The sequence below is a fragment of the Rutidosis leptorrhynchoides genome, chromosome 8, assembly GCF_046630445.1.
Source record: "Rutidosis leptorrhynchoides isolate AG116_Rl617_1_P2 chromosome 8, CSIRO_AGI_Rlap_v1, whole genome shotgun sequence".
In the NCBI taxonomy this organism is placed as follows: domain Eukaryota; kingdom Viridiplantae; phylum Streptophyta; class Magnoliopsida; order Asterales; family Asteraceae; genus Rutidosis; species Rutidosis leptorrhynchoides.
This window is the reverse complement of record NC_092340.1, coordinates 124,760,341-125,048,698: the sequence shown is the minus strand read 5'-3', so window position 1 is coordinate 125,048,698 and position 288,358 is coordinate 124,760,341. Positions and strand designations below refer to the sequence as shown.

General features: G+C 33.7%; 1 protein-coding gene and 1 non-coding gene across 2 annotated transcripts; both read right to left on the bottom strand.

The window, feature by feature from the left end:
- Positions 1 to 95,566: 95,566 nt before the first annotated feature.
- Positions 95,567 to 95,992, bottom strand: LOC139863797 (uncharacterized). Its single transcript, XM_071852402.1, has one exon. It carries the CDS (start codon positions 95,990 to 95,992, stop codon positions 95,567 to 95,569), a length of 426 nt encoding a protein of 141 aa, XP_071708503.1.
- Positions 95,993 to 180,746: 84,754 nt separating this feature from the next.
- Positions 180,747 to 180,853, bottom strand: LOC139865453 (small nucleolar RNA R71). The gene has a single exon (XR_011764971.1). It is a non-coding gene; the product is annotated as a small nucleolar RNA R71 (small nucleolar RNA).
- Between the last annotated feature and the right edge of the window lie 107,505 nt (positions 180,854 to 288,358).

Genomic DNA, 288,358 nt, shown 5'->3' with positions numbered 1-288,358 from the left:
TCGAGGCATCAGCAGAACATCAAGATATGCCTGCACAACCTTTGTCACCATGGGAGTTATATACCGATGGTGCTCGCAGCGCAGCTGGCGCAGGTGTAATTTTAACTGGTCCAAACGGTGAAGAGCATACATATGCGCTATGGTTTAATTTTGCCGTTACGAACAACGAAGCAGAATATGAGGCTCTGTTAGCGGGTATGCGCATTGCGCATAATTTGAATGTTAAAATCCTGCACGCTTATGTGGATTCAAAGCTGGTATGTAGTCAAGTCAGTGGGGACTTTGAAGCGCACGAAATTGCCATGCAGCAATATTTATCGCTTGTTCATAACCTCGCTGACCAATTTGAAGCTTTTCAAATCTCCCACTTGATGCGGGGGCAAAATAAGAAAGCGGATGCACTTAGCAAATTGGCTGCTTTGGCTTTTGATCATTTGGGGAAGAAAGTTCTTATAGAAGAACTGCAGGCGAAATCCATTGTTATGATGTCTTTGGTAGCACCTGTTGAGGAATCCAGCTCAACATGGATGACACCTATTATTGCTTTCCTGCGGGACGGTACATCACCTGCGGATTCCGTTGATGCGAAGAAGGTCCGCATCAAGGCACCACTGTATGCCCTTGAGGGTGATGTCCTATATCGAAAAAATTATTTAGGACCGCACTTAAGATGTATTGGTCCGAAAGAGGCAGAAGAGGTTATACGCGAGGTGCATGAGGGTGCATGTGCTCTTCATTCGGGGCACAGGTCTATTGTGTCAAAAATTATGCGGCTAGGTTATTATTGGCCCACAGTGTACGCAGATACTGCGCGAATAGTTAAGCAATGCGAATCCTGCCAAATACATGCACCTATCAGCAGGGCACCTGCGCATCCAATGATACCAGTCTCCTCACCATGGCCATTCTGCAAATGGGCAATTGACATAGTCGGACCATTTCCAAAAGGCCGAGGAAACATCAAATTCTTGATTGTTGCAATCGATTATTTCACGAAGTGGGTGGAAGCGCGACCGCTGGCAACAATTTCGGGAAAAAGGGTGCGAAACTTTGTATGGGAAGACATTGTTTGTCGATTCGGCATACCAAACAAAATCGTTAATGATAACGGTACACAGTTTGCGGGGGTTCCTTTTCATAGTTGGTGCGCAGAGCTTAATATTAAGCAAACTTTTACTTCCGTTGCGCATCCGCAGGCGAATGGCCAGTGCGAAGTCACCAACCGGGATATAGTGGCCGGAATCAAAGCTAGATTGGGCCATGGCAGAGTTGGTTGGGTGGATGAACTACCAAAATTTTTGTGGGCACATAGAACAACGCCGAAAGCAAGCACTGGCGAAACTCCGTTCAGTTTGGTTTACGGGTCAGAAGCTGTTATGCCCGCAGAGATTGGGGTACCAACGTTCCGCATACAAAATTTTGACGAACAAAATAACTCTGAAGCTTTGCGGGAAAATCTTAATCTGCTTGAAGAACGCAGACTCTCTGCGGCAGTAAACGAAGCCAATAACAAGCAGAAAATTGCAAAGTACTACAATCATCATGTGCGTTCTCGCTCTTATAAGTGTGGGGACTTAGTTTGGCGTCAGAATGACGCAAGTCATGCGGAAGATACTGGGAAATTGGGCCTCCGCTGGGAAGGTCCGTATAGGGTAGCAAAAGCAAGCAACACCGGGGCATACCATCTCGAGACATTAGATGGAAAACCGGTGAAACGCACTTGGCACGCGACATTATTGAAAAAATGTTATATGTAGCTGGATGGACTTGATCTCTCCAATTTATTTTAGCGCATTATTTTTTCTAGGTATTTTCCATTTGGATGTGTCGCGGTTGTAATCATGATTAATGCCAATTGAATATTCACTCGCGCATACTTTTATTGTTTATTTCTTTTTGTATGATGTTCCTGCCTACTTAAGGGGTGTCCTCTAGCCCCCGTGCGGCAGAAGCCTGTTTGGTTACAAGGCTAGACATTAACGGCAGGCGAAGGGAATTGGTTTTCCCCTAGCCAAGCGCCACGCAGACTAGATGGCTGCCAAGTCGACTTAAAAATTCAAGCATTGGTTTGCTTGTGCGTAATTACTCTGGCATTGGTTTGCGTGGGGAACTCTTAAGTATAAAAACATTGGTTTGTTTTTAGTTGCGTTGCTTACCATACAGCTAAAGTGCACCTCTAGCACATGACAAAGCAATAACGCAGTAGCTTTAGAGTATAAATTATTACACGGTAAAATTGCTAAAATATTGGTTTATTTTACGCGGAACCTGCGTATGCGCATTAGTTTGGGTTAACTATTCTCATAGGCATGCGGTTCATCCTTTGTTTTGATTCGCGATATATAAACAATTAATACACAACGCATGCACAAAATAATATCATATATACAAAATTAAGATATTACGTATCTGTTTCAAATTGCCTGCCTGAACATAGGACTTACGGCACAAACAATTACACGCTATCACTAATAATCCTCCTTGAGGAACCCGTCAACCGACATATTCGGGTCCGCAGAAAAAGCATTGATCAGAGGGATTGGGATGGCTGTGATGGCTTTTTCCGCCTCCATTACCACCGCGGTCGTACCCTCCTTTAGCTTCTTTTGTACGGTGTCAGGGTACGGTGGTGTCAGACCGCAAGCTTGAATCACCTCCAGCACTGCCTTGTTGATTTTGTGGTCCTTCACCGCATCAACGTAGGCGTTAAACTTGTCGGATACTGGCCCGAAATCCATCACCTTCTGCGCAATGGTAGGAAGAGCGGTGCGAAGTTTTGTTAAGTCCGCTTCTGCCAATTCACGGCAAGTCACCGCGTCATCCTTCTCCCTGTTCACCCTTTCCAACTCTACCTGCAGACGCTCAGTCTCACCCTTAGCTTGGTCAACCGCACCAACCAGCTCGCGGTTTTTCTTCCTCTCCTCAATCAGGGCAGTTTTGGTTTCTGCCGTAGTCACCTCCGCCGTTTTGCGCGCCTCCTCTGCGGCATCCCTGTCTTTTTTGACCTGGTCGACGCCCGCTTGCAGCAGTCATAGCTCTGTTTCTTTACGCACGGCCACTTGATATAAGTTAGTGGACCGGCGGGCTTGATCCGCAAACATGCCAAAAAAGACGAGGCCGTTTTGGATAAAAGCGTTGTGAGCTTGATTAAACGGCAGTGCGGTTAGTTGGTTGCGGAACTCAGCCGGGAAGATTTGTTGAAGGAAGGCGGATTGCTCTGTGGCATTTTCCGCCGATGACTGGGTGAGCTGTGCCAAGTTTGCCAAACGGAAGCTACCGTGTGGCGGCGTTGGTTTAGACTCGGAGTCAAGGTGTATCGTCTTGTCTTTTGACTCGGCGGTAGCTTCGAGCTCCGGATTGACTCGCGGTGGGGTGTGATGCGTCTCCTCAGTATGCTCTGCAAATCAGTAACATTAGCACATGAGGTAAATCATAAGATGTTGCGCAAGGAAAGAGATGCTTACCGGTGATAGGAGGAAGGAGATCTGCGGATGCCGGGTCGACGGGGACAAAGTTGTAGTTCCGCATGTCCTCCGCCTGTTTGGGAGTAAGCTTCTTCTTTTTCTGCTTGGCTTGGGTAGTGTCAGCAGCTTTGCGTTTGTTGCCCGAGGTGGCAGGTGTTGGCTCCTCATTCTCACCAGTCTTTTCCTGCTCAAGCGGCTCATTAACATTTTGCTTGCGGAATGAAATGGCCGCAATGTCTTCCGCGGTGAGCACTTTCTTCATCTTCATCTCTGCAAACATGTACGCAATATTAGAACCCGTACGAATGCGCTAGTGGTTTTATATTTATATGCATTTGTACTATTCCTACCCTTGCCATTCGGTGCGACTATGGCCGGACGCAGGTTCTTCCATGGCCAATGCGCGGATATGTTTCCTAACCGCAGCATTACATTTCCATACGAACGGTGCACCAGTTGTGCGTTGGCACACTCCGCCAACAGCTTTCTTTCGTCATCATCAAGGGTGGGGGTTTTGTTCACATCCTTTGCCATATTTTCGCACCAGATAAGAGTTTGCGGAAAACTGGCAGCAACAACAGTTTGTTCAATGAAAAAGAAAGTTTCTTTCCATTGACCCGCATTCGATTTGGGGGTTTTTGTGAAATTTTGACGGGCGAAGAAGGTAAACCACGATTTGTGGTGGTTGGCTAGACGGTATAAATGGCAGAAGAGCTTCACTAAGGGAACCTTGTTAAGTGCAGCGCACCACATTTCAAACAGCACAATCTTTCCTATCGCATAAGGGTGTAGTTACCCTAACCCTACACCGAAGTGATCTAAAAAGCCTAGAAAGAAATCTGACGGGGGCACCCTAAAATTACCATGCTTAAACGCATGCTCGTATATGGCTACCTTCTTTTCTGGTGGTGAATGAGCACGTTGGTTAGGCAACGGTGGCACCGGATTGTACTGTGCTAGTGGTGGGTATTGTTTCACTAACGAATCAATGTGCCTCTGCTCTATGATGGACTCTACACTATCTACATAAGTCTCGCTAGCCTTAGTCATTTTCTATTGAGTGTTTGGAGAATTACTAACCTTCGGGAGTAGGCCGGAGTATTCGAGATTTGATCGGAATAGACAAAGGCAGCGTATTGGAAAAGCAAATGGCAGGAGAGTAGAAATGAAGGTGAAGGGCGTCTATTTATAGTGTGGATTGGAAGTCTTGGGGTAACAAGGTCTCATCCTGGCTGTACACGTGTTACGCGATCAACGGGTGGCATTTTAAGTGCGTGCGTGGATGTCACCTTGGCATGATTACCTATGAGCGCGTGGTTGTCACACGCCTGCCAACTGCCACTTTACGTCTTGTCAGCCGAATGGGCTTCTGCGACAGTGACAGGCATTAAATGACCTCGAAACGCACGCGGAAAATTAAATGCTAGCCGTTTTCTTGTTTTTTCTTCGCTTAATAGTTTGATATCATATGTCTTGCACCATATAACATCAAACTGGGGGGACATAATGATACCGCAGCCCGCAGGCGCAATAAGTTGGTATGCGGGCACTTGCTAGCATGCGTACGCGTCAACTTGTATGCGCTATGTGGTATGCAGATTCGTATCTGATGCCTTTGTTCTCGGTACAGCGATTACTTAGCTAACAAGTAAATATCTTTTCCATAATTACATCCGTGATTTGGGGAGTTTGTTATGGAAAGGATTTCCAATATCCCGGATGGTTCTAGAATTAGGGTTTGCCTATATATACAAACCCTAACTATCATTCTAGGGATCATCACATTACGTAACTACCATCTGCCACACGTCTTACGTAATTAAGCATCATTCTCCGTCTCTTCAAGGTTAACAGGTTAGTTCTTCTTTAAGCTAGCACCTACAACCTTATTTGGGGCCTTCTGATCAGCGACCCTATCGAAGGTGGACTTAATCACTTGGCCACCCCGCCGACATCGTCATGTCGGCCAGGGTTATTCACGGTAGCTGAACCAGAGAGCCTTGTTCTAAGATCCTTAAACCCCACCAACGTATTGAGCAGGCATGTTAAACCCTATGGTGAAAACATGCATGATCAAACTACTTGCCACCTTCAGGAGCCAATATCTTCAAAAGCTAGTGACTAAATCCTAATAAAACTAATTTTCTCAAATAAACGGAGTATTAAATTTACGCATAAGTTGTTGATTTCGGCTACTCACTTTCGTCGACTAGCAGCCACCAAAAATTAATACAGACTAAAAACTAAAACCTAATTCTCCTCTCTTCATTTGTACGCACCAGGAGTATATATATATAATAAATAAAATCCAAGCCTCCTTGTGTTGTCAAACGTACATAGCAAGTCAAACATAAGATATATGGTAATTCAAATTAATAATAATGATATTAAAAAAACTGATCTTGGTCCATTTATTTCAGTCGACTTATTGGATATTAAAATCCAAAATTCGCATAAGCCCAACAAAGGGATCCAACAAAACTGATCATTTTCATCTCGCGACCGTGAAGTTTGGTTCGCGACCACGAAATCTCCCAGAAACAGAAACTAAATTTTTTCTCTTGTTGTTTGTCTTCATTGATGTCGATTTGTGCTGAAATCTTGATGAATTCATAACAAAGTACCATTAACACTTCATTGATCATAAATCTTCATTTTAATTCCATACAAACTCTAAAGTCTTCAAATTTAAGCCAAAGTAATAAAGTAGAGAACCGATAACGCGTATAAAAATGTGTATAAATTGGACGTTATCAGTATGAATCAAGTTGTGATGTGAACCAAAGAGCCGGTAGCATCATGACAAGTGTGTATGGTGTGAACCAAAGAGCCGGTAGCACCATGACGTGAGTATGGTTAATCATATTGTGTGTGTGTTATTTATTTAGCATTTATATTGTGATGAATATATATTATTGGTGATGCTAGCTTATTGAGAATTGCGGATATTTAGTTTATGCATTGCGATTGCATGGTTGTTGAATTGCTAGCTCGTATGCGGTATTTGTGTAAGTGTTTGCAAGTAAGTAGATTATATATGTATATGTATAATTATTGTATTCACTAAGCTTTATGCTTACCCCTCTCGTTGTTTACCTTTTTATAGGTATCGTTGATGCAAAGTTACCTAGTTGCTAGACTAGGGTTGATAGACGTTGTTTAAGCTTGAAGGATTAGCTTTTGAATATTTGAACGCGGATTGGGGATTTGGTAGTCCCCGAAATTATGCTCTTGGTATCGGGTTGGGTTATTGAGTCTTAACCCGGTTTGTAGTGTAAATGGGTCGTAATTACCTAATTATTGTGTAACGGGTGAAAAGGCGTCGAATTGTACTTTTTGGATTTAGCCACATGTTAAACATGTATTTTGTTGTATATTGGGCATGTTAAAACTATGGTTAAACGGATCTTGCATTATGATGTATTTAACTTTATCTAACTTATAAAATAATAGAACTTCATTTTCGGTAAACGGATTTGGGTTGTTTCAATGGTGGTGGTGGTGGTGGTGGGTAATGGTGGTGGTGGTGGTCGTGGAGAAATTGTGTTCGTTACAAGTAAATTTTCTATTTTAAATATGCAAATCAATAGTTGATATGAATAAAAAGACATTGATGACATCATCTTTTTTTTTTTTGAAAGGCTATTTTTTTTAAATAAGATGTTTGTACTTGATCTCCTTAGTACACAAGAAGCGATCCTACACAAAAATTATACATCAAACCATTCACTACTATAACACCATCTAATACGATTGTTACCGAAACCTCCTTTGACGCCATACAAATACACCTTCATCTCTAAAGCAAGATTGGGGTTTTTACTTCGGCTTGTCATCCATTCCTTTATATCTTTGAAAAATTTTATGATCCTGTTTGTAATCCATTGGTGCGATAAGGACTTTAACACATTCCATCGTATCATCTTTTGGAATCAAACTCCTCTTGTCCATTGGGCTATGAACCGCTTCATTTCTTCAAAACCAAAATACACCATAACACAATGTACCTTTGTGCCAAGCAAATGTTGGTCAATGAATCGGAACCCACCTAGAAGCCGAGCTAACTACATCGTTAACACCGAATGGTGGTGAAGTAGATAAATTCCACCAGTTTAGAAAATTTCTCTAAACAGTCAAGGTACACCTACATGATTAGAAAATGCGCTCTATGTTCTCCTCACTCGACAATCATAAAGGACAAATTGTAGAATCAAGCGTGAGACCACGACTGACCAAATTTACCCGGGTTAGTAGCGCATACAGTTACAATCTCCAAATGAACAGATTAATTTTTTTAGGAACAAAAGTAACCCAACCAAACCTGGAAATGGGTAGATCACATTTGAGAAAAATATCGTTCAGTACCTTTGACATGCTTGAGATTTTGAAACTTCCATTGGAGCATAAGCTCCATTTTTGCGAATATGATCCCTTCGATAAACCTGCTACAAGCTTGAGACTTTCCTCGAGGTTTTACCAATCCCAACAACGCATTCATGCTTGTCGCCCTGCACAATCATGACGACGGCACCAATGGTGTTCAGCTAGTCATCGCCACTCTTCAGGTCGTCGCCTAACATTTTGTGATTATTTGACATATCTGAGGGTGAGTTCAGTAAATGAAAATGTTTATCGTTTAATGTTGTTGGGTATGCAATGGATACATTTTTTTATATTTATTTAATTAATCTAATCTCATTTTTCGAGTATAAATATATTCACATTCATCCCATTTTTACACAAATTCTTCAATAATTTTCTCATTCTCATTTTATTAAATTTTATACACGAATTCTCACTTGTTTTCATGGCTCGGTGCATCGTTTCAGTGTTTTACGATGAAAATTTTAGTGATGACTAGATCTCATACTATGGTGGTTCGAAACAATCATTTGAAAATATAGATGTTAGCAGCTTTGATTTAACGCACCTGTTTGCGTTTTTAAAAGAAATCCTTCTTTTTCAACACTACTAAGGACCTATAAGTTCGTGATGTGTGCGAGGTGTAGTACGAAATAGATTATGTTTTACTACGAAATACTATTAAATACGATACAATTTTACACAAGTTATTTATTTATTTATTGAATGGATATACCTAAACCTTGCTACAACACTTATAGGCAGTGTACCTAATCGTAGAGTAGTGTAATTTTTAGTAAGTCCGGTTCGTTCCACAGGGATGCAACTAAGTTTAACGCTATAATTTTAAAAACTATATTTGTATAAATATATATATTTATATAAGTAGTAGTATTATTATTATTATTATCATAAAAAGGAGTTTTACTGTTTAATGACCGGTTTGTCGATTTTATGTCTTAAGTCACAATTAAAACCTAATGTAAAATATTAAATATAAATATGACTTAATTTAAAGCGTAAAGTAAATGACGATAAATAAAATTGCAGTAATTTAAAGTACGATAAATAAAATAACGGTAAATAAAAATACGATGAAATATAAATTAAGAGAATTATGCTTATATAAATTTTCGTAATCATGATGTTTGACGTGCTAATTTTAATTTATTACCAAGGCTTAATTGTCCTTTGTCCTGGTTTATTTGATACGTCCATCTGGTTTTTGTCCATAATAGTCTATCGGTCATAAATATAAAGTGCGAGTGTCCTCGTCAAATTATCCTTATACCCGAAGTCAAATATTCCAACTAATTGGGGATTTAAACTGTAACAAGGTCTTAATACTTTGTTAATAATTACACCAGGTTATCGACTGCGTGTAACCTAAGGTTTTAATACGTTGTTAACAATTACACCAAGTGTCCTTGTATGTAATCCACCCCTGTTTTAATGAGTCCATTGACTATTAATCCATTCCCGTGTCCGGTTAAATGAACGATTATTAGTATTTATAAATATCCCGCCCATCGTATCTGATCGAGTGTATGTGGTTATTTATAGATACGTCAAATTGTAAATCTCTATATTAAATTAACGAACTATCATTCAGTTAAACAAATATAAAGCCCATTAATAACCCATAGTCCAATTTCCACAAGTGTCGGTCTTTTGTCCAAACCTCAATTATGGTCCAAAGCCCAATAACCCAGTCTTAATATTTAGTCCAACATCACGATTACTTCGGATTAAATAAGCATAATAATAATTTAGCTACGAAACATTAATTTAAAAAGGTTGAACATAACTTACAATGAGTATTAATCGCGTAGTGTTACACGGACAGAATTTCGACTTACAAACTTAAAACAATTGCCACTATAACCTTATTATTATTAACTTAATATTAAAATTATAATTATAAAATACAAATATAAATATATATGAGAGAGAGCAGAGAGTTGATTGAATATTTGTGTGTATAAAACGTCGAGCAAACTGCTTTTTTATAGGACCTGACCTCACTGTTACAGCCATGCGATCACATGGCTTTCCTTTCCATTCTCCATTCGATCATAAGGTCAAACTGTCCAGCTCCCAAACTTGCTTAAAACGTGGGCTGCTGCGATTATTTAATATATATAATATAATATAATATAATATAATTTTAGATAATTATATATATATTATATTATATTCTTGTGCAATGTTGACTTGTAATTTTAGTTCCGTTGAGTCGCGCGTTGATAGTTGGTTCATGTCCCAGTTTCGAATTTTTGAACGTCCTTTCGTGCGATTTATTATCTTGTACTTTGCGTTTTTCTGCTTGTACTCTTGTAATTTTTAGACGTTTCTCAGCAATAATTTGAACCACTTAGGTTGTACTTTGTACTTTTTAGCGTTTTGGTCATTTGCGTCTGAAAAGACCGGTCCTAATCCATCTGGACGAAGTCCATATTGTTTACAAATGATTCACAATAGTTGATTACATCGCGAGGTACTTGTCCTCTATATGATACATTTTACAAACATTGCATTCGTTTTGAAAAGACAAACTTTCTTTACATCGAAAGTTGACGGCATGCATACCATTTCATAATATATCCAACTATAATTGACTTAATAATAATCTTGATGAACTCAACGACTCGAATGCAACGTCTTTTGAAATATGTCATGAATGACTCCAAGTAATATCTCTAATATGAACAAATGCACAGCGGAAGATTTCTTTCGTACCTGAGAATAAACATGCTTTAAAGTGTCAACCAAAAGGTTGGTGAGTTCATTAGTTTAACATAAATAATCAATTCCATCATTTTAATAGACCACAAGAATTTCATTTCCAGTTTTCATAAATATACGTCCCATGCATAGAGATAAAAATCATTCATATGGATTGAACACCTGGTAACCGACATTAACAAGATGCATATAAGAATATCCCCTATCGTTCCGGGAAATCCATCGGACATGATAAAACAATATCGAAGTACTAAAGCATCCGGTACTTTGGATGGGGTTCGTCGGGCCCACAGATCTATCTTTAGGATTCGCGTCAATTAGTAGATCGGTTTACTAATTCTTAGGTTACCAAGCAAAAGGGGCATATTCGGCTTCGACCATTCACCCATATAATGTAGTTTCAATTACTTGTGTCTATTTCGTAAAACATTTATAAAAAAAATTGCACATGTATTCTCAGCCCAAAAATATAAAGGGTAAAAAGGCAAATGAAACTCACCGTACTGTATTTTGTAGTAAAAATACATATGACGACATTGAACAATGCAAGGTTGGCCTCGAATTAACGAACCTATATCATTTGTGTAATCATTAATATATATAATCGTAATCGAATAAATATATATTATTATTAGTGATATAATTTTTATATTAATAACTTATATATAATTCATTATTTAATTAAATGCATTCATTTTGTATATAAAAATATTAATATAGTTAAGTTATGTATATTAAATTTACTTTTATATAATTACGCTTTTGTTTACAAAATACTAGTTATAATAACACTAGAATAATTATACTGATAATAATAATAATTTTTATAGTACTAACAATATTAATGATAGTATTATTAATAGTTTTTTTTATATAAAAATATAGATTTAAAGTAAAGATACTTTTAGTAGTAATTATATTAATTTTCAATTATAATAGTACTTGTTAATGATATTCATATTAACTAAAATGCTAATATTAATAATAATACTTACGTCCATATTAATAATACTAACAATTTTAAAATGATACTAATACTAATAGTAAGGATGTTAATAATGATAATAATAAAACTTATAATAATAATAATAATAATAATAATAATAATATAATAATAATATAATAATAATAATAATAATAATAATAATAATAATAATAATAATAATAATAATAATAATAATAATAATAATAGTTGTAACTAGGGTTATGCTAATAATAATAATAAAAGGGTAACTAACACTTGTATTAGTAATAATGATAATACTAATAGCTAATGTTCGTAATACATAATAATAATAATAATACTAATAATTATGACTTTAATACATAATGATAATAACAATAATAATAATCATGATTTTCATAACAGTTAATATTAATAATAATAATATTAGTAATACTTTTAATTCTTGCAACTATTACGTTAATAATAATTACTATATTACTAATAATGACAATCATAGTAATAATCATAATAATATCAATAATAATAAACATAATAATAAAAATAATAACAATAATAATAATAGTGATAATGATAATAATTATAAAGAAAAAAGAAAACTACCTTTCCATGAAAATGGCTTTTAAAAAAAAAACTGCTCCCGTAGAGAATCGAACCTAGGACCCCTTGCTAACCCGAAACGTCCCTTAACCAATCCTCCAATACTGTCTATCTGATTTAAACCAAGAATTAAAACTATATAACCCGTTCCATTTTTCTGTCACTATTCTTCTTCTTCATCGACTAATTGGCTAAATCCATACTTGATTGTAATATCAATTAATACTTGATTTGTATTCAAAATTGGAACTGAACTAACCTTAAGTGAAGGATTATTACTCGAACAAACAAAGAAAAATAAATAAATAAAAAAAAGACGTTGTAATACAACGTGAAGAACACTAAATCAAATCCCAATTTTTAATATGTTTCAGACCAACATTCCTAAATAAAATAAGTTAGAAATCATTCCTATAAACTTTTTGGACCATCAATTTAATATGAAACACAGAAACGAATCCGAATTTTGATGATGAACAATCTTTGACTTTTTCAATCCTAAACTTTGACTCAAAAATTAGAGCTTGATAAGAAAAATTGGAATTCGAAACTTCGCAGATAGTTTACATGAAAGGTTTACAACAGAACTGCATTTGTAGAATTTGAAATAAAACAAGACTTCAAAATTTTGGAAAATTAGAACTAGAACAGAGGTCTTACGGGTTCTTTGAGTTTATCTTTGAAAATTTCACTTTGATAAATTCTGTAAGGGTTTTAATTGATAAGGATAATAAAAGAACTGAATGTGTTAAACAAATTTATTGAATAATTTGTTTATTATACAACCAATGTAGTCGACAGGTTCCAAATCATAAACAGAAAAAAAAATATAAAAGGCGTACGATTTCTAACAGAATTTGGAGTGTTATGTGATTCTGATTCGATCTTCTAAAGAAAAAAAACAAAATTTAACAGTAGAGTGATGTTTACATGAAACAGAATCTGATTTTATTCCCTAATTTATAAATTATATAAATAATATTAATAATTAATAACTAATAAGTATATTAGTAATAATATTAATTAATAATAATTTATATTAATAATAACAATAATATTATTGATAAGATATTAATAATAATACATTTAAAATAATAATGTGATATTAATAATAACAAAAAATGATAAATTTAATTAGTTTCATAATGATGATAATAATATTATTAATGATACAAATAATAATACTAATTATAATAATATTATCATAATAACAATAATACTAATAATAATAATAACATATCAATTTATATATGCCAACTTTCATATCTATATATCATCTATTATAATAATAATAATAATAATAATAATATATCTAACACTGATTTTAATAATGATAATAAAAATATTAATATTAGTTATGGTACTATTGATATTATTAGTTATATTAATATTAATTTTATTGATAATAGTAATATTAACAATAATAATATAACAACTTACACTTACCAAATTTCATATGTATATAAATACTTTATATAATAATATTAATGATACTAATATTAATATTAATATTAATGTTAATAATAACATTAATGAAAGTGATGTTAATAATATCATTATAGCAATTATACTATAACTTGTAATTACATATAGTATATTACCATTTATTATGTTATATTTATCAATTATATAATTTTATTGAATCTTTAATATTTATATATTACGATATATATATAATACTACTTATGTATAAAATTCATATATATTTATATTTTTATTTACACACAATGTTCGTGAATTGTTGGAAACAGTCAAAGGTCAAATTATATCATGAAAAATAGTTCAAAACTTTATTACTCAGCATTACAGACTTTGCTCATGTGTCGAAATCAAATTAGGATTGAGTTTAAATTTGGTCGGAAATTTCCGGGTCATCACAGTACCTACCCGTTAAAGAAATTTCGTCCCGAAATTTGAGTGAGGTGGTCATGGCTAACAATAAAAATGTTTTCATGACGCATATGAGTTGATAAATAGAGTTTTATCATTATTGAGTAATATGGATAAAATAATTTGATTATTCGAAGAGCACGAATGAAGCTATCACAAAAGATTGATATAGAGATTTAACTTTTGACGTATTCACGGTGGATTTAGAAAATAAGGCTTGTCTTAACTTTTGACGTTGTCTAGGTTGAATTCTGGAATTCAAGGAATTTCAAAGAAAATCTTCGTTATCTATATAAGATTTGATTCGTCAGTGATTAAGGAAATTAAGATCTCTTTAAGCGGTCATCTGTCCCGATTGCCCTGTCGGATATTTTCACTATAAATCAACTTCTTCCGTTCCATTACTTTCACCATTTCAATACTTTCTTTCTTAATTCATACACCCAAAAGATTGTGAAATGCTTAACCCATTTATAATCTTTGATATTTTCCTAATTATCATTTCTATCATCCTTCTTTTCAATCTTTCACTAGAAGAATATGTTTACTTTTCCTATTACCTTGGGGTGATACTATTCTTAATTCTACCGTGTCTTTATATTGCCATTCGTATTAATATCCCCGGTCTGTGATCTTCGTGTTGTTATTGGGCTTTATATTTTATCTTATATTTTGGAGCTCTTTACCTCTTTATTATCTTCTCGGTCTCTAGTAAAGCGAGTAATGGTCCAGAATTCGTAAGTATGGAGTTTCGAATGAACTTAATGTTCTAAACAAGGAAGAACGTAATCGCACGATTTGATTTGTCAAATTACCTGAATCACTGAGAATAGAACTATCAAGAATATACTTTCTTGATATGTTCAGAAGTTATGCAGAATGACAGAGTTATGGTCTGTGAATCATCATGTTTCATTTAGAAACTCAAAGAGATAAATGATTTCAGATAAGATTAGTGATGAAAATATATTCAGAAATTTCGAGGATATTTATAATGAAAGATACGATAATATCTTTGAATATATAAGATCAGAGGATGATGGAAACTATTGTCCGCAAGGGTTTAGAGTAAGTAGCAAGATATTCGCTAAAGACTTCAGCAGGCATTGAATCATTTGGATTCTTTGAAGTCAAACTTATTCTTTGTGATTTGTCCACAGTTTCCTTCATAGTTTAGCATAATCCGCTTTTCAGTACTAAATTTTCTATTGAGTGTTTCCAATATTCCATTCCTTATCATCAAACTTTTGACGGTTAAGGTCGTGTACAGTTTGTGCTGCTGTATTCAGCTTTTTCAGAATTTGTGGTATTGATTTGTAGACTGGGTGCTTTTCAGAATTTCAGAATGGAAGATCATAATTCTAAGAGATAAATGTTATATGTTTACATATAACTGTTGATGTAGACATGCTGCGAGATTTCAAAATACTGATTGCCGATTCTCGGTATTTGGTACGGCAATTTTCGTTATTAGATGCAGATGAGTAGATGATAGGATTTCAATGAATATAATAACTTTTCATAAAGTCAAAGATCAATGAAGTTGCTGGTAAGTTTACTGCTAATGTAGTGAGATATAAATGGTTTTTCGGTATCGATGACGAAAGGTAAACTTTTATATCAGGGTTATAATAAGCTAATCCAAGTGAAAAGTCGAAGTTGACTTGCTGGAGCTGTGAAAAAATTTGCTACTTTAATAGGAATTACCAAGTTATTTTTGGTAATAATAATACTAAAGGAATTAGCACAGATACGTGTTAAACGTTTACTCAGGTTCCAAGAGTTTTCAAGTGCATAACTATATGCATCAATCTTTTCTTCCGTAGATGAAGTGCGGTCAAGAATCATGAAAGGTTTGAACGCAGATTGTAATCGTCGAGATACAAATGAGGTTTAAGATGAAATCAAGTGGCAAACTTGAAGATATGTTTAGTTTCATATATTATAATCAATATTTTAATTCATTTTAATTGTCCAATGTTGGTCCTCAGTTGATAGTCCACAGTTAGCAATTCAATAATTCATATATAGTTTAATATATAATATTCGAATTAAATAATACGTATCGTGACCCGTGTACATGTCTCAGACTCGATCACAACTCAAGGTATATATATTATTGTAGAATCAACCTCAACCCTGTATAGCGAACTCAAACATTACAGCATATAGAGTGTCTATGGTTATTCCAAATTATATATATACATGCGTCGATATGATATGTCAAAACTTTGTATACGTGTCCTGTAACATCCTGACATCGGGCCTAGGTGAAATTTACCTTTTTGCCCTTTTTGTGTTTTAAGTGCATTTTAGTGTAATAATTATTTATTAATTTTTTATAATTAATTATTAGTCCAGTGGGTGCGTTTTATGGCAAGGGTCACAGAATTATTTTATTTATTAATTTTGGACTTCGTTTGGACTTCCGACTGTGATGTTTTGTGTTTCTAAAAAACAGTTAAATACCCGTGTTTTATCGGTTATGGGATTAAATACCCATTTTATAGCTAAAACCGCCCCTCCCCTTCTTTTATTCACTGTACGTGGTTTTTTCCCCTTTCCTTTGTTTCCATCGATAAAAAAAACACATACACATACTAGTCCCCTAAATTCTCAAATTGATTAGATGATGAAGTAATGAGAATTGGCAGACTAAAGTGCTGTTTTTTCCTCCTCTCTCCCTCTCGTTTTCTGTCACGAACACACCATCACCACCATGAAACCCTAACTTCTAATTGTGATGAAGATTATGACTAATTGGAAGCTAAAGTTAGAATTACTTGCTTCCTTAAACATGTAACAAAGGTTTGCCTCTCTAAATTTTCTACTTAATTATTGTTATTTAGGGTTTATGATTAAAGTTAGAAAAAAGTATTTTGGGTGCTTGAATCATTAATTTTGGTAATGAGATTGCTTGAAAATGCTAGTTTATGAATGTAAAAATGTTAGTGATTGTTGTATGTTTGTGCTTGGTCTCAATTTTAACAAGAAATGGGGGTGCACCATGGTGAAACAACAGTCATAGCTACTGTTATTGTTTCTGTTCGGGCAGCTGACCGCCGCTGCCGACTGCAGCTGGCGGCCAGCGGTGGTAGTTGGCGGCCGGTGGCGGTGGTTGTCGTTTTTTCGATGCACGCGAGGGTTCGGTTTACTTGATTGGACCTCAACATGTTTGTCTATAATTGTGATTTTTACTTGGGGTTTCCATAGGTTTTAGTATGCATTTTATAAGAATTATTGTTATAATTCGTGAACCGTTTAAATGAAATTGTTGTTCGGTTTTGTCCGAGCCTTGAACCATTTGTGTAAATTATGGAGTTGGAGTAACATGTATTATTTGATTACCGTTTAGCCTTTGACCATTTAGCTTTTAATTATTTGAAAAATTAGGCATGTTAATGTATTGAGTACATATATGTGTATATTTAATGGTTAGATCACCCATTTGAACCCGTGACCCATTTGTGGATTTTGATTTGGGTCTTTAAATATTTAAGTGTGATTATTTTATATGATTGTGTCGTATTTAGTGTACATTGTGTAATGTGTAATTTGTGAGACCCGCTTATTCGGACCAAGTGTGTGTACATATGTGCATATATAAGTGTATATATATATATATATATTAATGTGTGTATATATATAAGAGTATATGTGTATGTAAATATATGTGAATCGAGCATTTTGACCCCGTTGACCCGTTTGGACTAATTGTGTTAAAATGGTTATTAATTGATTATTAGATGTTCTCGTGGTCGTAATAGGTACATGCACATGTTTGGATATTTTAAAATTGGGTCTTGGACTTATTTTGGTTAAAAGTGGGAAATTATGACCCATTTGGGTCATAATTGTCCTTATGACCCGTATATATATATTTTTGATTCGTGCGAGGTGCGTTCGCCCGTTTTGACTTTGACCTGCCCATTTAACATGAAGTGTGTAATATATATATATATATATATATATATATATATATATATATATATATATATATATATATATATATATATATATATATATATATATATATATATATATATATATTATATAAGTGATTTTGAATATTGTGATATTGTTAGTAATTGAAATATGATTTACTAACTTGTGAGTATTGTTTTCAGGTGATACAGACGAGGACACGAGGACAGACGAGGAGAAGACTCAGTGATATTAGACTACTGAGTATTTTCGGTATTGGTGAGTGGGACTAATTGGAGTATATAGTATAGAGTAGCATGTTATATTATGATTGTCATGCTTCTTAGATATACTTGCTACTATGGTTAGTTAGTACGTTGTGATGACTGTATGTTAGTTGATGCTTGTCTGCTGGAGCCCAGTGCGTCCCTATTGTGTGGTAGCCTCGGTAGGAGAGATCAACCTGCGGGTTGAGTTCCTCATGTGGTAGCCTAGACAATCGAGGTGTATATATATGTGAATGACGCATCCGTCGCATGTGGATTATATATATACACACGGTGGTGGAGGAACTTCTGGTAAGCCCCAGTCCGATCAGCTAGTAGTTAATGGTTTGGCCGAGCTGCCAGAGTCTCTGTAGACGGCACTTGGGTGATGATTATGTGTTAGCCTTTGTGACATGATTAGTATAACAGCTTTGTATGCTATTACCTGTAGTTAGTTGCACTCACTTAGCTTCGTGCTAACTCCCCTCCTCTTCCCTGCAGATTGACTGTTGCATGCTTGATAGATTCCAGGGAGATGGATTGTTGGGAGATATGTTTGACTAGTCGGAACTCTGATGTCGCTTCTTTTTCTATTAAAGCTGTACTAATGTTTTAATATAATACCCGGTCATTTATTTATTAACGTGTTTATTATTAATGGGATTTTATATTTATATACATGATTATATTATGTATCTGTAAATTGGTCTTCCGCTGTATAAAAAAAAATCCGGGGTGTTAAATGTCCCGATATTTAAAGTGCGTAAAATAAATAACAGAAATTAAATGACGATAAAATTGCGAGAATGTAAATTGCGATAATTAAATTGCGATAAATAAAATGTAACCAGTTAGCTAGGAACAGTTAGCGTGGATTCTTAACAAAATTCTTCTCATAGTTAAATTGTTTGTTTCTAACAAATTTTATTTTATCCAATGTTTTCCTCATTATGCCACTTGTTGGATTCTGATAGATTAAAATTCAAATATAAAATTGAATGAAAATGGTTATTCTTTGGTGAATCAGATTCGTATATCTGTGGATATAAGTAGGATGGTAATTGACCGTTGAATCAGGTTCGAAGAATGTACAGTGTAACTTATTAATGTGAAATCTAAATATTCCTCGGGTATTACCTACCCGTTAAAATATTTTCATCATTAATAGTTTGTACGAAAGAATTTTTAATTACAATCTTTATGAAAATATATATACATATATATTTTCTTCAGATGTAATCATGGATTTAATGAGTTAATATGATATTAAACTCATTTGCTTTTCGGATTGAGTTAGAATAAGTAATCTCTAAAATTATTAGGAACCACATATTCTTCGCAGAATATTTCTTCAATGAAGTTATGGATCAATACTTCATTGTTAACTATTAGGAATCATATATTCTTCGCAGAATATTTCTTCAATGAAGTTATGGATCAATACTTCGTCGTTCATTGTTGTTGGTACTCCTTGGTATCTATGGTGCGTATGATGTTGATGCCTGAGGTACAGATTTTGATGTTGCGGTGTAGGATGCGGATGTTGTTGTTGGTGGTGGTGATGGTACTGTTGGTGTTGCTAATCATGGTACTGTTTATGCTGCTGGTGCTGCTGCTGCTGGTGTTTGTAACCTTTGCACCATATTCTCCAAATCCACCACCCGAGCACGAAGCTCGTTGACTTCTTCTATTACTCCGGGGTGATTGTCGGTTCGGACGAGTGGATAAATAAAATCTAGAATTTGATGTAGTATATAATCGTGACGAGATACTCTGGAAATGAGAGAGAAAATGGTGTTTCGGATTGGTTCGCCGGTAAGTGCTTCAGGTTCTTCGTCAAGAGGACAATGTGGTGGATGGAAAGGATCGCCTTCTTCTTGTCTCCAATGATTGAGGAGGCTACGAACCCATCCCCAATTCATCCAGAATAGGTGATGACTGATTGGTTGATCCATTCCGGTCACACTGCTTTCGGAGCTTGAGTGAGATTCCATTTCGGAATTCGAGTGACTTGAACTAACGATGAATTCCATTTCGTACGATTGGATAAAGGATTTTTTTTTCGATATGAAATGATCTTCCGGCTATCGGATGGTATTCTAATTACATAGAATATCCATATATGTAGAGCAAAAGATTTCGTAATTTACGGAGGAATTTACGGAATATGTCAGGCAAAGTTTACAGTAATGAATACGATAAGATATGATTTAGCAGATACGCTAAGATATGAATTTTGTCTATACACTATTCATGCAATTAATGCAGCAAGACGTGTCTAGACTAAGAATGATAAGCAGGTAATTTTCGATACAAAATGATAAGCAAAACTTTTTGACATGCAGACCAAGTTCAAGTCCAGACTTATTAATATAACCTAACAACTACTAGGTCGATGTCCAGACTCACTAATGCATCCTAACGACTTATCAGTTAGACACACTAATGCAGACCTGGTTCGCTAAGACCACCGCTCTGATACCAACTGAAAAGACCGGTCATAATCCATCTGGACGAAGTCCATATCGATTACAAACGATGCACAATAGTTGATTACATCACGAGGTACTTGACCTCTATATGATTCATTTTACAAACATTGCATTCGTTTTGAAAAGACAAACTTTTTTTACATCGAAAGTTGACGGCATGCATACCATTTCATAATATATCCAACTATAATTGACTTAATAATAATCTTGATGAACTCAACGACTCGAATGCAACGTCTTTTGAAATATGTCATGAATGACTCCAAGTAATATCTCTAATATGAACAAATGCACAGCGGAAGATTTCTTTCATACCTGAGAATAAACATGCTTTAAAGTGTCAACCAAAAGGTTGGTGAGTTCATTAGTTTAACATAAATAATCATTTCCATCATTTTAATAGACCACAAGAATTTCATTTCCAGTTCTTATAAATATACGTCCCATGCATAGAGACAAAAATCATTCATATGGATTGAACACCTGGTAACCGACATTAACAAGATGCATATAAGAATATCCCCTATCATTCCGAGAAATCCATCGAACATGATAAAACAACATCGAAGTACTAAAGCATCCGGTACTTTGGATGGGGTTCGTCGGGCCCATAGATCTATCTTTAGGATTCGCGTCAATTAGTAGATCGGTTTACTAATTCTTAGGTTACCAAGCAAAAGGGGCATATTCGGCTTCGATCATTCACCCATATAATGTAGTTTCAATTACTTGTGTCTATTTCGTAAAACATTTATAAAAAAATTGCGCATGTATTCTCAGCCCAAAAATATAGAGGGTAAAAAAGCAAATGAAACTCACTGTACTGTATTTTGTAGTAAAAATACATATGACGACATTGAACAATGCAAGGTTGGTCTCGGATTCACGAACCTATATCGTTTGTGTAATCATTAATATATATAATCGTAATCGAACAAATATAAATATATATTATTATTAGTGATATAATTTTTATATTAATATTAATAACTTATATATATTTCATTATTTAATTAAATGCATTCATTTTGTATATAAAAATATTAATATAGTTAAGTTATGTATATTAAATTTACTTTTATATAATTACGCTTTTGTTTAGAAAATACTAGTTATAATAACACTAGAATAATTATACCGATAATAATAATAATTTTTATAGTACTAACAATATTAATGATAGTATTATTAATAGTTTTTTTTTTATAAAAATATAGATTTAAAGTAAAGATACTTTTAGTAGTAAATATATTAATTTTCAATTATAATAGTACTTGTTAATGATATTCATATTAACTAAAATGCTAATATTAATAATAATACTTACGTCCATATTAATAATACTAACAATTTTAAAATGATACTAATACTAATAGTAAGGATGTTAATAATAATCATAATAAAACTTATAATAATAATAATAATAATAATAATAATAATAATAATAATAATAATAATAATAATAATAATAATAATAATAATAATAATAATAATAATAATAATAATAATAATAATAGTTGTATCTAGGGTTATCCTAATAATAATAATAAAAGGGTAACTAACACTTGTATTAATAATAATGATAATACTAATAGCTAATGTTCGTAATACATAATAATAATAATACTAATAATTATGACTTTAATACATAATGATAATAACAATAATAATAATCATGATTTTCATAACAGTTAATATTAATAATAATAATATTAGTAATACTTTTAATTCTTGCAACTATGATGTTAATAATAATTACTATATTACTAATAATAACAATCATAGTAATAATCATAATAATATCAATAATAATAAAAATAATAACAATAATAATAATAGTGATAATGATAATAATTATAAAGAAAAAAGAAAACTACCTTTCCATGAAAATGGCTTTAAAAAAAAAAATGCTCCCGCAGAGAATCGAACCTAGGACCCCTTGCTAACCCGACACGTCCCTTAACCAATCCTCCAATACTGTCTATCTGATTTAAACCAAGAATTAAAACTATATAACTCGTTCCATTTTTCTGTCACTATTCTTCTTCTTCATCGACTAATTGGCTAAATCCATACTCGATTGTAATATCAATTAATACTTGATTTGTATTCAAAATTGGAACTGAACTAACCTTAAGTGAAGGATTATTACTCGAACAAACAAAGAAAAAAAATAAAAAATAAAAAGACGCTGTAATACAACGTGAAGAACACTAAATCAAATCCCAATTTTTAATATGTTTCAGACCAACATTCCTACATAAAATAGGTTAGAAATCGTTCCTATAAACTTTTTGGACCATCAATTTAATATGAAACACAGAAACGAATCCGAATTTTGATGATGAACAATCTTTGACTTTTTCAATCCTAAACTTTGACTCAAAAATTAGAGCTTGATAAGAAAAATTGGAATTCGAAACTTCGCAGATAGTTTACATGAAAGGTTTACAACAGAACTGCATTTGCAGAATTTGAAATAAAACAAGACTTCAAAATTTTGGAAAATTAGAACAAGAACAGAGGTCCTACGGGTTCTTTGAGTTTATCTTTGAAAATTTCACTTTGATAAATTCTGTAAGGGTTTTAATTGATAAGGATAATAAAAGAACTGAATGTGTTAAACAAATTTATTGAATAATTTGTTTATTATACAGCCAATGTAGTCGACAGGTTCCAAATCATAAACATAAAAAAAAATATAAAAGGCGTATGATTTCTAACAGAATTTGGAGGGTTATGTGATTCTGATTCGATCTTCTAAAGAAAAAAAACAAAATTTAACAGTAGAGTGATGTTTACATGAAACAGAATCTGATTTTATTTCCTAATTTATAAATTATATAAATAATATTAATAATTAATAACTAATAAGTATATTAGTAATAATATTAATTAATAATAATTTATATTAATAATAACAATAATATTATTGATAAGATATTAATAATAATACATTTCAAATAATAATGTGATATTAATAATAACAAAAAATGATAAATTTAATTAGTTTCATAATGATGATAATAATATTATTAATGATACAAATAATAATACTAATTATAATAATATTATCATAATAACAATAATACTAATAATAATAATAACATATCAATTTATATATGCCAACTTTCATATCTATATATTATCTATAATAATAATAATACTATATCTAACACTAATTTTAATAATGATAATAAAAATATTAATATTATTTATGGTACTAATGATATTATTAGTTATATTAATATTAATTTTATTGATAATAGTAATATTAACAATAATAATATAACAACTTACACTTACCAAATTTCATATGTATATAAATACTTTATATAATAATATTAATGATAACAATATTAATATTAATATTAATGTTAATAATAACATTAATGAAAGTGAGGTTAATAATATCATTATAGCAATTATACTATAACTTGTAATTACATATAGTATATTACCATTTATTATATTACATTTATCAATTATATAATTTTATTGAATCTTTAATATTTATATATTACGGTATATATATATAATACTACTTATGTATAAAATTCATATATATTTATATTTTTATTTACACACAATGTTCGTGAATCGTTGGAAACAGTCAAAGGTCAAATTATATCATGAAAAATAGTTCAAAACTTTATTACTCAGCATTACAGACTTTGCTCATGTGTCAAAATCAAATTAGGATTGAGTTTAAATTTGGTCAGAAATTTCCGGGTCATCACAGCGTCTTCAAATCGTCGAATCTGTCTTTTATCTTCACCTTTTATTATTTAAACGAATATCACTTGTAAATAGAACAATTGCAACTAAAAGCTTGTCTTTCTTGAAGGATAATGCTATGAAATATATGTCCGTTTTTAGCATTATCAAATATTCTCACACTTGAGCTTTGCTTGTCCTCAAGCAATATAGAACTTGAATAAAACTTTACTAGAATCACTTCTTTATTCTTCACACTTTGTACATCTGTGATTTTGATACGGTGGTATGAAAAATGATAGTAACGTTGTGGTTTACAGTCCCACATGACTATAAAAATTTAGATACTTTAAGGAAATTGGATCTTTATAAAAATATTTGATCTTTTAAAAATTCAATCTAGCTTTTACCCTAGATAAGTTTTCCGGAATAACCCTTCACCGGTGTTTGCAAAATGTTTTTGTGGGTTTTGTGGGTTTCAGATTTGAAAATTTTAGCTCAAACCTTATGGTTTGGTGTCACCCACTTGCTAACCTTGTATTGGGAAAGCAACACGTCCAGTATACTTGCTCCGTATATTACCTTTTGGTAAACTACCGTCCGGTTGTAAAGGAAAGCGTTGAACAAGCAACTGTTAAGGTAATGTCTAATGACATGCAGATGTTCATGGTCTATAACGTGTCAGATGCAATTACTATCCTTTGTAGGATCAATAGTAAAGATCACCCTATAGTTTTTCGGTCTGACACAAGGTCCTATCTTCGACCATGCTATGCAACCACCGTTCTTACGGTTGACACCCGATTTGGTTCAGGTGACCTAATGAATCTCGGTGAATTCTTAGAATTTTACGTTCAATGGTAATGAACGCATTGAAAATGGGTTTTTCAAAAAACAAATCGGTTTGTAATTTGATCAAAATATTTTCTCGTTAAAGCTCGAGTTTAGATATCAACGAATTCCATGAGTTTGAATTCTCAATCTTTAAGGTCAATCTCAAGGATTGAGTAATATCAGGCTTAGAAGCTGATTTTTGATCTTTTAAGTAGATTATCCTTTCTGGGGATCTGATTCATTTGTCTTATAAGCTAATTTGCACGGTGCTCCCATTGTACGAGACAGATCCTCTCATGGTTAGGATAAGTCTGACCACTTGGCGACCCTGTTTGATGCTGAGGTCCGTAGATTTCCAGCTGATTTTCGAGAAAACTTTTCAAGGTTTTTTGTAGACTCTACAACTGGTCTGGACGATAACTTCCTGACCTAAATCAAGAAGCACGTGTCTTTTTCTCGGAAGACTTTACTTCCTTTTAAATTCCATTTATATTACAATAAACTGGGTAAAACTGATCAATATCGTCCAAAACAAAAGTATCTTCAATTATTTGTACAAAAATATGTGATATATGTTTTAAATAACTTGGTAAATTTTTCCCACACTTGGCTTTTATTTTTCTTTCTTTGCCTTTTTATTCTCTTCTATTCCATTTTAAATGAATTCAAGCGTTTTGGGTTGTTTCTCAATTTATGTCCTTTCCGAAGTAACATTAATTTCGGTGTTAACACCTAGTTTTATCGTTCATAAATATGTGTAAACATGATTTTGAGTTCATTTAGTTAAAAAAAAAATTTAAATTTTTTTATTAGAAGTGGGTAGTCAGTATATAAGACTAGGGCTGTTCTTTATTATCAGAGAGTACTAGATTCTAATACAACTACTGCTTTACTAGTAAAATTTAACGGTGGCTATTAAACCAAGTGTATAAGTCAAATGTTTAAAACCGAAAGAATTTAATCCCTTCCCACACTTAAGATCTTGTAATGCCCTCATTTGCAAGAAATCAGTAACAATTTAAATTATTGAGGGTAATTAGCGTAGAAAAATGATTAAAATTTACCAAAGTTCTAAAATATATTGTTCTTTGTTTGAATGATAAATGGTGCACATCATTTGTTCATTCCTGCAGTTGTTATTTCACATATATTTTGCATCTTGTCGTCAAAATTAGTTGTTTTTGCTGAAATTTATGCTAGTCTTTGAAAATGCGCTGTTTTACCATGTTGTGTACATGATATAAAATACATACAATACACATATAAACATGTGTGGTATTTTAAAATGAGACTTAATATCCCACTTTCAAATTACAAAAAAAATGAAATATTAGTATATAATAATAAAAATGTTAAACATTACATAAAAGTATCAAAATGTTAAATGTTTAACATAAATAGATAAAAATAATAAAAGATAAGAAATCACCAATGGAACACTATTGATTTGGATAGGGATTCCAGTTCATATCATCGCTCGGGTTCCATGGTTGGTGATAGGTGTCCTGATAGGCTTGGTTGGGGTCATACAGGTCAAATGGTGGTCACATGTCGGGCTGATGTGGTGGATAGTAGCATGCTGAGTCGGGATGTAGTTATGTGGTACCTGATATGATAGCTGGCTCATGATATGGTGCTTATGAACTTTCCAGCTATCGTGTTAGCGTCGCCTGGATTTCTCATACTCATTCGCGGCTCTCCACTGCTCATACTGATGATGCCTAGCCTGGTTATTCATTTCCACCTCATCTACATGCTGGAAGACATCAGTATAACTATCCCTAATGACATCCCTAATGTCATCTGCTTCCTCCATCTCCTCATCTGAACCCCTCTCTACCTGTGGATGGGTGCCCTGATATGGTATTGGCATATTGTGCCTCCGTTTTAGTACCTTTGCACCTTGATAAACTTGCAAACCTATAGTATCAGTTTGTTCCTCAACCACCATCATTGGACCCCCATGCTCTTTATCTACACCTAAGTACTCTCCAATGGAGTAACAAAAATACCTCCCCCTATAATACTTCCTGCTTGCATACCCTCAACAACTTTAGATAAATAATGGCCTACGCAATAAGGAATGTTAACAGAGATCCTCGGGTCTCGAATACATTTAAGGTAAAATAAATCGTTTAAGGTCATTTTCTCCTTGTTTCTACCCCGTTGTGTAATTGAGTTCGCTAAAAATCTATGTATTACCCAGAGCTCTGCTCTATCAATATCTAAGTAGGAGTGTCTTCCACCCCCCGTAAACTCTCTAAATCTTGACATACGCCTCCATATGGCGTTAGCGTCAAAATTTCTATCTACTCTTTCACCTTCAACAATTAAACTATTACAATCAGGTGTAATAATCTCAGCGAGGGTATAGATCAGTAAAGCTCTAGCCATGTCCAACATGGACATTCTGTACATTGTACCTCCTAAAAGAAATCTAATAAAACTTTTATCTCCTAACATAGTAACTTCATTATTTAACTCTATAGTGCTAAGCAATTCAACACACCATTCTCTATATATAGTTCTACGCGTAGTAAATAGGCAGATCCAATTGTTAAATGTAGAGTTACCATACCTCTGAACTAGTAAATCTCTAACCGGTTCGGCTAGGTTAACTGCTTAAAAAAGGCTCCCAATAGATTACCAGAGGCATTTCAATATTTTTGTTGTAAAGAATGTGCATGTTCTTTTAAAATTTTGGGTATTCTGTCCAACAACGATCGAATCTTAGGTTGTGATGTAACTGTTGGTCATCGATAAGTGGGTGCATAATCCTCGAGTGAGGCTGAAATTGACGATAATGAGTGTAAAATAGTGGTTCCGGCTCATGATATAGCATGTGTTGATCATAATGTTGTTGTTGTTCAGGTTGTGGTTCTGGTTGTGGTTCTTGATTAGGTTCTTGTTCAGGTTGTCTAGACGATGATGCACCGTCCGTATCTGTATTTCTCTGCAAAACACATTAAACACAAAATTTGTGCATCCAAATATGCATTAGTGTTAGCAAAATAACAAATTAAAACAATTACAATAACATGTTTAATCCATATTAAACTTATACTCATTTTCATATTTTTATCAATTCTACAATTTTTCAAATAAGCATATATGAAAAGGTATGCAAAGTTCATAAGCATTCAACTCAAATAACATGTTAAAATAACCATTACTACCAATTAAATAAGTTTCAAATGACATTTATTTCAAAATAATCAAGTTCATGAATTTTAGATTTAAAAAGTCCACTTTGATGCTCAAAAATCATGTTTAGGATCAAGGTTTGGATCATTTAGAAACCTAAATATGTTACAATACTTAATTTAGCAATAATTTTTTAGCAATAATTCATAACAAAAATCGGCCATAACATGTTTATATCAAAAAGCCCCAAATTCCTCAAGAACACAAACCTTAAATTTCTAAAAATTTTGAAGTTTAAGGCTTCAAATTATGTTAAATAGCATCAATCTAGGTTATACATGTATAATATATGAATAATTTAACTCTAATTACACTAGAAATTGTCAAAATCAATTTAGGTAAAAGTTTGCTCAAGAACACTATAATTCGAATTTAAAGAGTTTTATGGGTGGAATCGTTACCTTCTTTGAAAAACTTTTGAACAAACGCATGATTAGAGCGGATTATAGCAAGAAATTTGGTGAATTTTGATGAAAAAATGAAGATTTTAGGAGTGTTTGTGTGTGTATGTGTGTGTGTGTGTGTGTGTGTTCGTATTTGTGTGTGTATTGTGAGGACAGAAACCAGTCGACTGGAGCTTTTGATCCTGTCCAGCTATTTTAGTCCATGCGACCGCATGGTATTGAAGGGTAAACCCCATGCGATCGCATGGGGTCTATCTTTTTTTTTTTTAAATATAAAACCTTTGACTTATAAAATAAATAATTACTTAATTTAAAATTTTGTTTCTTTTTAGATTGAGGGCGTTTCGGTACGTTTACCTAGTTCGTCCCTCGACAAAATTTTAAAATTTGTCATTTTAAAGCGATTGTTTTAAAAGCAAAGATTTTTGGGTTTTTTAAATGTTTTTGGCATACTTTAGATCAATAAAATTAAAAATAATGATAATAAAATTTCTCGTCCCGCCCTCGAGTAAGCAATTTCGGTTCAACGACCTAGTCTTCAACTCACGATGAATTTTAGAAATCATTTTTTGTAACTTAATGAAATAAAGTACATTTTTGTTTTGAAATTCACACCAAACTTAAATTTAAAATGCATAAAATTTCATATAAATATTAATAATATTTATATTCATTAGTTTACAAACTTACATTTAAAAATAATATAGTTATATATTAATTTTTTTTTAAAACAAGGTAAAAATAAAAATAAAAATCTTTTTGGTCTTTTATCCCACTTTAATCAATCAAATATTAACAAAAATATACGTCCCTCTTTTGGGTAAAGTAATTTCGGCTATATTATCTAGTTCTACTCCTGACGAATTTCTGAAATATTTTAAATTGATTGATTAAAATGTGTCTTATTATGATTCTTCCTAAGTTCTTTCCTTACTTCGTCCATTTTTCCTCTTATGAATGATACTAGTTCACTCGGGAAGATGTTATTATTACGTTTAGTAATCATAGCGTGTAGTAGTAAACCATGGTTCAAATCAAAGGAATTCTTCATCTCGTAAAACCTAAAAACACAAAAATTCAGAATGGAGGGAGAAGACTAGTTCTTTAGGGTCTGCTAGGGAAAGACCAATCGGATTCCATTCTCGAGAACTACACGAAAACAGAAAATATAACTCTAGACAGCATTATATTATTTCTTAGAACATTTGAATCTCCCCACACTTAGGTGGCCGTGGTATTGAAATTGTGATTAACTTCATCCTTCATTTCCATCGGACCATCAATATAGTGTTTAACTCTGTGACCATTAACTTTAAATTCAATCCCATTTGAATTTATTAACTCTATTGTTCCATACGGGAAAACTCTTTTGACTATGAATGGTCCAGACCATCTTGATTTCAATTTTCCAGGAAATAGCTTGAATCGTGAATTGAAAAGAAGAACTCTGTCTCCTTCCTTAAATTATTTTGAACTTCTGATTCTTTTATCATGCCATTTCATCGTTCTTTCCTTATAGATTAACGAATTCTCATATGCATCATGTCTTAATTCTTCTAATTCATTTAGTTGACTTAACCGTAGACGTCCGGCTTCATGTAAATCAAGATTACATGTCTTCAAAGCCCAAAATGCTTTGTGCTCAATTTCTACTGGAAGGTGACATGCTTTTCCGTAAACAAGTTTAAAAGGTGTGATTCCAATTGGAGTTTTGTAGGCTGTTCTAAAAGCCCAGAGTGCATCCTCCAATTTCATGGATCATTCCTTCGGATTTGATCCTACGGTTCTTTCTAGAATACGTTTTAAAGCTCGGTTGGTATTTTCAACTTGTCCACTTGTTTGTGGATGATAAGCGGTTGAGATTTTATGAGTTACTCCATATCTTTTGAGAACTTTCTCAAGTTGATTATTACAAAAATGAGTACCCCGATCACTTATTAAAGCTTTCGGTGTTCCGAACCTTGCAAAAAGACGTTTTAAGAAGTTAACTACAACTCGTGCATCGTTAGTTGGAAGAGCTTGTGCTTCCGCCCATTTAGATACATAATCAATGGCAACGAGAATGTAGAGATTATTATGAGATTTTGGAAATGGACCCATAAAGTCAATACCCCAAACGTCAAATACTTCATATACTTGAATGAAATTTTGTGGCATTTCATCACGTTAACTTATTTTTTCGGCCCTTTGACATGCATCACAGGATTTACAAAGAAGGTGTGCATCTTTGAAAATTGTAGGCCAATAGAATCCAGCGTCATAGACTTTCCTTGCTGTTAGTTGAGGCCCATAATGCCCTCCTGTTAGTCCTGTGTGATAATGGTTTAAGATTTGACTAGCTTCATCTCCGAATACGCATCGGCGTATTATTCCATCGGGACAACTTTTAAACAAATGTGGATCTTCCCAAAAATAGTGTTTTATATCACTAAAGAATTTCTTTCGTTTTTGGTACGACAACCCTTTTTCAAGGAATCCACATACTAAGTAGTTTGCATAGTCTGCAAACCATGAAATTTCATTATAATCGATTTTCAATAGATATTCATCAGGAAAGTTATCTTGTATGGCCGATTCATTTAGAACTTCTAATTCAGGATTTTCAAGGCGAGAAAGATGATCAGCTGCGAGATTTTCTGCTCCCTTTTTGTCTCTGATTTCAATATCAAATTCTTGTAAGAGTGTGATCCAACAGATTAATCGTGGTTTGGCATCTTGTTTTGAAAATAGGTATCTAAGAGCAGAATGATCAGTATAGACCACCGTTTTTACTAGAACGAGATATGAACGAAATTTGTCAAAAGCAAAGACAATAGCAAGGAGTTCTTTTTCAGTAGTTGTGTAATTTTTTTGTGCTCCTTGTAACGTCTTACTAGCGTAATATATAGGTTGAAATCATTTTTCAATCCTTTGACCTAAAACGGCTCCCATTGCAAAATCACTTGCATCACACATGAGTTCAAATGGTAGATTCCAATTTGGAGTTATCATGATCGGCGCATTAGTGAGTTTTTCTTTAAGAATATTAAAAGATTTGATGCATTCATCTGAAAACCGGCATGCCCTAGAAAACTCCTAACTCCTTTAACATTGGTGGAATTTGGAAGTTTAGCAATTACATCTACTTTAGCTCTATCCACTTCAATTCATTCCTTTGAAATTTTATGACCAAGAACGATGCCTTCTTTAACCATGAAATGGCATTTCTCCCAATTAAGAACTAGATTTGATTGCTCGCATCTAATAAGCATTCGTTCAAGATTAACTAGACATGTTTCAAAAGTATCACCGAAGACTGAAAAGTCGTCCATGAAAACTTCCATGCATTCTTCTATCATGTCGTGAAAAATCGTCATCATGCACCTTTGAAAGGTTGCAGGGGCGTTGCAAAGTCCAAATGGCATGCGTTTGTAAGTAAAAGTACCAAAAGGGCACGTGAACGTGGTTTTCTCTTGATCCTCGGGTGCTATTGGAATTTGAAAATATCCGGAGAAACCGTCAAGAAAACAATAGTAACTATTCCCAGCTAATCTTTCCAACATTTGATCAATGAAAGGTAAGGGAAAGTGATCGTTTCTGGTGGCGTCATTTAATTTTCTATAATCAATACAAACACGCCATCCTGTTACAGTCCTAGTAGGAATAAGCTCATCTTTTTCATTTGTGATGACAGTCATGCCACCCTTATTAGGTACACAATGAACTGAGCTTACCCATGGACTATCAGAGATTGGATAAATTAAATCTGCAGCGAGCAGTTTAATAATTTCTTTCTTAACAACATCTTGCATATTTGAATTTAGTCTTCGTTGGCGTTGCACATATGTTTTATGACCTTCTTCCATAAGGATTTTATGTGTGCAATACGAAGGACTTATTCCTTTAATGTCATGAATCTTCCATGCAATAGCTGCGTTTGAGATTCAACTAGCTTCAACATCATGTCTTCTAAATTTAGCTTATTATCATCGGTTTGTGGTGGTTTATTTGGAAAAATAGGTCTTTGCTGGTTGTAAGTATTATTGGATACTTGTTAATTGCTAGGACCTTGTTGGTTGTTGTATGGAACATTTCGGTTATAATTTTGATTTTGATTGTAGTTTGGTCTTGGTGGTTGATAATTATTTTGATAATTATTTTCAGGTCTTTGGTTCATGTATGAAACATTCTTTCTTTGTTCCATTGTTTGTTCAATACTGAGACAATCTTTTGTAAAATGTGATCCTCCACACTGCTCACACCTAATACGTATTGCGTGAATATCTTTAGACATCTTTTCCATTCGTCTCTCGAAAGCATCTATCTTTGCGAAAATGGAGTCAAAGTCATTGATATAATCGGCTCTAGCCGCTTTAGATGATCTAACGATGTCTTTTTCTTGATGCCACTCATGTGAGTGGGAGGTTGTGTTATCAATAATTTTGTAAGCTTCAGTTGCGGTTTTCTTCATAATGGAACCACCAGCTACTATGTCAATGTCTTTTCGTGTAGTAATGTCGCATCCTTGGTAGAATATTTGTACTATTTGATAAGTGTCTAAACCATGTTGAGGACATCCTCTCAACAACTTTCCGAATCTTGTCCACGCCTCATATAGAGTTTCATTTGGCTTTTGTGTGAACGTAACAATTTCAGCTTGAAGTCTCACGGCTTTAGATGCCGGAAAGAATCTTTTAAGAAATTTCTCAACTAAAACATCCCATGTGTCAATCGCCCCTTCAGGTAACGATTCTAACCAATCTTTGGCTTCTCCTTTTAAAGTCCAGGGAAATAACATGAGATAGATCTGTTCATCCTCAACTTCTCTGATTTTGAATAGAGTACAGATCCTATTAAAGGTTCGAAGATGTTCGTTTGGATCTTCTTTTGGCGTACCACTAAATTGGCATTGATTAGTTACCATGTATAGGATTTGTCCTTTGATTTCGTAATCTGGTGCATTAATGTCTGGTTGAGTAATTGCATGACCTTGGCCCGTGCGTGTGGCTCTAATTCGTTCTTCCATACTTAGAGGTTCCTGATTTTCCATGATTGAATTTGTTGAATCTGAATCACTAGGGGATTCTGATTTAATGGTTTCTTCCTCGACAATCTCTGATTGTATGATTTGTGGTTCCGAAGGAATGATTAGTGGTTCAGGATCTCTGAATTGTCCTTGAATATCCTCCGAGTTCTCAATTGTGAGGTCGGGTTCAAAAAATGGATTATCGAAAATTTGAATTGGAGTACTTGGTCGACTAGATGATGGTTCTAAAGAAAAATCAACGGTGACGATATTGGCTAGATGTCTTAATCGAGTAACAGGTGGTGAACGTATGAAAGGTGGTGAACGTTTTGCTCGGTGCATTCACTGAATATCCTATTAGTTATAAAGATAAAAATTATATAAGTCATCAAATTAATAGACTTTTCTAATTTTGCCCACGCTTCGAATAGCCAATAGCTGCAGCAGGTAGCCAGGACCCTTTAAATCGGAAGCCCACAACTCGCCACTAACAAATCCAACTATTACTATGAACCAGAAAATTTTGGATGTCTATCAATTTAACCACTTAAAATAATTTTTAGTCGAAATTTAAAGAAAATTAAGAAAATTCTATGTCCTAAAAACTAGAGTGTAGAAATGAGAAAGAAAAAGAGTGCGTCGAAAAACGTCAAAAAATAAAAGGATAAGAAAGAAAAGCGTCGAAACTTAAAAGTCTAAAAACTAAATATTAAAACTTGTGTCTAAAGATAATAAGGCTTAAAAGGAATTCTATATCCAAAACGGCAATAACTTAATTAGGCACTAAAATCTCTTAAATACTAAAGCGATAAGTGACGTCGTAAAATTCTAAAGCGCCTAAATCTTAATCTAAAGAAAAAGCAGTTAAGGGATTTTACGGCAAAGCCTAAAAATCTAGAAATATAAATTAACTACGGCAAAAACTAAGTTTAAAACTAGTTACGAACAACAAATTATAAAAGTTACGAATTAAACGTTTAAAATATACACTTAATAAAAAGATATATTATAAAAATGATAAAAATAAAATTTTATATAAAAATATTATTTTTATATTATTAGTTTATATAAATACTTAAAAATACAAATTATATATTAAAACTACAATTAATAATATGATAAAAAATTAAACCTAGTAATTAAATCTAAACCCTAATTTAAATATTAATAATTAAATTAAAAACCCTAATCTAATTAATTAATAATAATAATAATTAACACAAACCCTAATCCGTACCAGTTGAGGTTCAGACCCTGTCAGACACCACCATGCGGTCGCATGGATTTAGAACTGCATTCTCATGCGATCGTATGGAATGCAGGTTCAAAAATGATGCAGGTCAAAAATCGCAGGTTCAGATTTTATATATATATATATATATATATATATATATATATATATATATATATATATATATATATATATATATATATATATATATATATATATATATATATATATATATTTTTTTTTTTCTTCTTTTAATTTATAGAAAAATATACTTTAAATAAAACTTATATATAAAAAAAAATACTTATTAGTTTTTTTGTAACTAAAAAAAACTTTTTAATTTAAACACTTTAAAAAAATATAGAAATATATTTTTCTTTTTATGTTTTTATATTTTTGTTTTTAATATTTAAAACTTATGTAAATATATTTTTACAAAAATAGATTAAAACTAAATTTTTTTATTATAGCGTTCTATGGCGTCCCCGGTAGCGGTGCCAAAAATACTTGATGTGTGCGAGGTGTAGTACGAAATAGATTATATTTTACTACGAAATACTATTAAATACGATACAATTTTACACAAGTTATTTATTTATTTATTGAATGGATATACCTAAACCTTGCTACAACACTTATAGGCAGTGTACCTAATCGTAGAGTAGTGTAGTTTTTAGTAAGTCCGGTTCGTTCCACAGGGATACAACTAAGTTTAACGCTATAATTTTAAAAACTATATTTGTATAAATATATATTTATATAAGTAGTATTATTATTATTATTATAAAAATGGGGTTTTACCGTTTAATGACCGGTTTGTCGATTTTATGTCTTAAGTCACAATTAAAACCTAATGTAAAATATTAAATATAAATATGACTTAATTTAAAGCGTAAAGTAAATGACGATAAATAAAAGTGCGATAAATAAAATTGCAGTAATTTAAAGTACGATAAATAAAATAACGGTAAATAAAAATAAGATGAAATATAAATTAAGAGAATTATGCTTATTAAAACTTCCGTAATCATGATGTTTGACGTGTTAATTTTAATTTATTACCAAGGGTTAATTGTCGTTTGTCCTGGTTTATTTGATACGTCCATCTGGTTTTTGTCTATAATAGTCCATCGGTCATAAATATAAAGTGCGAGTGTCCTCGTCAAATTATCCTTATACCCGAAGTCAAATATTCCAACTAATTGGGGATTTAAACTGTAACAAGGTCTTAATACTTTGTTAATAATTACACCAGGTTATCGACTGCGTGTAACCCAAGGTTTTAATACGTTGTTAACAATTACACCAAGTGTCCTTGTATGTAATCCACCCCTGTTTTAATGAGTCCATTGACTATTAATCCATTTCCATGTCCGGTCAAATGAACGATTATTAGTATTTATAAATATCCCGCCCATCGTATCCGATCGAGTGTATGTGGTTATTTATAGATACGTCAAATTGTAAATCTTTATATTAAATTAACGAACTATCATTCAGTTAAACAAATATAAAGCCCATTAATAGCCCGTAGTCCATTTTCACAAGTGTCGGTCTTTTGTCCAAACCCCAATTATGGTCCAAAGCCCAATAACCCAGTCTTAATATTTAGTCCAACATCACGATTACTTCGGATTAAATAAGCATAATAATAACTTAGCTGCGAGACATTAATTTAAAAAGATTGAACATAACTTACAATGAGTATTAATCGCGTAGTGTTACACGGACAGAATTTCGACTTACAAACTTAAAACATTCGCCACTATAACCTTATTATTATTAACTTAATATTAAAATTATAATTATAAAATATAAATATAAATATATATGAGAGAGAGCAGAGAGTTGATTGAATATTTGCGTGTATAAAACGTCGAGCAAACTGCCTTTTTATAGGACCTGTCCTCACTGTTACAGCCATGCGATCGCATGGCTTTCCTTTGCATTCTCCATGCGATCGCATGGACAGGCTGTCCAGCTCCCAAACTTGCTTAAAACGTAGGCTGCTGCGATTATTTAATATATATAATATAATATAATATAAATTTAGATAATTATATATATATTATATTATATTCTTGTGCAATGTTGACTTGTAATTTTAGTTTCGTTGAGTCGCGCGTTGATAGTTGGTTCATGTCCTAGTTCCGGATTTTCGAACGTCCTTTCGTACAATTTAATATCTTGTACTTTGCGTTTTGCGGCTTGTACTCTTGTAATTTTTAGACATTTCTCAGCAATAATTTGAACCACTTAGATTGTACTTTGTACTTTTTAGTGTTTTGGTCATTTGCGTCTTCAAATCGTCAAATCTGTCTTTTGTCTCCACCTTTTATTATTTAAACGAATATCACTTGTAAATAGAACAATTGCAACTAAAAGCTTGTCTTTCTTGAAGGATAATGCTATGAAATATATGTTTGTTTTTAGCATTATCAGTTCGCAATAATGAAAATCAGTTATTTTGATTTCGAGAGCTCAAACGTTTTATTTTTGGTGAAGACGCTGTTAGAGACAATCAGGATTGTTTACTTATGCACAACAAATATTGAGATAATATAAAATAAATGCATATGATATTGTACCGAAGAATTTAGCTGTATCTTATATGTATAGATGTAAATATTATTGACAGGATTTACCATGATATGACACTGATAATTATTCAGATTGAACGTTTTATTAACTATTAGTCTAAATTTATGTTAACTTTATATTTTATGTTATGTATTAGTGTAATGTTTTTATTTATGTTATATATTGATGTAATATTTAAATTATGTAGTTTTTATTATTGAAAGTATTTTTAGTATTTTAATTATGTTATTATTTATTTTATTGAAATTAAATAAATATTATTTAAAAAAATGAGAAAATATGTTATGCTTGAGAGTGTTTAGTTCTGTCAATACCTCACACATGTGGGATTGGGTATGTTGTTGTTGTTGTTGTTGTTGTTGTTGTTGTTGTTGTTGTTGTTGAGAGTGTTTAGTTCTGGTGAGTAGGTGCTGATATGGCGCTAATGTGTCACCTAGATCAAGGGAAGAAATATGTCATGATTGAGAGTGATCTTATGAAGTTTATTATTATTAATATAATAATAATAATAATAATAATAATAATAATAATAATAATAATAATAATAATAATAATAATAATAATAATAATAATAATAATAATAATAATAATAATATGAATAATAAATAAATAAAGAAATAAATAAAATAAAATAAACAACTAGAGGTAGGGGTGTTCACGGCTCGGTTTGGCCCGGTTTGAACTAAATCTCAAACCAAACTGGCGTCCACAGTTTCAAAATATATCAAACCAAATCTGACCAAGAATGTTGTCCTGCCGGACGATTTGGTCTGGTTTGGGGTGATCGGTTTGACGGTGCTGAGTTGTTTTAATCTTTCTTTTATGTCGATATTATTTTGTGTATATTTATTTCGGTTTGTGACAAGAAAGGCATAACAAAAGGTCGGAATATTGAAAGTAATAGTTAAATTTTCCGATTAAAACATTAATTAACCACCAACGGCATGATCTTATTTTAAACAAGTGAAAGTAACCGTTGATGGAAATGAAATGAATGATGACAGTAAATTACACATAATAAACAGGATTGTGAGCTTAGAATCATATGGACAATGGGTGTCATTTTGACTAAATGAGCTTAGTTAATAGTCCAATTAAACATATGTAGCAAACGATACTAACATTTTAATTAAAGAAAGAACTCAGTTAACACATTCATAATTTATATATTTATTATATTTATTTATATAACCGGCCTGGTCCGATTTTAATGGTCTGTTTTTGCGCAAATTATAGTCGGACCAAATAACTTTGTTTGGTCAAACTTAAACTGTTGGATCGGAATATAACAATTCAAACCGGTAAGCCGTTCCAAATAACCTAGTTTAGCCGGCACTACTACAAAAAATAGAAAAGAAACCCCATTATGAAACCTCTTTTTTAAGGTGTATCAAAAAAGAGGTTTCGAAAGTGCATAGAAACCGGTTTTTTCGGTAAATTGAAAAAGAGGTTTCTTTTGTAGACTTTAGGAACCTGTTTTTAAGGAAACCCGGTTTCTTTCTTTTGAAACCTCTTTTACATTAAAACCGGTGTCTATTGTATTATATTAGAAAACTCTTTTTCTCATAAACCGGTTCGGATGTACGGTTTCCTTTTAAATTTTTTTGACTATACGTGAGCGGGAAACGAAAATTCCATTTTATTTTTAAGCAGGACAACCCCAAAACTTGAGTCTCCATCTTTCATTTGGCACTTTCTTTTTTTTCTTAAACAACGCTGCACCTTAAAAATTTTTAAACAACTAAATTTCATATATTTAGACTAAATTCCAAAACTCTCACTTTACACTTCACCATTTACATCTACCATCTACTTACTTCTAACATTCTAGTAGAAACAACTAAATAGCAGGTGACCGTCATAGATGAAAATCTTAGCAACATTTATGGTTTTGTTTATGCATTTGTTTATACTTTGATGTTGATGAAAATGCAAATGTGTGTTAGTACGGTTAATTTGTTGTGATTTAGCGCACTTTTAAGACCCGAGAAATTAATAGAACAATTAAACAATAAATAAAGACACAAGATTTTACGTGGTTCGGCGTGAGGCCTAGTCCACGGGCGGAAGCAAAGTTGAATTTTACTAGCAAATATGGAAAACCCGAGGTTACAATGTATCACTCTAATCTAGGCTCCAAAAAATACTAACAGAGTATTTGGAACACTTACTAGATTATAACACTTCCCTCATAACTCACTCGTATAGAATTTTATTTAACAATTCTATACTCTCTCAATTATCTCTATAATACTTTTACAAGAATTATTATTGAATTCTTTCAAGTAATTAATCTATGAGATGGGATGTGAAGAATGGGATGATGAATGAAGTTCCATTCACTGCCTTTTATAGTTGTAGTGCATGCATGAAGACTTTCAGTAACCTACCAATTCACTTTACACCATACGTATGGAAATGAGCCATAATAATCATGTGGTCAAAACATATTAGTTGGTGGCCTCCAAAATAATAGGGAATTTGACTTTCATGGCATGCCATTCTAGAATGAGAATTGAGCCACCTAAAACATGTGGTATTATTATACCACCGTCCAACAAATCTCTACCTTGGCGAACATTCCATTCATTTGCTATCTATTATCAATCTCCGCTTCCTGTCAGCCCTCCCGGGCTCATCACTTTCTTCGAACGCCAACCAAGTTCAAACAATGTTCGAACTTGTTTATAGTAACTGGTTTAGTCAACATATCTGCCGGATTATCTGCCGTACTGATCTTTCTCACAATTATAACCCCTTTAGATATTACTTCACGAATAAAGTGATACCGTGCATCAATATGTTTGGTTCTCTCATGATACACTTAGTTTTTAGTCAAATGTATGGCACTCTGGCTATCACAATGCACCACAGTTTCGTCCAGTTGCAAACCCAGATCACCAACCAAACCCCTCAGCCACTTTGCTTCTTTCACACCCTCATTCATAGCCATGTATTCCGATTTAGTTGTCGACAAAGCAATTATCGATTGTAATGTTGCTTTCCAACTAATAGCACATCTTTCGAGAGTAAAAACATATCCCGTCTGAGACCTTCTCCGATCCAAATCACCAGCATAGTCTGAATCAACGTATCCGGTAACATTAGTATTACCACCGCTATCAAATACTAAGCCAATATCTGTTGTCCCTCTGAGGTACCGTAGAATCCATTGCACCGCTTTCCAATGAGCTTTCCCTGGACAATCCATATATCTACTCACCACGCTTACCGCCAGTGCAATATCCGGTCTAGTACATACCATAGCATACATGATGCTACCCACAGCACTAGCATATGTAACATGTGACATATGCTCCACCTCCTCCTCAGTTTCCGGTGACAACGCCGATGAAAGTTTGAAATGTGCAGCAAGTTGAGTACTAACCGGTTTGGAGTTATCCATCCCAAAACGCTGAAGAACCTTCTCAATATATTTCTTTTGTGACAAATACAATTTTCCTTCACGTCTATCTATGATAATCTCCATTCCCAATATCTTCTTAGCTGCACCCAAATCTTTCATCTCAAATTCATTTTTAAGTTGAGATTTTAACTGATCGATCTCTGACATGTTTTTCGAAGCAATCAACATATCATCCACATATAATAGCAAATAAACGTATGAGCCATCAGGAAGCTTCTTGTGATATACACAACTATCATAATCACTCCGCGAGTAACATTTACTAGTCATGAATACGTCAAACGCTTGTACCATTGTCGAGGTGATTGCTTCAAGCCATATAATGACTTTTTCAGCAAACAAGCATAATCTTCCTTTCCTTTGACCACAAATCCCTCTGGCTGGCACATAAAGATCCGTTCCTCCAACTCACCATGTAAGAATGTCGTCTTGACATCTAGTTGCTGCAGCTCCATATCAAGTAAAGCAACCATGGCAAGTAACACGCGAATAGATGTATGCTTTACGATCTGTGAGAAAAGTTCATTAAAGTCAACTCCCTCTCTCCGAGTAAAGCCTTTTGCTACAAGGCGTGCTTTGAACCTTTCATCTTCTACACCCAGAATTCCGTCCTTCTTCTTGAAGATCCATTTGCATCCAACAATCTTCTGACCTTTAGGCGGTTTCATTAGCTCCCACGTATGATTCTTATAAAGAGACTCCATCTCTTCATTCATAGCTATAGACCACTTTGCAGATTTCGGGCCACTAATAGCTTCACGATATGTAGCAGGTTTTTGGACCTCTATATCTTCTGCCATACTCAGGGCATAAGCTACCAAATCTGCATGCCCGAACCGTTGTGGTGGTTTTATTGCTCGTTGTTCTCTATCTCTTGCTAGATTATAATTCTGTAGGCCATGTTGCTCATCTGACTGATCTTCTGGTGTCATTTGATCAACACCAGAGTCATGTACGTCTTCTAAAACAGGCTTGACAGGAGTATCTTGTATCACTCCTTGTGGAACTTCTATTTCTTGCTCCACCTGCTCTTCAACTTCACGATCTTTTCCAGCAATTACTTGTTCCTCCTCTGTCTTTTTCAACATATCCGACTCATCAAATGTCACATCCCTGCTGATAAGAAATCGGGATGATTTACCATCAGGGCACCACAATCTATAACCCTTCATCTGCATACCCTAGAAATATGCATCTTTTGGCCCTCGGCTCAAGTTTACCATCTTTCACATGAACATAAGCAGGACAACCAAATATCTTCAAACCACTGTAACTTGCAGGGGAACCTGACCATTTCTCCAAAGGAGTTTGACAATCAATTGCCGTTGATGGAGATCGATTTACCAAATAACAAGTTGTGTTTACAACTTCAGCCCAAAATATATTTGATAATTTTGCGTTCGAGAGCATACACCTTGCTCGCTCAAGGAGCATTCTATTCATCCATTCTGCAACGCCATTATGTTGTGGTGTAAATCGCACTGTGTGGTGTCTCACATTGCCTTCATTCTTGCAGAACTCATTGAATTCGCCTTTACAAAATTCCAGTCCATTGTCTGTTCTCAAACGCTTGACGAACTTTCCAGTCTGCTTCTCTATCATCCTCTTCCATTGCTTGAATTTAACAAAGACTTCATCCTTACGTTTAAGGATATAAACCCACACTCTTCTTGAATAGTCATCAATAAAGGTTAACATGTATCTAGCACCACCTTTTGAAGGAACCGGAGATGGACCCCAAAGGTCTGAATGGATATAATCCAAAGTACCTTTCATCCTATGAATGGTTATGCCAAACTTTATTCGGCTTTATTTTTCGAATACACAGTGTTCGCAAAATTCCAATCTTCCGATATTCTGCCCGCACAACAAACCTCATTTACTAAGCTCCATCATTCCTCTCTCACTCATGTGCCCAAGGCGCATGTGCCATAACTTGGTGGTATCTACATCTTTAGCCGATGAAGAAACTCCAGCCGCTCCAGTAACCGTGCTACCCTTTAACAGGTAAAGGCCATCATACCTTTCAACTTTCATCACGACAAGTGCACCTCTAGAAACTTTTAATACTCCACCTCGGGCTCGATACTCGCAACCGATGGAGTCCAGCGTACCTAAGGAAATAAGATTCTTCTTCAATTCTGGAACATGCCTGACATCTGTCAATGTCCTCACCGTGCCATCATACATCTTGATTTGAATCGTTCCTATGCCAACAACCTTACAAGCTACATCATTTTCCATAAGGACTTTACCACCATCTATTTGTTGATAGGTAGTAAACCGGTCCCTAATAGGACACATATGATAAGAACAACCTGAGTCAAGAATCCACTCATTACTTGAGCGGCCATCGGTAACACTAAGAACATTTGCACCATCGGAATCATTTTCTGCAACTGCGGCAACTTTATCGGCTCCCGCTGCATTCCAAGTCTCTCTTTTTCCTTTTAAGTCTGGACAGTCTCTACGCATGTGACCTTCCTTGTGACAATTGTAAAACTTGATCTTTCTAGATCTTGGTTTCGATCTAGAACGACCTTTGTTGTTAATACTTTATGCTCTATCATTACTTCTTCCTCTCACCACAAAACCATTTGCACTTTCTTCCACCTAATCCGTCGAGGATTTCTTCCTTAACTCAACAGAGTTCAAGGTAGATTTGACATCCTCCATGGAAATAGTATCTTTACTATATAGTAGAGTTGTAACCAAATGCTCGTATGATTTTGGCAAGGAGCATAAGAAAATTAATGATTGATCTTCATCGTCAATTGTCACACCAATATTATTCAAGTCCAAAATTATTTTATTGAACTCATCGATGTGATCATTTAATGAACCTTCTTTCATCCGAAGAGTATACAACCGTTGTTTCATATACAACCGGTTCGTGAGACTCTTAGTCATATATAGAGATTCTAGCTGTTTCCAAAGTCCAGCCGGTGTGGTTTCTGCCGCAACTTCTCTAAGCACACAATCGGCAAGATTTAGAATAATCATGCCGTGTGCCTTTTCCAGAAGTTCATCCTTCTCTTCATCTGTCAACTTTTCGGGTAGATGTTCTCTCCCTTTCAAAGCTAACAAATAACCTTGTTGGCTCAGTAGAGCCCGCATCTTCATTCGCCAAAGGCCAAAATCGTTCTGGCCATTAAATTTCTCTACGTCGGACCTTATTATTGTCATCTTGAATATTTAATCGCAGCAACGCTCTGATACCAGTTTGTTGTGATTTAGCGCACTTTTAAGACCCGAGAAATTAATAGAACAATTAAGCAATAAATAAAGACACAAGATTTTACGTGGTTCGGCGTGAGGCCTAGTCCACGGGCGGAAGCAGAGATGGATTTTACTAGCAAATATGGAAAACTCGAGGTTACAATGTATCACTCTAATCTAGGCTCCGAAAAATACTAACAAAGTATTTGGACCACTCACTAGATTATAACACTTCCCTCATAACTCACTCGTATAGAATTTTATTTAACAATTCTATACTCTCTCTATTATCTCTATAATACTTTTACAAGAATTATTATTGAATTCTTTCAAGTAATTAATCTATGAGATGGGATGTGAAGAATGGGATGATGAATGAAGTTCCATTCACTGCCTTTTATAGTTGTAGTGCATGCATGAAGACTTTCAGTAACCTACCAATTCACTTTACACCATACGTATGGAAATGAGCCATAATAATCATGTGGTCAAAACATATTAGTTGGTGACCTCCAAAACAATAGGGAATTTGACTTTCATGGCCTGCCATTCTAGAATGCGAATTGAGCCACCTAAAACATGTGGTATTATTATACCACCGTCCAACATAATTAATGTTGTATCTTTGCACGTCAATTTCATGTTCCTAGGCTTGTTGCAAATTACAACATTATCCTCTAACTTGTTTAACAAACTTGTAGTCTCATCTTTAGCGTAAATACGTAAATCTAAAATAGATATCTGATCATGTAATCGGGGTCTTAACTACGAGAAATTATTTAATAAAAAGAACATGGAATTGTAGCTGTAAACCGGTTCTCTGAATTAGTATGAAAAGAACTAGAAAACAAATATGAAATAAGAGAATTTTTTTTATTAAAAAAGAATGATTAGAAACCGGTTTTTAGCAAAAAAGAGGTTCTCTTTATTAGGAAAAGAAACCTGTTTTTTAATAAAAACCGGTTTATATACTAGACCAAAGGAACCTGTTTTATAACCGGTTTCATACTTTTGGAACCCCTATCAATAGGAACCTCTTCTAAAACCGGTTCCTAAAGCCTTTAGAACCGGTTTCTTTGCCCATTTTTTGTAGTAGTGCGGTTTTAACGGTTTAAACAGTTTGATGAACACCCCTAACTAGAGGGAGGTAGTTGTTAGTATGTACAAATGTTGGGTTTTTTTTAAGGTTTTACTTCGGTGAATATAACTAAAAGTGTTGGGTTGGTAATGTTTAATTGGAAAAATCACAAGGCGGTCTTATAAAAATATCGATAAACTGTTTTTGGCCACCGGAGGTCATGAAAGGCCAATGCTATCGTTCACTGTATGTGTGCAGGTGCGTCATGTACAACTTTTGTTGGATGAAACATTTTTATTTTATGTCATAAGAGCAAAAAATACGACCATAATTGCTTCTTCGTAGATATCGTTTTTAAATAATGCATTACATATAACGTAAATACGAACTAATTTTGAACTGGATAAGCTTTGGTACCGAAAATAAAAGATTAGCTAGTGTCTCACGTCTTTTAAAAAAATAAGTATTACTCCATACTAATTATTAGATTTAAACTCCGATAAAATGATTCGAAAAGGTAACTTAAGTTACTCAACTTGATAATAAAAATAATATGGATTGTGCTAATGTCCGAAAAGGATTACGATTTTTAATTTGACACACAGAAAAAGATTACGAATTCAAAAAGTATGAAATTGAGAGTAACATCGTCAAATTCATTAACGCTCGTTAGTCAAACATACACAGTTGGTCCCTAAATTTGTTAAAAGAATTACACCAAAAGTCATTTATCTCTTCATCATCACCAACTTCACTAATTTTGAGGTTTTGAAGATCTAGATCTGAATCACATGTGTAATGTATTAAAACATGCTTATAATCAAGGCGAAGTGTTCATCCATGTTTTTAAGATTTCAAAACGCGTGTGTAGCCATTTTAACGCGTTTTCGAGAATTTGGTGTAATTACGGTGGTTCACGCGGCTATTGGCGGAAATAGCTCAAAATTGAAATTTAATACACCAAATTGTGCAGTAAGCTGCGTTGGATAAATACTAACATTTCTCCAATTTCATTTATGCCAAATGCATCACCAATGTTGCACAAGAAATCGATTTTTGCTTCAAAATTTTTGAACAAAAAATTGCTCAAAACCACATCATTTTCATGTTAGAACAAGAAATCGATTTTTTGAGCTCGATTTCGTTTTAAAACTCGTTTTTCGTATTAAAGCTTGAAGGTGTATGTCGATGGTGATACATGAAGATACTGTGATTGTTTTTCAGCTTGTGTGATGATTTAGTAGTGTAAGCAACAACAAATTAGTGATTAAATAAGTAATAACCAAATAACCAATTACAACTCAAATGATGGATTGATGATGCTGAAGGACTGAAGATGGTGACGGACTAATGATACAATTTTTTTTTTTTTTTTTTTTTTTTTTATCAAACTTCAGGAACCAACTGTGTGTTTTCGATTAACGGTCGTTAATGAATTTGACGATGTTACCGCTAATTTCACACTTTTACAATTCGTAGTCTTTGTTGTGTCAAATAAAAATCGTAATCCTTTTCGGACATTACCAAAACCCATATTACATTATTGTTAAAGTGGGCAACTTAGGTTAATTTTTTGAACCATTTTACCTATGTATGTTTGACTAACGAGCATTAATGAATTTGACGATGTTACTCCCAATTTCACACTTTCTGAAACCGTAATCTTTTTTTGTGTGTCAAACTAAAAATCGTAATCCTTTTCGAACATTAGCAAAATCCATATTACCTTTATTATCAAGTTGAATAACTTAGGTTACCTTTTCGGACCATTTTATATGAGTTTTTGAACAAGAAATCGATTTTTGGGAGCTCAATTTCGTGTTAGAATTCGTTTTTGATATTCAAAGCTTGAAGTTGTATGTCGATGGTGATAAATGAAGATACTGTGATTGTTTTTCAGCTTGTGTGATGATTTAGTAGTGTAAGCAGCAGCAAATGAGTGATAATATAAGTAATAACTAAATAACCAATTACAAATCAAATGATGGAGTGATGATGCTGAAGGACTGAAGATGGTGAAGGACTAACGATACAATTTTTATCAAACTTTAGGGACTAATTGTGTATTTTTAACTAACGGTCGTTAATGAATTTGACGGTGTTACTCCTTATTTCACATTTTTTCAATTCCTAGTCTTTTTTTGTCAAATTAAAATCGTAATCATTTTCGGACATTACAAAAACCCATATTACATTTATTGTTAAATTGGGCAACTTAGATTAATTTGTCGAGCCATTTGCCCTTAAATTTAATATTAACTAAAACAATATTGATTATAATCTTCTTTTTTATATTCTTAAAAACCAATTATTACATATATAGCTCATCTTTCAAAAAATTGCTATACTTAAATACCAGCTCTTGAATGCCTTTATAGAATGCCTTTATTATGTTGATTTCGGCCTCTAATCAAATTGATGAATTAAAAATTAAGTTGAGCCTTAAAATCACAAGTTAGGTATATTTAAAATATGTTTTATAAAATTAAATAGTACCTGATATATGATAATTGATATTTAAAATATGTATTTAAATCTTCAATAGAGTAGTTTCAACTGTTAAAAAAAAATTAAAATCCTAAAAATTTGGGAGCATTTATTCAAACATCAGTTCTTGAAGTTTCTAGCTTTACTTTCTGTCATAAAGTTTTGAGCTTTTTTAATCAAATGAACATTTTTATTAGATGTGAGCTTCTTCTTAAAAATTAGAGAAACTCCCAACTGAAAAGCACATTATCAAATATGCTATTAATGAAACTGAAAATTTTTCAAATTTACAGTAAATCATAATTAATAATTAATAATTACGTATTAAAATAGATATGAATTAGTATAAACATCCACTGTTTTCATTACACTTTAAACGTAATGTAAGTCTAATGAAAGATGTAGGTCGTCAAAAATATTAATGATTATATCAAAGAAATAATATTTACAAGTTACAACGCTTTACTTGAGATATAGATTACACGAATTAGTCTAAACAAATCATATACTTGAGGGAAATTGTATCGAGAGCATGCACCTAGTGACTTAAGCGTGGTTGCTATCAGGGATCTTATATTCTGTAAATATAATGTGCATTCCTTGATCTTGCAGTAAACAAGAGTTAATGCTGCATCAAAGAGTCTTTTTAAATGTGGTTTTGAACGGAGTTTTCTCTGACTTGGTAATTGTCATCCTCCAACCACCACTTCAATTCGTCGGAGAATTCAACTTCTTTCATACACCACCGCCAATTCCACATCCACGACCAACCTCCTGATTTTCTTTTGCCTACATTTACTCCCCTTTCAATCTCGTGACGACCCGGGAATTTCCGACCAAATTTAAACTTAATCTTTATATGTTTCCGACACGATAAGCAAAATCTGTAGTGTTGAGTCTCAAAAATTTTGAAACTATATTCATGTAATCAAATAGCCTTTTGACCATTCCCGACGATTCACGAACTGTTGTTTATAAATAATATGTGTATATATATATATACATACATGAACATAAATAATGGTATATATAGAAATTTGAAATAAAGAAATACAATTTAATCATTTGAATTAAATATGTAAAATAAAATACCAGATAAAAAGATGATAACTATATATATATATATATATATATATATATATATATATATATATATATATATATATATATATATATATATATATATATATATATATGACCTCTATATATAATTAATATGTATATTGTAATGTATATAAAATGTATAAATATTCAATATATGATATATATTATATCATTCTTAAGTATTACATAATCTGATAATATTAAATTTGATTATAAATTAAAATTTAGTTGATATATTAATTATCATTTTAATATTATTAATCGATATGATATATTAAATTATTATATAAGTACTATTACTAAAATGGTTGTTATACTTACTTTCTATATTATTGTTAATATTATTATTATCATTAATAATATTAATATTATTATAACTAATATTATTATTAGAATCATTAACAACATTATTAGTATCATTTTTATTACTATTGTCATTATTGTTAAACTTATTAAAATCATTATTTTGATTATTATTGATATCATTATATTATTATTATTACTACTCTTATTAGTATTATTATTAATTATTAATATTAATATTATTATTAACATTATTATTAACAATATTAATAATAATTATTATTATCAATGTTATTAATACTTTTATTATTATCATTAAAATTATTAATAATATTATTATTACTAATATGATATTATTTATAAATTATAAATAGAAATATAATTACAAATATATGTACGCGATAGTTATTGAAGTCAACATCTGTTATTTATCTTTTTCTGTTGTTTCTGTTCGTCTGTGACACTATGACTATCCACACACCACTTTTATAAATCAAACAACTAATTGATAGTGAATCATTCAATTATACATCACCATATATAATTAAAAATCGCCTTCAGTTTCTTTAAATTAAGGAATTAAAACAGAAAAAAATGCTGAAACCGTGTAACCCTTGCTCGTTCATCTTTTTAATCAAATTTCAAAAACAAACCAATTTCCAAAATGTAAAAATGCAAAAATGTTAGGAATCTTTTACTCAAAGTTTCTGTAAAGTTTCGACTTCCAATTTCTAATATCAAATCTTAATTTTGGAGTCAAAGTTATTTTACAAAAAGTCAAACCTTTTGTTCATCGCAAAATTCGACTTTAATTCGATGTTTCAGGTCCAATTGATGTTTGAGAAAGTTTTTAGGAGTGATTTGAAAGACAACTCGTGTTACAACTTTTGTCTATAACTTTATAAATTGCGAAATCAATTTTTTTTTTTAAAAACCCGTCGGTAGCTGCTGTGGTGGTTTTTATTTTTTTTTATTTTTTCTCGTTTTCAAATTAATTCAAGTTAACATAGCTTGATTAGGAAATGTTTGAAAGTCCTAAGACTGATTTGATGAGTGATTTTCATGTTTGGTTGATCAATGAGTCGACTGAATTGAAGATGGAGAAGAAGTTGAAGAACACAAACGTAATACAGATTAAATAAATTAGGGGTCTCAATATAATTAGGAAAACAAGTTGGACGGGTTGGTTTGTGTGTTGAAGAGGTTAACGAGGGGTCTAGGGATCGAGCCCTGCAGACTGCATTTTTTTAAGGGCCTTATGAGGTAGTTTTTTTATCCCTAGTATTATTATTAATATTATTAATATGTTTATTATTATTATTGTTGTTATTTTTTTTATGATTGCTATTATTTGTAATATAGTAAAAGTAATATCATATCTCTAAGTATTAATACCAATATTATTATTATTATTATTATTATTATTATTATTATTATTATTATTATTATTATTATTATTATTATTATTATTATTATTAATATTAATATTGTTAATTAGAAGTGTTATTAATGATATTATTATTATTTTCATAAATATTAACACTAACATAACCTAAAAGCATGAGTATTATTATTAGGTATTTTTAATATTATACTAAATGTATATATATAAATATTAATATGAACATACTAATCATTTTAAATACATATATAAATAAATATATAAAACATATGATTTAAGATATAACATAAAATATAAGTTTTAAATGAAATTTAGGATAAATCTTATATAACTACAAAATATATACAAATAATATATTAACAATTGAAATTATGATATTTCGATTATATGTTTTAATAGAAATGCAATTAATATAGGTTCGTGAATCTGAGGCCAACCCTGCATTGTTCAATATAGTCATATGTATTTTTACTACGAAATACATTAGGTGAGTTTCATTTGCCTTTTTACCCTTTATATTTTTGGGCTGAGAATACATGCGCAACTTTTATAACTGTTTTACGAAATAGACACAAGTAATCGAAATTGCGTTCTATGGTTGAATGATCGAAACTGAATATGCCCCTTTTTAGTTTGGTAATCTAAGAATTAGGGAACAGACATCCTAATTGACGTGAATCCTAAAGATAGATCTATTGGGCCTAACGAACCCCATCCAAAGTACCGGATGCTTTAGTACTTTGAAATTTTTATCATGTCCGAAGGAGGATCCTGGAATGATGGGGATATTCTTATATGCATCTTGTTAATGTCGGTTACCAGGTGTTCACCATATGAATGATTTTTTTTGTCTCTATGCATGGGACGTATATTTATGAGAACTGAAAATGAAATTCTTGTGGTCTATTAAAATGATGGAAATGATTATTTATGTTAAACTAATGAACTCACCAACCTTTTGGTTGACACTTTAAAGCATGTTTATTCTCAGGTATTAAAGAAATCTTCCGCTGTGCATTAGCTCATTTTAAGGATATTACCTGGAGTCATTCATGACATACTTTGAAAGATGTTGCATTCGAGTCGTTGAATTCATCAAGATTAATATTAAGTTAATTATAATTGGATGTAATATGAAATGGTATGCATGCTGTCAATTTTTGATGTAAAGAAAGTTTGTCTTTTAAAAACGAATGCAATGTTTGTAAAACGTATCATATAGAGGTCAAGTACCTCGCGATGTAACCAACTATTATGAATCGTTTATAATCGATGTGAACTTCGTTCGGATGGATTAGGACGGGTCCTTTCAGTTGGTATCAGAGTGGTGGTCGTAGCGAACCAGGTCTTGCATTAGTGTGTCTAACTAGGAGTTGTTAGGATGCATTAATGAGTCTGGACTTCGACCTAGTAGTTGTTAAGTTATATTAATAAGTCTGGACTTGAACCTGCTCCGCATGTCAAAAGTTTTGCTTATCATTCGTGTCAAAATTATCTTCTTACCATCTTTAGTCTAGACACATTTTACTGCACTGATTGCATGAATAGTGTATAGACAAATTCATATCTTAGCGTATCTACTAATTCATATCTTAGCGTATCTGTCACTGTAGACTTTATCTGACACATTTCCTTAATTCCCTCCGTAATTTACGGGATCTTCTGTACTATATAAAGATATTAGATATTCTATGTAAATTAGAATATCATTCGATATTCGAAAATCATTTCATATCAAAACCCTTTTACTGATCGTGAGAGATGGATCCTACACCTAGCTTGGATTCCATTAGTTCCGGAAGTGATTTCGAGATGTATATTGAAGCAGACTCCGAAGTCAATGAACCAGAAGTGCCTCAACCATTTAGTTATTTTTCTTTCTGGATGAGATGGGGGTGGGTCCGAGACTTACTCACTCGATGGAGAAATGAAGAAGGCGAGCCCTACTGCGAACCAAACTTACCTCCTAACATAGGAGAAAACGATGTACTCACCGGTGAACCTATGCGTAACACTGTATTCACCCTTCTTGCCAAAATCTCCCACCTTGAAGGTCGCATTACTGCAATCTCAGAAAATATTCAACTTCTACTTCCGAATACCAATCAAAGGGGAATATTAGAAGAAGTTAGAGAACTTCGGATTGATAATCAAGATCTATCGAATCAGATGAGTGGGTGGATAGAAATGATAGAGGGTAGGATAGAAACCCTGACAAGAATGGTGCATGATTTACAGGCATCACAAGCACCACAAGCTCCATCACCATCAGCATCGTCACCATCAGCAGTATCGACAGCATCAGCAGCACCAGTATCATAAACAGTACCACCATCAGTAACACCAATATTACCACCACCAACAGCAACATCCGTGTCCCACACCTCAACATCACAATCTGTCCCACAAACATCAACATCATACGCACCATGGATACCAAGGAGTACCAACAACAATGAACGATGAAGTATTGCTCCATAACTTCATTGAAGAAATATTCTGCGAAGAATATGTGGTTTCTAAAAGTTTTAGAGATTACTTATTTTAGCTAAACCCGAAGAGCAAATGAGATTAATATCTTAATAACTCATTAAATCCATGATTACATCTGAAGAAAATATATATGTATATATATATATTCATAAAGATTGTAATTGAAAATTCTTTTGTACAAACTATTAATGGTGAAAATATTTTAACGGGTAGGTAATACTCGAGGAATCTTCAGATTTCACATTAATAAGTTACACTGTACATTCTTCCAATCCGATTCAACAGTCATTTACTATCCGACCTACATCCACCGATATACGTATCCGTTCACCATAGAATAACAATTTTCATTCAATTTCATATTTGGACTTTAACTTATCATAACTCGACAAGTGGCATAATGAAGAAAACATTGGACAAAATAAAATTTGTTAGAAACAAACAAATTAACTATGAGAAATTTTGTTAAGAATCCACGCTAACAAAATCCTAGCTAACTGTTCCTAGCTAACTGATTACATTTTATTTATCACAATTTATTTATCGCAATTTAATTATCACAATTTATTTTATTGCAATTTACATTCTCGCAATTTTATTTATCGTCATTTAATTTCTGTTATTTACTTTACGCACATTATTTATCGGTATTTAATTTTCTGTTATTTATTTTACGCACTTTAAATATCGGGACACGTATACAAGGTTTTGACATATCATATCGACACATCTATATATATTATTTGGAATCACCATAGACACTCTATATGCAGTAATGATTAAGTTCTCTATACAGGGTTGAGATTGATGCTACAATAATATATATAGTTTGAGTTGTGATCGAGTCTGAGACGTATACGGGTCACGACACGTATTAATTAATTCGAATATTATATATTAAACTATATATGAATTATTGGACTGTCAACTGTGGACTATCGACTGTGGACTAATAACATTGGACAATTAAAATGAATTAAAATATTGATTATAACATATGAAACTAAACAATTCTTCAAGTTGCCACTTGATTTCGTCTTAAACATCATTTGTATCTTCACGATTACATTCTGCGTTCAAACATTTCATGATTCTTGAAAACACCTCAATCGAGAGGATGAACCAACCGCACTTCATTTACGGGAGAAAAGATTGATGCATATAGTTATGCACCTGAAAACACTCGGAACCTGAGTAAACATTTAACACGTAGCTGTGCTAATTCCTTTAGCGTTATTATTACCGAAAATAACTTTGCATCTGCTGTTCGAGATAGCCAGTTTTGTCACAGCTCCAGCATGTCAACTTCGACTTTTCAATCGTATTAGCTTATTATAACCCTGATATATACAAGTTACCTTTCGTCATCGATACCGGAAAACAGTTTATATCCCACTACATTAGCAGTAAACTTACCAGCAACATCATTGATCTTCGACTTTATGAAAAATTATTATATTCATTGAAATTCTATCATCTACTCATCTGCATCTAATAACAAGAATTGTCGTACCACATACCGAGAATCAGCAATCAATATTTTGAAATCTCGCAGCATGTCTACATCAACAGTTATATGTAAACATATGACATTTATCTCTTAGAATTATGATCTTCCATTCTGAAATTCTAAAAAGCTGAATACAGCAGCAAAAACTGTACACGACTTTAACCGTCGAAAGTTTGATGATAAAGAATGGAGTATTGAAAACACTCAATAGAAAATTTAATAGCGAAAAGCGGATTAAGCGAAACTATGAAGGAAGCCGTGGACAAATCACAAAGAATAAGTTTAACTTCAAAGAATCCAAATGATTCAATACCTGCTGAAATCTTTAGCGAATACTTTACTCCTTAACCACTCCAAATCATCGTGAATGAATTTCTTCATCACAATTTGATTCTGAAATCCTAAGATATCATCGTACCTTTCTTTATTAATATCCTCAATATTTCTGAAGATATCTTCATAAATATTCTCGTCCGATATTAATTATCTCTCCGCACTATCTGTGTTATCTCATGAAAGGAAATTGTTTTAGTTTCTATATTCTGTAAATCTCCGAATTTAAAATATGAATGTTTTGAAGTAGTGTTGGAAATTGATGCATAAGTTAGTATAATATAATGACACTTGATCAACGTGATTATATTACAGTAAGTCATGCTGAGTTTCTAATGAAACGTGATGATTCACAGACTATAATGTCATCATGGGTCATTTACACGACTCTTGTATTCTATTTAACCTCTAAAAATATCAATAAAATATTTCTTGATGATTCGGTCCTTTTCGAGGTATTCTGGTAATTTAACAAATCAAGATCGTGCCATTATAATTTTCTTCCTGGAACATTAATCATGTTAATTCCGAAATTCATATCTACGAATTCTGGACCATATCTCGCTTGACTTAAAGTCGGGAAGAGAAAATAAAAGCATGAAGCTTCAAAATATCAATGGGAGTATAAATCGCAGCAAATAGGAGGGAGTATTAACTGTGGATGTCAATGATTATAGAAGACAGAAACAGGGATATTGAAATATAAGGGAGAATATAAAGTCCGATAACAACACATAAATTGCAAACTGTGGATATTAATACGAATACTAATATAAATATACGGTAGAATTAAGAATAGTATCACTCCAAGGTAATAGTAGAAGTAAACAGATTTTTCTGGTGGAAGATTGAAAAGAAGGATGACAGAAATGATAATTAGGAAATATCAAGAATTAGAACGGAATTAAGCATTTTCACAATCTTTTGGATGTATGGATTAAGAAAGAAAGTATATGAATGGTGAGAATAATGGAACGGAAGAGTTTAATTTATAATGGAAATATCAGACAGAGTAATCTAGGCAGATCACTGTATTTAATTATAGAGATCTTAATTTCCTTACTCGCCGAAGAATCAAATCTTTTAGATTTCGAAGATTTCCTTTAAATCACTTGAATTCCGGAATTCAAACGTGACCACGTCAAAGGTTAAGACGCACCTTATTTTCTAAATTCAACCATGACTAGTCAAAAGTTATGATGAAACTTGTCTTTCTCATTTCACAATTTAGTGATAACTTCATTCGTACTCTTCGAATAATCGAATTGTCTTATTTATAATACTCATTGGTGATAAAACTCTATTTATCAACTCATATTCGTCATGAAAACATTTTTGTTGTAAACCATGACCACCTCACTCAAATTTCGGGACGAAATTTCTTTAACGGGTAGGTACTGTGACGACCCGGGAATTTCTAACCAAATTTAAACTTAATCTTTATATATTTCCGACACGATAAGCAAAATTTGTAGTGTTGAGTCTCAAAAATTTTGAAACTATATTCATGTAATCAAATAGCCTTTTGACCATTTCCGACGATTCACAAACTGTTGTTTATAAATAATATGTGTATATATATATATATATATATATATATATATATATATATATATATATATACATACATGAACATAAATAATGGTATATATAGAAATTTGAAATAAAGAAATATAATTTAATCATTTGAATCAAATATGTAAAATAAAATACCAGATAAAAAGATGATAACTATATATATATATATATATATATATATATATATATATATATATATATATATATATATATATATATATATATATATATATATATATATATATATATATATATATATATGACCTCTATATATAATTAATATGTATATTGTAATGTATATAAAATGTATAAAATTCATTATATGATATATATTATATCATTCTTAAGTATTACATAATCTGATAATATTAAATTTAATTATAAATTAAAATTTAGTTGATATATTAATTATCATTTTAATATTATTAATCGATATGATATATTAAATTATTATATAAGTACTATTACTAAAATGGTTGTTATACTTACTTTCTATATTATTGTTAATATTATTATTATCATTAATAATATTAATATTATTATAACTAATATTATTATTAGAATCATTAACAACATTATTAGTATCATTTTATTACTATTGTCATTATTGTTAAACTTATTAAAATCATTATTTTGATTATTATTGATATCATTATATTATTATTATTACTACTCTTATTAGTATTATTATTAATAATTAATATTAATATTATTATTATTAACATTATTATTAACAATATTAATAATAATTATTATTATCAATGTTATTAATACTTTTATTATTATTAATAAAATTATTAATAATATATTATTACTAATATGATATTATTTATAAATTATAAATAGAAATATAATTACAAATATATGTACGCGATAGTTATTGAAGTCAACATCTGTTATTTATCTTTTTCTGTTGTTTCTGTTCGTCTGTGACACTATGACTATCCTCACACCACTTTTATAAATCAAACAACTAATTGATAGTGAATCATTCAATTATACATCACCATATATAATTAAAAATCGCCTTCAGTTTCCATAAATTAAGGAATTAAAACAGAAAAAATGCTGAAACCGTGTAACCCTTGCTCGTTCATCTTTTTAATCAAATTTCAAAAAAAAACCAATTTTCAAAATGTAAAAATGCAAAAATGTTAGGAATCTTTTACTCAAAGTTTCTGTAAAGTTTCGACTTCCAATTTCTAATATTAAATCTTAATTTTGGAGTCAAAGTTATTTTACAAAAAGTTAAATCTTTTGTTCATCGCGAAATTCGACTTTAATTCGATGTTTCAGGTCCAATTGATGTTTGAGAAAGTTTTTAGGAGTGATTTGAAAGACAACTCGTGTTACAACTTTTGTCTATAACTTTATAAATTGCGAAATCAAATTTTTTTTAAAAAAAAAAAAATCCGTCACTAGCTGCTGTGGTGGTTTTTTTTATTTTTTCTTGTTTTCAAATTAATTCAAGTTAACATAGCTTGATTAGGAATTGTTTGAAAGTCCTAAGACTGATTTGATGAGTGATTTTCATGTTTGGTTGATCAATGAGTCGATTGAATTGAAGATGGAGAAGAAGTTGAAGAACACAAAAGTAATACAGATTAAATAAATTAGGGGTCTCAGTATAATTAGGAAAGCAAGTTGGACGGGTTGGTTTGTGTGTTGGAGAGGTTAACGAGGGGTCTAGGGATCGAGCCCTGCAGACTGCATTTTTTTTAAGGGCCTTATGAGGTAGTTTTTTTTATCCCTAGTATTATTATTAATATTCTTAATATGTTTATTATTATTATTGTTGTTATTTTTTTATGATTGCTATTATTTGTAATATAGTAAAAGTAATATCATATCTCTAAGTATTAATACCAACATTATTATTATTATTATTATTATTATTATTAATATTGTTAATTAGAAGTGTTATTAATGTTATTATTATTATTTTCATAAATATTAACACTAACATAACCTAAAAGCATGAGTATTATTATTAGGTATTTTTAATATTATACTAAATGTATATATATAAATATTAATATGAACATACTAATCATTTTAATTGCATATATAAATAAATATATAAAACATATGATTTAAGATATAACATAAAATATAAGATTTAAATGAAATTTAGTATAAATCTTATATAACTACAAAATATATACAAATAATATATTAACAATTGAAATTATGATATTTCGATTATATGTTTTAATAGAAATGCAATTAATATAGGTTCGTGAATCTGAGGCCAACCCTGCATTGTTCAATATAGTCATATGTATTTTTACTACAAAATACATTAGGTGAGTTTCATTTGCCTTTTTACCCTTTATATTTTTGGGCTGAGAATACATGCACAACTTTTATAATTGTTTTACGAAATAGACACAAGTAATCGAAATTACGTTCTATGGTTGAATGATCGAAACTGAATATGCCCCATTTTAGTCGGGTAATCTAAGAATTAGGGAACAGACACCCTAATTGACGCGAATCCTAAAGATAGATCTATTGGGCCTAACGAACCCCATCCAAAGTACCGGATGCTTTAGTACTTCGAAATTTATATCATGTCCAAAGGAGGATCCTGGAATGATGGAGATATTCTTATATGCATCTTGTTAATGTCGGTTACCAGGTGTTCACAATATGAATGATTATTTTTGTCTCTATGCATGGGACGTATATTTATGAGAACTGGAAATGAAATTCTTGTGGTCTATTAAAATGATGGAAATGATTATTTATGTTAAACTAATGAACTCATCAACCTTTTGGTTGACACTTTAAAGCATGTTTATTCTCAAATATTAAAGAAATCTTCCGCTGTGCATTAGCTCATTTTAAGGATATTACCTGGAGTCATTAATGACATACTTTGAAAGATGTTGCATTCGAGTAGTTGAATTCATCAAGATTAATATTAAGTCAATTATAATTGGATGTAATATGAAATGGTATGCATGCTGTCAATTTTTGATGTAAAGAAAGTTTGTCTTTTAAAAACGAATGCAATGTTTGTAAAACGTATCATATAGAGGTCAAGTACCTCGCGATGTAACCAACTATTGTGAATCGTTTATAATCGATGTGGACTTCGTCCGGATGGATTAGGATGGGTCCTTTCATCTCTACCTTTATTTTTACTCAATTCCAACTTCCAATTATGCCTTCTAACACACTTAACAAAACAAACCCTAACTGTGGGTCTCCCTCTACGCACACTCTTACAACGGTTTTGCCGCTTACTTTACCACCTACTCTACCTGTAACCTTCGCCGATTTCGTTAACCCTCGTTTTTGTAATTCAATTTCTGATGACGATTCTCCTCCAGGTTTTGATGGGAAAATAGTCGCAATGGGCAATCTACAAAACGGAAACAAACATCCGTTTGACAAACATTTCCTGACCCGTATGAACCCGTGAGGAAACTAACAAATAAGGTGTACCACAATCACCAAAAATCTGCCTCAATTCTGTCCCAAATTAGCAAATACGAAATAAATAAGCACACACAATACACACGAGACTTTTTACGTGAAAAACCTCTCAAAATCGAGAGTAAAAAACCACGGGACTCGTAAGCCACTTAAATTCCACTATCATCAACAAGAGAGCAATACAATAATCCTTCTCTAGATCAACTAGAGGTATACAACATCATCATACTCTTGAACTACAACAATGAACAAGTATATGAAACAATTAAAGACAAAAGAGGAATGATTTCACCCAAAAACTGTAGTCTGATCCAGAAGCTATAACTCGAGCCACAGACCTCTTTAGACGAATTCAACGGTTAAAAACCTTGGTACTGATGTTAGGAAGACACAGCCCAAATTTTATGAAGATTCAACGGTCGGATCTCCGGGGATCGTCGATTTACTGAGCTGCTGTCACTATAGACGAAAATGGGGTTTCACTCTTTTTTCTTAATCTCACTTTTCACTCTTGAATGAGAAGTAGTTAGAAATTAACTGGAAACATGAGATAAAAGATGCCCACAGATGTTGACTAAGTCAAACAACAACTTGGGCCTATTTTTGTTGGGCTTTGGACATGTGGACTATAACTTCCTCATATTGGAAACCACATAAAACCCAACAAATCTCCCCCTTTCCGATTATGAGGAAGGGATCGCCATCCCGACAATCGAGCAACATACCTTGAGCTTCTCACTTGCTAAAGCCTTTGTGAACATGTCGGAACCATTATCATCGGTGTGAACTTTATCAAGTTCAAACAAACAATCTTCAAGATGTTCTCTAATCCAATGATACCGCACATCTATATGTTTTGTCCGCTTATGATACATAGAATTTCTAGCCAAATGAATCGCACTCTCATTACTACAAAGAACCACATATCGTGGTTGCTTAAACCCAAGGTCTTGAAGAAACCTTTTCATCCACAATAGTTCTTTGCACGCTTCTGTTGCTGCCATATACTCAGCCTCGGTCGTAGACAATGCAACACACTTTTGTAACGTTGATTGCCATGAAACTGCTCCCCCTACGAAAGTCATCAAATATCCAGAAGTGGATTTCATGTTATCTTTGTTTCCTGCCATATAGTATAACCAACAAGCACCGGCTCTCCATTTCCGAATGTGATACCTAACTTTGAAGTACCTCGTAAGTATCTCATAATCCATTTAACTGCTTCCCAATGCTTTTTACCAGGATTTGACATAAACCGACTAACAACACCTACCGCATGAGCTATATCAGGCCTAGTACACACCATAGCATACATCAAGCTACCAACCGCTGAAGCATATGGAACTTTATCCATCTCCTCAATATCCTCCTTTGAAGTAGGGCAATCTCTATCTGTTAACTTAAAGTTGTTAGTAATAGGGGAACTAACCACTTTAGCATTCTTCATGTTGAATCTATTAAGCACCTTTTAAATGTATTTCTCTTGTGATATATGTAACGTCTTAGCACCTCTATCTCTAGAAATTCGAATGCTAAGAATCTGTTTTGCTGGTCCCAAGTCTTTCATAGCAAAAGACTTGCTCAATTCTCGCTTCAACTGCGTAATTCTTTTAATATTTTTACCAACAATTAACATATCATCAACGTATAACAACAATATGATGAAATCATCATCACCAAACCTCTGAAAGAAAACACAATGATCTGAAGTTATCTTTCGGTAGCCTTGCTTTCCTATAACCGACTCAAACTTCTTATACCACTGTCTCGGTGCTTGCTTCAACCCATATAGACTTTTCTGAAGTCTACAAACATAATTTTCTTTACCCTTAACCCAAAAACCTTCAGGTTCCATCATGTAGATTTCCTTATCCAAATCACCGTGAAGAAAAGCAGTCTTGACATCCATCTGTTCAACCTCAAGATCAAGACTAGCAGCTAACCCAAGAACCACTCGAATAGATCCCATCTTCACGACCGGAGAGAAAATCTCATCAAAATCAATACCCTTTTTCTGGCTGAATCCTTTAACAACTAACCTAGCTTTGTACCTTGGTTGTGAAGTAAACTCATCTGTCTTTACTTTGAATACCCATTTGTTTCTCAAAGCTCTCTTGCCATTAGGTAACTTCACCAGCTCATAAGTATTGTTCTCTTGTAAGAAATTCATCTCATCTTGCATGGCTTCACCCCACTCCTTCTTATGCTCATCTTTCATAGCTTCTGCATAACACTCTGGCTCTCCCTCATCAATGAGTAATACGTACTCATCAGCAGAATATCTAACAGAAGGATGACGGTCTCGGGTAGACCGCCTAAGTGGGACAAATGGGGGCACATCTGGTACTGGAATCTCTACCTGCTCCAGAGCATAATCATCATCAGTACCATGTTCATCATTATGAACATCATCTCCAACATGTTGTGGAGTAACTGGATCCAAATCAACAAGATCAGCACTAGGTTGAGTAACTGAATATGTCTTATCAACATCTTTTAACATCTGATCTTCTGTAAACACAACATCTCGGCTTCGTACGAGTTTCTTCTGAACTGGATCATATAACCTGTACCCAAAATCATCTTCACCATAACCTAGGAATACATATGGCTTAGTCTTCATATCAAGCTTTGACCTTTCATCTTTAGGAACATGAACAAATGCTTTACATCCAAAGACTCGTAAATGACAGTAAGAAACATCTTTGCCGCTCCAAACCCTGTTAGGAACATCAAAACACAAAGGTACACAAGAGGTTAGATTAATAATATGAACTGCCGTATTTAAAGCCTTACCCCAAAAGGAATCGGACAACCCTGCATGTGACAATAAACATCTAACTCTCTCAACCAAAGTTCTGTTCATCCTCTCTGCTAAGCCATTCAACTAAGGTGTCTTTGGTGGAGTCTTTTGATGCCGAATACCATTCTCCTTACAATAAGCATCAAAACTTCCAATGTATTCACCACCATTATCAGTCCGAATGCACTTGAGCTTCTTCCCCGTTTTCCTTTCAACTAGTGCATGAAATTCCTTAAACTTTTCAAATACTTGATCCTTTAACTTTAAGGTATAAACCTACACCTTCTTGGAATGATCATCGATGAATGTAATAAAGTAGGAACATCCACCAAGTGTCCTAGTCTTCATAGGCTCACACACATTCGAATGTACTAGATCAAGTACGTTCTCCATTCAAAAAGGAAAATGACTCTCTTAAACACAACTCTGGTATGTTTCCCTACCAAACAGTGAGAACACTTACTCAAATTAATATCACTAACACCCAAAAACACATTCTTCTTAAATAAGATAGACATCCCTTTTTCACTCATGTGGCCAAGTCTTTTATGCCACAACTCGGTAGAATAAACATTGTCCACTGCGTTAACAATGTTCTGGATGATCTTCGGACGCGTTATGTATAATCTTGAGTCTTTCTTGCCTCTTCCCACTGTCGTAGAACCAAGAGTTAGTTTCCAAATACCATTACCAAAACCGTTATAATAACCATCATCATCAAGAATGCCTGTTCAAATAACATTAAGTCTCATATCCGAAACATGTTTTACCTTATGCAAAACTAACTCCATTCCCGTGTCAAATTTCAAACAAACATCTCCAATACCAACGATCTTTGATAACCCAGAATTACCCATCCTAGCAAATCCATAGTCACTTGAAGTGTAAGATGAGAAGTGATCTCTACATATTGCAACATGACATGTAGCACCACTATCAACAATACAACTCGTGTCATCATGAGTAAGATTGATCATATTATAATCAATACAAACAAAGAACTCATCCGTGATAACGTTAACTTCAACCTTATCATCATCACCACCATCACTTTTCTTTTGTTTATTCTTGTCATATGCCTTTTTCTTCTCATTTTTTAACTGTGGACAATACCACTTTGTGTGCCCTTTTTCACGACAATGATAGCACTAAACATTAGAAAACTTTCATTTTCTTGAGCTACTACGATTCTTGCCTCTTTTACCATGACCTCTACTATGACTTCTCCCCCGCATTTCTGTGACCAAGATATCTGACTGTGAAGAAGAACCTTGTAACTTTCTTCTCATCTCTTCATTCAAAATACTACCCTTAGCCAATTCCATGGTGATAATACCATTCGGTGCAGAGTTGGACAAAGATGTCCTAAAAATCTCCCAAGAGTCCGGTAACGTACCAAGTGACCAGAGACCTTGAACCTCATCCTCAAACTTGATACCTATTCCTGCAAGCTGATTAATAATACCCTGATATGCATTTAGGTGATCTGTAATAGGAGTCCCAACATGATACTTTAAACCCATCAACTATTTAATTAAGAACAACTTGTTATTCTCAGTCTTTCATTCATATAACTGTTCAAGCTTTTTCCATAAGGCTTTAGCATCACTCTCCCCAGTAATATGATTCACTACATTATCATCAACCCACTGCCGAATATACCCACATACCTGTCTATGTAAAATTTTTCATTGAGGTTCAGACTTACCCTCAGGCATACTCTCAGTAAAAACAGGTAAATAATAATCTTTCACATAAAGAAGATCCTCCATTTTACCTTTCCAAACATGATAATTTGAACCATTTAAACTAACCATCTTACTTGTATTAGCTTCCATCTTTCACACAAGTCAATCAAATAACCTTAAGCTCTAGATACCAATTTAATGGGAAAATAGTCACAACGGGCAATCTATTGACAAACATTTCCCGACCCGTATGAACCCGTGAGAAAACTAACAAATAAGGTATACCACAATCACCACAAATCAGCCCCAATTCTGTCCCAAATCAGTAAATACGAAATAAATAAGCACACACAATACACACGAGACTTTTTACGTGGAAAACCTCTCAAAATCGAGAGTAAAAACCCACGGGACTCGTAAGCCACTTAAATTCCACTATCATCAACAAGAGAGCAATACAATAATCTTTCTCTAGATCAACTAGAGGTATACAACATCATCATACTCTTGAACTACAACAATCAATAAGTATATGAAACAATTAAAGACAAAAGAGGAATGATTTCACCCAAAAACTGCAGTCTAATCCAGAAGCTATAACTTAAGCTACACACCTCTTTAGACGAATTCAACGGTTAAAAACCTTGGCACTGATGTCAGGATGACATAGCCCAAATTTGATGAAGGTTCAACGGTCGGATCTCCGGGGATCGTCGATTTACTGAGATGCTGTCACTATAGACGAAAATGGGGTTTCACTCTTTTTTCTTGATCTCACTTTGCACTCTTGAATGAGAAGTAGTTAGAAATTAGCTGGAAACATGAGATAAAAGATGCCCACAGATGTTGACTAAGTCAAACAACAACTTGGGCCTATTTTTGTTGGGCTTTGGACATTTGGACTATGACTTCCTCATATTTGAAACCACATAAAACCTAACAGGTTTTTCTAGATCTGGCCGGTTTGGTTTGGATGGTAGAAAGTCCGGCAGATTGTGTGGCGAGTTTACTGAAGTCGTGGCGGCGAATACAACTGGTCCTGGTGCGTCCGATTCACAAAACCGTACCATTTTTGTAACACGCGGCCATTTTTTTATACACAGCGGAAGACTTTACTAATAAACACAATATAAGTCACGTCATTACATTAAATCGTGTAATTAAGTTTAAGTTTACACAACGGGGATACGTTATTGCAAAACATTATTTAAACAAAAGTCCACATCAGAGTTGGGTTGTCAAACATGTCTTCTGCATCAGCACCCATCCCGAATAGCAGTACCTAAACCTACAAGGGGGTAATTATGTGGGAGATTAGCACATCGCTAAGTGAATGGAATCTATCTAACAGATATAGCTTAAGCCACACACAAGCTATATACTAACAACAACACATGCTAAATACCAACTAGCATACAGTAGGACAATACGAGGATCGGCAGCTTGTACGAACAAACGACTCTCAGCTGATCGGGCTTGAGTCTACCGATAGTCCCTGCTACTCAATTCACAGTATAGTTGTCCAGATGCAGGGGATGCATCGTTTACACTATACTCCACAATCCGTAGCCTATGGACCCAACTTCCCCTAGGCACGGTTGACCTCATACAGACTTTAACCTCTCCTAGGCACGGTCTTGAGTCCCCAGTCTCCCTAGGCCCGACTGGTGCCATTCACACAGTGTACACATAATTTACACACAACATCAGGCATACTATATATATTATTCTAACATGGCAATCCCTACACTATGCATGGTAAAAGAGTCAATCACAGTAGCATGATATGCTACTTAAACTCTATCTGGAGATAGACCCACTCACCAATTACTAGCAACTGCTCAGTTATTAATTCTGAGCTTCTTCCTTGTTCTTATCTCCTGAGAACAACAAAAACCAAGTTAGAATAGTGTTCCAATCAAAATTAGACACACCGACAGCACATTACAGCAAATCCGTAAAAAAAAAACGTTCGCTAAAAATTCATGCTTAACACTTATGCATTTTCAAAATTTACATCCTGGAAATCATAAAATACGCGGAGAGCATAACAACTATAATTCAACACTTAGTAAAATGTTTACTGCAAAAAACCATCGGCCTATGGTCTCTTCCATCGGCCGATCGTCAACACACCATCGGGTGATGGTCTCCCCCATCGGGCGATCGTCAAAATTACATCTGCTGGTCTAAGGTCATACACCATCGGACTATGGTCTAGTCCATCGGCCGTTCGACACCCACCATCGGGCGATGGTCCAAGACCATCGGCCGAGGGTAGTTCAACAGCTGCAGCAGCAGCAAAGTGATGGGTTTCAAGCTCAAACCACCAAATCTCAACCTAAGACTGGTTTAAGACCCCAAACCGAACACATCTTTTATAACAAACTTTTTGAGACATAAACCCACAAAATTTACGCTCAAATAACATCAATTTAAGCATTTTTTTACCCAAAATCACTTTTAACAAAACTTACCTTCAAACTCAATTTATACACTGATTTGGGCATGAAATTTGGTAAATCTTACCTTGATAGACTCACAACAACACAAGGAATCAGTTTCTTGACTCAATTCAAGAGCCAAATCGAGATTGAGTGATTAGGGTTTTAAAGAGGTGAAAGTTAGGTACGGGAGTGAAGAAGTGAAATTTCTGGAAACATAACAAAATGAGCAGGTCAAGGCTTATATATTTGTGTTAAACACAATACCCCATCACACACAGGTATTTACCAGTTATCTGATATCTTTCGCACAAGACTAAGTAACCCAAACGAGGTCTAAATAAAATAAACAAACCTGTTCTGGGACCCTTGTCACAAACTAGTCATAACACAAATATAATAAAGCATTAATAAAATAATTAAAATAAGAGCTCTTAAGACTAAGCACAAACCCTAAGGGCAAAATATGCAACTTACAACTACCTCGGGTTTTAGTCTGTTACAATTTTTGTTGGTAGAATTGACAAATCTGTCACTAGACATATGGTTGAATCCACGTTCGGAAAAATCGGCACGCTATCGGAGATCAAATTTTGGATGGCTAGAAAATACTCCTTTATCTCATATGTTGAAGCTAAAGATGCGCAGCTGGCGGTTTCCTCTTTGAACGGTTCGAACATCTTCGGTCGACCAATGTTTGTGGGGTGGCCGAGGAAAAGTAACAAAGGGTTTCTGGAAGTGGACGTGCTATTTCACACCCTAAATTACGTTGTAAGATTTTCCCTAACTCGCTGATTACCAATCAATTGCAACTTTCCGTTATTTTAGTCGATTCCTATCCTATTGAAGACACCAAGGTTTCAAGCTTCTTAATTTCATCTAATGTTCAAGTAGCTCATATCTCTTAGCTTGGGGTGTATGGGTGCATTTGTATTTGTGGGGATTTGGATAGTTATAATAATTTGTTAAATGCTAGTTCTTTTGATTGCGTACTCATTTCCCCTTTTAAGTCGATAGCCAATACTTACTTTCGGTACACTTGGCTTGGGATTTCTGGTGTTCCGGTGACCTGTGTGTCCGAGGCAAATGCTACTGTTGTGGGGGGTCTTTTCGGGGAGGTTATCTCTGTTGCTAAAACTACGTCGGAATTGGGTAACGTTGGTTCTTTGTATGCGTTTGTTAAATCTTTTAACCTTAAACATATACATGATTTGATTGTGGTGGATGTTGAAGATGAATTGTGTACTTCTATCACTTTGGATAATGTTTGGGTTACAGAGATTTCTGAGGACAAAACTTTGAATCGGCTCTTGGTTAATTCGTTTGATAAAAATTTGTTGGTTTTAACTAATCGCTTCGTGGTTTCGAATGGTGTTTCAAGTTTTTTACCTGCTGCGGTTAATACGGATGTAAATGAAGAAGGTTTCGTTTACGCATCACCTTCTCTTTTGATTCATGATTAGGGATGGCAAAAAGACCCGTACCCGATGGGAAAACTCGAAACCCAACATTTTTGAGCCGGGTTTGGGCCGGGTTCGCGGGTCTGTGGGCCGGGTATGGGAATGGTTTTAAAAAAATTTCCAGGTTCGGTTTCGGGGATGGTTTTAGATACAAACCCGGTTACCCGGCCCGTATACCCGAAAAAAACCCCGAATCCGTATACCCGACTTATTTTTTAAAGGAAAAAATTAAGTTTTATATACCTTATGAGTTGTATACATAATGTATAGTGTATGGTTTGCAAACTATTTTCATGAAAGCCATAAACATATCTGTCTCATAAACTTAATCTAAGGTATTAAGTATTAACAGTAGGAATACTCAGCGCATCACTCTAAACATCACAATTGCATTTGCATTTGTCATGTATTCCAATAATATACTGACCGATTTTAATTTTAGATAATATATACTCGTATTATATTATAGTTAATGGGGACCCGAATACCCGTACGAAAACCCGAAACCCGATAGTTAGTATATAAATGGGGAACCGTCGGGTATGGGACCGGGTTTGGGACCGGTTTTCTTAATCGGGTTTGGGACTGGGATTACCTATACCCGGCCCAAACCCGGCCCGATGCCATCCCTATTCATGATATCAGGCCAGATGCTATTACTCCTTCTGCTTCGTTAGCTGTGAGTGGAAATGGTTTGGGTATGATGGCGAATGGACTATAACTAAAATTTGGGTCGATTGATGTTGTTGAGGTATCCGAACAGATTGCTTCACAAGCTGATGGGTCAGGTTTGGCACACGTTCAAACAGTGATTAATGCTGATGTGGTTTTCGATCAGGGTGTTTCGCTGTCTGCTGGACCAGGCCTGGTACACGTTCAAACAATGACTGGTGGGTTTAAAAAGGCCCCGGTAAAGGGGTGTTTGTCACCAGGTTTTGTAGGTTGTGTGTCCGCCATTGTGCCTAAACCCTCTTTCATTGATAGGTTGGATGGTTTAATGAAGAATAAGAAGAGGAAGAAGGTTGAGTGCTCGGGTACTTGGCTTGAAGAAAACATGGAAGATAGATCGTTATCGATTTTGGTTGGACAAAGTGGAAAGGTTTATTGTGATTGTGTGGTGTCTTCTTGTATCGGTTTTTACAAATCTTGGTATGTACTAAACAGACAAGTATCTTAGGAGAAACTTGGGATCATTAGTGATGCTATGCGAGGTGTATATGAAATAGCTTATATTTTACTAGGAAAAACTATTAAATACGATACAATTTTACACAAGATATTTATTTATTTATAGAATGAATATACTTAAACCTTGCTACAACACTTATAGGCAGTGTACCTAATCGTACAGTAGTGTAGTTTTTAGTAAGTCCGGTTCGTTCCACAGGGAAAATCTTTAAACAAAGCTTAACGCTATATTAGTTTTAATTTATAAAAATACAAATATATAAATAAGTAATATTATTATTATAAAGGGGGTTTTTACAGTTTAATGACCGGTTTGTCGATTTTAAAACTTTAGTCGCAGTTAAAACCTAATGTAAAATATTAAAAATAAATATAACTTAATTTAAAGCGTAAAGTAAATAATGATAATGAAATTGCGATAAATAAAAGTGCGATAAAATAAAATTGCAATAATTAAAAAGTACGCTAATTAAAAGTGCAATTAAATACAATAACAATAAATAAAAGTGCGATAATTAGAAGTGCAATTAAATATAAAATAAAGGAAATTAAATATGAAATAAAAGAATTATGCTTATTTAAACTTCCGTAATCATGATGTTTGACGTGTTGATTTTAGTTTTATGCCCATGGGTTAATTGTCCTTTGTCCTGGATTATTTAATATGTCCGTCTGGTTTTTGTCCATAACAGTCCATCAGTCATAAATATAAAGTGCGAGTGTCCTCGTCAAATTATCCTTATACCCGAAGTCAAATATTCCAACTAATTGGGGACTTAAACTGTAACAAGGTTTTAATACTTTGTTTAATAATTACACCAGGATATCGACTGTGTGTAACCCAAGGTTTTAATATTTTGTTATCAATTATGCCAAGTGTCCTTGTACATAATTTCACCCCTGTTTTAATAATTTCATAGACTATTAATTCATTCCCGTGTCAGGTTAAATGAACGATTATTCGTACATATAAATATCCCGCCCATCGTGTCCGATCGAGTGTATATGGTTATTTATAGGGACGTCCAATTGTAAATCTTTATATTAAAATTAACAAACTATCATTTAGTTAAACAAATATAAAGCCCATTAATAGCCCATAGTCTAATTTCCACAAGTGTCGTTCTTTTGTCCAAACCCCAATTATGGTACAAAGCCCAATTACCCAATTTTAGTAATTAGCCCAACATCATGATTACTTCGATTTAAATAAGCATAATAATAACTTAGCTACGAGACATTAAATTAAAAAGGTTGAACATAACTTACAATGATTAAAAATAGTGTAGCGTTAAACGGACAGAATTTTGACTTACACCCTTACAACATTCGCTAACATACCCTTATTATTAGGATTTAAAATTAAAATTAAAATTAAAATATAAATATATATATATATAAATATATATATATATATATATATATATATATATATATATATATATATATATATATATATATATATATATATATATATATATATATATATATATATATATATATATATATATATATATATATATATATATATATATATATATACTACGTTGATGAATGAAGAAAAAGATATATTTTACGTTCAGAATGCGCTGGCTTTTATAGGCATTTTTGTCCAGGGTCTCTCCGCGAGTCGCGGCATTTTTCCACTACAAACTCCGCAAGTCGCGGAGTTCGTAAAACCAGCTCACAAAAGTTTGGATCCTAGTCTGCCGACAGTTTTAATATATAAATATAATATATATATAATTTATATAATTAATTATATATTATATTATATTTATATACATACTTAACTTGTAATTTTTAGTCCGTTGCGTCGAGCGTTGAGAGTTGACTCTGGTCCCGGTTTTGGATTTTCGAACGTCTTTGCGTACAATTTAATATCTTGTACTTTGCGTTTTGAATCTTGTAATCTTGTAATTCTGAGACGTTTCTTATCAATAATTGGAACCTCTTTGATTGTATTTTGTACTTTTGAGCTTTTTGGTCTTTTGCGTCTTCAATTCGTCGAATCTATCTTTTGTCTTCACCTTTTATTATTTAACCGAATATCACTTGTAAATAGAACAATTGCAACTAAAAGCTTGTCTTTCTTGAGGAATAATGCTATGAAATATATGTTCATTTTTAGCATTATCAAATATTCCCACACTTGAGCGTTGCTTGTCCTCAAGCAATATAGTCTTGAAATACTAGAATCAATTCTTTATTCTTCACACTTTGTACATCAGTGATTTCTTTACGGCGGTATAAACAATGGTAGTAACGATGTGATTTAAAGTCCCACATGACTATAAAATTTAGATCCTTTAAGGAAATTAGATCTTTATGAAAACATTTGATCTTTTGAAAATTTCATTCTAGCTTTTACCCTAAATAAGTTTTTCGGAATAACCCTTCACCGGTGTTTGCAAATTCTTTTTGTGGGTTTGGTGGGTTTCAGATTTGAAAATTTTAGCTCAAAACTTGTGGTTTTGTGTCACCCACTTGCTAACCTTGTATTGGGAAAGCAACACGTCCAGTATACTTGCTCCGTATATTACCTTTCGATAAACTACCGTCCGGTTGTAAAGGAAAGCGTTGAACAAGCAATTGTTAAGGCAATGTCCCCTGACATACTTTTAATTATGGTCTATAACGTGTCGGACGCAATTACTATCCTTTGTAGGAGCAATAGTAAAGCTCACCCTTATAATTTTTCGGTCTGACACAAGGTCCTGTCTTCGACCATGCCATGCAACCACCGTTCTTACGGTTGACACCCGATTTGGTTCAGGTGACCTAATGAATTCCAGTTGAATTCCTAGGATTTTACGTTCAATGGTAATGGACGCATTGAAAATGGGTTTTCAGAAAACAAATCGGTTTGAAATTTTTATCAAAATATTTTCTCGTTCAAGCTCGAGTTTAGATATCATTGAATTCTATGAGTTTGTAATTCTCAATCTTTAAGGTCAATCTCTAGGATTGAGTAATATCAGTCTTAAAAGCTGATTTTTGATCTTTAAGGAGATTATCCTTTCTGGGGATATGATTCATTAGTCTTATCAAGCTAATTTGCGCGGCGTCCTCCCCATTTTACAAGACAGATCCTCTCATGGTTAGGATAAGTCTGACCACTTGGCAACCCTGTTTTATGCTGAGGTCCGTGGATTTCCTGCTGATTTTAGTGATGACTTTTCTAGATTTTTCGTCAACCTACAGCTGGTCTGGACGACAACTTCATGACCTAAATCAAGAAGCGCGTTTCTCTTTCGAAAGACTTTACTTCCTTTTAATGATGGAATTGATTCATCGTGTAGATCCATCTCTTCTTTTCTTTCATCGGGTAAAACAGTTAATTATCGTCCAAAACAAAAGTATTTTTCAATTAATTGTACAAAAATATGTGATATATGTTTTGAATAACTTGGTAAAAATTTTCCACACTTGGCTTTTATTTTCCTTTCTTTACCTTTTTATTCTCCTCTATTCCATTTTAAATGAATTCTAACATTTTGGTTTGTTTCTCAATTTATGTCATTTCCAAGGTAACAATAATTTCGGTGTTAACACCTAGTTTTATCGTTCATAAATATGTATAAACATGATTTTGAGTTCATTTAATTGAAAATTTTGAAAATTTTTACTAGAATTGGGTAGTCAGTATATAAGACTAGGGCTGTTCTTTATTATCAGAGAGCACTAGATTCTAATACAACTACTGCTTTACTAGTATTTTTAATGGTAACCAAGTGTTTAAATAAAAAAAAATTTTAAAATTCGAAAGAATTTAACCCCTTCCCACACTTAAGATCTTGCAATGCCCTCATTTTCAAGAAATCAGTAACAATTTAAATTATTGAGGGTGATTAGCGTAGAAAAATGATTAAATTTTACCAAAGTTTCCAAACATATTGTTGTTTGTGTTGAATGATAAATGGTGCACATCATTTGTTCATTCCGTCTTGTTGTTACATCACATTTATTTTTCATCTTGTCGTCAAAATTAGTGGCTTTTGCTGAACTTAATGTCAGTCTTTGAAAATGCGTTGTTTTACCCTGTTGTGTACATAAGATAAACTGCAAACATATATACATATTTTCGAAGTTTGGTATATTACCCCACATTCAAAAATTATTAAAATCTAATAATAAAAGTTAGAAAATTATAAAAACTATTACAATATCAACATAAGTGTTAAATGTAGTAACATTACAAAAATAAAATAAATAAAACTAAATAAACTATGGTTGATACTGATACCAGTAGGGGTTCCATGCATAACCGTATGTGTTATAGAATGCTTCAGCTGGGTTATAAGTAGGATACGGTGGTTGGATCTCTATAGACCAGGGAGGAAATACGGGCTTTGGAGTAGGAATATAGTTTCTACCTATATGTTGGCAATGAGCTATGATGTGGTTTTGATGAACTTGCCAATCTTCAAATGCTCGATGTCTAGCATTTTCATACTCTTGTGAAGCTATAAACCTTTGCATTTCTGTCATTTCATTTCCCCCTCCCACATTACCTGGCTGTTGATTTCTTTCAACCTGTGGATGTCTTCCATTATATTGTAATGCGGCGTTATTTTGCCTCTTCAAAACCTTAGCACCATGATATACATTTAAACCAATTGTATCGTGGGGTTCTGGTTCTTCGATTAATAAATCCCCCCGACTTATATCCACATCGAGATACTCAGCAATTAATGTAATAAATATACCACCTCCTATTATACTGTGCGGTCTCATCCCCCTAACCATAGCTGATAAATAATAACCCACACAATAAGGTATACTTATAGCGCTTTGTGGGTCTCGAATACACATGTGGTAAAATAAATCTTGCTCATTTACCTTTTCCTTATTTTTACCTCGCTGTGTAATCGAGTTCGCTAGAAACCTGTGAATTACTCTTAACTCAGCTCTATCTATATCCAAATAAGAGTAATTTCCCCCTTTAAATCAGTGATGGCTAGTCATTTGACTCCATACACCATGCGTATCAAAATTTTCATCAATCTTCCTACCATTTAATATCAACCCTCGACAATCGGCAGATGCTAGCTCCTCAGGCATATATATACGTAAGGCCTGAGCCATATCTAGTAGAGACTTGTGGCGCATCGAACCTCCTAACAAAAATCTAATAAAAGTTCGACCGGTTAAACTAGCTACCCGATCATTTATTTCTATACTATACAATAATTCTTCACACCATACTTAATATACAGGTCTGCGCATGTTGAATAATTGTACCCAATCGTTAAAAGTAGAATTACCATACCTCTGTGTAAGTAATTCTCTAATCCGTTTGCCTAATCCTACAGCTTCTAACGGTTCCCATTCTATTACCCTAGGTACTTCAACAGCTTTAGAATGAAGAGTGTGCAAGCTCCTTTGGTATTTTGGATAATCTATCCAACCTCTGTCTAATCTCAAGTTCGGGTGCAAATCTTCCACGTGCATATCTGAAAATGTCATAACTGGATCAGGTATATCTTGTTTGTAATAGTTATCAACATCCAGTTGTTCCGCATTCTCAGGAGGAGCAATGCGAGCTTGGGATGAAGATTCACCCCTTTCAGTCTGCAAAACACATCAAACACAATTTTTGTGCATCCAAATATGCATTAGTGTCAGCAAAATCATCAATCAAAATAATTATAATGACATGTTCAATTTATATCAAACTTATGCTCATTTTCATATTTTTATCAAATCTACACTTTTTCAAATAAGCATATACGAAAATGTTCGCCAAGTTCATAAGCATTCAACTCAAATAACATGTCAAAATAATCATTATTAGCAATTAAACAAGTTTCAAATGGCATTATCTGTAGTGACACGAACTTTTCCATGTTTATATATATTAATTGAGATTGATATTTACATGATTAAATGTTTCCAACATGTTAAGCAATCAAACTTGTTAAGACTTGATTAATTGAAATATGTTTCATATAGACAATTGACCACCCAAGTTGACTGGCGATTCACGAACGTTAAAACTTGTAAAAACGACATGACGATATATATATGGATATACATATGGTTAACATGAGATTATGATAAGTAAGTATCTCCATAAGTATATTAACAATGAGTTATATACATATAAACAAGACTACTAACTTAAGGATTTCGAAACGAGACATATATGTAACGATTATCGTTGTAACGACATTTAAATGTATATATATCATATTAAGATATATTAATATATCATAATATCATGATAATATAATAATTTAACATCTCATTAGATATAATAAACAATGGGTTAACAACATTAATTGTGATCGTTAACTTAAAGGTTTCAAAACAACACTTACATGTAACGACTAACGATGACTTAACGACTCAGTTAAAATGTATATACATGTAGTGTATTTAGATGCATTAAAATACTTTTGGAAGACTTCAAGACATATATCAAAACACTCATACTTAACGAAAATGGTTACAGTTACTTTTCCATTCTTTTCTTTCATCAAGAATTCTAGTCGTATTCTTACCCGTATTATACACAGCTTCAAAACGTACTTACTATGAGTATATACCAATAGGAACTAGTATGGGATTCCACTCTTGATTATGTCATGTATGACTAATCAATTTTAACTTCTACCATGAGCTAGTCAACTAACTAGAACTCCTTTTAACCCCACTCACCACTCACCAATTACCACTCATCATTCACTCCATTTCACTTCCAATTCTCTTTCTAATTCTCTCTCAACACACACACACTATTATGAACGTATTTTTCCAGTAGTTAATCATCATCTTCATCAAAAATCACTTCAAGAATCAAGCTATAATCATCATTGGAAGAACAATTCAAGAACACTTCAAAAATCCCTTCAAGTTTACTAATTTACTTCCAAGCTTTCTAATCCATTCCAAGTAATCATATAAGATCAAGAAACCTTTGTTATATACAGTAGGTTATCTTTCTTATTCAAGGTAATATTCATATTCAAACTTTGATTCAATTTCTATAACTATAAACTATCTTAATTCGAGTAAAAATCTTACTTGAACTTGTTTTTGTGTCATGATCCTACTTCAAGAACTTTCAAGCCATCCAAGATCCTTTGAAGCTAGATCATTTCTTGTCACTTCCAGTAGGTTTACCTACTAAACTTGAGGTAGTAATGATGTTCATAACATCATTCGATTCATATATATAAAACTATCTTATTCGAAGGTTTAAACTCGTAATCACTAGAACATAGTTAAGTTAATTCTAAACTTGTTCGCAAACAAAAGTTAATCCTTCTAACTTTACTTTTAAAATTAACTACACACATGTTCTATATCTATATGATATGCTAACTTAATGATTTAAAACCTGGAAACACGAAAAACACCGTAAAACCGGATTTACGCCGTCGTAGTAACACCGCGGGCTGTTTTGGGTTAGTTAATTAAAAACTATGATAAACTTTGATTTAAAAGTTGTTATTCTGAGAAAATGATTTTTATTATGAACATGAAACTATATCCAAAAATTATGGTTAAACTCAAAGTGGAAGTATGTTTTCTAAAATGGTCATCTAGACGTCGTTCTTTCGACTGAAATGACTACCTTTACAAAAACGACTTGTAACTTATTTTTCCGACTATAAACCTATACTTTTCTGTTTAGATTCATAAAATAGTGTTCAATATGAAACCATAGCAATTTGATTCACTCAAAACGGATTTAAAATGAAGAAGTTATGGGTAAAACAAGATTGGATAATTTTTCTCATTTTAGCTACGTGAAAATTGGTAACAAATCTATTCCAACCATAACTTAATCAACTTGTATTGTATATTATGTAATCTTGAGATACCATAGACACGTATACAATGTTTCGACCTATCATGTCGACACATCTATATATATTTCGGAACAACCATAGACACTCTATATGTGAATGTTGGAGTTAGCTATACAGGGTTGAGGTTGATTCCAAAATATATATAGTTTGAGTTGTGATCAATACTGAGATACGTATACACTGGGTCGTGGATTGATTCAAGATAATATTTATCGATTTATTTCTGTACATCTAACTGTGGACAACTAGTTGTAGGTTACTAACGAGGACAGCTGACTTAATAAACTTAAAACATCAAAATATATTAAAAGTGTTGCAAATATATTTTAAACATACTTTGATATATATGTATATATTGTTATAGGTTCGTGAATCAACCAGTGGCCAAGTCTTACTTCCCGACGAAGTAAAAATCTGTGAAAGTGAGTTATAGTCCCACTTTTAAAATCTAATATTTTTGGGATGAGAATACATGCAGGTTTTATAAATGATTTACAAAATAGACACAAGTACGTGAAACTACATTCTATGGTTGAATTATCGAAATCGAATATGCCCCTTTTTATTAAGTCTGGTAATCTAAGAATTAGGGAACAGACACCCTAATTGACGCGAATCCTAAAGATAGATCTATTGGGCCTAACAAACCCCATCCAAAGTACCGGATGCTTTAGTACTTTGAAATTTATATCATATCCGAAGGGTGTCCCGGAATGATGGGGATATTCTTATATATATGCATCTTGTTAATGTCGGTTACCAGGTGTTCACCATATGAATGATTTTTATCTCTATGTATGGGATGTGTATTGAAATATGAAATCTTGTGGTCTATTGTTACGATTTGATACATATAGGTTAAACCTATAACTCACCAACATTTTTGTTGACGTTTAAAGCATGTTTATTCTCAGGTGAATACTAAGAGCTTCCGCTGTTGCATACTAAAATAAGGACAAGATTTGGAGTCCATGTTTGTATGATATTGTGTAAAAACTGCATTCAAGAAACTGATTTCGATGTAGCATATTTGTATTGTAAACCATTATGTAATGGTCGTGTGTAAACAGGATATTTTAGATTATCATTATTTGATAATCTACGTAAAGCTTTTAAACCTTTATTTATGAAATAAAGGTTATGGTTTGTTTTAAAAATGAATGCAGTCTTTGAAAAACGTCTCATATAGAGGTCAAAACCTCGTAACGAAATCAATTAATATGGAACGTTTTTAATCAATAAGAACGGGACATTTCATTATCTCTCAAAAATCAAGTTCATGAATTTTAGACTTGAAAAAATCCACTTTAATTCTCAAAAATCATGTTTAGGCTCAAAGTTTGTATCATTTAACTACCTAAACATGTTACATTACTTAATTTAGCAATAATTCATCACAAAAATCGGCCATAACCTGTTTATATCAAAAAGCCCCAAATTGCTCAAGAACACAAACCCTAGATTACTCAAAATTTGAAGTTTAAGGCTTCTAATCATGTTAAATAGTATCACTCTAGGTTATACAAGCATAATACACAAGTAATTTAAGCATAATTACACTAAAAAGCATCAAAATCGAATTGGGTATAAAATTGCTCAAGAACACTAAATTTTCGGATTAAAGGGTGTTTTGGTGTAGAAATTTACCGTTTTTCTTGAGTAATTCCTTGATAGCATTCTTCTCAACATGATTTTGTGAAATATTTGATGAAAAATGGTGAAAAATTTCGGATTTGTGATGTGTTTTTCGCTGTGTTTTCGCAGTTTTGTGTATGGTTGTGTGGATACTGATCTGTTTCTGCGTTTTATTTTTTTTTCTGGAATTTTGATCCTCCGCGAGTCGCGGTGAATTTCCCCTTCAAACTCCGCGAGTCGCGGAGTTTTTTTTTTTTTTTTTTTTTTTTTTTTTTTTTTTTATAAAAATCTTATACTAATTAAAACAATTATTTAATTAATTTTAAAATTTTGTTTCCCTTGTTATTTAGGACGAGGTCGTTTCGGATCGATGTCCTAGTCCGTCCCTCGACAAAATTTTAAAATTTGTCTATTTAAAGCGCGGTTTTAAAAGCAAAGTTTTTTTTTTTTTTTTGCATACTTTAATTCAATAAGATTAAAAATAATGATAATAAAAGTTCTCGTCCCTACCTCGGGTAAAGCAATTTCGGTTCAAAGACCTAGTCTTCAACTCACGACGAATTTTAAAAATCATATTTTTAACTTAGCGAAATAAAGTAAATTTTTGTTTTTAAATTCACACCAAACTTAAATTTAAAATGCATAAAATTAAAAAAATTCATACCAAACTTAATTAAAAATTCATATTATAAATTCACACCAAACTTAAATTATATTTTTGTTTTTATACATACAAACTTATATTAAAAATATTAATTTTCTAAATATTTACAATTTTAAAAGTTTACAATATTTATTTAATATTAATTTATTAATTTTTTAAAAACATGGTAAAAATAAAATTAAAAATCTTTTTGGCTTTTATCCCACTTTAATCAATCAAATATTATCAAAAATATGCGCCCCTCTTTTCGGTAAAGTAATTTCGGTTCCATGACCTAATTTAACTCATGACGAATTTTTGAAATATTTTGGGTTGATTGATTAAAGATTTTTATACCTTAAGAATAAACGGTAAATTTCGCAGTGATGTAATAAATTTTTGAATGATATCAATAATTTCGGTCGCAAGACCTAATTTCATCGAATACCAATTTAATACTTTATAGCGAACAAATTAGCGTTTATTATCAAAAGGTTAAAAATAAAAATAAAAACTGCACAAACTAACCTGTGAAATATATTTCTTAGTGATATGCTCTAGCCCACTCATAAGATAGTCGGACTAATTGATTTTCCATGGCTACATAGGCGTAGCCTCGAGCATTCAGTATTTTTTCTTCTAAACATATGAACGGTCCATCTCTGCATAAAGTAACAAATTCGGTGTTTGAATAGGTTTGATTATTTGAACATTTACCTTCGTGTGACCATTTTCCGCATTTGTGACATTTTTCAAGGTGTCGTGCTCTCCTTTTCGCTGCGGATTTTGATTTTTCTTTACCAAATTGTAACTTATTATCTTCGCATCTGGATTCTTTTCTTACTCCGTCCAATTTACCTCTGATTAATGATACCATTTCACTTGGAAGTGTATCATTATTACGTTTAGTGATCAAAGCGTGTAGCATTAGACCATGGTTTAGTTCACAGGAAGTCTTCATTTCGTAAAAACCTAAAAAAAATAAAAATTCAGAATGGGGGGAGAAGACTAGTTCTTTAGGGTCTGCTAGGGAAAGACCATTCGGGTTCCATTTTCGAGAACTACAAGAAAACAGAAAATCTAACTCTAACAGAAATACATATTATCCTTTAAAGACTTGATTCTCCCCACACTTAGTTAGCTGTGGTATCGAAATTGTGATTAACTTCGTTGTCGACTTCCATCGGACTATCTATGTAGTGTTTAACTCTGTGACCATTAACTTTAAATTCAATCCCATTTGAATTTATTAATTCTACTGTTCCGTACGGGAAAACTCTTTTGACTATGAATGGTCCAGACCATCTTGATTTCAATTTTCCAGGAAATAGCTTGAATCGTGAATTGAAAAGAAGAACTCTGTCTCCTTCTTTAAATTCTTTTGAACTTCTGATTCTTTTATCATGCCATTTCTTTGTTCTTTCTTTATAGATTAACGAATTTTCGTATGCTTCATGTCTTAATTATTCTAATTCGTTTAATTGACTTAACCGTAGACGTCCAGCTTCATGTAAATCAAGATTACATGTCTTTAAAGCCCAAAATGCTTTGTGTTCAATTTCTACTGGAAGATGACATGCTTTTCCGTAAACGAGTTTAAAAGGTGTGGTTCCAATTGGTGTTTTGTAGGCTGTTCTAAAAGTCCAGAGTGCATCCTCCAATTTTATGGACCATTCCTTCGGATTTGATCCTATGGTTTTTTCTAGAATACGTTTTAAAGCTCGGTTGGTATTTTCAACTTGTCCACTTGTTTGTGGATGATAAGCAGTAGCGATTTTATGAGTTACTCCATATCTTTTAAGAACTTTCTCAAGTTGATTATTACAAAAATGAGTTCCCCGATCACTTATTAAAGCTTTCGGTGTTCCAAACCTTGCAAAAAGACGTTTTAAGAAGTTGACTACAACTCGTGTATCGTTAGTTGAGAGAGCTTGTGCTTCCGCCCATTTAGATACATAATCAATGGCTACGAGAATATAGAGATTATTATGAGATTTTGGAAATGGACCCATAAAGTCAATACCCCAAATGTCAAATACTTCACATACTTGAATGACATTTTGTGGCATTTCATCACGTTGACTTATTTTTCTGGCCCTTCGACAAGCATCACAAGATTTGCAAAGAAGGTGTGCGTCTTTGTAAATTGTAGGCCAATAGAATCCAGCATCATAAACTTTTCTTGCTGTGAGTTGAGGCCCATAATGCCCTCCTGTTGGTCCTGTGTGACAATGGTTTAAGATTTTACTAGCTTCATCTCCGAATACACATCGGCGTATTATTCCATCGGGACAACTTTTAAACAAATGTGGATCTTCCCAGAAATAGTGTTTTATATCACTGAAGAATTTCTTTCGTTTTTGGTATGATAATCCTTTTTCTAGGAATCCACAAACTAAGTAGTTTGCATAGTCTGCAAACCATGGAATTTCATTATAATCTATCTTCAATAGATATTCATCAGGAAAGTTGTCTTGTATGGCCGATTCATTTAGAACTTCTAATTCGGGATTTTCAAGACGAGAAAGATGATCAGCGGCGAGATTTTCTGCTCCTCTTTTATCTCGGATTTCAATATCAAACTCTTGTAAGAGTAAGATCCAACGGATTAATCTTGGTTTAGCATCTTGTTTCGAAAATAGGTATCTAAGAGCAGAATGGTCGGTATAGACCACCGTTTTAGCTAGAACGAGATATGAACGAAATTTGTCAAAAGCAAAGACAATAGCAAGGAGTTCTTTTTCAGTGGTTGTGTAATTCGTTTGTGCTCGTTGTAACGTCTTACTAGCATAATATATAGGTTGAAATTGTTTTTCAATCCTTTGTCCTAAAACGGCTCCCATTGCAAAATTACTTGCATCGCACATTAGTTCAAACGGTAGATTCCAATTTGGTGTTATCATGATCGGCGCATTAGTGAGTTTCTCTTTAAGAATATTAAAAGATTTGATACATTCATCTGAAAAGATGAATGGTGCATCCTTTTCTAGGAGTTTATTCATAGGAGTGACAATTTTAGAAAAATCTTTTATGAAACGTCGGTAAAAACCCGGCATGCCCTAGAAAACTCCTAACTCCTCTAACATTGGTGGGATGTGGAAGTTTATCAATTACATCTACTTTAGCTCTATCCACTTCAATTCCTTCCTTTGAAATTTTATGTCCAAGAACGATGCCTTCTTTAACCATGAAATGACATTTCTCCCAATTAAGAACTAGATTTGATTGTTCGCATCTAATAAGCATTCGTTCCAGATTAACTAAACATGATTCAAATGTATCACCGAAGACTGAAAAGTCATCCATGAAAACTTCCATGCATTCTTCTATCATGTCGTGAAAAATCGCCATCATGCACCTTTGAAAGGTTGCAGGGGCGTTGCAAAGTCCAAATGGCATGCGTTTGTAAGCAAAAGTACCATAAGGGCACGTGAACGTAGTTTTATCTTGATCTTCGGGTGCTATTGGAATTTGAAAATATTCGAAAAATCCATCAAGAAAACAATAGTAACTATTTCCGGCTAATCTTTCCAACATTTGATCAATAAAAGGTAAGGGAAAGTGATCTTTTCTGGTGGCGTCATTTAATTTTCTATAATCAATACACACACGCCATCCTGTTACAGTCCTAGTAGGAATAAGCTCATTTTTCTCATTTGTAATGACAGTCATGCCACCCTTCTTAGGTACGCAATGAACTGGGCTTACCCATGGACTATCAGAAATCGGATAAATTAAACCTGCATCTAGCAGTTTAATAATTTCTTTTTTAACAACATCTTGCATTTTAGGATTTAGTCTTCGTTGGCGTTGCACATACGTTTTATGACCTTCTTCCATAAGGATTTTATGTGTGCAATACGAAGGACTTATTCCTTTTATATCATGAATCTTCCATGCAATGGCTGGTTTATGAGCTTTCAACACAGAAATGAGTTGAGATTTTTCATTTTCAGTAAGAGAAGACGATATTATTACAGGTAATTCAGATTCACCATGTAAATAAGCGTATTTCAAATGGTTTGGAAGTGGCTTTAACTCTAATGTCGGTGGTTCTTCTATCGATGATTTGTATCGATATCTGTCTTCTTCTTTTAGCATTTGAATTTCTTCTGTTGTTGGTTCATATCCATTAGCTATTAGTGTAGCTAACATTTCAGTTTCATCAATTGGTTCAGTTCCTTCTCCTAAAGAACATTCTCCTGTTCCTTGTAATTCTGGAAATTATTCTAACAATTCTGCATGTGATTCTATAGTTTGAATATAATAACATGTATCATCTGCAGATTGCGTTTGTTGCATAGCTCTATCAACTGAAAAGGTAACACTCTCGTCCTCTATACTTAGGGTCAGTTTCTTACCAAACACGTCTATCATTACTTTAGCCGTGTTTAAGAATGGTCTTCCTAATATGAGAGGAACTTGAGAATCTTCTTCCATGTCCAGAATAACAAAATCTACTGAAAATACTAAAGTACCAACTTTAACTAGCATGTTCTCCATTATCCCTCTAGGATATTTTATTGATCGATCTGCTAGTTGTATGCTTATTCGTGTTGGTTTCAATTCTCCAAGGTCTAGTTTAGTGTATAGTGAATACGGCATTAAATTTATACTAGCACCTAAGTCTGCCAATGCTTCTATTGAACTAAGACTACCCAGAAAACATGGAATTATGAAACTTCCTGGATCTAATAGTTTTTCTGGTATCTTATTCAACAGCACTGCTGAACAATTAGCATTCATAGTAACAGCCGAGAGTTATTCCATTTTCTTTCTATTCGAGATTAGATCTTTCAGAAATTTAGCATATCTTGGCATTCCTGAAATCACATCAATGAAAGGAAGATTGACATTTATTTGTTTAAACATATCCAAGAATTTGGATTGCTCGGCTTCAAGTTTCTCTTTTTTCATTTTACTCGGGTAAGGAAGTGGTGGTTGGTATGGTTTAACATAAGGTTTAGCCTTAACTATGTTATCTTCATTAACCTTTTCAACTACCGGTTCTTTTTCCTTATCTTGCTCAGGTTGTGGTTCTTGTGGAGTAGGAATAGCTTCATCAGAAATTACAGGTATTTCAGGTGGTTTAAGTGTTATACCACTTCTTGTGGTAATGGCTTTAGCTGTTTCATTACGGGGGTTAGCATTTGTATCACTAGGTAAACTTTCCGGTTTTCTTTCACCTATTAACCTTGCTAGGTTACTCACTTCTTGTTCCAGATTTTGAATAGAAGCTTGTTGATTTCTAAATGCTTGAGCATTTTGTTCATTGGTTTGTTTCTGAGATGTGAAAAACTGCGTTTGAGTTTCAACTAGCTTCGTCATCATATCTTCTAAATTCGGCTTTTTATCATCGGTTTGTGGTGGTTTGTTTTGAAAATTAGGTCTTTGCTGGTTGTAAGTATTGTTGGATACTTGTTGATTACTAGGACCTTGTTGGTTGTTGTATGGAATATTTCGGTTATAATTCTGGTTTTGATTGTAAATTGGTCTTGGCGGTTGATAATTATTCTGATAATTATTTCCAGGCCTTTGGTTTAGATATGAAATATTCTCTCTTTGTTCCATTGTTAGTTCAATACTGAGACAATCTTTTGTCAAATGTGGTCCTCCACACTGCTCACAACTAATTCGTATTGAGTGAATATCCTTAGTCATCTTTTCCATTCGTCTCTCGACAACGTCTATCTTTGCGGAAATGGAATCTAAGTCATGGCTAGAATCGGCTCTAGCTGCTTTAGATGATCTAACAATATCTTTTTCTTGGTGCCACTCATGTGAGTGGGAAGCAGTGTTATCAATAATTTTGTAAGCATCAGTTTCTGTTTTCTTCATAATGGAACCACCAGCTGCTATATCGATGTCTTTTCTTGTAGTGATGTCGCATCCTTGGTAGAATATTTGTACTATTTGACAGGTGTCTAAACCATGTTGTGGACATCCTCTTAATAACTTTCCAAATCTGGTCCATGCTTCATATAGAGTTTCATTTGGCTTTTGTGTGAACGTAACAATTTCTCCTTGAAGTCTCATGGCTTTAGATGCCAGAAAGAATTGTTTAAGAAAATTTTCAACTAAAACGTCCCATGTATCAATCGCCCCTTCAGGTAACGATTCCTACCAATCTTTGGCTTCTCCCTTTAAAGTCCAGGGAAATAACATGAGATATATCTGTTCATCCTCCACTTCTCTTATTTTAAATAGAGTGCAGATCCTATTAAAGGTACGAAGATGTTCATTTGGATCTTCCTTCGGCGCACCACTAAATTGGCATTGATTAGTCACCATATGTAGAATTTGTCCTTTGATTTCATAATCTGGCGCATTAATGTCTGGATGAGTAATTGCGTGACCTTGGCCAGTGCGTTTAGCTCGCATTCGGTCTTCCATACTTAAAGGTTCTAGATTTTCCATGATTGAATTTGTTGAATCTGAATCACTAGAGGATTCTGATTTAATGGTTCGTTCCTCAACAATCTCTGTTTGAATGATTGGTGGTTCCGGAGGAAAGATTAATGGTTCGGGATCTATGAATCATCCCTGAATATTCTCCGGATTCTCAATTGTGAGGTCGGGTTCAAAAAATGGATTATCGGAAATTTGAATTGGAGTACTTGGTCGACTGGATGACGATTCTAAAGAAAAATCAACGGCGATAATATTAGCTAGATGTCTTAATCTGGTTACAGGTGGTGAACGTACAAAAGGTGATGAACGTCTTGCTCGGTGCATTCACTGAATATCCTATTAGTTTTTAAAATGAAAGAAAAATTATATAAGTTATCCAATTAATAGACTTTTCTGATTTTGCCCACGTTTCGAATAGCCAAAAGATGCAGCAGAGGGGCAGGATTCGTTTGGTCTCAATATAATTGAGTACTGTTTGGCTCCAATAACCCGGTCCACGTACAAATCCAACTATTACTACGAACCAGAAAATTTTGATGTCTATCAATTTAACCACTTAAAATAAATTTTCGTAATTTAAAGAAATTTAGAGAAGAAGTAGAAAAATTCTATGTCCTAAACACTAGAATGGCAAGAAATAAGAAAGAAAAAGAGCGCGTCGAAATAGGTCGAAAAAGAAAAGGGTTGAAAAATAAAAGGCGTCAAAAAATAAGAAAGAAAAAGAGTGACTTATAAAACTTTAAAACACTCGACTAACCGAACCTTATTACTATCACTAACTTAAAATTAAAATTGCAAATTGAGATTACTAATTGGAGTGATAACTGATACATAGGTAAAAGGCGTCGAAAAATAAAAATAAGAAAGTAGTGCGTTGAAACTTAAAAAAGAACTAAAAACTAAGAATTAAAAGTTGCGTCCAAAAATATTAAAGCTTACAAGTAAAATTATATCCCAAATGGCAATAACTTAAAAAGGTACTAAAACTTAGATAGGCGTCGCAAAATTCTAAAGCACCTAAATTTTAGTCTAAAGAGAAAACACTTAAGGAATTTTACGGCAAAGCCTAAAAATCTGGAAGTAAAAATAACTATGGCAAAAACTATATTTAAAACTAAATACGAGCGAAAAATACAACAAATTACGCTAAAACAATTAAAAAGGGACAAAATATAAAAATATACTAAAAGTTGTAAAAAGTACAATTTTTAAAAAAATATTATTTTTATATTATTTATTTAATAAAACTATTAATTTTATAATTTAATAAAACTAATTAAACTAAATACATAAATTAATTAAAACTTAAATTAAATACTAAATTAATTAAATATTTAACCCTAAATACAAATTAATTAATAATAATTAATAATACTCCGTATTTAATGCAGATTAGGGTTCTGTCAGGCGCGTGTCAGGGTGGCTTCGCGAGTCGCGGTACACCTGGCAACAAACTCCGCGAGTCGCGGGGTTTGAAATTTCAGATAAGGTGGTTTCGTTTGACAGGTTCTGTAGTTTTTTTTTTAAATTATATTTTATATATTTTTCTGTTTTAATAATTAAATAAAATATTTATATAAATTAAATAAAAACTTATGTTTTAAAAACTAAAATAAAAATAGAAATACTTTATAATTTTATAAAAAACTTAAAAATAGATTTATATATATATTTTTTTCGGTTTTGATTTTATGTTTTAAATAAACACAAAATATTTAAATAAAACTTATATTTTTATAAAATAAAAATAAAGAAACTTTATAAAACTTAAATATTTAACAAACTCTTAAAAATATTTATATTTATATTTTTCTTTTTATGTTTTCGAATATTTAAAACATATTTTTACAAAAAACGTATTTTTATAAAAGTAAACTAAAAATAAAAATCTTTTTTTTATTTAGCGTTGCGCTTCCGACTTTTAAGCTAGATTTTGTTCCCCGGCAGCGGCACCAAAAATACTTGATGCTATGCGAGGTGTATATGAAATAGCTTATATTTTACTAGGAAAAAATATTAAATACGATACAATTTTACACAAGATATTTATTTATTTATAGAATGGATATACTTAAACCTTGCTACAACACTTATAGGCAGTGTACCTAATCGTACAGTAGTGTAGTTTTTAGTAAGTCCGGTTCGTTCCACAGGGAAAATCTTTAAACAAAGCTTAACGCTATATTAGTTTTAATTTATAAAAATACAAATATATAAATAAGTAATATTATTATTATAAAGGGGGGTTTTTACCGTTTAATGACCGGTTTGTCGATTTTAAAACTTTAGTCGCAGTTAAAACCTAATGTAAAATATTAAAAATAAATATAACTTAATTTAAAGCGTAAAGTAAATAACGATAATGAAATTGCGATAAATAAAAGTGCGATAATATAAAATTGCAATAATTAAAAAGTACGATAATTAAAAGTGCAATTAAATACAATGACAATAAATAAAAGTGCGATAATTAGAAGTGCAATTAAATATAAAATAAAGGAAATTAAATATGAAATAAAAGAATTATGCTTATTTAAACTTCCGTAATCATGATGTTTGACGTGTTGATTTTAGTTTTATGCCCATGGGTTAATTGTCCTTTGTCCTGGATTATTTAATATGTCCGTCTAGTTTTTGTCCATAACAGTCCATCAGTCGTAAATATAAAGTGCGAGTGTCCTAGTCAAATTATCCTTATACCCGAAGTCAAATATTCCAACTAATTGGGGACTTAAACTGTAACAAGGTTTTAATACTTTGTTTAATAATTACACCAGGATATCGACTGTGTGTAACCCGAGGTTTTAATACTTTGTTATCAATTATGCCAAGTGTCCTTGTACATAATTTCACCCCTGTTTTAATAATTTCATAGACTATTAATTCATTCCCGTGTCCGGTTAAATGAACGATTATTCGTACATATAAATATCCCACCCATCGTGTCCGATCGAGTGTATATGGTTATATATAGGGACGTCCAATTGTAAATCTTTATATTAAAATTAACAAACTATCATTTAGTTAAACAAATATAAAGCCCATTAATAGCCCTTAGTCTAATTTCCACAAGTGTCGTTCTTTTGTCCAAACCCCAATTATGGTACAAAGCCCAATTACCCAATTTTAGTAATTAGCCCAACATCATGATTACTTCGATTTAAATAAGCATAATAATAACTTAGCTACGAGACATTAAATTAAAAAGGTTGAACATAACTTACAATGATTAAAAATAGCGTAGCGTTACACGGACAGAATTTCGACTTACACCCTTACAACATTCGCTAACAACCCTTATTATTAGGATTTAAAATTTAAATTAAAATTAAAATATAAATATATATATATACTACGTTGATGAATGAAGAAAAAGATATATTTTACGTTCAGAATGCGCTGGCTTTTATAGGCATTTTTGTAGAATGCGCTGGCTTTTATAGGCATTTTTGTCCATGGTCTCTCCGCGTGTCGCGGTATTTTTCCACTACAAACTCCGCAAGTCGCGGAGTTCGTAAAACCAGCTCACACAAGTTTGGATCCTAGTTTGCCGACGGTTTTAATATATAAATATAATATATATATAATTTATATAATTAATTATATATTATATTATATTTATATACATAGTTAACTTGTAATTTTTAGTCCGTTGCGTCGAGCGTTGAGAGTTGACTCTGGTCCCGGTTCCGAATTTTCGAACGTCTTTGCGTACAATTTAATATCTTGTACTTTGCGTTTTGAATCTTGTACTCTTGTAATTCTGAGACGTTTCTTATCAATAATTGGAACCTCTTTGATTGTATTTTGTACTTTTGAGCTTTTTGGTCATTTGCGTCTTCAATTCGTCGAATCTATCTTTTGTCTTCACCTTTTATTATTTAACCGAATATCACTTGTAAATAGAACAATTGCAACTAAAAGCTTGTCTTTCTTGAGGAATAATGCTATGAAATATATGTTTGTTTTTAGCATTATCAATTAGAAAGGAGTCGAGATACAAGGAGAAAGATGTTTCTATTAAGAGCTCATTTTCTTTAAAAGATAACACAGATGATTTAGATTGTGGAAAGGCGATTCAAAAGATGTTCATGGATTCTAATGTTGTGAGCTCTTCAGTTAGTGAGTATAATGGTTTTTTTAAAGAGTTTGCGGATGAAGGTATGCGTTGGGTACCCAGAGCCCGTATTGGTTGTTCTTCTTCCAATGTTATTTCGTATAACTTCCACTCTCGAAGTGGGAAAGGGGTTCATATAGACACTATTCAGGGGTTCACAAATCGGCCGGATAAGAGGAACGCTAGAAGACCTTCTTAATTTGTTTATTTTGTTTTTTCTAGGTTCTTTGGTGTAGGTTTTGGTAGTTTTGTTTGTCTCGTGTTATGTTTCTCTTGTATTCTTATGTTAAAAGTGTTTTTGCTTGGGTTTGCATGACTCGGCTCGGTTGGAGTTGGCGTCGACTTGTGACGTTTTCTAGTTTAGAGCCCGTCCGGTTGCGTATTTGTTTGTTTCGGTTAGGATCTTCATTTTTCGATGAAGTCCCGTTTATATAGTTTTCGTTACTTTTGCCAAAAAAAATGTGGTTTTGAACAAATAATAAGGTCGGATGAACAAAGTATTTATAGATGAAGACATATTAAGTTTTGTTGGTAACGCTACCACGTTTCTTCTCCCTATTGATTAGGCTCTATAGTATATCCTCAAAATCTTCTTTATTGTGGAATTTTATTTTCTAGAAGGACGTTTGACAATATACATATGTAGGAAGTAGGAAAAGTAGAATATTTTTTGTACAAATAAACAAAAGTTAACAATGTAAAATTTTGTAAGGTTAAAGCTATAAATACGATCTATACTTTCACTTTTGTTTCAATATAGGCTATATACCGAAATACCAGTGTAGGCTCTATACATTCAAAAAGTGTGTTAATATGAACGCAAAATAAATTTGTTAACCCGATAAAACAAAAATGAGCGAACAAAAGTGAAAGTATATAGCCTACATCGGAACAAATCATTTTTGTATATAGTCTACAACGGAACACAAATGAAAGTATATAACCTATTTGTAGCCATATAAAATTAAAAAAGTACTAAAAATTTGATTTTACCGGTTCAACAGGTAACCAATCACCAATAGCCTCCATTAGAACACGTTTTGAAAGTATGTGACCTACGATGGTAATTTATTGAGTATATAGCCTACATTTGAACAAAATTGAAAGTATATAACATATTTATAGCTTTAACCCAATTCTTTATACTTAAACTTTCGGCTAAATTATACACTTATGGCGCTTGATCCATCTTAGCTACTTTGAGCTAGTAATGGTGTACACTATGATTTACACGTATAAAAAGTTAGTTAACATACTAGAATGCATAAGCACAAGGTATGAGAATAGCATTAAAAGGAAAAATTAACAGTTGCACGTTTAGCATTCTCCGTTAAGGAAAATATCATATATAATACTCAGGCCGCTCAGTGTTTTGCGTAAGCACTACAGGCCGCTTCAAATCCATAAGCCCTAAATATCTAAAAGCACGTGAACAACACACATGCCACGTTGACATAAAGTGCAAGGTCGGTTAAGTACTTTTTGCATAAGGTGACCACTAATGAAGTGACACGTGGGTCTTCGAACAATCTGGAAACCCCAGACATCTATAAACCCCTGGGTCATCAAATTTGACACTTTGGGACTTGTATCAGAGAACACATTTTCTCTCTCACACAGTACTTTATCACTCTAGAACTAAGCCGCAAAGTGCTAGCCGGACCATGTCTACTCTGATCTCATAAAGATTGATTAAGAAACCCCACGGTATCTTGATCGTGATCCGGGTCTACAGGGATATGTCCCGAGGGTAACATCATTCGGCAAAACATCTCATTTCTCCTTAGTTCTATATCTCTACTAATAATTTTAACCGCTAGCCGAAAATACTTATCAGCATATGGCACCGTTCGTTCCAAAGAACACTAGAAACAACACCGTACTTTTACATACATTTTTTTTAAAGATACTCACAGCGGAAGGCTTATTAATTACATATCATATATAAGTACATACTTATATGATTACATAAAATCACAGGTGTTACGTTATTAATACAAGCCAGTTAACCATATTGTTTATTGCAAAACACATCAGAGTGACACTGTGTCAAACATCTGCAGCTGCCCGGCAAAATCCACCAAAAGCTGCTAATCTATACCGGCAGGGCAAAACACTGTGGGGGAATTAGCATAACGCTAAGTGAATGGCAATATCTAGGTGGACATCACTACAAGCATCAAGCACAGCTTAAAGGCACTGGTCATTAGATCACTAAAGGCCATAAACAAGAGGATCGGCAACCCATCGCTGATCAAGCTAGAATATACCGATAGCCCATACTACTGAATCACTGGTATAGTCTTCCAGACGTGACGCACTCGTCATTCAGACTATACCACTAATCAGTAATGCTTGGACCCAATTCTATTACCCCAAATAAGGTAAACACAATCGACCTCTTATGTCAGAATTACACCCATCGACGTTGGCACTGGGTGCGCACATAATCACACATAGTCACATCATTGGTCAAAGACTCCTACACAGTCTAGTCATAAGCATGGCACAGATCACTATACTTGTCACTGTATAATCACATCCATAAAGATAGTCCCACTCACCTGGAAGCACAAGTACTCAGTTGTCTTATATCACTGAGCCTTCACCTTTCCGCTTATCACCTGAGAATATCGGTTCTCTAGTTAGTACACTTTTAAATCAAATTACTCATTAGCATAAATATCACAGCAATACAGTAAATGGGTCAGAATTGCACTTGACCCAAACATACAAACTCTGTCACTCGCACGGATGAGGTCTCACTCGTGCGACTGACTATGCTCACTCTCACGGGTGAGTATCCTTACTCGTACGAATGACCTATCACTTAATAATAGTGATTAAAAAACCTACTCACATGGTTAAGTGTCTCACTCGTGCGAATGGACACCTCACTCGCACGTGTGAGTGCCTCAGACGCACGGTTGAGCAAGTACAGCAGCACAATTGCGTCTCGAGCTTTTTACACCCAACCTAAAGTTTGATTTAGTGTTTTAAAACCTTATCATTCGATACTACACCTCAAGATGATTCCAACGATAGTTTATTCGTCGAAAACGGAGTTACAGTTTGAAAGTTACGGCCTTTTCAATTTTACCAAAAACTGGCAACTGCTCACTCGCACGGCCGAGGTCTCACTCATGCGGTTGAGCCCTCAACCGCGTGGTTGAGCCCTCAGAAGTGTGCTCAACCACGTGGTTGAGCTGTCACTCATGTGGGAGCTGTAGAACAGCTCCAGGTCGCTGTTTTCGCGTTTTTTGACCCCAAAACTCGATTTTTGCAACTTTTGATCAATCCAATGACCCAAGAACACTATATAACACATATATAATCTATTTCTAACCTCAATTAAGTATCACAAACACATTCAAAGCAAGAATCAAACATAAAAAGCTTACTTTTTCAAACCCACTTAAAACCCATTTCAATTCATCAAAATCTGAGATTTTTACCTTGTTTTGATTCTGAAATCACGAAGAATTTGATGCATGAAATCACTAGCTTTGATTTGAACTTCTTGATTTTAAGGATTTGAGAGAAAAAGGGTGTTTAGGGTTTATATTCTTGCTAAAAATGGCAAGTAATGGAACGTACACACACATATATGTGTTATTTTAGGTGTCTTCACACTTAGATAACACTTCCGTCTAACACACGGGTATTTACCAGTTATCTGAAACTCAAAATCTTTAATAACTTATTCATTTTAAGTCCAAATCACAAAAGGAAATATGTTCTGTGACCCTTGTCACAAAACGCACATTATCCCATACATAATAAATATAAAACACATAATTATTAAAATCACTATACTAACCCACAAGGGTAAATGTGTCATTTCTACTAGGCCCAAAGCGAGGCTGTTACAAATCTACCCCCCTTAAGAAGATTCCGTCCTCGGAATCTAGTCACGATTAAATATATGAGGGTATCTAGAGGACATCAACTCTTCGGTCTTCCATGTCAGATTGGTGCCTAAACTATGCTTCCATTCACAAGCATTATAGGCGTTCTTTTCTTGCGCAACTTGATCACTTTTCTGTCCAAAATCCTAACACGTTCCCCAATTAATTTCTTATTCGTATTCAATTTTAAATCTTGAAGAGGTAGAATCCGACTTTTATCATTCACCGAACACTTGCAGAGATAACACATACGGACTTTACTAAGATGGTACCGAATCACACAATGTAATCTTTGGTCAACACTTGCTATTTTTTCTTATGCATAATCATCTCTTTATGCGAAGAGATAATAGGTAAACTTTTATAATTGGTGCAGATAACACGATGCGTACTACAAGGATAATATCTCCATAACTTTAACGCAAACACTTCTACAACCATTTCTAAGTCATGTACTAGATAGTATCTCAGACGCACACGCAATTACACGATCTCTTTACATTAATACACAGCCTAAACTAGATAAAGGCGCGTCGCAATACACAAGGAGGTCTTCGGATCCCTCAGGAAAGGCTAACACTGGTGCTTCACAAAACAAACCTTTCACTGTTTAAATGCAGTTTCTTGTTCATTAACTTACTGAAAAGACACATTATTTATAGTTAATATTGTCAAAGAACTTGCAATCTTTGGAAAATCTTTACTAAATCGTCGGTAGTAACCGGCCAATCCTAGAAAACTCTCAATTTCTGTCGGATTCTTTTGTTAATTCCAATTCATCATAGCTTTAATCTTAGATGGATCCACTTTAACATCTTCATCCCAGATAACGTGATCCAAAAAATATGAACTTCATGTAACCAAAACTCACACTTTAAAATTTTTGCACACAATTGTTCACGTCTTAAGAGTTCTAACACTTGTCTTAAATGCTCAGCATGCTCGGATTCAGTTTTAGAGTACACTAAGATGTCATCAATAAACACGATAACAAACTTATCCAAAAACGGTTTACACATCCTATGCATGAGATCCATTAAATTTGTTGGAGTGTTGGTTAACCCAAACGGAATTACTAAGAACTCATAATGACGATAATGAGTACGAAATGAAATCTTAGAAATGTCAGATTCAACAACACGAATCTGATGATATTCCGAACGTAAATCTATTTTTGAAAAGAATGAAATTCGTTGAAGCTAATCGAAGAAGTCATCTATCTTAGGAAGCGGATACTTATTTTTATTTATTTTAATTCACTATAATTTATACACATTCGAGTGTACCATCATTCTTTTTCACGAATAACACTGGTTCACCCCAAGGTGAAGAACTCGGACGAATGAACCTGTGGTCCAACTATTTTATCTAAATTTGGGACATCATTTCACGAATTTCTGAAGGAGCTAATCTATACAGAGCTTTGGCAACCGGCGTAGAACCTGGCACTAATTCGATCTTATATTCAACTTCCTTGATTGGCGGTAAGCCTAACAATTCATCGGGGAACACTTCTGGATATTCAGACACTACGAAAATATCGGACACTACCTTATCTTCCTTCTTTACAACGATCACATAAACTAAGAAAGAATCACATCCCTTGGCCGAAGATTTCTGAGCTTTCATCATCGACAATAATGCACAACAGAACCCGCTCTGATCACTGTAAGCCACTACCCGTTTCCCACTAGTCACAAGAAAAGAGATAATCATTCTATGGCACTTAATACTGGCCTTATGGTCCTTAAGCCAATTCATGCCTAACACTACATCAGAGCTTGGTATAGGCATCACTAGACAAGTCACAGGGAAAAGACTACCCTATATGTCGATAATAATTCTAGACACACACTATGCGATTGGAATAGTCCTACCGTCACCCACTTCGACACTTAAGGGCTTAGTAATTACATTAACAGGCACATTTAACTTAGCACAAAATGTAGTTGACACAAATGAGCGATTTGCTCCATAGTCAAAACACAACATTACACTAATCTCTAGACACAATTATAGTCCAGGCATCACCATCTAGTCGGGGTACACAGTCAACACACTTCCCAACACTAATAATGGAAAAGTTGATATCTTACGTTAGTATTCACTATCGACTTCAACTCAACGATTGAATTCACCATCGTCGTGAGCACTAGGTGAATAAAAGTCACATACACTAGACACAGACTACAAGGCACAGTCTAAGCACATATCACTAATCACTAGTGTTAACAATTTCCATAGTCACTTCATCAGTCAAGGTCCAAAATCAGGTCCTTATGTCATTCGATACGATCAAATTCACGTATTTATTATTAGGTTTAACTTTTTACATAGTTAAATTCCTTCAAAATTTAAAGCAATGACAGCTGAATTCCCTTTATTTCACTATATTCTGTACTTATGTTCCTTAACACAACTTAAATTCATTAAATTATATAGGCTAGTCATAATATACACGAACAATTCATTGTCCAGCAGTTAGTTCACCGTCCATGTGTGATTCAAGTCAACTAAATTTCCTTCAGCTTCCCAGAATTCCTGTATGATTTACTATAATATACTTTCGTTGGCCTGACGCTAGTACATTTCACTAAATCATACCCTTATTCTGAGTAACTCGTTAAGGAAACTCCTATATGGTATACACTTTATCATGGTACACAATTTCCTATTAAGCATTGGTAAAAGGAAAATTATTATTTTATTTTCACTAATCACTAGTCTAATAGTCTTATGCTATCAACCACCACGAATTCTTCACACATAGTTATCTAACTAACTCTTATTTTGTCATCACTGACAACCTATCACAGTGGTTTAAAGTCAATTACTTAAGTCACACCACTTGCAAATCACTAACAATCTGGGCATTATTAGTCTAGTTCCCGAAGATTATAACACTCAAACTAAAAAGGTCAGACAATCCTCTGTGCTTAGGAATATATCTAGGTATACCATTTCATCCTAATGATATACTAATCACAATTTTAAACATTGTCTAACAATCCACTCTTTTTCCAAGTCATTACACAAATTAGATACAAATCCTCATTCAGGTCAAAGGTTTCACTATTTTCTAAAGACACAACATAAGGGGCACCACCCACACTGACTTCTAAAGGTCACAATAAAATTCGTAAGGGTGTAGGAAAGGAAACAATTCCTTAAGGTATCACTACGAATCTTACACCACCAGTCTAATCTTGCATATTAAAATAACAGGGCTAATATCACACTTAACAGTTCATTCATGATTCACATACAAGCCAATCACATATAATATCACCAGAACACAGGGTTCAAGTCCATCAACATACACACTTGTGGACTACTATCCAACCCTAATTCCTACGGGCCACTACGGGTGTCCCGATAAATCAAGTAAAAGAGATGTATTTTATATAAGTTCTACGTAGTCTTAGCGAACCATACATATCACTATATTTAGTCGAGTATAACAGACATGCGGTATCACATGTATATGCAGTACACAACCAATAATTCTTACTAATCATGGCAAGCATATCTAACGCATCACATCTGATCAATCTCACAGAACATGGCAATCACAGAAAGCATGACAACTAATCAAAGGGAGTAAATCCCAATAAGGTTATCAGTAGCTAAAGACACAGCTGTTGTGACTAAAGCCGTCAAACCACTGGCTACTTCTACCTTATTAGGAAGAAGCAATCACGTCACAAATGGTCTCAGTCGAGCACAATTTATAACAAATATAAATAGGCATTTATTCATAATAAAATGGTACATACTAATTAAAACAATATAACAGGGGCGTACCTTTTTAAATAAGAAGTCGTCTTCTTATCTATCAACACATCGATCCTACCTGCACCCCTAGACCCTCTTCACACACATGTAACTCATCACTTAAGGGATTGTTGCCGAAATCAGTTTCAATTGTCGCTGTCCTATTTCATTTATCTTTCCGTACATATCTCAAAGTTCACTTTATCACTGATGAAACATGTATCTTTATTCAACTCAATGCTCTGGTACACTCTCCGAACATGTCAAATCTCCTATCTGGATTCACTGACATAACTCTGGAAAAATGGGGTCAATGGGTCAACAGCAGGGTTTGATCGATCGCTATACCTGTCTTATCACAACATCTCACACAAAACTTAGTAGATAATCCGTTAGTACCTAACACTAAGCACCATCACCTAAGCACATATCTCTACATTCACTTGTTCCCCACTCTGATGTTTGGCACGACACATTCATAAGTTTGGGAGTAAGTCACTTACATAGTGTACATACTGCCAAACCTATGCTCTGATACCAACTTGTAACACCGTACTTTTACATACATTTTTTTTAAAGATACTCACAGCGGAAGGCTTATTAATTACATATCATATATAAGTACATACTTATATGATTACATAAAATCACAGGTGTTACGTTATTAATACAAGCCAGTTAACCATATTGTTTATTGCAAAACACATCAGAGTGACACTGTGTCAAACATCTGCAGCTGCCCGGCAAAACCCACCAAAAGCTGCTAATCTATACCGGCAGGGCAAAACACTGTGGGGGAATTAGCATAACGCTAAGTGAATGGCAATATCTAGGTGGACATCACTACAAGCATCAAGCACAGCTTAAAGGCACTGGTCATTAGATCACTAAAGGCCATAAACAAGAGGATCTGCAACCCATCGCTGATCAAGCTAGAATATACCGATAGCCCACACTACTGAATCACTGGTATAGTCTACCAGACGTGACGCACTCGTCATTCATACTATACCACTAATCAGTAATGCTTGGACCCAATTCTATTACCCCAAATAAGGTAAACACAATCGATCTTTTACATCGGAATTACACCCATCGACGTTGGCACTGGGTGCGCACATAATCACACATAGTCACATCACTGGTCAAAGACTCCTACACAGTCTAGTCATAAGCATGGCACAGATCACTATACTTATCACTGTATAATCACATCCATAAAGATAGTCCCACTCACCTGGAAGCACAAGTACTCAGTTGTCTTATATCACTTAGCCTTCACCTTTCCGCTTATCACCTGAGAATATTAGTTCTCTTGTTAGTACACTTTTAAATTAAATTACTCATTAGCATAAATATCACAGCAATACAGTAAATGGGTCAGAATTGCACTTGAACCAAACATACAAACACTGTCACTCGCACGGATGAGTTCTCACTCGTGCGAATGACTATGCTCACTCGCACGGGTGAGTATCCTTACTCGTACGACTGACCTATCACTTAATAATAGTGATTAAAAAACCTACTCACATGGTTAAGTGTCTCACTAGTGCTAATGGAAACCTCACTCGCACGGGTGAGTGCCTCAGACGCACGGTTGAGCAAGTACAGCAGCACAATTGCATCTCTAGCTTTTTACACCAACCTAAAGTTTGATTTAGTGTTTTAAAACTGTATCATTAGATACTACACCTCAAGATGATTCCAACGATAGTTTATTCGTCGAAAACGGAGTTACGGTTTGAAAGTTACAGCCTTTTCAATTTTACCAAAAACTGGCCACTGCTCACTCGCACGGCCGAGGTCTCACTCATGCGGTTGAGCCCTCAACCGCGTGGTTGAGCCCTCAGAAGTGTGCTCAACCACGTGGTTGAGCTGTCACTCGTGTGGGAGCTGTAGAACAGCTCCAGGTCGCTGTTTTCGCGTTTTTTGACCCCAAAACTCGATTTTTGCAAGTTTTGATCAATCCAATGACCCAAGAACACTATATAACACATATATAATCTATTTCTAACCTCAATTAAGTATCACAAACACATTCAAAGCAAGAATCAAACATAAAAAGCTTACTTTTTCAAACCCACTTAAAACCCATTTCAATTCATCAAAATCTGAGATTTTTACCTTGTTTTGATTCTGAAATCACGAAGAATTTGATGCATGAAATCACTAGCTTTGATTTGAACTTCTTGATTTTTCAGGATTTGAGAAAAAAAGGGTGTTTAGGGTTTATATTCTTGCTAAAAATGGCAAGTAATGGAACGTACACACACATATATGTGTTATTTTAGGTGTCTTCACACTTAGGTAACACTTCCGTCTAACACACGGGTATTTACCAGTTATCTGAAACTCAAAATCTTTAATAACTTATTCATTTTAAGTCCAAATCACAAAAGGAAATATGTTCTGTGACCCTTGTCACAAAACGCACATTATCCCATACATAATAAATATAAAACACATAATTATTAAAATCACTATACTAACCCAGGGTAAATGTGTCATTTCTACTAGGCCCAAAGCGTGGCTGTTACAAATCTACCCCCCTTAAGAAGATTCCGTCCTCAGAATCTAGTCACGATTAAATATATGAGGGTATCTAGAGGTCATCAACTCTTCGGTCTTCCATGTCAGATTGGTGCCTAAACTATGCTTCCATTCACAAGCATTATAGGCGTTCTTTTCTTGCGCAACTTGATCACTTTTCTGTCCAAAATCCTAACACGTTCCCCAATTAATTTCTTATTCGTATTCACTTTTAAATCTTGAAGAGGTAGAATCCGACTTTTATCATTCACCGAACACTTGCAGAGATAACACATACGGACTTTACTAAGATGGTACCGAATCACACAATGTGATCTTTGGTCAACACTTGCTATTTTTTCTTATGCATAATCATCTCTTTCTGCGAAGAGATAATAGGTAAACTTTTATAATTGGTGCAGATAACACGATGCGTACTACAAGGATAATATCTCCATAACTTTAACGCAAACACTTCTACAACCATTTCTAAGTCATGTACTAGATAGTGTCTCAGACGCACACGCAATTACACGATCTCTTTACATTAATACACAGCCTAAACTAGATAAAGACGCGTCGCAATACACAAGGAGGTCTTCGGATCCCTCAGGAAAGGCTAACACTGGTGCTTCACAAAACAAACCTTTAACTGTTTAAATGCAGTTTCTTGTTCATTAACTTACTGAAAAGACACATTATTTATAGTTAATATTGTCAAAGAACTTGCAATCTTTGGAAAATCTTTACTAAATCGTCGGTAGTAACCGGCCAATCTTAGAAAACTCTCAATTTCTGTCGGATTCTTTGGTTAATTCCAATTCATCATAGCTTTCATCTTAGATGGATCCACTTTAACATCTTCATCCCAGATAACATGATCCAAAAAATATGAACTTCATGTAACCAAAACTCACACTTTAAAATTTTTGCACACAATTGTTCACGTCTTAAGAGTTCTAACACTTGTCTTAAATGCTCAGCATGCTCGGATTCAGTTTTGGAGTACACTAAGATGTCATCAATAAACACGATAACAAACTTATCCAAAAACGGTTTATACATCCTATGCATGAGATCCATGAAATTTGTTGGAGTGTTGGTTAACCCAAACGGAATTACTAAGAACTCATAATGACGATAATGAGTACGAAATGAAATCTTAGGAATGCCAGATTCAACAACACGAATCTGATGATATTCCGAACGTAAATCTATTTTTGAAAAGAATGAAATTCGTTGAAGCTAATCGAATAAGTCATCTATCTTAGGAAGCGGATACTTATTTTTATTTATTTTAATTCACTCTAATTTATACACATTCGAGTGTACCATCATTCCTTTTCACGAATAACACTGGTTCACCCCATGGTGAAAAACTCGGACGAATGAACCTGTGGTCCAACTATTTTATCTAAATTTGGGACATCATTTCACGAATTTCTGAAGGAGCTAATCTATATAGAGCTTTGGCAACTGGCGTAGCCCCTGGCACTAATTCGATCTTATATTCAACTTCCTTGATCGGCGGTAAGCCTAAAAATTCATCGGGGAATACTTCTGGATATTCAGACACTACGAAAATATCGGACACTACCTTATCTTCCTTCTTTACAACGATCACATAAACTAAGAAAGAATCACATCCCTTGGCCAAAGATTTATGAGCTTTCATCATCGACAATAACGCACAACAGAACCCGCTCTGATCACTGTGAGCCACTACCCATTTCCACTAGTCACAAGAAAAGAGATAATCATCCTATGGCACTTAATACTGGCCTTATGGTCCTTAAGCCAATTCATGCCTAACACTATATCAGAGCTTGGTATAGGCATCACTAGACAAGTCACATGGAAAAGACTACCCTATATGTCGATAATAATTCTAGACACACACTATGCGATTGGAATAGTCCTACCGTCACCCACTTCGACACTTAAGGGCTTAGTAATTACATTAACAGGCACATTTAACTTAGCACAAAATGTAGTTGACACAAACGAGTGATTTGCTCCATAGTCAAAACACAACAATACACTAATCTCTAGACACAAATATAGTCCAGGCATCACCATCTAGTCGGGGTACACAGTCAACACACTTCCCAACAGTAATAATGGAAAAGTTGATATCTTACGTTAGTATTCACTATCGACTTCAACTCAACGATTGAATTCACCATCGTCGTGAGCACTAGGTGAATAAAAGTCACATACACTAGACACAGACTAGAAGGCACAGTCTAAGCACATATCACTAATCACTAGTGTTAACAATTTCCATAGTCACTTCATCAGTCAAGGTCCAAAATCAGGTCCTTATGTCATTCGATACGATCAAATTCACGTATTTATTATTAGGTTTAACTTTTTACATAGTTAAATTCCTTCAAAATTTAAAGCAATGACAACTGAATTCCCTTTATTTCACTATATTCTGTACTTATGTTCCTTAACACAACTTAAATTCATTAAATTATATAGGCTAGTCATAATATACACGAACGATTCATTGTCCAGCAGTTAGTTCACGGTCCATGTGTGATTCAAGTCAACTAAATTTCCTTCAGCTTCCCAGAATTTCTGTATGATTTACTATAATATACTTTTGTTGGCCTGACGCGAGTACATTTCACTAAATCATACCCTTATTCTGAGTCACTCGTTAAGGAAACTCCTATATGGTATACACTTTATCATCGTACACAATTTCCTATTAAGCATTGGTAAAAGGAAAATTATTATTTTATTTTCACTAATCACTAGTCTCAATAGTCTTATGCTATCAACCACCACGAATTCTTCACACATAGTTATCTAACTAACTCTTATTTTGTCATCACTAACAACCTATCACAGTGGTTTAAATTCAATTACTTAAGTCACACCACTTGCAAATCACTAAGAATCTGGGCATTATTAGTCTAGTTCCCGAAGATTATAACACTCAAACTAAAAAGGTCAGACAATCCTCTGTGCTTAGGAATATATCTAGGTATACCATTTCATCCTAATGTTATACTAATCACAATTTTAAACATTGTCTAACAATCCACTCTTTTTCCAAGTCATTACACAAATTAGATACAAATCCTCATTCAGGTCAAAGGTTTCACTATTTTCTAAAGACACAACATAAGGGGCACCACCCACACTCACTTCTAAAGGTCACAATAAAATTCGTAAGGGTGTAGGAAAGGAAACAGTTCCTTAAGGTATCACCGGAGGAAAGTTTAGTGGTTCAGGATCTACGAACCGTTCCTGAATATTCTCCGGATTCTCAATTGTAAGGTCGGGTTCAAAAAATGGATTATCGAAAATTTGAACTGAAGTATTTGGTTGACTGGATGACGATTCTAAAGAAAAATCAACGGCAGTAATATTTGCTAAATATCTTGATGTAGTTACAGGTGGTGAACGTACAAAAGGTGGTGAACGTCTTGCTCGGTGCATTCACTGAATATCCTATTAGTTTTTAAAAGGAAAGAAAAATTATAATAAGTTATCCAATCAATAGACTTTTCTGATTTTGCCCACGTTTCGAATAGCCAAAAGATGCAGCAGAGGGGCAGGATTCGTTTGGTCTCAATATAATTGAGGACTGTTTGGCTCCAATAACCCGGTCCACGTACAAATCCAACTATTACTACGAACCAGAAAATTTTGATGTCTATCAATTTAACCACTTAAAATAAATTTTCGTAATTTTGAGAAATTAAGATAAGAAGTAGAATAAAAATCTATGTCCTAAAACTAGAATAGCAAGAAATAAGAAAGAAAAAGAGTTCGTCGGAAAAAGGTCGAAAAAAAGAAAAATGGTTGAAAAATAAAAGGTGACGGAAAAATTAAAGAAACTTATAAAACTTAAAAATACTTGACTAACCTAACCTTATTACTACAACTAACTTAAAATTATAATCGCAAATTGAAATTACTAATTGGAATGATAATTGATACATAGGTAAAAGGTGTCTAAAAATATTAAAGCTTACAAGAAAAACTATATCCCAAATGGAAATAACTTAAAAAGAAACTAAAACTTAAAAAGGCGTCGCAAAATTCTAAAGTACCTAAATCTTAGTCTAAGAAAAAGCACTTAAGGAATTCTACGGCAAAGCCTAAAAATCTAGAAGTAAAAATAACTATGGCAAAAACTAAGTTTAAAACTAAATATGAGCTAAAAATACAAATATTATGCTAAAACGATTAAAAAGGGACAAAATATAAAAATACACAAAAAGTTGTAAAAATTACAATTTTTATAAAAATATTATTTTTATATTATTTATTTATTAAAACTATTAATTTTACAATTTAATAAAACTAATTAATACTAAATACATAAATTAAATAAAAAGTAAAAGTTAAAATAAAACTAATAATAATAATAATAATAATAATAATTAGGGTTAAATAATAATAATAATAATTAATTACCCCGTAATTAATTCAGTTTAGGGTTTCTGTCAGCGTGTCAGGATTACTCCGCGAGTTGCGGTATTAAAGGCAGTAAACCCCGCGAGTCACGGGGTTCAGAAATTCAACTCTGAAACAGTTTAAAATTTACGCGTTTTTATTTTTTTTTATTTTCTGTTTTATAATTTTCTGTTTTATAATTTATGTTTATATCAAAATATTTGTATAAAAAAAACTTATATTTAAAAACTTAAATAAAAATAGAACTTCTTTATAAATTTAAAAATATCTTAAAAATAGATTTATATATATATAAATATTTTTTTTTCGGTTTTTATATTTATAAAATATATTTATAAAATAAATTAAATAAAACTTATATTTTTACAAACTAAATAAACTTTATAAAACTTAAATATTTATCAAACTCCTAAAAATATTTATATTTTTGTTTTTCTTTTTATATTTTCGAATATTTAAAACGTACTTTTATAAAAACGAATTTTAATAAAAGTAAAATAAATTTTTTTTTTTTTATATATTAGCGTTGCGCTTCCGGCTTTTAAGAGATTCCCCGGCAGCGGCGCCAAAAATACTTGATGTGGTAGCGGAGTGGTATATAAAATAGCTTATATTTTTACAGAAAATACTATTAAATACGATACAATTTTACACAAGATATTTATTTATTTATAGAATGGATATACTTAAACCTTGCTACAACACTTATAGGCAGTGTACCTAATCGTACAGTAGTGTAGTTTTTAGTAAGTCCGGTTCGTTCCACATGGAATCTTTTTAAACAAAGCTTAACGCTATATTAGTTTACTTTTATAAAAATACAAATATATATATATAAGTAATATTATTATTATAAAGGGAGGTTTTTACCGTTTAATGACCGGTTTGTCGATTTTAAAACTTTAGTCGCAGTTAAAACCAAATGTAAAATATTAAAAATAAATACAAGACTTAAATTAAAGCATAAAGTAAATAACGATAATGAAATTGCGAATAATAAAAGTGCGATAAAATAAACTTGCAATAATTAAAAAGTACGATAATTAAAAGTGCAATTAAATACAATAACAATAAAAATGCGATAATTAGAAGTGCAATTAAATATAAAATAAAGGAAATTAAATATGAAATAAAAGAATTATGCTTATTTAAACTTCCGTAATCATGATGTTTGACGTGTTGATTTTAGTTTTATGCCCATGGGTTAATTGTCCTTTGTCCTGGATTATTTAATATGTCCGTCTGGTTTTTGTCCATAACAGTCCATCAGTCATAAATATAAAGTGCGAGTGTCCTCGTCAAATTATCCTTATACTCGAAGTTAAATATTCCAACTAATTGGGGACTTAAACTGTAACAAGATTTTAATACTTTGTTTAATAATTACACCAGGATGTTGACTGAGTGTAACCCAAGGTTTTAATATTTTGTTATCAATTATACCAAGTGTCCTTGTATATAATTTCACCCCTGTTTTAATTATTCTAGTGGCTATTAATCCTATTCCCGTGTCCGGTTAAATGAACGATTATTCATACATATAAATACCCCGCCCATCGTGTCCGATTGAGTGTATATGGTAATTTATAGGGACGCCCAATTGTAAATATTTATATTAACATTAACAAACTATCATTTAGTTAAACAAATATAAAGCCCATTAATAGCTCATAGTCTAATTTTCACAAGTGTCGTTCTTTTGTCCAAACCCCAATTATGGTACAAAGCCCAATTACCCAATTTTAGTAATTAGCCCAACATCATGATTACTTCATTTTAAATAAGCATAATAATAACTTAGCTACGAGACATTAATGCAAAAAGGTTGAACATAACTTACAATGATTAAAAATAGCGTAGCGTTACACGGACAGAATTTCGACTTACACCCTTACAACATTCGCTAACATACCCTTATTATTAGAATTATAATTAAAATTAAAATATAAATTATAAATATATATATATATATGTTACGTATGAATGAGGAGAAGAAAAAGATTATTTTTTACGATCAGAATGCGCGAGCTTTATAGGGAGTTTCTGAAATTGGGGTTCCGCGACTCGCGGCCATTTTGGCCTTCAAGCTCCGCGAGTCGCGGAGTTTACTTTTACAGCTCACACAAGCTTGGCTCTTTGTTTACCGACGGTTTTAAATATAAATATAATATATTAAATAATTATAAGAATTATTTAAATATTATATTATATTTATGTGCATAGTTAACTTGTAATTTTTAGTCCGTTGCGTCGAGCGTTGAGAGTTGACTCTGGTCCCGGTTCCGGATTTTCGAACGTCCTTGCGTACAATTTAATATCTTGTACTATGCGTTTTGAATCTTGTACTCTTGTAATTTCGAGACGTTTCTTATCAATAATTGGAACCTCTTTGATTGTCTTTTGTACTTTTGAGCTTTTTGGTCGTTTGCGTCTTCAATTCGTCGAATCTGTCTTTTGTCTTCACCTTTTATTATTTAAACGAATATCACTTGTAAATAGAACAATTGCAACTAAAAGCTTGTCTTTCTTGAGGAATAATGATATGAAATATATGTTCGTTTTTAGCATTATCAAATATTCCCACACTTAAGCGTTGCTTGTCCTCAAGCAATATTGTCTTGAAATACTAGAATCACTTCTTTATTCTTCACACTTTGTACATCAGTGATTTCTATACGGTGGTATAAACAATGGTAGTAACGATATGGTTTACAGTCCCACATGACTATAAAAATTTAGATCCATTAAGGAAATTGGATCTTTATGAAAACATTTGATCTTTTAAAAATTAAATCTAGTTTTTACCCTAGATAAGTTTTCCGGAATAACCCTTTACCGGTGTTTGCAAAATATTTTTGTGGGTTTGGTGGGTTTCAGATTTGAAAATTTTAGCTCAAAATTTATGGTTTTGTGTCACCCACTTGCTAACCTTGTATTTGGAAAGCAACACGTCCAGTTTACTTGTCCCGTATATTACCTTTCGGTAAACAATCGTCCGGTTGTAAAGGAAAGCGTTGAACAAGCAACTGTTAAGGCAATGCCCCCTGACATGCTTTTAATTATGGTCTATAACGTGTCGGACGCAATTACTATCCTTGGTAGGAGCAATAGTAAAGCTCACCCTTATAATTTTTCGGTATGGCACAAGGTCCTGTCTTTGACCACTATGCAACCACCGTTCTTACGGTTGACACCCGATTTAGTTCAGGTGACCTAATGAATACCAGGTGAATTCCTAGGATTTTACGTTCAATGGTAATGAACGCATTGAAAATAGGGTTTTCAGAAAACAAATCGGTTTGTAATTTTGATCAAAATATTTTCTCGTTCAAGCTCGAGTTTAGATATCATTGAATTCCATGAGTTTGAATTCTCAATCTTTAAGGTCAATCTCTAGGATTGAGTAATATCAGTCTTAAAAGCTGATTTTTAATCTTTAAGGAGATTATCCTTTCTGGGGATCTGATTCATTAGTCTTATCCAGCTAATTTGCATGGTGCCCCCCCATTTTACAAGATAAATCCTTCTCATGGTTAGGATAAATCTGACCACTTGGCGACCCTGTTTAATGCTGAGGTCCGTGGATTTCCTGCTGATTTTAGTGATGACTTTTCTAGATTTTTCGTCAACCTACAGCTGGTCTGGACGACAACTTCATGACCTAAATCAAGAAGCGCGTGTCTTTTTCGGAAGACTTTACTTCCTTTTAATGATGGAATTGATTCATCGTGTAGATCCATCTTTCTTTTCTTTCATCGGGTAAAACAGTTTAGTTTAGTCCAAAGCAAAAGTATTTTCAGTTATTTGTTACAGATATATGTGACATATGTTTAAGATAACTTGGTAAATATTCCCGCACTTGGCTTTTATTTTCCTTTTTATCGTCCTCTATTCCATTTTAAATGAATTTTAACATTTTAGTTTGTTTCTCAATTTATGTCCTTTCCGAGGTAACAATAATTTCGGTGTTAACACCTAGTTTTATCGTTCATAAATATGTATAAACATGATTTTGAGTTCATTTAATTGAAAATTTTTTAAAAATTTTACTAGAATTGGGTAGTCAGTATATAAGACTAGGGCTGTTCTTTATTATCAGAGAGCACTAGATTCTAATACAACTACTGCTTTACTAGTATTTTTAATGGTAACCAAGTGTATAAAGTAAAAAAATTTTAAATTCGAAAGAATTTAACCCCTTCCCACACTTAAGATCTTGCAATGCCCTCATTTGCAGGAAATCAGTAACAATTTAAATTATTGAGGGTGATTTGTGTGAAAATGATTAAATTTTTACCAAAGTTTCCAAATATATTGGTGTTTGTTTGCTGAATGATAAATGGTGCACATCATTTGTTCATTCCGTCTTGTTGTTATTTCACATATATTTTGCATCTTGTCGTCAAAATTAGTTGCTATTGCTGAACTTAATCCCAGTCTTTGAAGATGCGTTGTTTTACCCTGTTGTGTACATAAGATAAACTGCAAACATATATACATATTTTCGAAGTTTGGTATATTACCCCACATTCAAAAATTAATAAAATCTAAGAATAAAAGTTAGAAAATTATAACAACTATTACAATATTAACATAAGTATTAAACGTATCAACAATACAAATTACAAAATAAATAAAAATAAGTAGACTATGGATGATATTGATACCAATAGGGGTTTCAAGCATAACCATAGGTGCTATAGAATGCTTCGGCAGGGTTATACGTAGGATACGGTGGCTGCATCTCTATAGACCGGGGAGGGAAGATGGGTTTCGGTGTAGGAATATAGTTTCTACCTATATGTTTGCAATGAGCTATGATTTGGTTCTGATGAACTTGCCAATCTTCAAATGCTCTCTGTCTAGCATTTTCATACTCCTGAGAAGCTATAAACCTTTGCATTTCTTGCATCTCATTCCCCCCTCCTACATTACCTTGCTGTTGGTTTCTCTCCACCTGTGGATGTCTACCATGGTATGGTACTGCGGCGTTATTTCGCCTCTTCAAAACTTTCGCACCATGGTATACATTTAAACCTATAGTATCGCGGGGTTTTGGTTCTTCCACTAATAATCCCCCCCGACTTATATCCACACCGAGATATTCAGCAATCAAAGTAATAAAAATACCACCTCCTATTATGCTATGCGGTCTCATCCCCCGAACCATGGCTGATAAATAATAACCCACACAATACGGTATACTTACAGCGCTTTGTGGGTCTCGAATACACATATGGTAAAACAAATCCTGTTCATTTACCTTTTCCTTGTTCTTACCCCTTTGTGTAATCGAATTAGCTAAAAACCTATGAATCACTCTTAATTCGGCTCTATCTATATCCAAATAAGAGTAATTTCCCCTTTGAAACGGTGATGGCTTGTCATTTGACTCCACACACCGTGTGTATCAAAATTTTCATCTATCTTTCTACCGTTTAGTATCAACCCTCTACAATCGGCAGATGCTAACTCCTCAGGCGTATATATACGTAAAGCCTGAGCCATGTCCAGTAAAGACATGTGGCGCATCGAACCGCCTAACAAAAATCTAATAAAAGAACGATCGGTTAAACTAGCTACCCGATCATTCAACTCTATACTACACAACAATTCTTCACACCATACTTTATATACAGGTCTACGCATGGTGAATAAACGTACCCAGTCATTAAAAGTAGAATTACCATACCTCTGTACAAGTAATTCCCTAATTGGCCCGGTCAATTCTACAGCTTCTAAGGGTCCCCATTCTATGACCCTCGGTACCTCAACAACCTTAGAATGAAGAGTATGCAAACCCCTTTGATATTTTGGATAATCTATCCAAAGTCTGTCAAATCTTAGGTTCGGGTGCAACTCTTCCAAGTGCATATCAGAAAAGGTCATGACTGGATGAGGTATATCCTGCTTATAGTAGTTATCCACCTCCTGTTGTTCTGCATTCTCAGTAGGAGCATTGCGGGCTTGGGATGAAGATTTACCCCTTTCAGTCTGCAAAACACATCAAACACAATTTTTGTGCATCCAAATATGCATTAGTGTCAGCAAAATCATCAATCAAAATAATTACAATGACATGATCAATTTATATCAAACTTAAGCTCATTTTCATATTTTCATCAAATCTACACTTTTTCAAAATAGCATATACGAAAATGTTTGCCAAGTTCATAAACATTCAACTCAAATAACATGTCAAAATAATCATTACTAGCAATTAAACAAGTTTCAAATGGCATTATCTCTCAAAAATCAAGTTCATGAATTTTAGACTTGAAAAAGTCCACTTTAATTCTCAAAATCATATTTAGGCTCAAAGTTTGTATCATTTAACTACCTAGACATGTTACACTACTTAATTTAGCAACAATTCATGACAAAAATCGGCCATAACCTGTTTATATCAAAAAGCCCCAAATTTGCTCAAGAACACAAACCCTAGATTACTCAAAATTTGAAGTTTAAGGCTTCTAATCATGTTAAATAGCATCAATCTAGGTTATACAAGAATAATACATAAACAATTTAAGCCTAATTACACTAAAAAGCATCAAAATCAAATTGGGAAAAAAATTGCTCAAGAACACTAATTTCGGATTAAATGGTGTTTAGGTGTAGAAATTTACCGTTTTTCTTGAGTAATTCCTTGATAGCATCCTTCTCAACATGATTTTAGTGAAAGATTTGGTGATTAATGGTTAAAAATTGTGATTTTTGGGGGTGTTTTTCGTGTATTTTCGAGCAGTTTTTTGCAGTGTTTTTTTGTTTGTGGTGTGTGTGGACTGAGCTGTTTCAGCTCTTATTTTTTTTTTCTGTAATCCGATCCTCCCGCGACTCGCGACATTTAAGCCTTCAAACTCCGCGAGTCGCGGAGTTTGTTTTTTTTTTTTATAATCTTTAAGTTATAAAACAATTAAGTAATTAATTTTAAAAATTTTGCTTCCCTTATTATTGAGGACGAGGTCGTTTCGGATTGCTGTCCTAGTCCGTTTCTCGACAAAATTTTAAAATTTTTCTTTTTGTAGCGATTGTTTTAAAAGCTAAGATTTTTGGGGTTTTTTTTAATGTTTTTGGCATACTTTAATTCAATAAGATTAAAAATAATGATAATAAAAGTTCTCGTCCTTCCCTCGGGTAAAGTAATTTCGGTTCAAAGACTTAGTCTTCAACTTACGACGAATTTTAAAAATCATATTTTTAACTTAATGAGATAAAGTAAATTTTTGTTTTTAAATTCACACAATTTAAATATGAAATTCAAGATTAATATTAAAAATTCACACAAACTTAAAATTTAAAATGCATAAAATTAAAAATTCATATTTTAAAAATAAAAAATTCATACCAATCTTAATTTAAAAATTCATATTATAAATTCACACCAAACTTATATTAATTTTTCAAATATTTATAATTTTAAATATATTGTTTTTACAAAGTTTACAATATCAATTTAAGATTTATATATTAATTTTAAAAATATGGTAAAAATAAAATTAAAAATCTTTTTGGCTTTTTATCCCACTTTAATCAATCAAATATTATTAAAAATATGTGCCCCTCTTTTCGGTAAAGTAATTTCGGTTCCAAAACCTAATTTAACTCATGACGAATTTTTGAAATATTTTGGGTTGATTGATTAAAGATATTTATACCTTAAGAATAAACGTTAAATTTCGCAGTGATGTAATAAATTTTTGAATGATATCAATAATTTCGGTCGCCAAACCTAATTTTATTTAATACCAATTTAATACTTTTTAGCGAACAAATTAGCGTTTATTATCAAAAGGTTAAAAATAAAATAAAATAAAAATAAAAACTGTACAGACTTACCTGTGAAATAGATTTCTTAGTTATATGATCTATCCCATTCATAAGATAGTCGGTTTAATTGGTTTTCCATGGCTACATAGGCGTAACCTCGAGCATTCAGTGTCTTTTCTTCTAAACATATGAACGGTCCGTCTCTGCATAAAGTAACAAATTCGGTATTTGAATAGGTTTGATTATTTGAACATTTACCTCCATGTGACCATTTTCCGCATTTGTGACATCTTTCTAGGTGTCGTGCTCTTCTTTTCGCTGCGGATTTTGAATTTCCTTTACCAAATTGTAACTTATTATCTTCGCATCTGGATTCTTTTCTAACTCCGTCCATTCTTTCTCTGATTACTGATACTAGTTCACTCGGTAGTATGTCATTATTACGTTTAGTGATCAAAGCGTGTAGCATTAGACCATGGTTTAGTTCACAGGCAGTCTTCATTTCGTAAAAACCTAAAAAAAAATAAAAATTCAGAATGGTGGGAGAAGACTAGTTCTTTAGGGTCTGCTAGGGAAAGACCATTCGGGTTCCATTTTCGAGAACTACACAAAAACAGACAATCTAACTCTAACAGAAATACATATTATCCTTTAAAGACTTGATTCTCCCCACACTTAGTTAGCTGTGGTGTCGAAATTGTGATTAACTTCGTTGTCGACTTCCATCAGACTATGTATGTAGTGTTTAACTCTGTGACCATTAACTTTAAATTCAATCCCATTTGAATTTATTAATTCTATCGTTCCGTATGGGAAAACTCTTTTGACTATGAATGGTCCAGACCATCTTGATTTCAATTTTCCAGGAAATAGCTTGAATCGTGAATTGAAAAGAAGAACTCTGTCTCCTTCTTTAAATTCTTTTGAACTTCTGATTCTTTTATCATGCCATTTCTTCGTTCTTTCTTTATAGATTAACGAATTTTCGTATGCTTCATGTCTTAATTCTTCTAATTCGTTTAGTTGACTTAATCGTAGACGTCCAGCTTCATGTAAATCAAGATTACATGTCTTCAAAGCCCAAAATGCTTTGTGTTCAATTTCTACTGGAAGATGACATGCTTTTCCATAAACAAGTCTAAAAGGTGTGGTTCCAATTGGAGTTTTGTAGGCTGTCCTAAAAGCCCAGAGTGCATCCTCCAATTTAATGGACCATTCCTTCGGATTTGATCCTACGGTTTTCTCTAGAATACGTTTTAAGGCTCGGTTGGTATTTTCAAATTGTCCACTTGTTTGTGGATGATATGCGGTGGAGATTTTATGAGTTACTCCATATCTTTTAAGAACTTTCTCAAGTTGATTATTACAGAAATGAGTACCCCGATCACTTATTAAAGCTTTCGGTGTTCCAAACCTTGCAAAAAGACGTTTTAAAAAGTTGACTACAACTCGTGCATCGTTAGTTGGGAGAGCTTGTGCTTCCGCCCATTTAGATACATAATCAATGGCTACGAGTATATATAGATTATTATGAGATTTTGAAAATGGACCCATAAAGTCAATACCCCAAATGTCAAATACTTCACATACTTGGATGACATTTTATGGCATTTTATCACGTTGACTTATTTTTCCGGCCCTTTGACAAGCATCACAGGATTTACAAAAAAGGTGTGCATCTTTGTAAATTGTAGGCCAATAGAATCCAGCTTCATAAACTTTTCTTGCTGTTAGTTGAGGCCCATAATGCCCTCCTGTTGGTCCTGTGTGACAATGGTTTAATATTTTACTAGCTTCATCTCCAAATACACATCGGCGTATTATTCCATCTGGACAACTTTTAAACAGATGTGGATCTTCCCAAAAATAGTGTTTTATATCACTGAAGAATTTCTTTCGTCTTTGGTACGATAATCCTTTTTCAAGGAATCCACATACTAAATAATTTGCATAGTCTGCAAACCATGGTATTTCTATATAATCTATCTTCAATAGATATTCATCAGGAAAGTTGTCTTGTATGGCCGATTCATTTAGAACTTCTAATTCGGGATTTTCAAGACGAGAAAGATGATCAGCGGCGAGATTTTCTGCTCCTCTTTTATCTCGGATTTCAATATCAAACTCTTGTAAGAGTAAGATCCAACGGATTAATCTTGGTTTAGCATCTTGTTTTGAAAATAGGTATCTAAGAGCAGAATGGTCGGTATAGACCACCGTTTTTGCTAGAACGAGATATGATCGAAATTTGTCAAAAGCAAAGATAATAGCAAGGAGTTCTTTTTCAGTAGTTGTATAGTTCGTTTGTGCTCCTTGTAACGTCTTACTAGCATAATATATAGGTTGAAATCGTTTTTCAATCCTTTGTCCTAAAACGGCTCCCATTGCAAAATCACTTGCATCGCACATTAGTTCAAATGGTAGATTCCAATTTGGTGTGATCATGATCGGCGAATTAGTGAGTTTTTCTTTAAGAATATTAAAAGATTTGATACACTCATCTGAAAAGATGAATGGAGCATCCTTTTCTAGGAGTTTATTCATAGGAGTGGCAATTTTAGAAAAATCTTTTATGAAACGTCGGTAAAAACCGGCATGCCCTAGAAAACTCCTAACTCCTCTAACATTGGTGGGATGTGGAAGTTTAGCAATTACATCTACTTTAGCTCTATCCACTTCAATTCCTTCTTTTGAAATTTTATGTCCAAGAACGATGCCTTCTTTAACCATGAAATGGCATTTCTCCCAATTAAGTACTAGATTTAATTGTTCGCATCTAAGAAGCATTCGTTCTAGATTAACTAGACATGATTCAAATGTATCACCGAAGACTGAAAAGTCATCCATGAATACTTCCATGCATTCTTCTATCATGTCGTGAAAAATCGCCATCATACACCTTTGAAAGGTTGCAGGGGCGTTGCAAAGTCCAAATGGCATGCGTTTGTAAGCAAAAGTACCATAAGGGCACGTGAATGTGGTTTTCTCTTGATCTTCGGGTGCTATTGGAATTTGAAAATATCCGGAAAATCCATCTAGAAAACAATAGTAACTATTTCCGGCTAATCTTTCCAACATTTGATCTATGAAAGGTAAGGGAAAGTGATCTTTTCTGGTGGCGTCATTTAATTTTCTATAATCAATACATACACGCCATCCTGTTACAGTCCTAGTAGGAATAAGCTCATTTTTCTCATTTGTAATGACAGTCATGCCACCCTTCTTAGGCACGCATTGAACTGGGCTTACCCATGGACTATCAGAGATTGGATAAATCAAACCTGCATCTAGCAGTTTAATAATCTCTTTCTTTACTACATCTTGCATATTAGGATTTAGTCTTCGTTGGCGTTGCACATACGTTTTATGACCTTCTTCCATAAGGATTTTATGTGTGCAATACGAAGGACTTATTCCTTTAATATCATGAATCTTCCATGCAATGGCTGGTTTATGAGCTTTCAACACAGAAATGAGTTGTGATTTCTCATTTTCAGTAAGAGAAGACGATATTATTACAGGTAATTCAGATTCACCATGTAAATAAGCGTATTCCAAATGGTTTGGAAGTGGCTTTAACTCTAATTTCGGAGGTTCTTCTATCGATGATTTATATCGATATTTGTCTTCTTCTTTTAGCATTTGGATTTCTTCTGTTGTTGGTTCATATCCATTAGCTATTAGTGTATCTAACATTTCAGCTTCATCAATTTGTTCTGTTCCTTCTCCTAAAGAACATTCTCCTATTCCTTGTAATTCTGGAAATTCTTCTAATAATTCTGCATGTGCATCTATAGTTTGAATATAATAACATGTATCATCTGCAGATTGCGGTTGTTGCATTGCTCTATCAACTGAAAAGGTAACACTCTCGTCCTCTATACTTAGGGTCAGTTTCTTACCGAACACGTCTATCATTGCTTTAGCCGTGTTTAAGAATGGTCTTCCTAATATGAGAGGAACTTGAGAATCTTCTTCCATGTCCAGAACAACAAAATCTACTGGAAATACTAAAGTACCAACTTTAACTAGCATGTTCTCCATTATCCCTCTAGGATATTTTATTGATCTATCGGCCAGTTGTATGCTTATTCTGGTTGGTTTCAATTCTCCAAGGTCTAGTTTAGTGTATAGTGAATACGGCATTAGATTTATACTAGCACCTAAGTCTGCCAATGCTTCTATTGAACTAAGACTACCCAGAAAACATGGAATTGTGAAACTTCCTGGATCAGATAGTTTTTCTGGTATCTTATTCCACAGCACTGCTGAACAATTAGCATTCATAGTAACAGCCGAGAGTTCTTCCATTTTCTTTCTATTTGAGATTAGATCTTTCAAGAATTTAGCATATCTAGGCATTCCTGAAATCACATCAATGAAAGGAAGATTTACATTTATCTGTTTAAACATATCCAAGAATTTGGATTGCTCGGCTTCAAGTTTCTCTTTCTTCATTTTACTCGGGTAAGGAAGTGGTGGTTGGTATGGTTTAACATAAGGTTTAGCCTTAACTGTGTTATCTTCATTAACCTTTTCAACTACCGGTTCTTTTTCCTTATCTTGATCAGGTTGTGGTTCTTGTGGAGTAGGAATAGCTTCATCAGAAGTTACAGGTATTTCCGGTGGTTTAAGTGTTGTACCACTTCTTGTGGTAATAGCTTTAGCTGTTTCATTCCGGGGGTTAGCATTTGTATCACTAGGTAGAATTCCCGGTTTTCTTTCACCTATTAACCTTGCTAGGTTACTTACTTCTTGTTCCAGATTTTGAATAGAAGCTTGTTGATTTCTAAATGCTTGAGCATTTTGTTCATTAGTTTGTTTTTGAGATGTGAAAAACTGCGTTTGAGTTTCGACTAGCTTCGTCATCATATCTTCTAAATTCGGCTTTTTATCATCGGTTTGTTGTGGTGGTTTGTTTTGAAAATTAGGTCTTTGCTGATTGTAAGTATTATTGGATACTTGTTGATTGCTAGGACCTTGTTGGTTGTTGTATGGAATATTTCTGTTATAACTCTGGTTTTGATTGTAAATCGGTCTTGGCGGTTGATAATTATTCTGATAATTATTTCCAGGCCTTTGGTTTAGGTATGAAATATTCTCTCTTTGTTCCATTGTTAATTCAATACTGAGACAATCTTTTGTCAAATGTGGTCCTCCACACTGCTCACAACTAATTCGTATTGAGTGAATATCTTTAGTCATTTTTTCCATTCGTCTCTCCACAGCATCTATCTTTGCGGAAATGGAATCTAAGTCATGGCTAGAATCGGCTCTAGCTGCTTTAGATGATCTAACGATGTCTTTTTCTTGGTGCCACTCATGTGAGTGGGAAGCAGTGTTATCAATAATTTTGTAAGCATCAGTTTCGGTTTTCTTCATAATAGAACCACCAGCTGCTATATCTATGTCTTTCCTTGTAGTGATGTCGCATCCTTGGTAGAATATTTGTACTATTTGACAGGTATCTAAACCATTTTGCGGACATCCTCTTAATAACTTTCCATATCTTGTCCACGCCTCATATAGAGTTTCATTCGGCTTCTGTGTGAACGTAACAATTTCTGCTTGAAGTCTTACGGCTTTAGATGCCGGAAAGAATTGTTTAAGAAATTTGTCAACTAAAACATCCCATGTATCGATCGCCCCTTCAGGTAACGATTCCAACCAATCTTTGGCTTCTCCCTTTAAAGTCCAGGGAAATAACATGAGATATATCTGTTCATCCTCCACTTCTCGGATTTTAAATAGTGTGCAGATCCTATTAAAGGTACGTAGATGTTCATTTGGATCTTCCTTCGGCGCACCACTAAATTGGCATTGATTAGTCACCATGTGTAGAATTTGTCCTTTGATTTCTTAATCTGGCGCATTAATGTCTGGATGAGTAATTGCGTGACCTTGGCCAGTGCGTTTAGCTCTCATTCGGTCTTCCATACTTAAAGGTTCCAAATTCTCCATAATTGAATTTGTTGAATCGGTATCACTAGATGATTCTGATTTAATGGTTCATTCCTCAACAATCTCTGTTTGAATGATTGGTGGTTCCGGAGGAAAGTTTAGTGGTTCAGGATCTACGAACCGTTCCTGAATATTCTCCGGATTCTCAATTGTAAGGTCGGGTTCAAAAAAATGGATTATCGGAAATTTGAACTGAATTACTTGGTTGACTGGATGACGATTCTAAAGAAAAATCAACGGCAGTAATATTTGCTAAATATCTTGATCTAGTTACAGGTGGTGAACGTACAAAAGGTGGTGAACGTCTTGCTCGGTGCATTCACTGAATATCCTATTAGTTTTTAAAAGGAAAGAAAAATTATAATAAGTTATCCAATCAATAGACTTTTCTGATTTTGCCCACGTTTCGAATAGCCAAAAGATGCAGCAGAGGGGCAGGATTCGTTTGGTCTCAATATAATTGAGGACTGTTTGGCTCCAATAACCCGGTCCACGTACAAATCCAACTATTACTACGAACCAGAAAATTTTGATGTCTATCAATTTAACCACTTAAAATAAATTTTCGTAATTTTGAGAAATTAAGATAAGAAGTAGAATAAAAATCTATGTCCTAAAACTAGAATAGCGAGAAATAAGAAAGAAAAAGAGTTCGTCGGAAAAAGGTCGAAAAAAAGAAAAATGGTTGAAAAATAAAAGGTGACGAAAAAATTAAAGAAACTTATAAAACTTAAAAATACTTGACTAACCTAACCTTATTACTACAACTAACTTAAAATTATAATCGCAAATTGAAATTACTAATTGGAATGATAATTGATACATAGGTAAAAGGTGTCTAAAAATATTAAAGCTTACAAGAAAAACTATATCCCAAATGGAAATAACTTAAAAAGAAACTAAAACTTAAAAAGGCGTCGCAAAATTCTAAAGTACCTAAATCTTAGTCTAAGAAAAAGCACTTAAGGAATTCTACGGCAAAGCCTAAAAATCTAGAAGTAAAAAATAACTATGGCAAAAACTAAGTTTAAAACTAAATATGAGCTAAAAATACAAATATTACGCTAAAACGATTAAAAAGGGACAAAATATAAAAATACACAAAAAGTTGTAAAAATTACAATTTTCATAAAAATATTATTTTTATATTATTTATTTATTAAAACTATTAATTTTATAATTTAATAAAACTAATTAATACTAAATACATAAATTAAATAAAAAGTAAAAGTTAAAATAAAACTAATTATAATAATAATAATAATAATTAGGGTTAAATAATAATAATAATAATTAATTACCCCGTAATTAATTCAGTTTAGGTTTCTGTCAGCGTGTCAGGATTACTCCGCGAGTTGCGGTATTAAAGGCAGTAAACCCCGCGAGTCACGGGGTTCAGAAATTCAACTCTGAAACAGTTTAAAATTTACGCGTTTTTATTTTTTTTTATTTTCTGTTTTATAATTTTCTGTTTTATAATTTATGTTTATATCAAAATATTTGTATAAAAAAAACTTATATTTAAAAACTTAAATAAAAATAGAACTTCTTTATAAATTTAAAAATATCTTAAAAATAGATTTATATATATATAAATATATTTTTTTTCGGTTTTTATATTTATAAAATATATTTATAAAATAAATTAAATAAAACTTATATTTTTATAAACTAAAGAAACTTTATAAAACTTAAATATTTATCAAACTCCTAAAAATATTTATATTTTTGTTTTTCTTTTTATATTTTCGAATATTTAAAACGTACTTTTATAAAAACGAATTTTAATAAAAGTAAAATAAATTTTTTTTTTATATATTAGCATTGCGCTTCCGGCTTTTAAGAGATTCCCCGGCAGCGGCGCCAAAAATACTTGATGTGGTAGCGGAGTGGTATATAAAATAGCTTATATTTTTACAGAAAATACTATTAAATACGATACAATTTTACACAAGATATTTATTTATTTATAGAATGGATATACTTAAACCTTGCTACAACACTTATAGGCAGTGTACCTAATCGTACAGTAGTGTAGTTTTTAGTAAGTCCGGTTCGTTCCACAGGGAATCTTTTTAAACAAAGCTTAACGTTATATTAGTTTACTTTTATAAAAATACAAATATATATATATATATATAAGTAATATTATTATTATAAAGGGGGGTTTTTACCGTTTAATGACCGGTTTGTCGATTTTAAAACTTTAGTCGCAGTTAAAACCAAATGTAAAATATTAAAAATAAATACAAGACTTAAATTAAAGCATAAAGTAAATAACGATAATGAAATTGCGAATAATAAAAGTGCGATAAAATAAACTTGCGATAATTAAAAAGTACGATAATTAAAAGTGCAATTAAATACAATAACAATAAAAATGCGATAATTAGAAGTGCAATTAAATATAAAATAAAGGAAATTAAATATGAAATAAAAGAATTATGCTTATTTAAACTTCCGTAATCATGATGTTTGACGTGTTGATTTTAGTTTTATGCCCATGGGTTAATTGTCCTTTGTCCTGGATTATTTAATATGTCCGTCTGGTTTTTGTCCATAACAGTCCATCAGTTATAAATATAAAGTGCGAGTGTCCTCGTCAAATTATCCTTATACCCGAAGTTAAATATTCCAACTAATTGGGGACTTAAACTGTAACAAGATTTTAATACTTTCTTTAATAATTACACCAGGATGTTGACTGAGTGTAACCCAAGGTTTTAATATTTTGTTATCAATTATACCAAGTGTCCTTGTATATAATTTCACCCCTGTTTTAATTATTCTAGTGGCTATTAATCCTATTCCCGTGTCCGGTTAAATGAACGATTATTCGTACATATAAATACCCCGCCCATCGTGTCCGATTGAGTGTATATGGTAATTTATAGGGACGCCCAATTGTAAATCTTTATATTAACATTAACAAACTATCATTTAGTTAAACAAATATAAAGCCCATTAATAGCTCATAGTCTAATTTTCACAAGTGTCGTTCTTTTATCCAAACCCCAATTATGGTACAAAGCCCAATTACCCAATTTTAGTAATTAGCCCAACATCATGATTACTTCGTTTTAAATAAGCATAATAATAACTTAGCTACGAGACATTAATGCAAAAAGGTTGAACATAACTTACAATGATTAAAAATAGCGTAGCGTTACACGGACAGAATTTCGACTTACACCCTTACAACATTCGCTAACATACCCTTATTATTAGAATTATAATTAAAATTAAAATATAAATTATAAATATATATATATATATATATATATATATATATATATATATATATATATATATATATATATATATATATATATATATATATGTTACGTATGAATGAGGAGAAGAAAAAGATTATTTTTTACGATCAGAATGCGCGAGCTTTATAGGGAGTTTCTGAAATTGGGGTTCCGCGACTCGCGGCCATTTTGGCCTTCAAACTCCGCGAGTCGCGGAGTTTACTTTTACAGCTCACACAAGCTTGGCTCTTTGTTTACCGACGGTTTTAAATATAAATATAATATATTAAATAATTATAAGAATTATTTAAATATTATATTATATTTATGTGCATAGTTAACTTGTAATTTTTAGTCCGTTGCGTCGAGCGTTGAGAGTTGACTCTGGTCCCGGTTCCGGATTTTCGAACGTCCTTGCGTACAATTTAATATCTTGTACTATGCGTTTTAAATCTTGTACTCTTGTAATTTCGAGACGTTTCTTATCAATAATTGGAACCTCTTTGATTGTCTTTTGTACTTTTGAGCTTTTTGGTCGTTTGCGTCTTCAATTCGTCGAATCTGTCTTTTGTCTTCACCTTTTATTATTTAAACGAATATCACTTGTAAATAGAACAATTGCAACTAAAAGCTTGTCTTTCTTGAGGAATAATGATATGAAATATATGTTCGTTTTTAGCATTATCACCTGCACCCCTGGACCCTCTTCACACACATGTAACTCATCACTTAAGGGATTGTTGCCGAAATCAGTTTCGATTGTCGCTGTCCTATTTCATTTATCTTTCCATACATATCTCGAAGTTCACTTTATCACTGATGAAATATGTATCTTTATTCAACTCAATGCTCTGGTACACTCTCCGAACATGTCAAATCTCCTATCTGGATTCACTGACATAACTCTGGAAAAATGGGGTCAATGGGTCAACAGCAGGGTTTGATCGATCGACATACCTGTCTTATCACAACATCTCACACAAAAATTAGTAGATAATCCGTTAGTGCCTATCACTAAGCACCATCACCTAAGCACATATCTCTACATTCACTTGTTCCCCACTCTGATGTTTGGCACGACACATTCATAAGTTTGGTAGTAAGTCACTTACATAGTGCACATACTGCCAAACCTATGCTCTGATACTAACTTGTAACACTGTACTTTTACATACATTTTTTTTAAAGATACTCACAGCGGAAGGCTTATTAATTACATATCATATATAAGTACATACTTATATGATTACATAAAATCACAGGTGTTACGTTATTAATACAAGCCAGTTAACCATATTGTTTATTGCAAAAAAAATCAGAGTGACACTGTGTCAAACATCTGCAGCTGCCCGGCAAAACCCATCAAAAGCTGCTAATCTATACCGGCAGGGCAAAACACTGTGGGTAAATTAGCATAACGCTAAGTGAATGGCAATATCTAGGTGGACATCACTACAAGCATCAAGCACAGCTTAAAGGCACTGGTCATTAGATCACTAAAGGCCATAAACTAGAGGATCGGCAACCCATTGCTGATCAAGCTAGAATATACCGATAGCCCACACTACTGAATCACTGGTATAGTCTTTCAGACGTGACGCAGTCGTCATTCATACTATACCACTAATCAGTAATGCTTGGACCCAATTCTATTACCCCAAATAAGGTAAACACAATCGACCTCTTACATCAGAATTAAACCCATCAACGTTGGCACTGGGTGGGCACATAATAACACATAGTCACATCACTAGTCAAAGACTCCTACACAGTCTAGTCATAAGCATGGCACAGATCACTATACTTGTCACTGTATAATCACATCCATAAAGATAGTCCCACTCACCTGGAAGCACAAGTACTCAGTTGTCTTATATCACTGAGCCTTCACCTTTCCGCTTATCACCTGAGAATATCAGTTCTCTAGTTAGTACACTTTTAAATTAAATTACTCATTAGCATAAATATCACAACAATACAGTAAATGGGTCAGAATTTCACTTGACTCAAACATACAAACACTGTCACTCGCACGGATGAGGTCTCACTCGTGCGACTGACTATGCTCACTCGCACGGGTGAGTATCCTTACTCGTACGACTGACCTATCACTTAATAATAGTGATTAAAAAACCTACTCACGTAGTTAAGTGTCTCACTCGTGCGAATGGACACCTCACTCGCACGGGTGAGTGCCTTAGACGCACAGTTGAGCAAGTACAGCAGCACAATTGCATCTTGAGCTTTTTACACCCAACCTAAATTTGATTTAGTGTTTTAAAACCTTATCATTAGATACTACACCTCAAGACGATTCCAACGATAGTTTATTCGTCAAAAACGGAGTTACGGTTTGAAAGTTACAGCCTTTTCAATTTTACCAAAAACCGGACACTGCTCACTCGCACGACTGAGGTCTCACTCATGCGGTTGAGCCCTAAAACGCGTAGTTGAGCCCTCAGAAGTGTGATCAACAGCGTGGTTGAGCTTTCACTCGTGTGGGAGCTGTAGAACAGCTCCAGGTCGCTGTTTTCGCGTTTTTTGACCCCAAAACTCGATGTTTGCAAGTTTTGATCAATCCAATGACCCAAGAACACTATATAACACATATATAATCTATTTCTAACCTCAATTAAGTATAACAAACACATTCAAAGCAAGAATCAAACATAAAAAGCTTATTTTTTCAATGTAAGACCCGAGTATTCGCAGTGTACATATGTGTATATGGGTTACTCAAGTTTGGGGTTTTTGTTGCACATAATTAAAAAGACAAAAGATGCTGAACTGGGAGGGTCGCGCGCCGCGTGGCTAGGTGGCGCGCTGCGCCATCTGTCTGCGATAGATTCCTTTCTTCTTTTTAAAATAGATATTTTGAGGGCAATTGTGTAATTTCACTTTGGGGCCGAATTTAATACCCTAGATCAGTTTTGGGGAGCTCATTTACTACTCCCACAACAACCTCATCTTCTCCAATTAAACTCTAGAGAGAGAGTGCAATCCTTGAGAGAGAAAGCTCCATTAAAGGGTGAAAGAGGTTGAATCGGGTCTTGGTGCAAGTTTTAAAGTCGTTCATCTAGTCGATAGCTACGTGGTGATTGTATTGGTAAGTTATAAAACCCAATTTCTTACTTCAATTGCTTTAAGGGTTAGGTTTTGGGCTAGTGATGAACCAAAGACCCATTTTGTTAGTATTTTGGGGATTTTGGGGGAATATGGGTTATGAAGGCTCATTGATGACTAACCTAGGATTTGAATGTGTTAATTGGACTTTTGAGTCTTAAATTTAGTTAATTAGTGCTAGAACACTTTAATAATATGTAAATGGGTGTTATTGGGTATGGATGACCCAAATGGGTGTGTTGACCTTGAAATGGGTCAAATGAGTCTTTAATGACCTAAGTGGCCTAGCAATTATGAAAACGAGTTAGCCTTGTGACCTAAATGTGTTTTAAACCCATCTTGACGAATGATTAGGGTTTTGGTGTGTGTTGACCCAATTTAGGGTTAAGGGTGCAAATGGGTTGAAATTGCACCATTGGGTTAAAATGGCTTAGAATGGTGAAAGGGTTTGGTTGACTGACTTGAGTTTGCGTTTAATGAGGTGTATAATATGATAGGTACGTTACTTTGAGGTCTTGCAAGCTCGGGTATCTTTTCACAAGACTTTGAGGTGCGTGGTGTAGTGACCCGAACTTTTCCATGTTTATATATATTAATTGAGATTGATATTTACATGATTAAATGTTTCCAACATGTTAAGCAATCAAACTTGTTAAGACTTGATTAATTGAAATAGGTTTCATATAGACAATTGACCACCCAAGTTGACCGGTGATTCACGAACGTTAAAACTTGTAAAAACGACATGACGATATATATATGGATATACATATGGTTAACATGAGATTATGATAAGTAAGTATCTCCATAAGTATATTAACAATGAGTTATATACATATAAACAAGACTACTAACTTAAGGATTTCGAAACGAGACATATATGTAACGATTATCGTTGTAACGACATTTAAATGTATATATATCATATTAAGATATATTAATATATCATAATATCATGATAATATAATAATTTAACATCTCATTAGATATAATAAACAATGGGTTAACAACATTAATTGAGATCGTTAACTTAAAGGTTTCAAAACAACACTTACATGTAACGACTAACGATGACTTAACGACTCAGTTAAAATGTATATACATGTAGTGTATTTAGATGTATTAAAATACTTTTGGAAGACTTCAAGACATATATCAAAACACTCATACTTAACGAAAATGGTTACAGTTACTTTTCCATTCTTTTCTTTCATCAAGAATTCTAGTCGTATTCTTATCCGTATTATACACAGCTTCAAAACGTACTTACTATGAGTATATACCAATAGGAACTAGCATGGGATTCCACTCTTGATTATGTCATGTATGACTAATCAATTTTAACTTCTACCATGAGCTAGTCAACTAACTAGAACTCCTTTTAACCCCACTCACCACTCACCAATTACCACTCATCATTCACTCCATTTCACTTCCAATTCTCTTTCTAATTCTCTCTCAACACACACACACACTATTATGAACGTATTTTTCCAGTAGTTAATCATCATCTTCATCAAAAATCACTTCAAGAATCAAGCTATAATCATCATAGGAAGAACACTTCAAGAACACTTCAAAAATCCCTTCAAGTTTACTAATTTACTTCCAAGCTTTCTAATCCATTCCAAGTAATCATCTAAGATCAAGAAACCTTTGTTATATACAGTAGGTTATCTTTCTTATTCAAGGTAATATTCATATTCAAACTTTGATTCAATTTCTATAACTATAAACTATCTTAATTCGAGTAAAAATCTTACTTGAACTTGTTTTTGTGTCATGATCCTACTTCAAGAACTTTCAAGCCATCCAAGATCCTTTGAAGCTAAATCATTTCTTGTCACTTCCAGTAGGTTTACCTACTAAACTTGAGGTAGTAATGATGTTCATAACATCATTCGATTCATATATATAAAAATATCTTATTCGAAGGTTTAAACTCGTAATCACTAGAACATAGTTTAGTTAATTCTAAACTTGTTCGCAAAAAAAAGTTAATCCTTCTAACTTGACTTTTAAAATTAACTAAACACATGTTCTATATCTATATGATATGCTAACTTAATGATTTAAAACCTGGAAACACGAAAAACACCGTAAAACCGGATTTACGCCGTCGTAGTAACACCGCGGGCTGTTTTGGGTTAGTTAATTAAAAACTATGATAAACTTTGATTTAAAAGTTGTTATTCTGAGAAAATGATTTTTATTATGAACATGAAACTATATCCAAAAATTATGGTTAAACTCAAAGTGGAAGTATGTTTTCTAAAATGGTCATCTAGACGTCGTTCTTTCAACTGAAATGACTACCTTTACAAAAACGACTTGTAACTTATTTTTCTGACTATAAACCTATACTTTTTCTATTTAGATTCATAAAATAGAGTTCAATATGAAACCATAGCAATTTGATTCACTCAAAACGGATTTAAAATGAAGAAGTTATGGGTAAAACAAGATTGGATAATTTTTCTCATTTTAGCTACGTGAAAATTGGTAACAAATCTATTCCAACCATAACTTAATCAACTTGTATTGTATATTATGTAATCTTGAGATACCATAGACACGTATACAATGTTTTGACCTATCATGTCGACACATCTATATATATTTCGGAACAACCATAGACACTCTATATGTGAATGTTGGAGTTAGCTATACAGGGTTGAGGTTGATTCCAAAATATATATAGTTTGAGTTGTGATCAATACTGAGATACGTATACACTGGGTCGTGGATTGAATCAAGATAATATTTATCGATTTATTTCTGTACATCTAACTGTGGACAACTAGTTGTAGGTTACTAACGAGGACAGCTGACTTAATAAACTTAAAAACATCAAAATATATTAAAAGTGTTGTAAATATATTTTAAACATACTTTGATATATATGTATATATTGTTATAGGTTCGTGAATCAACCAGTGGCCAAGTCTTACTTCCCGACGAAGTAAAAATCTGTGAAAGTGAGTTATAGTCCTACTTTTAAAATCTAATATTTTTGGGATGAGAATACATGCAGGTTTTATAAATGATTTACAAAATAGACACAAGTACGTGAAACTACATTCTATGGTTGAATTATCGAAATCGAATATACCCCTTTTTATTAAGTCTGGTAATCTAAGAATTAGGGAACAGACACCCTAATTGACGCGAATCCTAAAGATAGATCTATTGGGCCTAACAAACCCCATCCAAAGTACCGGATGCTTTAGTACTTCGAAATTTATATCATATCCGAAGGGTGTCCCAGAATGATGGGGATATTCTTATATATATGCATCTTGTTAATGTCAGTTACCAGGTGTTCACCATATGAATGATTTTTATCTCTATGTATGGGATGTGTATTGAAATATGAAATCTTGTGGTCTATTGTTACGATTTGATATATATAGGTTAAACCTATAACTCACCAACATTTTTGTTGACGTTTTAAGCATGTTTATTATCAGGTGATTATTAAGAGCTTCTGCTATCGCATACTTAAATAAGGACGAGATTTGGAGTCCATGCTTGTATGATATTGTGTAAAAACTGCATTCAAGAAACTTATTTTGTTGTAACATATTTGTATTGTAAACCATTATGTAATGGTCGTGTGTAAACAGGATATTTTAGATTATCATTATTTGATAATCTACGTAAAGCTTTTTAAACCTTTATTGATGAAATAAAGGTTATGGTTTGTTTTAAAATGAATGCAGTCTTTGAAAAACGTCTCATATAGAGGTCAAAACCTCGCAACGAAATCAATTAATATGGAACGTTTTTAATCAATAAGAACGGGACATTTCAGTTGGTATCCGAGCGTTGGTCTTAGAGAACCAGAATTTTGCATTAGTGTGTCTTATCGAGTTTGTTAGGATGCATTAGTGAGTCTGGACTTCGACCGTGTTTACTTGAAAAATGATTGCTTAACAAATTTTGTTGGAAACTATATATGAATATTATGTGATATATTAATCTCTTAACGCGTTTGATATTATGTGATAGATGTCTACCTCTAGAACAAGTCCCATTGACTCACCTAATAATAATGAAGAGTCAAATGTAAATTGGAATGATTCGTGGACTGATTCACAAGTTCCCGAAGAGGAACCGGAAGAAGAGTCGGAACCAGAAGAAGAATCGGAAACGGAAGAAGAATCGGAACCGGATGAAGAAATGGAACCGGTGGGGGAAATAATAAAACGGTTAAGTAAAAGAAAATCCTCAACCAACCGACCAAGGTTAATTATGGTCAATGGTGTTTCCGCTAAGGAAGCAAAATATTGGGAGGATTACCAATTCTCCGATGAATCGGATTCTGACGAGAATTCCGATGATGTTATAGAAATTACCCCAACTGAATTTAAAAAGGCAAAAGAAAATAATAAGGGAAAGGGCATAAAAATAGAGAAATCTAATTCCAACCCCGATGAACTTTATATGTATCGTCAACCCCCGAAGTCCTTAAGTTGTAACAATGACCCGGGAACCTCTAAACCACCAGGTTTTTCTAAACCAATGTGGACAACGACGGCTCGTATTAGGGGAACATCATATATCCCTAGAAACTTGGCAAAACGAACCAAAACCGAAGAAGAAGAAACAAGCGAGTCGGAATAAGATATTTGTATTCGTGTGGTGTAATATATGTAATATAGTGTGCTTATGCTTTATGATATATGTAAAAATTGCTTGTATTAATAAGTATTTTTTTATGAATCTAACTCTTGTCTATTTTGCAGTATAAAAACACAAAATGGATAGACAACCCAATATTTTAAGAGACCTACCCAGAGACATGATTGATGAAATCTTGTCTAGAGTCGGTCAGAATTCTTCGGCACAACTATTTAAGGCGAGATCAGTTTGTAAGACATTCGAAGAAATTTCCAAGAATGCCTTGGTTTATAAAAGGCTTTCGTTCGAAAGATGGGGGATATCACATTGGGAAATCCATAAGTTACGATGTGTTTACTTTGACGCATATATTGCGGGGAACCCAAATGCTATTTTACGCAAGGGGTTAAGAAATTATTTTGACTCAATATATCCGAATATTGGACTTCGTGATTTAGAAAAAGCGGCTAACATGCAACATAAAGAAGCATGTTATGCTTACGGATTAGTAATGTTCGCTTCTCACCAAAGTGAGAACAAGAACATCGGCCTACAACTATTAAACAAAACGTTCCCACAAGTGACGGAGTCGGTAATTGGGGTAAGAAATGAGGTTTTTAGATTGTTACGGGACTGTTGGACATTACGTAACCCTCGTCCCTTTGACGACGTTACAACACGCTGTCTTATCAACGGCCATAACGGTTATGTTCCACAAGACCAAGGATGGGAAGTAGTCCTAGTAAAACCAGAATGCGTGACTTGTTTCTGGACGTATGAATTACGTGTCTTAATTGCCTTTGCTGAACGACTTGTGTACTAGCTAGAATTATCTTCACAACTATCTTGTATCAAAGTTATTGTGTGCTATATTTCATGCTTTATGTAAAATAAGCGGTATTGTAAGTTTGTAAAATATTGTATAAAAGTTTGAACGCGAAATATTATTATAATCAGTTTTTCATATAGAATTGTAGTAGTTGAATTGTATATTAGCTACTAAGTATGAACTTAACGGGTAGGTACTACCCGAATTTAAACTTATAAAACGCTAATATGAAGAAAAAGCTTTTATAAATGAGTTCATATTATGCTACGAAATACTATTAACTACTCTTAATATTCTGTATGATTAACTTGTTCCATTTGACTATTTTGAAGGAAATGGCACCGACTACTCGACACACCGTGAATATGAATGAAGAGGAATTCCGTACTTTTCTAGCTTTAAACATAGCCGCAGTACAGGCTGCACTACATACCAACAATAACCTTGGATCTAGCAGTACAGGAAATCGTGTAGGATGCACCTACAAAGAATTCACTGCCTGCAAACCATTAGAATTTGATGGAACCGAAGGACCGATCGGATTGAAACGGTGGACCGAGAAGGTCGAATCGGTGTTTGCCATAAGTAAGTGTACTGAAGAGGACAAAGTAAAGTACGCTACGCATACCTTCACAGGTTCTGCGTTAACATGGTGGAATACCTATCTAGAGCAAGTGGGACAAGACGATGCGTACGCACTACCGTGGTCAGCATTCAAGCACTTGATGAACGAGAAGTACCGTCCCAGAACCGAGGTCAATAAGCTCAAGACAGAACTTAGAGGGTTACGAACCCAAGGATTTGATATTACCACGTACGAAAGACAATTCACAGAATTGTGCCTATTGTGTCCGGGAGCATTCGAAGATGAGGAAGAGAAGATCGACGCGTTTGTGAAAGGATTACCGGAAAGAATCCAAGAAGATATAAGTTCACACGAGCCCGCCTCCATACAACAGGCATGTAGAATGGCTCACAAACTAGTGAACCAGATTGAAGAAAGAATTAAAGAACAGACTGCTGAAGAGGCCAATGTGAAGCAAGTCAAAAGAAAATGGGAGGAAAACGGTGATAAGAATCACCAATACAACAACAACAGCAATTACAACAATAATCGCAACAATTATCCCAACAATCGCAACATCAATCGCAACTACAACAAACGGCCCAACAACAATAACAACAACAACAACAACAACTACAACAATCATCCCAACAACAATAATAATCGCAACAACAACAACAATCAGAAGCAGCTATGCCAAAGGTGTGAAAAGTATCACTCGGGGTTCTGCACCAAATTTTGCAACAAGTGTAAAAGAAATGGTCATAGCGCGGCGAAGTGTGAGGTCTACGGACCAGGGGTTAATAGAACGAAAGGAACAAATGGTGTCGGAACGAGTAATGGCGGAGCAAGTAGTGTCGGAGCAAGTTATGCCTATGTAGTTTGTTATAAATGTGGAAAACCGGGCCACATTATTAGAAATTTCCCGAACCAGGAGAACACGAATGGACAAGGCCGCGGAAGAGTTTTCAATATTAATGCGGCATAGGCACAGGAAGACCCGGAGCTTGTTACGGGTACGTTTCTTATTGACAATAAATCTGCTTACGTTTTATTTGATTCGGGTGCGGATAGAAGCTATATGAGTAGAGATTTTTGTGCTAAATTAAGTTGTCCATTGACGCCTTTGGATAGTAAATTTTTACTCGAATTAGCAAATGGTAAATTAATTTCAGCAGATAATATATGTCGGAATCGAGAAATTAAACTGGTTAGCGAAACATTTAAGATTGATTTGATACCAGTAGAGTTAGGGAGTTTTGATGTGATAATCGGTATGGACTGGTTGAAAGAAGTGAAAGCAGAGATCGTTTGTTACAAAAATGCAATTCGCATTATACGAGAAAAAGGAAAACCCTTAATGGTGTACGGAGAAAAGGGCAACACGAAGCTACATCTTATTAGTAATTTGAAGGCACAAAAACTAATAAGAAAAGGTTGCTATGCTGTTCTAGCACACGTCGAGAAAGTACAAACTGAAGAAAAGAGTATCAATGATGTTCCCATTGCAAAAGAATTTCCCGATGTTTTTCCGAAAGAATTACCGGGATTATCCCCACATCGATCCGTTGAATTTCAAATAGATCTTGTACCAGGAGCTGCACCAATAGCTCGTGCTCCTTACAGACTCGCACCCAGCGAGATGAAAGAACTGCAAAGCCAATTACAAGAACTTTTAGAGCGTGGTTTCATTCGACCAAACACATCACCGTGGGGAGCTCCTGTTTTGTTTGTCAAGAAGAAAGATGGTACATTCAGGTTGTGTATCGACTACCGAGAGTTGAACAAACTTACCATCAAGAACCGCTACCCACTACCGAGAATCGACGACTTATTTGATCAACTACAAGGCTCGTCTATTTATTCAAAGATTGACTTACGTTCCGGGTATCATCAAATGCGGGTAAAAGAAGATGATATTCCAAAGGCTGCTTTCAGAACACGTTACGGTCATTACGAGTTTATGGTCATGCCATTTGGTTTAACTAATGCACCAGCTGTGTTCATGGACCTTATGAACCGAGTGTATGGACCATACCTTGACAAGTTTGTCATTGTTTTCATTGATGACATACTTATTTACTCAAAGAATGACCAAGAACACGGTGAACATTTGAGAAAGGTGTTAGAAGTATTGAGGAAGGAAGAATTGTACGCTAAGTTTTCAAAGTGTGCATTTTGGTTGGAAGAAGTTCAATTCCTCGGTCACATAGTGAACAAAGAAGGTATTAAGGTGGATCCGGCAAAGATAGAAACTGTTGAAAAGTGGGAAACCCCGAAAACTCCGAAACACATACGCCAGTTTTTAGGACTAGCTGGTTACTACAGAAGGTTAATCCAAGACTTTTCCAGAATAGCAAAACCCTTGACTGCATTAACGCATAAAGGGAAGAAATTTGAATGGAATGATGAACAAGAGAAAGCGTTTCAGTTATTGAAGAAAAAGCTAACTACGGCACCTATATTGTCATTGCCTGAAGGGAATGATGATTTTGTGATTTATTGTGAAGCATCAAAGCAAGGTCTCGGTTGTTTATTAATGCAACGAACGAAGGTGATTGCTTATGCGTCTAGACAATTGAAGATTCACGAACAAAATTATACGACGCATGATTTGGAATTAGGCGCGGTTGTTTTTGCATTAAAGACTTGGAGGCACTACTTATATGGGGTCAAAAGTATTATATATACCGACCACAAAAGTCTTCAACACATATTTAATCAGAAACAACTGAATATGAGGCAGCGTAGGTGGATTGAATTGTTGAATGATTACGACTTTGAGATTCGTTACCACCCGGGAAAGGCAAATGTGGTAGCCGATGCCTTGAGCAGGAAGGACAGAGAACCCATTCGAGTAAAATCTATGAATATAATGATTCATAATAACCTTACTACTCAAATAAAGGAGGCGCAACAAGGAGTTTTAAAAGAGGGAAATTTAAAGGATGAAATACCCAAGGGATCGGAGAAGCATCTTAATATTCGGGAAGACGAAACCCGGTATAGGGCTGAAAGGATTTGGGTACCAAAATTTGGAGATATGAGAGAAATGGTACTTAGAGAAGCTCATAAAACCAGATACTCAATACATCCTGGAACGGGGAAGATGTACAAGGATCTCAGGAAATATTTTTGGTGGCCGGGTATGAAAGCCGATGTTGCTAAATACGTAGGAGAATGTTTGACGTGTTCTAAGGTCAAAGATGAGCATCAGAAACCATCAGGTCTACTTCAACAACCCGAAATCCCGGAATGGAAATGGGAAAACATTACCATGGATTTCATCACTAAATTGCCAAGGAATGCAAGTGGTTTTGATACTATTTGGGTAATAGTTGATCGTCTCACCAAATCAGCACACTTCCTACCAATAAGAGAAGATGACAAGATGGAGAAGTTAGCACGACTGTATTTGAAGGAAGTCGTCTCCAGACATGGAATACCAATCTCTATTATCTCTGATAGGGATGGCAGATTTATTTCAAGATTCTGGCAGACATTACAGCAAGCATTAGGAACTCGTCTAGACATGAGTACTGCCTATCATCCACAAACTGATGGGTAGAGCGAAAGGACGATACAAACGCTTGAAGACATGCTACGAGCATGTGTTATTGATTTCGGAAACAGTTGGGATCGACATCTACCGTTAGCAGAATTTTCCTACAACAACAGCTACCATTCAAGCATTGAGATGGCGCCGTTTGAAGCACTTTATGGTAGAAAGTGCAGGTCTCCGATTTGATGGAGTGAAGTGGGGGATAGACAGATTACGGGTCCGGAGATTATACAAGAAACTACCAAGAAGATCATCCAAATTCAACAACGGTTGAAAACCGCCCAAAGTCGACAAAAGAGCTACGCTGACATTAAAAGAAAAGATATAGAATTTGAAATTGGAAAGATGGTCATGCTTAAAGTTTCACCTTGGAAAGGCATTGTTCGATTTGGTAAACGAGGGAAATTAAATCCAAGGTATATTGGACCATTCAAGATTATTGATCGTGTCGGACCAGTAGCTTACCGACTTGAGTTACCTCAACAACTCGCGGCTGTACATAACACTTTCTACGTCTCGAATTTGAAGAAATGTTTTGCTAAAGAAGATCTCACTATTCCATTAGATGAAATCCAAATCAACGAAAAACTTCAATTCATCAAAGAACCCGTCGAAATAATGGATCGTGAGGTTAAAAGACTTAAGCAAAACAAGATACCAATTGTTAAGGTTCAATGGAATGCTCGTAGAGGACCCGAGTTCACCTAGGAGCGTGAAGATCAGATGAAGAAGAAATACCCGCATCTATTTCCAGAAGATTCGTCAACACCTTCAACAGCTTAAAATTTCGGGACGAAATTTATTTAACGGGTAGGTACTGTAGTGACCCGAACTTTTCCATGTTTATATATATTAATTGAGATTGATATTTACATGATTAAATGTTTCTAACATGTTAAGCAATCAAACTTGTTAAGACTTGATTAATTGAAATAGGTTTCATATAGACAATTGACCACCCAAGTTGACCGGTGATTCACGAACGTTAAAACTTGTAAAAACGACATGACGATATATATATGGATATACATATGGTTAACATGAGATTATGATAAGTAAGTATCTCCATAAGTATATTAACAATGAGTTATATACATATAAACAAGACTACTAACTTAAGGATTTTGAAACGAGACATATATGTAACGATTATCGTTGTAACGACATTTAAATGTATATATATCATATTAAGATATATTAATATATCATAATATCATGATAATATAATAATTTAACATCTCATTAGATATAATAAACAATGGGTTAACAACATTAATTGAGATCGTTAACTTAAAGGTTTCAAAACAACACTTACATGTAACGACTAACGATGACTTAACGACTCAGTTAAAATGTATATACATGTAGTGTATTTAGATGTATTAAAATACTTTTGGAAGACTTCAAGACATATATCAAAACACTCATACTTAACGAAAATGGTTACAGTTACTTTTCCATTCTTTTCTTTCATCAAGAATTCTAGTCGTATTCTTATCCGTATTATACACAGCTTCAAAACGTACTTACTATGAGTATATACTAATAGGAACTAGCATGGGATTCCACTCTTGATTATGTCATGTATGACTAATCAATTTTAACTTCTACCATGAGCTAGTCAACTAACTAGAACTCCATTTAACCCCACTCACCACTCACCAATTACCACTCATCATTCACTCCATTTCACTTCCAATTCTCTTTCTAATTCTCTCTCAACACACACACACACACTATTATGAACGTATTTTTCCAGTAGTTAATCATCATCTTCATCAAAAATCACTTCAAGAATCAAGCTATAATCATCATAGGAAGAACACTTCAAGAACACTTCAAAAACCCCTTCAAGTTTACTAATTTACTTCCAAGTTTTCTAATCCATTCCAAGTAATCATCTAAGATCAAGAAACCTTTGTTATATACAGTAGGTTATCTTTCTTATTCAAGGTAATATTCATATTCAAACTTTGATTCAATTTCTATAACTATAAACTATCTTAATTCGAGTAAAAATCTTACTTGAACTTGTTTTTGTGTCATGATCCTACTTCAAGAACTTTCAAGCCATCCAAGATCCTTTGAAGCTAAATCATTTCTTGTCACTTCCAGTAGGTTTACCTACTAAACTTGAGGTAGTAATGATGTTCATAACATCATTCGATTCATATATAAAAAAATATCTTATTCGAAGGTTTAAACTCGTAATCACTAGAACATAGTTTAGTTAATTCTAAACTTGTTCGCAAACAAAAGTTAATCCTTCTAACTTGACTTTTAAAATTAACTAAACACATGTTCTTTATCTATATGATATGCTAACTTAATGATTTAAAACCTGGAAACACGAAAAACACCGTAAAACCGGATTTACGCCGTCGTAGTAACACCGCGGGCTGTTTTGGGTTAGTTAATTAAAAACTATGATAAACTTTGATTTAAAATTTGTTATTCTGAGAAAATGATTTTTATTATGAACATGAAACTATATCCAAAAATTATGGTTAAACTCAAAGTGGAAGTATGTTTTCTAAAATGGTCATCTAGACGTCGTTCTTTCGACTGAAATGACTACCTTTACAAAAACGACTTGTAACTTATTTTTCCGACTATAAAACTATACTTTTTCTGTTTAGATTCATAAAATAGAGTTCAATATGAAACCATAGCAATTTGATTCACTCAAAACGGATTTAAAATGAAGAAGTTATGGGTAAAACAAGATTGGATAATTTTTCTCATTTTAGCTACGTGAAAATTGGTAACAAATCTATTCCAACCATAACTTAATCAACTTGTATTGTATATTATGTAATCTTGAGATACCATAGACACGTATACAATGTTTCGACCTATCATGTCGACACATCTATATATATTTCGGAACAACCATAGACACTCTATATGTGAATGTTAGAGTTAGCTATACAGGGTTGAGGTTGATTCCAAAATATATATAGTTTGAGTTGTGATCAATACTGAGATACGTATACACTGGGTCGTGGATTGAATCAAGATAATATTTATCGATTTATTTCTGTACATCTAACTGTGGACAACTAGTTGTAGGTTACTAACGAGGACAGCTGACTTAATAAACTTAAAAACATCAAAATATATTAAAAGTGTTGTAAATATATTTTAAACATACTTTGATATATATGTATATATTGTTATAGGTTCGTGAATCAACCAGTGGCCAAGTCTTACTTCCCGACGAAGTAAAAATCTGTGAAAGTGAGTTATAGTCCCACTTTTAAAATCTAATATTTTTGGGATGAGAATACATGCAGATTTTATAAATGATTTACAAAATAGACACAAGTACGTGAAACTACATTCTATGGTTGAATTATCGAAATCGAATATACCCCTTTTTATTAAGTCTGGTAATCTAAGAATTAGGGAACAGACACCCTAATTGATGCGAATCCTAAAGATAGATCTATTAGGCCTAACAAACCCCATCCAAAGTACCAGATGCTTTAGTACTTCGAAATTTATATCATATCCGAAGGGTGTCCCGGAATGATGGGGATATTCTTATATATATGCATCTTGTTAATGTCAGTTACCAGGTGTTCACCATATGAATGATTTTTATCTCTATGTATGGGATGTGTATTGAAATATGAAATCTTGTGGTCTATTGTTACGATTTGATATATATAGGTTAAACCTATAACTCACCAACATTTTTGTTGACATTTTAAGCATGTTTATTCTCAGGTGATTATTAAGAGCTTCCGCTATCGCATACTTAAATAAGGACGAGATTTGGAGTCCATGCTTGTATGATATTGTGTAAAAACTGCATTCAAGAAACTTATTTTGTTGTAACATATTTATATTGTAAATCATTATGTAATGGTCGTGTGTAAACAGGATATTTTAGATTATCATTATTTGATAATCTACGTAAAGCTTTTTAAACCTTTATTGATGAAATAAAGGTTATGGTTTGTTTTAAAATGAATGCAGTCTTTGAAAAACGTCTCATATAGAGGTCAAAACCTCACAACGAAATCAATTAATATGGAACGTTTTTAATCAATAAGAACGGGACATTTCACGTGGAATAATTATATGCGTATGTATATAATGTATCTATTTGTTGTAGCGTGAAAGGTGTAGTGTCGAGGTGTTAAGACACCACGTTTCACGTGAAGAGTGTAGCATCGAGGTGTTAAGATGCCACTTGGGTGTAGCATCGAGGTGTTAAGATGCCACCTAGGAGTGTAGTGTCGAGGTGTTAAGACACCACTCCGTAAAAATAATGAGTGATGCATCGAGGTGTTAAGATGCCACTCGGGGTGATGTGCCGAGGTGTTAAGGTGCCACCCTAGGGGTTAGTGGTGCGAGGTGTTAAGTGCCCTAACGGATGTTATGAACACCGATGGCGTTTTCGCCCCGTTCCCTTGTACTATTGGTTAACCATGGTTATTTGTGTTGTAAGCATATTATATTATTCGAGTTATATTCATATGCGGTTGTTATGCTCGCTTGTAGTATTGGTGATTTATAGCTCGTTATTGTGACGGTAAGCTAAATGTGTATGCTAGCGTGTTTGCGGTTTGGTGTGTAAGTGTATGCAAGTAGGTATAATTATATATGTATTCGTATAATTATTGCATTCACTAAGCTTTGCTTACCCTCTCGTTGTTTACCATTTTATAGGTTCGGTTTTGGACAAGGGTAAGGGCATCTTTTTGGACTAGAGATCCCGCTTGATGCTAGGGGACGCTTTTGGCTTTAGTAGCTCTTGGAGTTTGACCGATAGTTGGGTAGTTTAATCTCAAACGCCATGCTCATTGTGTAGTTTGGAACTTAAACTTTTTGGTGGTCGAAACTCGTAAATTGTATTAAACTCGTAAAACGGCCGATGTGGGCCCCACTTGTAAAACAACATTTTTATGTTTGAATCGTGATAGTTTTACATATTTGAATGAGTGGTTAAAAGCGTGTCGTCTAAAAATGTCGGGAACTAGCCGATCTTTTTCGCATTTTAAAACTTTCCGGACAGACCATTTTGGCGCGCCGCGCCCCTACCTGGCGCGCCGCGCGGGTATGCTGCACAGGAATTTTTTATTTTTATTTTGTATTTTCGCGTGGTTTGGTCGAGGGTTGGTTTGGGTTGTTACATTCAAACCCACTTAAAACCCATTTCAATTCATCAAAATCTGAGATTTTTACCTTGTTTTGATTCTGAAATCACGAAGAATTTGATGCATGAAATCACTAGCTTTGATTTGAACTTCTTGATTTTAAGGATTTGAGAGAAAAAGGGTGTTTAGGGTTTATATTCTTGCTAAAAATGGCAAGTAATGGAACATACACACATATATGTGTTATTTTAGGTGTCTTCACACTTAGGTAACACTTCCGTCTAACACACAGGTATTTACCAGTTATCTGAAACTCAAAATCTTTAATAACTTATTCATTTTAAGTTCAAATCACAAAAGAAAATATGTTCTGTGACCCTTGTCACAAAACGCACATTATCCCATACATAATAAATATAAAACACATAATTATTAAAATCACTATACTAACCCACAAGGGTAAATGTGTCATTTCTACTAGGCCCAAAGCGAGGCTGTTACAGCAAAAAGTAAGTTGGCAAAAGCAAATGACATACCTTCAACAAGTACACCAATGGAAACAGTTGATGATCTCATAATTGATGGGGTACTTGTCAGTCGAATTGTTGAGGAAGACACCCTAGTAGAGGAAGACGATAATACAAGTGAAGAAGTACCAGAAGAAATAATCACTGAGACAGTGACACGGTTCAAAAAGTTAACAGTGGTCACATCCAAACCAAGTCTATAGAACATAGGACGGAAAGCCCAAATTGTATCTTTCAAAAATTCATTTGAGGACAAATCAAAGCAAACGTTTAAGAAGCAAACAATAACTACAAAACAAGAGCTAAGTTGTTGGAGTATTTGGGAATTTCATTTGATTTGAGGATTAGAAGCAAGAAGAGGTAGAAGTCTTTTTTTCATGATGATGAGGATATGGAGGATGAACAATTTATTTTAGAAAGAATAGCAACAAGAATGTTGGAAGGATCTCTGACCAAGACAGCATTACCAAGGTATAAGAAAAAATTAGCACATCCTACCATATTGTTGGAGATTTTAGAGTTTTCGGGTAGGGTAAAATTATCGATGACCGGATAAATCACTGAATCGTGGCGTTCTGAAAGTAACTATTCGACCCTTATTTCCCAGGTTACACGAATATCACTCTGGGATAAGACAGAAATTATGTTCAAACTTTTGGCACAAAGTAAGAACCCGTGTGCTAGAGAGTATTAGGTGTTATTCTTGTACTTTCTCATGAAAATAGTATCTCCTTATATAGGCACCCAAAATATGATGAACATTATGAGACTTAAGGTGCCACCCTAGGGGTTAGTGGTGCGAGGTGTTAAGTGCCCTAACGAATGTTATGAACACCGATGGCGTTTTCGCGAGCGCCGTTCCCTTGTACTATTGGTTAACCATGGTTATTTGTGTTGTAAGCATATTATATTATTCGAGTTATATTCATATGCGGTTGTTATGCTAGCTTGTAGTATTGGTGATTTATAGCTCGTTATTGTGACGGTAAGCTAAATGTGTATGCTAGCGTGTTTGCGGTTTGGTGTGTAAGTGTATGCAAGTAGGTATAATTATATATGTATTCGTATAATTATTGCATTCACTAAGCTTTGCTTACCCTCTCATTGTTTACCATTTTATAGGTTCGGTTTTGGACAAGGGTAAGGGCATCGTTTTGGACTAGAGATCCCGCTTGATGCTAGGGGACGCTTTTGGCTTTAGTAGCTCTTGGAGTTTGACCGATAGTTGGGTAGTTTAATCCCAAACGCCATGCTCATTGTGTAATTTGGAACTTAAACTTTTTGGTGGTCGAAACTCGTAAATTGTATTAAACTCGTAAAACGGCCGATGTGGGCCCCACTTGTAAAACATCATTTTTATGTTTGAATCGTGATAGTTTTACATATTTGAATAAGTGGTTAAAAGCGTGTCGTCTAAAAATGTCGGGAACTAGCCGATCTTTTTCGCATTTTAAAACTTTTCGGACAGACCACTTTGGCGTGCCGCGCCCCTACCTGGCGCGCCGCGCGGGTATGCTGCACAGGAAATTTTTTTTTTTTATTTTGTATTTTCGCGTGGTTTGGTCGAGGGTTTGTTTGGGTTGTTACAAGTGGTATCAGAGCATGGTCTAAGGGATTTAGGTGACTTGAGATAGGCGCCTAGACTTAGACTTTTGTGTGCGCGTTATGCGGGACTTGTAGGACTTTAGGTCGGATCGGGATTAGTTTGTGCATAGGTTTATGTAAACTAATCATGCGTTATTTGTTATGTATGTTTAGCGAGCATCGAGTGAGATGGACGTTGTACTAACAAGTTAATGCGACGTGCTCGCGTAACAATGATTAGCTACCATTGTTACGGGCGCAAATCGTGTCAAACAAGTAATGTACGACGATTGTTGAGCGAGATGGAGTAGTGTGGCGTATGTGTATGTATATATATATAATTTGTCCTTCCGTTGGTGGTTTAACCTAATTCGTTTTATAGAATGAAGACGAGAAACGGTCCCGAACATGATAACGGAAGTACAAGCGGGGACGTCGAGTTCTCAACCAAGGTCGAGGCCGTCTTTAAGAAGTTAAAAGCGTATTTTCTTGCGGACGTTTGAAAGGTCTTTCAAGATTCGGTTGATGAGCAAATAACCGATCTAATTAATGAACGAATGAAGGCCACTATCGAAGAGGCCCTTGACGCTAGGAATATCTATCCTCGCGGTGAAGGAGGTGAAGGAAGGCGGGACTTCCACTACAAGAACTTCAAGGATGCTCAACCCCCGATGTTTAATGGGGTGCGGGATCCTTTAAAAAGTACATGTTGGATCTCCGATATTGAGGGAGCTTTCCGTACCGCGGAATGTCCTCCCGAAAAGAAGACGAGGTATGGTTCTAGCATGTTACGCGAAGAAGCTAAGTTGTGGTGGGACGATAAAATCAACTTGTATGGTGAAGAACAATGTATGGGCTTGACATGGGAGGAGTTCAAGAAAGAATTTTTCAGAGAATACCGAACTTCATCCGATCTCGATAGAATCCGGGACGAGTTGCACCATTTGCAACAAGGGTCAATAGACTTGGTTACACTCAAGTCTACATTCTTGGCAAAGACTCGTTTTTGCCCGGAATATGTGGGTGATGATCATAAGCTCATGAAGGATTTCTACCGTACTTTGAATGATGAGTACAAGGGGAAGATTAGTCGGGGTATGGCTAAGTCTTTTGATGAATTGTTCGAGTTGGCTCGGGGTTTTGAGCCGGAGGTTCCAAGAAAGAGTGATTTCATGTTTTCCAAAAGAAAATTTGAAGGTTTTAGTTACTCTAACGCCTCAAGCAGAAGAGCAAGAGCAAGAGGGGGGCCGAAAGTGTCAATAGTGCAAAGAAGGGCACTACTGGCGGGTTTTCTTATACGTGCTACAATTGTGGGCAACCGGGTCATATGGCTCGTGAATGTCCGAAACCATCTTCCGGAAACAAAGTCACTTGTTTTAATTGCGGCAAAGAGGGGCATAAGAAGACGGAGTGTCCCGACTTGCGAAACGATAATGTGAAGCGGTTAGAGAAGGCGGCGGGTACGGCTAGGGGTCGCAACTACTTGATGACTAATGATGAAGCCAAACAATCGAACGAAGTTGTCTCAGGTACTTTCATGGTTAATTCTAATCCGGCGAGGATTCTTTTCGATAGCGGTGCAAATTTGTCGTTTGTGCCTCCTAAATTTGTGCCTAAACTTAATAGACCGTTAGCTAAGTTAGGTCGTCCGATAGAAGTCAAAATAGCGGACGGCAAGACGGTGCTAGTGGTTGATGTGTGTGAAAATTGTGATGTTGTTTTTGGTGCCGAAACCTTTAAAATTGATCTTAATCCAATGACCTTGGGCGACTTTGATATTGTCGTTGGTATGGATTGGCTCGATCGTTATAGAGCCGATATTGCATGCCATGATAAGTTTATTCTTGTAAAGACCCTAAGTGGGGGAGAGTTAATTATTCATGGTGATAAGCGAAGGAGACCGGTGCCGATATACACTTTTGCACGGGCACGTCGTTTTGTTGTTAGTGGTGGCATGGCTTTCCTTGCTCATGTTGTTGATACTCGTAATGAGCCACCACCTATTCGTGAAATTCCGGTTGTTAGTGAATTCGAAGACGTTTTTCCGGACGAATTACCGGGTGTTTCGGCGGAAAGACAAGTTGAGTTTCGTATTGAGTTGGTTCCGGGAGCTACTCCCATTGCTAAAACTCCTTATCGTTTAGCACCAACGGAAATGCAAGAGTTGTTAAATCAAACCCAAGAGTTGCTCGAGAAGGGTTTTATTCGACCGAGTGCTTCGCCATGGGGCGCTCCGGTATTATTTGTGAAGAAGAAAGATGGTAGTATGCGTATGTGCATTGATTACCGTGAGTTGAATAAAGTGACGATCAAGAATCGTTATCCATTACCTAGGATTGACGATTTATTTGATCAACTTCAGGGTGCAACGTATTTCTCTAAGATCGACCTACTGTCCGGCTATCACCAAATGCGGTCCGTGAGGAAGACATTGAGAAAACGGCTTTTAGAACGCGGTATGGGCATTTTGAGTTTGTGGTGATGCCTTTTGGTCTTACGAATGCACCGGCGGCATTCATGGATCTTATGAACCGGGTGTGCCAACCTATGTTGGATAAGTCGGTGATTGTGTTCATTGATGACATACTAGTCTACTCGAAAAGTATGAACGAACATGAACGTCAATTGCGTGAAGTATTGAAGACTTTACAAAAGGAGAAGTTGTATGCTAAGTTCTCCAAATGTGAATTTTGGCTAAGGGAAGTCCAATTCCTTGGTCATATTGTGAACAGAGACGGTATTCAACTAGATCTGGGGAAGATCGAGACGGTGAAGAGTTGGGGACGAACGACTACGCCTACGGAAATCCGAAGCTTCCTCGGATTGGCCGGTTATTATCGTCGATTTATCCAAGACTTTTCCAAGATTGCTTCTCCATTATCGAAGTTGACGAGAAAGAATGCTAAGTTTAATTGGGAGAACGAGCAAGAAATTGCTTTTCAATTGTTAAAAGAGAAGTTGTGTCAAGCTCCGGTGTTAGTATTACCGGAAGGTGTCGAAGATATGAAGGTTTATTGTGATGCTTCGCTAAATGGGCTCGGGTGTGTTTTGATGCAAAGAGGTAAAGTCATCGCTTATGCCTCTCGACAATTAAAGGAACACGAAACGAGATATCCGACTCATGATCTTGAGTTGGCGGCGGTTGTGCATGCGTTGAAAATTTGGCGCCATTACTTGTATGGTGTCAAGTGTATGATTTATTCAGATCATAAGAGTTTGAAACATCTCTTTAATCAACGAGATTTGAATTATCGCCAACGTAGGTGGATGGATGTGGTGAAAGACTACGATTGTGAAATACTTTATCATCCGGGTAAGGCGAATGTTGTCGCAGATGCGTTGAGTCGAAAGAGTCAACATCCGGCGATAAAAGTGGGGTCGTTACGTTTGATTATTTCCAACGATTTTCTTGAGAAGCTTGGCGAGATTCAAATAGAGGCTTACGTTCACAATAAGCATGTGGAACGAATCGTGGGCCAATCGGAGTTCATTACTATGGGCCCGCGTGGTTTGTTGTCCTTTCAAGGAAGGGTGTGGGTGCCTAAGATGGGTGATTACCGACAGGTGCTACTTGATGAAGCACATAAGTCAAAATATTCCATTCATCCGGGCGCGACGAAAATGTATCATGACTTGAAGAAAGATTATTGGTGGCCGGGCATGAAACGTGATGTTGTGAAGTATGTTGAGCAATGTGTCACGTGTTTACAAGTAAAAGCCGAACACCAAAAGCCGTATGGTAAGTTGCAACCGTTAGAAATCCCGAAATGGAAATGGGAGCACATTACCATGGATTTCATTACAAAGTTACCTAAAACGGCGAGAACCCAATTTGATTCGATTTGGGTTATAGTTGACCGATTGACAAAAAGCGCTTTGTTTCTTCCCATTAAAGAAGCGATATCGTCGGAGACCTTGGCTAAGTTGTTTATCAAGGAAGTGGTCTCGCGACATGGGGTTCCTATATCTATTATTTCGGATCGAGATACCCGTTTTACATCTCGGTTTTGGGAAAAGTTTCATGAAGATATGGGTACGTAATTGAAGTTGAGCACGGCGTATCATCCTCAAACGGACGGTCAAACCGAACGTACGAATCAAACTTTGGAAGATATGCTACGAGCGTGCATCATTGACTTCGGTGGTAGTTGGGATGAGCATTTGCCTTTGGTGGAATTCTCGTACAATAATAGTTATAATACTAGTATCGGGATGCCACCTTACGAAATGCTTTATGGACGTAGGTGTCGAACTCCCGTTTGTTGGGGAGAAGTGGGTCAAAGAGAGATCGGGAGTACCGATTTGGTTTTAGAGACCAATAGCAAGATCGATTTGATTCGGGAACATTTGAAGAAGGCTCAAGATAGGCAAAAGTCGTATGCCGATAGACGTAGGCGATTGATTGAGTTCCAAGAAGGTGATATGGTGATGCTTAAGGTTTCGCCATGGAAGGGTATTATTCAATTTCGAAAACGGGAAAGTTAGCTCCTCAGTTTATTGGGCCGTTCAAGGTTTTAGCTCGTGTTGGTGAAGTTGCATATCGATTAGAATTACCCGAAGAGCCTGCGGGGATCCATAATACCTTTCATGTTTCCCACCTCCGTAAGTGTCTTGCGGATGATTCCTCATGGATGCCTTTAGACGAGATCGAGCTAAACAACAAGTTAGAATATGTCGAAGAACCGATTGCTATCCTTGACGAGAAGGTGAAAATGTTGAGGAATAAAGAGGTGAGGACCTTTAAGGTTCAATGGCGACGAAGTAAAGGTTCCGAGTTCACTTGGGAGCCCGAAGAGTTCGTGTTAGTTTATCTTCCCTCGTGTCATGCGGCTTGGATTGCGAGGACGCAATCCGAAAAAGTGGGGGAGAGTTGTAAGACCCGAGTATTCGTAGTGTACATATGTGTATATGGGTTACTCAAGTTTGGGGTTTTTGTTGCACATAATTAAAAAGACAAAAGATGCTGAACTGGGAGGGTCGTGCGCCGCGCGGCTAGGTGGCGCGCCGCGCCATCTGTCTACGACAGATTCCTTTCTTCTTTTTAAAATAGATATTTTGAGGGCAATTGTGTAATTTCACTTTGGGGCCGAATTTAATACCCTAGATCAGTTTTGGGGAGCTCATTTACTACTCCCACAACAACCTCATCTTCTCCAATTAAACTCTAGAGAGAGAGTGCAATCCTTGAGAGAGAAAGCTCCATTAAAGGGTGAAAGAGGTTGAATCGGGTCTTGGTGCAAGTTTTAAAGTCGTTCATCTAGTCGATAGCTACGTGGTGATTGTGTTGGTAAGTTATAAAACCCAATTTCTTACTTCAATTGCTTTAAGGGTTAGGTTTTGGGCTAGTGATGAACCAAAGACCCATTTTGTTAGTATTTTGGGGATTTTGGGGGAATATGGGTTATAAACGCTCATTGATGACTAACCTAGGATTTGAATGTGTTAATTGGACTTTTGAGTCTTAAATTTTGTTAATTAGTGCTAGAACACTTTAATAATATGTAAATGGGCGTTATTGGGTATGGATGACCCAAATGGGTGTGTTGACCTTGAAATGGGTCAAATGAGTCTTTAATGACCTAAGTGGCCTAGCAATTATGAAAGCGAGTTAGCCTTGTGACCTAAATGTGTTTTAAACCCATCTTGACGAATGATTAGGGTTTTGGTGTGTGTTGACCCAATTTAGGGTTAAGGGTGCAAATGGGTTGAAATTGCACCATTGGGTCAAAATGGCTTAGAATGGTGAAAGGGTTTGGTTGACCGACTTGAGTTTGCGTTTAATGAGGTGTATAATATGATCGGTACGTTACTTTGAGGTCTTGCAAGCTCGGGTATCTTTTCACAAGACTTTGAGGTGAGTGGAATAATAATATGCGTATGTATATAATGTATCTATTTGTTGTAGCGTGAAAGGTGTAGTGTCGAGGTGTTAAGACACCACGTTTCACGTGAAGAGTGTAGCATCGAGGTGTTGAGATGCCACTCGGGTGTAGCATCGAGGTGTTAAGATGCCACCTAGGAGTGTAGTGTCGAGGTGTTAAGACACCACTCCGTAAAAATAATGAGTGATGCATCGAGGTGTTAAGATGACACTCGGGGTGATGTGCCGAGGTGTTAAGGTGCCACCCTAGGGGTTAGTGGTGCGAGGTGTTAAGTGCCCTAACGGATGTTATGAACACCGATGGCGTTTTCGCCCCGTTCCCTTGTACTATTGGTTAACCATGGTTATTTGTGTTGTAAGCATATTATATTATTCGAGTTATATTCATATGCGGTTGTTATGCTCGCTTGTAGTATTGGTGATTTATAGCTCGTTATTGTGACGGTAAGCTAAATGTGTATGCTAGCGTGTTTGCGGTTTGGTGTGTAAGTGTATGCAAGTAGGTATAATTATATATGTATTCGTATAATTATTGCATTCACTAAGTTTTGCTTACCCTCTCGTTGTTTACCATTTTATAGGTTCGGTTTTGGACAAGGGTAAGGGCATCTTTTTGGACTAGAGATCCCGCTTGATGCTAGGGGACGCTTTTGGCTTTAGTAGCTCTTGGAGTTTGACCGATAGTTGGGTAGTTTAATCTCAAACGCCATGCTCATTGTGTAGTTTGGAACTTAAACTTTTTGGTGGTCGAAACTCGTAAATTGTATTAAACTCGTAAAACGGCCGATGTGGGCCCCACTTGTAAAACAACATTTTTATGTTTGAATCGTGATAGTTTTACATATTTGAATGAGTGGTTAAAAGCGTGTCGCCTAAAAATGTCGGGAACTAGCCGATCTTTTTCGCATTTTAAAACTTTCCGGACAGACCATTTTGGCGCGACGCGCCCCTACCTGGCGCGCCGCGCGGGTATGCTGCACAGGAATTTTTTTTTTTTATTTTGTATTTTCGCGTGGTTTGGTCGAGGGTTGGTTTGGGTTGTTACATTCAAACCCACTTAAAACCCATTTCAATTCATCAAAATCTGAGATTTTTACCTTGTTTTGATTCTGAAATCACGAAGAATTTGATGCATGAAATCACTAGCTTTGATTTGAACTTCTTGATTTTAAGGATTTGAGAGAAAAAGGGTGTTTAGGGTTTATATTCTTGCTAAAAATGGCAAGTAATGGAACGTACACACATATATGTGTTATTTTAGGTGTCTTCACACTTAGGTAACACTTCCGTCTAACACACAGGTATTTACCAGTTATCTGAAACTCAAAATCTTTAATAACTTATTCATTTTAAGTTCAAATCACAAAAGAAAATATGTTCTGTGACCCTTGTCACAAAACGCACATTATCCCATACATAATAAATATAAAACACATAATTATTAAAATCACTATACTAACCCACAAGGGTAAATGTGTCATTTCTACTAGGCCCAAAGCGAGGCTGTTACAGCAAAAAGTAAGTTGGCAAAAGCAAATGACATACCTTCAACAAGTACACCAATGGAAACAGTTGATGATCTCATAATTGATGGGGTACTTGTCAGTCGAATTGTTGAGGAAGACACCCTAGTAGAGGAAGACGATAATACAAGTGAAGAAGTACCAGAAGAAATAATCACTGAGACAGTGACACGGTTCAAAAAGTTAACAGTGGTCACATCCAAACCAAGTCTATAGAACATAGGACGGAAAGCCCAAATTGTATCTTTCAAAAATTCATTTGAGGACAAATCAAAGCAAACGTTTAAGAAGCAAACAATAACTACAAAACAAGAGCTAAGTTGTTGGAGTATTTGGGAATTTCATTTGATTTGAGGATTAGAAGCAAGAAGAGGTAGAAGTCTTTTTTTCATGATGATGAGGATATGGAGGATGAACAATTTATTTTAGAAAGAATAGCAACAAGAATGTTGGAAGGATCTCTGACCAAGACAGCATTACCAAGGTATAAGAAAAAATTAGCACATCCTACCATATTGTTGGAGATTTTAGAGTTTTCGGGTAGGGTAAAATTATCGATGACCGGATAAATCACTGAATCGTGGCGTTCTGAAAGTAACTATTCGACCCTTATTTCCCAGGTTACACGAATATCACTCTGGGATAAGACAGAAATTATGTTCAAACTTTTGGCACAAAGTAAGAACCCGTGTGCTAGAGAGTATTAGGTGTTATTCTTGTACTTTCTCATGAAAATAGTATCTCCTTATATAGGCACCCAAAATATGATGAACATTATGAGACTTAATGGCCAATTAATCACTCATAATTTTTATTGAAGCGACCCGTCCTAATCCATCTGGAGGAAGTCGTCAACATTTGGTCCCATTGCGAGGTACTGACTTAAATATGCCATGAACGACTCCATGTAATATGAGAAAATGCACAGCGGAAGATTTCTTTAATACTTGAGAATAAACATGCTTTCAAGTGTCAACCAAAAGGTTGGTGAGTTCATTAGTTTATCATAATCATTCATTTTCATCATTTTAATAGACTACAAGATTTCCAGATATTTAATTGTACACGTTATCCGAGTACAAAATAATACGCGTAACCCGCGAATTAAAACTCATTCATATGGTGAACACCTGGTAACCGACATTAACAAAATGCATCTAGAATATCCCCATCATTCTGGGACTCTCATCGGACATGATAAAATCGAAGTACTAAAGCATCCGTAACCCGGATGGAGTTTGTTAGGCCCAATAGATCTATCTTTAGGATTCGCGTCAATTAGGGTTTCTGTTCCCTAATTCTTGATTACCAGACTAAAAATGGTGATATTCGGTTTAATAATCCAGCCATAGAATGTAGTTTCAAGTACTTGTGTCTATTTCGTCAAACATTTATAAAAACAGTGCATGTATTCTCAGCGCAAAAATATATATTGCAAAAGCATTTAAAAAGGGAGCAAATGAAACTCACGATACGATATTTTGTAGTAAAAATATGCATACGACGGAACTGAACAATGCAGGGTTGGCCTCGGATTCACGAACCTATATCATTATATATATATATATATATATATATATATATATATATATATATATATATATACATATATATATATATATATATATATACATATACATATATATATTAACACACATAATTGTAATCGAACAAATTTATATATTATTTTTTATTCTATTAACTTACATGTTTCATTAATAACTTAATTAACTATTTTTTTATTCTATATACTTTAGATACATAATTAGTATTTATTATAAAAATATTAATATAATTATGTCATATGTATTTAAATATATTTTATATAACAAATATTTATTTAGTAAAATAATAATAATAATAATAATAAATAAAAGGTATTTGATTAATAATAATAATACTAATAATAATAATAATAATAATTATAGTAATAATAATAATGTTACTAAGTATAATACTAATAATAATAATGATAATAATAATTATAATTTTGATAAAAATAATAATTTTTCTAATACTGATAATAATAATAAAATGATAATAATAATAAAAATGATAATAATAATAATAATAATAATAATAATAATAATAATAATAATAATAATAATAATAATAATAATAATAGTAATAATAATTATTATAATAACTATAATAATAATAATTTTACTAATAATGATCATAATAATGATATTAATACTAATAATACTTATTTTAATATTAATAATGATATTAATGATAATAATAATACTTATAATACTTAATGCTAATACTTATTGTGAATGATAATAATATTAATCATATAACAATAATAATTAATAATAATAACAATAATAATAATAATAAAAATAATAGTAATAATAATAATAATAACTACCTTAATAGGAAGAGCTTCAAAAAGAGTAAATAAACTGAATGCGCCCAGGTTAGAACCCCCGACCTCTTGTAAACCCAACATACCCTCAGACCACTCCTCCGCCTTCTGCTTTTCTGATTTACTCCTAGCTTATTTCTATTTAAACCGATTAGCAGCAGCCTGCTTGCATATTGGGTCACAGCCTAACAAAAAAAAACTAGATCTTTTTACGGCCCAACACACAATGTCGGCCCAACAGAAAATAATACTTTGGCCCTAAACAGAAACATGGCCCGATTGTAATTGACTTTGTTGTATAATTCGGGAGTAAAAAAAAAATAAACAGCTGGATGTTAGGTTTTGTGGGGTTCGTGAGGTCGACAGAAAGAAAAAAGGAAAACAGTTCGATCCAAAAAAAAAATTCCCATCAATTATCATCATCGATATTTCTCATCATTCACCATCATTCTCATCTTCATAGAATCGTATATTATCATTCATAATCGTCTAACAATAGAAAGGAAACGTAGCTGCATATCCAGACTAAATAGTAACAAACAAGTGGGTTCGGTTTAATCTTAAAACAGAAAAATTATAGGAGCTGAAGCAGGTGGGTTTGGGCTGCACCAGGTCTGACCGAACAATAGCAGTTAATTGGGGTGGTTTGAATGGAAAACAGAATAAATAGCAGCAGTAAATTCGAGCAGTAGAACAGGAGAAACAATATGGTTGTTTTGGTTTGCGTGAGTAATTGAAAACATAAGAGTTAGAGTAACAACAAACCTTCAATACTTGATGGTTTTGGTTATGGGTTTGATCGAAAATAAAAGAAACAGTAGGTTGCAGGTTCGAAGCACGTTGCAGGTTCTAATGGTGACGGTTGAATGGTGATTTGCGCATAAAAGAAACCAATGAGCAAGTGGTTTGGTGTGGGTTGAACAGAAACAGAATCGTGAGCATATCAGCAGTCTAAGGTTTCGTGGGTTTCGGTTACGGCGGCAACTTTGGTTTAGGACAGACTAGTGAGCAGTAAGTAATCAAAATTTGGTGTTTGATGGTGTAGCAACAGAAGAACAAGCGTAGCAGCTGTAGCTCATGGGTGTCGGGTGGTTGTAGTGGTTTCAACAGAAATGGAAACGAGTTGTAGGTTGATTGTTAAATGGGAGTTCAAAGAAAATCAGCTTGTAACAGAAATAGGAGAAGAATGATAGGTGATGGTGTTCGAAAACATGAGCATGAGTGGAAGAGGATAGCTGCAAATAAGAGGTGTTCGGGTTGTGGGTTACCATCGAAGTATACAGGTACAAGCAGAAGTAGCATAATACTTTGGTAGCAGTAGAAGGGTTCGATGCTAACTGTAAACGAAAGATGGTTTCGAGTAGTAGTTTGAGTCTACCTCTTCTTGTCCCTAACGTGAGGTAACAACAAAAGAAGATAAACAAAACATGATACTTCATTGGTTTGAATATCGATGCCATGTATATGTTTATAAGCTTGAGTGGTCACAAGAAAACAAGAACAATAACATTTTGTAATTGAATGCAAAGTTCCCCGTGAATGAATAATAAAAATCATGGTCCCATTCGAAAATGACTTTACTACTATTAGTGTATATTAATTCTATTATAAATATAAATGAATGTGTTTATTTAGATAATTAGCAACGAAAGCAGGAGAAGAAAACAAAAGGTCTAATTGGTACTCTATCATTGTGACGTATGTATATTATATATATAATAATAAATATAATATATTAACAATTAAAAGGACGTGTAACAATATGAAGGAATAGAAAAGCAGCCAAACATTTTGGTTTCTTTCTATCAGCAGGATTTATACTGATATTATTTCGTACTCCATTGTTAACCAGTGACGGTAAAAAGTCTTCAGAAAAATCCCATATTTTTAGATTAAGCTTCCTTTATTTATTCTAGTCATTAAATGTGAAAAATGTGATCATAAGGGTTCGTCTAATATTTGTTTTTAATTCTAGGTAATATGTACAGAGTATTAAATCTTAAACTTAATAGATAAAAAATATTTTGTCAAACCTATAATCTCTGTAATCTATTTACGGACTAACTTTTATTTTAATTCTTCATAAATTCATATTAGATTTATATGAACACTAACGAAATGTCAATCGAGTGTTACTGACGTTTACTAATTAGGCCCGAAATCATTCATTTTCAATATACTATATATACATTTTAATTAACAAGTTTTATTACATAAATGAATATACTAATTATAAATTTTTAAACAATTAAATTTAATATCGTTATATATTTACAAATAATATTCATATATATATATATTTATATATACATATCTATTTACAAATAGTCGTTCATGAATCGTCGAGAATAGTCGAAGGGTAATTGAAACAGTTCACAAATTTTGAGATTCAACATTACGGACTTTGCTTATCGTATCGAAAATATAATATCGTATCGAGAGTTTGATTTAAAATTAGTCAAAATTTTCCGGGTCGTCACATTTATTCATAATTACTTGAAACGGTTACAAGACCATGATATTAAACCACGTCTTAATTTCATTAAACCACACCTTAATGTCATTAACGTTATAATTCATTTCATTATGACATTAAATCATAAGTTATAATGACATTAAAATACATGTTGTGGTTACAAGACCTTAATGACATTAAACCACTATATAAGTTACATGACTAAGTTCTAAAGTCATAAAACCATAACAAGTTACAAGATTTAGTCTTAATTACATTAAACCACAAAGGTGGTTACAAGACTATTCTTAAAGTCTATAATGGTTACAAGACTAGTCTTAATTACATTAAACTAGTCTTCATGTCATCAATCTTCATTAGGTAACTCTCAAGTCATAAAGTCAAGATAGTTACTAACCGCTTTTGGGTCATGGAAGTTTTTCACTAGATGGGTGTACACTCCGTACCTTCTAACTCATTTTCAAGTGAAACAACTAAGTCCCTCAATTACACTAAATTACCAACAATCCTCCCCAATTTAGTGCAATTCGTTACATGAGAAATATACAATTAAAGCAAAACTCATGCGTAAATGAAAATATCTAGAAGATTGAATTTTCACCTTAGTATATTACCCATTCCAAATATTCGAGAATCAGGGTATTCTACGAATTGAACTCTTCAACCCATTTGAATAACAGAAAATAACATACACATAAGTTTTCAAATACTTTAAAGCTATCCTGACACTTTACAAGCCATGTGTCCATATCCATTCATGAATGTATCCAAAGCAAAAGTCCAAGCTTTGTTGAAACGGCAAAACTTCACATTCACATAGGTAGTTCACTTCAGTCATGCACCTGCTCTTGCACTTTTTCAAATGAACCATTAAGAAGCTAAGCTTCAACCTTACCTTCAGCAGGTCCGAGTACATACCTTACCTTGGAATGATACAAAAAATATACGTACTCCAAATTTCTAAGTATAAGACTTCCACATTGAATTCAACTTATGATTTTCATCAGAAGGGAATTGGGTATCTTATAATTAGATATTTATATGGACTTTAAACCCATCCCCACAGAAGACTTGTCAACCAAGTCTCTTGCTAATCCCTTCGTCAAGTGATCAGTCAAATTCTGTTGTGACCTCACAAATACTATAGAAATTACCCCGTTCGTGATGAGTTCACGAATCATGCTATGTCTGACACCTAAGTGTCTAGACTTCCCATTGTACATCTGGCTATAAGCCTTTGCCAATGTAGCAGCACTATCACAATGAATAGACATGGGTGCTATAAGTTTAGGCCATAATGGTATCTTATTAATCAAGTTTCTAAGCCATTCTGCCTCTTTACCAGCAGCATCTAGTGCAACAAACTCAGATTCCATCGTTGAGTTGGTAATACATTTCTGCTTCTTAGAAGCCCATGAAATGGCACCTCCCCCAAGCAAGAATACCCAACCAATTGTTGAAGAATAATCTTCAACATTGGTTATCCAACTTGCATCAGTGTATCCTTCTATTACCGAAAGAAACCCACTATAAGATAAACTATAATTCACATTTTTCTTCAAATACTTCAGTACTCGCCTAATTGCTTGCCAATGATGAGTACTAGGATTACTAGTATATCTACTTAAATTCCCTATAGGAAAAGCAATATCCGGCCTTGTACAAGTCATGGCATACATCAAACAACCAATCACCCGAGAATACTCAAGTTGTGATACAGCTTCACCTTAATTAGGCATAAGCTTCTCAATTAGATCTACAGGAGTACAATCAAAGCAATTGAACTTTCTCATCACCTTTTCAATATAATGAGATTGAGAATTCGAAATTCCATTACTTTCACATTTGATCCTAATGCTAAGGATAACGCCAGCCTCCCCCATATCTTTCATGGAGAACTTTGATGACAAAAATTCTTTTGTTAAATCAACCTGACTTTGGTCAGTCCCAAAGATTAACATGTTATCGACATATAGACAAATTATAACTCCTTTACCAGAATCATCAAATTTGCTATATACACATTTATCTGCATGGTTTAATTTAAAACCACTAGATATAACCACTTCATCAAACTTCTTATGCCATTGCTTAGGTGTTTGTTTCAATCCATATAATGACTTAACAAGTTTGCACACTTTGCTTTCATTACCTGGCATGACAAAGCCCTGAGTTGGTTCATATAAACCTCCTCATCCAAATCACCATTCAAGAATGTTGTCTTCACATCCATCAGGTGAATTACCAGATTGTGAATTGTAGACAATGCAATCAACAGTCTAATGGTAGTGATACGAGCTACTGGAGCATAAGTATCAAAATAGTCTATTTCAGACTTTTGTCTAAAGCCTTGAATGACTAACCTTGCTGTCTTCTTCAAATGTTTTAGGATCATCCTCAACATTGAAGCGATAAGAATATTGGGTAGAAACATTGTCTCTGGAACCTTCAACTAAGTATAGTTGAAAATCTGGTCCAAATGATTTATGTTTCCTTTCTCTTTTGCTTTTTCGAATCTCAAGTGACTGATCAACAGTCTTTCAGAGATTTCATCATTACTATCTTTATTGATTCCATTGTTAATTGGAATCATATCCTTTGGTCTAGGTATAGATGAAAATCTATTTTCATCAAAGATTGCATACCTTGAATCAATCACAGAATTGATTGAGACAAACTTATTAGGTTCTAGAACATAGAACCTATATGCTTTGGAATGTTCAACATATCCAATAAATATGCAATCTATATCTCTTTCACCTAAACTTTTCTTCTTGGGATCAGGCAGTCTTACAACAGCCCTACAACCGCATACCCGAAGATAATTTAAGTTAGGTTTCCTATTATTCCAAAGTTCATAATGTGTAATCTTATTCCTTTTGTTAGGAACTCTATTAAGCAAATAACAAACCGATAACATAGCTTCCCCCCAAAATCCTTCACTTAAACCCGAATAGGATAGCATGAATTTAACCATCTCTTTAAGGACCATATTCTTCCTTTCAGATATACCATTTTGTTGTGGTGTATAAGGAGCTGTAATCTCATGGATAATACCAACGGATTGAAAATAAGATTGGTAAATGTATTCACCTCCCCTATCCGTTCTAAGTCTTTTACTAAAAGTCTTTTACTGCAATTCTACTTCACTTTTAAATATTTTAAATTTATCTAATGCTTCATCATTAGTATGTAACAAATAAACATAGCAAAACTAGAAGCATCATCAATAAAAGTCAAAAAATATTTCTTGTTCCCTAAAGTAGGAGTTGCATGCAAATCACATAAATCACTATGTATTAATTTCAAAATTTCAGTATCACGATGTATATTTTGAAATGGTTTCTTAGTGATCTTTGTCAGCATACACGTTTTACACTTTTCATGGTTCATATCAAAAGCCGGTATTAAACCATCTTTAGACATATTTTGCATTCTTTTGAAGTGTACGTGTCCTAGTCTAGCATGCCAAAGAATAGAATCATTTATGCTAGCAGTAGACATACAAGCAATATCAACACTTACATGTTCAATGTTTAGTCTAAACATTCCATTGCTCACATAACCAAATCCAACAAATAAATCATGTTTAGATAAAACAAACTTGTCAGATTCAATAACTTGCTTGTAACCACAATTATTCAACATACTACTTGAAACCAAATTTTTCCTAATTTATGATACATGCATAAAATTAAACAAAGAAACAATTTTTCCAGAACTAAAACTTAAATCCACACAACCACGTCCATGAACCGATGTTGTTGACTCGTTTCCCATATGAAGAATTGATCCATCAGTCACTAAATCGTAAGTCTTAATCCAACATCTATCCTTGCATACGTGAGTAGTAGCTCCCGAGTCAACCCACCACGCAACATCATCATCCTGCACAAAACAAATCTCAGATATATACGAAACACAGTAATTCTCCATTGAATTATTAAATATATTCTGACCTTTTGGAGCTTGGTTGTTCGAACCATTGCCCGAACCATTTGTGCTAGATCCCTTAGCATTGTTAGTGCCAAAAATAACCTTGCAATCCCTCTTCAAGTGTCCAGATTTACCACACTTCCAACAAGTCAATTTTGATTTCTTGTTTGGATCTGCTTTGTTATTACCTTGATGCTTACGTTTGCCCTTTTTGTCATTATTACTAGTGAACCTTTTATGTTCTACCATATTGACAACAGACGTACCAGCAACTTCGTTGCTTTTTGGCTTGTCATTATCCTGCAACCTGAGGCCTTCCTCAATATGCAGATGACTGCCCAACTCAACAGGAGTTAACTCCTCCTTCTTATGTTTCAAAGCATGTTTAAATTCTTTCCAAGAAGGAGGTACTTTATCAATGATACATGAGATTTGAATATACTCATCCATGTTCATCTTATGTTGTTTGAATTGACCAAGTATACGAATGAGCTCATTCTATTGTTCCAGGACCGGTCTAGAATTGACCATCTTGTAATTATTAAAATTACTCACCAAGAACTTTTTACTAGAAGCATCCTCAGACATATACTTAGTTTCCAACATGTCCCATAGTTCTTTAGCAAAATTAACATTTTGATATATATCAAATAGAGAATCAGCCATACCATTGAGGATTAAACCTCTAGCAATATAGTCATCGTTCTCCCACTTGCTCCTTTCTCTAATTTGTTCACTAGTAACCTCATCACCCAAATCTTCAGGAATTGTAGAAGTAGAACATATGACACGCTCGTGCTAGTGAGAAGAAAGTGCATCTTCTTCTGCCATCTCCTAAAATCAATTCCTTCAAACTTATCAAGTTTGGAGAAATTCTTCATCATGTGCTTCATCGTAGCCGCCATCGATTATATCAAGATAGTTACTTTCGATTGTTAGAGATTTTAGAGTTTTCGTGTAGGGTAAAATAATCGATGATCGGATAAATCACTGAATCGTGGTATCACTTTCCGAAAGTAACTATTCGATCCTTATTGCCCGAGTTACACGAATATCACTTTGGGATAAGACAAAGATTATGTTCAAACTTTTGGCACAAAGTAAGAACCCGTGTGTTAGAGAGTATTAGGTGTTTTTCTTGTACTTTCTCATGAAAATGGTATCTCCTTATATACCCAAAATATGATGAACATTATGAGACTTAATGGCCAATTAATCACTCATAATGTTTATTCATAATTACTTGAAACGGTTACAAGACCATGATATTAAACCACATCTTAATTTCATTACGCCACACCTTAATGTCATTTTAATACCTACTAATTGTTACCAAGTTTTTGGTCGTTTCTTTTGGTGGCTTTTGTGTCTTGACTAGGGGAAGAAACAAACAAGTGACTTAAAGTTAGGGGTGTTAAAGGTCAAATTGTTGCGGTACAAAAGTGTAAATGAATACCTTTAAGGGATAAAACATGTAGATTTTCAATTTTAATTAATAATAATTAAATAACACCTACCAAATTTTGAAACATGAATTATCTTTTTTCCGCCACGAGCTAGGTTTTGCCGTCATCCCCGTTCAACTCGAAATAATTTTACGAACAAAAAACAACTAATTGTATTTGCAACGGAGCTTCTTTTGTAAGGAAAACATATTGGATAAAATATTTAATATTATATATACAAAATAAACAAACACAATTAATTATATCAAATTAATGGCTGGAGTAAGTGGTAAGTTCATGAGTTTGTAAGGAAAAATACTTGAGTTCGAGTCCTTCTGCCCTTTTTTTTTTTGCAACTTTTCCTCAGTTTTTTTTAACATTAGTTTCATAAAAGACCAAATCGCAAGTTGTTAGGTATATTAGGTGTCAAGCAATCCAAATGCAACCGCCGCAACGCGCGATTAGTATTTTTCCTAGTTAACATTATAATTCATTATGACATTAAATCATAAGTTATAATGACATTAAAATACATGTTGTGGTTACAAGACCTTAATGACATTAAACCACTATATAAGTTACATGACTAAGTTTTAAAGTCATTAAACCATAACAAGTTACAAGACTTAGTCTTAATTACATTAAACCACAAAGGTGGTTACAAGACTATTCTTAAAGTCTATAATGGTTACAAGACTAGTCTTAATTACATTAAACTAGTCTTCATGTCATCAATCTTCCATTATGTAACTCTCAAGTCATAAAGTCAAGATAGTTACTAACCGCTTTTGGGTCAGGGAAGTTTTTCACTAGATGGGTGTACACTCCGTACCTCCTAACCCATTTCCAAGTGAAACAACTAAGTCCCTCAATTACACTAAATTACCAACACATATGTGCTGCGACAGTTGATAATTTTTTCGGACTCATAACTAGGGAATAAGCAACCAAGCCTCCGACAATGGTAGAATTAATTTAGTGTTTTGTTAGCCCATAATCATGGTTTGAGGTTGAGAATAACCAGCTTGAGAGTAGTGAGATTGTTGTTGATGAGAACAAGAAGCTACTAAAGCCAAAGTATCCATGGAAGACGGAGTTTGCTTTGATTTCTACAACTTTGCAGACACCTCTGGTTGATTAAGAGCAAGCGTTTCAACAATGTCATGAATATCAATTGTTGCAATTTTCCTATTTTTCTTGATATTCATAGCATGTTTTGACCAAACATGTTCCATATTATCTAAAAACTTGATGTTAAGCTCCATCTTTGTTTTCTTAACTTTGTTCTTGCTAAGCTCACTCATAAGATTGCAAAATATTTTGTACATTTCTTCAAGCAATTCTCCCTCAAGCTGTTTAAATGCTTCATACTTGCTCAAAGCATTTGCCATTCGGTTGTTTTGAGTTGAAACCTGAAGTTGACGATTGATCTCATCCCATATGGCTTTCCCTGATTTTTTGCTTTCAACATCTACATAAATTTCATCTAGAAGTGCCATAAGTAAATAAGACCTTGACAGTTGGTCCCCTACCCTTCTGTTGAGCATCCATTTGACTGCGGATCAAAGGAATTGTGTTGTTCGGTTGACTATAGTATTCTGATCCATTGTTGAGAGAGTCCATGATCTCCTCACACAAATCATGTCAGTTGATGAAGTCCAAAAATTGATCTCTTCATTGAGAGAAATTTCTCCGGTAAAGTACTGAAGGACAAGTTTCCGAGCCCAAAGCTAATGAGTCATTTGTCATCATCTTAGCTAAATGTTTACTGAGATTATTCACTTAATTTCATGCAAGATTCTTTAATTACCATTACCTTACCAATATAACTAATAGACAAAATTTGTCTTATTTGTTATGAATAGTAGTATTTGATTTTTCACTTTTCACAAATCAAACCCCCTAACTTTCATTAAAATACAAATTGAACCCTCCACCTTATACATATATACATATATTGTACTATTTGATTTTTCACTTTTCACAAACCAAAGCCCTAACTTTCATTAAAATACAAATTGAACCCTCCACCTTATACATATATTCTAAATTATTATTTATCCCATCACTAACACTAAAAATAATGAATAATAACACCCACCACGCTTTAACCAATTTTTACACTGCGCTCAAACAGTAGGACCCACATAGGCCACTACTGTGCTATTATTTATTTTTTTATTTTTTTTTCTTCCAACGATAAAAGAATTAACTTTCTTAAAAGGAACACCCCTTCAATGCTACCAAAAGATGTCGATAAATATTTTTTTTTACAAAATAGATCAACTAACTTTAACGATAAAAGAAGCAACTTTCACAAAAGGAACAACCCTTCAATATTAGATTTAAAAAAAAAATTACAAAATATATCAAGATTTTTTTTTAACTCGCATTTAAAACGGCGTACCCGGTACGAAGCGAGGGCTACACAACTAGTTGAAAACTAATTGAGAAAATTAACTATTAGTTAAGTATCATGGACTAACAACTTAACAATTCTAATCAAATAGGCTTAGACTAACAGTAATGAGCTGGCATGCAATTAGGGTTTGAGTCTTAACAATTGGATCTTAATGAGCTGGCATGCAATTAGGGTTTGAGTCTTAACAATTGGATCTTATGCTTACTTTAATAACAGACAGTAATTAATGGATCACAACAATTAATTGACAGATATTGGGCTTTGATTACTGAACCTAGTTAACTAGATTGGTCTGCTACAGTATAAGCAACAAATAAATTTCAGAAATATAAAGTGCAGTCACTGAGATTCAAACCTGAACCCCTTAGTATGAAAACCAGAGTACCAACCAACCGAGTTGTCTTGCTGTTGTGAAATGATACACAAGTATCTTTTTAAAAACCCTTCATCATGTTTTGTCTTTCTTCCCCAAAATAAACCACGAATAGAGGCCCCCTTTTTCTTTTTTCTTTTTAATTATTCGTAACTCAAGATCAGTCACAACTCTTTTGCAGCAATTCTCGATATTATTTCTTCCAAAATCAGATCGTAATCTTCACTCCTAGATCAATTAATTAGCCTTTTCCATGATTCAATTTGTTTCTCTTCTCTCTTAATTCAAACCCTAAAACTTACAAACCCTAAAAAGATTTGCACACCTGCAATTCGTCTTAACCTAACACAAATCAACCGAACGAATCCTAATTTCTGGAAAAATTGGACAGCATAACATTACAATATTACGAATTGGTGAAGTACATCCCTACGCATTCAGATTTATATCCGTGCGGGTAGAGTTTGAATCCTTAATTCAGATTTATGATTTCAATCCGGGTGTGATTGTATCAGCGTGGCTCAACTGTACGGAATTGGGTTGAAAGGATACTGATGGAGTTCTTGAGGTTGTTAGGTTTCCGATGAGCAATTAAGGGTGGTTAACGGTGGTGCAACAACGGAGATGAGCAAAAACTTCGAATAGACTATAAAAACTTGTAGATGGCTACGTTGCAAGTTTTCTAGCACTTCTACAATTTTAGTTTTTCAAAAAATATAATAGATCAAAGAAAACGAATGAAAGTAATTTTGATATTTTCGAACTGAAATTTGTATATTTCGATTTCGTTTTAATGTTTTTTAGACGATCTAGGACCTTAGATTAAACGTTATACCTAGAGTAGAGGCGGAAAACACTAAACTAGGATGAATCGAATACGTTGCTCACTTTGGGATCAATCTAACCAATGAAATATTGATAGAATCGACGCCTAGATAATTGTATTCGGTTGAGGTATGGTCTGGGACAATATCAACAGTGAATAACGACGGCTAGAGGGTGTAGGGTGTGTAACCTAACAATGTAACCCGACACCTCTATTTATATATAGTTACAGCGACCATCGGCCGGTGGTCTCTGACCTACGGCCGATGGTGATAGTCCCTCGACCGATGGTCTCTACCATCGGTCGATGGTCTGAGCTGCCAACCAAACAGCTCGAACCATTTTACGTCATCACATTAATCAAATCAACCACAATGTATTAATGACGATATCCTTACACGACTGAAATAGTAAACACAATACGAATAGAACATATTACATAATAGAACTTGAGATTATGCACCAACAAACTCCCCCTAAGACCTAGTTCTATATCAAAAGTCTTCAGTCGTCAACCAAATCATTCGTACGGATCGATTACCATGTTGTTCAAGTAGCACAGCTTAGCCACTTTCACATACTGTTAGCCTGTATGATAATGCTAAAAACGAACATATATTTCATAGCATTATCCCTCAAGAAAGACAAGCTTTTAGTTGCAATTGTTCTATTTACAAGTGATATTCGTTTAAATAATAAAAGGTGAAGACAAAAGACAGATTCGACGAATTGAAGACGCAAACGACCAAAAAGCTCAAAAGTACAAAATACAATCAAAGAGGTTCCAATTATTGATTAGAAGCGTCTCAAAATTACAAGAGTACAAGAAGCGAAACGCAAAATACAAGATATTAAATTATACGCAAGGACGTTCGAAAATCCGGAACCGGGACCAAAGTCAACTCTCAACGCTCGACGCAACGGACTAAAAATTACAAGTTAACTATGTACATAAATAAAATATAATATTTAAATAATTCTTATAATTATTTATATATTATATTATTATTTATAAACGTCGGCAAGAAAGAAAAACAAAGATATGTGACTTCTCCCAGCTGTCCATGCGATCGCATGGCCTGGAGGCACAAAAGCCATGCGATCGCATGGCTCTGAAATCCAGCCCAGGACCTATAAATTCAACGCGTTTTGGCCAAAATAAACACACCTTTTTCTTCTTCCTTCATACGTAAACATATATATATATATATATATATATATATATATATATATATATATATATATATATATATATATATATATATTATAATTTTAATTTTAATTTCTAATAATAAGGGTATGTTAGCGAATGTTGTAAGGGTGTAATTCAAAATTCTGTCCGTGTAACACTACGCTATTTTTAATCACTGTAAGTTATGGTTAATGTTATTTTTAATTTAATGTCTCGTAGCTAAGTTATTATTATGCTTATTTAATGCCGAAGTAATCATGATGTTAGACTAAATATTAAGATTGGGTAATTAGACTTTGTACCATAATTGGGGTTTGGACAAAAGAACGACACTTGTGGAAATTAGACTATGGGCTATTAATGGGCTTTATATTAACTAAATGATACCTCGTTAATTTAATATATAGACTTATAATTTGACGTATTTATATATAACCACATACGCTTGACTGGGCACGGTGGGCGGAATATCTATAAATACCAATAATTGTTCATTTTACCGGACACGGAACTGGATTAATAGTTAGTAGACTTGTTGAAACAGGGGTGGATTACATTCAAGGGTAATTGGTGTAATTGTTAACAAAGTAGTAAAACCTTGGTTTACATGCAGTCGATAACCTGGTGTATTCATTAAACAAAGTATTAAAACCTTGTTACAATTCGAATCCCCAATTAGTTAGAATATTTGACTTCGGGAATAAGAATAATTTGGCGAAGACTTCCGCATTTTATGATTATGACTGATGGACTATTATGGACAAATCCATATGGACATATTGAATAATCCAGGACAAAGAACAATTAACCCATGAGAATAAACTAAAAATCAACACGTCAAAGATCATGATTACGGAAGTTTAAATAAGCATAATTCTTTTATTTTCATATTTAATTGCACTTTTAATTATCGCATTTTTATTTATTGTCATTGTATTTAATTGCACTTTTAATTATTGCAATTTTATTTTATCGCACTTCTATTTATCGCAATTTCATTATCATTATTTACTTTACGTTTTAAATTAAGTTGTATTTATTTTTAATATTTTACATTAGGTTTTAACTGCGACTAATGTTTTAAAATCGACAAACCGGTCATTAAACGGTAAAAACCCCCTTTTTATAATAATAATATTACTTATATATATATTTGTATTTTTATAAGTTAAACTAATATAGCGTTAAGCTTGTTTAAGTGTATCCCTGTGGAACGAACCGGACTTACTAAAAACTACACTACTGTACGATTAGGTACACTGCCTATAAGTGTTGTAGTAAGGTTTAGGTATATCCATTCTATAAATAAATAAATATCTTGTGTAAAATTGTATCGTATTTAATAGTATTTCGTTGCAAAAATAATACTATTTCCTAGTACCCTCGCACACATCAAGTATTTTTAGCGCCGCTGCCGGGGACAATTCTGCTTAAACGCCGGAAGCGCAACGCTATAGAAAAAAAAAGATTTTTATTAATTTTTAGTTTACTTTTATAAAAATACGCTTTTGTAAAAATACGTTTTAAATATTCAAAAATATAAAAAGAAAAAACAAAAATATAAATATTTTTAAGAGTTTGTTAAATATATAAGTTCTATAAAGTTTCTTTATCTTTATTTTGTAAAAATATAAATTTTATTTAATTTATATAAATATATTATATATATATTTAAAACAGAAAAACAGAAAAAAAATAATAAAATAAAAACTCTCAAGGCCCCGTACTGTAGCAACCCATTTAATGGCCCGTAACCCTAGCTCATGCGATCGCATGAGCCCGAAGGCAAATTCTCATGCGATCGCATAAGAGTGTCTGACATGCCAACAGTCTACCCTAATTCTGCATTAATTACGGAGTATTATTTAATTAATAATTAGAAACCCTAATTAGGTTTTAGTTTTTAATTAATTAGTTTTTAGAATTAATTTGTATTTTAAGTTTATTTAGTTTTTATAAATTATAAAATTAATAGTTTTATAAAATAAATAATAATATTTTTATAAAAATTGTACTTTTTACAACTTTAAGTATATTTTTATATTTTGTACCTCTTTTTATTCGTTTTAGCGTAATATTTGTATTTTTCGTTCGTATTTAATTTTAAGTCATAGTTTTTGTCATAGTTATTTTTACTTCTAGATTTTTAGTCTTTGCCGTAAAATCCCTTAAGTGTTTTTTCTTTAGACTAAGATTTAGGTGCTTTAGAATTTTGCGACGCCTTTTTAAGTTTTAGTACCTTTTTAAGTTATCGCCATTTGGGATATAGTTTTTCTTTTAAGCTTTAATATTTTTAGACGCAACTTTTAATTCTTAGTTTTTAGTTCCTTTTTAAGTTTCGACGCGCTACTTTCTTATTTTTATTTTGCGACACCTATTATTTTTTGACCTTTTATTTTTCGACATTTTTCGACGCGCTCTTTTTCTTTCTTATTTCTCGACATTCTAGTTTTAGGACTTAGATTTTTTTCTATTTCTTCTCTAAAATTTCTTTAAATTACGAAAAATTATTTTAAGTGGTTAAATTGATAGACATTAAAATTTTCTGGTTCGTAGTAATAGTTGGATTTGTACGTGGACCGGGTTATTGGAGCCAAACAGTACTCAATTATATTGAGACCAAACGAATCATGCCCCTCTGCTGCATCTTTTGGCTATTCAAAACGTGGGCAAAATCAGAAAAGTCTATTAATTTGATAACTTATATAATTTTTCTTATTTTTATAACTAATAGGATATTCAGTGAATGCACCGAGCAAAACGTTCACCACCTTTTGTACGTTCACCACATGTAACTCGATCAAGACATCTAGCAAATATTGTCGTCGTTGATTTTTCTTTAGAATCGTCATCCAGTCGACCAAGTACTCCAATTCAAATTTTCGATAATCCATTTTTTGAACCCGACCTCACAATTGAGAATCCAGAGAATATTCAGGGACAATTCATAGATCCTGAACCATTAATCTTTCCTTCGGAACCACCAATCATTCAAACGGAGATTGTCGAGGAACGAACCATTAAATCAGAATCCTATAGTGATTCAGATTCAACAAATTCAATTATGGAGAATCTGGAACCTCTAAGTATGGAAGACCGAATGAGAGCTAAACGCACTGGCCAAGGTCACGCAATTACTCAACCTGACATTAATGCGCCAGATTATGAAATCAAGGGACAAATTCTACACATGGTAACTAATCAATGCCAATTTAGTGGTGCGTCGAAGGAAGATCCAAATGAACATCTTCGTACCTTTAATAGGATCTGCACACTATTTAAAATAAGAGAAGTGGAGGATGAACAGATATATCTCATGTTATTTCCCTGGACTTTAAAGGGAGAAGACAAAGATTGGTTGGAATTGTAGTGACCCGAACTTTTCCATGTTTATATATATATATTAAATGAAATTGTTATTTTACATGATTAAGTGTTTCCAACATGTTAAGCAATCAAACTTGTTAAGACTTGATTAATTGAAATAGGTTTCATATAGACAATTGACCACCCAAGTTGACCGGTGATTCACGAACGTTAAAACTTGTAAAAACTATACGATGACATATATATGGTTATATATATAGTTAACATGATTTTATTATAAGTATGTATCTCATTAGGTATTTTAACAATGAGTTATATACATAAAGATGAGACAATTAATTTAAGAAACTCGAAAAAGATATATATAACGATTATCGTTATAACAACGGCTTACTAGGTACATATGAATCATATTAAGATATTGATACACTTGGTTAATTATGTTAAATGATAAGTAAATATATTATTAAGTGTATTAACAATGAAATACATATGTAAAAATAAGACTACTAACTTAATGATTTCGAAACGAGACATATATGTAACGATTATCGTTGTAACGACATTTAACTGTATATATATCATACTAAGATGTATTATATATCATAATATCATGATAATATAACAATTTAACATCTCATTTTTTATAATAAACAATGGGTTAACAACATTCAACAAGATCGTTAACCTAAAGGTTTCAAAACAACATTTACATGTAACGACTAACGATGACTTAACGACTCAGTTAAAATGTATATACATGTAGTGTTTTAATATGTATTCATAAACTTTTGAAAGACTTCAAGACACTTATCAAAATACTTCTACTTAACAAAAATTCTTACAATTACATCCTCGTTCAGTTTCATCAACAATTCTACTCGTATGCACCCGTATTCGTACTCGTACAATACACAGTGTGATGACCCGGAAATTTCTGACCAAATTTAAACTTAATCTTTAACGTTTCCGACACGATAAGCAAAGTCTGTAAAGTTGAATCTCAAAATTTTTGAACTATTCAATTACCTTTCGATTGTTCTCAACGATTCGCGAACGATTTTATGTAAATAGATACATATATATACCATAACTTGAAAACATAACAAAGTGTTGAGTATATGATACTGTGCATTAAACTTATTGGTTTGATTTTTGATTGATATATTTAGATACAGAGTTAAAAGATTATGCCAAACGATTGAATTAAAAGATAATTATTGAGTCCCTTAAGGATTATAATATTATTACGGGTCTCTGTTGTAAGGTCCACGTTGATTTGGGAAATCATTCATTATTAACGGTATTCGGAATAAATGGTAAAGTGTTTGTTTAAATAACGTAATTTGGACACATACAATAATAAGGAATATCAACTGTTGGAATTAGATATATGAATAACTTGCGATATGTATTTTAAAACGTGTTTATTAATATTGAAAATATATATTTAACAATACGATAAAATATAATATTAACTTGGTCATAAAAACGAATTGTTATTATATATATATTAACAAATAGCGAGACGATGATTTATAGAAGTAAATGATCAAAATACTCGAAAGTTTAAGATATACTTTGAGTGGTATAGTTTAGGAATAATTTAAGGCTATATTTTGACAAAGGTACGTGACACGAAATGTAAAATACAAGTTTTCTCAGCGTACGAAAGGACATTTGAAAAACCGGAACCGGGACATAAGTCGAGTGATGACGTACGACTTATCGGAACAAAAATTACAAATCAACTATGCATGTGAATTTAATATAATATATAATTAATTATATAAATTAAATATATTATATATGTTATATAAAATTATGTCAACAAACAAAAAGTTAAAAGTTTGTGAGCTGGATCAGAGGGCCATACGATCGCATGGCCTTGAAGCACAAATCCCATGCGATCGCATGGGGTACTTTTTCAGAAAATGTTCTATAAATTGCACGATTTCAGTTATGTTTTCTCACACTATTAATATTACTCCGTAAGTATTTATTATTATTATTTATATTATTATTATTATTATTATTATTATTATTATTATTATTATTATTATTATTATTATTATTATTATTATTACTATTATTATTATTATTATTATTATTATTAAGATTAATATTATTATTAATCTTATTATTATTAATATTATTAATTAGTATTATACATAAAATACTACGACGAGTTCTTGAGCGTGTCACTTTCAAAATGGTTTTCAAGCGGGATAGAGCTAAGAAAATTATGGGTAATGTTCGGGGGTATATTTATGAATCAAACCTAGTGTTTATCATCTCCGTTACGTCTACGTACTTTCCTACAATATTGAATCTCAATATTGATACGTAAGCACTCATATTTTATCTTTTATATATTAATTGCGTATCCATGTCTAGTGCTCGAGTATATATATTTATACATACGAGTATGCTAAATTTCGTCGTTAAACAGTTTATAATGAATCACGAATTAATTACATATATTACTGGTAAAAGGTATATGATATACATGTTTTTGGAAAGCTGGCGAAAAATCAATAACTTTTCATTTAGATATCGAATAATTTCGATGAACGGATTAAAAGATATGATCAACTGAATTATGATTAACGTTAATTGAAATTGCTTTTGAATTTACAATTAAGATTTAAACAACTTGTTTACGAGATTGATAAATTGGATTTTTGAACATTACCAACCGAGTAAATGAATCCTTATATAAGGTGCGTCTCGTTTTGTTAAACAACTGTCAAAATTGACTTTTTGAAACGACTTTGGATAACTTTTGTATGTCGATATCGAGCATTAGGATTATGATACACTATGACCTGACCTAGCTTGATAGACATTTATTGACCAACATATGTTCTCTAGGTTGAGATCTACGGTTATTTGGTAATCCGAGTTTCGGTCACATTTTGGTGAACGACTTTATATGCTGCTAAGGTGAGTTTCATTGCTCCCTTTTTAATTGCTTTTGCAATCTATATTTTTGGGCTGAGAATACATGCAATTTATTTTAAAACGCAATGGATACAAGTACATACTAAATTCTACACTGAGTTTGAACCGAAAATCCCTTAGCTTTGGTAACTAGTAGCTGCCAGTACATAGGATATGGACTGGTGGGCGCGAATAACAGTATATGGATCCATAGGGCTTGACATCCCCGTCCGGGCTAGAGCGCTAGCCTTTTAAAAGGACGTGTGTTATTTGAGTTTAGGACACGTTGGTTTGCGTGTATTAAAACGTATGGGGTATTTATCATTATAACATTAAAGCTTAGTTACCAGGGTGCTCTGTTATGTAGAATCTATTGATAAACGTTTCTGGATGAAACAACTGAAATCTTGTGATCCACTTTTATATACAGATTATGCGAAACACTAAAACTATGAACTCACCAACCTTTGTGTTGACACTTGTTAGCATGTTTATTCTCAGGTTCCCTAGAAGTCTTCCGCTGTTTGCTTACATGTTATACAAGCTATGTGCATGAAGTCTTGCATGCTTTATTCAAGAAAACGTTGCATTCACAAAATCATCACCATGTATCTTATTTTGACTGCATTGTCAACGGAATTACTATTGTAAACTATTATTTACGGTGATTGTCCATATATAGAAATCATCAGATGTCAAGAACCTTTGATTTAAATATTCATTGATGGTGTGCTTTTTCAAAAGAATGCAATGTTTACAAAACGTATCATATAGAGGTCAAATACCTCCAATGAAATCGATGAATGACGTGTTTGTCCATATGGATTTGGAGCGATCGTCACAGTTGGTATCAGAGCGTTGGTCCTAGTGAACCAGGTCTTGCATGAGTGTGTCTAACTGATAGTTGTTAGGATGCATTAGTAAGTCTGGACTTTGACCGTGTCTGCATGTTAAAAGTTTTGCTTATCATTTCTTGTCGAAAATTACCTGCATATCATTCCTAGTCTAGACACGTTTTACTGCATTGATTGCATGAATAGTGTATAGACAAAATTCATATCTTAGCGTATCTGTTACTGTAAACTTTTCCTGACATCTTCCGAAAATTTCTCCGTAATTTATGGAATTTGGTATTATATATACATATGTAAATTATGTATTGAAGAATACTAAACTAAATTCTATAAGCTAATTCATATAAAAAATCATCTCCTTAATTATACAAGATGGATCCCGTATCAAGTTCAAATTCCTTAAACTCTGACAGCTATTCCGATATGGATATTCACCTGAATTCCGAAGATAGTATAACTGGAATGGATCAACCAATTAGCCATCATCTATTCTGGATGAATTGGGGATGGGTTCGTAGCTTACTTAATTATTGGAGACAAGAAGAAGGTGATCCCTTCCATCCACCACATTGCCCTCTTGGCGAAGAACCTGAAGCACTTACCGGCGAACCTGTTCGAGACACCATTTTCTCTCTCATTTCCAGAGTATCTCGTCACGATAATATACTATCTCAAATTCTGGATCTTATTAATCCGCTCGTCCGAACCGCCAATCATCCCGGTGTAGTAGAAGAAGTCAACGAGCTTCGCGCTCGGGTAGTGGCTTTGGAGAATATGGTGCAAAGGTTACAAGCACCAGCAGCATCACCGGCATCAACAGTACCACCGACAACACCAACAGTACCATTACCACCAACAACAACATCCGTATCGCAAACCTCAACTTCACAATCTGTTCCACGAGTATCAACGTCATACGCACCATAGTTACCAAGAAATACGAGCAACAATAACCGACGAAGTATTAACTCATTTTTTTCCCTGAAGAAATTTTATGTATATTTAATATATATGAATTTTTAAATCAAAATAAATCTTTTCGTACTAAGCTATTACGTGTGAATCTTAACTGGTAGGTACTACTCGGTTAGTTCATATTACTAATATGCAATGATGTACATCCTTCCTTAACAACTTAACCATTGTTAACTACAATCTCTGTTTCAACCCAATGAATTCCATTTCATAATAAACCAAGTGTATTAATCAATTACATAATTGATTTTACATTTTCAATTTCGATATACTCGAAACTTTTCAGAAAACATCATCTGTGCCTTGTAAGGTTCACAAAAATTCCACGAGCACCAACATCCTTCACCAAGGAATATCAATAAGAATAAATAATGAAGTATCGATTACATTAGCGAAATACTCCGCAAAGATTATGTAATCTTTAATGTTTTAGAGATTAATCATTTCTAAGTCAAGCCGAAAATTAAATGAGCTTAATACGATATTAAGTCATTAAATCTGTGTTACATCTGAAGAAAATATACATACATATATTTTCATAAAGACGGTAATAAAAATTCTTTTGTACAAAGTATAAATTGTGAAATCTTTAACGGGTAGGTAATACCCGGGAAATATATAAGTTCGCAATTAATATGTTACACTGTATATTCTTCAACATTGATTTAAAAATTATTAACTATGCTCACAGTGATATACAATCGTTTTCATACAAATTCAATTACGTATTCTGATATTGACAGAGTAGAATTCAAGTCAAGATTTAACAAGTGACATCATTCTTAGATCTATACATCTTTCAAAGCTATACTTTGACTTCAAAACGGTAAAAGATCCTTTAGCATTGTTATTACCGAAAATAATCTTGCAATTTCTTTTCAAAGTATCCAGTTTTATCACACTTCCAACCAGACAACTTCAACTTTTCAGATTAAGCCTTATTGTAACCTTGATATATACATTTTGTTACTGGGGAACCTTTCATGTTCCACCACATTAGCAGTAAATTTACCAAACAACTTTATTAATCCTTGACCTTTCGAAAAATCCTTATACTCATTGAAACCCTATCATGTACTCATCCACATCTTGTAACAATAATTTCCATACCAACCACCGGGAATTAGCAATCAGTATTTTGAATCTCGCAGCATTTTCTACGACAACAGTTATATATATATATATATATATATATATATATATATATATATATATATATATATATATATATATATATATATATATATATATATATATATATATATATATATAACATCTATCTTCTAGACTTACATATTTCGAATGTGAAGTTTCTGAAAAACACCCCAAACTACGAAACTAGTTCTCCGAATTTTGAAAAAATGCTGATGAAGCAGCAAAAACTATAAACGACTTTAACATTCGAAAGTTTGATGATAAAGAGTAGTGTGTTGGAAAAGCACAGAAAAAGAGAAGGTTTGGAACTGAAAAACGGGTTGAGCAAAGTATGAAGGAAGCTGTAGACAAATCATAAGGACGAAATCTACCTTCAAAGAATCCAAATGATTCAGTGTCTGCTGAAACCATTAGTAAGAACCTTACTTCTTATTCTAAACCTTCACAGACAAATTTTCCGCATCATCCTCTGATATTAGAAATTCTAAGATATCATCGTATCTTCCATTATAAATATCCTCCATATTTCTGAAGATATTTTCATAACTATTCTTATCTGAAATCATTTATCTCTTCACGCTATCTGTGTTACATCATAAAAGAAACTATTTTAGTTTCTAATTTCTGAAAATTTCGAAAAATGGATGTTTTTGAAGTAGTGTTGGGAATTGAAGCATGAGTTAGTATAATATAATGACACTTGATCAACGTGATTATATTACAGTAAGTCATGCTGAGTTTCTAATGGAATGTGATAAAGGTTCACAGATCATACCCTCATCATGAACCATGTTACATAACTCTTTCATTCTATTTAACCTCTAAACATATCAAGAAAATATTTTTCTTGATGATTCGGTCTTTTTCGAGGTATTCTGGTAATTTGACAAGTCAGATTGTGCCATTACCATTTCTTTCTTAGAACATTAATTATGTTCATTTCAAAATCCATACCTACGAATTTTGAACCATTATTCGCTTGACTTAAAGTCGGGAAGAGAAAATGAAAGCATGAAGCTTCAAAATATAATGGAAAATATAAAGCCCGAAAACAATTCCGAAATTACAAACCGTGTATATCAATGCGTATAGCAATATAAATACACGGGAGAATGAAAAATAATATAACCCCAAGGTAATAGTAGAAGAAAATAACCTCCTCTGGTGGCAGATGAAAAGGAAGAATGAATGATATGATAACCAAGAAAATATGAAGAATCAGAACTGGATGAAGCATTTTCACAAATCTTTTGTAAGTATGAAATAAGAAAGAAGATTATAAGAGTAGTAAAAATAAATGAAACGGAAAAGGTTAATTTATAGCAAAATATCAGACATAGCAATCGAGGCAGATTACGCATTTAATCAAAGGAAATCCTGATTTCCTTAAATTCCGAAGAATCAAATCTTATTTAAATTATGAAGATTTCTTATTCCTTAAATTCCAGAAATCAATCGTTACTACATCAAGAGATAAGACGAATCTCTATTCTCCATTTCACTCTATTATGATAACTTCTCTCATACGCTTCGAGTAATCGGATTGTTTTATCCGTATTATTCAATGGTGATAAAATTCTATTTACCAACTCATATTCGTCATGAAAACATTTTTATTGTCAGCCATGACGACCTCACTCAAATTTCGGGACGAAATTTCTTTAACGGGTAGGTACTGTGATGACCCGGAAATTTCTGACCAAATTTAAACTTAATCTTTAACGTTTCCAACACGATAAGCAAAGTCTGTAAAGTTGAATCTCAAAATTTTTGAACTATTCAATTACCTTTCGATTGTTCTCAACGATTCGCGAACGATTTTATGTAAATAGATACATATATATACCATAACTTGAAAACATAACAAAGTGTTGAGTATATGATACTGTGCATTAAACTTATTGGTTTGATTATCTGATTGATATATTTAGATACAGAGTTAAAAGATTATGCCAAACGATTGAATTAAAAGATAATTATTGAGTCCCTTAAGGATTATAATATTATTATGGGTCTTTGTTGTAAGGTCCACGTTGATTTGGGAAATCATTCATTATTAACGGTATTCGGAATAAATGGTAAAGTGTTTATTTAAATAACGTAATTTGGACACATACAATAATAAGGAATATCAACTGTTGGAATTAGATATATGAATAACTTGCGATATGTATTTTAAAACGTGTTTATTAATATTGAAAATATATATTTAACAATACGATAAAATATAATATTAACTTGGTCATAAAAACGAATTGTTATTATATATATATTAACAAATAGCGAGACGATGATTTATAGAAGTAAATGATCAAAATACTCGAAAGTTTAAGATATACTTTGAGTGGTATAGTTTAGGGATAATTTAAGGCTATATTTTGACAAAGGTACGTGACACGAAATGTAAAATACAAGTTTTCTCAGCGTACGAAAGGACATTTGAAAAACCGGAACCGGGACATAAGTCGAGTGATGACGTACGACTTATCGGAACAAAAATTACAAATCAACTATGCATGTGAATTTAATATAATATATAATTAATTATATAAATTAAATATATTATATATATTATATAAAATTATGTCGACAAACAAAAAGTTAAAAGTTTGTGAGCTGGATCAGAGGGCCATGCGATCGCATGGCCTTGAAGCACAAATCCCATGCGATCGCGTGGGGTACTTTTTCAGAAAAGGTTCTATAAATTGCACGATTTCAGTTATGTTTTCTCACACTATTAATATTACTCCGTAAGTATTTATTATTATTATTTATATTATTATTATTATTATTATTATTATTATTATTATTATTATTATTATTATTATTATTATTATTATTATTATTATTATTATTATTATTATTATTATTATTAAGATTAATATTATTATTAATCTTATTATTATTAATATTATTAATTAGTATTATACATAAAATACTACGACGAGGTCTTGAGCGTGTCACTTTCAAAATGGTTTTCAAGCGGGATAGAGCTAAGAAAATTATGGGTAATGTTCGGGGGTATATTTATGAATCAAACCTAGTGTTTATCATCTCCGTTACGTCTACGTACTTTCCTACAATATTGAATCTCAATATTGATACGTAAGCACTCATATTTTATCTTTTATATATTAATTGCGTATCCATGTCTAGTGCTCGAGTATATATATTTATACATACGAGTATGCTAAATTTCGTCGTTAAACAGTTTATAATGAATCACGAATTAATTACATATATTACTGGTAAAAGGTATATGATATACATGTTTTTGGAAAGCTGGCGAAAAATCAATAACTTTTCATTTAGATATCGAATAATTTCGATGAACGGATTAAAAGATATGATCAACTGAATTATGATTAACGTTAATTGAAATTGCTTTTGAATTTACAATTAAGATTTAAACAACTTGTTTACGAGATTGATAAATTGGATTTTTGAACATTACCAACCGAGTAAATGAATCCTTATATAAGGTGCGTCTCGTTTTGTTAAACAACTGTCAAAATTGACTTTTTGAAACGACTTTGGATAACTTTTGTATGTCGATATCGAGCATTAGGATTGTGATACACTATGACCTGACCTAGCTTGATAGACATTTATTGACCAACATATGTTCTCTAGGTTGAGATCTACGGTTATTTGGTAATCCGAGTTTCGGTCACATTTTGGTGAACGACTTTATATGCTGCTAAGGTGAGTTTCATTGCTCCCTTTTTAATTGCTTTTGCAATCTATATTTTTGGGCTGAGAATACATGCAATTTATTTTAAAACGCAATGGATACAAGTACATACTAAATTCTACACTGAGTTTGAACTGAAAATCCCTTAGCTTTGGTAACTAGTAGCTGCCAGTACATAGGATATGGACTGGTGGGCGCGAATAACAGTATATGGATCCATAGGGCTTGACATCCCCGTCCGGGCTAGAGCGCTAGCCTTTTAACGGACGTGTGTTATTTGAGTTTAGGACACGTTGGTTTGCGTGTATTAAAACGTATGGGGTATTTATCATTATAACATTAAAGCTTAGTTACCAGGGTGCTCTGTTATATAGAATCTATTGATAAACGTTTCTAGATGAAACAACTGAAATCTTGTGATCCACTTTTATATACAGATTATGCGAAACACTAAAACTATGAACTCACCAACCTTTGTGTTGACACTTGTTAGCATGTTTATTCTCAGGTTCCCTAGAAGTCTTCCGCTGTTTGCTTACATGTTATACAAGCTATGTGCATGAAGTCTTGCATGCTTTATTCAAGAAAACGTTGCATTCACAAAATCATCACCATGTATCTTATTTTGACTGCATTATCAACGGAATTACTATTGTAAACTATTATTTACGGTGATTGTCCATATATAGAAATCATCAGATGTCGAGAACCTTTGATTTAAATATTCATTGATGGTGTGCTTTTTCAAAAGAATGCAATGTTTACAAAACGTATCATATAGAGGTCAAATACCTTCAATGAAATCGATGAATGACGTGTTTGTCCATATGGATTTGGAGCGATCGTCACACACAGCTTTTAGATGTATGTACTATTGGTATATACACTCCAATGATCAGATCTTAGCAGCCCATGTGAGTCACCTAACACATGTGGGAACCATCATTTGGCAACTAGCATGAAATATCTCATAAAATTACAAAAATATGAGTAATCATTCATGACTTATTTACATGAAAACAAAATTACATATCCTTTATATCTAATCCATACACCAACGACCAAAAACACCTACAAACACTTTCATTCTTCAATTTTCTTCATCTAATTGATCTCTCTCAAGTTCTATCTTCAAGTTCTAAGTGTTCTTCATAAATTCCAAAAGTTCTAGTTTCATAAAATCAAGAATACTTCCAAGATTGCAAGTTTACTTCCAAGTTTTCTAAATCCATTCCAAGTAATCATCCAAGATCAAGAAACCTTTGTTACTTACAGTAGGTTATCTTTCTAATACAAGGTAATAATCATATTCAAACTTTAATTCAATTTCTATAACTATAACAATCTTATTTCGAGTGAAAATCTTACTTGAAATTGTTTTCGTGTCATGATTCTGCTTCAAGAAATTTCAAGCCATCCAAGGATCCTTTGAAGCTAGATCTATTTTTCTCATTTCCAGTAGGTTTATCCAAGGAACTTGAGGTAGTAATGATATTCATAACATCATTCGATTCATACATATAAAGCTATCTTATTCGAAGGTTTAAACTTGTAATCACTAGAACATAGTTTAGTTAATTCTAAACTTGTTCGCAAATAAAAGTTAATCCTTCTAACTTGACTTTTAAAATCAAATAAACACATGTTCTATATCTATATGATATGCTAACTTAATGATTTAAAACCTGGAAACACGAAAAACACCGTAAAATCGGATTTACGCCGTCGTAGTAACACCGCGGGCTGTTTTGGGTTAGTTAATTAAAAACTATGATAAACTTTGATCTAAAAGTTTTATTCTGGGAAAATAATTTTTATTATGAACATGAAACTATATCCAAAAATTATGGTTAAACTCAAGGTGGAAGTATGTTTTCTAAAATGGTCATCTAGACGTCGTTCTTTCGACTGAAATGACTATCTTTACAAAAATAACTTGTAACTTATTTTTCTGACTATAAACCTATACTTTTTCTGTTTAGATTCATAAAATAGAGTTCAATATGAAACCATAGCAATTTGATTCACTCAAAACGGATTTAAAATGAAGAAGTTATGGGTAAAACAAGATTGGATAATTTTTCTCATTTTAGCTACGTGAAAATTGGTAACAAATCTATTTCAACCATAACTTAATCAACTTGTATTGTATATTATGTAATCTTGAGATACCATAGACACGTATACAATGTTTCGACCTATCATGTCGACACATCTATATATATTTCGGAACAACCATAGACACTCTATATGTGAATGTTGGAGTTAGCTATACAGGGTTGAGGTTGATTTCAAAATATATATAGTTTGAGTTGTGATCAATACTGAGATACGTATACACTGGGTCGTGGATTGATTCAAGATAATATTTATCAATTTATTTCTGTACATCTAACTGTGGACAACTAGTTGTAGGTTACTAACGAGGACAGCTGACTTAATAAACTTAAAACATCAAAATATATTAAAAGTGTTGTAAATATATTTTGAACATACTTTGATATATATGTATATATTGTTATAGGTTCGTGGATCAACCAGTGGCCAAGTCTTACTTTCCGATGAAGTAAAAATCTGTGAAAGTGAGTTATAGTCCCACTTTTAAAATCTAATATTTTTGGGATGAGAATACATGCAAGTTTTATAAATGATTTACAAAATAGACACAAGTACGTGAAACTACATTCTATGGTTGAATTATTGAAATCGAATATGCCCCTTTTTATTAAGTCTGGTAATCTAAGAATTAGGGAACAGACACCCTAATTGACGCGAATCCTAAAGATAGATCTATTGGGCCTAACAAACCCCATCCAAAGTACCGGATGCTTTAGTACTTCGAAATTTATATCATATCCGAAGGGTGTCCCGGAATGATGGGGATATTCTTATATATGCATCTTGTTAATGTCGGTTACCAGGTGTTCACCATATGAATGATTTTTTATCTCTATGTATGGGATGTGTATTGAAATATGAAATATTGTGGTCTATTGTTACAATTTGATATATATAGGTTAAACCTATAACTCACCAACATTTTTGTTGACGTTTAAAGCATGTTTATTCTCAGGTGAATGTTAAGAGCTTCCGCTGTTGCATACTAAAATAAGGACAAGATTTGGAGTCCATGTTTGTATGATATTGTGTAAAAACTGCATTCAAGAAACTGATTTCGATGTAATATATTTGTATTGTAAACCATTATGTAATGGTCGTGTGTAAACAGGATATTTTAGATTATCATTATTTGATAATCTATGTAAAGCTTTTTAAACCTTTATTTATGAAATAAAGGTTATGGTTTGTTTTAAAATGAATGCAGTCTTTGAAAAACGTCTCATATAGAGGTCAAAACCTCGCAACGAAATCAATTAATATGGAACGTTTTTAATCAATAAGAACGGGACATTTCAGGAATCGTTACCTGAAGGGGCGATTGATACATGGGACGTTTTAGTTGAAAAATTTCTTAAACAATTCTTTCCGGCATCTAAAGCCGTGAGACTTCAAGGAGAAATTGTTACGTTCACACAAAAGCTAAATGAAACTTTATATGAAGCATGGACAAGATTTGGAAAGTTATTGAGAGGATGTCCGCAACATGGTTTAGACACTTGTCAAATAGTACAAATATTCTACCAAGGATGCGACATCACTACAAGGAAAGACATAGACATAGCAGCTGGTGGTTCCATTATGAAGAAAACAGCAACTGATGCTTACAAAATTATTGATAACACTGCTTCCCACTCACATGAGTGGCACTAAGAAAAAGATATCGTTAGATCATCTAAAGCAGCTAGAGCCGATTCTAGCCATGACTTGGATTCCATTTCCGCAAAGATAGATGCTGTCGAGAGACGAATGGAAAAGATGACTAAAGATATCCACTCAATACGAATTAGTTGTGAGCAGTGTGGAGGACCACATTTGACAAAAGATTGTCGTAGTATTGAACTAACAATGGAACAAAGAGAGAATGTTTCATACATAAACCAAAGGCCTGGAAATAATTATCAGAATAATTATCAACCGCCAAGACCGATCTACAATCAAAACTAGAATTATAACCGAAATGTTCCATACAACAACCAACAAGGTCCTAGCAATCAACAAGTATCCAACAATACTTACAATCAGCAAAACCTAATTTTCAAAACAAACCACCACAAACCGATGATAAAAAGCCAAATTTAGAAGACATGATGTCGAAGCTAGTTGATTCTCAAACTCAGTTTTTCACATCTCAGAAACAAACGAATGAACAAAATGCTCAAGAATTTAGAAATCAACAAGCTTCTATTCAAAATCTGGAACAAGAAGTAAGTTACCTAGCAAGGTTGATAGGTGAAAGAAAACCGGGAAGTCTACCAAGTGATACAAATGCTAACCTCCGGAATGAAACAGCTAAAGCCATTACCAAAAGAAGTGGTATTACACTTAAACCACCTGAAATACCTGTAATTTCTGATGAAGCTATTCCTACTCCACAAGAACCACAACCTGAGCAAGATAAGGAAAAAGAACCGGTAGTTGAAAAGGTTAATGAAGATAACACAGTTAAGGCTAAACCTTATGTTAAACCATACCAACCACCACTTCCTTACCCGAGTAAAATGAGAAAAGAGAGACTTGAAGCCGAGCAATCCAAATTCTTGGATATGTTTAAACAGATAAATGTAAATCTTCCTTTCATTGATGTGATTTCAGGAATGCCTAGATATGCTAAATTCTTGAAAGATTTGATCACAAATAGAAAGAAAATGGAAGAACTCTCGGCTGTTACTATGAATGCTAATTGTTCTGCAGTGCTGTTGAATAAGATACCAGAAAAATTATCAGATCCAGGAAGTTTCACAATTCCATATTTTCTGGGTAGTCTTAGTTCAATAGAAGCATTAGCAGACTTAGGTGCTAGTATAAATTTAATGCCGTATTCATTATACGCTAAACTAGACCTTGGAGAATTGAAACCAACACGAATAAGCATACAACTAGCCGATCGATCAGTAAAATATCCTAGAGGGATAATGGAGAACATGCTAGTTAAAGTTGGTACTTTAGTATTTCCAGTAGATTTTGTTATTTTGGACATGGAAGAAGATTCTCGAGTACCTCTCATATTAGGAAGACCATTCTTAAACACGGCCAAAGCAATAATAGACGTGTTTGGTAAGAAACTGACCCTAAGTATAGAGGATGAGAGTGTTACCTTTTCAGTTGATAGAGCTATGCAACAACCGCAATCTGCAGATGATACATGTTATTATATTCAAACTATAGAATCACATGCAGAATTGTTAGAAGAATTTCCAGAATTACAAGGAACAGGAGAATGTTCTTTAGGAGAAGGAACTGAACCAATTGATGAAATTGAAATGTTAGCTACACTTATGGCTAATGGATATGAACCAACAACAGAAGAAATTCAAATGCTAAAAGAAGAAGACAGATATCGATACAAATCATCGATAGAAGAAACACCGACATTAGAGTTAAAGCCACTTCCAAACCATTTGGAATATGCTTATTTACATGGTGAATCCGAATTACCTGTAATAATATCGTCTTCTCTTACTGAAAATGAAAAATCTCAACTTATTTATGTGTTGAAAGCTCATAAACCAGCCATTGTATGGAAGATTCATGATATTAAAGGAATAAGTCCTTCGTATTGCACACATAAAATCCTTATGGAAGAAGGTCATAAAACGTATGTGCAACGCCAACGAAGACTAAATCCTAATATGCAAGATGTTGTTAAGAAAGAAATTATTAAACTACTTGATGCAGGTTTAATTTATCCAATCTCTGATAGTCCATGGGTAAGCCCAGTTCAATGCGTGCCTAAGAAGGGTGGCATGACTGTCATCACAAATCAGAAAAATGAGCTTATTCCTAATAGGACTGTAACAGGATGGCGTGTTTGTATTGATTATAGAAAATTAAATGACGCCACCAGAAAAGATCACTTTCCCTTACCTTTCATTGGTCAAATGGTGAAAAGATTAGCCGGAAATAGTTAGTATTGTTTTCTTGATGGTTTTTCCGGATATTTTTAAATTCCAATAGCACCCAAGGACCAAGAGAAAACCACATTCGCGTGCCATTATGGTACTTTTGCTTACAAACGCATGCCATTTGGACTTTGCAACGCCCCTGCAACCTTTCAAAGGTGCATGATGGCAATTTTTCACGACATGATAGAAGAATGCATGAAAGTTTTCATGGATGACTTTTCAGTCTTCGGTGATACTTTTGAAACATGTCTAGTTAATCTTGAACGAATGCTTATTAGATGCGAACAATCAAATCTAGTTCTTAATTGGGAGAAATGCCATTTCATGGTTAAAGAAGGCATCGTTCTTGGTCATAAAATCTCAAAAGAAGGAATTGAAGTGGATAGAGGTAAAGTAGATGTAATTGCTAAACTTACACATCCCACCAATGTTAGAGGAGTTAGGAGTTTTCTAGGGCATGCCGGTTTTTACCGACGTTTTATAAAAGATTTTTCTTAAATTGCCACTCCTATGAATAAACTCCTAGAAAAGGATGCTCCATTCATCTTTTCAGATGAATGCATCAAATCTTTTAATATTCTTAAAGAAAAACTCACTAATGCGCCGATCATGATAACTCCAACTTGGAATCTACCATTCGAACTTATGTGCGATGCAAGTGATTTTGCAATGGGAGCTGTTTCAGAACAAAGGATTGAAAAACGATTTCAACCTATATATTATGCTAGTAAGACGTTACAAGGAGCACAAACAAATTATAAAACTACTGAAAAAGAACTCCTTGCTATTGTCTTTTCTTTTGATAAATTTTGTTCATATCTCGTTCTAGCAAAAACGATGGTCTATACCGACCATTCCGCTCTTAGATACCTATTTTCGAAACAAGATGCCAAACCACGATTAATCCGTTGGATCTTACTCTTACAAGAGTTCGATATTGAAATCCGAGACAAAAAGGGAGCAGAAAATCTCGCAGCTGATCATCTTTCTCGTCTTGAAAATCCCGAATTAGAAGTTCTAAATGAATCGGCCATACAAGACAACTTTCCTGATGAATATCTATTGAAGATAGATTATAATGAAATTCCATGGTTTGCAGACTATGCAAACTACTTAGTATGTGGATTCCTTGAAAAAGGATTATCGTACCAAAAACGAAAGAAATTCTTTAGTGATATAAAACACTATTTCTGGAAAGATCCACATTTGTTTAAAAGTTGTCCCGATGGAATAATACGCCGATGTGTATTCGGAGATGAAGCTAGTCAAATCTTAAACCATTGTCACACAAGACCAACAGGAGGGCATTATGGGCCACAACTCACAGCAAGAAAAGTTTATGATGCTGGATTCTATTGGCCTACAATTTTCAAAGACGCACACCTTCTTTGCAAATCCTGTGATGCTTGTCAAAGGGTCGGAAAAATAAGTCAACGTGATGAAATGCCACAAAATGTCATTCAAGTATGTGAAGTATTTGACATTTGGGGTATTGACTTTATGGGTCCATTTCCAAAATCTCATAATAATCTCTATATTCTCGTAGCCATTGATTATGTATCTAAATGGGCGGAAGCACAAGCTCTCCCAACTAATGATGCACGAGTTGTAGTCAATTTTTTAAAACGTCTTTTTGCAAGGTTTGGAACACCGAAAGCTTTAATAAGTGATCGGGGTACTCATTTTTGTAACAATCAACTTGAGAAAGTTCTTAAAAGATATGGAGTAACTCATAAAATCTCCACCGCTTATCATTCACAAACAAGTGGACAAGTTGAAAATACCAACCGAGCTTTAAAATGTATTCTAGAGAAAACCGTAGGATCAAATCCGAAGGAATGGTCCATTAAATTGGAGGATGCACTCTGGGCTTTTAGAACAGCCTACAAAACTCCAATTGGAACCACACCTTTTAAACTCGTTTACGAAAAAGCATGTCATCTTCCAGTAGAAATTGAACACAAAGCATGTTGGGCTTTGAAGACATGTAATCTTGATTTACATGAAGCCGGACGTCTACAGTTAAGTCAATTAAACGAATTAGAAGAATTAAGACATGAAGCATATGAAAATTCCTTAATCTATAAGGAAAGAACGAAGAAATGGCATGATAAAAGAATCAGAAGTTCAAAAGAATTTAAAGAAGGAGACAGAGTTCTTCTTTTCAATTCACGATTCAAGCTATTTTCTGGAAAATTGAAATCAAGATGGTCTGGACCGTTCATAGTCAAAAGAGTTTTCCCATATAGAACAGTAGAGTTAATAAATTCAAATGGAATTGAATTTAAAGTTAATGGTCACAGAGTTAAACATTACATACATGGTCCGATGGAAGTTGACAATGAAGTCAATCATATTTTCACCACCCAAGAAAACCCTAAAAATGAAAACATAAATATGTTATCAACAACATATGAAAAATCAAAATTGGAAAATAGGGAGGATTCAAAGTTGAGTGATGAAGAAGAATTCTTATACAAACCTCCCATTCTAAGAAACGAAGAAAAATGTGAACAAGAAGTTCAAATAGAAGTGAAAGAACCAAGAAAAGAACACCCGAAAAAGGTTTACAAACAAACTCGACTTATTAAAGCAGGAGACCCGGGTGAATTTATCATTTCTTGTTTGCTTAATGATGGTGCTGTATATAATGGACTCGCAGATTTAGGAATTATGCCCCTTTCCTTATACAAAAGATTAGGTATGGGTAAATTAAAACCAACCAAAATAGGTGTTCAATCATTTGACCTAACCATTAAACACCCGATTGGAATAGCAAATAATTTACTTGTTAACGTGGGAAGTTTGACCTTTGTTGCAAACTTTATAGTGATTAATATGGAGGAAAACCTTGATATTCCTCTAATTTTAGGTCGCCCATTTTTAGCAACCACCGAGGCATTCATTGAAGTAAGAGAAGGTAGAATGACACTTAGGGATGGTGATACATCGATCACCTTTGTGAACCGAAAGTTTAGATCTCCACCAACCAAAACTGTTAAACCAATAAAAATGCATAAGTGTGGGGAAGATGAAGAAACACTTAATGATGATCCGATCACAAAGAACCCCGTTGATGATACGAAATTAGATGAACCCGTTTTTAACAGTTCAACGAAGAAAATTTATAAACAGATTCACGATGCTAAGATTAAAGGAAACTTTAAGTTATGTAATCGATTAATATCCAATTTATCGCCAAAAGAAAAGGCAATGTTAGTTGAATTTGTGAAAGCTATGGAGGAAATCAACAAATGGATTGAAGAAAAAGTCAGAGATATACAAATTGTTGATAATCCAATTGAAAATAATGTTAATCACAATTTCAACACCACATCTAACTAAGTGTGGGGAGGTTCGAATCTTTTTAGGGTAATATGTATTTTTGTTAGAGTTAGATGTTCTGTTTTCGTGTAGTTCTCGAGAATGGAATCCGAATGGTCTTTCCCTAGCAGACCCTAAAAAACTAGTCTTCTCCCCCCATTCTGAATTTTTATTTTTTTTAGGTTTTACGAGATGAAGACTTCCTGTGAATTAAACCATGGTCTAATGCTACATGTTTTGATCACTAAACGTAATAATGACACCCTTCCAAGTGAAATAGTATCATTAATCAGAGGTAAATTGGACGGAGTAAGAAAAGAATCCAGGAACGAAAATAATAAGTTACAGTTTGGTAAAGGAAAATCAAAATCCGCAGCGAAAAGAAGAGCACGACACCTTGAAAGATGTCACAAATGCGGAAAATGGTCACTGATAAGGCTAAAAAGGAACATATATTTCATAGCAATATCCCTCCTAAATAATAGGTTTTCATATGTAATTGTATTATATTTTCATTGTAATTGTTTAAATAAATAAGTGCGAAGACAAAAGGCGAAAACGAAGATTTGAAGACACAAACGTCCAAAAAGCTCAAATGTTCAAGATACAATTCAAAAGGTTCAATTTATTGATGAAAAATGTCTAAAAATGACAAGAGTACAAGTTACAAAACGCAAAGTACAAGATATTAAATTGTACGCAAGGACGTTCGAAAATCCGGAACAGGGACATGAGTCAACTATCAACGCCCGACGCAATGGACCAAAAATTATGAGTCAACTATGCATAAGAATAAAATATAATATATAAATAATTATATAAATTATTTATATATATATAATCATGTCGACAAGCTATGAGACAAAGGATCCTGAGCTGGATTTTCAAACTCCACGACTCGCGGAGTTTGAAGGCCAAAAACTCCACGACTCGCGGAGCTGTCAGAAATCAAAACGCCTATAAAAGGCCATGCATTCTGCCGAGTTTATATATAATAAATAATAATAATATACTCCGTAAGATAATAAATAAATAAATAAATATATATATATATATATATATATATATATATATATATATATATATATATATATATATATATATATAGTATAGATTAGTGTTATATTAGATTAGTTCGGGTTATGTAAAGGCTATTTTACGGGTTTTTGAAGTCGAAATTCTGTCCGTGTAACACTACGCGATAAATACTCAATGTAAGTTATGTTCTCCTTTTTAAATTAATGTCTCGTACTTAAGTTATTATTATGCTTATTTGAGCCAAAGTAATCATGATGTTGGACTAAATATTAAAGACGGGGTAATTGGGCTTTGTACCATAATTGGGGTTTGGACAAAAGAACGACACTTGTGGAAATTAGACTATGGGCTATTAATGGGCTTTATATTAAATTAACGATACCTCGTTAATTTAATATAAAGGTTATGATTTGACGTATCTATATATAACCACATACGCTTAATCGGACACGATGGGCGGGATATTTATAAGTACGAATTATTGTTCATTTGACTGGACACGGGGATGGATTAATAGTCAATGGACTCATTAAAACAGGGGTGGATTACATTCAAAGGTAATTGGTGTAATTGTTAACAAAGTATTTAAACCTTGGTTTACACACAGTCGATAACCTGGTGTATTCATTAAGCAAAGTATTAAGACCTTGTTACAGTTCGAATCCCCAGTTAGTTGAAATATTTGACTTCGGGTATAAGGTTAAATTTGCCGAGCAGTTTATAATTATGACCGATGAACTATTATGGACAAAAACCAGATAGGTTTCAAATACATCCAGGACAAAGGACAATTAACCCAGGACAATAAATTAAAATCAAAACGTCAAACATCATGGTTACGAAAGTTTAAATAAGCATAATATATTTTATTTCATTTTTCCTCGTACTTTTATTTATTGTCATTTTAATTATTGTTATTTATTTTATATTGTTAGTTAAATATCGTCATTTACTTTACGCTTCGCTTAAAATATAAAATCGACAAACCGGTCATTAAACGGTAAAACCCCCTTTTATATATTATTAATATAATATATTTTGTACGAATATAATTGTTTAAAATATAGTGTGAAATAAGCCAGCTCCCTGTGGAACGAACCGGACTTACTAAAAACTATACTACTCTACGATTAGGTACACTGCCTATAGTGTTGTAACAAGGTTTAGGTATATCCCATTTGTAAATAAATAATTAAAACTTATGTAATTTGTAACGTATTTCGTAGTAAAATATAGTACTATCACGTACCCCCACGCTACCACATCAAGTTTTTGGCGCCGCTGCCGGGGAACTTGGCGAAACGCTAGATTTTTAATTTATTTTTGTATAAATATATTTATATATCATTTTAGAAAAACAATATAAAATTAAAAAAAAAAACCGAAAATGCAAACTCCACGACTCGCTGAGTTTGCAGGCTTAAAACTCCACAACTCGCGGAGCCACCCTGACAGACGCACCCAGAACCCTAATTTGGCATTTATTACGAGTATAATTTAATTATTATTATTAAAACTTAATTAGGTTTATATTTAATATTAATATTTAGTTTTAGTTTTTAAATTAATTTGTATTTTGTATTTTAATTAGTTTTATTATAAATAAAAATTAATACTTTTAGAAAATAATAAAGATATGTAATGACCCGCATTTTTTTCGATCAATTTATACTTATAAGATTAATATTTACATAAATTAAACCTTACCAACATGATAAGCAATCCAAATTGTTGAGACTTATGTTATCAAAGAGAGTTTTACACAACGATTGACCGTGTAGTTTGACCGATGATATCACGAACTATACAATATATGATAATTATACGTTTGTGTATATATATGTATATATACATATTTAACATGATCTAAGGATGTTTTAATACCTCATTTTGTATTAATAACAATAAGTTATAAGTATATTTTGAAACTACTAACTTAAGTTTTCAAAACAATAACCATACGTAACGTTATTTGATATAAATACTTATAACCTATAATGTTTATACATATATCGTATATATAATGTATTTAATCACTTTTTAAAGACTTAAATACATAAAACAATATAAGTATATTCACAAAAGATAGCTATATTTGAATTCTCATTCCATTTTCACAAAATTTCTATACGTATATCTAGAGTACATGTACTCGTATCATACCTAGCTTCTATACGTATTTACTATTGGTATATACACATCAAATCACCACCAACCAGCCCTTGTTCATGCCTTATGTATAAGGTAACTCTCTTGTTCATGCCTTATGTATAAGGTAACTACTTTTGATGTTTAGTATGACTAATTACATAAAAATACAACATGAAATTTTGTCCATGTTTTTCCATTAATCATGTTTTTATGGCCTTAAATACATCTTCCATTTTCAAATTTTACTACCTCATTTCTTTAACCAAAAACACACTCTTAAGAAACTCCATAACCATTCAGCTAAAATCCATGAAGATCTAGCCATAAAAACATCACTTAATCACCATAAGAAAACTCTTACAAAAACACTTCAAGAATCCTTCCAAGAACACAAGTTTACTTCCAATCTTTCATCCAATTCCATCACCCTTTTGGTTCTAGGTTCTTACTCCTCTTTTACAGCAATCTTGTCCAAGTAACTTGAGGTAGTAACTTTGTTCATAACCTTATTCGATTCATATATATATAGCTATCTTATTTTGTGGTATAAAATTTTAACAACAAGAACATAGTTTGAATGTTTTCAAACTTGTTTGCAAACTAAATAGATCCTTCTAACTTAACTTTTAAAATACTTCAAGACCTGTAATATAACATAAATATATGCTAATTTAACAAGGTATAACTTGGTTTTTCAAAGAACACCTTAAAAACTGTTTTTACGACGTCGGAGTGCAACCGGGGGCTGTTTGGGGTTGGATAATTAAAAACCATCTTGAACTTTGAATTGGAGGTTTATATTCTGGAAAAATGATATTTCTTATGAATATGTTAACACATAAAAATTTCATGATTTAATTCAAAGTATAAGTGTTTTTAGAAAAATGGTCATTAAATGATATTTTTGTAACAAAAATGATTAACTTCATAAGTTTCACCAAAGTTTGACCTTTGACCTGTGATTTCGAATACAAACTAAGTTATTTACAGTTCATATTCTTAAAGAGGGACTCGATCCAAGGAAGTGGCAAGTTGAACCAACGAAAACGGAGTTGTAACGAAGAAACTATGACCAAAACAAAATCGGATATCCAAGACTTGTTTAGTCACGAAAATAATTGGAGAAAAATTAAATAAATCACATCTTTTTAAAATAACATGATATTTTATATATATGTACTCATAATTTAATTTTATATGGTTCAGGATCACCCGTAAACAATACGAGAAGATTAATCATAAGATCCCATGATTGTACGCAACACGTCATTTGACAACACCGGTACTTTATGTACGCAACACGTCATTTGACAACACCGGTACCGTGGGTCAAGATTAATCTCGACCAATACATATTCGATGGAGGTTTTATTTATTTCATTGGGGTTTATTAAACACCTAAAAATGAACCATTAAAATTGAATTACTAACATCGAGCTGCTAACTACGGACTAAGGAATTATTAAAAGTATTAAAAGTATAACAAGTATATATATGTGACGATTTTTTTAAAAAGAAAAGGTATTGATATATTATATATGGATAGGTTCGTGATATCAATCGGAGACCAAGTCGAAATTACATATCTTCAAGACAAAAGTGAGTATATAGTCCCACTTTTAAACTCTAAATATTTCGGGATGAGAATACATGTATTTTATGTTTTACGTTATGGACACAAGTAACTGAAAAAATATATTCTACGTTGAGTTGTACCACTGGCATACTTCCCTGTAGCTTGGTAACTAATATTTACAGCGGTATTGTAAACGCGAATCCTGTTGATAGATCTATCGGGCCTGACAACCCCAACCGGACTGGACGACCAGTATTCAACGGTTGCACAGTACTTCGTTTCGTAACTACACTTGGTACGGTGTAGTAAGATTTCATAATAAAGGGAATATGCGACGTGATTAAATGTTAAGTATGGTTATCAAGTGCTCAACCACTTAGAATATTTTTATTAAAATGTTTATATATGAAATCTTGTGGTCTATATATTTATATCGCTGCCGGCATTAAACCTATATCTCACCAACTTTATGTTGACGTTTTAAACATGTCTATTCTCAGGTGATAACTAAAAGCTTCCGCTGCAACATGTTGAATTTAAGCAAGATCTTGAGTATGCATATTTGTGTCAAAAATAAAACTGCATATCCGAGGAATTGTAATGTAAAATATGCTAGAAATCGTATTGTTATCATCACATGTAAAGTTTGTAAGTCTAAGATTATCGCTAAACGATAATCATCTTTATATTGTCTAAAGCTTGTATTAACATAAGAGTTATGGTTTGTAATGTAAAATAAATGCAGTTGTTCTTTTAGAAATGTCGCATATAGAGGTCAATACCTCGCAATGAAATCATACGTTATCTAACTCGTTCTTATGGTTAAGGACGGGTTATGACATGTGGTATCAGAGCGGTGGTCTTAGCGAACCAGGTTTGCATTAGTGTGTCTAACCGAGAAGTCGTTAGGATACATTAGTAAGTCTGGACTTTGACCGGGTCTGATTTTTAAAAACCATTGCTTATCATTGTTGGTTAAAATTTATATGTAAATATTATGTAGTACTAATGAGTTAGTTGTTATGTGATAGATGTCGGGCTCGAAACTTATTATCACATTCAGCGACTCCGAACCAGAATCTTCAGATGGTGTTCCAGTCATTAACCTATCCGATGACGAAAATGATATCTTTGAGGAAGACTCACAAATTCCGGATGAACCAACTATAGGGAACCCGGAAAGTGAACCCGAGGAGGAAAGTGAACCCGAGGAAGAAAGTGAACCCGAGGAAGAAATACAGGAAATTACGAAAGACAAGTTCGAATTAGGAAAGAAACGAAAGGCTAATGAATTAGAAAATTCAAATCCCGAGTTTAGTAATGATGATGTGGCACCAACTCCACTAGACACTACCACCCCTATTCCCGCTATTCCTATTCGTTCTATCCCGGCATCCAGTTCTTCAGCCCCACCGCCAAAATATAGGCAGACAGCTAGGATAAGCGTTAGGCCATTCCTTGAACCTAAACGTCCTAGAAAATAGACCAAACGATGCACTGCCGTATTAAACCATGGGATCATATAATGTTTTGTATAATATTACTAGTGTGGTTTGCTTAATATTCAATGTAAGATAAGCATATGTAAAATAGTGAAGTATGAAATGCAATAATTTTCCATGGTTAAGTATTATTTAGATGGTAGTAATTGGTTCTGTACTAAGCTATTAAGTATGAACATTAACGGGTAGGTATTACCCTAGATATAATTATAAAATGCTAATAAGAAGAAAAGGCTTTTATAATAATACCTGGTTCATATTATTAACAAGCTATAATGTACTATAAATACACACTACATCTATAATAATCCATGTGAATAATTATTTTCTTTCATTAGGAAATGGCGCGATTGAATCGAATGACGGAACAAGAAGTCCAGGAATTCATCAACCAGCGAGTGAACGACAGAATGTTATGGGTCGAAGCTGCAAGAGCTGCTGCAGTTAACCCAAATCCTCGTGTAGGATGCACCTACAAAACTTTTCAAGCTTGCAAGCCCTCATCATTCAGTGGAACAGAAGGACCGATCGGTTTAACCCGGTGGATAGAAAAGATGGAGACTGTGTTTAAAATCAGTGGTTGTGTTGAAAAGGACATGACCAAGTATGCATCGTGCACTTTACAAGATAGTGCACTCACGTGGTGGAAAAATTATGTGAAGGCTGTAGGAGGAGATGTAGCTTATGATACCCCATGGGAAGAATTCAAAATAATGTTAATCAACGAGTATTGTCCAAGGAACGAGGTTAGGAAGTTGGAAGATGAATTACGAAGCCTGAAGGTTGTTGGTACTGAAATCACCAACTACAATCAGCGATTCATGGAATTAGTTTTACTATGTCCTGAATTGGTTCCAACCGAAGAACGGAAGATTGAAATGTACAAAGATGGTTTGCCCAAAAAGGTCAAGGCAAATGTTACAGCATCGAAACCTAAGACAATTCATGAAGCTATAACCATGGCAAACGAGTTAATAGATCAGGTCATCTTGGATAAGAAAGCATCCAATACTGATGTGAAGGTATCAGGTAACAAAAGAAAGTGGAATGGAAATTATGATCGAGGTAATCAACAACAATCCATTAAGAAACAAGAAACCACGCAAGGTGCGGGTAGTGGTTCAGGCTTTGGTTACAAAGGACAAAATCCTTTATATAACCGATGCCACAAACATCACTCTGGCTACTGTAATGTGGTATGCAACAAATGTAATCGAAAGGGTCATCTTGCTGAAGATTGTAGGGCTCTCGTTACAAATACAAATGGTATCAAGACTCCTGCCACCAATGCAAATAGAACTGCTTTGGCTACCATTACTTGTTTTGGGTGTGGAAAACAAGGTCACTATAAGAGCCAGTGCCCGAATCCAGAGAAGAATATCGGACCTGCACGTGGGAGAGCATTTGTTATTAATGCTAGAGAGGCATGTGAAGACCCGGAGCTTGTTACGGGTACGTTTACCATTAATAACTTATCAGCATCTATTATATTTGATACTGGTGCCGATAGAAGTTACGTGTGTAGAAATTTTTACACTAAATTGAATTGTTCATCATTACCTCTAGATGCTAAGTACATGATTGAGTTAGCTAATGGTAAACTAATTAAAGCCGATAAAATTTATCGTGATTGTAAAATAAATTTAGCCGGTGAAACGTTTAAAATTGACTTGATACCCGTAGAATTAGGAAGTTTTGATGTAATAGTTGGCATGGACTGGATGTCCAAAGTAGGAGCTGAAGTTGTGTGTGCCAAGAAGGCAATTCGCATTCCTTGTAAGGATAAAATGCCGGTGATGATTTATGGAGAGAAGGGTAACTCAAAGCTAAAACTCATTAGCTGTTTGAAAGCCAAGAAGTGTTTAGAAAAGGGATGTTATGCTATTCTAGCACATGTTAATAAAGTCGAAAAGAAAGAAAAAGAGAAGTGCATCAACGACGTGCCTGTGGCAAGAGATTTTCCTGAAGTTTTTCCGGAAGAGTTGCCAGGATTACCTCCATTTAGATCTGTAGAATTTCAAATAGATTTAGTACCAGGAGCTGCACCAGTTGCCCGTGCTCCATATAGACTTGCACCGTCCGAGTTAAAAGAACTTCAGAGTCAGTTAAAAGAATTACTGGATCGTGGATTCATACGACCAAGTACTTCACCGTGGGGAGCTCCGATTCTATTTGTTAAAAAGAAAGATGGATCTTTTAGGATGTGTATAGATTATCGTGAATTAAATAAGTTAACTATCAAAAATCGGTATCCACTACCGAGAATTGACGACTTATTTGATCAACTCCAAGGATCATGTGTGTACTCGAAAATTGACCTAAGATCGGGCTATCATCAATTACGCGTCAAAGAAGAAGATATACCGAAAACTGCTTTTCGGACACGTTATGGTCATTACGAATTTTTGGTCATGCCGTTTGGGTTGACAAATGCGCCAGCTGTATTCATGGACCTCATGAATCGAGTTTGTAGTCCATATTTAGATAAGTTTGTTATCGTTTTCATTGATGATATTCTTATCTATTCCAAGAGTGAGCAAGAGCATGAGCAGCATTTAAGGTTGATATTAGAGTTGTTGAGAAAAGAACAGCTATATGCTAAATTTTCTAAATGTGCTTTCTGGTTGAAAGAAGTGCAATTTCTTGGCCACGTTGTTAGTAGCAAAGGAATTCAGGTTGATCCAGCAAAAATTGAAGCCATTGAAAAATGGGAGACTCCTAAGACACCAACGCAGATACGCCAATTTTTGGGTTTAGCCGGTTATTATAGAAGGTTTATTCAAGATTTTTCCCGAATAGCTAAGCCGTTGACAGCGTTAACGCAAAAAGGGAAGAAATATGAATGGACCTCTGAGCAGGAGAGTGCATTTCAATTACTAAAGAAGAAGTTAACTACGGCGCCTATTTTATCGTTACCAGAAGGGAACGATGATTTTGAAATATATTGTGACGCTTCACGACAAGGTTTTAGTTGTGTTCTTATGCAACGGAAGAAAGTTATTGCATACGCATCCCGACAATTGAAGATTCACGAGCGGAATTATACGACGCATGATCTAGAACTGGGAGCAGTCGTGTTTGCATTGAAGATATGGAGACACTACTTGTATGGGGTTAAATGCACTGTGTTTACTGATCATAAAAGTCTTCAACATATTTTTGATCAGAAACAGTTGAACATGAGACAACGTAGGTGGGTCGAGTTAATAAACGACTATGATTGTGAAATTCGTTATCATCCCGGGAAGGCGAACGTGGTGGCCGATGCTTTAAGCAGAAAGGAACGAGAACCAATTCGAGTTCGAGCGATGAACATAAAAATTCGCATGAATCTCAACTCACAAATCAAAGAGGCTCAACGAGAAGCACTTACTAAAGAAAATATAGAAAATGAAATAATGAAGAAGTATGAGAAGCAACTCGTTATACGGGAAGATGGAATTCGATATTTTGCAAATCGTATTTGGGTACCGAAGTTGGGTGGATTAAGGAAGTTGATATTGAACGAGGCACATAAGACAAGATATTCGATACATCCTGGAGTTGGAAAGATGTACCAAGATCTTAAGACACATTATTGGTGGCCTAATTTAAAGACAGACGTTGCAACATATGTTGGGGAGTGTTTAACTTGTTCCAAAGTCAAAGCAGAACACCAGAAGCCGTCAGGGTTACTTCAACAACCAGAAATTCCAGAATGGAAATGGGACGGTATTACCATGGATTTCATCACGAAGTTACCAAAGACTGCCTGGGATACGACACCATTTGGGTAATTGTTGATCGTCTTACCAAATCTGCACATTTCTTGCCTATAAAGTAAACGGATAGAATGGAGAAACTATTACGATTGTATATAAAAGAAATTGTTTCAAGGCATGGAATACCTATTTCCATTATATCCGATCGGGATAGTAGATTTACATCAAAGTTCTGGCAATCACTACAGGAGGCCCTAGGAACTCGTTTGGATATGAGCACCACATATCATCCGCAAACCGACGGGCAGAGTGAAAGAACGATTCAAACTCTTGAAGACATGCTCAGGGCATGTGTGATCGATTTTGGAAACGGATGGGATAAATATCTACCATTAGCAGAATTCTCGTATAATAATAGTTATCATGCGAGCATTAAAGCTGCGCCATTCGAAGCACTGTATGGAAGGAAGTGTAGATCTCCTATCTGTTGGAATGAAGTAGGAGATCGACAATTAACTGGTCCCGAGATGATACATGAAACTACAGAAAAGATAGTACAAATTAAGGAAAGATTGAAAACAGCCCGTAGTCGCCAAAAGAGCTACGCCGATGTTCGAAGGAAACCATTAGAGTTTCAGATCGGTGACATGGTTATGTTAAAGGTGTCACCATGGAAAGGTGTAATACGTTTCGGAAAAAGGGGTAAATTGAACCCAAGGTACGTAGGCCCGTTCAAGATCATCGAACGCATTGGACCGGTAGCTTATCGACTCGAGTTACCGCAACAACTCGCCGGAGTACATAATACCTTTCACGTCTCAAACCTTAAGAAGTGTCTTGCAAAGGAAGATCTCACCATTCCTCTTGAAGAAATCCATGTCGACGAGAAACTACAATTCGTCCAAGAACCAATCGAAATCATGGACCGTGAAGTTAAACAGCTCAAGCAGAGCAACATACCGATCGTTAAGGTTCGTTGGAATGCTCGAAGAGGTCCTGAGTTTACTTGGGAACGAGAGGATCAGATGAAACAAAAGTATCCACACTTGTTTCTCGATGACGCAAAATAGGTACAATTTTAAAATTTCGGGACGAAATTTATTTAACGGGTAGGTACTGTAATGACCCACATTTTTTTCGATCAATTTATACTTATAAGATTAATATTTACATAAATTAAACCTTACCAACATGATAAGCAATCCAAATTGTTGAGACTTATGTTATCAAAGAGAGTTTTACACAACGATTGACCGTGTAGTTTGACCGATGATATCACGAACTATACAATATATGATAATTATACGTTTGTGTATATATATGTATATATACATATTTAACATGATCTAAGGATGTTTTAATACCTCATTTTGTATTAATAACAATAAGTTATAAGTATATTTTGAAACTACTAACTTAAGTTTTCAAAACAATAACCATACGTAACGTTATTTGATATAAATACTTATAACCTATAATGTTTATACATATATCGTATATATAATGTATTTAATCACTTTTTAAAGACTTAAATACATAAAACAATATAAGTATATTCACAAAAGATAGCTATATTTGAATTCTCATTCCATTTTTCACAAAATTTCTATACGTATATCTAGAGTACATGTACTCGTATCATACCTAGCTTCTATACGTATTTACTATTGGTATATACACATCAAATCACCATCAACCAGCCCTTGTTCATGCCTTATGTATAAGGTAACTCTCTTGTTCATGCCTTATGTATAAGGTAACTACTTTTGATGTTTAGTATGACTAATTACATAAAAATACAACATGAAATTTTGTCCATGTTTTTCCATTAATCATGTTTTTATGGCCTTAAATACATCTTCCATTTTCAAATTTTACTACCTCATTTCTTTAACCAAAAACACACTCTTAAGAAACTCCATAACCATTCAGCTAAAATCCATGAAGATCTAGCCATAAAAACATCACTTAATCACCATAAGAAAACTCTTACAAAAACACTTCAAGAATCCTTCCAAGAACACAAGTTTACTTCCAATCTTTCATCCAATTCCATCACCCTTTTGGTTCTAGGTTCTTACTCCTCTTTTACAGCAATCTTGTCCAAGTAACTTGAGGTAGTAACTTTGTTCATAACCTTATTCGATTCATATATATATAGCTATCTTATTTTGTGGTATAAAATTTTAACAACAAGAACATAGTTTGAATGTTTTCAAACTTGTTTGCAAACTAAATAGATCCTTCTAACTTAACTTTTAAAATACTTCAAGACCTGTAATATAACATAAATATATGCTAATTTAACAAGGTATAACTTGGTTTTTCAAAGAACACCTTAAAAACTGTTTTTACGACGTCGGAGTGCAACCGGGGGCTGTTTGGGGTTGGATAATTAAAAACCATCTTGAACTTTGAATTGGAGGTTTATATTCTGGAAAAATGATATTTCTTATGAATATGTTAACACATAAAAATTTCATGATTTAATTCAAAGTATAAGTGTTTTTAGAAAAATGGTCATTAAATGATATTTTTGTAACAAAAATGATTAACTTCATAAGTTTCACCAAAGTTTGACCTTTGACCTGTGATTTCGAATACAAACTAAGGTATTTACAGTTCATATTCTTAAAGAGGGACTCGATCCAAGGAAGTGGCAAGTTGAACCAACGAAAACGGAGTTGTAACGAAGAAACTATGACCAAAACAAAATCGGATATCCAAGACTTGTTTAGTCACGAAAATAATTGGAGAAAAATTAAATAAATCACATCTTTTTAAAATAACATGATATTTTATATATATGTACTCATAATTTAATTTTATATGGTTCAGGATCACCCGTAAACAATACGAGAAGATTAATCATAAGATCCCATGATTGTACGCAACACGTCATTTGACAACACCGGTACTTTATGTACGCAACACGTCATTTGACAACACCGGTACCGTGGGTCAAGATTAATCTCGACCAATACATATTCGATGGAGGTTTTATTTATTTCATTGGGGTTTATTAAACACCTAAAAATGAACCATTAAAATTGAATTACTAACATCGAGCTGCTAACTACGGACTAAGGAATTATTAAAAGTATTAAAAGTATAACAAGTATATATATGTGACGATTTTTTAAAAAGAAAAGGTATTGATATATTATATATGGATAGGTTCATGATATCAATCGGAGACCAAGTCGAAATTACATATCTTCAAGACAAAAGTGAGTATATAGTCCCACTTTTAAACTCTAAATATTTCGGGATGAGAATACATGTATTTTATGTTTTACGTTATGGACACAAGTAACTGAAAAAAATATATTCTACGTTGAGTTGTACCACTGGCATACTTCCCTGTAGCTTGGTAACTAATATTTACAGCGGTATTGTAAACGCGAATCCTGTTGATAGATCTATCGGGCCTGACAACCCCAACCGGACTGGACGACCAGTATTCAACGGTTGCACAGTACTTCGTTTCGTAACTACACTTGGTACGGTGTAGTAAGATTTCATAATAAAGGGAATATGCGACGTGATTAAATGTTAAGTATGGTTATCAAGTGCTCAACCACTTAGAATATTTTTATTAAAATGTTTATATATGAAATCTTGTGGTCTATATATTTATATCGCTGCCGGCATTAAACCTATATCTCACCAACTTTATGTTGACGTTTTAAACATGTCTATTCTCAGGTGATAACTAAAAGCTTCCGCTGCAACATGCTGAATTTAAGCAAGATCTTGAGTATGCATATTTGTGTCAAAAATAAAACTGCATATCCGAGGAATTGTAATGTAAAATATGCTAGAAATCGTATTGTTATCATCACATGTAAAGTTTGTAAGTCTAAGATTATCGCTAAACGATAATCATCTTTATATTGTCTAAAGCTTGTATTAACATAAGAGTTATGGTTTGTAATGTAAAATAAATGCAGTTGTTCTTTTAGAAATGTCGCATATAGAGGTCAATACCTCGCAATGAAATCATACGTTATCTAACTCGTTCTTATGGTTAAGGACGGGTTATGACAAGATAAAAATAATATTTTTATAAAAATTGTACTTTTTACAACTTTAAGTTTATTTTTATTTTTTTTGTTTATTTTTATTTGTTTTTAGCATAATATTTGTATTTTTATTGTTCGTAGCTAGTTTTAAATTTAGTATTTTGCCGTAGCTTATTTTTATTTCTAGATTTTTAGGCTTCTCCGTAAAATCCCTTAAGTGCTTTTTCTTTAGATTAAGATTTAGGCGCTTTGGAATTTTGCGACGCCGTTTTTCGCTTTAGTTTTAAATAGATTTTAGTGCCTTTTAGTAATTGCCGTTTTCTGAATAAAATTGCATTTACCTTTAGACCTTTAGGCGCAAATTTTTAGATATAATTTTTAGACTTTTAAGTTTCGACGTTTTTCTTTCTTATTTTTATCTTTCGACGTTTTTCGACGCGCATTCTTTTTCTTTCTTATTTCTCGACGCTTTAGTTTTTAGGACTTAGAAATTTTCTCTATTTCTTATCTAATATCTCAAACGGAAAGAAAAATTATTTAAGTGGTTAAATTAATGGACGTTGACAATTTTCTGCTTCGTAGTAATAGTTGGATTTGTTAGTGGCTAAGTTGTGAGCTTCCGATTTAAAGGGTTCTGGTTCCCTGCTGCATCTTTTGGCTATTCGAAAAGTGGGCCAAAGCAGAAAAGTCGATTAATTGGATAACTTATATAAGTTTTTCTATTTTTATAACTAATAGGATAATTAGTAAATGCACCACATTGTAGCTAAAATTTGGCCATCGCAATAAAATGGAAAATTTTGAAAACAAGGCTATGGAAACCCTTTTTGATATCCAAAATCAATTAAATCAATACTCTCAAACGAGTGTTGATGACAATTCGTTCGGTCAATCTTGGATCACGAATGACGAAACAATAACTGGTTGTGAAATCTGTCGAGATTATCACTCAACATAGGAATGTTATTATTACGTTCCTATGGAAAATTACACACCCACGGAACCTAAATGGAATGATTATGAAGAATACAATTCAAATTGGGATTATTCCCAAGAATATATCCAAACTCAACAACCAGTAGAAGAGGAAAATTACGTGTCTGAAAATTTATTAGACAATATGAAAATCAAACTCGAAGAACTCAATGCTCAAAATGAACAAATAAGAGAGTTTGTAAACCGGCAAGCTGAAACTCTATCAGACTACACACCTGTTGATCTGAGGAGTATTGTGCAAGAAAATCTCATATCATCGAATTTTGATGAATTCGAGAGCTCCGAAATTACCAACTATCCCGATGATACTTTTTATTGAGTCTTACCAATTTCACAACATATCGACACATTAGCCTCTACCGACGAAATCATCGATCCATCAATGGATAAAGAAGAAGTAAGGGTGACAAACTGGTACTCTTGGGAAAATGATAACGTTGAAAATTTTACCCCCGAGACCAAAATGGTGAGACCAATAAGTACCGTTAATGAAGAAGAATCTACTCCAATCCCGAAATTCACCATTCCACAACCTTCCAACCCAATATTCTCAATAGACGAGTCATCTACCGAAGATGAACTACGAGCTTTAATAGATAATGACACCTCGAATTTCACCCAATTGGGTAATAGAGGTGAAACCTTTGATCCCGAGAATGAACGGAAGGAAATGTTAGGAATTATCCACCCTATAGAAATATGTATGTCGATGTATATCGATCCATTTGACCTAGAACCAGAAAAGAGACATATCCATTTACTAAAAGCTACACTTAAAAAAGAATTAAGTAGTGACGATCGGGAGAGTCTAAACTTTAAACCCATTGATATATTATACACCACCCGAGATGTAAATAACTGGCTCACTATTCTAATTCGTGGAACTTATTCTACCGACTTCACATGTCGTCAGCTAAGTGTGGGGAAGTCTAACCCCACTTAATGTTAAATTAGGGGTTCGGGTTAGTGCATAACTCATTAATAAACATGCATAATAAGTTAGGGTAAAAGACGCATTTTCAAAGATTAGCAAACAGTCCAGAAAAGCAACCGTTTTTGAAGAAAAACATGTGATAAAACAATAAAAGGAATGAACGATGAGGCGCGCCATCTATCATTCGACGAGCTTTATAATTACAAACTGGGTATTTTTAATTACTTTTCTACACTAATCACCCTCATGAATTTATAATTATAGTCTGATTTCATGCAAATGAGGGCATTGCATGATCTCAAGTGTGGGGAAGGGTTATAAATTCTCTCGGGTTTACACTTGCTTTATTTGCTAAATTTTGTGAAAATTTGAAAAAATTTCAACTAAATGAAGTCAAAATCATGTTTATACATATTTATGAACGATGAAAACTAGGTGTTAATACCGAAATTATCGTTACCTCGAAAAGGACATAAATTGAGAAACAACCAAAAACGCTTGAATTCATTTAAAATGGAATAAAGGAGAATAAAAAGGTAAAGAAAGAAACTAAGTGTGGGGAGAATGTACCAAGTTAATTAAAAACTATCTATCACATGTTTGTGCAAAGTTATTGCAGGTGTTTTTGTTTTGGACTAAATTAACTGTTTTACCCGATGAAAGAAAAGAAAAGATGGATCTACACGATGAATCAATTCCATCATTAAGAGGAAGTAAAGTCTTTCGAAAAAGACACGCGCTTCTTGGTTTAGGTCAAGAAGTTGTCGTCCAGACCAGCTGTAGGTTGACGAAAAATCTAGAAAAGTCATCTCTAAAATCAGCAGGAAATCCACGGACCTCAGCATCAAATAGGGTCGCCAAGTGGTCAGATTTATCCTAACCATGAGAAGGATTTATCTCGTACAATGGGGGCCACTTTGCAAATTAGCTTGATAAGACTAATGAATCAGATCCCCAGAAAGGATAATCTCCTTAAAAGATCAAAAATCAGCTTTTAAGACTGATATTACTCAATCCTTGAGATTGACTTTAAAGATTGAGAATTCAAACTCATGGAATTCAATGATATCTAAACTCGAGCTTGAAAGAGAAAATATTTTGATCAAAAGTTACAAACCGATTTGTTTTTTGAAAACCTATTTTCAATGCGTTCATTACCATTGAACGTAAAATCCTAGAAATTCACCTAGAATTCATTAGGTCACCTGAACCAAATCGGGTGTCAACCGTAAGAACGGTGGTTGCATAGCATGGTCAAAGACAGGACCTTGAACCAGACCGAAAAAATTATAGGATGATCTTTACTATTGCTCCTACAAAGGATAGTAATTGCGTCCGACACGTTATAGACCATAATTAAATGCATGTCATTAGACATTGCCTTAACAGTTTCTTGTTCATCGCTTTCCTTTACAACCGGACGGTAGTTTGCCGAAAGGTAATATACGGGACAAGTGAACTGGACGTGTTGCTTTCCTAAAACAAGGTTAGCAAGTGGGTAACATAAAACCACAAGTGTTGAGCTAAAATTTTCAAATCTGAAACCCACACAACCCATAAAAATATTTTGCAAACACCGGTGAAGGGTTATTCCGGAAAACTTGTCTAGGGTAAAAGCTAGATTGAATTTTCAAAAGATCAAATGTTTTCATAAAGATCCAATTTCCTAACGGATCTAAATTTTCATAGTCATGTGGGACTGTAAACCGCCTTTCAAATGTGCACTTTACTTTGGAAACCGAAAGTAAATCAGCTATTTGATTGCAAGTGTCGTTGACCTAAACCCGAGGCAACTGTGGATGACACACCCACCTTTAACCATGGTTCTATCGTTACTATCGATGTTTATACCACCATATCAAAATCACTAATGTACAAAGTGTGATGAATAAAAAATTGATTCATGTATGTTTTTATTTCAAGTTCTGTATTGCTTGAGGACACGCAACGCTCAAGTGTGGGGATGTTTGATAAGGCTAAAAAGGAACATATATTTCATAGCAATATCCCTCCTAAATAATAGGTTTTCATATGTAATTGTATTATATTTTCATTGTAATTGTTTAAATAAATAAGTGCGAAGACAAAAGGCGAAAACGAAGATTTGAAGACACAAACGTCAAAAAAGCTCAAATGTTCAAGATACAATTCAAAAGGTTCAATTTATTGATGAAAAATGTCTAAAAATGACAAGAGTACAAGTTACAAAACGCAAAGTACAAGATATTAAATTGTACGCAAGGACGTTCGAAAATCCGGAACCGGGACATGAGTCAACTATCAACGCCCGACGCAATGGACCAAAAATTATGAGTCAACTATGCATAAGAATAAAATATAATATATAAATAATTATATAAATTATTTATATATTATTTATATATATATAATCATGTCGACAAGCTATGAGACAAAGGATCCTGAGCTGGATTTTCAAACTCCACGACTCGCGGAGTTTGAAGGCCAAAAACTCCACGACTCGCGGAGCTGTCAGAAATCAAAACGCCTATAAAAGGCCATGCATTCTGCCGAGTTTATATATAATAAATAATAATAATATACTCCGTAAGATAATAAATATATATATATATATATATATATATATATATATATATATATATATATATATATATATATATATATATATATATATATATATATATAGTATAGATTAGTGTTATATTAGATTAGTTCGGGTTATGTAAAGGTTATTTTACGGGTTTTTGAAGTCGAAATTCTGTCCGTGTAACACTACGCGATAAATACTCAATGTAAGTTATGTTCTCCTTTTTAAATTAATGTCTCGTACTTAAGTTATTATTATACTTATTTGAGCCAAAGTAATCATGATGTTGGACTAAATATTAAAGACGGGGTAATTGAGCTTTGTACCATAATTGGGGTTTGGACAAAAGAACGACACTTGTGGAAATTAGACTATGGGCTATTAATGGGCTTTATACTAAATTAACGATACCTCGTTAATTTAATATAAAGGTTATGATTTGACGTATCTATATATAACCACATACGCTTAATCGGACACGATGGGCGGGATATTTATAAGTACGAATTATTGTTCATTTGACTGGACACGGGGATGGATTAATAGTCAATGGACTCATTAAAACAGGGGTGGATTACATTCAAAGGTAATTGGTGTAATTGTTAACAAAGTATTTAAACCTTGGTTTACACACAGTCGATAACCTGGTGTATTCATTAAGCAAAGTATTAAGACCTTGTTACAGTTCGAATCCCCAGTTAGTTGGAATATTTGACTTCGGGTATAAGGTTAAATTTGCCGAGCAGTTTATAATTATGACCGATGAACTATTATGGACAAAAACCAGATAGGTTTTAAATACATCCAGGACAAAGGACAATTAACCCAGGACAATAAATTAAAATCAAAACGTCAAACATCATGGTTACGAAAGTTTAAATAAGCATAATATATTTTATTTCATTTTTCCTCGTACTTTTATTTATTGTCATTTTAATTATTGTTATTTATTTTATATTGTTAGTTAAATATCGTCATTTACTTTACGCTTCGCTTAAAATATAAAATCGACAAACCGGTCATTAAACGGTAAAACCCCCTTTTATATATTATTAATATAATATATTTTGTACGAATATAATTGTTTAAAATATAGTGTGAAATAAGCCAGCTCCCTGTGGAACGAACCGGACTTACTAAAAACTATACTACTCTACGATTAGGTACACTGCCTATAGTGTTGTAGCAAGGTTTAGGTATATCCCATTTGTAAATAAATAATTAAAACTTGTGTAATTTGTAACGTATTTCGTAGTAAAATATAGTACTATCACGTACCCCCACGCTACCACATCAGTCACACTAAGGAAAATGCTCGACGAATAAGACATATTCCAATACCGAATTTGTTACTTTATGCAGAGATGGACCGTTCATATGTTTAGAAGAAAAAACGTTGAATGCTCGAGGTTACGCCTATGTAGCTATGGAAAACCAATTAGTCCGACCATCTTATGAGTGGGATAGAGCATATCACTAAGAAATCTATCTCATAGGTAAGTATGTACAGTTTTCATTTTTATTTTTATTTTTAACCTTTTGATAATAAACGCTAATTTGTTCGCTATAAAGTATTAAATTGGTATTTAATAAAATTAGGTCTTGAGACCGAAATTATTGATATCATACAAAAATTTATTACATCACTGCAAAATTTACCGTTTATTCTTAAGGTATAAATATCTTTAATCAATCAACTCAAAATATTTCAAAAATTCGTCATGAGTTAAATTAGGTCGTTGAACCGAAATTACTTTACCAAAAAGAGGGGCGTATATTTTTGATAATATTTGATTGATTAAAGTGGGATAAAAGACCAAAAAGATTTTTAATTTTATTTTTACTTTTTTTTTTAAATTTTTATTAAAATAATATTGTAAACTTTTTAAATCAATATATTTAAAATTGTAAATATTTGAAAAATTAATATTTTTAATATAAGTTTGTATGTATAAAAACAAAAATATAATTTAAGTTTGGTGTGAATTTTTAATATGAATTTTTAATTTTATGCATTTTAAATTTAAGTTTGGTGTGAATTTAAAAACAAAAATTTACTTTATTTCGTTAAGTTAAAAATTTGATTTTTAAAATTCGTCGTGAGTTGAAGACTAGGTCGTTGAACCGAAATTGCTTTACCCAAGGGAGGGACGAGAACTTTTATTATCATTATTTTTAATCTTATTGAACTAAAGTATGCCAAAAACATTTAAAAAACCCAAAAATCTTTACTTTTAAAACCGCGCTTTGAATTGACAAATTTTAAAATTTTGTCGAGGGACGGACTTGGACATCGATCCGAAACGCCCTCATCCTAAAAAGAAACAAATTTTTAAAATTTTATTAATTATATGTTTTATAAGTTTTAAGGTTTTTAAATAAAAAAAAAAACCAAAAATTCACTGTACCCGGACTCCATGCGATCGCATGGAGTTTGGCCTTTTCAGCCATGCGATCGCATGGCCCTGGAAAACAGGCCAGATACAAGTAAACCAGCGAGCTGTTCTTCACCACAACACACACATACACACACGAACCATCTCCCAAATCACCTCTAAAATTCGCCAAAATTCACCGTAATTCGTCAAATTTTTCGCTCTAATCATGAAATTGTTCAGAAGTTTATCAAAAAAGGTAAAAATTACACCCCTAAACTCTTAAATTCTCTAGTTTTTGTGATAATTACCAATATTTTACCTAATGCAATTTTTTAAATTTCTAGTGTAATTAGAGTTAAATTGTTAGTATTTTATGCATGTATAACCTAGATTGATGCTATTTAACATGAATTGAAGCCAAAAACTTCAAAATTTTTAGAAATCTAGGGTTTGTGTTCTTGAGCAATTTGGGGCTTTTTGATATAAACAGGTTATGGCCGATTTTTGTCATGAATTATTGCTAAATTAAGTAGTGTAACATGTTTAGGTAGCTAAATGATCCAAACATTGATCCTAAACATGATTTTTGAAGATTAAAGTGGACTTTTTAGGTGCAAAATTCATGAACTTAATTAATTTGATATAATTGCCAATTGAGACTTGTTTAATTGTTAGTAATGACTATTTTGACATGTTATTTGAGTTAAATGCTTATGAACTTTGTATACATTTTCATATGTGTTTATTTGAAAAAGTGTAGAATTGTAAAAATTTTGAAAATGCGTATAAGTTTAAGTTTGATTTAACATGTTATTGTGGTTAATTTAAGTTGTTATTTTGCTAACACTAATGCATATTTGGATGCACAAATTTTGCGTTTAATGTGTTTTGCAGAGAGCCGATACTGGAGGTTCATCATCATCATCATCATCTAAACGACCTGCTCCAGCTCCAGAACCAGAACCAGAAATGCAATATGAACCTGAACAAGTACCACAACAGGAACCACAACATCAGCCTGATCAACACGTACCTTATTATGATCTGCTACAGTTTGTTAATGAATTCATAGTATTTCCGATGCATCCACCTGTAGAATACCCAACGATTCCTGAACACACGTTGCATCCTAATATGAGATTCGATAGACGATGGAGAGATTACCCAGCATATCAAAGTAATAAATTCAAATTAATAACAAAAGATGTAGAGGTGCCTAGGGTAATTGATTGAGATCCTTTGGAAAGGGTCCAACTTGCTGACCGTGTTAGGGAGCATTTGATACAAAGGTATGGCAGTTCTTCTTTTATAGATTGGGAATGATTATTCACCATTCGTAGACCTGTATATAAGGAATGGTGTGTATAACTTATGAGTACTATAACATTAAATGTAGATGTAGATAGATTAGATGATAGAAGTTTTCTTAGGTTTATACTAGGCGGTAGGATGTACAGGATGTCCATGCTGGACATGGCTAGGGCATTACAGATATATACGCCCGCTGAATTACTACTACCCGATTGTATGAGTTTGATTTATCGTGGTGAAAGGGTAGATAGGAATTTTGACGCGAACACCGTCTGGAGGCGTATGTCAGATTATAATGTTTTTGGGCTGGGAGGAGCACATACCTACTTACATATTAACAAAGCCGAGCTTCGTATAATTCATAGATTTTTGGCTAACTCGATTACACAGAGAGGTCACAACAAGGAAAAATTGACCTTACATGATTTATTTTACCTAAAGTGTATTCGAGACCCAAGAGGCTTTGTTAATATCCCCTACTGTGTTGGTTTTTATTTATCTAAGATGGTTGAAGGAATACAGGAAGGGGGGATAATTGGAGGAGGTATTTTTGTTACTCTCATTGGAGAGTATTTAGGTGTAGATAAGGACCAAGGGGGTCCACTTATGCAATGTAGGGAACATGTTGAGCTTTTAGGATTGAAGGTTTATGCGGGTGCTAAGGTATTGAAGAGTAGACGCAACCAGGCAATACCCTATGTAGGTAGTCAACCTCAGGTAGAGAGAGGCTCAGATGAGGAGATGGAGGAAGCGGATGACATTAGGGATGTCATTCGGGAGGCTATGACTGATGTCTACCAGCGTGTAGATGAGGTAGACATGAAAAACGTGGAGAGATTTCGTCGGATGGAGCAGTGGCAAGCCCGGAATGATTACGAGCATTCCTGGCAATGACAGCATGATAGATGGGACTATCATCAGCATCAGATTATGAGCCGGCTGTCACCTCAGGATCACTACGTCCCGACCCGACCCGCTTACTATCCTCAACACCAGCCCGAGATGAGACCACCTTATACACTCTACGACCCTAACCAGGCATACCAGTACACCTATCACCAACCATGGAACCCGGACGATGACATGAACTGGAACCCCTATCCATGATTGATTTAGTTTCGGTTGGTAATTTATATGATTTTTAATTTTTATTATTTCTGTTTATTTATGTTTAAACTTATGATATTGTGATACTTTTATTGTAATGTTTAATATTTTTATTATGTTGTACTAATGTTTCATTTTTGATTTGAAAGTGGGATTTTAAGTTCCATTTCAAATTATCATGCATGTTTATATTTGTATTGTATGTATATTGTCGATTGTACAAAACAGGGTAAAACAACGCATTTTCAAAGACTTGCATTAAGTTCAGCAAAAGCTAGTACTTTTGACGACAAAACGAAAAACAAATGTGATGTAACAACAAGACAGAATGAACAAATGATGTGCACCATTTATCATTCAGCAAACAAACGCCAATATGTTTGGAAACTTTGGTAAATTTTAATCATTTTTCTACGCTAATCACCCTCAATAATTTAAATTGTTACTGATTTCTTGCAAATGAGGGCATTGCAAGATCTTAAGTGTGGGAAGGGGTTAAATTCTTTCGGAATTTTTAAATTTTTTTATACACTTGGTTACCATTAGAAATACTAGTAACGTAGTAGTTGTATTAGAATCTAGTGCTCTCTGATAATAAAGAACAGCCCTAGTCTTATATATTGACTACCCAATTCTAGTAAAAATTTTCAAAATTTTCAAATAAATGAACTCAAAATCATGTTTATACATATTTATGAACAATAAAACTAGGTGTTAACACCGAAATTATTGTTACCTCTGAAAGGACATAAATTGAGAAACAAACCAAAATGTTAGAATTCATTTAAAATGGAATAGAGGACAATAAAAAGGAAAATAAAAGCCAAGTGGGGAAAATTTACCAAGTTATTTAAAACATATATCACATATTTTTGTACAAATAACTGAAGATACTTTTGCTTTGGACTAATCTAAATAGTTTTACCCAATTTACTGTAATATATTTGAAAGAAAGATGGATCTACACGATGAATCAATTCCATCATTAAAAGGAAGTAAAGTCTTCCGAAAAAAACGCGCTTCTTGATTTAGGTCATGAAGTTGTCGTCCAGACCAGCTGTAGGTTGATGAAAAATCTAGAAAAGTCATCTCTAAAATCAGCAGGAAATCCACGGACCTCAGCATCAAACAGGGTCGCCAAGTGGTCAGACTTATCCTAACCATGAGAGGATCTGTCTCGTAAAATGGGGAGGACGCCGTGCAAATTAGCTGGATAAGACTAATGAATCAGACCCCCAGAAAGGATAATCTCCTTAAAGATTAAAAATCAGCTTTTCAGACTGATATTACTCAATCCTTGAGATTGACCTTAAAGATTGAGAATTACAAACTCATGGAATTCAATGATATCTAAACTCGAGCTTGAACGAGAAAATATTTTGATCAAAATTACAAACCGATTTGTTTTCTGAAAACCCTATTTTTAATGCGTTCATTACAATTGAACATAAAATCCTAGGAATTCACCTGGAATTCATTAGGTCACCTGAACCAAATCGGGTGTCAACCGTAAGAACGGTGGTTGCATAGCATGGTCGAAGACAGGGCCTTGTGCCAGACCGGAAAATTATAAGGGTGAGCTTTATTATTGCTCCTACCAAGGATAGTAATTGCATCCGACACGTTATAGACCATAATTAAAAGCATGTCAGGGGACATTGCCTTAACAGTCGCTTGTTCAACGCTTTCCTTTACAACCAGATGGTAGTTTACCGAAAGGTAGTATACGGAGCAAGTATACTGGACGTGTTGCTTTCCTAATACAAGGTTAGCAAGTGGGTGACACAAAACCGTAAGTTTTGAGCTAAAATTTTCAAATCTAAAACCCACCAAACCCACAAAAATAATTTGCAAACACCGGGGAAGGGTTATTCTGGAAAACTTATCTAGGGTAAAAGCTAGATTAAATTTTCAAAAGATCAAATGTTTTCATAAAGATCTAATTTCCTTAATGGATCTAAATTTTTATAGTCATGTGGGACTGTAAACCACATCGTTACTACCATTGTTTATACCGCCGTATAGAAATCACTGATGTAAAAAGTGTGAAGAATAAAGAAGTGATTCTAGTATTTTTATTTCAAGACTATATTGCTTGAGGACAAGCAACGCTCAAGTGTGTGAATATTTGATAATGCTAAGAACGAACATATATTTCATAGCATTATCCCTCAAGAAAGACAAGCTTTTAGTTGCAATTGTTCTATTTACAAGTGATATTCGTTTAAATAATAAAAGGTGAAGACAAAAGACAGATTCGACGAATTGAAGACGCAAACGACCAAAAAGCTCAAAAGTACAAAATACAATCAAAGAGGTTCCAATTATTGATTAGAAGCGTCTCAAAATTACAAGAGTACAAGAAGCGAAACGCAAAATACAAGATATTAAATTGTACGCAAGGACGTTCGAAAATTCGGAACCGGGACCAAAGTCAACTCTCAACGCTTGACGCAACGGACTAAAAATTACAAGTTAACTATGCACATAAATAAAATATAATATTTAAATAATTCTTATAATTATTTATATATTATATTATTATTTATAAACGTCGGCAAGAAAGAAAAACAAAGATATGTGACTTCTCCCAGCTGGCCATGCGATCACATGGCCTGGAGGCACAAAAGCCATGCGATCGCATGGCTCTGAAATCCAGCCCAGGTCCTATAAATTCAACGCGTTTTGGCCAAAATAAACACACCTTTTTCTTCTTCCTTCATACGTAAACATATATATATATATATATATATATATATATATATATATATATATATATATATATATATATATATATATATATATATATATATATATATATATATTATAATTTTAATTTTAATTTTAATTTTAAATTCTAATAATAAGGGTATGTTAGCGAATGTTGTAAGGGTGTAAGTCGAAATTCTGTCCGTGTAACGCTACACTATTTTTAATCACTGTAAGTTATGGTTAATGTTATTTTTAATTTAATGTCTCGTAGCTATGTTATTATTATGCTTATTTAATGCCGAAGTAATCATGATGTTAGACTAAATATTAAGATTGGGTAATTGGGCTTTGTACCATAATTGGGGTTTGGACAAAAGAACGACACTTGTGGAAATTAGACTATGGGCTATTAATGGGATTTATATTAACTAAATGATACCTCGTTAATTTAATATATAGACTTATAATTTGACGTATTTATATATAACCACATACGCTTGACTGGGCACGGTGGGCGGGATATCTATAAATACCAATAATTGTTCATTTTACCGGACACGAAACTGGATTAATAGTTAGTAGAATTGTTGAAACAGGGGTGGATTACATTTAAGGGTAATTGGTGTAATTGTTAATAAAGTAGTAAAACCTTGGTTTACACGCAGTCGATAACCTGGTGTATTCATTAAACAAAGTATTAAAACCTTGTTACAATTCGAATCCCCAATTAGTTGGAATATTTGACTTCGGGAATAAGAATAATTTGGCAAAGACTTCCGCATTTTATGATTATGACTGATGGACTATTATGGACAAATCCATATGGACATATTGAATAATCCAAGACAAAGAACAATTAACCCATGGGAATAAACTAAAAATCAACACGTCAAACATCATGATTACGGAAGTTTAAATAAGCATAATTCTTTTATTTTCATATTTAATTGCACTTTTAATTATCGCATTTTTATTTATTGTCATTGTATTTAATTGCACTTTTAATTATCACAATTTTATTTTATCGCACTTCTATTTATCGCAATTTCATTATCATTATTTACTTTACGTTTTAAATTAAGTTGTATTTATTTTTAATATTTTACATTAGGTTTTAACTGCGACTAATGTTTTAAAATCGACAAACCGGTCATTAAACGGTAAAAACCCCCTTTTTATAATAATAATAATATTACTTTTATATATATTTGTATTTTTATAAGTTAAACTAATATAGCGTTAAGCTTTTTTAAGTGTATCCCTGTGGAACGAACCGGACTTATTAAAAACTACACTACTGTACGATTAGGTACACTGCCTATAAGTGTTGTAGCAAGATTTAGGTATATCCATTCTATAAATAAATAAATATCTTGTGTAAAATTGTATCGTATTTAATAGTATTTCGTTGCAAAAATAATACTATTTCCTAGTACCCCTCGCACACATCACTGTACCTTGTTCTCTCGTCGATAGAGCATACGGTTATAATACAGCGTGAAAATATCAGCCTCGGTACAGTTTCTTAACCAAATCGGATCCAACACACGAATGCACACAATATCATCCTCTTTTAACTTATCCAAAACAATCACAGCTTCCTCAGAACGATCATCGTAAAACCACCATCTGAATCTCTGACTCCAATTTTGTGGCAACCTCTTCAACGGTACCTTCTTCATAGTCTTTGCCCGTTTGTACTTTACAATTCTTCGAGATTCACCAGTTCTAGGATTAACTTTGTAACTAATCCTAGGAAACTGTGGCCTAAAACCTTCCCAATTCTTTGAATTAAACGCAATTCGAATCTTCTTCACCAGTAACGAAGATCGATCGTTCATTCCACAATACAACATCCTTAACCTGGCAATCTGCATTAGCTCAAAATACGGTAGTGACTTGAATTCATGTCCATGTTTAAAATAACCAACACCAAATTCTCATTTAACAACAAACATGTTGAATTCTTCAATATAAGCCCTGGCTAGAATTCTCCCTTTCGCACTCTTTCTCAGATTAATCATCTTCAAATACTTCGGCTCAAGCTTTGGTTTCTCACAATACTTTCTAATCCTCAAGATATCTCTCCAATCAGCTTCGTCTCAACTGATTTATCATTATATTTAACAGGTAAGAAACCTTCAGGAAAAATGTCAGTTCTCTTCTTCTCTTTACACCTTCTATTCAAAATCTCATCATTAGTCTTAAACAATTCATCAAAACCAGGAAGATCTTCATTCTTATCATTTCGATATGTAGGAAAATCTTCATGAGTAACATCCTCAACTAAATCATCTACATCTCTATCGCTTAAACCCTCTGTAACCTCAGGGCCAAAAGAGTCATCCTCAGATGGAGGATCATCGGACTGTGCGTCAGCAGCTTTAGCTTCTTCTTGCTCTAGACGCACCAGTTCGTCCAGCTCAGCTCTAGTGAAGTTGTGAGGGATCTCTCCCTCTTCTAAATCATCATAAACAACAGAATGCTTGAGCTCATCCTGTTTAGAAAATAAATCACTAAAACTATAATCAATTTTAAGAGGAATTACTGACAGTGCTGTAGCTTTGGAGGAACCAGGAGCCTCCACCATTCTGTTATCAGTCTCATCCTCAGGCATCTCTACCAAATCAAACTTTTCTTCCCACGCAGTCACCTTAGCAAGATCTGATGCAGCCAACTCCTTAGCTTGAGAAGCTTCTCTTTTCGCATCAGTCAATAACAACGACTGATCACCAACTTTCCTTTGCAACAGGTCAACTTGTAACGTTAACCGTGCAACATCCTCAGACTTAACACGATTCTCCCCCTTCAGCTGCTCAATCTTTTCATCCATTTCCTTTCTCATTCTTAAGTTAGCAGCCATAGCTTGAACATATAAATCATTCAAAGTACGAAGAGTCGAGGAACTAACACCTCCTTCTGCCCTAGTATGTGGAGGAGCATAAGGAGTTGGAGTAGAAACTGTCTCCTGAGATACTTGTTATGACAACCCAGAAATTTCCGACTAAATTTAAACCTAACTTTTATATGATTTCGACGATTCACGAACAATTTTATGTAATATATATATATATATATATATATATATATATATATATATATATATATATATATATATATATATATATATATATATATATATATAAATTAAAAACGTTACGTGTTATAATAATTTCTATTATTTAAACGATTTTAAAATAAACTTTAAAATATAATTGATTTTGAAAAACAAAATATTAAATAAATATTTCAAATATATATTTCGAAATGAATATATATATATATATATATATATATATATATATATATATATATATATATATATATATATATTTCAATGTAATGAATTAGTAAAAAAAATAATACTTATCATGTAGTAAATGTAATAATAATAATAATAATAATAATAATAATAATAATAATAATAATAATAATAATAATAATAATGAGACTAAAAAGAATCCTAAACAAATACATCCTTATGTTGACTAAAAACAAATAAAAGAGTATAAACAAGTACATCCTTATGTTGACTAAAAATAAAATTATAAACTAGTATACATATAGTCAATTTTGGTACATAAAGTATGTATTTTTATATTGAAATTTTAGGCTATAAATACTCATGAATGCAAGCATTAAACTTGCACCATTTCTCACACTTACAAAGTGTTTCTTTCTTTCTCTCCATTATCATCTTTGTTCTTACACTTCATTATTAGTATTCTTAATCAAGAATCAAACCACTAAAGGTTGTTATAAGCCTATTGAATTATAACATAATCAAACCACTAAAGGTAGTTATAAGCCTACTGAATTATAACATATTATTATTTATACATAAAATACTACGACGAAGTCATGAGCGGGTCATTTCAAAATGGGTTTTATGAGCGGGATAGAACTAAGGAAAGTATGAGTTATAGCTATGGAGGTTATGGGTATTGTTCGTGAGGTCAACCTAGCATTTGTAATGTCCGTTACATCTGCGTACTTTTTCCTGCAATATTGAGCCACAATATTGATACGTGAGTGATGTTTCCATTTTTAATTATTATTATTATTACTATCGTTATTATCACCAAGGTTATAATCAAGATAACGTGCACTATATATGAACCTCAACGCTACTTAAGGCCTAGGGAGATTGTTGGTACCACTATGGGACGCTTGTATATTTCGAATGCCAAACTTAGATTTTGGTCGAGAAATCCTGGGCCAACCGGTAAAAATAGATCATTCAAGTGACTCGGCGGTGGCATAGATGTTTGGGTATGGTGCACCATATCAAACCCGACTATAGTAATCATACACTCACTAAGTGAACAACACTTAGTCACTTAGACAATAAGTGGTGGACTTATTAAGAACAACTCACTAGTATTCAACACTAACTTACTAAACATGGAAACTTACTAAAAGTGGAAACTTTCCATAGATAGTAACCTTTCCGAAAATGGAATTTCTTTCAGAAAACCATTATCATTGGTATAGTTACCATACTTATGTCTATTAGACAACATCTGATCGTACATTCTATCTCTAGGTTGAGATCCCGGTCACTTATTTCCATTCATTTCATTCCTTTCAAGGAATACTTCAACTGCTATTTAAGGTGAGTTTTCATAGTTCTTTTTTTTCATAGCTCCTTTTTTATATTTTTGGGCTGAGAATACATGCGCAACTTTTATAACTGTTTTACACGCTAGACACAAGTACCAATTGCTAAACCTATGCTATACCCGGGTATGTCCGACTAAGTCCCTACAGTGATATTTTTAATTGCTCGATGAACGCATTCTTAATTATTAGGGATAGGCCTATCGGGAGTAACATCCCCGATACATTTGACTAAGTCTTTGTATTACTTAATAATGAAATTAAACCGACAAGTATAAACTACAACTTGTCTTGGGGAAAACTTGAACGTTTAGTCTAAATATCACTCACTGGCTTAACTTTTTGATCCTGCGGGAGATCAACTTGACTGGATCTGAGTGATCTACTTATGAAAACAAATCTTGTGGTCTAACACTATTACTGAAATCATTATTTATGATAAACCTATGAACTCACTCAACCTCGTGTTGAATTTTTAAGCATGTTTATTCTCAGGTACTTAAGTATTGCTTCCGCTGTATATCTGCTGCTTTGATGATGATTGCTTGCTATGCTTGGAGTCATGCATTTCATATCATATCAATTAAATACATTTAATGCATTGTTCATTAAATACAATGTAATCTATTTATCTTCCGCTGCAAAACTCAATAAAACATCTCATATAGAGTCGTTCTCATTTATACAACTATGATTTGATATAGTTAGTGACGTTATTCTTCCAGGCCCTAACTGGGGACGTCACAGATTGGTATCTGAGCAGTGTTGTTGTAGAGAACCAGGATTGCATTTTATGTGTGTCTTATACAATTAGGTACCTTAGCAATGTAGGACTACAACTTTCCTTGACCATAGTGCCTTTAATTGTTGCCTTTAACTGTTAAATGCTACACTATACCTTAGAAACTTTACTTATCTTAGAATGCAAAGCCAATCTAAGAACTTTCCTAAGTATTATCCAATTCCGCCACCGCATTTAAATGCAACACCATGATTTCAGAAATTCTTGACATTCCTATGTCATTTATCATGGTTTTGTGTATTACATATGTATTACATGAAATATTATCCATGATTTTTGAAACTCCTATATTCGTTACTATTCATACTAAAACGTATATAACTCCCTGTTATATCACGTACCTATATGCCTTATGCCTTTATGCATCGGTTTGCGAACCAAAAAATGTCATTGGGTTATCACAGTATACGAATTGAAAGTCTTTAATTGAAAGATTATTAGATTACATACTTATCATTTTATTATCTCGACACGTCATACTGCCATTATTGGAGTATAGACAAATCATATCTTATTATATCTTATTATATCTATCCCAGTAGATTTTGTCTGACACTTTTCCTAAATTTTCTCCGTAAATCACGGAAATCTTTTTACTATATATACGTATTCAAGGAGACAAATACATCATTCAGTATTCAACACCCATTTCATATCAAACCCTAATTCCAATCACATAATATGGATTACTCACTTGATTCTTCGAGCTCCAATAGCAGTTTAACCGGAATGAACCAACCAATTAGCCATCATCTATTTTGGATGAATTGGGGTTGGGTTTGTAGCCGACTCAATCAATGGAGGCAAGAAGAAGGTGATCCCTTCCACCAACCGAATTCACCACTAGGCGAAGAACCTGAAGCACTTACCGGCGAACCAGTCCGAAACACCATTTTCACCCTCATTTCTAGAACAGCTCGCCACGATTATATAATATCTAGAATTCTAGATCTTATTCGTCCCCTTGTCCGAACCGCCAATCATCCCAGTATAATAGAAGAAGTTAACGAGCTTCGCGCTCGAGTTGTGACTCTGGAGAATATGGTGCAATATCTATAATCACCAGCAGCATAACCAGCACCACCAGTACCATCAGCATCACCACCAACATCACCAGCTTCATCAACAACAACATCCGCGTCTCACGCCTCAACATCACATTCGGTACCTCGGATATCAACATTATGTTCCCCACAGATACCAAGGAATATTAGTAATAATGAGTTAAAATGTATTGACTAATTCTTCCTGAAGAATTATATATGTATACTTATATATATATATATATATATATATATATATATATATATATATATATATATATATATGGTTTAATAAATCTTTTTGTACTAAGCTATTACGCGTGAATCTTAACTAGTATTGTAACGACCCGGAAATTTCCGACCAAATTTAAACTCTAATCTCTATATGGTTCCGACACGATAAGCAAAAACCCTAAAGTTGACCCGCATTTTTTTTCGATCGTTCTATACTTATAAGATTAATATTTACATAAATTAAAACTTACCAACATGATAAGTAATCCAAATTGTCGAGATTTATATTTCCGAAAAGAGTTTTACACAACGTTTGACCGTCTAGTTTGACCGACGATATCACGAACTATACAATATATGATAATTATACGTTTGCGTATATATATGTATATATACATATTTAACATGATTAATGAATGTTTTAATATCTTATTTTGTATCAAAAACTATAAGTTATAAGTATATTTTGAAACTACTAACTTAAGTTTTCAAAACGATAACTATACGTAACGTTATTTGACATAAATACTTAAGACTTATAATGTTTATACATATATCGTATAAGTAATGTATTTACTCACTTTTAAGACTTAAATACATAAAATCATATAAGTGTATTCACAAAAGATAGCTATATTTGAATCCTCATTCCATTTTTCACAAAATTTCTATACGTATATCTAGAGTATTTGTACTCGTATCATACCTAGCTTCTATACGTATTTACTATTGGTATATACACATCAAATCACCACCTAACCAGCCCTTGTTACTACCCTAGGTATAAGGTAATTGCTTTTGTATTATTGTTTGACAAATACATAAGATTACAAACTAAAATTTTGTCATGTTATCCTTAAAGATCACATTTTTAGGAGTATATATGTATCATCATTTTGATTCATTTACTACTTCAATCTCCTAGCTAAAACACACACACTTATAACCCTTAAACACCTTCAACAATTCAGTAAAGTTCTAAGAAGATCTAGCTTCAAAAACCTTACATAAACACCATAAGAAAACCATACAAAAACACTTCAAGAAAACCTTCCAAGAACACCAACTTACTTCCAATCTTTCATCCACTTCTATCACCCTTTTGATTCTAGCTTCTTACTCCTCTTTTACAGCAAACTTATCCAAGGAACTTGAGGTAGAATCTATGTTCATAACCTTGTTCGATTCATATATATATAGCTATCTTATTTTGTGGTACAAAAGTTTAACAACAAGAACATAGTTTGAATGTTTTCAAACTTGTTTGCAAACTAAATAGATCCTTCTAACTTAACTTTTAAAATACTTCAAGACCTGTAATATAACTTAAATATATGCTAATTTAATAAGGTAAAACTTGGTTTTTCAAAGTATAAGTATTTTTAGAAAAATGGTCATTAAATGATTTTTTTTTTTGTAACAAAATGTTTAACTTCATATGTTTCACTAATGTTTCACTTATGCCGTATGATTTTGAATACAAACCAAGGTATTTACAGTTCATAGTCTTAAAGAAGAACTCGATCCAAGAAGATGGCAATTTGAATCAACGAAAACGGACTTGTAACGAAGAAACTATGACCGAAACAAAATTGGTTATCCTAGATCATTTCAACTACGGGATCAATTGGAAAAAAAGATATAAATCACATATTTCTAAGATAACATGATATTTTATATGTATGTACTCATAATTCAATTTCATATGGTTCAGGATCACCCGTAAACAACACGAGAAGATTAATCATAAGATCCCATGATTGTACGCAACACGTCATTTGACAACACCGGTACTTTATGTACGCAACACGTCATTTGACAACACCGGTACCATGGGTCAAGATTAATCTCGACCAACACATATACGATGGGGTTTTATGGGAGTTTTATTTATTTCGTTGGGGGTTTATTTATTGCGGGTATATTAAACATCTAAAAATGAACCATTAAAATTGAATTACTAACATCGAAACGCTAACTACGGACTAAGGAATTATTCAAAGTATTAAAAGTATTATAAATATATATACGAGATGTTTGTTTAAAATGAAAATATATTGATATATTATATATGGATAGGTTCGTGATATCAACCGGAAGACCAAGTCAAAAATATATATATCTTCGAGACAACAGTGAGTATATAGTCCCACTTTTAAACTCTAAATATTTCGGGATGAGAATACATGTATTTTATGTTTTACGATATGGACACAAGTAACTGAAAAATATGTTCTACGTTGAGTTGTACCACTGGCATACTTCCCTGTAGCTTGGTAACTAATATTTACAGCGGTATTGTAAACGCGAATCCTGTTGATAGATCTATCGGGCCTGACAACCCCAACCGGACTGGACGACCAGTATTCAACGGTTGCACAGTACTTCGTTTTGCGACTACACCTTGGTACGGTGTAGTAAGATTTCATATTAAAGGGAATATGCGACGTGATTAAATGTTAAGTATGGTTACCAAGTGCTCAACCACTTAGAATATTTTTATTGAAATGATTATATACGAAATCTTGTGGTCCATTGTTATAACGCTGCTAGCATCAAACCTATATATCTCACCAACTTTATGTTGACGTTTTAAAGCATGTTATTCTCAGGTACGAATTAAGTCTTCCGCTGTGCATTAGCTCATGTTAAGGATACTACTTGGGACCATTTAAGCTATGATACAAGGACGTTGCATTCGAGTCATTGAAGTTCATTAAAGACTATTGTTATGAAAATGGCAGATTAGATCATTTGGTTGTTATAAAATGTTAGGCTAATATGTCAACTCTCGATGTAATAATAGATTGCCTTTAAGAAATAAATGCAACGTTTGTAAAATGTATCATATAGAGGTCAAGTACCTCGCGATGTTATCAACTATTGTAATTCGTTTTTAATCTATATGGACGATGTCCGGATGATTAGTTTCGGATCCTTTCAGTTGGTATCAGAGCGTTGGTCTTAGCGAACCAGGCCTTGCATTAGTGTGTCTAACTAGTAGTTGTTAGGATACATTAAGTGAGTCTGGACTTTGACCGTGTCTGCCTGTCAAAAGTTTTGCTTATCAATCCTAGTCGGAAATCATCTGCTTATCATCCTTAGGGAACTGCCTGCTTATCATTCTTAAGTCTAGACACGTCTTACTGCATTTAGTGCATCGATAGTGTATAGACAAAATTCATATCTTAGCGTATCTGTTACTATAGACATTGCCTGACGTATTTCAAAGATTCTCCGTAATTCATGGGATTTTGATATTATATATACATATGTAAATTATGTATTGAAGAGTACCAAACCCAACTCCTATAATCTATTCCAAACCAAAAATTCACTTCTCCGACTATACAAGATGGATTCTTCATCCAGTTCGAATTCCTCCGACTTCGATAGCTACGCCGATATGGATTTCCATTCGAGCTCCGAGAACAGCGTCACCGGAATGGATCAACCAATTTCCCATCATCTATTTTGGATGAATTGGGGATGGGTTCGTAATATACTAAATCTCTGGAGGCAAGAAGAAGGTGATCCATTCCATCCACCAAATTGTCCTCTTAACGATGAACCTGAAGCACTTACCGGTGAACCTATTCGAAACACCATTTTCTCGCTCATTTCTAGAGTATCTCGTCATGATTACATACTATCCCATATTTCGAATCTTGTTCATTCGCTCGTTCCAACCGTCAATCATCCCGGTATAATAGAAGAAGTCAACGAGCTTCGCGCTCGGGTAGTGGCTTTAGAAAATACGGTGCGAAGGTTACAAACACCAGCAGCAGCACCAGCAGCATAATCTATACCACCATCATCAACGCCGACAGTACTCTTGTCACCCCCAAAATCTCAACATCACAATCTGTATCTCGAATATCAACATCACACGACTCAATATCTGTACTTCGAGTATGATCTTCGTTCTATATATCGTTCTACATCGATTATCTTCGCTTTACGTATCGTATGACGATTATGTAATTTCTAAAGTCTTAGAGATTATGTAATCTAGAATTAACGATAAATCAAATGAGTTTATTATCTTATTGACTCATTAAATCTATGATTATCTCTGAAGAAAATATATATGCAAGTATATTTTCATAAAGATAGTAATTAAAAATTCCTTCGTACAAACTAATAATGATGAAAATATTTTAACGGGTGGGTAGTACCCGAGGAATATTTAGAATTCACATTAATAAGTTATATTGTACATTCTTGAATCTGATTCAACGGTCATTTGTTATTTTACTTACAACCATCGATATACGTATCCGTTCACCCCAGAATAACCATTTCCATTTAAATTTCATATTTGAATTTTTTTTTTACCTATCCAAATCCAACAAGTGGCATAAAGAAGAAACATTGGACAATTAAAATGAAATAAAATGTTGATTATAACATATGAAACTAAACAATTCTTCAATTTTGCCACTTGATTTCATCCTAAACCTCATTTGTACTTCGACAATTATAATCCTCATTCAAATCTTTTCATGATTCTTGAAAACACCTCGATCGAGAAGTTGAACCAGCCGCACCTCGTTTACGGAAGAAAGATTTATGCATACAGTGATGCACCTGAAAAATTTTCGAAACCGAAGTTATAGTTAAAACGTATCCGCGTCGAATTCCTTATCATTCATTATCAAAAACAATCATACGATTCCTTTTCAAGAAGCTAATTTTGTCACAGCTCCACTTCAACTTCTCAGTGAGACTACTCCTATTATAATCTCGATATTTATACTTTGTCCTTTCGACGTTGTTACCGGAGAACCTTTTTCACAACATCATCAGCAGACGTACCAGCAACTCGTTATCTCTTTGGCGAAACCCGCAATCAGTATTTTGAAAATCTCGTAGAAATTCTCCCAGTTATACCGAGAACGACTATCCCTAAGAATTACATTTTTCGAATGTGAAGTTCTGAAAAACATCCTGGACTATGAAGTAGTTCTTGAAATGCTGAAGAAGCAGAAAAAAAAAAAAAAAAAAAAAAAAAAAAAAAAAAACTGTAAACGACTTTAACAGTCAAAAGTTTAATGATGAAGTACATTGTATTGGTAAAGCTTAGAAAAAGAGGAGAGTTGGAACTGGAAAACGGATTGAGCAAAGTATGAAGGAGGATGTAGATAAATCACAAGAACTGAATCTGCTTTCAAAGGATTCAAACGATTCAGTGCTTGCTGAAACCATTAGTAAAAAAAAAAAACCTACCCCTTATCCTAAACCTTTCCCGATGATATTCTTCATCATCATCTTATCTTAGATATTATAAGATATCTTCATATCTTTTGTTATACATATCCTCCATATTTCTGGAGATATTCTCACAACTGTTCTTATCCAAAATCATGTATTTCTCCGTAATATCTGCGTTACAATATAAAAGAAACTGTGTTAGTTTCTAAGTTCTAAAACCTTCAAGTTTAAAATAGGAATGTTTTGAAGTAGTGTTGGGAACTGATACATGAATTAGTATAATATAATGAAACTTGATCAACTTCATTATATTACAGTAAGTCATGTTAAGTTTCTAATGGAATGTGATGATTCACAGTACCGTCATCATGTGCCATGTTACACGGCTCTTACATTCTATCAAGTCTCCAAACATATTAGAACGTATCACCTTGATAGTTCTATTTTTCCGGAATATTCGAGTAATTTAACGAATCAAGATCGTGCCATTACAATTTTATTCTAAAACCAATAGCTAGGTTCATTCCAAATTTTATACCTACGAATTCCGAACTATTGATCGCTTGACTCAAGGACGGGAAGAAGAAACGAAAGGACAAAGTCCCAAAATAGAAATTGGGGTATAGATCACAGCAAATAGGAGAGAATATTAACTATGGATGACAATGATTATGGAAAACAGAAGCAGGAGCATCGAAGTATAAGGAAAGATATCAAACCCAACAACCACCCAGAAACTACAAACCATGTATATCAATACGTATGGCGACGTAAAGACACGGGAGAATTAGAAACATTATAATTCCAAGAAAATCATAAAAGTGAATAGATTCTTCTGGCGGTAGATGGAAGAGAAGAATGAAAGATATAAAAGTTAGAAGTATAACAAAAATCAGAACGGGATGAAGCATTTCAAAGGATACCTTAAAGTAGGAATTAAGGAGAAAGAGTAGAAGATGCGAGTTGTGAAAAATAAGGAAACGAAGGGGTGGATTTATAGTGAAATATCCGACAGAGAAATCGAAACAGATTACCGCATTAAATCAAAGAAGATTCTGATCGCCGAATAACCAAATCTTATTACGTAAGATTTTTCCTAAATCCCTTAAATCCCGGAAATCAATTCTAAACCACGTCATCGATTAAAAACGATTCCATATTTACTCATTTCATTTTTTTTTTTTGTGATAGCTTCGCTCGTGCGTCTCACATAACCAAATCGTTTTATCTAAATCTTTCAATAATGATAAAATTTCATTATTACCTCATATTCGTCATGAAAACATTCCTATGGTTATTTATGACAACCTCTACTAAATTTCGAGGACGAAATTTCTTTAACGGATGGGTACTGTAACGACCCGGAAATTTCCGACCAAATTTAAACTCTAATCTCTATATGGTTCCGACACGATAAGCAAAAACCCTAAAGTTGACCCGCATTTTTTTTCGATCGTTCTATACTTATAAGATTAATATTTACATAAATTAAAACTTACCAACATGATAAGTAATCCAAATTGTCGAGATTTATATTTCCGAAAAGAGTTTTACACAACGTTTGACCGTCTAGTTTGACCGACGATATCACGAACTATACAATATATGATAATTATACGTTTGCGTATATATATGTATATATACATATTTAACATGATTAATGAATGTTTTAATATCTTATTTTGTATCAAAAACTATAAGTTATAAGTATATTTTGAAACTACTAACTTAAGTTTTCAAAACGATAACTATACGTAACGTTATTTGACATAAATACTTAAGACTTATAATGTTTATACATATATCGTATAAGTAATGTATTTACTCACTTTTAAGACTTAAATACATAAAATCATATAAGTGTATTCACAAAAGATAGCTATATTTGAATCCTCATTCCATTTTTCACAAAATTTCTATACGTATATCTAGAGTATTTGTACTCGTATCATACCTAGCTTCTATACGTATTTACTATTGGTATATACACATCAAATCACCACCTAACCAGCCCTTGTTACTACCCTAGGTATAAGGTAATTGCTTTTGTATTATTGTTTGACAAATACATAAGATTACAAACTAAAATTTTGTCATGTTATCCTTAAAGATCACATTTTTAGGAGTATATATGTATCATCATTTTGATTCATTTACTACTTCAATCTCCTAGCTAAAACACACACACTTATAACCCTTAAACACCTTCAACAATTCAGTAAAGTTCTAAGAAGATCTAGCTTCAAAAACCTTACATAAACACCATAAGAAAACCATACAAAAACACTTCAAGAAAACCTTCCAAGAACACCAACTTACTTCCAATCTTTCATCCACTTCTATCACCCTTTTGATTCTAGCTTCTTACTCCTCTTTTACAGCAAACTTATCCAAGGAACTTGAGGTAGAATCTATGTTCATAACCTTGTTCGATTCATATATATATAGCTATCTTATTTTGTGGTACAAAAGTTTAACAACAAGAACATAGTTTGAATGTTTTCAAACTTGTTTGCAAACTAAATAGATCCTTCTAACTTAACTTTTAAAATACTTCAAGACCTGTAATATAACTTAAATATATGCTAATTTAATAAGGTAAAACTTGGTTTTTCAAAGTATAAGTATTTTTAGAAAAATGGTCATTAAATGATTTTTTTTTTGTAACAAAATGTTTAACTTCATATGTTTCACTAATGTTTCACTTATGCCGTATGATTTTGAATACAAACCAAGGTATTTACAGTTCATAGTCTTAAAGAAGAACTCGATCCAAGAAGATGGCAATTTGAATCAACGAAAACGGACTTGTAACGAAGAAACTATGACCGAAACAAAATTGGTTATCCTAGATCATTTCAACTACGGGATCAATTGGAAAAAAAGATATAAATCACATATTTCTAAGATAACATGATATTTTATATATATGTACTCATAATTCAATTTCATATGGTTCAGGATCACCCGTAAACAACACGAGAAGATTAATCATAAGATCCCATGATTGTACGCAACACGTCATTTGACAACACCGGTACTTTATGTACGCAACACGTCATTTGACAACACCGGTACCATGGGTCAAGATTAATCTCGACCAACACATATACGATGGGGTTTTATGGGAGTTTTATTTATTTCGTTGGGGGTTTATTTATTGCGGGTATATTAAACATCTAAAAATGAACCATTAAAATTGAATTACTAACATCGAAACGCTAACTACGGACTAAGGAATTATTCAAAGTATTAAAAGTATTATAAATATATATACGAGATGTTTGTTTAAAATGAAAATATATTGATATATTATATATGGATAGGTTCGTGATATCAACCGGAAGACCAAGTCAAAAATATATATATCTTCGAGACAACAGTGAGTATATAGTCCCACTTTTAAACTCTAAATATTTCGGGATGAGAATACATGTATTTTATGTTTTACGATATGGACACAAGTAACTGAAAAATATGTTCTACGTTGAGTTGTACCACTGGCATACTTCCCTGTAGCTTGGTAACTAATATTTACAGCGGTATTGTAAACGCGAATCCTGTTGATAGATCTATCGGGCCTGACAACCCCAACCGGACTGGACGACCAGTATTCAACGGTTGCACAGTACTTCGTTTTGCGACTACACCTTGGTACGGTGTAGTAAGATTTCATATTAAAGGGAATATGCGACGTGATTAAATGTTAAGTATGGTTACCAAGTGCTCAACCACTTAGAATATTTTTATTGAAATGATTATATACGAAATCTTGTGGTCCATTGTTATAACGCTGCTAGCATCAAACCTATATATCTCACCAACTTTATGTTGACGTTTTAAAGCATGTTATTCTCAGGTACGAATTAAGTCTTCCGCTGTGCATTAGCTCATGTTAAGGATACTACTTGGGACCATTTAAGCTATGATACAAGGACGTTGCATTCGAGTCATTGAAGTTCATTAAAGACTATTGTTATGAAAATGGCAGATTAGATCATTTGGTTGTTATAAAATGTTAGGCTAATATGTCAACTCTCGATGTAATAATAGATTGCCTTTAAGAAATAAATGCAACGTTTGTAAAATGTATCATATAGAGGTCAAGTACCTCGCGATGTTATCAACTATTGTAATTCGTTTTTAATCTATATGGACGATGTCCGGATGATTAGTTTCGGATCCTTTCAAGTATATACTACTTGGTTAATTCATATCACTAATATGCTATGATGTACATCCTTCGTTAATGACTTAACGATTGTTAATCACTGCTTCAGCACAATAAACTCCATTTCATAATAAACCAAGTGTATTATTCAAATACATGTTTGATCTTACACTCCTATTTTCAATGTACTCGAAACTTTCTAGAAAACATTATTCGTGCCTTGTGAATTTCACAAGAATTCCATGAGCACCAACATCATATACCGAGGTATATCAATAACAATGAACGATGAAGTATTGATTCATAACTTCATTTAATCCGCAACAATTATGAAATCTCTAAGGTTTTGGAGATTATTTATTCTCGTTTAAACCGCAAATCAAATGAGTTTAATATTATATTAACTCGTTAAATCCATGATTACATCTGAAGAATATATATCTTCATAAAGATTGTAATTAAAAACTCTTTTGTACAAACTGTTAATTGTAAAAATATTTTAACGGGTAGGTAAAACCTGAGAAATATTTATATCTCACATTAATATGTTACATTGTACATTCTTCAATTCTGATTTAGTAGTCAGTAAATATACTACTTACAATCACAAGATATATGTATCCGTTCATTAAAGAACAACCATTTTCAATTATATATTCTGATTTTGATATATCAGAATTCAAGTAAAGCTTTAGTAGGTGTTATCTTCCTAAAGATCACTACATTCATGAATTATATTCATTCGTATTCTATGATGAATTATCACATCAAACCACTGAAATTATCATTCATTACTTTTGAAATCAACAACGCCTATTCGTCAGTTAATAGATCCGTTGACGATTACAATCAGCGTTTAATCATCTAAAAATAAAATTTATTGAAACCATCTCGAATTGATAATCAATGATTCCGATTCATTAACCTTGAGAATGCTGACGAAGCAGCAAAAGCTATAGATGGTCTTAATGGCCAAAAGTTTGATGATAAAGAATGACGCATTGAAAAAGCTCAGATTTGGAACTGGAAAACGGATTGAGCAAACCATGAAGGAAGCTGTGGACAAATCACAAGGACTAAACCTGTAATCAAAGAATCTAGATGATTCAATTTCTGATGAAAACCACAGAAGATTTTTTTACGCATTCTAAATCTTTATGGAAGAATTTTCCTCATTATCATTCGATCTTAGAAATTCTAAGATATCATCGTATCTTTCGTTATAAAATCCTCTATATTTCTAAAGATATCTTCATAACGATTCTTGCCCGCAATTAATTATCTCTTTGCGATATCTTTATTTCATCATAAAGGAAACTGTATTAGTTTCTATATTCTGTAAAATTCAAGTTTAAATTATAAATGTTTAGAAGAAGTGTTGGGAATTGAATCATGAGTTAGTATAATATAATGACGTCAGGCCAACGTGATTATATTACAGTAAGTCATGCTAAATTTTTAATGGAAGATGATGATTCATAGACTTTATAATCATCATTCGTCATGTTACACGACTCTTATATTCTATTTAACCTCTAAACATATCAAGAAAATGTTTTTCTTAATGATTCGGTCTTTTTCGGATATTCTGGTAATTTGACAAATCAAATCGTGCTATTACCTTTCCTTTCTACTTTATATATTATGATCATTCGAAACTTCATACCTACAAATTATGGACCATTACTCGCTTGACTTAAAGTCGGGAAGGAAAACAATAGCATAGAGCTTCGACATATAATGGAAAATATAAAGCTCGATAACAACACCGAAATTACAAACCGCGTATATCAATATGTATTGCAACGTAAAGACACGGGAGAATTAAAAACATTATAACCCCAAGGGAATAGTAGAAGAAAACAAATTCCTCTAGTGGTAAATGAAAAAGAAGAATGACTGTATAGAAGTGGATTAAGCATTTCCTTAATCTTTTGGAAGTTTGAATTGAGAAAGAAAGTATAGAAGTGGTGAAGATAATGAAACGGAAGAAGCTAATTTATAGCAAAATTCCAAACACAGCAATCAGGGCAATTCACCGCATTTAATCAAAGAAAATCCTAAATTCCTTAATTACCGGAGAATCAAATCTTATAGATTATGAAGATTTCTTTAAATCCCTTAATTTCCAGAAATCAACTTTAACCATGTCAAAAGTTAAAGCAAACAGATATTTCATCATTTCACTATTTTGTGATAGCTTCATTTATACTCTTCCTGTAATCGAATCATTTTATTCATATTATTCAAAGATGATAAAACTTTATTTTTCAACTTATATTCATCATTAAAATATTCTTGTTGTAAACAATGAAGATCTCTATCAAATTTCACGACTATGATTTTCATGAACTCCTCTTTGTTTTGTCTATTGTGGCATAAACGCTCAAGGCTTTTAAATAAGCTCACTATTATTCATAACACATTTCATGTGTTCAGTTCACTGAAATGCTTGTATAGCACCATCATCCCTTTTGAAAATAACCTAGTCAAATGACACTCTTGTTAATCCTTTAGATAACCTCCGCATTAATGATAAAATGCACTTCATAGAAGAACCTGTAGAAATTATGGTTCGTATGATTTAAACTCTTGAAACAAAACAATATTCTATCCGTTGAAATTCACGAAAGGCCCCGACCATACCTGGGAATGTGAAGACCAAACAAAATGTAAATATCCTCGTCTATGTATGAACAACGCCGATTGATGGCAACAACTAAATTTTGGGACGAAATTTCTTTTAACGGGTAGGTACTATGACAACCCGGAAATTTCCGACTAAATTTAAACCTAACTTTTATATGATTTCGACAATTCATGAACAATTTTATGTAAATATATATATATATATATATATATATATATATATATATATATATATATATATATATATATATATATATATATATATATATATATATATATATATATATATATATAAATTAAAAACGTTACGTGTTATAATAATTTCTATTATTTAAACAATTTTAAAATAAACTTTAAAATATAATTGATTTTGAAAAACTAAATATTAAATAAATATTTCAAATATATATTTCAAAATATATTTTTCAATGTAATGAATTAGTAAAAAGAAAATAATACTTATCATGTAGTAAATGTAATAATAATAATAATAATAATAATAATAATAATAATAATAATAATAATAATAATAATAATAATAATAATAATAATAATAATAATAATGAGAGTAAAAAGAATTCTAAACAAATACATCCTTATGTTGACTAAAAATAACTAAAAGAGTATAAACTAGTACATCCTTATGTTGACTAAAATAAAATTATAAACTAGTATACATATATTCAATTTTGGTACATAAAGTATGTATTTTTATATTGAAATTTTAGGCTATAAATACTCATGAATGCAAGCATTAAACTTGCACCATTTCTCACACTTACAAAGTGTTTCTTTCTTTCTCTCCATTAGCATCTTTATTCTTACACTTCATTATTAGTATTCTTAATTAAGAATCAAACTACTAAAGGTAGTTATAAGCCTACTGAATTATAACATAATCAAACCACTAAAGGTAGTTATAAGCCTACTGAATTATAACATATTATTATTTAAACATAAAATACTACGACGAAGTCTTGAGCGGGTCATTTCAAAATGGGTTTTATGAGCGGGATAGAACTAAGGAAAGTATGGGTTATAGCTATAGAGGTTATGGGTATTGTTCGTGAGGTCAACCTAGCATTTGTAATGCCCGTTACATCTGCGTACTTTTTCCTGCAATATTGAGCCACAATATTGATACGTGAGTGATGTTTCCATTTTTAATTATTATTATTATTACTATCGTTATTATCACCAAGGTTATAATCAAGATAACGTGCACTATATATGAACCTCAACGCTACTTAAGGCCTAGGGTGATCATTGGTACCACTATGGGACGCTTGTGGATTTCGAATGCCAAACTTAGATTTTGGTCGAGAAATCCTGGGCCAACCGGTAAAAATAGATCATTCAAGTGACTCGGCGGTGGCATAGATGTTTGGGTATGGTGCATGATATCAAACCCGACTATAGTAATCATACACTCACTAAGTGAACAACACTTAGGCACTTAGACACTTAATAAGTGGTGGACTTATTAAGAACAACTCACTAGTATTCAACACTAACTTACTAAACATGGAAACTTACTAAAAGTGGAAACTTTCCATAGATAGTAACCTTTTCGAAAATAGAATTTCTTTCAGAAAACCATTATCATTGGTATAGTTACCATACTTATGTCTATTAGACAACATCTGATCGTACATTCTATCTCTAGGTTGAGATCCCGGTCACTTATTTCCATTCATTTCATTCCTTTCAAGGAATACTTCAACTGCTATTTAAGGTGAGTTTTCATAGTTCTTTTTTTTCATAGCTCCTTTTTTATATTTTTGGGCTGAGAATACATGCGCAACTTTTATAACTGTTTTACACGCTAGACACAAGTACCAACTGCTAAACCTATGCTATACCCGGCTATGTCCGACTAAGTCCCTACAGTGATATTTTTAATTGCTCGATGAACGCATTCTTAATTATTGGGGATAGGCCTATCGGGAGTAACGTCCCCGATACATTTGACTAAGTCTTCGTATTACTTAATAATGAAATTAAACCGACAAGTATAAACTACAACTTGTCTTGGGGCAAACTTGAACGTTTAGTCTAAATATCACGCACTGGCATAACTTTTGATCCTGTGGGAGATCAACTTGACTGGATCTGGGTGATCTATTTATGAAAACAAATCTTGTGGTCTAACACTATTACTGAAATCATTATTTATGACAAACCTATGAACTCACTCAACCTCGTGTTGACTTTTTAAGCATGTTTATTCTCAGGTACTTAAGTATTGCTTCCACTGTATATCTGCTGCTTTGATGATGATTGCTTGCTATGCTTGGAATCATGCATTTCATATCATATCAATTAAAGACATTTAATGCATTGTTCATTAAATACAATGTAATCTATTTATCTTCTGCTGCAAAACTCAATAAAACGTCTCATATAGAGTCGTTCTCGTTTATACAACTGTGATTTGATATATTTAGTGACGTTATTCTTCCAGGCCCTAACTAGGGACGTCACACTTGTTGTGCCACGGGCGGTGATTGATGAGTTGATTAGGTTTGTTGAAGTGGAGGTTGTTGTCCTTGAGTTTGTGAAGGCTGAGTTTCCTGGGTAGCACCAGTAGCAGATCTACCGGGAGTTTTATAAACAAACCTAAACCTTTTCTTCGGTCTGAGCTTTGTTGACACCTGTGAACCCTCATCTTCAACCATTCTTCTTCGTTCACCTCTCGAAGCTTCCTCAACACCCACATTAGGATTAACATCACCTATTTCATCAACTAATCCACCAGTACCTGAACCACCTGCAGCTTGAGTATTCACTGGTTGTTCAACTTCTTCATCACTGTTTGTCACCTCAAAATCAGGCTCTCAATCAGATAAACTATTTTCATTTCTCCACTTCTTTCCTGGAGGACACTGATAGTTCTCTCTTGCAAGATGACACACAAGCTTGCCATCATTAGCACTTTTCTTCTGATTCAGTCGATTGAAAGTAAGATCTATCATATGTTTCAACTCAATGATATCTTTCTTCAATCTTGGCAAATCAACAGTTTGACGGTTGATCATAATCTGTAAAAACCTCGGATAAATCAAATATAACTGACTCGTTACATTCTCCACTAGCAGATCAAAGATAACCCCCGAGAAATTGAAATCAGCTTTCAAAACCAACGCAGCAAACATTCCTTAATAGATCTCGCTCAGTTCATCAAACCCGCCTTGTAACGGACTTAAACATTTAACCACAACCAGTGACAAGTATCTGTACGGTGGAGTGAACCCACTTCTCTTGATTGTAGCTCGAGTAATATCACCAGTATACGTACACCTTAACATACACCCAGTAATCTTTGTCTTGGACAACTTCTTGGGCATGTCCTCATCATCTTCAAATAGAAATGTGTTTCGAATCATATCTTCAGAAATCTTAATCTCTTGACCACACACAGAACTCACAATCACCTTTCGGTCATCTACAGTCTCAACTTTTTCCTTCTCCCAGAATTCTCTCTGATGAGAATAATAAGCAGTACAAGGCATGGATACAGCTGCAAAGATTCTAGAACGCTTCAGAAACTCGATCACTCCTTTGTTTTTCCAGCATTCGGACCCTTCTCGTTCAAACAAGCAGTCAAATTAGTACCACTGCAGACTTTCAACCCTGGAAGATCAGCTGATTCTGGTCCACCTGATGATTCAGTTTCAGAACCATGAACTACCTGCTCTTGATCTATCTGAACACCTGACATGATTAACAATAACTGCAAACACAATTTCAAATCAGCATTATATATTCATGACTTATAAGATAACACAGTATGATCATCACAGAATATATTACATCATTTAGTCCATAAGATCAAGATCACAATTACATGTCCGAAGTAAGATTATTACAGACATTGAACAGTGTATCAATGCTAACAGGCTAGCATCATCAAATTACATACCATGCTGAAAATACATAATAACAAAAACAAACACAGAAACATATACTCAGAATCACTTATCCCACAATGGGATTCTCTGGCACTAGCTTTTCCTCATATTGAACCACACCAAGTTTCTCAAACAATTTATGCAATAAAGCTGCATAGGGAAATGGTTCTTCCATCTCAAGAAAATCTTTCATCACATGAATGAGAAAGTGGCCCATATTCACATGAATTCCCTCTAGTAGGCAATACAAAAGCAAAGCTTCAGTACCAGACAACAGATTATCTCCTTCTCTCCTAAAAGTAACATTACTTTTGATTATTCTCAAATGTATCTCATTTTGTTGTGACACCTCATCATCACTAAACTCAATCCTACCAGTATTAACTACTTTCCCTGGCTTGCATAACCTTGCAATTATGTCAGACAGTTTGAATTTGTTGGGAATCTTTCGTATATCTTTGCTAGGATACAGTATTTTAACCCCAGTGTAAGGAACATTTAACAGGTTTGAGAATTCCTCCATGGTCCACTTATACTGTTGGTCAAATAAGCCTGAGTGGACAAATTTCTTCTAGCTATCTTCTAAGGCAACATTGGCATAAAATTCCCACAACAAATCAGGACAAAAGTAATCCCCAATGTCTAGGAATGCTTGACATCCAATTTGTTCCCAAAGGCTATAGGTCTGTCGAGTCGCAATGACCTTTTGTTCCACTAAGATGGGTCGTCCACTAGCTAGAATTCTCCTACGATCGATGTTAAACATCCATTGCCCAACAAAGGAACTACCTGACATTCTAATACAGACTACAAGAACTAGCATTAGATAGGCATAACAAAGTTTATCAGAGACCTAAAATTCATTCAGATTAAACATAAAAACCCACTATCGGTCCAATTAAGTGACCATCGATCGATGGACTAGACCATTGGTCCGATGGTCTAGACCTACAGCAGTTGGTCTAAACACACCACCAAAAATCTAACAACTGATCAACTTGGGGACCTACGGTCGAGTGTAGAGTCATACGGTCGAGTGTAAGACACCATTGGTCGATGGTCAGAGACCATCGGCCGAGTGTAATTCATCAGATATGTTTTTACCCAATAATTCAATTCGATCAATCTGTTGTTTCTGGGTCAATTCATGGTCACAATAGTCTCTAAAGGGGCCGATTAACACAAATATATCAACAATTCTAACAGATAATGTCCAAAAACTACTCTATTAAAGTTTTATACATTGAACATAAAATTAACGATTTAAGATAAATGAAAATGAGTTAGAGTACCTCGTTAACGGTGCTGAAATCACAAAGAAATGATGCACATATCTATCGGACAAAAACTCCTTTCTCTTTCACTTGAAAATCGAAGGTAAAATCTCACAAATTTGCACAAAGTGACTGACCCGATTGACTTTGGGCCTTTTATACTCTGTCAATGACCATCGGCCGATGGTCTAATCCTTCGGCCCGATGGTCCAGACACTCGATCGAGTGTCATAGTCCTTCGGTCGAGGGTAAATACTGTCGGCCGGTGGTCTTGGCCTTGAAAATTTAAAAACTTAACACTTTTCATACTCAAACTTTACCTTCTTTTTCACATTCACTCCCCCTGGGACTGATCTCCACAGTATAAACACAAACATGCTTTGTTCCTTTAAGCTCTAAATAACTTATTTTCAATTTTAACGTAAAACATAGGATTCTTTCACAGTAAACCTTTTCGAGAACTGAGTTGCTTGGCTCATTCCATAAAACACGAATGCACATGCAACTAACTTATGAATGCAAGTATGCTTGATTTTTCATATGAGTATGCACATGCTAATTTACAAAGTAAACAACTGTACAAGATTCAGCTTATCATGATCAGCAATATTATTACAGACATATTCAGTAACATTTCACCTTTCAGGTCTGCAATAATTCAACTTCGAACATCAGTTTCATTAATCAATAGCATAAATAGATATATGATGTTATCAGCATAGGAACAGGTAATACTGCTTATCATGAATCACACTGCAAGGGGCAAAACACATCTTTTTGTGAGTTGACATATTAAATTGATTAAATCTTTTGATTCGGGGATCAGAACTGAACTATATTGACATGTTATTCCACAGTTCATTCATTATCTTATTCGATAAAGCAAATACAGAACAACTTTCGAATATATCAGTAAACATTTATCAACTTTCACCCTAGACTTTGATGATCACGTTATATTAATTACTTTAACATTTTTCAATGTCAGATTTTGATCACAAAGTCAGTCCTCATTTGAGATCGCACGATTTCTCAATTAGAACAATTGAGCACAACATGTTGACGCTGTCCTCTTATAACATCAATGTACTTTCAATTTGATTGAACAGAACCATCTCACGATGTTTCTAGCAACCCTGTCAGCCATGAGCTTCTACCTTAAATTTACACTTTTCATTTCAGATAGCATTGTTTATCTCAAATTTATTGCATACTTTGTTAAGGCGCATACCGGTCGCTATAAACCCCATACTTAAATGAAAATAGTATGATGTATGATGTTGGATGGATAGAAGTGATATATATATATATATATGAGTGATGGAACGCTAAGATATCCTCCAGAAGATATTCCCTCTATCCAGGTCAATAGGTACAATCCCATACCACAGACAAAAGATGTAAAGTTCACTAAATGAGATGTGAACTAAATGATTTAAGTTCTCTATATCTGATGATCTGATAAATTCTCCCCCTCTGATGTAGATAACTAAATCATCCAATTAATTCTCCGATTAGAATATCTGTTGTCTCAGACGTAGATAACGTGAAAATCTTCGAAGCTTTGTTCAATTCTTGATCCATGATTCTCATGTAGTAATGTGATGCATCATGTTATTAGTAACTTGAAATAAATAAACATAAACATAACAGAACACATTTTTTAGTGCCTTTTCTCCATGCCAATTTACAGCACATAAACAAAATAAGCAAAAATAAATAAACAAATACAACTATACATGATGATGATGCACCACTGTCTTTGACTTTTATTGTAACTGCACGGAAAACCAATCTTCTGATGTTGAAATCTAGAACCCGATGACGTTGCATTTCACAAATCATTTTGTGTCTGTGATACAAGACTGCACTTCTCAACCCTTCAAGAGAACACACCTCCCTTTGGGTACCCGATATGTATGTTGTTGAATTTCGGTCCAAGTAATAAAGGTAAATAGAAACAAGTATGCATCCTAGACAAAGTATGCTCACCTTGGGGACTCACAAAATTATCCTTTGCTACCAAGTATAAATCGTAGTAGGGGAGACCTCAACTGTCTGTTAAGTTTCTGAACAATCATTTCTCAGTACATAATCAGTGATAAGTAGGTGACTACCCTCAACCACTATAAATCTTTCCATGATTTCCTCATCATGATATTTACGTTTTGCTAGTGTGATCATCTTCTATCTAGAGTTAGGCCAATAAAGTCTACTGACACATTATCAACTATCCTGTATTACTTATTTTTTACAACTTACATGTCAGTCCAGTATTGCAATCACTTCCCCATAATATAGAATAAGCAACTCATTTTCAGGTTTTTCCTATTTTTATGGATTTTCCATTTTTCAATTTTTATTTGTTTTTCTGATTTTTCCGATTTTTATGTCTTTTTGATTTTCTCTGTACAAAAGCATAAAACTATCTAAAAACATAAGCAAACATGCAGAAATATCATCAAATACTAATCTATCTTGCAAATGACCTACAAACTACCGTGCAAAGCTACATATATTATACAAGTAGTTTCAAGTTCTTCACAACTCAGTCTCTTGGTTAGGTTCCTCTGTGTTAGGAACCTCAGTTTCAGGAACCACGTCAGTAATCAATTTAATACCTATTTCCTTTAACAGAAAATTAAAACGTGGTTTATCAAAAGCTTTTGTGAAGAGATCAGCCCTTTGGGCTGTAGTGTCTATCTGCACTACATCTATCAACTTTTTCTCATAGCAATCTCTAATGAAATGGTATTTAATCCCTATATGTTTCGTTTTAGAATGATTTACGGGATTTTTAGTGACAGCTATGGCAGCAGTATTATCAACATAAATAGGAGTGTTAGAAATTTGCAAACCGTAGTCACGTAGTTGCTGTTGAATCCAGATGACCTGTGATGTACAACTGGTGGTGGCAATGTATTCTTCTTCACAAGTGGACTGAGCCACTGCTGTCTGATTCTTACACTGCCAGGTAACTAGTTTGCTTCCCAGAAATTGACAACCCCCTGATGTTGACTTAAAATCTTTCTTAAAAACCTCCATAGTCAGAATCACTATACGTTGTGAGATCAAAACCATCCTCACATGGATACCATAACCCTAAACTCGGTGTATCTTTCAAATACCTCAGAATCTTCTTAACCACCAACATATGATGAACATTAGGATTCGCCTCATAGCGGGCACACAATCGCAAACATGATATCTGGTCGAGAAGCTGTAAGATACATTAGAGAACCTATGATTGTGATGTTTGTGAGGTGTAGTACGAAATAGTTATAATTTTACTGCGAAATACTATTAAATACGATACAATTTTACACAAGTTATTTATTTATTATTAGAGTGGATATACCTAAACCTTGCTACAACACTATAGGCAGTGTACCTAATCTTACAGTAGGGTAGTTTTTAGTAAGTCTGGTTCGTTCCGCAGGGAGCTAGGCAAGTTTAACGCTATATTTATTTTAAACTATATTTGTATAAATATATATATATATATATATATATATATATATATATATATATATATATATATATATATATATATATATATATATATATATGTAATATTATTATTGTTATAAAAGGGGAATTTTACCGTTTAATGACCGGTTTGTCGATTTTATGTTTTAAGTCGCAATTAAAACCTAATGTAAAATATTAAATATACAAATGATTTAATTTAAAGCGTAAAGTAAATAGCGATAATAAAAGTGCGATAATTTAAAGTGCGATAAATAAAATGACGATAAATAAAATTGCGATAATTAAAAAGTACGATAATTAAAAGTGCGATAAGATATAAAATAAAGGAATTATGCTTATTTAAACTTATGTAATCATGATGTTCGACGTGTTGATTTTAATTTATTACCATGGGTTAATTGTCCTTTGTCCTGGATTATTCGATATGTCCATACGGTTTTGTCCATAATAGTCCATCAGTCATAAATATAAAGTGTGAGGATCTTCATCAAATTATCCTTATACCCGAAGTCAAATATTCCAACTAATTGGGGATTCGAATTGTAACAAGGTCTTAATACTTTGTTTAATGAATACACCAGGTTATCGACTGCGTGTAATCCAAGGTTTTACTACTTTGTTAACAATTACACCAATTACCCTTGAATGTAATCCACCCCTGTTTTAATGAGTCCATTAACTATTAATCCATTCCCGTGTCCGGTAAAATGAACAATAATTTGTATTTATAAATATCCCGCCCACCGTACCCGATTAAGCGTATGTGGTTATATATAGATACATCAAATTGTAACCTTTATATTAAATTAACGAGGTATCGTTTAGTTAATATAAAGCCCATTAATAGCCCATAGTCTAATTTTCACAAGTGTCGTTCTTTTGTCCAAACCCCAATTATGGTACAAAGCCCAATAACCCCGTTTTTATTATTTAGCCCAACATCACGATTACTTCGATTCAAATAAGAATAATAATAACTTAGCTACGAGACATTAATTTAAAAAGGTTGAACATAACTTACAATGAGTATTAATCGCGTAGTGTTACACGGACAGAATTTTGACTTACAAACTTACAACATTAGTTACCATAACCTTATTATTATTAATCTTAAATTAAAATTAAAATTATAATATATATATATATATATATATATATATATATATATATATATATATATATATATATATATATATATATATATATATTTGAGAGATAGAGAGTAGATTGAATTATATTGTGTAAAAATTCGTCGACTAAACGTTGCAATTTATAGGACTTGGCCATGTATAGTGCACCATGCGATCGCATGGATTTAAGGCCTCCAGGCCATGCGATCGCATGGCCTCCTTTTCCTGGTCACATATGATTCCAAAACGTGGGCTGCTCGTATTTAAATATTATATAATATAATATATATAATTATATATATATTATATTATATTCTTGTGCATCGTTGACTTGTAATTTTAGGCCCGTTGCATCGCGCGTTGATAGTTGGTTCATGTCCCGGTTCCGGATGTTCAAACGTCCTTTCGTACGATTTAATATCTTGTACTTTACATTTTGCGACTTGTACTTTTGTAATTTTGAGACGTTTCTCATCAATAAATTGAACCACTTGGATTGTACTTTGTACTTTTTAGGTTTTTGGTCGTTTGCGTCTTCAAATCATCGAATCTGTCTTTTGTCTTCACCTTTTATTATTTAAACGAATATCACTTGTAAATAAGCTTGTCTTTCTTGAAGGATAATGCTATGAAATATGTGTTCGTTTTTAGCATTATCAAATATTCCCACACTTGAGCGTTGCTTGTCCTCAAGCAATATAGAACTTGAATATAGCTTTACTAGAATCACTTCTTTATTCTTCACACTTTATACATCAGTGATTTTAATACGGCGGTATGAACAATGGTAGTAACTGAAATGTCCCGTTCTTATTGATTAAAAACGTTCCATATTAATTGATTTTGTTGCGAGGTTTTGACCTCTATATGAGACGTTTTTCAAAGACTGCATTCATTTTAAAACAAACCATAACCTTTATTTCATCAATAAAGGTTTAAAAAGCTTTATGTAGATTATCAAATAATGATAATCTAAAATATCCTATTTACACACGACCATTACATAATGGTTTACAATACAAATATGTTACAACAAAATAAGTTTCTTGAATGCAGTTTTTACACAATATCATACAAGCATGGACTCCAAATCTCGTCCTTATTTAAGTATGCGACAGCGGAAGCTCTTAATAATCACCTGAGAATAAACATGCTTAAAACGTCAACAAAAATGTTGGTGAGTTAAAGGTTTAACCTATATATATCAAATCATAATAATAGACCACAAGATTTCATATTTCAATACACATCCCATACATAGAGATAAAAATCATTCATATGGTGAACACCTGGTAACCGACATTAACAAGATGCATATATAAGAATATCCCCATCATTCCAGGACACCCTTCGAATATGATATAAATTTTGAAGTACTAAAGCATCCGGTACTTTGGATGGGGTTTGTTAGGCCCAAATAGATCTATCTTTAGGATTCACGTCAATTAGGGTGTCTGTTCCCTAATTCTTAGATTACCAGACTTAATAAAAAAGGGGCATATTCGATTTTGATAATTCAACCATAGAATGTAGTTTCACGTAATTGTGTCTATTTTGTAAATCATTTATAAAACCTGCATGTATTCTCATCCCAAAAATATTAGATTTTAAAAGTGGGACTATAACTCACTTTCACAGATTTTTACTTCGTCAGAAAGTAAGACTTGGCCACTGGTTGATTCACGAACCTATAACAATATATACATATATATCAAAGTATGTTCAAAATATATTTACAACACTTTTAATATATTTTGATGTTTTAAGTTTATTAAGTCAGCTGTCCTCGTTAGTAACCTACAACTAGTTGTCCACAGTTAGATGTACAGAAATAAATCGATAAATATTATCTTGATCAATCCACGACCCAGTGTATATGTATCTCAGTATTGATCACAACTCAAACTATATATATTTTGGAATCAACCTCAACCCTGTATAGCTAACTCCAACATTCACATATAGAGTGTCTATGGTTGTTCCGAAATATATATAGATGTGTCGACATGATAGGTCGAAACATTGTATACGTGTCTATGGTATCTCAAGATTACATAATATACAATACAAGTTGATTAAGTTATGGTTGGAATAGATTTATTACCAATTTTCACGTAGCTAAAATGAGAAAAAATATCCAATCTTGTTTTACCCATAACTTCTTCATTTTAAATCCGTTTTGAGTGAATCAAATTGCTATGGTTTCATATTGAACTCTATTTTATGAATCTACACAGAAAAAGTTTAGGTTTATAGTCGGAAAAAAAGTTACAAGTCGTTTTTGTAAAGGTAGTCATTTCAGTCGAAAGAACGACGTCTAGATGACCATTTTAGAAAACATACTTCCACTTTGAGTTTAAACATAATTTTTGGATATAGTTTCATGTTCATAATAAAAATCATTTTCTCAGAATAACAACTTTTAAATCAAATTTTATCATAGTTTTTAATTAACTAACCCAAAACAGCCCGCGGTGTTACTACGACGGCGTAAATCCGGTTTTACGGTGTTTTTCGTGTTTCCAGGTTTTAAATCATTAAGTTAGCATATCATATAGATATAGAACATGTGTTTAGTTGATTTTAAAAGTCAAGTTAGAAGGATTAACTTTTGTTTGCGAACAAGTTTAGAATTAACTAAACTATGTTCTAGTGATTACAAGTTTAAACCTTCGAATAAGATAGCTTTATATATATGAATCGAATGATGTTATGAACATCATTACTACCTTAAGTTCCTTGGATAAACTTACTAGAAAAGAGAAAAATGGATCTAGCTTCAACGGATCCTTGGATGGCTCGAAGTTCTTGGAGCAGAATCATGACACGAAAACAAGTTCAAGTAAGATCATCACTTGAAATAAGATTGTTATAGTTATAGAAATTGAACCAAAGTTTGAATATGATTATTACCTTGTATTAGAATGATAACCTACTATAAGAAACAAAGATTTCTTGAGGTTGGATGATCACCTTACAAGATTGGAAGTGAGCTAGCAAACTTGAAAGTATTCTTGATTTTATGTAACTAGAACTTGTAGAATATATGAGGAACACTTAGAACATGAAGATAGAACTTGAGAGAGATCAATTAGATGAAGAAAATTGAAGAATGAAAGTTTTTGTAGGTGTTTTTGGTCGTTGGTGTATGGATTAGATATAAAGGATATGTAATTTTGTTTTCATGTAAATAAGTCATGAATGATTACTCATATTTTTGTAATTTTATGAGATATTTCATGCTAGTTGCCAAATGATGGTTCCCACATATGTTAGGTGACTCACATGGGCTGCTAAGAGCTGATCATTGGAGTGTATATACCAATAGTACATACATCTAAAAGCTGTGTATTGTACTAGTACGAATACGGGTGCATACGAGTAGAATTCTTGATGAAACTGAACGAGGATGTAATTGTAAGCATTTTTGTTAAGTAGAAGTATTTTGATAAGTGTATTGAAGTCTTTCAAAAGTGTATAAATACATATTAAAACACTACATGTATATACATTTTAACTGAGTCGTTAAGTCATCGTTAGTCGTTACATGTAAGTGTTGTTTTGAAACCTTTAGGTTAACGATCTTGTTAAATGTTGTTAACCCAATGTTTATAATATCAAATGAGATTTTAAATTATTATATTATCATGATTTTATCATGTATGAATATCTCTTAATATGATATATATACATTAAATGTCTTTACAACGATAATCGTTACATATATGTCTCGTTTAAAAATCATTAAGTTAGTAGTCTTGTTTTTACATATGTAGTTCATTGTTAATATACTTAATGATATGTTTACTTATCATAGTATCATGTTAACTATATATATATATATCCATATATATGTCATCATATAGTTTTTACAAGTTTTAACGTTCGTGAATCACCGGTCAACTTGGGTGGTCAATTGTCTATATGAAACATATTTCAATTAATCAAGTCTTAACAAGTTTGATTACTTAACACGTTGGAAACATTTAATCATGTAAATATCAATCTCAATTAATATATATAAACATGGAATAGTTCGGGTCACTACAGTACCTACCCGTTAAATAAATTTCGTCCCGAAATTTTAAGCTGTTGAAGGTGTTGACGAATCTTCTGGAAATAGATGCGGGTATTTCTTCTTCATCTGATCTTCACGCTCCCAGGTGAACTCGGGTCCTCTATGAGCATTCCATCGAACCTTAACAATTGGTATCTTGTTTTGCTTAAGTCTTTTAACCTCACGATCCATTATTTCGACGGGTTCTTCGATGAATTGAAGTTTTTCGTTGATTTGGATTTCATCTAACGGAATAGTGAGATCTTCTTTAGCAAAACATTTCTTCAAATTCGAGACGTGGAAAGTGTTATGTACAGCTGCGAGTTGTTGAGGTAACCAAGTCGGTAAGCTATTGGTCCGACACGATCAATAATCTTGAATGGTCCAATATACCTTGGATTTAATTTCCCTCGTTTACCAAATCGAACAATGCCTTTCCAAGGTGAAAATTTAAGCATGACCATCTCTCCAATTTCAAATTCTATATCTTTTCTTTTAATGTCAGCGTAGCTCTTTTGTCGACTTTGGGCGGTTTTCAACCGTTGTTGAATTTGGATGATCTTCTCGGTAGTTTCTTGTATAATCTCCGGACCCGTAATCTGTCTATCCCCCACTTCACTCCAACAAATCGGAGACCTGCACTTTCTACCATAAAGTGCTTCAAACGGCGCCATCTCAATGTTTGAATGGTAGCTGTTATTGTAGGAAAATTCTGCTAACGGTAGATGTCGATCCCAACTGTTTCCGAAATCAATAACACATGCTCGTAGCATGTCTTCAAGCGTTTGTATCGTCCTTTCACTCTGCCGATCAGTTTGTGGATGATAGGCAGTACTTATGTCTAGACGAGTTCCTAATGCTTGCTGTAATGTCTGCCAGAATCTTGAAATAAATCTGCCATCCCTATCAGAGATAATAGAGATTGGTATTCCATGTCTGGAGACGACTTCCTTCAAATACAGTCGTGCTAACTTCTCCATCTTGTCATATTCTCTTATTGGCAGGAAGTGTACTGATTTGGTGAGACGATCAACTATTACCCAAATAGTATCAAAACCACTTGCAGTCCTTGGCAATTTAGTGATGAAATCCATGGTAATGTTTTCCCATTTCCATTCCGGGATTTCGGATTGTTGAAGTAGACCTGATGGTTTCTGATGCTCAGCTTTGACCTTAGAACACGTCAAACATTCTCCTACGTATTTAGCAACATCGGCTTTCATACCCAGCCACCAAAAATGTTTCTTGAGATCCTTGTACATCTTCCCCGTTCCAGGATGTATTGAGTATCTGGTTTTATGAGCTTCTCTAAGTACCATTTATCTCATATCTCCAAACTTTGGTACCCAAATCCTTTCAGCCCTATACCGGGTTCCGTCTTCCCGAATATTAAGATGCTTCTCCGATCCTTTGGGTATTTCATCCTTTAAATTTCTCTCTTTTAAAACTCCTTGTTGCGCCTCCTTTATTTGAGTAGTAAGGTTATTATGAATCATTATATTCATAGATTTTACTCGAATGGGTTCTCTGTCCTTCCTGCTCAAGGCATCGGCTACCACATTTGCCTTCCCCGAGTGGTAACGAATCTCAAAGTCGTAATCATTCAATAATTCAATCCACCTACGCTGCCTCATATTCAGTTGTTTCTGATTAAATATGTGTTGAAGACTTTTGTGGTCGGTATATATAATACTTTTGACCCCATATAAGTAGTGCCTCCAAGTCTTTAATGCAAAAACAACCGCGCCTAATTCCAAATCATGCGTCGCATAATTTTGTTCGTGGATCTTCAATTGTCTAGACGCATAAGCAATCACCTTCGTTCATTGCATTAATACACAACCGAGACCTTGCTTTGATGCGTCACAATAAATCACAAAATCATCATTCCCTTCAGGCAATGACAATATAGGTGCCGTAGTTAGCTTTTTCTTCAATAACTGAAACGCTTTCTCTTGTTCATCATTCCATTCAAATTTCTTCCCTTTATGCATTAATGCAGTCAAGGGTTTTGCTATTCTGGAAAAGTCTTGGATGAACCTTCTGTAGTAACCAGCTAGTCCTAAAAACTGGTGTATGTGTTTCGGAGTTTTCGGGGTTTCCCACTTTTCAACAGTTTCTATCTTTGCCGGATCCACCTTAATACCTTCTTTGTTCACTATGTGACCGAAGAATTGAACTTCTTCCAACCAAAATGCACACTTTGAAAACTTAGCATACAATTCTTCCTTCCTCAATACTTCTAACACCTTTCTCAAATGTTCACCGTGTTCTTGGTCATTCTTTGAGTAAATAAGTATGTCATCAATGAAAACAATGACAAACTTGTCAAGGTATGGTCCACACACTCGGTTCATAAGGTCCATGAACACAGCTGGTGCATTAGTTAAACCAAACGGCATGACCATAAACTCGTAATGACCGTAACGTGTTCTGAAAGCAGTCTTTGGAATATCATCTTCTTTCACCCGTATTTGATGATACCCGGAACGTAACTCAATCTTTGAAAAACAGACGAGCCTTGTAGTTGATCAAATAAGTCGTCGATTCTCGGTAGTGGGTAGCGGTTCTTGATGGTAAGTTTGTTCAACTCTCGGTAGTCGATACACAACCTGAATGTACCATCTTTCTTCTTGACAAACAAAACAGGAGCTCCCCATGGTGATGTGCTTGGTCGAATGAAACAACGCTCTAAAAGTTCTTGTAATTGGCTTTGCAGTTCTTTCATCTCGCTGGATGTGAGTATGTAAGGAGCACGAGCTATTGGTGCAGCTCCTGGTACAAGATCTATTTGAAATTCAACGGATCGATGTGGGGGTAATCCCGGTAATTCTTTCGGAAATACATCGGGAAATTCTTTTGCAATGGGAACATCATTGATGCTCTTTTCTTCAATTTGTACTTTCTCGACGTGTGCTAGAACAGCATAGCAACCTTTTCTTATTAGTTTTTGTGCCTTCAAATTACTAATAAGATGTAGCTTCGTGTTGCCCTTTTCTCCGTACACCATTATGGGTTTTCCTTTTTCTCGTATAATGCGAATTGCATTTTTGTAACAAACGATCTCTGCTTTCACTTCTTTCAACCAGTCCATACCGATTATCACATCAAAACTCCCTAACTCTACTGGTATCAAATCAATCTTAAATGTTTCGCTAACCAGTTTAATTTCTCGATTCCGACATATATTATCTGCTGAAATTAATTTACCATTTGCTAATTCGAGTAAAAATTTACTATCCAAAGGCATCAATGGACAACTTAATTTAGCACAAAAATCTCTACTCATATAGCTTCTATCCGCACCCGAATCAAATAAAACGTAAGTAGATTTATTGTCAATAAGAAACGTACCCGTAACAAGCTCCGGGTCTTCCTGTGCCTCTGCCGCATTAATATTGAAAACTCTTTCGCGGCCTTGTCCATTCGTGTTCTCCTGGTTCGGGCAATTTCTAATAATGTGGCCCGGTTTTCCACATTTATAACAAACTACATTGGCATAACTTGCTCCGACACTACTTGCTCCGCCATTACTCGTTCCGACACCATTTGTTCCTTTCGTTCTATTAACCCCTAGTCCGTAGACCTCACACTTCGCCGTGCTATGACCATTTCTTTTACACTTGTTGCAAAATTTGGTGCAGAACCCCGAGTGATACTTTTCACACCTTTGGCATAGCTGCTTCTGATTGTTGTTGTTGTTGCGGTTATTATTGTTGTTGGGATGATTGTTGTAGTTGCTGTTGTTGTTGTTTTTGTTGTTGTTGTTGGGCTGTTTGTTGTAGTTGCGATTGATATTGCGATTGTTGGGATAATTGTTGCGATTATTGTTGTAATTGCTGTTGTTGTTGTATTGGTGATTCTTATCACCGTTTTCCTCCCACTTTCTTTTGACTTGCTTCACATTGGCCTCTTCAGCAGTCTATTCTTTAATTCTTTCTTCAATCTGGTTCACTAGTTTGTGAGCCATTCTACATGCCTGTTGTATGGAGGCGGGATCGTGTGAACTTATATCTTCTTGGATTCTTTCCGGTAATCCTTTCACAAACGCGTTGATCTTCTCTTCCTCATCTTCGAATGCTCCCGGACACAATAGGCACAATTCTGTGAATCGTCTTTCATACATGGTAATATCAAATCCTTAGGTTCGTAACCCTCTAAGTTCTGTCTTGAGCTTATTGACCTCGGTTCTGGGATGGTACTTCTCGTTCATCAAGTGCTTGAATGCTGACCATGGTAGTGCGTACGCATCGTCTTGTCCCCCTTACTCTAGATAGGTATTCCACCATGTTAACGCAGAACCTATGAAGGTATGCGTAGCGTACTTCACTTTGTCCTCTTCAGTACACTTACTTATGGCAAACACCGATTCGACCTTCTCGGTCCACCGTTTCAATCCAATAGGTCCTTCGGTTCCATCAAATTCCAAAGGTTTGCAGGCAGTGAATTCGTTGTAGGTGCATCCTACATGATTTCCTGTACTGCTAGATCCAAGGTTATTGTTGGTATGTAGCGCGGCCTGTACTGCGGCTATGTTTGAAGCTAGAAAAGTACGGAATTCCTCTTCATTCATATTCACTGTGTGTCGAGTAGTCGATGCCATTTCCTTCAAAATAGTCAAATGGAACAAGTTAATCATACAGAATATTAAGAGTAGTTAATAGTATTTCGTAGCATAATATGAACTCATTTATAAAAGCTTTTTCTTCATATTAGCGTTTTATAAGTTTAAATTCGGGTAGTAACTACCCGTTAAGTTCATACTTAGTAGCTAATATACAATTCAACTACTACAATTCTATATGAAAAACTAATTATAATAATATTTCGCGTTCAAACTTTTACACAATATTTTACAAACTTACAATACCGCTTATTTTACATATAGCATGAAATATAGCACACAATAAATTTGATACAAGATGGGTGTGAAGATAATTCTAGCTAGTACACAAGTCGTTCAGCAAAGGCAATAAAGACACGTAATTCATACGTCCAGAAACAAGTCATGCATTCTGGTTTTACTAGGATTACTTCCCATCCTTGGTCTTGTGGAACATAACCGTTATGGCCGTTGATAAGACAGCGTGTTGTAACGTCGTCAAAGGGACGAGGGTTACGTAATGTCCAACAGTCCCGTAACAATCTAAAAACCTCATTTCTTACCCCAATTACCGACTCCGTCACTTGTGGGAACGTTTTGTTTAATAGTTGTAGCCTGATGTTCTTGTTCTCACTTTGGTGAGAAGCGAACATTACTAATCCGTAAGCATAACATGCTTCTTTATGTTGCATGTTAGCCGATTTTTCTAAATCACGAAGTCCAATATTCGGATATATTGAGTCAAAATAATTTCTTAACCCATTGCGTAAAATAGCATTTGGGTTCCCCGCAATATATGCTTCAAAGTAAACACATCGTAACTTATGGATTTCCAAATGTGATATCCCCCATCTTTCGAACGAAAGCCTTTTATAAACTAAGGCATTCTTGGAACGTTCTTCGAATGTCTTACAAACTGATCTCGCCTTAAATAGTTGTGCCAAAGAATTCTGACCGACTCTAGACAAGATTTCATCAATCATGTCTCCGGGTAGGTCTCTTAAAATATTGGATTGTCTATCCATTTTGTGTTTTTATACTGTAAAATAGATAAGAGTTAGATTCATAAAAAAAATACTTATTAATACAAGCAATTTTTACATATATCTTAAAGCATAAGCACACTATATTACATATATTACACCACACGAATACAACTATCTTATTCCGACTTGCTGGTTTCTTCTTCTTCAGTTTTGGTTCGTTTTGCCAAGTTTCTAGGGATATATGATGTTCCCCTAATACGAGCCATCGTTTTCCACATTAGTTTAGAAAAACCGGGTGGTTTAGAGGTTCCCGGGTCATTGTTACAACTTAAGGACTTCGGGGGTTGACGATACATATAAAGTTCATCGGGGTTGGAATTAGATTTCACGATTTTTATGCCCTTTCCCTTATTATTTTCTTTTGCCTTTTTAAATTCAGTTGGGGTAATTTCTATAACATCATCGGAATTCTCATCAGAATCCGATTCATCGGAGAATTGGTAATCCTCCCAATATTTTGCTTCCTTGGCGGAAACACCATTGACCATAATTAACCTTGGTCGGTTGGTTGAGGATTTTCTTTTACTTAACCGTTTTATTATTTCCCCCACCAGTTCTATTTCTTCATCTGGTTCCGATTCTTCTTCCGGTTCCGACTCTTCTTCCGGTTCCTCTTCGGGAACTTATGAATCAGTCCACGAATCATTCCAATTTACATTTGACTCTTCATTATTATTAGGTGAGTCAATGGGACTTGTTCTAGAGGTAGACATCTATCACATAATATCAAACGCGTTAAGAGATTAATATATCACATAATATTCACATGTTAAAAAATATATAGTTTCTAACAAAATTTGTTAAGCAATCATTTTTCAAGTAAACACGGTCGAAGTCCAGACTCACTAATGCATCCTAACAAACTCGATAAGACACACTAATGCAAAATTCTGGTTCTCTAAGACCAACGCTCGGATACCAACTGAAATGTCCCGTTCTTATTGATTAAAAACGTTCCATATTAATTGATTTCGTTGCGAGGTTTTGACCTCTATATGAGACGTTTTTCAAAGACTGCATTTATTTTAAAACAAACCATAACCTTTATTTCATCAATAAAGGTTTAAAAAGCTTTACGTAGATTATCAAATAATGATAATCTAAAATATCCTGTTTACACACGACCATTACATAATGGTTTACAATACAAATATGTTACAACAAAATAAGTTTCTTGAATGCAGTTTTTACACAATATCATACAAGCATGGACTCCAAATCTCGTCCTTATTTAAGTATGCGACAGCGGAAGCTCTTAATAATCACCTGAGAATAAACATGCTTAAAACGTCAACAAAAATGTTGGTGAGTTATAGGTTTAACCTATATATATCATATCATAATAATAGACCACAAGATTTCATATTTCAATACACATCCCATACATAGAGATAAAAATCATTCATATGGTGAACACCTGGTAACCGACATTAACAAGATGCATATATAATAATATCCTTATCATTCCGGGACACCCTTCGGATATGATATAAATTTCGAAGTACTAAAGCATCCGGTACTTTGGATGGGGTTTGTTAGGCCCAATAGATCTATCTTTAGGATTCGCGTCAATTAGGGTGTCTGTTCCCTAATTCTTAGATTACCAGACTTAATAAAAAAGGGGCATATTCGATTTCGATAATTCAACCATAGAATGTAGTTTCACGTACTTGTGTCTATTTTGTAAATCATTTATAAAACCTGCATGTATTCTCATCCCAAAAATATTAGATTTTAAAAGTGGGACTATAACTCACTTTCACAGATTTTTACTTCGTCGGAAAGTAAGACTTGGCCACTGGTTGATTCACGAACCTATAACAATATATACATATATATCAAAGTATGTTCAAAATATATTTACAATACTTTTAATATATTTTTATGTTTTAAGTTTATTAAGTCAGCTGTCCTCGTTAGTAACCTACAACTAGTTGTCCACAGTTAGATGTATAGAAATAAATCGATAAATATTATCTAGATCAATCCACGACCCAGTGTATACGTATCTCAGTATTGATCACAACTCAAACTATATATATTTTGGAATCAACCTCAAACCTGTATAGCTAATTCCAACATTCACATATAGAGTGTCTATAGTTGTTCCGAAATATATATAGATGTATTGACATGATAAGTTGAAACATTGTATACATGTCTATGGTATCTCAAGATTACATAATATACAATACAAGTTGATTAAGTTATGGTCGGAATAGATTTGTTACCAATTTTCACGTAGCTAAAATGAGAAAAATTATCCAATCTTGTTTTACCCATAACTTCTTCATTTTAAATCCGTTTTGAGTGAATCAAATTGCTATGGTTTCATATTGAACTCTATTTTATGAATCTAAATAGAAAAATTATAGGTTTATAGTCGGAAAAATAAGTTACAAGTCATTTTTGTAAAGGTAGTCATTTCAGTCGAAAGAACGACGTCTAGATGACCATTTTAGAAAACATACTTCCACTTTGAGTTTAACCATAATTTTTGGATATAGTTTCATGTTCATAATAAAAATCATTTTCTCAGAATAACAACTTTTAAATCAAAGTTTATCATAGTTTTTAATTAACTAACCCAAAACAGCCCGCGGTGTTACTACGACGGCGTAAATCCGGTTTTACGGTGTTTTTCGTGTTTCCAGGTTTTAAATCATTAAGTTAGCATATAATATAGATATAGAACATGTGTTTAGTTGATTTTAAAAGTCAAGTTAGAAGGATTAACGTTTGTTTGCGAACAAGTTTAGAATTAACTAAACTATGTTCTAGTGATTACAAGTTTAAAACTTCGAATAAGATAGCTTTATATATATGAATCGAATGATGTTATGAACATCATTACTACCTTAAGTTACTTGGATAAACCTACTGGAAAAGAGAAAAATGGATCTAGCTTCAACGGATCCATGGATGGCTCGAAGTTCTTGAAGCAGAATCATGACACGAAAACAAGTTCAAGTAAGATCATCACTTGAAATAAGATTGTTATAGTTATAGAAATTGAACCAAAGTTTGAATATGATTATTACCTTGTATTAGAATGATAACCTACTGTAAGAAACAAAGATTTCTTGAGGTTGGATGATCACCTTACAAGATTGGAAGTGAGCTAGCAAACTTGAAAGTATTCTTGATTTTATGTAACTAGAACTTGTAGAATATATGAAGAACACTTAGAACTTGAAGATAGAACTTGAGAGAGATCAATTAGATGAAGAAAATTGAAGAATGAAAGTGTTTGTAGGTGTTTTTGGTCGTTGGTGTATGGATTAGATATAAAGGATATGTAATTTTGTTTTCATGTAAATAAGTCATGAATGATTACTCATATTTTTGTAATTTTATGAGATATTTCATGCTAGTTGCCAAATGATGGTTCCCACATGTGTTAGGTGACTCACATGGGCTGCTAAGAGCTGATCATTGGAGTGTATATACCAATAGTACATACATCTAAAAGCTGTGTATTTTACGAGTACGAATACGGGTGCATACGAGTAGAATTGTTGATGAAACTGAACGAGGATGTAATTGTAAGCAATTTTGTTAAGTAGAAGTATTTTGATAAGAATATTGAAGTCTTTTAAAAGTGTATAAATACATATTAAAACACTACATGTATATACATTTTAACTGAGTCGTTAAGTCATCGTTAGTCGTTACATGTAAGTGTTGTTTTGAAACCTTTAGGTTAACGATCTTGTTAAATGTTGTTAACCCAATGTTTATAATATCAAATGAGATTTTAAATTATTATATTATCATGATATTATCATGTATGAATATCTCTTAATATGATATATATATATATATACATTAAATGTCTTTACAACGATAATCGTTACATATATGTCTCGTTTAAAAATCATTAAGTTAGTAGTCTTGTTTTTACATATGTAGTTCATTGTTAATATACTTAATGATATGTTTACTTATCATAGTATCATGTTAACTATATATATATCCATATATATGTCATCATATAGTTTTTACAAGTTTTAACGTTCGTGAATCACCGGTCAACTTGGGTGGTCAATTGTCTATATGAAACATATTTCAATTAATCAAGTCTTAACAAGTTTGATTGCTTAACATGTTGGAAACATTTAATCATGTAAATATCAATCTCAATTAATATATATAAACATGGAAAAGTTCGGGTCACTACAGTAACGATGTGGTTTACAGTCCCACATGACTATAAAAATTTAGATCCTTTAGGGAAATTGGATCTTTATGAAAACATTTGATCTTTTGAAATTTCAATCTAGCTTTTACTCTAGATTAGTTTTCCGGAATAACCCTTCACCGGTGTTTACAAATTGTTTTTGTGGGTTTTGTGGGTTTCAGATTTGAAAATTTTAGCTAAAAACTTATGGTTTTGTGTCACCCACTTGCTAACCTTGTATTGGGAAAGCAACACATCCAGTTTACTTGCTCCGTATATTACCTTTCGGTAAACTACCGTCCGGTTGTAAAGGAAAGCGTTGAACAAGCAACTGTTAAGGCAATGTCCCGTGACATGCTTTTAATTATGGTCTATATCGTGTCGGATGCAATTACTATCCCTTGTAGGAGCAATAGTAAAGATCACCCTATGGTTTTTCGGTCTGGCACAAGGTCCTGTCTTCGACCATGCTATGCAACCACCGTTATTACGATTGACACCCGATTTGGTTCAGGTGACCTAATGAATTCTAGGTGAATTCTTAGGATTTTACGTTCAATGGTAATGAACGTATTGAAAATAGGGTTTTCAGAAAACAAATCAGTTTGTAATTTGATCAAAATATTTTCTCGTTCAAGCTCGAGTTTAGATATCATTGAATTCCATGAGTTTGTAATTCTCAATCTTTAAGGTCAATCCCAAGGATTGAGTAATATCAGGCTTAAAAGCTGATTTTTAATCTTTAAGGAGATTATCCTCTCTGGGAATCTGATTCATTAGTCTTATAAGCTAATTTGCACGGTGCCCCCCATTGTACGAGACAGATCCTCTCATGGTTAGGATAAGTCTGACCACTTGGCAACCCTGTTTGATGCTGAGGTACGTGGATTTCCAGCTGATTTTCGAGAAAACTTTTTAAGGTTTTTCGTAGACTTCACAACTGGTCTGGATGACAACTTCTTAACCTAAATCAAGAAGCGCGTGTCTTTTTCTCGGAAGACTTTACTTCCTTTTAAATTCCATTACAATAAACTGGGTAAAACTTGATTAATATCGTCCAAAACAAAAGTATCTTCAATTATTTGTACAAAAATATGTGATATATGTTCTAAATAACTTGGTAAATTTTTCCCACACTTGGCTTTTATTTTCCTTTCTTTGCCTTTTTATTTTCCTCTATTCCATTTTAAATGAATTCAAGCGTTTTTAGTTGTTTCTCAATTTATGTCCTTTTCCGAGGTAACAATAATTTCGGTGTTAACACCTAGTTTTATCGTTCATAAATATGTATAAACATGATTTTGAATTCATTTATTTGAAAATTTTTAATAATTTTCCTAGAATTGGGTAGTCGGTATATAAGACTAGGGCTGTTCTTTATTATTAGAGAGCACTAGATTCTAATACAACTACTGCGTTACTAGTATTTTTAATGGTAACCAAGTGTTTAAATTAAAATTTTAAAACCCGAAAGAATTTAACCCCCTTCCCACACTTAAGATCTTGCAATGCCCTCATTTGCAAGAAATCAATAGCAATTTAAATTATTGAGGGTGATTAGCGTAGAAAAATGATTAAATTTTACCAAAGTTTCCAAACATATTGGCGTTTGTTTTGAATGATAAATGGTGCACTTCATTTGTTCATTCTGTATGTTGTTACATCACACTTGTTTTTCGTTTTGTCGTCAAAATTAATAGCTTTTGCTGAACTTAATGCCAGTCTTGAAAATGTGCTGTTTTACCCTGTTGTGTACATGAGATAAAATACATACAATACAAATATAAACATGCAAGGTAATTTGAAATGGGACTTAATATCCCACTTTCAAATTACAAAAATGAAATATTAGTACAAAATAATAAACATATTAAACATTACATTAAAGTATCAAAATGTTAAAATAGATAAAAATAATAAAAGAGAAGACATCAACAATGGAACACTATTGATTTGGATAGGGGTTCCAGTTCATATCATCGCTCAGGTTCCATGGTTGGTGATAGGTGTTCTGGTAGGCTTGATTGGGGTCGTACAGGACATAAGGTGGTCGCATATCGGGCTGATGTGGTGGATAGTATGCCGGTCGAGTCGGGATGTAGTTATTTGGTACCTGATATGATAGCTGGCTCATGATTTGTTGCTGATGAACTTGCCAACTATCGTGTTGGCGTCGCCTGGAAGTCTCATACTCATTCGCGGCTTGCCACTGCTCATACCGATGATGCCTATCCTCATTAGTCATTTCTACCTCATCTATACGCTAGAAAACGTCAGTAGCACTATCCCTAATGACATCCCTAATGTCATCTGCTTCCTCCATCTCATCATCCGAAACCCTCTCTACCTGTGGATGGCGTCCCTGATATTGTATTGCCTGATTGCGTCTCCTAGTCAATACCTTTGCACCTTGATAGACTTGCAAACCTAAAGTCTCATCATGTTCCCTACATACCATCATCGGACCCCCTTGTTCCCTATCTACACCTAAATACTCTCTAATGAGAGTAACAAAAATACCTCCTCCTATTATTCCCCCTTCCTGTATACCTTCCACCATTTTGGACAGATAAAAACCAACACAGTAGGAGATATTAACAAAGCTTCTAATGTCTCGAATGCACTTAAGGTAAAATAAATCATGTAAGGTCATTTTCTCCTTGTTGTTACCTCTTTGTGTAATCGAGTTTGCTAAGAATCTATGTATTATACGAAGCTTGGCTTTATTAATATCTAAATAGGAGTGTCTTCCTCCCCGCATAAACACATTAAAATTTGACATACGCCTCCAGATGGGGTTAGCGTCAAAATTTCTATCTACCCGCTCACCATGATAAATCAAATTTGTACAATCAGGTGATAGTAATTCAGCAGGACTGTAAATCTGTAAAGCCCTGGCCATGTCCAGCATGGACATCCTGTACATCCTACGGCCAAGCAAAAATCTAAGAAAACTCTTATCATCTAACCTATCTACATCCTTATTAAAAGTTATAGTACTCATTAGCTCAACACACCATTCTTTATATACAGGCCTACAAGTGGTAAATAAACGTTCCCAATCGAAAAAAGAAGAGCTGCCATACCTTTGGATTAGATGCTGCCTAACTGGGTTAGTTACGTGGACCCTTTCCAAAGGCTCCCAATCTATTACCCTTGGTACTTCTACATTTTTGGTCCAAAGCTTAAATTTGTTACTTTGGTACGTCGGGTAATCTCTCCAACTTCTATCAATCCTTAAATTGGGATGCAACTATTCTTCATGAATTGTTGGGTGTTCTATTATATGGTGAACTGAAAATACTACGTAGGTAATAAAAAATTGTGGTTCTGGTTCATAGTATGGTACGTGTTGATCATAATGTTGTTGTTGTTCAGGTTGTTGTTTTAAGTTCGTTATATTGCATCTCTGACTGTGGTTCCGGATCAGGTTGCCTAGACGATGAAGCACCGTCTGTATCTATATTTCTCTGCAAAACACATTAAACACAAAATTTGTGCATCCAAATATGCATTAGTGTTAGCAAAATAACAAATTAAAACAATTACAATAACATGTTTAATCCATATTAAACTTATACTTATTTTCATATTTTTATCAATTCTACACTTTTTCAAATAAGCATATATGAAGATGTTTACAAATTTCATAAGTATTCAACTCAAATAACATGTCAAAATAATCATTACTAACAATTAAACAAGTTTCAAATGGCATTTATATCAAATTAATCAAGTTCATGAATTTTATACTTAAAAAGTCTACTTTAATTCTCAAAAATCATGTTTAGGATCAATGTTTGGATCATTTAGCTACCTAAACATGTTACACTACTTAATTTAGCAATAATTCATGACAAAAATCGGCCATAACCTATTTATATCAAAAAGCCCCAAATTGCTCAAGAACACAAACCCTAGATTTCTAAAAATTTTGAAGTTTTAGGCTTTAAATCATGTTAAATAGCATCAATCTAGGTTATACAAGCATAATATACTAACAATTTAACTCTAATTACACTTGAAATTAACAAAATTAAATTAGGTAAAATAGTTGTACTTATCACTAAAACTGAGAAATTTAAGAGTTTAGGGGTGAAATTTTTACCTTTTTGCTTCCCCATCTGAAGAAAGGCATGATTATAGCGGAATATTGTGATGAATTTCGTTGATTTTGGTGAAAAATTGGTGATTTTAGGTGATTATGTGTGTGTGTGTTCGTGTTTGAGGGTGTGTGTGAAAGTGGAGACAGAAGCAGCGAGCTGCTCTTTTTGTTCCTGACCAGCATCTGGCCACCATGTGATCGCATGGCTTACCAGTGCAAACCCCATGCGATCGCATGGGGTGTAATTGTTTTTTTTTTTTTTATATATAAAATCATTTACTTATGAAACAATTAATTAATTTTAAATTTTTGTTTTCTTTTAGACTGAGGGCGTTTCGGATCGTTGTCCTAGTTCGTCTCTCGATAAAAAATTTTAAAATTTGTCATTATAAAGCGATTGTTTTAAAACCAAAGATTTTTGGTTTTTTTTTTAATGTTTTTGGCATACTTTAAATCAATGAGATTAAAAATAATGATAATAAAAGTTCTCGTCCCGCCCTCGAGAAAAGCAATTTCGGTTCAACGACCTAGACTTCAACTCACGACGAATTTTTAGAAATCACATTTTTAACTTAATGAAATAAAGTAAATTTTTGTTTTTAAATTCACACCAAACTTAAATTTAACATGCATAAAATTTCATATAAATATTATTAATATTTATATATTTTAGTTTTACAAACTTATATTTAAAATATTTACAAACTTAAATATATTGATTTGAAAAAATTACAATATTAATTTTAAAAATATGGTAAAAATAAAATTAAAAATCTTTTTGGTCTTTTATTCCACTTTAATCAATCAAATATTATCAAAAATATACGCCCCTCTTTCGGGTAAAGTAATTTCGGCTATTTTACCTAGTTTTACTCCTGACGAATTTTTGAAATATTTTGGATTGATTGATTAAAGATATTTATACCTTAATAATAAACGATAAATTTCACAGTGATGTAATAAATTTTTGTATGATATCAATAATTTCGGTTTCGCATACGTAATTTTATTGAATATCAATTTAATACTTTATAGCGAACGATTCAACGTTTATTATCAAAAGGTTAAAAGCAATAAATAAAAATAAAAACTGTACATACTTACCTGTGATATAGAATTCTCAGAGACCTGCTTTAGCCGACTCATAGGAGAGTCGTGTGATTTGGTTTTCCATAGCTACATAAGCGTAACCTCGATTCTTCAATAACTTTTCTTCTAAACATATGAACGGTCCTTCTCTGCATAGAGTAACAAATTCGATATTTGAATATGTTTGATTGTTCGAACATTTACCTTCGTGTGACCATTTTCCACATTTATGACATCTTTCAAGGTGTCGTGCTCTTCTTTTTGTTGCGAATTTTGATTTTCATTTACCAAAATGTGTCTTATGATGATCTTTCCTGAGTTCTTTCCTTACTTCATCCATTTTTCCTCTTATGAATGATACCTGTTCACTCGGGAAGATGTTATTATTACGTTTAGTAATAATAGCGTGTTGTAGTAGACCATGGTTCAGATTAAAGGAATTCTTCATCTCGTAAAACCTAAAAGAAATAAAAATTCAGAATGGAGGGAGAAGACTAGTTCTTTAGGGTCTGCTAGGGAAAGACCATTCGGATTCCATTTTTCGAAAACTACACGAGAACAGAAAATCTAACTCTAACAGAAATATATATTATCCTTAAAAAGACTTGATTCTCCCCATACTTAGTTAGCTGTGGTGTCAAAATTGTGATAAACTTCATTTTCAATCGGACTATCAACAACTTGTATATCTCTGACTTTTGCTTCAAGCCAATTGTTTATTTCCTCTGTAACTTTCACAAATTCAACTAACATTGCCTTTTCTTTAGGCGACAAATTGGATACTAATCGGTTACATAACCTAAAGTTCCCTTTAATCCTAGCATCTTGAATGCGTTTATAAAGTTTCTTCGTTGAACAGTTGAAAACGGGTTCATCTAATTTCGTATCAATAATGGGGTTCTTTGTTATCGGGTTATCATTAGGTGTTTCTTCATCTTCCCCACACTTAGGCATTTTTATTAGTTCAACAGTTTTGGTTGGTGGAGATCTAAACTTTCGGTTCACAAAGGTAACCGATTTGTCACCATCCCTAAGTGTCATTCTACCTTCTCTTACATCAATGAATGCTTCGGTGGTTGCTAAAAATGGGCGACCTAAAATTAGAGGAATATCAAGGTCTTCCTCCATATTAATAACTATGAAGTTTGCAACAAAGGTCAAACTTCCCACTTTAACAAGTAAATTATTGGTTATTCCAACCGGGTGTTTAATGGTTTGGTCAAATAATTGAACACCTATTTTGGTTGGTCTTAATTTACCCACACCTAATCTTTTGTATAAGGAAAGAGGCATAACATTTGCACTTGCTCCTAAATCTGCGAGTCCATTATATATAGCACCATCATTAAGCAAGCAAGAAATGATAAATTCACCTGGGTCTCCTACTTTAGTAAGTAGAGTTGGTTTGTTAACCTTTTCTGGGTGATCCTTTTCTTGGTTCTTTCACTTCTACTTGAACTTCTTGTTCACATTTTTCTTCGTTTCTTGAAATGGGAGGTTTGTATAGGAATTCTTCTTCATCACTCCAATTTGAAGCTTCCCCGTCTTCCAATTTTGGTTTTTCATATGTTGTTGATAACATATTTATGTTTTCATTCTGAGGGTTTTCTTGAGTGGTGAAATTATGATAGACTTCATTGTCAACTTCCATCAGACCATGTATGTAATGTTTAACTCTGTGACCATTAACATTGAATTCAATCCCATTTGAATTTATTAACTCTATTGTTTTGTATGGGAAAACTCTTTTGACTATGAATGGTCCAGACCATCTTGATTTCAATTTTCCAGGAAATAGCTTGAATCGTGAATTAAAAAGAAGAACTCTATCTCCTTCCTTAAATTCTTTTGAACTTCTGATTCTTTTATCATGCCATTTCTTTGTTCTTTCCTTATAGATTAACGAATTTTCTTATGCTTCATGTCTTAATTCTTCTAATTCATTTAGTTGACTTAACCGTAGATGTCCAGCTTCATGCAAATCAGGATTACATGTCTTCAAAGTCCAAAATGCTTTGTGCTCAATTTCTACTGGAAGGTGACATGCTTTTCTGTAAACGAGTTTAAAAGCTGTGGTTCCAATTGGAGTTTTGTAGGCTGTTCTAAAAGCCCAGAGTGGATCCTCCAATTTCATGGACCATTCCTTCGGATTTGATCCTACGGTTTTCTCTAGAATACGTTTTAATGTTCGGTTGGTATTTTCAACTTGTCCACTTGTTTGTGGATGATAAGCGGTTGAGATTTTATGAGTTACTCCATATCTTTTGAGAACTTTTTCAAGTTGATTATTACAAAAATGAGTAACCCGATCACTTATTAAAGCTTTCGGTGTTCCGAACCTTGCAAAAAGACGTTTTAAGAAGTTGATTACAACTCGTGCATCGTTAGTTGGGAGAGCTTGTGCTTCCGCCCATTTAGATACATAATCAATGGCAACGAGAATATAGAGATTATTATGAGAATTTGGAAATGGACCCATAAAGTCAATACCCCAAACGTCAAATACTTTACATACTTGAATAACATTTTGTGGCATTTCATCACGTTGACTTATTTTTCCGGCCCTTTGACAAGCATCACAGAATTTACAAAGAAGGTGTGCGTCTTTGAAAATTGTAGGCCAATAAAATCCAGCGTCATAGACTTTTCTTGCTATAAGTTGAGGCCCATAATGCCCTCCTGTTGGTCCTGTATGACAATGGTTTAAGATTTGACTAGCTTCATCTCCGAATACGCACCGACGTATTATTCCATCGGGACAACTTTAAAACAAATGTGGATCTTCCCAAAAATAGTGTTTTATATCACTAAAGAATTTCTTTCGTTTTTGGTATGACAACCCTTTTTCAAGGAATCCACATACTAAGTAGTTTGCATAGTCTGCAAACCATGGAATTTCATTATAATCGATCTTCAAAAGATATTCATCATGAAAGTTATCTTGTATGGCCGATTCATTTAGAACTTCTAATTCGGGATTTTCAAGACGAGAAAGATGATCAGCGGCGAGATTTTCTGCTCCCTTTTTGTTTCGAATTTCAATATCGAACTCTTGTAAGGGTAGGATCCAACGGATTAATCGTGGTTTAGCATCTTGTTTTGGAAATAAGTATCAAAGAGCAGAATGGTCGGTATAGACCGCTGTTTTTGCTAGAATGAGATATGAACGAAATTTGTTAAAAGCAAAGACAATAGCAAGGAGTTCTTTTTCAGTAGTTGTATAATTCGTTTGTGCTCCTTGTAATGTCTTACTAGCGTAATAGATAGGTTGAAATCATTTTTCAATCCTTTGTCCTAAAACGGCTCCCATTGCAAAATCACTTGCATCGCACATGAGTTCAAACGGTAGATTCCAATTTGGAGTTATCATGATCGGCGCATTAGTGAGCTTTTCTTTAAGAATATTAAAAGATTTGATACATTCATCTGAAAACATGAATGGAGCATCTTTTTCTAGGAGTTTATTCATAGGAGTGACAATTTTAGAAAAATCTTTTATGAAACGTCGGTAAAAACCGGCATGCCCTAGAAAACTTCTAACTCCTCTAACATTGGTGGGATGTGGAAGTTTAGCAATTACATCTACTTTAGCTCTATCCACTTCAATTCCTTCCTTTGAAATTTTATGACCAAGAACGATGCCTTCTTTAACCATGAAATGGCATTTCTCCCAATTAAGAACTAGATTTGATTGCTCGCATCTAATAAGCATTAGTTCAAGATTAACTAGACATGATTCAAAAGTATCACCGAAGACTGAAAAGTCATCCATGAAAACTTCCATGCATTCTTCTATCATGTCGTGAAAAATAGCCATCATGCACCTTTGAAAGGTTGTAGGGGCGTTGCAAAGTCCAAATGGCATGCGTTTGTAAGCAAAAGTACCATAACGGCACGTGAATGTGGTTTTATCTTGGTCCTCAGGTGCTATTGGAATTTGAAAATATCCGGAGAAACCGTCAAGAAAACAATAGTAACTGTTTTCGGCTAACCTTTCCAACATTTGATCAATGAAAGGTAAAGGAAAGTGATCTTTTCTGGTGGCGTCATTTAATTTTCTATAATCAATACTAACACACCATCCTGTTACAGTCCTAGTAGGAATAAGCTCATTTTTTTCATTTGTGATGACAGTCATGCCACCCTTCTTAGGTACGCATTGAACTGGGCTTATCCATGGACTATCAGAGATTGGATAAATTAAACCTGCATCTAGCAGTTTAATAATTTCTTTCTTAATAACATCTTGCATATTAGGATTTAGTCTTCGTTGGCGTTGCACATATGTTTTATGACCTTCTTCCATAAGGATTTTATGTGTGCAATACGAAGGACTTATGCCTTTAATGTCATGAATCTTCCATGCAATAGCTGGTTTATGAGCTTTTAGCACAGAAATGAGTTGAGATTTTTCATTTTCCGTAAGAGAAGATGATATTATTACAGGTAATTCAGATTCACCATGTAAATATGCGTATTCCAAATGGGTTGAAAGTGGCTTTAACTCTAATGTCGGTAGTTCTTCTATCGATGATTTATATCGATATCTGTCTTCCTCTTTTAGCATTTGAAGTTCTTCTGTTGTTGGTTTGTATTCATTAGCCATGAGTGTAGCTAACATTTCAGCTTCATCAATTGATTCAGTTCCTTCTCCTAAACAACATTCTCCTGTTCCTTGTAATTCTAGAAATTCTTCTAACAATTCTGCATGTGAATCTATAGTTTGAATATAATAACATGTATCATCTACAGATTGCAGTTATTGCAAGGCTCTATCAACAGAAAAGGTAACACTCTCGTCCTCTATACTTATGGTCAGTTTCTTACTGAACACGTCTATTATTGCTTTAGCCATGTTTAAGAATTGTCTTCCTAATATGAGAGGAACTCGAGAATCTTCTTCCATGTCCAGAATAACAAAATCTACTGGAAATACTAAAGTACCAACTTTAACTAGCATGTTTTCCATTATCCCTCTAGGATATTTTACTGATCGATCGGCTAGTTGTATGCTTATTCGTGTTGGTTTCAATTCTCCGAGGTCTAGTTTAGTGTATAATGAATATGGCATTAAATTTATACTAGCACCTAAGTCTGGCAATGCTTCTATTGAACTAAGACTACCCAGAAAAACATGGAATTGTGAAACTTCGTGGATCAGAGAGTTTTTCTGGTATCTTATTCAACAGCACTGCAGAACAATTAGCATTCATAGTAATAGCCGAAAGTTCTTCCATTTTCTTTCTATTTTTGATTAGATCTTTCAGAAATTTAGCATATCTTGGCATTCCTAAAATCACATCAATGAAAGGAAGATTTACATTTATCTGTTTAAACATATCCAAGAATTTGGATTGCTCGGCTTCAAGTCTTTCTTTTCTCATTTTACTCGGGTAAGGAAGCGGTGGTTAGTATGGTTTAACATAAGGCTTTGCCTTAACTGTGTTATCTTCATTAACCTTTTCAACTACTAGTTCTGTTTCCTTCTCTTGTTCAGATTGTGGTTCTTGTGGAGTAGGAATAGAGTCATCAGAAATTTCAGGTATTTCAGGTGGTTTAAGTGTAATACCACTTCTCGTGGTAATGGCTTTAGCTGTTTTATTCCGGGGGTTAGCATTTGTATCGCTAGGTAGACTTCCCGATTTTCTTTCACCTATCAACCTTGCTAGGTTGCTTACTTCTTGTTCCAGATTTTGGATTGAAGCTTGTTAATTTCTAAATGCTTGAGCATTTTATTCATTTGTTTGTTTCTGAGATGTGAAAAATTGCGTTTGAGATTCAACTAGCTTCGACATCATATCTTCTAAATTTGGCTTTTTATCATCGGTTTGTGGTGGTTTATTTGGAAAAATAGGTCTTTGCTGATTGTAAGTATTATTAGATACTTGTTGATTGCTAGGACCTTGTTGGTTGTTGTATGGAACATTTCGGTTATAATTCTGATTTTGATTGTAGATTGGTCTCGGCGGTTGATAATTATTCTGATAATTATTTCCAGGCCTTTGGTTCATGTATGAAACATTTTCTCGTTGTTCCATTTTTTGTTCAATACTGAGACAATCTTTTGTCAAATGTGGTCCTCCACACTGCTCACAACTAATTCGTATTGAGTGAATATCTTTAGTCATCTTTTCCATTCGTCTCTCGAAAGCATCTACCTTTGTGGAATTGAAATCAAAGTCATGGCTAGAATCGGCTCTAGCCGCTTTAGATGATCTAACGATATCTTTTTCTTGGTGCCACTCATTTGAGTGGGAAGCAGTGTTATCAATAATTTTGTAAGCTTCAGTTGCGGTTTTCTTCATAATGGAACCACCAGCTGCTATATCGATGTCTTTTCTTGTAGTGATGTCGCATCCTTGGTAGAATATTTGTACTATTTGATAAGTGTCTAAACCATGCTGCGGATATCCTCTTAACAACTTTCCAAATCTTGTCCACGCCTCATATAATGTTTCATTTGGCTTTTGCGTAAACGTAACAATTTTTTCTTGAAGTCTCACGGCTTGAGATGCCGGAAAGAATTGTTTAAGAAAATTTTCAACTAAAACATCCCATGTATCAATCGCCCCTTCAGGTAACGATTCTAACCAATCTTTGGCTTCTCCCTTTAAAGTCCAGTGAAATAACATGAGATATATCTGTTCATCCTCAACTTCTCTGATCTTAAATAGAGTACAAATCCTATTAAAGGTGAGAAGATGTTCATTTGGATCTTCCTTCGGCGCACCACTAAATTGCCATTGATTAGTTACCATGTGTAGGATTTGTCCTTTGATTTCATAATCTGGTGCATTAATGTCTGGTTGAGTAATTGCATGACCCTGGCCAGTGCGTTTAGCCCTCATTCGGTCTTCCATACTTAGAGGTTCCAGATTTTCTATGATTGAATTTGTTGAATCTAAATCACTAGAGGATTCTGATTTAATGGTTTCTTCGTCGACAATCTCTGGATGAGTGATTTGTGGTTCAGGAGGAATGATTAGTGGTTCAGGATCTCTGAATTGTCCCTGAATATCCTCCGGATTCTCAATTGTGAGGTCGGGTTCAAAAAATGGATTATCGAAAATTTGAATTGGAGTACTTGGTCGACTAGATGACGATTCTAAAGAAAAATCAATGGCGACAATGTTGCCTAGATGTCTTGATCGAGTTACAGGTGGTGAACGTATGAAAGGTGGTGAACGTTTTGCTCGGTGCATTCACTGAATATCCTATTAGTTATAAAAGATAAAAATTATATAAGTTATCAAATTAATAGACTTTTCTGATTTTGCCCACGTTTCGAATAGCCAATAGATGCAGCAGGTAGCCAGGACCCTTTAAATCGAAAGCCCACAACTCGCCACTAACAAATCCAACTATTACTACGAACTAGAAAATTTTGGATGTCTATCAATTTAACCACTTAAAATAATTTTTTCGTTGAAATTTAAAGAAAATAAAGAAAACTCTATGTCCTAAAAAACTAGAGCGTCGAGAAATAAGAAAGAAAAAGAGTGCGTCGAAAAACGTCGAAAAATAAAAGGTCGAAATGTTAACAAGATGCATAATAGACCACAAGATTTCATATTTCAATATACATCCCATACATAGAGATAAAATTCATTCATATGGTGAACACCTTGTAACCGACATTAACAAGATGCATATAAGAATATCCCCTATTATTCCGGGAAATCCTTCGGACATGATAAAAATAACATCAAAGTACTAAAGCATCCGGTACTTTGGATGGGGTTCGTTAGGCCCAATAGATCTATCTTTAGGATTCGCATCAATTAGTAGATTGGTTTACTAATTCTTAGGTTACCAAGCAAAAGGGGCATATTCGGCTTCGATCATTCACCCATATAATGTAGTTTCAATTACTTGTGTCTATTTCGTAAAACATTTATAAAACTGCATGTATTCTCATCCCAAAATATTATATTTTAAAAGTGGGACTATAACTCACTTTCACAGATTTTTACTTCATCGGGAATTAAGACTTGGCCACTGGTCGATTCACGAACCTATAACAAATATGTACATATATATCAAAGTATGTTCAAAATATATTTACAATATTTTTAATACGTTTTACTGTTTTGAATTTATTAAGTCAGCTGTCCTCGTTAGTAACCTACAACTAGTTGTCCACAGTTAGATGTACATAAATAAATCGATATATATTATCTTGAATCAATCCACGATCCAGTGTATACACGTCTCAGGCTAGATCACAACTCAAAGTATATATATTTTTGGAATCAACCTCAACCCTGTATAGCTAACTCTAACATTACTGCATATAGAGTGTCTATGGTTGTTCCAAATAATATATATACATGGGTCGATATGATATGTCAAAACATTTGTATACGTGTCTATGGTATCCCAAGATTAGATAATATATTAGAATACATGTATAATACAATATAAGTCAGCTAAGATATGATTTGTATAGAATTGTTACAATATTTCCCGTAGCTACAACAATCAAAAAAATATCCAATCTTGTTTTACCCATAACTTTTTCGTTTTAAATCCGATTTAAGTGAATCAAATTGCTATGGTTTCATATTGAACTCTATTTTATGAATCTAGACATAAAAATTATAGGTTTATAGTCAGAAATATAAGTTACAAGTCTTTTTTGTAAAGGTAGTCATTTCAGTCGAAAGAACGACATCTAGATGACCATTTTGGAAAACATACTTGCACTTTGAGTTTAACCATGATTTTTGGATATAGTTTCATGTTCATAAGAAAAATCATTTTCCCATAAGAACAACTTTTAAATCAAAGTTTATCATAGTTTTTAATTAACTAACCCAAAACAGCCCGCGGTGTTACTACGACGGCGTATATCCGGTTTTAAGGTGTTTTTCGTGTTTTTCGGTTTTAAATCAATAAGTTAGCATATCATATAGATATAGAACATGTTTTTAGTTGGTTTTAAAAGTCAAGTTAGAAGGATTAACTTTTATTTGCGAACAAGTTTAGAATTAACTAAACTATGTTCTAGTGATTACATGTTCAAATCTTCAAATAAGATAGTTTTATATATATTAATCGAATGATGTTATGAACATAATTACTACCTCAAGTTTAGTAGGTAAACCTACTGGAAGTGACAAGAAATGATCTAGCTTCAAAGGATCTTGGATGGCTTGAAAGTTCTTGAAGTAGAATCATGACACGAAAACAAATTCAAGTAAGATTATCACTCGAATTAAGATAGTTATAGTTATAGGAATTGAATCAAAGTTTGTATATGAGTATTACCTTGATTTAGAATGATATCTTACTGTAAACAACAAGGATTTCTTGAGGTTGGATGATCAATTTACAAGATTGGAAGTGAGCTATTAAACTTGGAAGTATTCTTGAATTTATGAAACTAGAACTTGTAGAATTTATGAAGAACACTTAGAACTTGAAGATGGAACTTGAGAGAGATCAATTAGATGAAGAAAATTGAAGAATGAAAGTGTTTGTAGGTGTTTTTGGTCGTTGGTATATGGATTAGATATAAAGGATATGTAATTGTAGAAGTATTTTGATAAGTGTATTGAAGTCTTTCAAAAGTGTATGAATACATATTAAAACACTACATGTATATACATTTTAACTGAGTCATTAAGTCATTGTTAGTCGTTACACGTAAATGTTGATTTGAAACCTTTAAGTTAACGATCTTGTTAAATGTTGTTAACCCAATATTTATTATATCTAATGAGATGTTAAATTATTATATTATCATGATATTATGATATATTAATATATCTTAATATGATATATATATACATTTAAATGTCGTTACAACGATAATCGTTACATATATGTCTCGTTTCGAAATCCTTAAGTTAGTAGTCTTGTTTTTACATATGTAGTTCATTGTTAATATACATAATGACATGTTTACTTATCATTTATCATGATTAAACATAGTGTAATAATAACTTAATATGATTCATAGGTAATTAGTAAGACGTTGTTATAACGATAATCGTTATATATATCATTTCGAGTTTCTTAATTCAATAAACACAATTTTATGTATATAACTCATTGTTAAAATACCTAATGAGATACTTACTTATCATAATATCATGTTAACTATATATATAATCATATATATATCATCATATAGTTTTTACAAGTTTTAACGTTCGTGAATCACCGGTCAACTTGGGTGGTCAATTGTCTATATGTAACCTATTTCAATTAATCAAGTCGTAACAAGTTTGATTGCTTAACATGTTGGAAACACTTAATCATGTAAATAACAATTTCATTTAATATATATAAACATGGAAAAGTTCGGGTCACTACAGTACCTACCCGTTAAATAAATTTCGTCCCGAAATTTTAAGCAGTTGGAGGTGTTGACGTATCTTCTGGAAATAAGTGCGGGTATTTCTTCTTCATTTGATCTTCTCATTCCCAGGTGAACTCAGGTCCTCTACGAGCATTCCATCGAACCTTAACAATTGGTATCTTGTTTTGCTTAAGTCTTTTAACCTCACAATCTATTATTTCGACGGGTTCTTCGACGAATTGAAGTTTTTCGTTTATTTGGATTTCGTCTAACGGAATAGTGAGATCCTCTTTAGCAAAACATTTCTTCAAATTTGAGACGTGGAAAGTGTTATGTACAGCCGCAAGTTGTTTTGGTAATTCAAGTCGGTAAGCTACTGGTCCGACACGATCAATAATCTTGAATGGTCCTATATACCTTGGATTTAATTTCCCTCGTTTACCAAATCGAACAACGCCTTTCCAAGGTGCAACCTTAAGCATGACCATCTCTCCAATTTCAAATTCTATATCTTTTCTTTTAATGTCGGCGTAGCTCTTTTGTCGACTTTGGGCGATTTTCAACCGTTGTTGAATTTGGATGATCTTCTCGGTAGTTTCTTATATTATCTCCGGACCCGTAATCTGTCTATCCCCCACTTCACTCCAACAAATCGGAGACCTGCACTTTCTACCATAAAGTGCTTCAAACGGCGCCATCTCAATGCTTGAATGGTAGCTGTTGTTGTAGGAAAATTCTGCTAACGGTAGATTTCGATCCCAACTGTTTCCGAAATCAATAACACATGCTCGTAGCATGTCTTTAAGCGTTTGTATCATCCTTTCGCTCTGCCCATCAGTTTGTGGATGATAGGCAGTACTCATGTCTAGACGAGTTCCTAATGCTTGCTGTAATGTCTGCCAGAATCTTGAAATAAATCTGCCATCCCTATCAGAGATAATAGAGATTGGTATTCCATGTCTGGAGACGACTTCCTTCAAATACAGTCGTGCTAACTTTTCTATCTTGTCATCTTCTCTTATTGGCAGGAAGTGTGCTGATTTGGTGAGATGATCAACTATTACCCAAATAGTATCAAAACCACTTACAGTCCTAGGCAATTTAGTGATGACATCCATGCTAATGTTTTCCCATTTCCATTTCGGGATTTCGGGTTGTTGAAGTAGACCTGATGGTTTCTGATGCTCCGCTTTGACCTTAGAACACGTCAAACATTCCCCTACGTATTTAGCAACATCGACTTTCATACCTGGCCACCAAAAATGTTTCTTGAGATCCTTGTACATCTTCCCCGTTCCAGGATGTATTGAGTATCTGGTTTTATAAGCTTCTCTAAGTACCATTTCTCTCATATCTCCAAATTTTGGTACCCAAATTCTTTCAGGCCCTATACCGGGTTCCGTCTTCCCGAATATTAAGATGCTTCTCTGATCCTTGGGGCATTTCATCCTTTAAGTTTTCCTATTTTAAAACTCCTTGTTGCGCCTCCTTTATTTGAGTAGTAAGGTTAGTGTAAATCATTATATTCATAGATTTTACTCGAATGGGTTCTCTGTCCTTTCTGCTCAAGGCACCGGCTACCACATTTGCCTTCCCCGGGTGATAACGAATCTCAAAGTCGTAATCATTCAACAATTCAATCCACCTACGCTGCCTCATGTTCAGTTGTTTCTGATTAAATATGTGTTGAAGACTTTTATGGTCGGTATATATAGTACTTTTGACCCCATATAAGTAGTGCCTCCAAGTCTTTAATGCAAAAACAACAGCGCCTAATTCCAAATCATGCATCGTATAATTCTGCTCGTGAATCTTCAATTGTCTAGACGCATAAGCAATTACTTTCGTTCATTGCATTAATACACAACCGAGACCTTGCTTTGAGGCGTCACAATATATCACAAAATCATCATTCCCTTCAGGTAATGACAATATAGGTGCCGTAGTTAACTTTTTCTTCAACAATTGAAACGCTTTTTCTTGTTCATCCTTCCATTCAAATTTCCTCCCTTTATGCGTTAATGCAGTCAAGGGTTTTGCTATTTTGGAAAAATCTTGGATGAATCTCCTGCAATAACCAGCTAGCCCTAAAAATTGGCGTATATGTTTCAGAGTTTTCGGGGTTTCCCACTTTTCAACGGTCTCAATCTTTGCTGGATCCACCTGAATACCTTCTTTGCTCACAACATGTCCGAGGAATTGAACTTCTTTCAACCAAAATGCACACTTTGAAAACTTAGCGTACAGTTTTTCTTTCCTCAACAATTCCAGTACTTTCCTCAAATGTTCTTCATGCTCTTGATCATTCTTTGAGTAGATAAGTATGTCATAAATGAAAACAATGACAAACTTGTCGAGATATGGCCCACACACACGGTTCATGAGGTTCATGAACACAGCTGGTGCGTTAGTCAATCCAAACGGCATAACCATAAACTCGTAATGACCGTAACGTGTCCTAAAAGCAGTCTTCGGAATAGCATCCTCCTTTACCCGCATTTGATGATATCCAGAACGTAAATCGATCTTCGAATAAACAGACGAGCCTTGTAGTTGATCAAATAAGTCGTCGATTCTTGGTAGTGGGTAGCGGTTCTTGATGGTAAGTTTGTTCAACTCTCGGTAGTCGATACATAACCTAAATGTACCATCTTTCTTCTTGACAAACAAAACAGGAGCTCCCCATAGTGATGTGCTTGGTCAAATGAAACCACGCTCTAAAAGTTCCTGTAAATGACTTTGTAATTCTTTCATTTCGCTGGGTGCGAGTCTTTATAGAGCACGAGCTATTGGTACAGCTCCTGGTACAAGGTCTATTTGAAATTCAACGGATCGATGTTGGGGTAATCCCGGTAATTCTTTCGAAAATACATCGGGAAATTCTTTTGCGACGGGAACATCACTGATGTTCTTTTCTTCATGTTTAACTTCCTCGATGTGTGCTAGAATGACGTAACAACCTTTTCTTATTAGTTTTTGCGCCTTCAAACTACTAATAAGATTTAATTTCGCGTTGTTCTTTTCTCCGTACACCATTAAAGGTTTTCCTTTTTCACGCATAATGCGAATCGCATTTTTGTAACAAACGACCTCTGCTCTCACCTTTTTCAACCAGTCCATGCCAATTATTACGTCAAAACTCCCTAACTCGACTGGTATTAAATCAATTTTAAACGTTTCATCCCCCAGTTTAATTTCTCTCTCCCGACATATATTATCTGCTGAAATTAATTTACCGTTTGCTAATTCGAGTAAAAATTTACTATCCAAATGCGTCAATGGGCAACTTAATTTAGCACAAAATTCTCTACTCATATAGCTTCTATCCGCACCCAAATCAAATAAAACATAAGCAGATTTATCGTCAATAAAAAACGTACCCGTAACAAGCTCCGGGTCTTCCTGTGCTTCTGCCGCATTAATATTGAAAACTCTTCCACGGCCTTGCCCATTAGTATTCCCCTGATTCGGGCAATTTCTAATAATGTGGCCCGTTTTTCCACATTTATAACAAACAGCGTTGGTATTACTTGCTCCGACACTATTCGTTTCGGCATTACTTGTTCCATCATTATTTGTTCCTTTAGTTCTGTTAAACTTTGGTCCGTAGACCTCACACTTAGTCGCGCTATGACCATTTCTTTTACACTTGTTGCAAAATGTCGTGCAAAACCCCTGATGATTTTCTTCACACCTATGACATGGCTATTTTTGGTTTTTGTTACCGTTGTTGTTATTGAGGTTGTTGTTGGGGTTGTTATTGTTGTTGAAACGGTTGTTGTAGTTGTTGTTGTTGTTGTTGTTGGGATGTTTGTTGTAGTTATTGTTAGGATTGCGGTTATTGTTGCGATTATTGTTGCCGTTGTTGGGATAGTTGTTGCGATTATGGTTGTAATTGTTGTTGTACTGGTGACTCTTGTCACCGTTTTCCTCCCACTTCCTTTTGAGTTGTTTCGTGTTGGCTTCTTCGACCGCCTGCTCTTTAATTCTTCCCTCAATCTGATTTATGAGTTTATGAGCCATTCGACTTGCCTTCTGTATAGAAGCGGGCTCGTGTGAACTCACATCTTCTTGAATCCTTACTGGTAACCCTTTTACAAACGCGTCGATCTTTTCTTCTTCATCTTCGAATGCTCCCGGACACAATAGGCACAACTCTGTGAATCGTCGTTCATATGTGGTAACGTCGAACCCTTGTGTTCGTAACTCTCTAAGTTCTGCCTTGAGTTTATTGACTTCGTTTCTAGGACGGTACTGCTCGTTCATCAATTGCTTGAATGCCGACCACGGTAGTGCGTAAGCAGCATTTTGTCCTACCTGTTCAAGATAGGTGTTCCACCACGTTAACACAGTATCTGTGAAGGTATGAGTAGCGTACTTAACTTTGTCCTCTTCAGTACACTTACTTATGGCAAACACCGATTCGACTTTCTCGGTCCACCGTTTCAATCCAATTGGTCCTTCGTGTAGTGACCCGAACTTTTCCATGTTTATATATATTAAATGAAATTGATATTTACATGATTAAGTGTTTCCAACATGTTAAGCAATTAAACTTATTAAGACTTGATTAATTGGAATAGGTTTCATATAGACAAATGACCACCCAAGTTGACCGGTGATTCACGAACGTTAAAACTTGTAAAAACTATACGATGACATATATATGGTTATATATATAGTTAACATGATTTTATTATAAGTATGTATCTCATTAGGTATTTTAACAATGAGTTATATACATAAAAATGAGACTATTAAATTAAGAAACTCGAAAACGATATATATAACGATTATCGTTATAACGTCTTACTAGGTACATATGAATCATATTAATATATTGATACACTTAGTTAATTATGTTAAATGATAAGTAAATATATCATTAAGTGTATTACCAATGAACTACATATGTAAAAATAAGAATACTAACTTAATGATTTTGAAACGAGACATATATGTAACGATTATCGTTGTAACGACATTTAATGTATATAGATCATATTAAGAGATATTCGTACATCATAATATCATGATAATATAATAATTTAAAATCTCATTTGATATTATAAACATTGGGTTAACAACATTTAACAAGATCGTTAACCTAAAGGTTTCAAAACAACATTTACATGTAACGACTAACGATGACTTAACGACTCAGTTAAAATGTATATACATGTAGTGTTTTAATATGTATTCATACACTTTTGAAAGACTTCAAGACACTTATCAAAATACTTCTACTTAACAAAAATTCTTACAATTACATCCTCGTTCAGTTTCATCAACAATTCTACTCGTATGCACCCGTATTTGTACTCGTACAATACACAGCTTTTAGATGTATGTACTATTGATTCAAGATAATATATATCGATTTATTTCTGTACATCTAACTGTGGACAACTAGTTGTAGGTTACTAACGAGGACAGCTGACTTAATAAACTTAAAACATCAAAATGTATTAAAAGTGTTGTAAATATATTTTGAACATACTTTGATATATATGTACATATTTGTTATAGGTTCGTAAATCGACCAGTGGCCAAGTCTTACTTCCCGATGAAGTAAAAAATCTGTGAAAGTGAGTTATAGTCCCACTTTTAAAATCTAATATTTTTGGGATGAGAATACATGCAGGTTTTATAAATGATTTACAAAATAGACACAAGTACGTGAAACTACATTCTATGGTTGAATTATCGAAATCGAATATGCCCCTTTTTATTAAGTCTGGTAATCTAAGAATTAGGGAACAGACACCCTAATTGACGCGAATCCTAAAGATAGATCTATTGGGCCTAACAAACCCCATCCAAAGTACCGGATGCTTTAGTACTTCGAAATTTATATCATATCCGAAGGGTGTCCCGTAATGATGGGGATATTCTTATATATGCATCTTGTTAATGTCGGTTACCAGGTGTTCACTATATGAATGATTTTTATCTCAATGTATGGGATGTATATTAAAATATGAAATCTTGTGGTCTATTATTATGATTTTTATCTCAGGTGATTATTAAGAGCTTCCGCTGTTGCATACTAAAATAAGGACAAGATTTGGAGTCCATGCTTGTATAATATTATGTAAAAACTGCATTCAAGAAACTTATTTTTGATGAAATATATTCTTATTGTAAACCAATATGTAATGGTCGTGTGTAAACGGTATATTTTAGATTATCATTATTTGATAATCTACGTAATGCTTTTTAAACCTTTATAGATAAAATAAAGGTTATGGTTGTTTTAAAAATGAATGCAGTCTTTGAAAAACGTCTCATATAGAGGTCAAAACCTCGCGACGAAATCAATTAATATGGAACGTTTATAATCAATATGAACGGGACATTTCAGTTGGTATCCGAGCGTTGGTCTTAGAGAACCAGAATTTTGCATTAGTGTGTCTTATCGAGTTTGTTAGGATGTATTAGTGAGTCTGGACTTCGACCGTGTTTACTTGAAAAATGATTGCTTAACAAATTTTGTTGGAAACTATATATTTTTAACATGTGAATATTATGTGATATATTAATCTCTTAACGTGTTTGATATTATGTGATAGATGTCTACCTCTAGAACAAGTCCCATTGACTCACCTAATAATAATGAAGAGTCAAATATAAATTGGAATGATTCGTGGACTGATTCACAAGTTCCCGAAGAGAAACCGGAAGAAGAGTCGGAACCGGAAGAAGAATCGGAACCGGAAGAAGAAATAGAACCAGTGGGGGAAATAATAAAATGGTTAGGTAAAAGAAAATCCTCAACCAACCGACCAAAGTTAATTATGGTCAATGGTGTTTCCGCCAAGGAAGCAAAGTATTGGGAGGATTACCAATTCTCCGATGAATCGGATCCCGACAAGGATTCCGATGATGTTATAGAAATTACCCCAACACAATTTAATAAGGCAAAAGAGAACAATAAGGGAAAGGGCATAAAAATAGAGAAATTTGATTCCAAACCCGATGAACTTTATATGTATCATCAACACCCGTATTTCTTAAGTTGTAACAATAACCCGGGAACCTCTAAACCACCAGGTTTTTCTAAACCAATGTGGAAAACGACAGCTCGTATTAGGAGAACATCATATATCCCTAGAAACTTATCAAAACGAACCAAAACCGAAGAAGAAGAAATGAGCGAGTTGGAATAAGATAGTTGTATTCGTGTGGTGTAATATATGTAATATAGTGTGCTTATGCTTTATGATATATGTAAAAATTGCTTGTATTAATAAGTATTTTTTTTTATGAATCTAACTCTTGTCTATTTTACAGTATAAAAACACAAAATGGATAGACAACCCAATATTTTAAGAGACCTACCCGGAGACATGATTGATGAAATCTTGTCTAGAGTCGGTCAGAATTCTTCGGCACAACTATTTAAGGCGAGATCAGTTTGTAAGACATTCGAAGAACGTTCCAAGAATTCCTTGGTTTATAAAAGGCTTTCGTTCGAAAGATGGGGGATATCACATTGGGAAATCCATAAGTTACGATGTGTTTACTTTGATGCATATATTGCGGGGAACCCAAATGCTATTTTACGCAACGGGTTAAGAAATTATTTTGACTCAATATATCCGAATATAGGACTTCGTGATTTAGAAAAAGCGGCTAACATGCAACATAAAGAAGCATGTTATGCTTACGGCTTAGTAATGTTCGCTTCTCTCCAAAGTGAGAACAAGAACATCGGGCTACAACTATTAAACAAAACATTCCCACAAGTGACGGAGTCGGTAATTGGGGTAAGAAATGAGGTTTCTAGACTGTTAAGGGACTGTTGGATATTACGTAACCCTCATCCCTTTGACGACATTACAACACGCTGTCTTATCAACGACCATAACGGTTATGTTCCACAAGACCAAGGATGGGAAGTAGTCCTAGTAAAACCAGAATGCATGACTTGTTTCTGGACGTATGAATTACGTGTCTTTATTGCCTTTACTGAACGACTTGTGTACTAGATAGAATTATCTTCACAACTATCTTGTATCAAAGTTATTGTGTGCTATATTTCATGCTATATGTAAAATAAGCGGTATTGTAAGTTTGTAAAATATTGTCTAAAAGTTTGAACGCGAAATATTATTATAATCAGTTTTTCATATAGAATTGTAGTAGTTGAATTGTATATTAGCTACTAAGTATGAACTTAACGGGTAGGTACTACCCGAATTTAAACTTATAAAACGCTAATATGAAGAAAAAGCTTTTATAAATGAGTTCATATTATGCTACGAGATACTATTGACTACTCTTAATATTCTGTATGATTAACTTGTTTCATTTGACTATTTGAAGGAAATGGCACCGACTACTCGACAAACCTTGAATATGAGCGAAGAGGAATTTCGTGGCTTTCTTGCTTCAAACATAGCCGCAGTACAGGCTGCGCTACATACCAACAATAACCTTGGATCTAGCAGTACAGGAAATCGTGTAGGATGCACCTACAAAGAATTCACTGCCTGCAAACCTTTGGAATTTGATGGAACTGAAGGACCGATCGGATTGAAACGGTGGACCGAGAAGGTCGAATCGGTGTTTGCCATAAGTAAGTGTACTGAAGAGGACAAAGTGAAGTACGCTACGCATACCTTCACAGGTTCTGCGTTAACATGGTGGAATACCTATCTAGAGCAAGTGGGATAAGATGATGCTTACGCACTACCGTGGTCAGCATTCAAGCACTTGATGAACGAGAAGTACTGTCCCAGAACCGAGGTCAATAAGCTCAAGACAGAACTTAGAGGGTTATTAACCCAAGGATTTGATATTACCACGTAAGAAAGACGATTCACAGAATTGTGCCTATTGTGTCCGGGAGCGTTCGAAGATGAGGAAGAGAAGATCGACGCGTTTGTGAAAGGATTACCGGAAAGAATCCAAGAAGATATAAGTTCACACGAGCCCGCCTCCATACAATAGGCATGTAGAATGGCTCACAAACTAGTGAACCAGATTGAGGAAAGAATTAAAGAACAGTCGGCTGAAGAGGCCAATGTGAAGCAAGTCAAAAGAAAGTGGGAGGAAAACGGTGATAAGAATCACTAATACAACAACAACAGCAATTACAACAATAATCGCAACAACTATCCCAACAATCGTAACATCAATCGCAACTACGACAAACGGCCCAACAACAACAACAACAACAACAACAACAACTACAACAATCATCCCAATAACAATAACAACCGCAACAACAACAACAATAATCAGAAGCAGCTATGCTAAAGGTGTGAAAAGTATCACTCGGGGTTCTGCACCAAATTTTGCAACAAGTGTAAAAGAAATGGTCTTAGCGCGGCGAAGTGTGAGGTCTACGGACCAGGGGTTAACAGAACGAAAGGAAAAAATGGTGTCGGAACGAGTAATGGTGGAGCAAGTAGTGTCGGAGCAAGTTATGCCAATGTAGTTTGTTATAAATGTGGAAAAATGGGCCACATTATTAGAAATTGCCCGAACCAGGAGAACACGAATGGATAAGGCCGCGGAAGAGTTTTCAATATTAATGCGGCAGAGGCGCAGGAAGACCCGGAGCTTGTTACGGGTACGTTTCTTATTGACGATAAATCTGCTTATGTTTTATTTGATTCGGGTGCGGATAGAAGCTATATGAGTAGAGAATTTTGTGCTAAATTAAGTTGCCCATTGGCGCCTTTGGATAGTAAATTTTTACTCGAATTAGCAAATGGTAAATTAATTTCAGCAGATAATATATGTCGGAATCGAGAAATTAAACTGGTTATCGAAACATTTAAGATTGACTTGATACCAGTAGAGTTAGGGAGTTTGATGTGATAATCAGTATGGACTGGTTGAGAGAAGTGAAAGCAGAGATCGTTTGTTACAAAAATGCAATTCACATTATACGAGAAAAAGGAAAACCCTTAATGGTGTACGGAGAAAAGAGCAACGCGAAGTTAAATCTTATTAGTAACCTGAAGGCACAAAAACTAATAAGAAAAGGTTGCTATGCTGTACTAGCACACGTCGAGAAAGTCAATTCCAAAGAAAAGAACATCAATGATATTCCCGTCGCAAAAGAATTTCTCGATGTATTTCCGAAAGAATTACCGGGACTACCTCCACACCGATCCATTGAATTTCAAATAGACCTTGTACCGGGAGCTGCACCAATAGCTCATGCTCCTTACAGACTCGCACCCAGCGAGATGAAAGAACTATAAAGCCAATTACAAGAACTTTTAGAGCGTGGTTTCATTCGACCAAGCACATCACCGTGGGGAGCTCCTGTTTTGTTTGTCAAGAAGAAAGATGGTACATTCAGGTTGTGTATCGACTACCGAGAGTTGAACAAACTTACCATCAAGAACCGCTACCCACTACCGAGAATCGATGACTTATTTGATCAACTACAAGGCTCGTCTGTTTATTCAAAGATTGACTTACGTTCCGGGTATCATCAAATGCGGGTGAAAGAAGATGATATTCCAAAGACTGCTTTCAGAACACGTTACGATTATTACGAGTTTATGGTCATGCCGTTTGGTTTAACTAATGCACCAGCTGTGTTCATGGACCTTATGAACCGAGTGTGTGGACCATACCTTGACAAGTTTGTCATTGTTTTCATTGATGACATACTTATTTACTCAAAGAATGACCAAGAACACGGTGAACATTTGAGAAAGGTGTTAGAAGTATTGAGGAAGGAAGAATTGTACGCTAAGTTTTCAAAGTGTGCATTTTGGTTGGAAGAAGTTCAATTCCTCGGTCACATAGTGAACAAAGAAGGTATTAAGGTGGATCCGGCAAAGATAGAAACTGTTGAAAAGTGGGAAACCCCGAAAACTCCGAAACACATACGCCAGTTTTTAGGACTAGCTGGTTACTACAGAAGGTTCATCCAAGACTTTTCCAGAATAGCAAAACCCTTGACTGCATTAATGCATAAAGGGAAGAAATTTGAATGGAAGGATGAACAAGAGAAAGCGTTTCAGTTATTGAAGAAAAAGCTAACTACGGCACCTATATTGTTATTACCTGAAGGGAATGATGATTTTGTGATTTATTGTGACGCATCAAAGCAAGGTCTCGGTTGTGTATTAATGCAACGAACGAAGGTGATTGCTTATGCGTCTAGACAATTGAAGATTCACGAACAAAATTATACGACGCATGATTTGGAATTAGGCGCGGTTGTTTTTGCATTAAAGTCTTGGAGGCACTACTTATATGGGGTCAAAAGTATTATATATACCGACCACAAAAGTCTTCAACACATATTTAATCAGAAACAACTGAATATGAGGCAGCGTAGGTGGATTGAATTGTTGAATGATTACGACTTTGAGATTCGTTACCACCCGGGGAAGGCAAATGTGGTAGCCGACGCCTTGAGCAGGAAGGACAGAGAACCCATTCGAGTAAAATCTATGAATATAATGATTCACAATAACCTTACTACTCAAATAAAGGAGGCGCAACAAGGAGTTTTAAAAGAGGGAAATTTAAAGGATGAAATACCCAAAGGATCGGAGCAGCATCTTAATATTCGAGAAGACGGAACCCGGTATAGGGCTGAAAGGATTTGGGTACCAAAATTTGGAGATATGAGAGAAATGGTACTTAGAGAAGCTCATAAAACCAGATACTCAATACATCCTGGAATGGGGAAGATGTACAAGGATCTCAAGAAACATTTTTGTTGGCCGGGTATGAAAGCCGATGTTGCTAAATACGTAGGAGAATGTTTGACCTGTTCTAAGGTCAAAGCTGAGCATCAGAAACCATCAGGTCTACTTCAACAACCCGAAATACCGGAATGGAAATGAGAAAACATTACCATGGATTTCATCACTAAATTGCCAAGGACTACAAGTGGTTTTGATACTATTTGGGTAATAGTTGATCGTCTCACCAAATTAGCACACTTCCTGCCAATAAGAGAAGATGACAAGATGGAGAAGTTAGCACGACTGTATTTGAAGGAAGTCGTCTCCAGACATGGAATACCAATCTCTATTATCTCTGATAGGGATGGCAGATTTATTTCAAGATTCTGGCAGACATTACAGCAAGCATTAGGAACTCGTCTAGACATGAGTACTGCCTATCATCCACAAACTGATAGGCAGAGCGAAAGGATGATACAAACGCTTGAAGACATGCTACGAGCATGTGTTATTGATTTCGGAAACAGTTGGGATCGACATCTACCATTAGCAGAATTTTCCTACAACAACAGCTACCATTCAAGCATTGAGATGGCGCCGTTTGAAGCACTTTATGGTAGAAAGTGCAGGTCTCCGATTTTTTGGAGTGAAGTGGGGGATAGATAGATTACGGGTCCGGAGATAATACAAGAAACTACCGAGAAGATCATCCAAATTCAACAACGGTTGAAAACCGCCCAAAGTCGACAATACGCTGACATTAAAAGAAAAGATATAGAATTTGAAATTGGAGAGATGGTCATGCTTAAAGTTGCACCTTGGAAAGGTGTTGTTCGATTTGGTAAATGAGGGAAATTAAATCCAAGGTATATCGGACCATTCAAGATTATTGATCGTGTCGGATCAGTAGCTTACCGGCTTGAGTTACCTCAACAACTCACGGCTGTACATAACACTTTCCACGTCTCGAATTTGAAGAAATGTTTTGCTAAAGAAGATCTCACTATTCCGTTAGATGAAATTCAAATCAACGAAAAACTTCAATTCATCGAGGAACCCGTCGAAATAATGGATCGTGAGGTTAAAAGACTTAAGCAAAAAAAGATACCAATTGTTAAGGTTCGATGGAATGCTCGTAGAGGACCCGAGTTCACCTGGGAACGAGAAGATCAGATGAAGAAGAAATACCCGCATTTATTTCCAGAAGATACGTCAACACCTCCAACTGCTTAAAATTTCGGGACGAAATTTATTTAACTGGTAGGTACTGTAGTGACCCGAACTTTTCCATGTTTATATATATTAAATGAAATTGATATTTACATGATTAAGTGTTTCCAACATGTTAAGCAATTAAACTTATTAAGACTTGATTAATTGGAATAGGTTTCATATAGACAAATGACCACCCAAGTTGACCGGTGATTCACGAACGTTAAAACTTGTAAAAACTATACGATGACATATATATGGTTATATATATAGTTAACATGATTTTATTATAAGTATGTATCTCATTAGGTATTTTAAAAATGAGTTATATACATAAAAATGAGACTATTAAATTAAGAAACTCGAAAACGATATATATAACGATTATCGTTATAACGTCTTACTAGGTACATATGAATCATATTAATATATTGATACACTTGGTTAATTATGTTAAATGATAAGTAAATATATCATTAAGTGTATTAACAATGAACTACATATGTAAAAATAAGACTACTAACTTAATGATTTTGAAACGAGACATATATGTAACGATTATCGTTGTAACTACATTTAGTGTATATAGATCATATTAAGAGATATTCGTACATCATAATATCATGATAATATAATAATTTAAAATCTCATTTGATATTATAAACATTGGGTTAACAACATTTAACAAGATCGTTAACCTAAAGGTTTCAAAACAACATTTACATGTAACGACTAACGATGACTTAACGACTCAGTTAAAATGTATATACATGTAGTGTTTTAATATGTATTCATACACTTTTGAAAGACTTCAAGACACTTATCAAAATACTTCTACTTAACAAAAATTCTTACAATTACATCCTCGTTCAGTTTCATCAACAATTCTACTCGTATGCACCCGTATTTGTACTCGTACAATACACAGCTTTTAGATGTATGTACTATTGGTATATACACTCCAATGATCAGCTCTTAGCAGCCCATGTGAGTCACCTAACACATGTGGCAACAATCATTTGGCAACTAGCATGAAATATCTCATAAAATTACAAAAATATGAGTAATCATTCATGACTTATTTACATGAAAACAAAATTACATATCCTTTATATCTAATCCATACACCAACGACCAAAAACACCTAAAAACACTTTCATTCTTCAATTTTATTCATCTAATTGATCTCTCTCAAGTTCTATCTTCAAGTTCTAAGTGTTCTTCATAAATTCCAAAAGTTCTAGTTTCATAAAATCAAGAATACTTTCAAGTTTGCTAGCTCACTTCCAATCTTGTAAGGTGATCATCCAACCTAAAGAAATCTTTGTTTATTACAGTAGGTTATCATTCTAATACAAGGTAATAATCATATTCAAACTTTTGTTCAATTTCTATAACTATAACAATCTTATTTCAAGTGATGATCTTACTTGAACTTGTTTTCGTGTCATGATTCTGCTTCAAGAACTTCGAGCCATCCAAGGATCCGTTGAAGCTAGATCCATTTTTCTCTTTTCCAGTAGGTTTATCCAAGGAACTTAAGGTAGTAATGATGTTCATAACATCATTCAATTCCTACATAAAAAGCTATCATATTCGAAGTGGTAAACTAGTAATCACTAGAACATAGTTTAGTTAATTCTAAACTTGTTCGCAAATAAAGTTAATCCTTCTAACTACACTTTTAAAATCAACTATACACATGATCTATATCTATATGATATGCTAACTTAATGATTTAAAACCCAGAAACACGATAAACACCATAAAACCGGATTTACGCCGTCGTAGTTACAACCGGGGGCTGTTTTGGTTTGGATAATTAAAAACTATGAAAAAATTTGATTCAAAAGCTATACTTCTGGGAAAATGATTTTTCTTATGAACATGAAACCATATCCAAAAATCATGGTTAAACTCAAAGTGAAATTGTGTTTTTCTAAACAGTCATCAAGATGTCGTTCTTTCGACGGAAATGACTACCTCTTTCAAAAATGACTTGTAACTTGTATTTCCGACTATAAACCTATACCTTTTCTGTTTAGTTTCATAAAATCAAGTTCAATACAAAACCGTGGCCGCTTAAATCACTCAAAACGGATTAGAAACGAAGAAATGGCGAGCAAAACAAAATTGGTAAAAACTACTCATTTTAGCTACGTGAAAATTGGTAACAAATCTATTCCAACCATAACTTAATCAACTTGTATTGTATAGTTACAACGACCATCGGCCGGTGGTCTCTGACCTACGGCCGATGGTGATAGTCCCTCGACCGATGGTCTCTACCATCAGTCGATGGTCTGAGCTGCCAACCAAACAGCTCGAACCATTTTACGTCATCACATTAATCAAATCAACCACAATGTATTAATGACGATATCCTTACACGACTGAAATAGTAAACACAATACGAATAGAACATATTACATAATAGAACTTGGGATTATGCACCAACAGTTTTTAAATGATTTCAATCGCAATAGATTTTATAAGATCTAATACACCTTCGACATTTGAATTCACATGAATTTAAGACCTAAAACAGTGAATTTGATTTTTGCACTTAAAATCGAAAAATAGAGGATTCAAAAACCGAATATAAATCAATAGAAAACACGAATTATCAGCACCAGATCGTTCAAACTAAGTTGATTATGCTCTGATATCACATGTTTAACAAAGATTCATGAACAAATTCGAGTTCCAATTGAACTTTGATCGATTTACAATAATTGGAAATTTGGAGAGAATGACCTAGAAATACCTTTGGGGAATGTGAATTATGAAGAAAGGCTTGATAATTCTAGTGTGTAAATGGTATTTATATGTCTATGCCATTTTCACTTACATCACACTATCGGGTCGAAATTATTCCTCAAAATGGTCAAACGTACATCACTAAATATAAATATGAACTTAACAACGTCAATATTTTAAAGTATACAATTTCTTGTGATTAAAGTACTTCACAACATATGTTTAATTTGATTATTTTTATTTATTTACCCAATGCTACAATTTACATTTAAAATGCTTACAAATAAAATATTACAATACTCATGATTTACATTTAGGGACAGCGACGCCACAAGCTTTAGCGACCTTCTTGGCACAGGGGACTTGAAATACTTCACAAGAGCTGGATCTTTAATGTAACGACACAAACATGGCTTTTGTTGTTTGAGCTTGGTACAACATTTTGGTGGTGGCGGAGTTCCTCTCACGATGGGAGTTAAGCACGGCGCAAGTTGTGTGGGATCACATGTCACCGCTAATGTATGTGTTGCACAGTACTGCTACTAACAATGGAAGTACAATCAAGGTTAATAATGACTTCATCTTTAAAATACGGATGTTTAGATAAATTAATGTGATGAATTTGTATTATTTATACATGTTTGAAAGATCTTAGTTAAGTTACGTGTATGGATAATATTGCTGGAGTCTTTCATAATACATTAGCAATTTTGTTCGACATTATAAGACAAGGATTATGTGTCACATGGATTTGATGATGGGGCACGTTAAAAATGTTTTGCTAAAGGATAATTATTTGTTATTTATTTATTTATCTCGTAGTTGCATAACTCGCCCGTAACTACTGCCCTGAATGAAACTCATACCAATCCGAGAACATTGCCGGTAAAACCTCCCCTCCCGCCTGCACCCGAACTAAGCGAAAGGCGATCTGGGTGGATACTTCACGTTAGGGGTAATATTGAGTGCAATGTTACAATCTAGCAGAATCGAACTCCTGACCACTCTGCTAAGAGTGATAGACCACTACCAGTTGAGCTATTAAGTTTTCTTTAAAGTTATATTGAAGGATCTTGATACAAACTTTTAAAGTTTGGGCTACAACATTTAAAAGAATTTGGGCCCGTATCATTCAGTCCTCTAGAGATTTTCATACGAAATTGGAGAGGTCCCGTAGCTGGGTGCAACGTAAGTTCCAATCGTATACAAAAAACTTAGACTTTCGTGATCAACTGGTGAAAGAAGTAGGATTTTTCGGAATAGGCAACTCGTGCCTCGTGGACTATCTAAGTTAATCAAATAAATTGTTTGTATGTTAAAAGTCTCATAATAGTTGGACCCCAGCCTATTTAATTTGTTTGTGGAATTGTGGACTAAACAGAGTACAGACCACTACTTTATATCGTTACATGTACACGAGGTAGTACATAGTTGTCTTCCTTTGTCATTTGTAGAGATGGCAATGGTCGAGAAAAAATTCATAACTCGCGGGTACTTGATCTGTGATGGGCGGGTAAAATCATAAAATTCTACCCGCGGGCACGAGTACGGGTAAAACATTATACTCGCCAAAGGGTCGCTGGCGGGTCGCGGGTACATACTACCCTTCGTGGGTAAAACCCGATCCGCTAAATCATGAGACTTTTTCTAATTTATACGCGAGTTTATACATACAATTACAATTATCAATTCAAAAGGAATTTTACAAGTAATGCAATAATGATTAAAAATACAATATTACATGTAAGTAAAAAACTTGACTTTCACGTCATTTTACACATGTTAATTGTACATAATGTTTATAATTAATAAAATTTACTGAACTTTTTTAAAAAAATTAACGAAGTTGTATATTATTATTACTCGCGGGTCACGGGCATGTGCGAAAGTTTTGTGCCTGCGGGCGGGTAACGGTTCTCAACGAGCAAAAAAACAACCCGATGGGCGGGTCGTGGGTATATAGAACCCGTGCCCGTTGCCTGCGGGCGCCATCCCTAGTCATTTGGACCCCATTTTGAACGACTTTTATTTCCTCCGCCTTATTTTCCTAAGCAGTATGTGTTACTAGTTATCCTTGAATTCCTCAATCCCTTAAAATATGAACGAGAAAAAGAATATTGACAAACGATTGTTTCTTCTTTTTGTTCGTAGAAGAAACATTTTAACAATAATCACATTGGGTCAACGAGTGAAATCCTTGGTGAC

What these genes read in the sequence shown, in the direction of transcription:
- LOC139863797 (XM_071852402.1), bottom strand. Translation starts at nt 95,992, where the DNA reads ATGCCTATACCAAGCTCTGATGTAGTGTTAGGCATGAATTGGCTTAAG.